At 42.8% G+C, this 229,495-nt stretch overlaps 1 protein-coding gene across 1 annotated transcript; it reads right to left on the bottom strand.

Moving 5' to 3' along the window:
* Window positions 1-31,062: 31,062 nt before the first annotated feature.
* Adarb2 (adenosine deaminase RNA specific B2 (inactive)) lies at window positions 31,063-166,324 on the bottom strand. The gene is made up of 10 exons (XM_042685901.1): window positions 166,222-166,324; window positions 160,753-160,839; window positions 149,359-150,263; window positions 81,696-81,810; window positions 66,756-66,924; window positions 63,657-63,808; window positions 55,198-55,366; window positions 41,674-41,855; window positions 32,891-33,069; window positions 31,063-31,464 (listed from the first exon to the last, which is right to left on the bottom strand). Exons 1-10 carry the CDS (start codon window positions 166,322-166,324, stop codon window positions 31,288-31,290), a joined length of 2,238 nt encoding a protein of 745 aa, XP_042541835.1. The 3' UTR covers window positions 31,063-31,287.
* Between the last annotated feature and the right edge of the window lie 63,171 nt (window positions 166,325-229,495).

Raw genomic sequence — 229,495 nt, 5'->3', positions numbered from 1 at the left:
CAAGTATGTTACAAGTAAATGATTCACTGGAAGATAGGAAGATTGAGTTGAGAACCACAGACATAGCTGCGGCACACACTTCACAGGATAATCATGATAGTAAAGAAAAACTTCTTCATGGTGTGGATGAGCAAGGAATTGGGTAGCAGACAAGAATAGCTGTGTGGTGGGAACTACTGGTGGCTCACACCTGTAATCCTAACTACGCAGGAGACAGATCTGAGGGCGTGGTTCAAAGCCTTCAAAGCCAGCCCTGGCAGGAAAGTCCGTGAGACACTTGCCTCCAATTAAGCACCAGAAAATCGGAAGTGGAGCTGTGACTCAAAAGTAGTAGAGTGCTAGCCTTAAGCGAAAGAGCTCAGGTACAACAATAACAACAACAAGCTTTGTCATCTCAGGAAAAGCACGACTAGATGCATCAAGAAAAATGAAGATTAAGACCAAGTAGGAATACTGTTTCACAGCATGGGACTGGGATGGGTGTTTGGGGGGCAGGGGTTCAGAGAAAACTTTTAGATGTTGTTTGTTGGGAATATCTTGACTGACTGTGCAACCTTCATTCACCAACAGTTGCTAGGTGTACACACAACAGGAACATGTAAGTACATTTTAGTGGTGCTTCTACCCAGTGAAATATTACATAGCAGTAAGAGAGAACTACATATTGCTGTGTGCAATACCTTTTTTTTTTTTGGGTCCGGTCGCGAGGCCTGAACTCTGGGCCTGGGCGCTGTCCCTCAGCTCTTCATCTCAAGGCTAGCGCTCTACCACTTGAGCCACAGCGCCACCCCGGCTTTTTTTTTTCTGCTTATGTGGTGCTGAGGAATCGAACCCAGGGCCTCAGGCATGCAAGGCAAGCGCTCTACCACTGAGCCACCTTCCCAGCCCATGCAATACCTTTTTTTTTTTGAGGCAGGATCTCACTTGGTTGCCCAGTTGGTCCCAAATTTCTACCCTGGCCTCCTGAGCCCTAGGTGCCTGCCACCATGCCCATTCTACATGTAATCCTTGATCTTAAGAGCATAGTGTTGGGTGAAAAAATAAGCCACTGAAGACTACGCAAAGTATTAAACATACCAACTTTATTATGCACAAAGCCAGCAAACCCCAACTTTATCTGTGTGTATATGTATATATGTATGCATATCTATTACCCACTTGTCTGTGTATATTATAGGGTATGGGAATAGAAGAAAATGTAAGCCAAGCACGGCGGTGTACACCTGTAATCCTAGCACTCAGGTGGCTGAGACAGGAGGAGCATAAGGGTTGTTTGAACTACATAGTGAGACCTTGTCTCAAAAATAATAGCCTCCTTGGGGCTGGGAAGGTGGCTCAGTGGTAGAGTGCTTGCTTTGCATGCATGAGGCCCTGGGTTCGAGTTCCTCAGCACCACATAAGCAGAAAAAGCTGGAAGTGGTCCTGTGGCTCAAGTGGTAGAGCGCTAGCCTTGAGCTGAAGAGCTGAGGGACAGCGACCAGGCCCAGAGTTGAAGCCCATGACTGAAAAAAAAAAAAGCCTCCAAATTTACCACTGTGCTTTCTGGGGTGTGGGGTGCAGGTTGGAGTAGGGAGCAGCGTTTTCATGGGATCATGAGTCTTAGTGTGTTTTATTTTCATACTTCATAACAAATACCTTTTATGTCTTTAAGGTAGTTAATATTGTATGATTAGTGATAAAAGTATGAATTGTTCCAAAGATGTGTAACTGATGTCAAAATGGGAGGTACTTCTATACATATTTAAAGCACCAAATTGAAACACACTATAGCCATATTTTATTGACTTCAGATACTCATTATGCTGTGATTTATAAATGTGTAGTCATATTCTGAAATGTCTGGTTCTTGGTGTGTGCATCCTATGGGAGGAGAAGCAAAGCCATGTTTTGTTCCATGTTCTTCTAAAAGTGATTACTGAGGAAATTGGTAAAAAAAAAAAAAAAAAGTTTGTGTTACACTGTGTCCAAATACAGTTCAGAAATCCTAGCTTTCAGTAGGAAATGTAATAAGGATTTCATTTCCAGGTGTGATCATAGAACTATAAAAGTAGTTTGCCTATGTTGTTCATAAACTGCAGATAATTTAACATCTAGGAAACAGTCCAAAAATTGTGTGGTACAATGGTTGCATACTGGAATAAGAAGGCTTTTTTTCTTTTCTTCTTTAGCCAAATAATTAGATAGGTAGGTAGATAGAGTCTGGAATATTTTCTGTCCCTTCCTCCCTCCCTCCATTTCTCCCTGCCTCCCTCCCTCTCTTTCTGTCTCTACCTCCCTCCTCACTCTGCTTCCTGGTCACCAGGAAGAGTTAATATGGCCCCACCATGCCCTTCTGCCATGATCTTCACTCCGGGTCTAGAAACGCAGTCAGCTGAGCATGAACTGGAATCTCTGAAATCAGGAGCCAGGGTGAATCCTCCTGGGTTGTTATTTTTTCCCTCAGGTGTTCATCATATATATATTTACTAAGATAACTAACTACTCAGGGACAGGAAGACGGCTCTGTGGTGTGGGTGGCATGTGAGGGTTTGGGAATTGAAATTGTCCAAGAACTTGCAGAATCCATGTACAACGTATTCATGTTTGATACAGCTGTGAATTGATGTTTTCTGAAACTTCTCTAGCTAGGGATTGTGTTCCATGTTTCAATGAAAAACATTTTTTTTTTTTTATACAACGAACATCTGTGTTTCTACCACCAATTTGGTAGTATTAAATTCCTTAAAGTGTCCTGGCCACATTTCTGCCTGGCTTGGGGAAGCCAACGCTGTCTTAACCTCTTGTCCACAATAAACCTCTGTGCAGCCCTCGGCTTAGGGAACCGACACGTGGCGGCTCGGTTACTATGGCAGTTATCAGTGTTTTCACCTATCATACGGTGGAAATTGCCTCACTCAGCAGTGTCCATTTTTAATCTGCACATTAGCCCTTTCGGCAAATCAGTGCCTGGTAGGAAAAACTGATCCATTGTTAGATGGAGGGGTTGTCTTTGTGGAAGAGGGAGAGATAAGAGCAGAGGAAATACTTTCCACAATCTGTACCATTCTGAAGCCGTTGATCCTAACTGACAGCAGGGACATTTTTAACAGCTCTCAGGAGCTGGTGAGCCGCAGGGAAGGCTGGGCTTGGGGCTGGTGGGCAGCACTGCGGGGGACACCCAGACTCAACTGCGGCCGCCCGCTTTGTCCTCTATCAGCCTCTTCATTGCTGCTTCCTTCCCAGTCCATACCTAGTGCCCTCCTAGATCCCCTCCATAACACACACACACACACACACACACACACACACTTCCCATGCACAGCACACATGCATACCCACCACACATCCATAAACATACCATATACACCACACATACATGCACACAAACATACCGCACACAAGCCTCCCCTCACACACATACTACACTTACGGATTGACAGCAATTCATACAATGTACACATATGAACATGAACAAGCAGGCACACATGAGCACCCACTGTGCATGTGTCTATAAACACTTAACCACACACACAGGAGCAGCGTGTACTTGTGAGCACACACATGCACACATGTTTTCAACACATCACACAAACATGCCTGTACACATGTCTGATGCCTTGGCACACTCTGCTTCAGCTTTAGACCTGGCCCCAGCGCCTCGTGGTACAGATGGATGGAAATAGTTCACTCAATGTCTGCCTCTAGGAACTGAAGCCAGGAGTGGAGACGTACAAGGAACAAGTTCTCCAGAAGCAAGTAGGTGCACTGCTGTGCAGGATGAGTGTGAGCTGGGTGAGCTTGTACTGGTCTTTTTGAATGGTGGAAGGAACTGGGAAGGAAACCTGCACCCTCCTGTTGGAATTGGAGGTTTCAAGAGAGAGGCAAAGAGGAGAGTGAGGAAGGAGTGTGGGGAAGATTTGAAGTTGAGGTTGGCTCAGGTGTTGAGGCTGTGGCTGAAGGGTAACATTAAAAAAAATTTTTGGGGGCGGCGGTCCGGTCGTGGGGTCTGAACTCTGAGCCTGGGCGCTGTCCCTCAGCTCTTCAGCTCAAGGCTATAGCATTCTACCACTTGAGCCACAGCGCCACTTCCGGCTTTTTTTCTTTTTGCTATGGGGTGCTGAGGAATCGAACTCAGGGCCTCAGGCATGCAAGGCAAGCGCTCTACCACTGAGCCACCTTCCCAGCCCCTTAAAATTTTTTTTAAAAAAATAACAATTGTCATTATGAATGTGATGTACAGAGAGGTTACAGTTACATAAGTTAGGTCATGAGTACCTTTCTTTTTGAAATATTTTTTAGCCTTTAGATTTTTTTTTTTTAAATTTTTGGCCAGTAGTGGGTTTGAACTCAGGGGCCTGAGTACTGTCTCTGAGCCTCTTTGAGATCAAGACTAGTACCCTACCACTTGAGTCAAAGCACCACTTTTTTCTGGGTAGTTTATTGGAGGTAAGAGTCTCAAGGACTTTTTTCTGGGTAGTTTATTGGAGGTAAGAGTCTCAAGGACTTTCCTGCCTGGGCTGGCTTTGAACCGTGATCCTCAGATCTCACCCTCTTGAGTTGCTAGGATTACAGGTGTGAGCCACCGGTGCCTGGTGAGATGGTATTTTTCTGTAAAAGGCATCAGAGCAATGAGAGTGTTGCAAGAACATTTGAACATGTCTTGATTGTCCAGTCAGGCCAAGAGCCAGTGGACCTTCTTCCTGACTCCAGATTTTATCCTGTTCCAGGGAACCCCTTACAAGACAGGCCTACCCAGGATGGCGGGGGCAAATCAGTTGTACTAGATGGTTTATAACCGGCTTTTTTTCTTTTACAGGACTATAGTTTTCAAGAGAATATAGTCCATACCCAAATAACTTGGAGACCTGCAGTCCCCAGACACTGGTTTGACAGCCGTCGTCGTCTGGGATGTAACTCAGGCAGGAGACATGCCTGGGGAATCAGAGGTGGCCGCAGAGTTCCTCTCATACTGGGTATAAACATTTGGTCCCATGTTCGGTGATCTGAGGAGAACAAAAGGGCTGCTCTGATTATTTGGTGGTTTGGAAGTTTCCCAGTTTTCTTACTCTTCTTGAGGCACTGTACTGGCTTTTGGGTGTCACCCCCTGCACGGTGAGACATTTCGGGAGTGGATATGTTGTCATCTGGGAAGGAAAGAGCTCGAGGATAGAGAAATTAATAACCCTTCACTGGTACTTTTAAAATATTGCAAAGGAACACAAGGATTTCTGAATGCTTGAGATGCCCAGGCACCTGTATAGTACTGGAGGAACATCATCAATATTCCATCTCTGTCTACTAATCTTCCTGTATTGAATGCCTTCTGGAACCCCACCCCAATTTTGAACTACCATCTCCTCTCCCTAGGACCAAAGCACCTCTGTCCCCCCCCTTTATATTTTTGCTTTTGTCTGTAACCTGCTTTGATGTCTCTGAAGGTGTCTGAAATACTTAAATGCCATTTGGACCATTCCTACGTCCATATGAGCTCTGATGGAGACAGGAGTGGAGCTTCTCCCATTCATTTTGTGCCCTTCCCCTCGGTCTGAGCTCCTCTGCTGGGTGACCAGCTGCTGTCCGGGACGGAGAGCTTTCTCTCACAGCTCACCAGGGGGCAGGGTTCGCTCTTGGACTACAAGAATCCATTGGCTTTCTTAGGAGTCGGCTACAATATGTTAGTGTATAATTTATGTGCCTGTAGGCACTGTAAGGTAATATAATTGGCCTGTCAGGGCCCCGGTGTTGTTTGCTTTGAAATATGCCGATCAACACCCTCTCTTAAAACTGCTGGGAATGTGCGGTGACTTTTGATGCACTGATTTGAAGAAACCCCTCAGGCTTACCTAGGCCTCATTCATTAACTTTTTCCACATCGTATTGAGAAGCACAGAACAAATTCATCAGCATGTTGGCCTGGTTTTTGTTTCTGAGACCTGAAAAGGACTTTTGCTGCAGCTGCATCCAATAATTTTCTTCAATAAACAGGAGATCATTTTTTTTTTCTTTTTAAGGATCTAATGTGCAACAAATGCTTGTTCCAAGCAGGGTCATGGAGAAGAGGTTGTCATTCTATGTGACATTAATTTGCAAAGCTTTATATTGATATATAGATGTAGATATAGACGTGGTGTGTGTGTGTGTGTGTGTGTGTGTGTGTGTGTGTGTGTTTTCTCTGGCTACAGGGGAGGGAGGAGACTGCCATTTTCTGTGTACAGCCTGGCTGCCCATATGTGGCACCTTCTGGAGGAGAAATCTCCTTCTGTTATCTGTTGATACGTGGATCGAAGTGAACAGCCTCACGACTTAAGTAGTGATTTAAAAAAAAATCTAAAAATGACACTGTGTGGAGGTGGGGGAGGGAAAGGATAGTGGGACAACAAGGCGGGGGATAACAATGCTTGACAAGAAATGTACTCATTGCCTTACTCATGTAACTGTAACCCCTCTGTACAGCATCTTTACAATAAAATAATAAATAAAAGAATGACACTGGTGTGTGTGTGTGTGTGTGTGTGTGTGTGTGTGTGTGTGTGTGTGTGTGTGTGTGTGTGTGTGTGTATGTGTACGTACGTATGTACGTGCTGGTACTGGAGTTGAACTTAGGGCCTGGGCACAAACTCTGCTCAAGCCTAGTACTCCACCACTTGAGCCACAGCTCCACATCTGGCTTTTTAGTAGTGAAGGGGACATAAGAGTGTTGTGGGTTTTCTTTCCCCAGGCTGGCTTTAAACCATGATCCTCATATCTCAGCCTCTTGAGCAGCTAGGATTATATATATGAGCCATGGGTGTCTGGTGAGTTTCTGATTTTTTAATAGCATTTTAAAAATTAGCTTACCATAGTTATACAGAAAGGCATTTTACAATGTGACACTTCCACACGTTTCCAATTAATCTCACCCCATCTATCCTTTACCTCCTTCACCTCTTCTTAAAATAATTTCAACAGGTTTCCTTGCTCTATTTTCATAGTTCTAAACAATCTATTTCAGCTGTATTTATTCTCTTCCTAAATAATACTTTCAAAATTATTCTCTCACATTTCTTAAATTAGGAATTATAAATGTATTCAATCTGTGCTGGTATTTCAAAGGCAATTAGATGGCCAATTGAAAGCCCTAGTTGAAGCCTAGCACTATGTTGGCCTGAAAAATTCTTGCTGTTTTATTTTTCCCAGTGGATATTTGGATTATTGAGGACAACCACACATCAAAAGATGGAATGTAAGGCAGGCATAGTGGCTCATGCCTATAATCCTAGCTAGTTAGGAAGCTGAGTAGACCATGGTTTGAAGCCAACCTGGGTAGGAAATTTCATGTCACTCTTACCTTCAAGTAACCATCAAAATCTAGAAGTGGATCTGTGACTCAACTGGTCGAGTGCTAGCATATAAACTCAGGGACAGCGCTCAGGCTCCAAGTTCAAGTCCTAGACATCTACGTTGATTTGTGCTATAGTTAACTGCCTGGCATGAGCCTAGATTCTTCTTTCTTTATAGCAATTTCCAGAGACAGAATATACATAAAGTGAGCTTCTGGCTTAGCTCTCGCTAGCCTACATGATCATTCTGTGTATTTTGTGTATCTTTGACATTTTGTTCCAGAGTGATTTTGTCTCTTTTGATTTTTTTTTTTTTTTTGATGACTGCTATTTCTCTTACAGCACACGTGAAGATCTGTGGTATCCATTTTCTTCAATTGTGTTGGCTGACATCTTTCCATTAACACTCTGTTCTTGTTTTCAAAGTTGAGTTCTGTCGAAAGGGAAAGGCCTTCAAATGAACTCAGCTCTATTGAAAACAAAAACAAGAAACCTTCCACAGCAGTGGAGGCCTCCATAGACTGGTGGTATTTCTCTTCTTTTTGAAAAGGCTATGGGCTGATGGATCATTTTGAGACACAAACAATAGATGCAGATTGGTTGAGCATCAAAAGGAGTGCATTACTAGGATATCAGGGTGTATTAAGTTCTTGCCATGGAAAGTTATAAACACATAGAACGTAGGACAGGATGAGTCCAGCTATCTCCTGGTGATTTGTCTACCTTCACTCAGCTGCTCCCAACATCTCATGTTGAAGGGTTAAAGTACTTGAGGCAGTGACCATTTGTTGCTTGTTCCAGAGCACAGCAACAAGTGTTAAAACACCTGGTTCTGTGCCTTTATAAGCCCTGAAAATCCTTAGCTCGGGGCTCTCCTCCTAGGCTCCAGTGTGTTGGAGTGTAGGACGAGGCCCGAGCTGCAGCCCATTTAAATAAAACCTTAAAACAGCTGTAGAGTCTGACTCTTGGTGGTCTTCTTGGTGGAGCTCCTGCGACCTGGCCATAACAATGTCATACAGGGTCATATTTTAAAACACCAGTCTGCAGGAGATTGGGACTGTGGCTTCAGCATCAACTCAAGCTGCTTATAGCCTTTAAGAAATCATTTGTTATTTTTAAAATGTCCTGGTGTGTTGTATCTCTTCCTTTTTTTTGCTTTTAAAATATTTTTATCTTTAGTTGTACAAAGGAGTTGTGATTCAAGAAAGCAGTTTATGAATAAAGTGTGTCTTGAGCAATGTCATCTCTTTCCACATTCTCACCCATCCCTCCCAACCCATCCCTTCCCTCACTTTTCCTAATTTTGTAGGATATGCATTGGATTTTTTCACCTCTATATTCTTATATATATATATATATATATATATACATATATATATATATATATGTATCTTTATTTATTTATTGTAAAAATGTTGTACAGAGGGGTTACAGTTACACGAGTAGGGTAATGAGTGCATTTGTAGTGAGCATTGTTACCTCCTCCTTTGCTTTCCCTCTACCATCACTTCCCTCCCCACCTCTCTGACTCCTCCCTCCTGGCATCTCCTCACATTGTAAAGTTCATTTTCAACATAGTGTCCTATATATCTCGCCGTCACAATGGGTCAGCCTGCATCCCAGCTCCTTTGTACAACTACTTAAAATAATTTCTAAAAAAAAATACAGATACAAGATGCCAGTATTCTGCACCTTGTATCTATACTTCTTTTTTTTTTAGAAATTATTTTAAGTAGTTGTACAAAGGAGCTACCATTTAACAAAGCAGCTTATGAATACGTCTTGATCAATGCTTCCCCTTCAACATTCTCACCACTTCCCACTCACCCTTCCCTTACTTTTCTTAGTTTTGTGGTAGTTCAATGGATTCTTTTTTTTTTTTTTGTCGGTCATGGGGTTTGAATGCTGGGCCTGGGTGCTGTCTCTCAGCTCTTCAGCTCAAGGCTAGTGCTCAACCACTTGAGCCACAGCACCACTTCCGGTTTTCTGGTGGAGATAAGAGTCTCATGGACTTTCCTGCCCAGACTGACTTTGAACCACAATCTTCAGATCTCAGCCTCCTAAGTAGATAATATTACAGGCGTGAGCCAATGGCTTCCGGCTTACAATGAATTCCTGAAAACACTCTTTCCCACTCCCCTCCACCCCCTTCATCCATGGCTCTTCCTTTGGCTCCTCGCAGGGTGGCACATCTTTTTTTAAATTTTTTAATACTTTTTTTCTTTTTCTTTTTTTTTTTTGGGTCCGGTCGTGGGGCCTGAACTCTGGGCCTGGGTGCTGTCCCTCAGCTCTTCATCTCAAGGCTAGTACTCTACCACTTGAGCCACAGCGCCACTTCCAGCTTTTTTCTTATGTGGTGCTGAGGAATCGAACCCAGGGCCTCGAGCATGCAAGGCAAGTGCTCTACCACTGAGCCACCTTCCCAGCCCCTTTAATACGTTTTTTTATTGTGAAAATACTGTACAGAGGGGTTACAGTTACATGAGCAAGGTAATGTGTACATTTCTTATCAAACATTGTTGCCTCCTCCTCTGGTTTTCCATACCATTCCTTCCCTCCCACCTCCACAACTACACTCCCCCCCTACTAAATTGTAAAGTTCATTTTTTTTTTTTTTTTACTCTTTTTTTTTTTTTCATTTAATATTTTTTTTTTTATTGTAAAGCTACTATACAGAGGGTTACAGTTACATGAGTGAGGTTATGAGTACACTTCCTCTTGAACATTGTTACCCCCTCCATTGTTTTCCCCCTACCATCCCCTCCCTCCCTCCCTTCCCTGAGGTTCTTTTTTTTTTTTTTTTTTGATTGTGATTAAATGATTACATAATTTCAAAGTCACAAGTTCATTCTAACTTCCCTGGAGCAAATTGTCTACCACAGTCTGTAATATATAACAGTGTTCACATGTTATATACCATATTTGTGATCAGCAGCATGAGGATATTTAGTAGTGGTTCAACCAGATGAGCGGGAGTTCTTTGTTTCTTAAGTCCTGTTAGTTTTGTCGTATCACCTAACCTTTTGGATTTAGCATCCACTTATGAGGGAGACCATGTACCGTTTGTCTCTTCGTTCTTGGCTTACCTCGCTCAACATGATTCCTTCTAGCTCCATCCATTTCCCTGCAAATGCCATTATTTTGTCATTTCTAATGGCTGCATAATATTCCATTGTGTATAGATACCACAATTTTTGGATCCATTCATCTGTGGTGGGGCACCTAGGTTGTTTCCATATCCTAGCTATTGCGAACAGTGCTGCAATAAACATGGAGGTGCACATGTCCTTGTATATTGGTTCCTGTTGTTCAGGGTAGATGCCTAGAAGTGGTATGACTGGGTCGTAAGGGAGGTCAATCTTTAGCTTTCTAAAGACCCTCCAGACTGCTTTCCAAAGTGGTTGTATAAGTGTACATTCCCACCAGCAGTGTAATAGGGTTCCTCTTTCTCCACATCCCCTCCAGCATTTGTCGTTGGCTGATTTGTGGATGTGGGACATTCTGACTGGGGTAAGGTGGTATCTCAGGGTTGTCTTTATTTGCATTTCCTTCACCACCAGGGATGATGAACATTTCCTCATGTGTTTCTTTGCCATTTTTATTTCTTCATTTGAGAAGTCCCTCTTTAGTTCCCTTGCCCATTTAGTAATTGGTTTGTTAGGTTTGGGAGGGATTAGTTTCTTGAGTTCCCTGTATATACAGGATGTTAACCCCTTGTCTGATATATTGCTGGTAAATATTTTTTCCCAATTAGTTGGTTGTCTTTCTAGCTTAGTTGTGATAGATTTAGCTGTGCAGAAGCTTTTTATTTTAAGGTAGTCCCATTTGTCGAGTCTCTCTCCCACTTGTTGTGACCCTGGGACTCTGTTCAGGAAGTTCCTTCCTGTGCCTATTAGTTCAAGTGTCTCTCCTACTCTGTCCTGCAGTAGTTTCAGAGATTCAGGTTTAATGTTAATGTCTGTAATCCATTTTGAGTTGATGTTGGTGCATGGTGATAGGCTGGGGTCCACTTTTAGTTTTCTGCATGTGGCTGCCCAGTTTTCCCAGCACCAGCGGTTGAAGAGGCTGTGTTTCTTCCATTGTATGTCTTTGGCTCCTTTGTCGAATATCAGCTGGCTGTAGGCCTGTGGATTTATACCTGGATCTTCTATTCTGTTCCATTGGTCTTCGGGTCTGTTTTTGTGCCAGTACCATGCTGTCTTTGTGATTATAGCTCTGTAATAGAGTTTGAAGTTCGGCATGGATAGCCCTCCCATATTGTCTTTATCCCCTAGAATTGTTTTGGCTATTCTAGGTCTTTTGTTGTTCCATATAAATTTTTGGACTGTTTTCTGTATTTCAGTGATGTACGTCATTGGGATTTTAATAGGAATTGCATTGAATTTGTATATTAGTTTTGGAAGTATCACCATCTTTACTATATTAAGTCGGCCTATCCAGGAGCATGGGAGGTCTTTCCATTTCCTAGTGTCTTCTGCAATTTCTTTCTTTAACTTTTTATAGTTCTCATTAAATAGTTCTTTTACATCTTTGGTTAGGTTAATTCCTAAATATTTTATTTTTTGGGAGGTTATTGTGAATGGGGTTGTTCCCTTTATTTCTCTCTCTTCCTGTGCGTTATCAGTGTATAGGAAGGCAACTGATTTTTGTGGGTTTATTTTGTATCCTGCTATTTTGCCGAAGTGACTTATGATTTCTAAAAGTTTGGGGATGGAGTTTTTGGGATCGTGGAGGTATAGTATCATGTCGTCTGCAAAAAGGGATAGTTTCACTTCTTCTTTCCCTATGCGGATCCCTTTAATGTCTTTTTCTTGCCTTATTGCCCTGGCTAAGGGTTCTAGGACTATGTTGAAGAGGAGTGGAGACAGTGGACATCCTTGCCTTGTTCCTGTTTTTAGGAGGATTGGTTGTAGCTTTTCCCCATTAAGTATAATATTGGCTATTGGTCTGTCATAAATGGCTTTTATTGTTTTTAGAAATGTTCCTTCTATTCCTATTTTCTCCAGAGCTTTTAGCATGAATGAATGTTGAATTTTATCAGAGGCCTTTTCTGCATCTGTGGCGATAATCATGTGATTCTTGACCTTGGCTCTGTTGATATGCTGGATTACATTTATTGACTTACGTATGTTAAACCATCCCTGTGTCTCTGGGATGAAGCCTACCTGATCATAGTGTATTTTTTTTTTATGTGTTTCTGGATTCTGTTAGCTAGAATCTTGTTAAGGATCTTTGCATCTGTGTTCATCAAGGAGATTGGCCTGTAATTCTCCTTTTTGGTTGGGTCTTTGCCTGGTTTGGGGATGAGTGTGATATTGGCTTCGTAGAATGAGTTTGGGATAGCTCCCTCCTTCTCTGTTTCTCTGAAGAGCTTGAGGAGTATGGGTATTAGTTCTTCTTTAAAGGTCTTATAGAATTCTGCTGTGAATCCATCTGGTCCTGGGCCTTTTTTTGTTGGAAGACTTTTGATAGCTTCCTGTATCTCATTATAGGATATTGGCTTATTTAATTGGTTAACTTCTTCTTTGCTCAGTTTGGGTAACTTGTATTTCTCTAAAAATGCATCCATTTCCGCCAGATTTTCTTCCTTTAGAGAGTATAGCTTTTGAAAGTAGTCTGTTAGAATTGTTTGGATGTCTTGGGTACGTGTTGTGATGTTTCCCGTGGCATCCCTAATCCTATTAATATGGGTTTCCTCTCTTCTTTTTTTAATTAATCTTGCCAACGGGCCATCAATTTTGTTTATTTTTTCAAAGAACCAGCTTTTTGTTTGGTTTATTTTGGTTATGGTTTTCTGATTTTCTAATTGGTTAATCTCTGCTCTCAATTTGGTTATCTGGCTTCGTCTAGTAGCTTTAGGTCCCATTTTTTCTTGTTTTTCTAGCTGTTTTAGTTGCAACATGAGATTATTTACTTGGTCTGTCTCCATTCTCTTGATGTGGGCACTGAGGGCAATAAATTTGCCCCTCAGGACTGCTTTTGCCGTGTCCCACAAGTTTCTTTGTGAGGTGTTTTCATTTTCATTGAGTTCTAGGAAATGCTTTATTTCTTCTCTGATTTCTTCTGTTACCCAGGCCTTGTTAAGGAGTGTGCTGTTCAATTTCCATGTATTAGAGAGATTTCTGCGGTATGCTTTGTTATTGAGAGCTAGCTTGATTCCACTGTGGTCAGATAGGATACAGGGGATTATGTCGATCCCTTTGTATTTGCTTAAGTTCCTTGAATGAACTATGATATGGTCTATTTTGGAGAAAGTTCCATGAGCTGCTGAGAAGAATGTGTACTGTGTTGTTTTAGGGTGAAATACTCGGTAGATGTCAGTTAATTCCGCTTGAAGTATGGCCTCACTTAATTCGGTAGCTTCTTTGCCGATCCTCTGGTTGGTAGACCTGTCCTTTGGTGAGAGTGGCGTGTTAAAGTCTCCTAGTATTATCGTATTGGGATCTATTTTATTCTGTAAGTTTGAGAGCATTTGTTTAACATATCTGGGTGCACCGATATTTGGGGCATATAAGTTGATGATGGTTATATCCTCCTCTTGGATTGTTCCCTTTATTAATATGTAGTGTCCGTCCTTGTCTTTCTGTACTGATTTTAATGAAAAGTTTATTTTGTCAGATATCAGGATAGCTACACCTGCTTTCTTATTGGGGGAATTTGATTGGTAGATCCTTTTCCACCCCTTCACTCTGAGTTTGTTTGTATGTTTGGCTGAGAGGTGGGTCTCCTGAAGGCAACAGATGGATGGGTCTTGTTTTCTGATCCAGTCCTCAGTTCGTTTTCTTTTAATTGGCGAATTCAGCCCATTTATATTAAGAGAAAGTATAGAGAGATGCATTGTTGTCCCTGCCATTCTGTTTTCCTAAGTTTTTCTTCTTTCCTTTCCTCCTGTGCTTGCTCAGTTAGACTTTGAGTAATGCCTGTTTGGGGCAGGTCCCAGTTCCTGGTTGTTTTCTTCAGGTTGTGTCCCCCCTCTTAGAATTCTTTGTAATGCTGGCTTAATGTTTATGTATTCATTTAGTTTTTCTTTGCTATTAAAAGTTTTCAGTTCTCCATCGAATGTGAATGCTAGCTTTGCCGGGTATATCAGTCTGGGTTGGCAGTTATTGGCTCTCAGGGCTCGTATGGTGCTTTCCCAGGCTTTTCTTGCATTCATTGTTTGTGTGGAGAGATCTGCAGTGATTCTAATTTTTTTCCCGTTGTAGTATAGCTCCTTCTTCATTTTTGCTGCATGCAGGATTGTTTCCTTATTATTCAGATCCATCATTTTTACTATTACGTGCCTAGAAGTGTTTCTCCTGGGATCTTGCTTGTTGGGTGTTCGATAAGCTTTTGTGATGTAGTTAAGATGGTCGTTTTTGAGGTGGGGAAAATTTTCATTGACTATCTTGTTAAATAGGTGTTGCATTCCCTTGCTCTGGAATTCCTCACCTTCGTCCACTCTGATTATGCGAAGGTTAAATTTTTTAGCATTATCTGCTTGCTCTTGAATTTCCCTTTGGTTTAATTTGAGTGATTTTTCCATATCTGTCACTTTTTGGTCCAGTTGGTGTATTCTGTCTTCTGTATCTGACACTACCTTCCATTTCATTCACTCTGTTGACCGTGGCTTCTATTGTGGTTTGCATGGTGGAAATGGATCCCTTTATGGATTCAATGTTGGTTCTCAGAGTACTGATCTCACCTCTCAATGAGGTGAGATCAGTATGCATTACCTCTAATTTGGCGTTTATCTCACTTCTTACTGAGGTTTGTGCAGCTTCTATTTTTGCATCCAATTTTTGTTTGATATCCTGTATATCTTTTGATAGTTCATCCTTGTGCTCTTTCAATTTCTGATCCATTTCTCGCTTTATTTCTTGAGTCATTGCCTCCAGCAACCCTTGGATGTAGTTTTTGTCTTCCATTCCTGCTTTGCTCCCACTGGGGCTCTCCCCTGCGTGGCTGCTGGCTTTTGAGGTGAGCTTGCTGTCCTGGGTAGTGGTAAACCTTGTGATTTTTCTCTGTGATTTTCGCATGGGGGTTCAGGAGACTGCTCTTCAATCTTGTTTTGGTGTGTCTGTCTTTGCTTGGTTGCTGATTCTGTATTGGTAGAGAGAGTCTGTGCCTGATCTGGATTCTGTTGGGAGCCTATTTCCAGCTGCTATTTACTTAGGATTCTCAGCTCTCTGCTGTAGCAATTCCCGCCTTTGGAAGGGTTGAGCAGCCTAGACTGCTTGTGTTTGCTCCTGCGGGTGCTCTTGGGAAGATCAGATGCTCTGGATGCACTCTCCCAAATACTGGAGTCTGCTATGGGCTCCTGATGTGTTTTTGTTTGTTTGTTTTGGGCTGGTTGTGGGCTTGAACTCTAGGTTTGGGTGCTGTCCCTCAGCTCTTCAGCTCAGGGCTGGCACCCTACCATTTGAGCCACAGCCCCACTTCTGACCCTTTTTGCTTTGTTCAGGCGCCGGTCCCCTGGCCTGGTTCCGGCCCCAGCCTGGAGCGCGCTCGTTAGGCCTGTGCTAATGTGTATACCACCTTGGTTATGCAGCCTGGAGGACACAGTTCAAATTTCTTCTACTGTTGGTAGTCTTGACCCAGGGGCACTGTTCCTGGCTTGAGCATTTAAGCTCCCTTCCAGGGGCGCTCTTGCTCTGGCCTGGCCAGCAGAGTGTGCTCCACCGGCTGGTGGAGCTCTCGAACAGTTCCCAGTTTTAGTGGGTCCTGTGGTCCGGGTGTTGGGGTAGGGAGTCTAGGTCAGGGTCTGGGGATTCCCTCCAGCTCTGGTCTCCCTTGATGGATTCCCTGTCCCCTGATGGGTACTCACCCTGTAGGTCGTCAGTTGTTGTTGCAGTCCGTCAGTTGTTGTTGCAGTCCGAGTTCAGTTGGGGTGGTTGCGGGCTGGGTTGGGCGGCCCCCCGCCGGGTCGTTGCGATTGCGATTGGGCCGGTGGTCTTTGTCCCTTTGTCTTGCTGCTGGTGCCCGGTGGCTTTGGCGGGATGGAGCCTCTCCGCTCCAGTGGAGAGTGAGGGGTGGGGGTGGGATCCTCGTGGAGACTCCCGGCTGGTAGGATTCTCTGTTCCTGGCGATCCGCTGTTCTGCAATCCGGTACCTGGTGATCTGCAAGCAGCCCCCTGTGTCTCTGTGGCTCCGGCAGCCCCCGCCGGGCCGGCTGGCCAGCGGCTTGGCGCACTGCCGCGCGGCCAGTAAAGGTTGGGGGAGGGGTCTTCGCTCTTCTCTGTTCTGAATTTCTTCTTTTCCTCTCTTTCTTTTTTTGTTATTTTCCACCTCTGGTTTTTCTCTGAGTGTTCGTCTTTTTGTTGTTGTCGGTCTCTTGGGGAGATTAAAGGTTGGAACTTGAACTCTCTTTTTGGTTGGAGAGAGCTGTGGCGTTTCCCTACTGCCCCGTCGCCATCTTGGTCCCCCCTCCGTAAAGTTCGTTTTTTGACATAGCGTCTTGTACATCTCATTGTTGCAATGGGTCAACCTGTATCCCTATTTAAACAGTTTGTTTTTTCCCTTCCACTCCCCAAAGTATACTAACATCAAATACAGTGCAAACAGGTGTTATACTGTGGGGGAGGGACATACAAAGCAACAAAGAAATCATGTGGTACCTTATAAATACATTAGAAACAATAGCAAGAAAGAAAAAACCACTTGTGTCCCTATCTTGGGGTTCATTTTGCTTAACATCATCTTATCTGGTGATACATATGTAGCTTTTGACTTTTTATGCTTGTCTCAGACATATACTAGTTATTTCAAATAAGGGAAACCATGAGACCTATGTTTCTTTGGGCCTGGCTTACTTCACTTAATATAATTTTATCCAAGTCTTTCCATTTCCTAACAAATGGGGGAAGGTCATTCTTTCTGATGGAGGCATAGAATTCCATTGTGTATATATACCACATTTTCTTGATCCTTTCATCTACTGAGGGGCATCTGGGTTGGTTCCATATCTTAGCTATGGTAAATAATGCTGTACTAAACATAGTTGTTCTGGTAGTTTTAGTATGGTCTTGTTTGTGATCATTCAGGTAAATGCCCAAAAGTGGGATTGCTGGTTCATAGGGGAGCTCTATGTGGAGTCTTTTAAGAAACTCACAAGGCCATGCTGGTTGTGGGGTCTTTGATTTTTCTATCAAACTATAGGATTTTGTAAACCCAGTACACTATTCCTGAGATGCCGATTTACTCAATCTGTCCTAGTGATAGCACATGAAATTTCCTTTTCCTGCTATGGGCAAAATGCTGACTTCAGCCAATGCAATCCCGCAGCTGGATGGACAGGGAAATATTCCCTCTGCCTCCTGTGCTTGGTGTGTCTTAACTGTTTTCAGTACCAGGCTACCTAAGGGCAGAGTTGCACATCCAGCACAGGGTCTCTTAGCTAGTAAGAACTTAACAAATATTCAATTAAACTTCTCTTAAAAAAGAAAAAAAAGGAAAAGAGCTACCTTAAGGGTCCCCTCCCCCCTCCCCCTTTTTTGTATTCATGAGATTGTATGAGAAATTCATCTCATGTTGGAGGAGGGAGGAAAATGAGCTTTTGGGGCCATCTGGTGATTAATTTCAACCTTCAGAATGTCCTGGCTTGTGTGTTCATGTCTCCCATATTGGCCTCCTCCCCCTATACCTGTGGGAGCCCCTGGCATCTTTTTTTTTTGGACAGGCCTGTCAGGGAATTTCTGAAAGCAGCCTGACACTTGGGTTTATTTTGAAAAATGATTCACTATGGAGTCAGCTGTGGAGCTAGGCCAGGTGATTTTGTGTGTGATGTGGGAGGGGCAGGGAGCAATTCTGGGTCCTTGGCCTGGGTCTCTAGGCCCAGAACCTGTGGTAGAGAGACAGTTGGATGAAAATCAGCCCCGTTGCTCTGGGCTTTGTTATGGAGACAATTCTTCACCCGAGGCTCAGAAATATGACCATCCTTTTAAGCTTTACGTTGAATTCTGTCTTGTTCAGGAAGCACAAAACAAGATGCAGAAGTATTGCCAGCAGACCAGCTGTGCTGCAGACAACTCCATTAGCAAGATTACGTGGACTAGGAGAGGACAGAGCGGGCACCTCAAGGGCTTGGCACACCAAAAGAAACATGTGGGATCAACTCATAGGGCACCATTTGTGCTGTCTTCTTTTTGTTTTGTTTTGTTTTTTGGGTCCAGTCATGGGGCCTGAACTCTGGGCCTGGGCGCTGTCCCTCAGCTCTTCAGCTCAAGGCTAGCGCTCTACCACTTGAGCCACAGCGCCACTTCCGGCTTTTTTCTTTTTGCTTATGTGGTGCTGAGGAATCGAACCCAGGGCCTCAGGCATGCAAGGCAGGCGCTTCAGCACTGAGCCACCTTCCCAGCCCCATTTGTGCTGTCTTGAGAGCTTACTTTTGCCCAGGCACAGTACTGGGAACTTACCTCGTCTCTATGAGTAGGTATTCTTATTGTATTTATTCAGTTCTGAGGGAAGTGAAGTGGGGACTGGATAGATCTCATGTGGAGGAATCTGTGTGACCACACAGCTAGACAGGCTGCTGTGCCACATGATGAGTGCCATTATGCCACATATTAATAAGATAATAGATGCCTCACACTGATAAGCCTGGCTATCCACAAGGCTGAGATCTGAGGATTGTGATTTGAAGTCAGCCCAGGCAGGAAAGTCTGTGAGATTACTTGTTGCTAGTTAACTTCCAAAAAGCCAGAAGTGGAGCTGTGGCTCAAGTGGTAGAGTGCTAGACTGGAACAACAACAATAAAAGATTGAGGGGACAACACCAAGGCTCTGAGTTTAAGCCCAGGACCAGCACACAAAAACCAAAACCAAAACCAAACAAAATATTAAAAAGACAAAAAGCTCCTACTGAGTAAATAGCAAGGCTTCTTGTTGGCAGCACACAGTGGGACTAAGGATGAAAATGTGGACAATGAGCTTTCCTCAATTTGGGCTTGCCATGGTGTAATATCTGCTTACCAGGGTGGCTGAGAGATTGAACTTTCCAGAAGACTCAGAATGAAACTTCTGGGCTTACTCCTTTGCTCTGTCCAGAGTGCTTACACAAGGTCTGTATTGTGCCACTCTGTTAGCTATGAAGCCTACCTCATCAAGGGAGGGGCTCCACCACAAAGCCAAAGGCTCAGAGGGCCTTGATATCCTGTCACTGCAGAGACTTGCTATTATGGGCCATGTGGTACAAATCTGCTGAGTACATGAACAGAATTCTCCCTTCCTTCCTTCCTTCCTTCCTTGCTTCCTTCCTTCCTTGCTTCCTTCCTTCCTTCCTTCCTTCCTTCCTTCCTTCCTTCCTTCCTTCCTTCCTTCCTTCCTTCCTTCCTTCCTTCCTTCTTTCCTTCCTTCCTTCCTTCCTTCCTTCTTTCCTTCCTTTCTTTCTCTTTCTATCATCATGGGGCTTGAACTCAAAGGCCTGGATGCTGTCCCTGAGCTCTTTTGTTCACAGCTCTACTTCCAGTTTTCTGGTGGTTAATTGGAGTTACGAGTCTCACTGACCTTCATGCCTGGGCTGGCTTCAAACCACGATCCTTATTTCTCAGTCTCCTGAGTAGCTAGGAGCACCCGGCTACCAGCACCCAGCCAGAATGTCTGATTGTATAGCTAGACACTGAACTACTGTGCTGACTGACACTCACACATTCATCTGTAATCATAATCAGGCTGCTCACACAGGACCCTTAGTTTGACTTAGTGCTCTGCTACTGTAATCTCTAAATTCCTAACATGTTCTCAAGAGGGAAGGACCCTATAATGTTATTTTTGAGCAGAGTGCCTTAGATAGCCGGTGTTGTGAATGATTGGAAATGGTTCTTTCAAGGTGGTTAACCAATTTTGTATTCTATTAGCCCTATAGGAAAGTTCTGGTTTGAGATTTTCACCAACATGTGTAATTTTCAGACTTATTGTTTTTATCCCCAATCTGATGATATTATAATGATGTTTCATTGATGTTTTTAACTTGTATTTCTCTGATCACTGATAAAGTGCAAATTCTATTTATATCGTTGACGACATTTATCCTATTGTGAATCTTTCTGTTTTTACTTCTTGTTTTGTGTGTCCTACAGTTTCTTCTTTCCTATTCCAGTTCTATTTAATCTTGTAAAAGATACCACACTTCCCCTCAATACAGCTGTGCTAGAGTTTGCCCATGTGTTATAGATTTGGTTACCAAGGCAGCAGTGTTGGGAGGCTGGCCTCCTGGGGTTTTCTTAGGTCACTGGAGACATACACTTGAAAGGGTTTTGTTGGGACCACAGTCCCTTATCTCTCTTATCTCCTAGCCATGAGGTGAATGGTTTTGCTCCCTGTCACCATGTCCTGACTTGACACAGTCCCCCAAACACCAGGGCCAATCAATCATGGTCTGAGATTTCTAAAAATCTGAACCAAAATTATTGTTCACTCTTTTTAAGCTGATGATCTCAGTCATTTGTCTTAGGAATGGAAAGCTGGTCAACATAAACTTTTGTATCTGGTGAGAAATTGGAGTCCAACATCAGTTTCTTTTCCATGTGAATATTTGTTTGCCCAAACACTAATCATTTAGATAGTTCAGCCTCTGCCTTTATCAATGGTCCATTTGTGTTCATATATCCAGGCCATGTTTGGGCTCTCCATTCTCTTCATCATCAATTGCCAGTTCTTTAGTCAATATCTTAATTAATTGAGCTCTAACATAAATCTTGGTATCAATTGGTCATATGCAGAATTTTAAAAGGAAAAGTCTGTTGGGGTTTTGATTGCTATTTCATTGAGTCTGGAGATCAATTTGGAAACTATTGACATTTGAAAAGAATGTGCACACTGATATGTTCCTTGAAATAACATTCCATTTATTTAGATATTTAAAATTATCTTTAAGTAGTTATACAAATGAATTACTGTTTAACATAACAGTTTATGAATATATTGTTCCTTATAAAGTTTTATCAATGACCAGTAATGGTGGGAAAAGGAGACCATCAAGGCAATTAGAAAGAGAGAAAAAAAATTTCCATGACTCTAAATAATAGTTTCTATCATTATCATTCTTTCTTGATTGCTTACTTTGCTCACTATCCTACTTAACTCATGCAGAGCTTCGATGTAGGTTATTATTCTATGATTAAATGATGAAGAGTTAGTGTTCAAAGCTAGCCAAGAAAGCTACAAAGTTCATCTAGATCTTCCTGATGTCATAATCTATGTGAAATTAGCAGCTACTCACTGTCAGAAAATCATCTCTGGGATGAGTCCAGATCCACAACAATGTAAGCCATGGCAGAATAACTGCAAAAACTTGACTGAGCATGAAGAATGCCTCCCCCCTCTTCCCCCCCCCCCCGCCCCCAGATCTCAGTACAGGGATTTTCCTCCCCTTCTTGGATGAGGGTAGGTGACTAGATCTTGAGGACAGGTCACGCCATCTGTAAAATTGCCCTGTCTATAATGAACACTCAGGACAGTGCTGAGTCTTTTGAAATGCAAAGTAGTTCTTCAGACAGAACAGAAAATTCCAAGAGGCTTAATGGCAATGTTGAATTCGTGCAGTGAGGAGCTAGACTGATTTCCTGCAGAATGAGATTCCAGCCAGAAACAAGGTAGCTCTCCCACGCTTCTGGGGACAAGTTGGATAAGAAATTAGAGGTCCTAGCAGGGTGCCGGTGTCATGCCTGTAATCCTAGCTACTCAGGAGGCTGAGATCTGAGGATCAAGGTTCAAAGCTAGCCTGGGCAGGAAAGTCCAGTGAGACTATTATCTCCAATAAACCACTAGAAAACCGGAAGTGGCACTGTGGCTCAAGTGGTAGAGCCCTTGCCTTGAGCTGAAGAATGCAGGGACAGCACCCAAGCCCAGAATTCAAGCCCCAGGACCGACCAAAAAAAAAAAAAAAAAAAAAGAAAGAAGTTAGAGGTCCTAGCCAAGGTGGTTGGAGGACATATCTTCCAGAAGTAGTTCCAGTTGGGCCTCATGAGCAATGATAAGCTTTATTCCTCAGCTCTTACTTCTACATACCAATTTGGGTATATTGGTATATGAAGGTATAGTTTATCCTTTGTATGCCAACTCTTCATATTTTGAGCTAGGATGAGGCTCTCCTAGCCATGTCAGATAAATAGTTATGAAAATCTCTCAGGCCTTCTTCTTGAGAAATTGTGCAGTGGATCCTTATGGCTGTATCGTCTTGTCCTTTGGAGGTGCCATGGGCCTTCCTGTGGCCCTGTCCCAAGCCCGGAGGTGTCCTGTGCTCTCAGACCCTCCTGAGTTCACGCAGGAGTACCAATGTCTATTTCTGCCGTTCTGTATTTAGTCACAGGAGCAGCCAAGCTTCATTGCCTTTTAGCCTGATTTAGTTCAGTGGAAATGTTTTCAGTGGACAAAGCAATTGCAGTTGATTTTCCTTTTCACTCCTTACTTGTCCTGTGAGTGACTGGAGGAGATTCATGCACAGGACAAGTGCACAGGCATGTGATGCACAGAGCACACTCCAAATCCCGGAACAATTTCCAAAACCCAAAGCAGGGTTTTGGGTCCATCCTTGGCCAAGAAAGCTCAATGGGTTCTAAAAATGGATTCCTGGCAATGCTGTCATCTGCTAGACATGCCTCAATATGTCTAGATGTCAGTTAATATCAGTCTGTGATTCTTGCTATACAGAGAATGGAGGGGAAGAGAGAATATCAAAAGCAGAAAGAAGCACATGTCAACAAACAGAGGGGCTGAGGTGGATCAGGATGTGTGTGAAAATGTCACAATGAAACAACCTTTGTGTAACTAATAGGTGCTACTAAGTAAAAAGAAAACAAGAACAATAAAGTGAAGAGGGCTGGGAATGAGGCTTCAACATTCGAATGCTGGTATAGTAAGTGCAAGGCCCTGAGTTCAAACCATACCTCCCCACAACATGACTTAATAAATGGATGTAAACATTTCAACAAAAGATTCCTTTGAGAGAGCCATACTTTTTGTTCATTCTGCACCTAGTTTCTAAACACATTTCTATCTGTAGGGAATTCTCCATCTGTCCAATGCTGGAAGTGGAGCTTGAGATAAAGCCGTGTTTGTGTTATTTATCAAGAGGCCACATGCTTAGTGTAATGGCAGAGGGGCAAGCATCAATGAGGAACACAGCTTCAGTTTAGTTCCCCGGGGGGAAGATTGGGAGCAAGAATTATACTTCATCAAGGCAAGAGGCTCAGTATTTTGTCTTCTGGGTCCAATCAGCATGCATTGGCATCTGTTTGAGAGAGGGCAGTTGTCTGATGACAGGTGAACCGGTAGAACTCAGCCAGTAGCACTGGGGGGGTTATGTCTCAGCCCACTGAGGAGATACTGATTGGGCAGAAGCAGTGTCTATGACTGTCTACTCTTGCTCCCACACACGTGTTTCTCACACTGGATTCTCTCCACATATGTTACTGACAGTCACAAGGTTCTGAAAAAATTTTAAGAGGAGCATAGCATGTGTGGTGTAGCTAGTCCTGTAGTGGGAATGGACCCTTAATTTCTGAGCAAGTATGTCTGGGAAGGGAGCCTTAAACAGAAGCTTCTACTTTAGTTTTAGGTTAGTCAAGTAATTTGCGATTCTGAATAATGGGGATTGAGGGTGACTGCTTTGGGGCAGGCCAGTAAGTGGGGCTATCATATTATGCATGGATGTATTCATGTTTCATGTTTGCTATGGAAAAAACTCCCAGTTTTCTGTGGGGAGTCTGGCTCTTTAAGAGCAGTGTGTGTCTGAAACTTATCTTGAAGGAGTACATTTCCAGCATCAAGTTAAGTTCAACTAAGGGAACCTGATTTAATAGCTCCAAAGTAGACAAGGATGTGATCAATCACACAGTTAAAAATCACTGCCATGGCCACTCTGTCCTTCAACTTCATGTTCACCTATCAAAATTTAAGAATCAGAGTAGAGTTCAGTTACTTTCCCTGGGAACGTGCACTGAGTTGAAACCTGCTACCAAGGCAATATATCATAGACTTCATGTTGGGGACTTGAAAGAAAAATGCTGAAAGAAATAATCCCATAGTCCAGCCTAGGCCAGGGTGGGACTGGACGAGCTGGGAAGAGGATGTGGGTAGATAAGGTAAACTCATTGTACTTAAAGAGGATAGCAACTATCAGGCTTCTTGTTTCAAAGAATGATGAGTTATTTTTTCTTATAGGAAGTGGGGAATTCCTGAGAGCAACAGCAGGTATTGGGTTCTAATTCTGAGAGTCAGTTCTGGGTTTTGGTTTGTAAACCTTTCTCTCCTTTGCTAGAAGCAATCTGTGTCACCAGCATCTCATCAAGACAATCCGATTCTTCAGTCTCAACGATTTAGGTCAGGTGATACCTGAGGCATATTGTGACTCAGATACACTGAGATGTGTCTTACACCTCAGTTACATTTCCAGGTCTCTTTTATTTTCCACTAATAAGTCCAGTGTCTAAGAATTGGTAGCTACCAGACTTACAAATTGAGTATCCCTTTAGAATACTGATAATCTACCAAAAGGAACTCTCTCTGCTTTTTTTTCTTATGTCTGTTAGACATTCCTCCTACTCCCCCATCTCTACCTTTTGTCTGAGATCTGGTGCACTGCCATCTGAGTTGACCATCATGGTGGCTAAGGTGATGTAATATGGACTAACAACTGTGGAAGAAATCTTTGCCCTTCACTGAAGGGAACACATGGCAGAATTCTGGATACTTTGAAAGATGAGTGGAGTTTTCAAACAAGAAACCTTACTCATGATCTCCCACATATTTGTAATATTATCTATTCTTATTTGATATCTGTTTAGCTAGCCAACTTATATCCTTTTCTAGATATATTTGTGTACAGATATATCCCTGGAAAGGATAAAAAACTGGTCACTTGAACTCTGGAATGCCTGCTTCTTGCAGAGTTAAATAGAGGGGAAGCTGTAAACATTCCCTATGGATGTTTTAGGATTTTTCTCGTACCTCGTATCCATCTGTATTAGGCTTGTACAGGACAGTTATCAGCTATATCCATGTCATTTGCTATTACAAATTTGAACAGAGAACTCAGAATGTATCGAATATTTATAATGCTTTAATATTTCAACACATGGTAACATTCTGACTTCATTGATTCTCCTTGGCAATCTTATGAAACTGTGGGATAAGTTTTGTTTCCCACACTTGGCAGTGAGTGGATGGGGTGATTCATCTCATTTTGCACAGTTAATGAGGTGCAGTTTCAAGGCTTGAAGGCTTCCCTTGCCTCCTTCTGTGATACTTTAACTAGTTTGCTTACATGAGATCTGGAACAGCAGCCTCTTGGTCAGTACTTGCTGTTCTGATGTAGTACACGATCTGATGTCATTATTATAAAAAGGTCTTAGAGCTGAATATACAGCTTTTTGGAATGAGAAGGCACTCATCAACCCACATATCATAGAGATTTATAGACCCCTAGAACATGACTTCATGAAATAAAACCCATCAATGCAGGAAAAGAAAATTTTACTTGATGTTTTTATTCACTTAACAGAGACATTCACTTATCAGCTATTACTGAATTGCAATTTACAGAACTTAGAGGCAAATTAACATATGTAAATTCATATTTTCAGGTTTCAGATTTTTTTTTACAAATATTACAAATGTACATCCATTGGTACAATATTGCCATTCAATCATGCTTTTGTATGTACATACCTTCAATTAAGAATTGATACTTATTAAGTTCCTTTTGCATAAAAATTGCTGAAAGTTAACTGGGCACTGCTGGGAAAGGTTTTTGTCTTAACTGATGCATATACTGCAGAGTGATAGAAATCTAGTGCCTGTAGGAAAAAAGGCCTGGAAATTTTGTATTTATTTTTAAAAGGGCACGCCCTCTCTCAGAGTTTTTAAATGATAAGTTGGAAATTAAGGTTCTTTGTTCTCCAGACTTTGATACAGTGTACATTTTCCCCGAAGGATTCATGTTGTGTGGCCCAAATTTCTAGAGACGTGGCCATCTGTGTTCTTTTTGGTGGGAGGTCAGATCAGATGGAAATATTCCAGGAGTCCAACAAGATGATTATAAATCCCTGTAGTCACGCGATCACATGAACACACCAAGACATCCTAATCTTGAGCATAATCACGCTGCATAGATCAGCCCAGGGCAGAAGCAAGGCTGAGACTTTATTCCTTTCACTGATCAGAACAAAGGAGGCACAAGTTGAAGGATAGAGGAGAGCAGACAATATGGACAGCAGCAAAAGAGAAGAGGAGAGAGAAAAGAAAAGATAAGAAAGGGACCTTACAGAGGTAGAATCGCCAGGCTAATGTGAAAATGACCTCTGGTTTCCCAGAATGGAGGGGAGGGAAAAACCAGGGGGAACGAATCTGCCTTTTCTCTGTGGCCTTTCCTCGGGTAGCACACACCAATTGTCTCCTAGTTTCTGTGTCCTCGTTCCCATCATCCTTTCTTATCGGATTCACCATTCATGGGAGAAGTTTGGCAACAGTTACACGTTATTACCCCGCTCCCAGAACAGCAGGGCTCCAGCAGGCAATGGAAAGTCAGGACCAGGGACAGCAGCCAGGGCTTGACCCCTTCCATCCTCCTCCACTCTCCCCTTGTCCCCACGGGCTCTTCGCTGCCTTGTACCCTACACATGGTACGTACGGACTTTGTGTAGGAGAGGTGTAGCTTATCAAGAAGACCTCAAGGGATGAGTTGTCCCAGCTCAGAGAGGCCTCTTGGTTACCACAGCTTTTTCTGTAGGACCAGGCTTAGAATTCCCTGCTCTGCCGAGAACACTGCAGAAACTCAAAAGTGGGGAGGGGGAGCTCTTCTGAGTGTGCGTCAGAGGGAATTTCCTAATCCTGGACTAGAGTGTGGACTCTACAAACAGTTCTAGCAAAGGGCCATGGAGAAACCGGCAAAGGTGCAAGTTTTGCCCAGTGCAATGGTCATGGTAATCCAATAGTAGTGTGCAAAAAGAAAGACGTTCTCTAACTTTCCTTTGGTTACTACTAGACACTGAGAGTGAATGCATGGTGGGCCAATTACATTATTTCATTAGAATGGCTTCTTTAAAAATAAGTATATAAGAACCCTCTAAATTAAAAATGTCTACTATATTGAAATTGCAAATTTTAAAATTTCTTTTTTTTTAAAAACAAGCTACTATAGACTCATCTTGAAATTTATAATCTAAAAATAGGATTTCATCAAAATACTCTAACTATTCTATTCCGGGCATTGATATACTATGCACTTACTATTTATGGCTCTCCAAATATGGTAAACACTATACAAAAAAAACTCATTTAACTTTATTGATAAGAACAGTTTCCTGTGAAAAGGAAATTTACATGGAAAAGTATGAGCTTGTGTGTGTGTGTGTGTGTGTGTGTATGTGTGTGTGTAAAAAGTGACTCAGCTTGACATTTCTGAGGAAGGAGACATCACAAAATCAGTAGTGGCATGATCAGTATATACAGATTGAAAGACAATTGTAGCAATGAAAAGGAAACAATAATTATAGACTCACAAAGCCTTTCTCTGGCAAAAATAAGACCCAAAGAAATCCTAAATTCACTAACTCGCTATTATACATTGTTGCAGGAATTGTGTTGGCAGAGCTCTGTGGTCTGCTGTCCCCTCCCTCTTGAGCCCAGCCCCATGAAAAGGCTCCTAAATAATCGGACACTGACTTTTTGACTTAAGAACCAGGCAGAAAACCTTAAATCTCACCATCAGGAAAGCACTATGTATTTTGGAGGCTAATAAGGGTGATGCTGATTTTATTGGGATTTCAGTAGGGGCTAAACAGGTATGAAAACAGAATGTAGAAAATTTGAGTACAAAGGACTCTGAGCCATTTATTATGCTAAGTACAAGGAGATGAAGGAGACGAGTCAGATGGACCAAGGAGCAGTCAGGTGTCTTAGATGCCAGCATGTTCCCTAACACTGTGTTCTATCCATCTTCTTTTTGCTTTGCTTGGACACATCACACATCTCCCTCTCTGTCTCTCTGTCTCTGTGTTTCTGTCTCTGTCTCTGTCTGTCTGTCTGTCTGTCTGTCTCTCTCTCTCTCTCTCTCTCTCTCACACACACACAAACTCCCAGTAGATTACAGGCTAGATCTAGTCCCATCGTATGGTTGGGACATTCTTCCAATCACTGAAGTCAGAGCACGCTTCCATTACTGAGCTATTTGTCTCAGTTGTTCACATGCCCTGTCCATCCTAGGTATATCAGAATCCTGTAACTGGCCATTTCTACTGTGGACCAGGCTTCAAAAGGTCGAGAGCAGGGCATTACTATGTGGTACCATGTGGCCACAATGGGAAGTCCTGATTGGCTACCTGGTTGCTTCAGAGAAGAGATGTATCCAGAGAACCAGTCTGGCTGACTTCCCTGAATGTTGCTGCTCTGGGTGTGGTTTCAGCACTCTGTCTCCTTTCACTAGTAGAGCCTGAGACTCTCCTCCTTCTGTGCCCTTCCCATCTCCTTGTACTATTGCATTCATAGCGACAGGTATCTTCCAGGATACTCAGCTACCCCTCCCTCTAGCCAGTGTGCTCCACGGTTGGCCCCAGCTTCTTGAATTTACTCCTGGAAGCACTAAAAAGCTCTTGTGATAAACAAGCAAGCTTCCATCTCTTGTGGTAAGGAGTCCCCTGTTGAGTTGATGAGAATCCCTGAGCTAGTGCTAAGGGGTAGAATGGAATCGATGGGTGTCTTTCCGCAGAGGGAAATATTTGACTAAAGTAGTCATGTTTTAGTAAAGTTAGGGTGCTTTCTGGAGATCCAGTGCCTTAGACAAAATTAGTCCTGGTGATGTAGCTGCAGTTCGGTCACGCAAAGTGTTCATTATAGGAGTGGGATTTTTTCCCATTCCTGAAATCAGAGTATGTGGGTGCTTTTCACCGAGCCCATTTATGTGACACCCCAGCCCTTCTCCTCTCCATGATTAAGGCTCTGCCGTTGATGCTAGTCTCCCAGCATCTGTTATTCATACAGTGTTATTGTATGAATAACACTGTTTGGAGCACATCGATTGAAAGCATTAGATATTCTCCAAGCAACTGCTCAGCATATGAGCAATTTATTCCTCTGTATTTTTGGAGAAGGACTTTGGCTACCTGATGGCTGAGAAACAGTACCCAAGCCATAGCTCAACTCTCAAAGTTTTTTGGTTCTTTAGGCGTCCACCTAGGATAGACAAAGTTGTTAGAAATTTATATAAATTTGCCCTTTGATCTCAGCTTTAAAACCACTGAGAGATTTTTTTTTATTCCAGCTTGTTGAACCACTTGAAGATAGTAAGAGAATAAAAAAAGATTTTGTTTCACTCCTTCAATTTTTACACAAGGCCATTAATTGCCAAGTCATCTTCTTGCCTTTTGAAACTTTATCTTGAAGAAGTTGTCTACTAAGGTGCTCATTTTCTTTTCTAAAAGGACTTGAGTGATACATTTGGCCTTATATTGAATCCCAGGAAAAGTTCCCATTTTCATGATAGTATTTCTACTTCTTATTTTTTTCAAATAGCTTCCGTTCAAATTTGTCTCATTGTTGCCTGATTGTTGTGATAGCTGTGGCTTTTGTAGGCTACTGGCACACTTGCATTCTTGGAATTCTAACCAAAAGGCACAGTTCCATAGGTGGCTACATGCATTTCACCCAGGAAATGCATGGAAGTCAGAGATCAGCCAACTAGCAAGGTGAATGTTAGAAATCAGTTCTCAGTGGTAAAGTTCAAATAACTCAAAAGACCTAGGTTAGTGAAAGATGTGCTAGAGAGGTAAACTTCCCTAGTACACAAATCCAGCATCTCTCCTTTTGGTAATGATGCTATTGGTGAACTCGCAAAGGGTCCTGTGTCCAGCTGTCAGCTCTCTATGCTGCTATTCTAAAGGTGATGATACCTTACCTCTTACATTTCGGCAATTATGGTAAATGAATTGCTGTTTTCTTTCTGCCAATCATGTGAGATTATGATGGAAAACTTAAAAAAGATAGGGAACTGGTAGCTCCTCAATCTAAATTAAGGATTATTTGGATGGTTTGTGTGTGTGTGTGTGTGTGTGTGTGTGAGTGTGTGTGTGTGTGTGTGTGTACATGAGAGAATGTATGTGTGTGTGTATGTGTGTGTGTATACTTTCTAATAAAAATTGGTTTAAAAAGACTCTACCTTGTATGGAAGTTTGTAGGGGAGAGCTATGAACTCAGAGAACTCAAACTTTGATGGCTAACATTCTCTACCAAAATAAAGGAAGAGGTGTGATGGACTGATTAGGCCTGGGTTGGTTTGCAATATTCTGTCCATAGGACATCTAATAATGATTTTCTTACATTATGGATTGTAACTCTGTGGTGCCTTGGGCAATTATTCCTTTGCTTTGCAAGTGTGTTTTTCATTAGCCTGGCCCTATTTAATTTGTTCTTTAATAGTGTGCACCTCAAATCCTTTTGGAAAGGAAATGGAGAGACCTCAATAAATGATGAAAACAACAGAGCATTCCTATTAGTTTATTTGGGGAGGGGGAGCCCATGGCTTTTTCTTTTCATTTGTGACTAATCTTGAAATGTCACATAAACTTGTGCTAGTGAGACCCAAAAATATCTCCAGAAAGGCTCATAGCAGGGGTGGGAAGCCCAGAGGCCCGTGTATAAGGCTCATTTTTGAACTAAGTGCGCCTCAGCACTACCTTCTAAACTTGCATCTAAGCTCTCTGAATAGATGCTTTCTTCTTGATGTCACAAAGAAGAGATGGAGCTAATGCAATGATGCTTGGACCTCTAGATTCAGTGGATAAAATTATTGGAATTAGTAGCTAGGGGAGAAGCCAAATCTACTGTGCTCATCCAAACACTGATTGATTTGGAGTCAACTCTAGTTGCTCATCCAAACATGGACACCCATGTGTTTCTGGATTGCTGAAGGAAGGTAAACGCTGAGAACAGATGAACAGACACACCACAGCGCTCCACACACTTGGCCACGTCCTCTCCCGGCGTTTCTCTTCGGTCCAATAGCTAAGGAGTCCAGTGACTTAGAGAGTTAGTAGAAACTGATCTTGCTCTGGTGGTTTGCTCACCCAGGTGCCTAGGCCAGCTTTCTGAAAAGCCTTAAACAGCTGCTGTTTAACAGACTGGTAGGTGTGAGCCCCCAGCTTGGCCTCACAGTACATGGATGGCGTGTCTCCATTGCTTGGGAACCGTGTGTTCAGCTGTGGACAGGAAGAGGAAAGAGCAGATCAATCACCAGTGGGCACAGGAGCTTCCACAGAGAAATTCTCTAAGCAAAAACCAGCTCTTAGTCTCAGCCTTTTTGCTGTTCTTTCTCTCTTCCTTAAAATAAAAGGCAGTAGGATAAAGAACGATGGTTGTGCCAGTTATTTAAGTTCTGTTCAGACAATTCTATGGGCACCAAGGTATGGAGGAACTTTTTTTTAAAATCAAGTCTACAAACAATGAACAAGCACACACAACACAGCATATACCTAAGGTGCTGTTAAAAACAAAAGCTAAATAGTTTGTTTTAAATCTTGGAAGGAAGACGAGGGGCTCAGAAGGGAGAAAGGCAGGAAAGAAGAAAGACTTCGGGGTGTGTTTTTAGTTGACCAGGAGTAAAATAAAAATAGAACATGCTCTATCAGGCATCCATGTCAGCCCCATCAGGCTTCTGAGTTATAAAACTTTGGAGCCAAGACAAGGAAGGGATCAAATGCAGCTTCATTTCCCCAACAGCGAAGGATGTTGGAAGGATGAAGGGCAGGCCAGTGTTGGGGAGCAATGATTCTCACAGCATTGCAGGGTGTTTGGAGTTTGTAGATCATTGTGTCCACATACTGGCCAATGTCCCCTTAAGCAAATGCAAAAGAAGAGGCCTTGTTTGTTTAGTAAGAAAAATCAACACTTTCCTGACCTTCCAAAGTGTTTGGAAGAAGTGAGATCTGGGGAATTGGCTAGTGCAGGCAGGATGGAGGCTGAGAGCTCTGGTCAGAGCTATAGGATGGACAGCCAGGTCATAGATAGACCTATGTCTGCTGTGGTTGTGAGAGGGGCAGAAGTATCCACCATGCTCAGAGGAACATGTGCAATTTCCAGTATTCTTAAAGTTGACCATCAGATGTTAAGCGTGACTTGTGTGTTTTGTATTTGTCCTAAAACCACAATGCAATTACTGCTATCTAGAATCATTTCCTGGATTAAAAGAAAAAAGTACAGAAAAATGAGTAAAACATTTTTTATTGCTTGGCTCTTGTTTTCGAGAGGGGGAACAAAATTCCTATTGCTGAAGAGAAATCAGGTTCTGAATATTGCTGTAGTGGGAATCAGTAGGCTTTGGGATTGGGGAGAAATTCCAACAACTACCTGTGAAATTTGGGAGAAATCACTAAGGTTTTCTGAGTAATAGTTTCCTTCTATCTGACCTGGGAATAATATAGAACTCGAGAAGTTTCTAGGTACTGGGGTACATAGATACCTGGGGTAAGGCACTTGGCCTAGGGCCTGGCCACACTACAAAGCCACGCTAATTGTTGGCATCCTGCCTCACCCTCACCACAGACCAAATGAGGCCCCGTTCCCCTGGGCTTGAACCTGAGTCCAGCTGCAGCCAGCTGTCCCTCAGGAAGGACAGGTGCGACCTACCCTACCATACAGCCGTGCCCACCGGGCAGAGAACACGTGCTTGCAGAGTCGGGATGGACTCCCACAGCTCCTCTTCCCGGTGGTGGCATTAATAATCTCCAGGTCCGCGTTGCCCACAACCCAGTTGACACTGAAGTGGGGAGATTTCCCTGGCTGCAGCACTTGGGCATTACTCACTCCTGTCAGGAAAGAAAGGGGAGGCAGTCAAGCATGAGTATTCCTGGCCCCAACAGAACTCTCGTAGAGATCAGATGACAGGAAATCCAGCCTGCGTCTGAGTGTCTGAGGATGAGATAGTCACCTGCAAACCATCCTGCTTTTCATCTTTAAAGGCCAGTCATATGGAAGGTCTCAGGTGACCTGTAAGGATGATGGTTGAAAAATCAGGGGCTGCCCCTGCTGAAAGTCATTGTTGGGCCTATTTTTTAACCTTTTAATTTAAAGGATTTTAATGGGCTGCTTGCTAATAAAATTCAGCCCAGATTTCCCCATCTATACATACTTGTTGAATGAATGAAGGAACCAAACACATCCCTGTAAAAACAAATTTAAGAGTATGTATTTACTGGGCACCTACTGCATGCCCATGTTAGGTTCAAGGCAAAACACAGGGGTGGTAAGCAATCCTAGATAGATTCTTAGATTTATAGTTTATTTAATGAGAAAAAAACTAATATATATACATATAATTAAACAATGTGATCTAGAAACAACACTGATTACATAATCTGGAAGACAGTGCATAGTGAAATGTGAGTTATTTTTGTTGCAACATCATTATGAAGCTCAAGAAGATAACTGAGTATTGAACCCTTCTCAGTTCAGATCCTTGAGTGACTTGATGGATTTTTATGTCCACGAAGCTGGCTCTTCCCAGAAAACACCTTGACTTTTGAGGGAAGTCCTTGTTTCAGAGTGTGTCAGTTTCCCCTTGCCAAGTTGTATGCTCTGACTTCTAACTGGGGTTCCACAATCTTTATGCCCATCTTCATGCCCACAGAGCAGAGGGAGCTAGTGGAGCATCCCTCCTGCCCTGGGGTGGGAGAGCACCAGCTTTGTCACAAGGAGCTGGCCATACTTTGCAGCTTCTGACTTTCGATCTCACCCTCCAATCCTGCACAATTATCTCCCAACATTGCTCCTTCCGCCTAGGACTTCCTGGAAATGCTGGGCTAAGGGGGTGAATGGCCTGCAGTGAGCACCTGCTGAAATTTCCCCGTCCTGCGGGATTCTACCTGAGGACTCGTAAGCAAGACTCCAGCACTATTTCACCTTACGTTTTGTTGTCCCTCCTTTTCCATTCTTGAAGGTTATGTTGCTCAACTTTAGAGTCAATTCTCTAGATTGCTCTGGGCATGATACAGCCTGCGGTCATTGTAGGGGATATGCCACATGGATCAGAGTCTCATGGTGAAGCCACAAAAGTAAGTAGACACTCCAATGGTATTCTGGAATATTTGGGTGTTAACTCAGAAACCTCTCTCATATTCCTCCACGGGGAGTCTCTTGTGTCTCTCAGTTCCCCCCACCCTACTCCAGGGCTCCCAAAGCTTTTTTTTGCATCATCTGGCTCTCTCTCTTTCCTGTCTAGTTCTAGCTCAGGAGGGCCAGCCTACCACCCAGCCCCACCTGCCTCCTCCTTTTGTCTTCCCACTCCCTCCTTCCTTCCAGCACCTGGTAGAAAGGATAGCGATCCATCCACGATCCTCTTGCTCGTGAGTCTGGAGAGGACTGTTGTCCTGGCTCTGCAGGGAATGTGTCACCAGCTGTTGATGGTTGATGGATAATCCCTGGTGTCAGGAAGCTCCTGCAGTGCAAAGCACTGGCCAGCTGAGCACAGCCAAACCCTGGGGGTCAGCAGCGGACCTCCTCCCCCTCGGGCAGGGCCCTGTTGCCTGGGGAGGCACAAAGTGCCCGCTTGGAGTCAGCATGTATTCCAGTTCAGGGGAAGACCCACTCAACGCTGAACTGCACAGTCACAGACCCCATGATCATCCTGTGTCCTCAGCATTTGTCTCCAGTGCAGGGGTTCTTGGGTAGAGCCAAGGCCCGCTCTCTGCGGAACACAGGTCTGAGCTGGCCGTCCGTCACGCATGCAGTCCGGCTCCCACCCTGAAAGTCACCCTGTGACCTTCTCTTGGTTGCGGATGGGCAATGTTGGACATTCAGGCTAATTCCATTTATGTCAGCTCTTCTTTTTTCCCTCATAGTGATTCTCGGTGGCAGCTGCCCACCCCTGAGAGCTGGGCAGGGGGACAATCTGGCCCATTGGCAGCCACGGGCGGTCCTACTGGGCAGGGACCATTTTGGCAGAAGGAGGCAGCTGCTGAGGTCAAGGATGACTGGGTACAAAGAGAAGCATTCCCCACTCCGGATATGTGTGCAGCCGGGTTCAGCATTACAGCAGCCACCGCCTCCTCCTCCTCCTCTTCCTCCTCCTCCTCCTCCTCCCTTCTAGGCTCTTCCATGATGAGGAGGACTGACCATGACCCCACAGAGCTGGGTTGTCTCCCAAATCCTCAACCCTAAACTCACAGGAAAGCTTTGGAGTGCTCACTGTGAACGTGTGGCCTGCCTGCTTCCGGGCAGGATGTCTTTCCTCCTGCTCTCTTCCCTTCACCTCTTGGCTGTGGAAAGTGTTGCCACTTTGCTGTTGGCTCTTAGTGCACAGATGTCTGCTGGGGACAGGGCTCAGCTGCAGCCTGGCTTGGACCTCAGTCCTAACACTTGTCTGCCAGCCTCACTGAGGCTCTGACAGGACTGGGAGGCAGCCATGAGATAGTCATGTCATCTTGGCAACGAACTCTGCTCTACACATGGGAGATGAGGCAAACACAATGGAGGGGAGGAGGAGGGAGAGGAGGGAGGAACAGAGGAAGGGAGGAGACAGGGAAAGATGGGAGGAGAGAGGGGAGGAATGAGGGAAGGAAAAGAAGGGAGCGAGGGAAAGGAAGGGAGGGAAGGAAAGGGAAGGGAGGAAGAAAGGGAGGAAGGAAGAAAGGAAAGAAAGGAGGAAGGAAGGAAGAAAGGAAGGGAAAAAACCTCAAATGGTGTAGCTGAGGGAAAGTGCAGGCTGGCAAGCCTGTGGGACAAGACCCTTGGTTCAAGTTCATCTTTTTTTCTGGGAACTTGGCACATTCCCTTCTTTTCCTTCTTTTGCTCTCTGCTTCACAAGGTGCTGCAAATGTCAAGAAGACAGGTGAGAGCACTTTGAGAGCATCAAGTGCTATGCTCATTGCTATTTCCACCTGAAGGAGGATCTGAAGGTCAACTCCCGTTTGTTTAGCGCCCTGCAAGTCACATAGATCAAAGATGTTCCCAGCTAGAGTCCAGGAAACGTTGCCAACTTAATTATAAATCACCTAATTGTTCCAGGGAATAAGATAGCAGACAATAAACAAAGATCAGGATGCCTTTTACATTACACATGTTTTCTTTTCATTTCTGCTTTTATTCAACATGTGTATTACTCCTGTTGGAGATGTTGTCTATGTACACTTTGGGCCTCTACTTTAAGGGGTATCTTCTGTTCTTTAGTTGCAAGAAAAAAAATTCCCCAAAGCTGGGCACTAGAGGACCATTTGTGTAAATCAGTTATTCGGGAGAGAGAGAGGTCAGGAAGATTGAGGTTCATGGCAAACTTGGGCAAAAATTTCTCAAGACTTCCACATAAACAGAAAAAAGCTGAGAATGATACAATTATTTGGCAGTCCAGCTATAAAGCATAATACCCTAGGTTAGCCTACAAAGGGGGGAGGGTGGGGGGGGGGGAAGGGAGAATCTTGAAAATAACCAGAGCAATTGGCTAGAGGGGTGGATCAAGAGGAGGAGTACCTGTCTAGCAAATACAAAGTCCTGAACTCAATCCCTAGAAAGAAAGAAAGAAAGAAAAGGAAGGAAAAAATAAAGAAGGAAATAAAGAAAAGTAAAGAAAGAAAAGTTTACCAAAAAATCCACAGCTCCCAGAGCAACCAGGAAGAATGGTTTTCTTTTCTCACACCTCTGTTTTTTTTTTTTTTTTTAATCTACCACATAGAGATCACACTTGCAATGTTTACTAAATATTCATGACAGCAGAACAATTTTGACACCCCTATAATTAATGATTGACACTGATTATACCCAAGGAGATGCAACCAGGCTCACTTGAATCTAAAAGGCAAATGTACCAATATACAGTTAAGCATGCAATTATTTTATAGACTGTTCATGTCAGCCTGGTACTACATTCTCCATCTACACCTTGCTCAATGGACAGGATACAGCTATGAGGATGTCATCTGCTGATGATGGTAACAGACTGAGAACAAGGTCTCACTACGTAGCTGAAGCAGACTTTGAACTCACTGTGCAGCCCAGGCTAGCCTTGAACCTGATCCTTCTGCCTCAACTCTCTATTGATGAGATTATAGGTGTATACCCCACGTGCCTGACTAGGAATGTTAGTTTATTTTTTAACCTAAAGCTTGAGCAGCACCAGGCTACCTCTTTCCCCAAGAAGGCTGAGGCCTTGCAGGAGTGAGTTTTGAAAGCTCTGAGGGCAAATGTGTTCCTAGTTTGTTACTTGCCAATCTATTTGTTACTTGCCAATATATACATGTATATATGTGTATTATATACCACCATGTCCAGGATTGTTCCTGGCATATAAGTGTGTATATATACATATACATATATTTACATATATATATATATATATATATATATATATATAGTGAAATGATTAAATGAATTCCCAGCTTATGCTGATAAACTTGAAGCTGTTAGGATAAAATTAAAAATATTGATAATAGAAGTATTTTCCTTGGAATAATGATAAGACAGAACAGATTGCTTAAAAACAAAAAAATTGCTGGGTGCCAGTGGCTCATGCCTGTCAACCTAGATACTCAGAATGCTGAGATCTGAGGCTCACAGTTCAAAGCTAGCCTCGGCAGGAAAGTTGTGAGAAATCTTGTCTCCAATTAACCACCAGAAAACCAGAAGTGGTGCTGTAGCTCAAGTTGTAGAGCTCTTGCCTTGAGTTGAAGAGCTCAAGGACAGTGCCCAGGCCTAGAGTTCAAGCCCCACAACTGAGCAAAACAAACAACCCTCCCCAAAAACCCCCCCAAAACAAACATTTTGAGACAGAGTTTCACTATGCATATAGGCTTGGCTTTAAACTTCAGATTTTTTTTGCTCTACACACACACACACACACACACACACACACACACACACACACACACACACACAGCCTAGACTTGCTTTCCGAAGATATTTTAACATAGTTGGCCAGATGACTTCCAGATTCCTCTTTGGTTTATTGGGTCCCAGAGGGAGATGTTTGGTTTCTAAGCAAACTTTTTGCACATGGGTATGATTGCCCTCACTATGTGTTAGTTTGCCAATTTTAAGTCTACTTGCCAGGTGTCATTCTGGCTTTTTTTTTTTTTGGTCGGTTGTGGGGCTTGAACTGTGGGCTTGGGTGCTGTCCCTCAGCTCTTCAGCTCAAGGAAAGTATACTCTACCACTTGAGCCACAGCGCCACTTCCAGCTTTTTTCTTTTTGCTTATGTGGTGCTGAGGAAGCACAACTTCCAGTTATCTTGTGGTTTATTGGAGATAAGAGTCTCACAGATTTTCTTTGCCTGGGCTGGCTTTGAACCATAATCCTCAGATCTCAGCCTTCTGAGTAGCTAGGATTACAAGTGTGAGCCACCAGTGCTCGGCTTGCACTGGCTTCTAGCCTACAGACCCATGCAGACAGTTCCATAGAAGGTTCTAATGTGGACAGGCTGGATATGTGGAGTGAGCAAGGGAAGCACAGCTCACCGCTGCACTCTGCCATTCCGAGGTCCTCTTCAAGAAACTCATGCAGACAGTCCAAGAAAAGATGAGGGGGAAAATGTGTCCTTAAAAAGTCCATAATTCTGGGGCTGGGATGTGGCTTAGTGGTAGAGTGCTTGCCTAGCATGCACAAAGCCCTAGGTTTGATTCCTCAGTACCACATACACAGAAAAAGCCAGAAGTGGCACAGTGGCTCAAGTGGTAGAGTGCTAGCCTTGAGCAAAAGAAGCTCAGGGACAGTGCCCAGGCCCTGAGTTCAAGCCCTAGGACTGGTAAAAAAAAAATCCATAATTCTTCCATGAAATAAGCTTTATTATGGCCCATGTAGTTAAATATAGATGCTTTATTTTAAGGAGAGCACCTTATTTACCTTTTATAAGAAGGCATTATAGAAGTGAGACTATTACAGCCTGCCATTAAATATCCGGCAAGGCTACTGTACTTAAAATGTAATTCACTCTCCCTCAAATCAAATTTACACAAGACATTTCAGGGATATAATTTTTACATGAAGTGAGGCAAGTCTATAATACTAGGGCATTACATTTAATTTTGGGAAATGAACGAAATAGCATGCTTCCAGGCATGCAGAGAATCACAAACTGGCAGGAATAGAAGGGACCTTCTGAATTTTAGTTACTGCTAGATACACTGTGGGATCTCTCTCTCTCTCTCTCTCATACATACATGCGTATGCACATGTGCATGCGCACACAGAGGGATTAAAGTAGAATTAGCAATCAAAGTGGAATTAGTAAATGTATCATGCACTTATGGATTTGTGGTAACTTTTAAGTCTGTATTGTCCCTTTACTCATTATTACTAATAAAAACACCATCGTAATTGGCCGTCATTTTATAGCTACTGTCTTGTCTTAAATAGCATATTTAATGGAGAATATATGGAAAATACTGGAGATGGCGTAATAGGAGGACACCGCTTCTGCTTGTATTTAGAAATAACAGTCCACTATCGCTTTCCTTCATTGACCAGTGGAATACGTGGCAGCTGATGATTGGACATGCACACTCTAAGGTCATGAGCATAGCCACCAGGCGGCGCCATACATGAGTGTCTGTCTGATGGTTTATAGGTGCAGCAACAAAGTCACCTGGACCGTGAAGCCTGAAGCCTGTCTTCTCAGGAGAGTTAGTGCCTCCACTGACTTCCAGAGACTTTGTTTCTACAGTCAAAAGGATTGTGGCCTTATTCATAAAGATAAATGACTGCGGCTTGCACTCTGCATTCTGAATCGGCACAGGTTCCCAACATTCTTCGAAAGTTATCCAGTGTTCAGGGCCAGGAAGCTGTCAGGTTCTGCTGTTTTCTAACCTTGTTCTTATAATACCAGATTCTTTTAATTATTTACCAGCTCCTGGTGCCAGAAAACTTGCCACCTGCCAAGAGGTAGAACTCAATGGCTTTTAGGATATGTTCAAGTCTGCCCTTTGCTCTATGCATGCCACAGCTACCTGCCTAGTATTCGATCTGGGAACCAGCCCTCAACCACCATTCTTTCTGATTTGCTTATCCCAAGATGGCAGCTGTAACCTGCCTGTTTCTGGAAACTTCCTTGGAAACCTTTCTTCTGTTTGTATTCAGTATCCTCTCTTCTTGGTTGTTCCACAGTTTCTCACTCTCTAGACCCTTCCTATGCTCACTTTCTCCTTTAGCATTCGGCTCACAAGGCACTGTTCTAGTAGGATGTGCCTGGTACCTTGTAAGAAATCAACATATATTTGTTGATGATTAGATACATGCCTGGATTATGTTGATAAATTTGTTGATGTTTAGCTAAAATATATTGACAATGGAAGTATTTTCCTGGGACTTGTGGGAGCAGGACAAAACTGTCTGTTCAAAAAAAAAAAGATTTTTTTTGAGACAGAGTCCCCTTTATGTGGAGCCTCAGTTGGCTTCAAACTTGAGATTTCTTGTCTCAGACTCTTGTGTACTGGAATTACAGGTGTGTATCTATGTCTGGCTTCAAAATTTTTTAAACCTCACGTGTTTTACATAAAAGATGTATGAAAAAATTGTTGATTCATCATTTATCTGTGTTGGCTGTAACATAAAAAAATGACATTATAGGTTATGCTCTATATATCAGAAAATATTGGCTATTACCAGAGTTATTTTGCGAAACACTATTCATGAGCATTAAAGTTCAGAAATTTCTCCTGAATTAAAGAGGTCTTACACTCTACCTAAGATTCTTCAGCTTGGTGGAAAGGTATTTAAAAAAAAATCTGGACTCACACAAAAATAGAAAAGTGAGCGGCAGCAGAAATACATCTAAAATCGAGGACAATATGTATCACAGAGAAAGGCAGTGGATAATCTCTGGTTTATCACCGATACAGTAATGTTTGTCACATGAACATAAACCAAGAGTCTTACAACAATTTTTAAAACAGTTTAGCAATCGATTCTCTAAAATTTTATATTCAATGTCACAATCTTGCTGTGCATTGGAAAAAAAAAAAATCGTCCTTTTTTTCCCCCTCAGCATAGATGCAGAAATTCCAAGACTGAAACATGTAGATGTTAAGCATGCCAGTAATAGAAACAGCATGTTTTATCCAAAAAACATTTACCTAGCTTGTGATTTTATTTTTCTCTATTAAAAAACATGAGCTAGGTGCCAGGGGCTCTTGCTTGTAGTCCTACCTACTCAAGAGGCTGAGATCTGAGGATCGCGTTTCAAAGCCAGCCCAGGCAAGAAAGTCCCCATGAGACTCTTATCTCCAGTTAACCACTCAAAAAACTGGAAGTGGAGCTGTGGTTCAAAGTTGTAGAACAAAAAGAGCTCAGGTATAGTGACCAGGCCCTGAGTTCAAGCCCCAGGCCAGCCCCACCCCACACCCCCAACATAAAATAATTGGTTGGTTAAAGGTTAAATCTTATGCTGTGCAGGGGAGAAGCTGTCAGTCTCCCGGGCAGTGTTTTCTTACCACTTAGGAGTGGCCGGTTGTGCCGGTAGGAGGTGGGCAGCTGGCCAATGTCCTCCATCCTGTGGCTCATGACCCGGGAGAGGTGGCCGGTGTGGTGCAAGCTGCCCACCACAATGCTGTGGAGGTAAACGGGCTCGATGAAGTGGCAGAGGAGGGCACCCTGGAGTCCCAGGACATTCCACCTGGAAGGAAAAGCAAGGCCCAGTCAGCGGGACTCCCCTACCAGCTGGAGGGCGCAGGCCAGTCCCTCTAAGTCCATCCAAGGAACTGGGTATGGTGCTTATAGAAGTATTGCTGTTGGATCCTGGAGGTATGAGACACAGCAGAGCCATCAAGATGGCTTTGACCCGTGGCCATTAATGATTCTGAGGAGCTCAAACACCAGGGGACCAGAGCTCCAACAGGGTCTGCATGTTAATAAACTCAATTCCTGTTCTGGAAAATGACTTGTTAGAGAAGAAGCTGTAGGTTCTCCCTGAAACTTGAAATTAGATTCTTAAAAAAAAAAAAAAGATACCCACATCCCAAAGTGAGTCTGAATTTTTTCTTGATATCAGCTAGAAAATATCAAGATTTACATTTGCTTATTTCAGTTTAGGGGTGTGGAAATCATACCTTCCACTTCTTTTTGTCCTTAGCCGTCAAAAGGACTCAATTGTGTTCAAATTAAATGACATTAATAAACGACCTTGTTTGGACTGGGGATCGTTTTTGCTGTTAGATGTGTAGCCTACAGATGAATGACAAGGTCATTTTCTTTGAAATAAATAGAGCTCTGGGCAAAAATTTGTTGCTTCTTTAAGAAAAGATGTCAGGAATTGGGAGAGAAGTTTTTCCTCCTCTTACCACACGAAATTTGAGTGCATGATCTGCTGTTTAAGGCAGGATTTTGTGGTTCCCATTCTAAATAATGTGCTTCAAATCCAAACCACCACTGGTGGTGAGCATTATGCAGCTAATTTCTTACATCATTGTTCTTTTCATTAATTAACATTTCTCCACTGTTGGAGCAATTATTGTGGGGCCTTCATGCTGTACATCTCTTTTCATGATTAATAAGGACTCATTATATCTCCCTTCCCGAAGCAGTCAATTAACACAGAATTCTTTCCATTAATTACCGAATGTCTCTCTACCTGGAGAGCAATCTGCTCCGAGAACCTGTGACACCAATCACTTTAAAAAGTTCTCTTTAAATTTTATTCCAAAAACACAAGCAATTTAGCCGGCGATATTAATTTGCCTCAGAAGCACGCGGCGAATGAGAAACATCTTTTAATCTCATGCAAGAAAAGGCAGCCATCTGGCTGGTGAGAATTTCAGGGAGCGACTCTCTCCCTCTCCCTCCGTAAATGCAGGTCATTAAAGTAATGTGTTCATCTACATAAAACTCAAATGGAATATAAAAGGTAATATTTATATACAAACAATTTAGTCCTACAGTTTAAACAGTCATTGGTTTTATGAAACATTTACTTTAGTCTATCAGATTTGCATAACTTCATTTAAAAAATATTGTGGTCATTTCTATAAATCACATCCCGGATTTCTCACAGGAAGCAAGGAGAGAGTGGTTGGAAGAGACACACAATCCTATCAGAGAGTACGTATAAGAAACTTCTGAGGGAAAAAAATCTTATCTGAAAAAAAGCATGAGTTCTTAAGACTGATGGTGGGGACAATTTTCTGCCTCCACTTGTGACTTTAATACCATAGTGTGATATGCCAACCATAGATTTTCCCCTTTCCTTTTCACTGATGATTTACAAAATGTCTAAAAAACCCAGGAAAAGAGTTTTGTTTTTGTTTTTTGGTGGCATCTGAGCTTTTCTTTGAAGCACCACTGCTAGTGATTTTGAGAATTGTCCAAGGAGAATTGGCTTTCCCTGAAATCTGCAACCCAAAGACAGACAGACACAGACAGACAGACAGACAGACAGACAGACAGACACACACACACACACACACACACACACACACACACAAACTTGGGAGAAATTTAGCAAAATCTCTCTCAGCTAGTGTTTTAGACACCTCTTTCTTTTTTCAGATCGGATAACAGTTGGAAAAAATACCAAGAAAAGATTATTATTCGTAATAATGGGTTCTGAGAAAGTGTGTGACAAAGAGGTTACCATTTATCACGAAGAATTCTGGATTATAGGCAATCCAACTGGGTTCGATTGATGATTAGACTGTTATTGGAATGTAGGAACTCTTATCAATTAAAAGCCGAGAAATAGTATCGATTGCCATAGACAAAGCACTTTATTGAGATAGGGCACATCTTAAAAAAGAAAACTAATATCCCTCCAACAGACATGGTATTTCTTGAAAATCATATAGGTATTGCCTTTGAACAAAACTTCTAGAACATTTTTGAGTGGTTCTGACTCTAGGATTTCCTGAAGACAAATAGCTTCTAAGTCTGATTTCCTCTTAATAACCTTTACAATAAAGAGAAAATCAACTTCTTCTTGCCTGGCTATTGGAGTTTAAACTTATTCGGCTAACATGATCAATAAAACCAAATGTCTTTCTGAATATAAACTGGAGAATTCTGAGCATTCAGGATTGAATGGAAAAATACCTCTCCTTTTGTTCAAATAGCCAATATTACTGGAATGTTGACAGAGAAAAAAAATCTCATGTCTAGTTTTCAATATAAATAATCCCTAAATAAATATATTTTTGTCTGTTTGTCAGTCACTGAAATACCACCAATAAGTTCGGGAAAGATCCTGGAAAAGTTACCTTTCTTTAGCCAAGAGATGCAATCTCTTTGTTGAGTTCAACCTGTGGTCTCCGAGTCACAATAGAAACATTAACAATGCTCTTTGAAGGCCAAGCTCTAGGCATGTGCCTTGGAGATAGAACAGAGAACTGTTATCAGGGTGGCGGATTTTAGACCATTTGTCTTTCTGTCCATTGCCTTTACCATCTTGATGTAGCCCTGAAATTGTGGTAAAATCAGCAGCCAAGTCTTTTGTTTGGGCAAATCTGTTCATGATCACAACAAATCATCACATCCAACCATGAAAACTGTCCACACCCTGCCCTGGTGCCTGTGATGTCCACACTGAGAGGCAGGAGGGACATGGCGAACCCAGTGTCCACAGTCCACAGAGAGACACCCAGGCACTTCAATAGAATGGAGGTTTTCAAGTTGGCCTGCACAGAGAATCGTCTAGAAGCTTCATGAACCTCCTGCCATGTGGATCCTTATGAACATCCTGGTCTCTTGGTTATAATCAGCATGAGCATTTCCTTTCTTCTTCTTCTTTTTTAAGGTTTCCCTTGTGGTTCTACTGGGAGCCAAGGCTGAGAATGACTGCATCAGTGTAGTTAATGTTTTTCTGAAGTTAGAAATGTCGGGTCAAACCCAAGTGCAGATGCTAGTCAGCTGGGCCCTCCTGGAGTCTCTCGCTACCCAGTGGTGTTGCTGGGCTGGTACCAGAATCAGCTAAATGGCCTTACTGGGAATTTCAGAGGAATGCCCAGTCTCAGGCCCCACCTCAGATTTGTTGAACCAGAGGCCCTGGGGTTGGCAACAAGTCCTGATATTCCTGGAATCTGGCAACTAGCATTGTAGGTAATGGAATGTGGTCAGAATATTACACTGTGATTTTCAAGGCATTTGAAGACTAGGAGCTGCTTTAAATTTCCCATCTCTCTGGGGCTTGATACCTCACATCTTTTCTCTCCTCTGCATCCACTTTTAGAATAAACAGGTAATAATGCCAAGCCTGAGTCCCTGGGCTATCTCAATCCTCGATGACAAATCTCTTTCTCGGTCTTTTCTAAGTAGATGAGAAGATCATAACCTTTTGACACAATAATTTCACTAGGAATTAAGAATTCAATAATTTCATTAGGAATTTATCCCTTGGTTATACTCTCTATCAAGTGTACAGCCAGATGTATGATATTCATTAAAGAATGGTTGAAATTACAAAGCAAATAAGACCCACTTCATTGACCAAAAAGAGTATTATTTACCTGGCTTACCTAAATATCACCACTTTATGATAACAATAAAAAGGGGGAAAAACAAGACAAAATAGACAAAAAAAAACCCCTGGAAATATTCGAATGCCTCTTACTAGGGAATTGGTTAAACAAATCATGCATATTTAAAGAAAATAGATTCTCTCTCTACTTCCTGCTCATACCAACTCTGTCCTTGGTACTTCCTCTCCAGAAGAGCTCTACCCTCCCTTCTGGTCTCTTCTATGTGTCTTTTCCGGTGTGGGTGCTTCGCTATTCTGCCTGCCTGCCTAGCACCTCTCCCCAGTCACCAGGAACCCAGTATTTCTCCAGAAGCCCCTCTCTCCGTGGTGTGTTTAGAGGGCATCCATGTTGTCCAGGTACCATCTGTGGAGCTGTCCTAGGTCCATGTTTGGCCCAGTCTCTTTGTCTCCTGTTTGCGGTATCTCCTGTTCACTGATCTAGATGGGCAGAGTTGCTCTGCAGAATCAGGTCTGTCCGTCCTCTGCAGTCTCCTCCATACGTCGTCCTGGGGATGGATGTCCAGCTGCACCACCGGTGGGGAATAATCCAGTCAACTTGTCCATGCCACAGGCTCCTTGTGATGGTAACACGGAGGTGGAGGGGAGCGCTGTCCTTGGTTTATTGTTATTGCTTTTCTATTTGGGAAGTGTCATCAAAAACCATCACTCCCTACGTCCATCCCGAGGGATGGTTACCAAGTTCGCTTAAAAGCTGTCACCAAAGTCATCCTGAGGTCAATGTGAAAAAGGGGGAGGAAAAGATTTTTTTTTGGCCAAAGTGTAGAAAAGTTTGAGATGGAATGTTTATGAGGGACAGTTGTTTCAAGACGACCTACATTTTGGGGGAAAAAAACAACACTCAGTTGACTTCTGTAGAGATAATAACACTTTAAAGGTAAGGGACCTACAAAGAGAAGGGTGTCAGAGTTTTCCCCAGGTAGTGGGGTGGGAGCAGAGAAGAGGACAGAGTCTCACCTAGAGAGCACGCGAAGCTGTTGCTCTCTCTGCTTGCCAGGAGAGCTCCCTCCCTCCCTTGTCAAAGTGAGCATCTAAGTTTAGGAACGAGACAGTGCCTCATTCTCCAGAGAGCAGCTATCATTATTTTTTCTTTCTTTCTTTGAACAGTTCATTTTTTTTATGGAGAAAGTTTTAATCTGTTCATTTAAAGTCACATTGTGATCAATAATCAGGCACAGGTGCTTAAAATTAGAAACCATATCTAAGAGAGCATTAGTTCCAGAAGATTTGGATTTTTATATGCCACTCAACTTTTGCTTCTTGGAGGCAAAAGAAGAAGAACTCTATGATTCTGGTTTTCCTCATTCTTCCAGGGGAGAGACTGTGGTATCTGGGCACCGGTGAGAGTTTAACAGAGCGTGTTTGAGTCACAATAGAGTGTGTGTGTAGGAAGATGGCCTGTGACATTTGTGTTGCTGTGACCGATTCCTTCATTCCATGGTGGGGCCCGTTTTGGTTGGCCATGTATTGCTTAGGCTTATGTTGTGGGTTTTGAAGGTCCGTTTTCATGGATGAGGTGAAACAAACCTACTTTCTGAAGATCCATTCAGTTACTAGGGGTGGGATTTGAGGGACATAGTTTACCGTCATTTTATCTGGTGCCATGATTTCCCAAAGCGTTCAAGTAAATGAATGTTTTCTCTCACAGTGCAGTATTTATTTCTAAAGACTGCCGCTGCAGATGAACACAAGTTGGAAATAGCCTATCTTGTGATTCTAAGGGTTGAAAAATCTGAGATCAGGGTGTCTGCAGGGCCTGAGACCCCTGGAGGGTGTTCTTTCTTGTTTCTTCCAGCTGGTGGCTGTGGTCAACCATACTTGGTGTTCTTCCAACGTACATCTCTGTCATCACACGCCCTTCTTCCTGTGAACCTTCTCATGTCCTGGTTGGTGCCCAAGCTTTCTCTGCCTCGCTCTTACAGGGACATGTGTCCTTGTAAGAACATTTAGAGGTTGCCTATATAGGGTACACTCAAATAGGTACATACGTCGCTTTCCATCCTTCACTTAAACCTGCCATCATGGGCTCTATTCATAAGTTCAGAGAAAAAGAAAACTATTATCTTTGGGTGGGGGTAACCATTTAACTCTTTACATCCTGTCCTGTGTTTATGAGAACCATTGCTCACTCCTTCTATGAGGGGGAGAGACTCTGTGCATCGCACCCCGCTGTGACCACATTTTGAGGGGTAAGTCCTAGCAGTGGATTCTGAGATGCAGGGAAAGGCTGGCTCTTCTTGTACAGATGTATTATTGGAAACAACATTTAGAACCATCCCACACATCTGGAAATAGGGAACTTAGCCACTAATGGATTAACTATTAGATCTAATACCATGCACGCATTAGCATGCTTATTATTTTTTTTAAAAAATAAGCCATGGTTACAGTATCAAGAAACATCATGTAAACAAACTCACATACACAGAATAAAGAACAAAAAAAAAGAAATTTAAGAAAAACGATCAATGAGAATATAGCATTAGTTGATGACTGTTTCCAGTGACTGTTGAGAATTAACTCGGATTTCATTTCTTTTTTTCTAATTTTTCTTTCTTGTGTTTTAATTTTTTTCTTTTCTTTTGGTGCCAGTCCTGGGGCTGGAGTTCAGTGTCCAGGTGTTGTCCCTGAGCTGTTGTGCTCAAAGCTAGCACTTTACTACTTGAAACACAGCTCTACTCTGGCTTTTTGGCAGTTAATTGGAGATAAGAGTCTCATGGACTTTCCTTTCCTGGGCTGGCCTCAAACTTCAGCCCTCAGATCTCAGCCTCCTGAGCAGTTAGGATTACAGGTGTGAGCCACTGGCACCCAGCTTGTGTTTTACCTTTTACTGAAGGGAACCTTTAGATACGAGATGCCATTCTGTTTTTGCAGTGGAGATTGACATGTTCTTCCTTGGTGATTTCTGGACTGATTCTTCCTTTTTTGACCTGGGAAAAATTTCCCCTTTCTTTTTTGTTGCCCTTGCACATGCTGGGCAAGGGCTCTTCCAATGAATGACACTCTATTTCCTTTCATTTCTGAGACAAAGTCTCATTATGTAGCCTAGGCTAAGCTGCAGATGTGTGATCCTCCTGCCTCTGCCTCCTGAGTGCTGGGACTGTAGGTAGGTCCTACATACTCAGCCCCATTTAAAAATAAGTCCAGCTGCAGGTGAATTTAGGATGGCCAGTGTCCCCAGAGACTCAGTGTTTTCCTCTGTGCAGAGCAGTTCACCCACAAGGGGCCTCATTCTCCTTACCTAGAATTGTGAAACCAGCTTTTATTTCTTTAAGGTGACAATAGTGCCAGGGTGTTAGCCGAAATTTATTTATGGAGCAAAAGTACTGATGTCATGGTTTCTTAAAGGTGTTTCAGTTTGGAGCAGGAGAGACATGGGACAGTGAAGGCTCTGAGATTGTTATAAATGGTGAGGAAAATTACACACAGAGGGAAGAGGTGGAGAAGAATCTTCTCAGCATGTGGACTGGCTCTCTTATGATGGAGAGACGTTAACTGATTAAATTATTTCTAGAAAAGTGGTTATATTTTAGGAAAAGGACCTGACATTGGTCATCAAAGGGGTTGATCTGCTTCCAATGAAGTACTCATTCTTGAATAAAGAATTAGAATTGCTGGGTGCCGGTGGCTCCTGCCTGAAATCCTAACTACCCAGGAGGTTGAATATTGCGGCTCAAAGCCAGCTGGGACAGGAAATTCTGTGAGTGTCTCATCTCCCAAAAAGCTGTCGTTCAAGTGCTAGCATGCTAACCTTGAGCATAAAAGCTCAGGTATAGTGCCCAGGATCTGAGTTCAAGCCCCAGGATAGACAGATGGACAGACATACAGACAGACATACAGACATACTACATACATACATACATACATACAGACAAACAGACAGACAGACACACACACACACATACACAGGATTATCTGGAGTGGTATACAGTTAGAACTATTGCTATTTTCTGCTAGCACTCTGTGTCCCCTACAGACTGAAGTCACCATAGGAATTCTAAATAGAATCCACAGATGGTAGAGGGAAGATACTTTAGATACGTTAAATGATGGATAAGGAAGTGTGAGAAAGATTTTTTTGTGTTGTTTTATGACTCATTACAAACCACTATAAAAATTTCAAGCTTTCTTGAAACATGGTTTCCTATAAACTGATCTTACCACTGGCTTTGTGAAATGAAATCAATCTTTATTCATAAAACCCATTGTTATCCAGGAACATAATTACTTTAGTATTATTGACCCAAGAAGGTGATACCTGCGTTTTACTTTTGTTCTGGAGATGCAAAATAATGTAGCTGTCTTGGTTATTAGCACCTTTTCATTTAATGGGACTCCATCTTTTTGTTGATATTAAAGGAAATTTGCAAAGAGAATTACAGATTTGTATCATGAATATACTTTCCCTTCTTTCATTAAAATACTCTCTTATTAATTTGTTTTCATTTCAATACCTAAAATTCATATGAAATAGGGGGTGAAAAAGTCAACTGACCATTTTTTCATGTTGCTCAAAAACAGAACTAAATCTTTTAATATAGAAACCTAAATCACGAAATATCTATGACCAGGTTCCACATATCACTTGGGATAAGATTCTTATTTTCTTAGAAAAATCAATGGATTTCATTGATTATTAACACAGTTCCCAAAAACACAGCACAAAAAACTTTTTAGCCTTGGCAGAAAGATTACAAACTGTAAAATTTTAATTTTTCCATCAAACTCATAAGGTTGACTATTCTTATAAAAGGGTAAATTTCATTTGTTTACCCAGCCAGTGAAGACTTACTGACCATGGGGCCTCTGTACACCACTATGTACCACGTAGCGGGTGTCTAACATGTACTATTGGATGAGCAGAACCAGCCCCTCCTGTCCCTTGGACCTCCCCATAGAGACTAGAATGCCTTTCTAGCAGGAATCTCAATAGTACTCGATCACTAAGTGATAATCAGAGGGCTCCTGAAGTAAGAGTAGTCAGCCAGACAAGCATGCCTGTTAGGGCTTGGCAGCCCTAGGCGAGGGTTTCCTCCTGTAACGAACTCTCCTTCAGTTTGCCAGGTGGTGCAGGCTCAGGCTGAGATGGGGCTAAATGATGTCATTGCCTGTGTGATTCCTTAGTCTCTCATGCTCCCTTCCTCTCCCATCCATCCACATTTCTCCCATTAATGCTCATGGTGCTTATTATATGTGGGCACTCACTGGTCCACATGGAGATTAGAGATTGGAGGGAGGGATAAATTCAAAGGAGGAATCAGGACCTCCCAAGGATAGATGACAGTGAATCTCACATATGTTATTTAAGTGAGACTCTGTACACGTGCTCAAGTCTCTGGTATGCTGGTGACAATGGACTAAAAACAAACAGAAAGCTTGCATGGTAGCTTTTGCTGATTCCCATGGTGTAAATATTATTATTGTGGCCAATTTGGGGGTGGCCAGCATCAAGCCACTGAGCATGCATCTGGGGGTTGATAACGAGGACTGAGCAGCAACCCCCACTTTGTGGTCTGCCCCTGTTCAGAATACATATAGGCACAAGCAATTGCAAGAGTATCAGCCCTAAAAAGAGAATCTGGAAGCAGTGAGTTTTGAAGCCCTCTGTCATATAGTTTCTTTAACTGTAAATGTAATTTACCTGGTTAATTGGAGATAAGAGTCTCACAGACTTTTCTGCCCAGGCTGGCTTTGAACCATGATCCTCAGATCTCAGCCTCCTGAGTAGCCAGGATTACAAGCATGAGCTGCCAGCACTCGGCTTAATTTAACTTTTAGTAGTCAATGTATTTAACATTGGGCTTTCAAATTCCAATAATCAGCTCGGGAGGACCTCAGTGTATATGCATATAGCATGCTGCTATTCTGATGCAATATGTCACGGGGTGCAGTTTTCAAAGCCAGTGTGTCCCCCACTGTTTGCTAATGGAGAGTCCTATGTCTTGGTGTCTCCAAGGAGCCTTGGGTATCACCAATTCACTGAGTTCTGTCTCATCAGGATTTGTGTACAGAAGTCCTTTATTCTGAACATTATTTAAGCCTTAGGTTGAATTTTTGTTTTGCTACAGGATAGAAAACAGATGAACGCATGCATTATCAGATGGTCTCTTTGTGAAGCCTTTGTGCAAATCATGCATGTTACAGATGCTTATGGTCTTGAATCATTAGCATAACATATGTTCCCATTCCAAAATGGCAAATATGCCTCTGTTCTAAAATAGCTCCTGCTTCAGCGTTCACCTCCCTACCTTGTCTGCTGATGGCAGAGGCACAAGAACGGTCATGCCAGCAGTTGTGTTTCAATGCCAATTGCCTTTGCCTGACCCAGACAGGACCGTTTGGAGCTGGTGCATTATTTCTGTCATTGTCATGGTCACTGTTGTCCTGTTCTCATCACCATTACCAACGAGCTACTGTTTATCAAAGGATATCATGTGCATCTCACTGTGACAGTCACCATGCAAATCAAGTGACACCAATGACCCCTTGAAGGTCAGATGCAGAAGCAAATAGCACCAGGCAAAGCATATCTGTGATTTCAGTGCAGGAGGCAGGGAGAAAGGTGTGTGTGTGTGTGGGGGGGGGGGGTACTCTAAGAGGATGCTGATGCAGTTGGGCCAGGAGTAAGGGCACAGTTGGTAATTAAAGTGGGGGAGGAGGCTAGTTAGCAGTGGGCCTCAGAAACTCACTAGAGTATGTGAGTGGAATAGAGGTTAGATACACAATCAAGGAGGAAGATAAAGAAGAGAGAAGAGAGAAGGAAGGAGGGAAGGAGAGTGTGTACATGTGTGTGTGTGTGTGTGTGTGAGAAAGAGAGAGAGAGAGAGAGAGATATGGGGGCAGAGAGGGAGAGATGGAGAGAAAGAGGGAGGAGTAGTGACAGAGAATAAGAAAAAGCCAAAGAATAAAAAGGCAGAAAAGAAAGCAAAGCACAGAAACAGGAAGATGGGGAGGTGAGCTTTGAGGGAAGAGAGCCAAGGAATGAGATGACATCTTTTATTTTTGATTTATTATTTTTGTCAACTATGGGGCTTGAACTCAGGGCCTTGGTATTGTCCCTGAGCTCTTCTGTTCAAGACTAGGGCTCTATCCCTTTGAGACATAGCTCTACTTCCTGTTTTCTGGTGGTTTATTGGAGATAAGAGTCTTTCCTTTTCTGGGCTGGCTTTGAACCACGATCCTCAGATCTCAGCCTCCGGAGTAGCTAGGATTGCAGGTGTGAGCCACTGGCACCCAGCTTGAGGTGACATCTTTAAACCCTCACAGGCATCTCTTTCTTCTCCATTGTACCTCTTTGGTCTGGCCATATACCTAGCCACTAGAGTAGGGGAAAAGGAAGTAAGCAAATGGAAAGATAGAATGGAACTACTGAGGTTTAACCCAACCAGTATGTGTGGATTAATTCCTGGGAAAATTTAGAGAAAGTTCTCATTCTCACTGAGCATAGCCAGGGGCATTACCACTTCCTCTAAACATTTGCTTTCTCCTTACAGAACAGTCTAGAATCTTCCTCCATGTAGAACACTATTTGAAAATCCCTGGAGAGAATGCAATGTAGACTTTTATTTTTCAAGGGAATTTTATTAAAAAAGAGTCCAGCCTGACTTTAGAACATTACTATTGATAGACCTGCCAACAACAAATATAATGCAGGGTTTGTAGCCTCTGTTTAATTTACTGTCTATTGATGTTTAAGATCCCAGAGACAACGAAATTTCATTTCTGTAGCATTAACTTACTTCATTTTTCTGGGAGTCAGAGAGTTAATTTAGAAACTCAAATGCTATCCTAGGGTATCAAGAGACTTTCTGTTAAAGTGAAAATTGCTGTTCTCCTTCCCTCCCTCCCCATCTATTCACTCCATGAATAGATGAAAACATTACAAAGGAGGAATACATTTTCTTCTGCGAGATGAGCTACTTGATGACTCTGGGCCTACTCTCTTTGATATAGAATTTGGTGCTTTGATTTATTGTCATTAAGCCATCTCCTTGCTCAGCCAAGCCAGGAGCAATCAAAGCCAGGGATGTAAATGGTACTCTTTCCTGTAGCCACTCAGTAATTTCCCATGGAGCTTCTCAGCCCCCTCTGTGAGGCTTTTAGGGGCCCACGAGGCAGAGAAAGCATGAACCCTGAGTATCGTGATTTCAAATTCTCATGGGAAATTACTAACACATCCATGTAGGTGATCTTAGGGGCAGCAATGCCATTAGAATTTCAGTGTGTGGCTTTGCTTAGAGACACATTGCATAGAATGCGCTGTTTTTCTTTGGTTTATCGACTATAGATCAATAAATTTGTCAAAGTTGGCAAAAGATCTTCTTTCTCTATCCCTCCTTCCTTCCCTCCCTCCCTCTCTCATCTTCCTCCCTACCTCCCTTCCCTCCCTCCCTCCTTTTTTCCCTTTCTCCCTTCCTTCCTTCCTACCTTCCTGCCTTCCTGCCTTCCTTCCTTCTTCTCCCCTTCCCCTCCCTGTCACCTTCCTCTTCCTCTTCCCCTTCCTCTTCCCCTTTCTCTTTCTCTTCCCTCCCTCATTCTTTCCTCCCTTCCTTTTTTTTTTTTCAGTACTAGGGGATTGAAGACGGTCTCAGGCTTGCTAGGCAAGTGACCAATCACACGAGCCACATCCCCTAGTCCTTTTGCTTTTAGTTTGAATTTTAGATAGGGTTGGGTGTGAACTTTGCCCGGCTGGCTCAGACTGAGATCCTCTTACCTCCACCTCCTGAGTAGCTGGGACCATAAGTGTGCTCTACCATGCCCAGCCTATCACCTAGGTTTTCTACCATTGTCTTATCACTAATGTTATTGTGATGGGTGCTTTGGGACATGTTTTTTTTTTTTTCCCCAGACAGACTCAAGCTGCATGGCTGTTTCCAGAGTATGGCCGGTGACTATTTTGTACACTTTGGTTGGAGGGAAGGGTAGGGAGCAGGAGTGGGCCCTAGGGGAGCAGGATGGCTAACGCCAGCTCAGGGCTTCTCTCCAGTGATCAGAGCCTCTGTGAGAGAGCCCAGGGCTCCTGCTCTGCTAATCAGTTCCTGCTTTGCTCCTTCACTCCTGTACAGAGGCTTTCTACTCCTGAACTCCGAGGCCAGTCTATGGAGCTTTGAAACTTCTCCTAAAAGAATGCATCTTTTAGGGGTTTAGGGGAGAAAAGGCTCCTAGCTGAAGGCTGCTGGTCCTCAGGCCATTGTCAGGCTTTTGTGGCCTGAGAGGAAAGCTCCTTTGTTCTCAATGAGTTCTGTGGCCAGTCCCGAAAACCATCAAGGATGTCGTGTGTGTGTTTGCAGCTGCAACTTGAGGATTTTGCTCTCTCAAGATGCTTCTGCCTCCAGCACATGGAGTGAAAATGGAGGCCCTTGGTTTAGGAGTCCAGGCCCTTGATGACAGGTGCTGTGCTCCTCAGAACCAGGGCATGGTTCTAAAGCCTGCTTCTCGGTGGCTCCCTGTGGGCCACTGGCAGTGTGGGGAGGTGGCCCGGAGGTGTGGCTCTTACCTGGCGATCTTGTCCGTGCAGGACATGGTGACTAGCTGCTCTCCCAGCAGGATGCCGTCCCACGTCTGCACTGCACTGGGGGCTCGCACCGGCACCGTCCCCTCCCCAGACTCAATCTTGGTACGCAGGTGCCCGCGAAACTTCCTGACGATGTGTTTGGCACTGTTCACTAGAAAAGAAGGGGTGGGTGGTGAGAGGTGCTGGGGGTGTTTATCCTGAGACAGGAGGCCTCCAGGGGTTCAGGAGGTGGGAGAGGAGGAGGGGGTTGTGACAGAGACCACGTTGCAGGCTCTTGGTGGGGCTGGGCACAGGGTCAGGCTTGGAAGAAAATGCAAGGGTCAGGGGGATGTCCTCATCTCAGCTGTGACATGGTTAAGGTCTGGTCCCAGAGCAGCACTGCTCAGTCCCGGTCAGCTCAGCCTCCTCTGAAGGACAGAGGGTGCACATTTCAGATGCTTGTCAGTTCATACTGTTTTTGTCACCACATGGAAGCCCAGAAGAGTCTTGGGTGACATGTCAACTAATGAACTTGGCTCAGTCCCCTAACCCTTCACTTATGGGCATTGAAACTTAAAGGTGTATAATCAATCATATAATTTTCACCTGTTGTGAATATAGTCAGCCCTTTATGTTTATCTGTTTTGCATTCATGGATTTGACTAAACAAGGATCAAAACTGGGGCTGGGAAGGTGGCTCAGTGGTAGAGTGCTTGCCTTGCATGCCTGAGGCCCTGGGTTTGATTCCTCAGCACCACATAAGCAAAAAGAAAAAAAAAAGCCAGAAGTGGTGCTGTGGCTCAGGTGGTAGAGCGCTAGCCTTGAGCTGAAGAGCTGAGGGACAGCGCCCAGGCCCAGAGTTCAGGCCCCACGACCGGACCCAAAAAAAAAAACAAGGATCAAAAGTATTTGGGAAAAATTATATCCATACTGAATACATAGTTTTTTTTTTCTTATAAGTTTTTCCTAAGCATTATAGCACAGCAGCTATTTGCAGAGCATTTATATTGTTTGGGTTTTTTTTTAACTGTATTTTTTTTTGTCTTTTCTTTTTTGGTACTGGGGATCGAACCCAGGACATTGCACTTGCTAGGCAAGCGCTTTGCCACTGAGCTACATCCCAGCCCAGAGCATTTATATTGTAGTCACTATTACAGATGCTCTAGACATAATAAAGAAGTTATGGGAGGATGCATGTAAGTTGTAAACATGCAAATATAACACCTTTCTATATGAAGGACTCTAGCATCCTTGCGTTTTGGTATCTGCAGGGGGTCTTGGAACCAATTTCCTAAGGGTATCAAGGGATGACTTTATTATTCCTTTTTTTTTTTTAAAAAAAAAAAACTTCTGTCAGCTATTTAAAAAATCATAAAACCATGCCTAGCTTTCAGACCACATAGAAATACTGGTGGGTAGAAGTTGGCTCTCCCTCTGCCCTAGAGTTTAATCCTGCTTCCATCTCTTCCTATCTGTGTAACTCTGGGAGAGCAACTTGAAATCACTACAATATGGCCATTTCCCCTTAAAATAAGGGTGGTAGTACTAGTGTCTAGCAGCATGGTTTGAGTGTTAGAGGGGGCAGCAAGTGCGAAGGTGCTAGCATAGCTCAGAGCAAAGCTCTCCCTAAGTGTCTCTTATTATCCAGAGCCCATAGGAGGCAGGGACTTTTCCTACCCCAAAATGATGCGCCTACGGTTGCTCCCTTGTTTGCCCTCCATGACCTTTGTATGTCCTTTATGGGTCCCAGGTTCTTTCCCTTTCTTTCGAGAGTCCTCTCATCAGACATTCACCCATATCCACTGAAGCATTCACTCCATAGTTATTTAGAGAGCTAACATGACCAAGAGGAATTTTACATTGGCTTTCTTTCCATTTCTTTAAAAATTCTGGTGTGTTAAGTCTGGATTCTGGCATTAGAGAAATGGTTAACTAGTTTGAATACAAACTATTAATGAAAGAGCACTGCAATTTCTACATATACACATATGTGATAAGAGGAGTGCATATTTAACACTTTCTTGGAAAAGTTTTAGTGTTTTGGAATCTGTGTATCTAGTTTCCTCCTCATTTACTCTCACTGAAGAGATGGCTATTACATACTTGAGTTTTTATGGGATTTTTTTTTCTTACCGAGTCAAGAGTAATTTCTAGTGTACCTTCTCATTGTTTCAAAGAGCTGAATTTTTTTCCAGTAAATTTTCATAGTAGGTTATCTTTGGGGAAGAAAGGTTATTTCATTTAGTGGAGATAGTAAACTTTTGAGGTGCTTCAGACAGCTTTTTTATGGTACAACCAACCAGATATTTGATGAGATTCAGTGTGGGCTTGTCTGTGAGCTATCCTTGGGAGTTAAAAACAAGGAGAGAAATGGAACTTGGATGGTCAATAGATAAACAAATGCCCAACCTTCCTTAAGTCACACTGGTACTGGGAATTGCAGCTTTAACTAGTAGTGGGAGTTGGATGATGATGGTGGTGGTGGTGATGGTTTGATGGTTGTGACACTGATTGTGGAGGTGGTAGTGTGGAGGAGTGGGTGTTGACCATGGAGTTTGATGGAATGGAAATGACAATGGTTATGATGATCATGAGGGCAAAGATGGCTGTGGTGGTGATCACGATGCTAGTTAGCATGGCAGTGATGATGCTGATGCTGGTAAGTTACACACAGAATCATTCCTAGGACCAAAAAACACTTGGGTTAATCTGAACTTTCTTGTATCCCAGGTGTTTATCTTATTTATATTTTTACATATCAACTTCCTGTGGAAAACCATATTGAGGGGGCGGAGGAGCCAGTCCCTCACAGCTTCTGAGATGTTTGGGACTTTACGCTCCCACTTGGGAGAATAGAATATCCATTGTGTTTTTCCATTGGTGTTTCAGTGCACTTGTCTTCTACTGTACCACCATCCAGGTGTCAAAGTTGCCTGTAACATTGCCAAATCTTTTGAAGTCCTGAGCCTTGGTTTAGGCCAAGGATGGGAGGTCTGACTTGAATTAATAACGGTTTCTAGGAGTCAAGTCAAAGTTTCTAGATAAGATTAATTTTGCCTCAAGAGCCAGGTGTGTGAGACACTCCCCAAGGGTTTTATGTTTTGTTTTCGGAGCAGTGAAGGCCCCAGCTGCCTTCTCTAGCAGCTTCCTGTGGAGCTCGTTCAGTTCCATGGTGAGCTGAAGAGCTGGTGAGTTCACAAGCACTCATGTTCTCTGGCTTCTTCTTGGCTAATTGCAAGTGGTAGGAGGAACCTGAAGAAGCCTCTTCAAGTGGAACGAAATGAAATGGCTTCCCAGCGAGGAACTGCTGGGAAACTCAACCTGAATGATCTGCAGTGGGTTTACAGTATACCTGAGATGGCGGAAATGAAGAATACTAAAATGATACCTATATGATTACACCCAGGTCCAGTCAAACATCCAAGTCCCATTCTGACCATCCAAATTGTCAGACTCTTCATTGTTGTGACTATTAACCTAAACCTTTACCTTTGGGATTGATATTAATGTATGTTAGAGTAGCAATAGGCTTCAGAAAACTGTCCAAGCAAAAATTTATTGTTAGGGGAGAATCAAAAGAAGATATTGTTAAGAGACTAATAAATTAGCTATCAAAAAGAAGCTAAATTGCACTTTTAGATTGCACTTTTTAGATAAATACTTTTTAGAGGGAGAGAGCGAGAGTGAGCAGGGAATCAAAACTGGAAAACAAAAGCAACCCACAAAGGTATAAGAAAGGAAGAAAATATCTTGAAACATTAAATAAACTTTACATTTTTCAATCGCCTCCACCCAGTCTGTCTTAGAAAGTACATCTGAAGCAATCCACAGTTTATTGTAATAATCAAATCTATTGTGTTTACCATGCAGATATATGGGTAAATCTTTGCTTTCTGTGGTGATGATGCTAATGAGGATGTTGAATTGTGAGGCCAAATTGCCATATATTAATTGTCTGCAAATTTCCATATATTAACTGCACCTGTAACTCACTAGGAAATCTGCAGCTAGGAATATCTGGGACCACATTTTAGATTCCCTCACTGCTATGGGCTTTGGCTCTGTTTCCTGAATTGTTCATTTAGGTGATGAGTGGCACTGCCTTAGAATGAATGTATTTAGGCATTTACCATGAATTTGTAGCTCAGTGTATGATATAACCCGGCTACTTTTTCATGGCTTCTTGTGGAAGATATGCTGGAGAATTTTACTTGTGAAATTCTTGGAAAATGATAATAAGAACCGAATTTGCCAGGTTATTTCAAAGCCATGCAATAAAAGAGGGATTTGTGGTGAGGTCATTGGTGATTTGGAAGGAAGATCGAAGTAGCTCAACCTCACGGAAGTGCCCTGGACCTTATATTATTCTCTTAAATTCAGGATCTTTCCAGAATACCCTCAGTTTTATCTAACTCGGGAGTCATCTGCCATCCGCTGGGAGGCTGGAGGGGGTCTGTGGGTCCTTGGTGGAAGATGGGGACCTTCATATTTCAGAACCCTGACTCTGACCTAGGAACACAACATATATATCTTGTTTTGAAGAAACTCCTTGAAGGCATCTGTTACCACCTGGACTAACATTGGTCTGGCTAGAGGTCCAGGAGGAAGTCACAGGATCTAACAGTTTTGAGCTACCTGAGAGGAGCAGAGACTTGTGCGGGTGGTGTGAAATTAGAGACGCTGCAGAGGTTGTCGCCAAAGCAACGTTTTGGATGGATGTGAGGTACCAGAAGAAAAGTCTTTGATGCCTGTCTAGTATACTGTTGGCTGGGGGTGAGAGGGCTCCTGCAAGGAAATCACTTGGCCTTGGAGATACTCTGCTGGACTTTCCATGAGGAAATGAATGGCCAGTGTGGGCAGACGTTCACATCCCATGACTCAAAACATGACTGATGTTCAGACGCCTGGACCCCACTTTACCACCCCAGAGGAACAGAATCTTAGCCACGGGGAGTCTAGCAGAAACTTGAATGTGACGAACTTCTCAGTGTGTCAAAATAACCAAATCCCATTCATTACTAGCCTTGCAGGCAACATGTCTGTAAAAACATCATGGCCCAATTAGCCTGGCCATCATGCAAGATTCCAGAGATGGAGACCTTTTGTGATTTATTCACAGAAGTGATTTGGCAGAAATAAAACTGTGAAGCAGGGAATTTCTTCGGCCACAGCTTCCCAGGGAAGTGCAATTGGATGGCACCACAAGAGTCTGCATGCTGTTGCATAGGCTCTGAGTCCCTGGATTTGGTCTCAGGGAGTTGGGGTTGCCCAGTAGATTTTGACTCACAGTGCTCAGGAAACCCATAAACTTTCTGAGTTCTCAAAAGAGCTGTGAGGTCTCTAATGCCACTTTTTGCATTTAGTGGAGAGTTCTAGATGTTCCTAGAAATTTCCAGTCAGGCTCAGTTCTCTCATGGATCATCTAATTATGCCCTAATGATCTCAGAATTAAAAAAAAATCATGCCTCGTGTTTCGTCATTATTTAAAAGGATGGGGAATGATCTAAGCTACCTTTTTAAGGCTTCAAACTTCTCTTAGCTCAAGTGATGAGTCCCACGCCTGGCGATATGCTGAGAGTGTGGGTAGGAAGCAGAGAGAACCTTGGGAAGATGGCGAATCCCAGTCCAGAGCCTCCTCTGGTTTGGGATGGGCTCCTTAGGTGTCCAGTGAAGATCAGGGTGGAAGGACTGAGCATGTCTATGCCACATCCATGTCCTGTAATCCATTTGTGAGCACTATGCTAGCACAGTGATCTTTGGGGCATAGTAGGTCCAGAGAACAGGCCTCCTAGGGCTTTATTTAGACCTACTGGATCAAAGGGGTTGGCGTCCCTACGGGTTCGCCTTCAAGAAAGGGGGTTGGTGCTGGCTGCCGACCTCGAGTTTTCCTGGTGTCTCCAGAAATGTCTTCCCAGAGGGACCTGCTCACTGTTGACTCTGCCATCTGGTAAGCCCTGGTGGGAGCCTCTCAAAACAAAGGCCTGGTCACTTTCCTTCTCTTATCTGTTTCCTCATCCAATTCTTCTTACAGAATGGCATTGAGAAATGCCGCGGAAATGAGCAGCACCGAGAGCTGTCTGCCTCTCATCTTGCAAAGCTGGGCTCAAGGAGTTCCTTTCAGGGAGAGAAGCTGCAGAAGCTGCTCCTGAGAGCCCCTGCCTTCCTCAGAAGGGACCAGGGCAGGAGGAAGTCTTTCGAAGGCTCCTGCCAAGCAGAGGGCAGTAGCCATGTGGGTTTTCTTACTCATATTGGGCAAATAAAGGGAAAGCAATGCAGGGCTTCTGGCTGATGAGTTTACCAAGCAGCTAGAGGTCTGCCTCCTCTCAGATCTCTGGGTAGGAAGAGTCAGGAGGCACCAGCCATATTTAGAGGAATAACCTGGGCAGTAGCAGCTCACTTCTTTCTGCCACAAAAATACAAAGGGAATACTTTTATTTATTTATTTATTTGTACTCCTACTAGCACCTGCCACTTTTCAAAAAGAACCATGAAATAAAACACATCTGTGTCTGCAAGTACCCCTCAGGGGGCCTCTGAGAATGTATTTGTTTGCTATTTGGAGCCGCCGACCTTGCAAGTTGGAACTGAAGGCTGGAGAGGCCACAGCGGCTGCCGGATGCACAGAGACACGAGAAGCCAATGAGCCAGAACCGTCCCCAAGGGAGATGGGAAGGAGTTCATGGCTGAAGTCCCCGCAGCCCTCGCTCAGCTCTTTCTCCACTCCTGCTGGGGAGTCTGGCCAAGGAAGCTGGAGGAATGAGGGTTAGGCCCAAATGTCTCGCAAGCCTTTTCCTCCCTCAGACTGCAGGCTTCCGGTGGGGTCTTGGTGATGCCAAACCTTCCCAGAGGAAATGGCAAGATGACTCCCCCTTAACTCGGTGATGGGGAATGGATCAAAATGTGACCATTTTCCAGGGCAATTTGGGACCACGGAGATCCAGTGTGACGGACATGTCCAGGGAAACAACCAGTTATGTGGTGCCTTCTCCTCCTCCTTCTGGAAGCTTCTCAGTAGAGAGCTGACGCCCTGCGTGATCTCACAGTGCCCTCACGTGGGGACCACACCCATGGGGGAGGGGAGGTGTCTACTCCTCCTGAGGAGAAGCCCACCCCAGCCCTCTTTCCTTTCCAGAGGCAGTGCCTTTAAAATTCCCTGACAGCTAATGAGTTCCCTTTCGGACTTTCTGTTTGACTTGTTTTTCTCTCATCTACTTTCCAAAGGATGTGAAAATGCCCTTTAAAACTGCATTATGGAGAATCCTAACCAGCCACTGTCCAAAGGGGAAAGTGATGGGGCTGGAGGAGAGGTGGCAAAAAGGAGAGAGAATGAGTCTGGACTGGCATCCAGGCTGAGAGCTGGAGAAACAGGCTAAACACAGGGAGGGTTGAAAACCACTATTTACCTTCCCTGCTTCAACATGCTTCATCTTTGGTGACATTCCTCATCACAAGCCTGGAACACAGCAGGTGCTCTATAAATGTTCATTCCCCCCCACCCCGCTTGCCTTTGATCATTAGAACACAAGAGCAGCCTTCCATTTTAGGAAAGTCAGATCAGAGCTGATCTTTAATAACTGGACATTGTCCACAGTTTCTACTGGAGATTTCCTCTGAGTACAGAACTGACTTGCTAGTGTTTCAGTGTCTTTATTAGGACCAGATTCATCATCATATCCCTGATATTTGTGTTTTGTTTTTGCATAAAATATTTCAATGTTTTATTTAGCTGGAATAAACCCACAAAATGGTCACTGTGATTAAATCTAGATGGTGGAAATAGATTCACAGAAGTATGTATGGAAGTGTGTAGGTGTGTTGTTTGTTTATACATATACATGTGTGTGTGTGCGCGTGCGCACGCAAAAGCAGTAATAGGACTTCTTCACTGCATTAAAGCAAGGAAGCATTGAAGCCATCAATAGCACCCAAGGAGAAACTCACTTCTGCCCTTCAACCCTGGGGCAGAGTGTCACGACTCTGATGATGGGAGTGATCAGGAGACATCATGCATCCATGGCTGCTCCTGTCCCTACTTGGTTGACGAAGTGGCCCGGCCACTCCTGGCTATGGGACCTTGTGGTTAACCTGGGTGGTACTTTGGCAGGGCCTTATTTGCCCCTGACTTGGTTATACAAGCTGCAATTCTTTCTCCCCAGACAGAGATCACTGGAGTTTGCATCCATCCTATATCATTCTTGTTTGCCTTGTTTTCTTCCCTGCTTGGGATAATAGGGACTGTCTGACCTATTAAAACTATAGCAAATTAAACTGCTAATTTTAGACCTCAAATTGCTTTTTTTTTTTTTTATTCATGATCTGGGCATTGTAGGCTAAGATTTTGGAGCTATGATTGTTTAGTTAATTGCAGCTACTTCACCTGGGCCAAGCCAGCCTGGGACAGTGTCTAGCTACAGGAGCGACTGGAGCTGGTTTGGTTATGAAAGGCACATGCGTTCTCTTACGGTCAGTGGTGATCTCGTAGGGGGAGTTGAGTCTCGCGTCTCCGCAGGGCGATGTGCTCACGTAGAGATGGAAGAGGATGTTCTCCCGCAGTCTGTAGCCGCCTTCCTTTAAACGCACAAATATTGACCGCTCTGAGTCCTCGCGACGCTTACTAGGGACAGAAGGATGAGAGGGGTCATTTCCTACCACCCCGGCTGGAGGACCCTCCTGCGAGGCCTGGGTGATTGTTCTGTTTCCTGCTTCTGTTTCCCAGCCCCCTTGAGCATTCATACTTTATGTTTGTCTTTTCCAAAGCCAGCATCTACTGTGTATAATACCACAGTCCTGTAGGGTTTGTGGGAGCTCCTCATAGGGGTGTCTCCTGGTACACTGTGGACTGGACAGGGCCTCGGGGTGCCCGTGTGTGTGTGTGTGTGTGTGTTAAAAAGAAAAAGATTAAAAGTGGGGAGAGGCTGGGGTTTGAGTACTAACACAGCTCTGTGGAAACGGAAGCGGTGAGAGTCTGTGTTTCTTCTGCCTCTAACCAGAGCAGATTCAAAAAGAAAACAAACAAATAAAAACAAAACCCCCAAAAGCCAAAGAAACAGCAACTTCATCAACGTGCTATGGGCCTTTTGTTCTAAGACAACCTCCTGCAGAGCCTTAAAACTCACATGTGAGTGGGTGGCCCTCCTTGGGGTGGGAAGACCTCCCCTCCCTCACAGCGAGCATTGTTCCTTAGAGTTCAGCAGTCTACTTTGTGCCAGCCTTGCTGTTTCCATGTGTTCTGCCTCACTGGTGATGGATTCTGCGTTGCTGAGTCTGAGATCTCTCAGGCAGCAGGGCAGCCATTCCCTCCCCAGGAAACTTCCTTAGTGGCCTCTTCCCTTCCTTCCCTCCCCCCCCCCCTCCAGCCACGCCCCCTTGGAGTGGCTTAGAGACATCTCCAGAACCCAGGCTGGAGGAGATGCAATGCTCACTTCCCCTCACTGGCATCTGCTGGGCAGGGATGAGTGTAGTTGTGTTTAAATCCCTTGTAGCCGGAGGCACAGAGCTAGGCATGCAGCCAGCTCCTGGCAAAATGCTGGACCGACTGCCTTCCACGACATAAACAGGAGGTAATCGAAATACTTGGAAATATTTCCAGGTCAGCAGTTGGATATGGAAGAGGAACCCTTCTCAGCATTGTGGGAGGTTTCCAAGTCTGTTCCCTTCCTTTCCGCCCCTCAGCAGGCCTCCTGGAAACGATGTGGCAGTATATCAGGCTGCTGGGCGCCACTCAGGGGCTCAGATAAAAATTAATTGAGTGTATTAAGGTATTGCTTTTATTTGAGTCGGTTAGGCATGCATGGGGTGGGCCTTTCTTCCCTCGGTGTGGCTTCTGCACACACTAATGGGACTGAATGAGTCACTGGCTAAAGTGCCCCCCCCAAGACCCCATTATTAGTGGGTTTGAGAAATCTCGCGTGACATGATAGGAAAGGGCAGCTGGAAGATTCGGGGAAGGATGCGTTCTGGCAGGGACCAACAGCATTCCTCCTGTCATGACTAAATAGCTCAGCCCAGCAATGCGTCTCAGATGGTGTACACTCAGCTCTGCCTGCCTTTCTGCTGGTGTTTAATATGTCAGGGAGGGATGTCAGCCCAGATGACAGCCTACCTCGGGCTGCCTCGAGAAATCCAGAGATTCCACCGCAGGAGCATGATTGTGAGGCTTTTATTAAAATGCACGTGGAGGCGGAGCCAGGGAACAGTAGCTCTCTCACAGCCCATCATTGGCTTAGTTGAGGACGAGGCTGGCAGAAGAGGAGCCTATTTGGTAGTGTTAGGGTGTGGGGTGGAACTGAGTCAAGCACAGGGGGACCTTGCCCACAAAGACATAGGTTGAGGACACCATCCAGGTGGTTGTGGTTTTTGTGAGAGCTGCTTCCTGCCTGGGACTGAGGCGGGAGAAATGCAATCTGTCATCTGTGCTCAAGACCTGGGGATGGGAAGTAAGCTGCTGACCCATTTGGGGGTGCTGACATTCGAGAGATGGCTCTGGCCAATCTTGCAGAGACTCTGAGCTCCGGAAGAAGTTTCCTTGGCTGAGAAATTCCCAAAACAAGATTGACCAGGGACCAAGGAGTTTGCCCCTTCTGTTGAAATGCCAAAGTGTGGGTTAGTTTGAAGTAGACACGACTTGGTCAAAACTGAGCAGAGATGTTAACTTCAACCGGACACCTTTCCAGGGATGGCATAAACATTTACCAGGCAGGGAGAACACTGACCCAAGTAACCTTGTGTCGTACCTGAACACACTTCCAATTCAATCAAAGCAATTGGTGGGGAAGGAGGGGAGAGACAGACAGACAGAGACACACATATAGAAAGAGACAGAGAGAGAAAGAGAGAGACACAGAGAGAGGAGATTCTTTCTTCTCTCCTTCCCTCATTCCTTCCTTCCTCTGGGGCTAATAACTAGGAAGCAGGAAGAACCACATCTATACCCACAGTGAATGGGCTCTATCCATTTGGCTGTTCTATGGAGCGAGGACCTCTGGGCTCTCTGACTGGCCCTGGGAACCAGATTGTGTCCTGGTCCCACTAACATTTAGCTTGAGTAGCTAAGTGGAGAAATAACCTTGATTGAAAGTGGATGCATTGCACTTAAAGATACAGGGATGAATGTGACTGGCTTTTTCCTTGACAGAAAAGCTCTTGTTTGGCAATCCTAGGATGTAGCAAAAAAAAAAAAAAAAAACAAAACAAAGATCAAACGGAAGGAGCTGTGGCAGGGTGTTCCTGTGTGTGTCTGTGTGTGGGGACCTGGGTATGTGTAGGTAACTCAGAGGCAATCATGTTAATAATGAGGATGACACCTGGCATGTCAACATTTTGCTGCTGGTGTGGCACCAGAGGATGCCCCAATAAACACAGATGTTTTATGGCATAGAGCTGTTCACCTGGTACAGGAAATCTGCCAAGATGAAGGGGAGTATATGTTTGTCTGGCCACAGGCCCCCCCCCCCCTTTTGTGATCTCTGGTTGCTCACACTGTTGAGCTATATCAACAAACCCTCATCAAGGAGCTGTGAACCCTGGGGGAAGCCACCCAGCCCACACCAGGGGCCTCTTACCTCAGGTGCAGCTCCAGCTGTGCATACAAGAAGTGGAGAAATGCTCTCCTGGCCACGATCTCAGCATGACAGTCGTTGACCACCAGCCCCTGGTCACTGATGTGCTCGCCATTGATGCACTTGGTGCCCGAGGACAGGACGATGACCTGCGCCTGCCTGGTGTCCAAGCCTAGGGGACATAGAGAGCGGTCAGAGCACCTCAGACTCACGGCCTCTCATTCCGCAGCCAGGCATCGCAGAATCGCCCTGCAGGTGACCTGGCCAGCCCTCTGCCCATGCCAGCTCCGTGTTTACTGGATGACAGAGGCAGAAAGTTTGCCAAGTTATGGGATTTGTGTAGGGGATGGAAAAGGCCTCTTGTAGCATCTCCCCTTGCTCATGGTGTGGCTTTTGTGAGTCACCCTGGACCGGCAGCTGTTATTTTGAGACTTCCACTGATTTCTCAGATCAAAGAGAGTCTTGAATTCTACCTTGAAGATATCAGATCTTACTCTCAGGCCAGGAAGAGTTGTTGAACTTCTTGAGCAAGGCAATGTCCTGGCTGTCTACACATAAATGCACCTGGAGGGACTAGATGAGCAGAAGAGAAGGCTGGGTTTGCAATGGGTGGGCGCCTTCTAATAGTTCACAGAGTTTGAACGCTGTACCATGAGGACTTGGGAGACACCAGCAGGAATGGGTGGGTTAGGGTGGCTGTGGGCCCAGAGAGAGATCTGTGAGGAGTGAATCAATAGGATTGGGAAATTAAAATAAAGGATGGGTGGAGAAGCCCAACTATAGGCTCAAGAATATAGTAAAAACCTAGCAAAAATGAAAACTGTAAAAAAAAAATCCCATGAAGAATAGCCAGATTCAAGGCCGACTGCCTTAATTTGCAGGAGAGGAGAGGACAGACATTTTGTCATTATCTCTCCTCTCAAAGTTCATGGAGGGTGACTTTATCAATTTTATGAGTGGGAACAGGGAGTTCAATAGCGATTGAAAAATAGAAGCGGAAAAAAAAAAGGTTTAGGAGCAAAAACTTCATTAGCATTTAGGTAGACAATAAATAGACTATTAGTTTCTTAACTCTCCTGCTGCCTGGTGTAAAGATGCAACAAAGGCCCCTCTTCCTGTGTGGAAATACAAATTATTCTTCCTGTTTTCTGACCGTTAACTCTCATAATGAATTGAAGGCATTTGTTGGGGGGTGGGGAGGATGGTCAAAATGGGCAGGGGCAGCCTTGTTGCTGCACAGCAATTTATTACATTTTCCTTGTGTTACTTAAGTTCCCCACAGGGAGGCCCTTGAATCTTGGCGGGGGGGGGGGGGGGGGGGGGGGGGGAGGGGGGGGGAAGGGATCGTGCGCAAGTGGCTGTTGGAAAGGAGCCTCAGAGCCTCATGGATCTCTGAGTGTTCTTAGGGCAATCAATAATGCTTTATTTAAATAGTGTGTCTTGGGTCAGGCTACCAGGAAGCAGAGGTTCCACTGGGGATTCGTGGGCGGTGGTCTGTCTAGAGTCTGGGGAGCATAGAACCAAGCAAGCCAGGTGAGGAGGAGGTGTCACTAAAGTCTAGTCTAACGCAAGCTGGATAGAAAACTCTGGAATACGAAGCACACTACCTGGCTGCCCTACTTCAAGGCAAGGTGCTGAGGTTTGGAACTTGGTGTCAGTCATTAGTTGAGGGTGTTTTTTCCAGGTTGTTTTGACATCTGTGGGTCAAGGCCATTTTCAGGCAGTGACATAGCTCCATTCAGCAGTGGGACAAACTGGAGAAGGTGGCAGGAGGCAGGAAGGGGTCTGGCGGTGGTGCCAACATTTAATGCCAATATTTAATGGCCTTCCAATAAGACTGCTGTAGCCTGGAAGATGCACATTTGTGTAGAAAATCTCACTCCATGCAGAGGTATTGGCCATTTCTTTTCTCATAAAATTTCAGAAAACCAATACCAGAATAAACTAACAGGCTGTGGAATAGCATGAGAAGCAGTTATAGGAGACGTGAAGATACCAATGTGTATAAAATAAATAGGGAAAGATGACCAAAGAGTTCTTCCCTCTAGCAAAGCACCAGTACCAGTTACTTTTGTAGAACACACCGACCTTCCAAGAGCAGGGATTTCAAGTCTATTTATAGGGTTTTGGTGCACAAAAGAATGAAGGGAAGCCTTCAACTTGTTGCTATGAAATGCCCATATGATTGAAAATATCCACCTGGCTGAGACCACACAAGAAAGAGAACCACTGAGGGCTCTCAGGAATAGTTTTTTAAAAAAAGTTCAAAATAAAATACTATCCATCATTCCGCCAAAGAAAAATAATGGTACAGCATATTCCTTTTCAATCTGGCACTGGTGACTCACGCCTGTCATCCTAGCTACTCAGGAGGCCGAGAGCTGAGGATTGCGGTCAAAGACAGCCGGGGCAGGAAAGTCTGTGAGGCTCTTATCTCCAATAAACCACTCAGAAAACCGGAGGTGGTGCCGTGGCTCAAGTGGTATAGCGCTCGCCTTGAGCTGAAGAGCTGAGGGACAGCGTCCAGGCCCAGAGTTCTAGCCCCATGACTGACAAAAAAAAAAAAATATTGTTTCTCAATTTCTATGGCAGAACTAGGTGAGAGAGAAGGAATTGGAGCTAATGTTTAATAAACCAACTGATAGTGCATGAATCCTTAGCCCCTGTCTGTATCTCACAGAGTCCCAGTCTCCTCTAGCTATCCAGTTATAATTCTGAGCACTACCTCTCAGTTATTTGCTATGCTAGGGGAGATGTTGAAAGCTCTATGGCCTCAGAAAAGACCACTGAGTCTATTCATGTCCCAGAGTAGGTAAAGAAGAAGGTAAATCTGGAAAAGTATGACATGTTTTTGTTATGTAGATAAAGTCAACAATCGTTGGCTAATGGTTGATACATTGTCTGTATGTTTGCCTGTCTGAGTCAGATTCTACCTCATTGGCCCTCTGATGGTGGTGTGGTATGACTCACACACACACACACACACACAGACACACACACGTGTGTGTGTAAAGCACTCTGGGGAAGATAAGCCAAGCTCTGACTAGGACTGGGCTATTCTGACATTACTGTCTTCAAATGAACTCTACCAACATACAGTCCCACTTCTCAATGATTATAGCAGATACTACCCATGGTCTCTCCAGACATTAGTAATAGTTGAGTGTTTTCATTTTGATGTCTTGAGGAATTATAGACTATATTTTCATTTAACTGAAATAATTTATTTTATTTAATAATTCACTCAACTCAGTGAAGTTGAATATTTCCCACATAGTCAGTAAGCATTTGTTTTCTTTCTCTGAACTGATTTAGCCTTTTCCCCCTAGTCTATCAAGGTATTTTTAAAAAATCTTTAGAAGTACTTTTTTTTTTTTTGGGTCCAGTTGTGGGGCCTGAACTCTGGGCCTGGGCGCTGTCCCTCAGCTCTTCAGCTCAAGGCTAGCGCTCTACCACTTGAGCCACAGCACCACTTCCAGCTTTTTTCTTTTTGCGTATGTGGTGCTGGGAATCGAACCCAGGGCCTCAGGCATGCCAGGCAAGCACTCTACCACTGAGCTACCTTCCCAGCCCTAGAAGTACTTTTTATATTAAAGAGGTAAGTGCTTCATAATATAAACTGAAATCTTTCCCAGTTTTCTTGTCTTTTTTTTTTTTTTACTGCCTTTAAGGTGTTTTTCCATGCAGAAATATTTTTCACCTTGAAATGAACATGTCCAAAAACAATCTGGATAATAATTGTGATAATTGCAATTATAATTTATCATAATTAGAGAGTCCTTTTACCAAGTTTATAAAGAGATCATCTCTTATTTTCTTCTAACTCATGTACATTGTCTCTTAAAAAATGAATTTGTAGTTTACATTAGATTAATTCTTGGTGTACTTCCTATGGGTTTGGACAAATGAATAATGGTAAGCATTTGTCAATTTAGTATGATAATGAGTGGTTTCCCCGCCCTAAAAAACCCTCTATTCAACCTTTCCTCCAATGGCTCCAACAACCACTGGCTTTAGCTGTGGGTATCTTTTTTCATTCTTTTTTTTTTCTTCAGTACTGGGGTTTTGAACTTGGGACCTTGCACTTGCTAGAGGGCTGTCTCCCTATCATTTGCTCCGTGCCCTCATACATATTTGGGTGTTTAGTTTTTTTTTTTTTTTTTTTTTCAGATTCCTGGCCCTGGACAGCAATCCTCCTGCTTATACCTTTCACATGCTGGGATTACAGGCATGTGTCACCATGCTGAGAATCTTGACAACATTTTGCCCAGATTGGCCTTAAATCATGATCCTATGGATCTCTACCTCCCAAGTAGCTGGAATTACAGTCAAGAGCCAACACACCCTGTTTCCACGTAGTTGGGATACTGTACCATGTAATCTTATCAGACTGACTTCTCCCACTGAACAATACGCAGTTTCTCCCATGTCTTTCCATGGTTTCACAACTCATTTCTTCTTAGTGCTGAATAATATTGCATGGTCTGGATAAACCACGGGTAATCTATCCATTTGCCTACTGAACGACACTGTGGCAATGTCCAAGCCCTGATGAATAGAGTAGCTGTAGAATCCTTCAGTTCTTCATAATCAGATTGCGATCTATTTTGGCATTGATCCTGACCGTGGTGTCCAGAAATTTTATTTCTAAGATGTCTGCTTGGTTATAAGGTGCTGTTCACTGGATGGCCTTGCTGTGCCTGGTTGACTGGAGGTTTTGTGGCCTGTAAACTGTGTTATATTTTTGCCTGTGTGTGGGTTGATATCTGGCTTTCTCCTTTGTCCATACAACCTCACCCTCTGTGTCAGCATACAGCAATGAGTTCACTGAGCCTTTGTAACTTGCTTGGCAGCTCCTAGGATTTGTCTCCCAGCATTGGACCCCCAGCTTTCCTGCAGAATCAGCTTTCCTAGTTCAAAAAGTGAACAAATTGCACCTTGAATTTTTAAAAATTTATTATAAGGGTGTTGTTCAGAGGGGTTACAGTTATGTAAGTGAGGCGAAGAGTCCATTTCTGTATGGGCAATGTCATCCCTTTCCTCGCTCTCTCCCAGTTCCAACTGCACGTTTAAGCCAGGTGCCTGAGGCTGCTACTTCTCTTCAAATCCCATTAACCTTATAAATCAATTTGGAGAGGGCTCATGGTGTGAAAACCTCATGTTGGAGAATGCAGCGTGTCTTTCTGTTGCTCAAATATCATGGGTGTCCTTCAGTGGGGTTTTCAAGTTTTATCCGTACAGCTCTTGCTCATTGCTTGTCAAACTTATTCCTATTACCTTGTTTGTTGTTATAAATGGAGCTGGCTTTCCTTTATGGTTTCTCTCTGGGTGCTGTGTGTATATGAACTATTGATTTCTGTATATTAACTTTGTTCTCTACCACCTTATTGAACTCGCTTATTGTTTCTAGCAGTATTTCGACCAAACTCTCTTGAGGAGCCCATATAAGTGATCACAGCTTGTTCCCACACTGCTGGTGTTTCCTGCTCCCTTCTAATTATGAGTCCACTCATTCTTTCTCTTGTTAAGAGCTTCCACAGATGTTAAATAGTGCAGTTACAGTGGGAATCATGGGCATTTTCTGTGTGTGGTAGAAAGTCTATGTGTGTGTGTGTGTGTTTGTGTGTGTGTGGTCACATGGGGGAAAATCCCTTTATTCTACTTGATTGAGTTTTTATGTAAAGTCATGATGATTGGATTATATCTAATGCCTTATCAGTGTCTGTGACTGTTAACATATTCATTGCTTTGTATTGTTAATACAGACAGAGCTGTAGGTGCGGCAGTCTGGGGGAAGTGTCCTCTTTCCTGCCATGAAGGGGGCTGGTAAGGGTCTTGCAGCTATCTTGTGGTGGAATAAAGGAAAAGCCAGGGCACTGCAGACCCTGAAGCCATCCAGGGCCTGAATGGTGTCTGCTGCCACTGCCTGAAGCCATCCAGGGCCTGAATGGTGTCTGCTGCCACTGCCTGAAGCCATCCAGGGCCTGAATGGTGTCTGCTGCCACTGCCTGAAGCCATCCAGGGCCTGAATGGTGTCTGCTGCCACTGCCTGAAGCCATCCAGGGCCTGAATGGTGTCTGCTGCCACTGCCTGAAGCCATCCAGGGCCTGAATGGTGTCTGCCGCCACTGCCTAGCCTGTGGGTTAGCTGAAGATGAGCTGGAAAAGATTTGTGTGAGACATTGCCAATCAACCATCTCATTTCCTAACCGATACAATTTCAAAATGCATAGAATTCAAGACAGCATATGACATACATCAGCAGATGTAAGGTGACCAGATCAATTCCTGAAAAGAGTTTTAGTTCTCTTCCCCAAACATCAGTACTGTGAAGGACTTCACTGGATATAAATATGATAGTTTCACATTTAATGAAACTATTTAATGCCTTCATCCTATCTCCAAGAAAGGAGAATGACAACTCATTGCAATTAACAGATTGAAAAATCTATTTATCTCTCTGTTTGTATTATGCTGAGCATGCTCTTCACCCCCATTAGTAACTTATTCTTTTATATCAAAGGAGCAAATCTGAAGCACCTGGTCTGATCAATGAGAAGAAGATCTCACTGGTGCTAAAACCAGAAATAATGAGAGCGCAAAGCCACAGCTGATAAATAATTCAGAGACTAAATACTTTAAGAGGCAATATTTCTTCTATCTGTAAGCAACTACTTGATATTTCTCATCGTTTGTCCTCTATTTTTTATTCTCTACTTTTAAAGACACCAGATTCAGGATTGTATTTGAAACAGTTCAAAAGGTAACTCTCATTTAGGCTTTGTGAGTTCTGCTTCTGATTTGTGACCCTCTACCAATCTCCTAATTCCTGGTATCTGTCCTCCCTCCCTTCCTCCCTCCTTTCTTCCTTCCTTCCCTCCCTCCTTCCCTCCTTCCTTTCTTCCCTCCCTCCCTCCCTCCCTCTTTTCCTTCCTTCCTTCCTTCCCCTCTCTCCCTCTCTTTCATTCTCCTTTTCTCTAACTTTCTCTTGGGTGGAATACTGGTCCTCAGGCATACCATACAGATTGTCTAACTTCCTAGCCACATCTACAGCTCAATTTTTGGCTAGCAATTAAAACATTTTTTTAAAATTGTTTTTATAAAGGTGACATACAGAGGGATTACAGTTACATATGTCAGATTCTGCTGCTGATTTTTGAGATAGGATCTAGTTCTGGCCCAGGACTGCTTGGTCATGGTCCACCTATGTTAGGCTTCCTGGTGGCTGGAATAATGTCTGTGTCACCATGTCTGGTTCTTAATTGAAAAGACATCTCTCATATTGTTCTCTTTGAGATAGCATTGAACCACAATTCTGATCTCAGCCTCCCAGCTAATTAGGATTATGGGCATGAGCCACTGGGTTCCAACACCTATTCTTTCTTTGACCAAATTGAGGGAGTTACTTTTGACTCAAATGAAATTGATTAGTTTACAACAGTTTTCCTCGATTAATGACCTGATGACACAGATATGCACTTAGGATCGGAGGCTACCCATTGTGACTTTTTTTCCTTTTTGTTCTTCCTCTTCCTTTTCTCACCCTGTCAACTATTGACTCACTTTTGTAGCTGGCCATCACCAGGATGGTCTCTGTTGTAGTTTTGGTGGTACATGGACCAAGCAAGAAGCCAAGAGATCTCAGCTGTGCTATAGTTTGGGTATGTAAAGACTCCGAAAGATCCATGTGCTCAAGGTTGTTCCTCAGTTTGGCGCTGTTTGGGGGTGGTGAGAACATTTAAAGATGGGCCTAGGGGGAGGTATTTAGGTCATTGGGATTATACCATTGAAGGGGACTGTAGGGGCCTCAGCTTCTTACTGCAAAGGAATAAATGAAGGTATTTTTCTCTGTAGCCTGGTTTTGGGGTGACTGGCTTTCTTCTGCCATGTGTGTTCTCTGTGATGTGCCACTTTGACACAAGTCTAAAAGCAAACAGAATCAGTGGATTATAGACTAGAACTTTCAAAGCTGAGAGTCATAGCAAACGTTTTCTCTTTTAAGGTGCGACTACCTCAGATATCTATTATAATGATGGAAAGCTAACACAGTGTGTTAAATCAAGAGACCCTGGATTTCCTTTGTGTGAATGACCTTGAATTCCAACACAGAGGTGTCTAGAATGGCCCCACTTCTCCTCCAGTGTTTAATACATAGCTCCCATCTCAGCTTCTCCTAATGTGGGTGGAGAAATCTTAGAAATTTAAATACAGAGCCAATTAGATGAGAAAGGAGTATGACCCCAAGTGCATACATTTGGAAGTCCACAAGTCCTTCAAAGGGCTTCTGCTTTACCCAAGTTCACATTTGCTCACTAATTAGCTCAACTCTTTAGAATATTTGTATTGTACCTCCAGCCACACAGTGGGGATCCAGGCAATGATAATGACTTCTCCCTAATAGAGAGTGCACAGTGGATTATCTGTAGTTTGTTCCTCCCTCCCATCCTTCTGTTTTTCCTCCTTCTTTATTTCTTTGATAAGCATGGAGCAGTCTGTTAGAACTGATGTATATAGTTAGGATAAATATAAGAGCATTTTAGCTTGTTAAATAAGATAACATAGTTTAAGTATATCATGCATTACCTGGCACTTAGGCAAACAATAGGTGTTAGCGCAATTCTTTTCCTTTCTCTTTTTACCAGGAAACTTCATGTTATGTTTTCATTTAAAATAAGGACCATACTTTAAGAGACTAAAATAAAGACAAGATTAGCTTTATTGCCATAAGCTGTACTACTGGATTTTCTTAACTCTGTGAAAGTATTGAGACATTTGGATTGCAGCTAAAATGCAATGCTCAGTTATGAGTTAATGATCAGAAAATTGCAGAAGTGTTTGAACAGCTTCCATGAGAAGCTTCAATATCAAAAAAGAGTGCAGCAAAAGCATTTTCTTTCTCCTTTTCAGGGGTGGGGAAGCTTGTTTCTTCCAAAGGCCATTTGGCCATTTAAAACATCATTATGGACTACACAAAAATTATCTATCTAGGCAGTTGGGCTAGAAGGAACATGGCAGCAGCGAGAAGGATTCTGTAATGCCATGTTCCTTTCATGGGTCATAAGACCCTTGAGCAGGAAGTTTCCCAGCCCTGTAATGAATAAATTAAGCATTTTATGAGGAGTTGGCTCATAGCCTACGCTATTGTTCCTCTTCTTCTTAGCTAATTTACTATTATTCTAGATGAAACTATTATCTCTAAGTGAACTATGAGTTGGGGCTGGAGTTAGTCTAGAAACTGACTTTTTTAAATTTAGAAAAATTAATGTTTAATTTTTTTGTGTGTGCTGGTCCTGGGGCTTGAATTCAGGGCATGGGCGTTGTTCCTTAGCTTTTGTGCTCAACCACTTGAATCACAGCTCTACATCTGGCTTTTTGGTGTTTAATTGGAGATAAGAGTCTCCTGGACTCCTGCCCAGGCTGGCCTTATACTATGTTCCTCAGATTTCAACCTCCTGAGTAGCTAGGATTATAGGCACAAGCCATCTATACCTGGCTTCTTTTCCTTTATTTTAAGGAGATGTGTTTACTGGAAACAAGTGAGCATTCAAGCTATGCAGGGGGCAGTTACAAGGATGGTAAAACCTCTTCTGTAGTTTATGCCTTAAATCTAACAGTTCTAACCAAGGACTTAGAGAATCCATTGTCCATGAGCCCTCCATACTGTCTGAGATGTCAGCTTCTGTGACTCTTATTGTGACAAGATCTTATCATGAGCTTCTTATTTCTCTGTATCAAGTTGGCACTGATTAAGATCAATTCCGTGAAATCCAAAGGCTAATTTACCAGCTTTCATCATGGTATAAACTTTGTTTTTTGTTTTTGCCCAGTTCCTTTATTTCACTTTATCTTGCTCATGCCTGACTGAATATAAAGAAAAGATGGGTTAAATTTAAGATAGAAGTAATTTATAGTCATTCAGGATAGAACATGGAAAGGGAGAGGTTTGGAGATGTGTGGGGAATCAACTATGAGGCCCTGTGGAGGTGAGCAAGCACAGCTGTGTGTGCTATAATGAAAGAGGTTTCAATTGTATAGATATTGTCGTGACTTAGCTGAGAAAGTAACATTTAAAGATCAGTATTATATGACTCAACAGAATGACATTCTTTTTGTTTTTGGCCAGTCCTGGGGCTTGAACTCCGGGCCTGGGTGTTGTCCCTGAGCTCTTTTGCTCAAGGCTAGTGCTCTATCACTTTGAGACACAATGCCACTTTTTTTTTTTGGTGGCTAATTGGAGATAAGAGTCTCTGGGACTTTCCTGCCCAGGCTGGCTTTGAACTGTAATCCTCAGATCTCAGCCTCCTGAGTAGCTAGGATTACAGGGGTGAGCTACCAGTGTCTTGCTGAGATATACATTTTTTTTTTTTTTTGGTTGGTTGTGGGTCTTGAACTCTGGGCTTGGGCGCTATCCCTGCGCTCTTCAGCTCAAGGCAAGCGCTCTACCGCTTGAGCCACAGCACCACTTCCAGTTTTCTAGTGGTTTATTGGAGATAAGAGTCTCATGGCCTTTCCTGCCTGGGCTGGCTTTGAACCTCGATCCTCAGATCTCAGCGTCCTGAGTAGCTAGGATTACAGGCATGAGCCACCAGGCGAAATACACATTTTATTTTTAATTTTTTTTTACATTTTTTAAATTGTGAAAATACCATACAGAGAGGTTACAATTACATGGACAAGGTAATGAGTACGTTTCTTTTCAAGCATTGTTGCCTCCTCCTTTGTTTCCCCTTCCCATCCCTTCCCATCTGAGATATACATATTTTTGAGGACACTTATTTGTAAGTCCAATAAATCTGGGAAGTGCTTAAAGCTGTATGTTAGATTAAAAAATGGAGAAGAGTATTTCTAAAAAAAGTCTTATTTCTTGATATGTTTTTCAGGCCAGGCTAGGGGAAAAACAGGTTTGAATACAAATCCTTGAAAATATACACTCTTGAACCTCATTTCACTTGTACCCTTCCTGAAGTCATGAGGGGAGGGGCAGAGTAGAGCAAAAGTGTGGAATAATACAATTGGTCCTTCCCCTCTGTGATGCCAGGTTTCTTTAGCAATGCTGAGGCTGGGGGGTGAAGAAGCATGGATTTTCATGTAAAAATTATTTTTCTAAAAGTTTATTAAATAGATAACTAGGAAAAAAGTTTTCTACTGTCCATCCCAGATTTGTCAATCAAATGGATGAATGTAAGTGAGCGTGCTAGTAGAATGATCAGTGATTTAGTTTTCATACCAAACAAAAGCCACCATGATCAACAGCTCCCTCACAAACCATTTTCTTGTGGAAACACTAGTCTTTCTGATCAGTTAGGCCTGCAGAACTTGTTAACTGATGACTGCCCAGCTTTCAGTGTGCTCTGCCCAGCGGAGAGCTTAGCACTTCTCATAATGCTTAAGAAATAATCTCTGTCTCTTTAACGGACAGAACCTTCCATGAGCTAATTGTTGTACACAAACTGGCATCTGGCCTAAAATGGAGGGGGCCAACTGGGTTATGTTTTACTTCAGAACAAATTCCATTTTATTTCATTGCAATGAATACAACAGCTAGACCGAGACATGCCAGTCTCTCAGTGCTCCTCAACCATTTGCTTGAATGACTGAACTCGAGTTAAGATCACATGGCACATCAGCTCTAAGTAGATGAATATTTACAAATATTCTTCCTCCTTATTTTGCATATTTCCGCCTAATCTCTTCTAAATCAGTGTCTGTTAAATAGTCTCTTTAGAACAGGAATGCAAATTTCAGCAGTTTATTCTGCAGTGTTTATAGATGACTAATTATGAAGCTTTACCTTGTGAAATCTCACTTTCACATAATACATTAAGTTCGTATAAATGAATAAATTGTCTGCACACAAAATTGTGTATGCACTGTCAACTTAAAAAGCATCATTTCTCACAAGCCATTTGTAAAAACACTGCTGTTTCCATGTGAAGTCTCTGATCAGCTTCTACATTCAGCCAGTGTTGACTTTTTCAGAGAAGTGAAAAGATACCGGACAACTAGCAACTAGGAAATGTTGAGAACCAACTTGCCAAATCACACACACGATTATGCAAGCATGTTTCACAGTAAAAACATACCAGGGGCAGGTTCTTCTCCCTCCCTCCTTCCTCCCTCCTTCCCTTGTCCCCAATCTCCCTTCTTTTCCTCCTCCCTCCCTTCCTCCTCTCTCTTTCCCTTTCCTTCTTTCCCTTTCCTTTCCCCCTTTCTTCTCTTCCTTTCATTTACTTTTCGTTCCTTCTTTATTTCCTTACTTCCTTTATTCTTTCCTCTACTCCTTCCTTCCCTCCCTCCCTCTTTCCCTTTCCCTTATTTCCCTTCCCTTCCCTTCCTTCCTTCCCTCCCTCTCTCCCTCTTACCCTTCCTTCTTTCCTTCCTTCCTTCCTTCCTTCCTTCCTTCCTTCCTTCCTTCCTTCCTTCCTTCCTCCCTCCCTCCTCCCTCCTTCCCTTCCCTTCTTTCCCTTTCCCTTTCTTCTCTTCCTTTCATTTCCTTTTGCTTCCTTCTTTCTTTCCTTCCTTTATTTTTTCCTCCAGTCCTTCCCTCCCTCCCTCCCTCCTTCCCTCCCTCCCTCCCTCCCTCCCTCTCTTCCTTCCTTCCTTCCTTCCTGCCTTCCTTCCCATTTCTTTTTCTAGCTTCTTTCATTTACAAAGTAAGGTGCTAGTTTATAATGAATTGTCCTGATGTCTATGACACTTCACATTTAACATTTATCAGTTTTGTTTAGTTGGTCGTACAATTCTAGGTACAAATAACTTTTTAGGGTTCTTTTGTATTGGACTTAAATTATCTTTATGAATCATTTCCCTTTAGAATATGAACTCCACAAAGATAAAGCACTTGGTTTACTTTATTCTTTTCTGTTTTCTGGGAACCTGGTAGGATTGGCCCCCAGTAAACAAGTGTGACAACAGAGGTAACTGTCATTGAATGTATAAAAGGAGAGGAAATGTTAGTGGCGCAAATTGGACGTGGCAGCACATACAATGAAGTCATTGACCAAGCGGAATTGCTTTGCCTTTGTAAAGGATGCTGTATTTATCAAGTAATTTTCACTCTTTAAAGCCCTTGGTGTAGTTGATCTTATTCAGCAGATGATGTGGCAAGCAAGCATGATTATTTTACTAAGATACTCAAACTAGAAAGATGAAATCATATGCCCTGTGCCCTGTCTCAGACAGGTCCTGAGGTCTTTGTTCCTGCTCCACCATTCTTACATATTGGAGAGGCCTAGGGGTGTAGAGTGACCAAAAATATGGCACTCATCTTTTTATTTTTACTTTTTTGCTGGTCTGGGGCTATGCACTGTCACTGAGCTTTTCACTCAAGGCTGATATTCTACCACTTGAGCCAGAGGTTCAATTCTGGCTTTCATTTTTCTGTGGAGGGCGATCAATTGGAGATAAGAGTATCTCAAGACTTTCCTACCTGGGCTGGCTTCTAACTATGATCCTCAGATCTTAGCTTCCTGAGTAGCTAGGATTTTGGGCATGAGCATTGGCACCCAGCTCAGCTGGTATATTTTAACTGAAATTCTTAGCATATTATTTTTGAATGTTAGGTAGATAGTCTTTTCCAGTCTTAGACTCTGCCTATTCATGCAGAGTCATGTGTGAGTATGAAACTTTAATCATCCCAAATCGTTTTTTATTTTATTTTTTTTGGGGGGGTCCAGTCATGGGCCTGAACTCTGGGCCTGGGCACTGTCCCTCAGCTCTTCAGCTCAAGGCTAGCGCTCTACCACTTGAGCCACAGCGCCACTTCCGGCTTTTTTTTCTGCTTATGTGGTACTGAGGAATAGAACCCAGGGCCTCATGCATGCAAGGCAAGCGCTCTACCACTGAGCCATCTTCCCAGCCCTCTTATTTTCATTTTTAAGATACACATTCTCTAATAGGTGATTGGAAATGAAACTAGCTGAATCCCAACAACCAGCTGGTTAGTCAACACAGGCTAGGGATGAGCAGTTTTCATGGATCTGATTGCTTAAATTCAGCCATCATTATCTCCCAACCTAGCTCACATAAGAGGTGACATCCAGTCAGCCTGGAAATTTCCTTTCTGGTTGGCCATTCTTGTGTTCTAGGAGGGAATTCTGTCTCTGGGTGGAGAAGAAGTGTTCGACAAGAAGTGAGGAGTTTATACCTAGCAACAGGAACCTGAGATTCTCACATTGTCTCTGACATGTGTCCTAGGGCTTCCTTGTATCTCCTGGTGTCTTCCTATGCCCTGCTATGTCCTCTCCCCACTTCTACTATGGCAGTGAATATGTAGAGTCTCCACTGTGGGTGCCTTTTCCTTGCGGAGCCCAGATACTTCGACAGCCAATGTCTCTTTGACATGACGTGTCTACACTGGCTTCTCTCCTCCAAGTAGGCTCCATCTCTCCCACTCCGCAGCTGAAAGGACCAGCGGTGACAGCTTCTTCTCTGTACGGATGCATTGGCCCTTACTGTGTTAAGGATGACAAAGAGAGGGACTCTCTTTACTCATCTACCTCAAGTGGCTTATTTGGTGGGCTGGGTTGGTTTCACAGTCTAAATTTTACAGCTATGTTCTTGAAAATGAGGTGTGGGAAAAGACACTCATTCATGGAAATCAAGAGATATGTGTGTGGAGGTGGTTTTGGGGCAGGCTCACTACACCACCGTGTTTAATACGGTTGATCTAGGTAATCATGGTGGTCATTGAGCTCTCTGAACCCTGTATTAGTTTTCTTTGTCATATCTTCAGGTTGTTGAGACAATCCTTGGCTCCTGAGATCAGGTAAACACTAACATTCCTTTTTTTTTTTTTTTTTTAAATGATCTTTAAAGTAGTTGTACAAAGGAGTTACCACTCAGCAAAGCAGTTACCACTCAGCAAAGCAGTTTATGAATACAAAGCATCTTGGTCAATGTCAGCCCTTTCCACATTCCCTTAGGAAAAGCAAACAATGATTACCTTTGGTCATGACAATCCCAGCCAGTGATTTGTGGCGGGCATGCACAGACGTCAGGCCAACGGTCAGCTCCCGGAACTTCTGTGTGACCAGCTGGAACACCGAGTCGGCAAATTCCTGAAAAACATAACACCAGGGCTCTGAGGGGCTGACCAGCAGCAGCAGCAGCGAGTGGATAGCTGCTTCTCACAGCCTTCTCTCAGCCACATCCTTGTGAGTGTGTCCAGGCTTGCCTGGCACCGAAGACAACTCCCCAGGGTCCCCCAAAGCATGTCTGCATCTTCTATCCATGGTGTAGGAAGGCAGAAACCCAGACCCATGCTTGAGCAGGTGTCTGTCCTGTCCCTGGGTCAGCTGCCTTTGAGAGCCATGTCTCCCTGCCTTTGTCTCTCTGAGCAGCAAGTGTGTCACCAACTGGATTGGAAGAGTCTTGTGAAGACTGGCCATGACTTTCTTTTCAATCCCACAGACCAGTCTTTAAGTACCCAGGATGTCTCGGGGTGGTCTGCCAGCAAACACCTCCCACTGGTTCCCACCGCAGACTCTTCTCTGTGTTGTGACATGCAGTCACAACACACAATGCACACACATGCATGCGCACACAGGTGCATGCACACCAAACTAATAGAGTCCTTTACCGACCTGTCCTAAAAGCCAGTCCACAACTCTGTTAAAGCAGCATGTGTACAGGAGCAAAGCCAGACTAGCCTGGAATGTGTGGGGGCTGTGGCACTCCCTTCTCTTCCTCTTCCAATCCTGTGCCCCAGACACTGTCTTTTCCTAAAGGTGGAGGCTCCTGGCTTTCCAGCTTGGTTCCTGTTACTGTCACAGGCCTTGGAGCAGGAAGCCAGGCTGGAGTCCCCGAACATAGGGCTCTGTAGCCTATGAACCTGGGCAAGTGATTCAAAACCTTCCAGCATTGTTTTCCTCATTTACAAAGTAATCCTCTTAATTTCCATCTCACAGTGTTTTTGTGAGGATTAATTAATTAACTAATGCTTCTTCAATGCTTAACACAGTGCCCCATACTTGATAAGTGTTCAAAAACGATGCCTTAAATGATTATTCTTCATCATAGCATCATTATTTCCCCCAGTGACTGCAGGTGCTGACCAGATCTTTATGTAGCCACATCCAAACCTTCAGCATAGCTGTAGAGCTCATTTGTTTTATGAACTGGATCTTCATGTTTATACTGGGTACATTTCACTATTGAACAGACATCGATATAGAGGTGGTCAGGTTTCTGGTGTATAAACATATAAGAAATGAGTAGGTAGTTATAAAAAATTCATTAGTACTCAGTAAAACCATAAAACAGGGCTGCCTCTAGAAAACTAGAGCCTGCCACAAAAGGAACCCAATATCCTCTTCCCTCCTAATTCTTCGGTGATAAAGAGGTCAGCAGGGATCACTGGGCCCCTCTTCTGAGCCCAGCAAGAGGCTCTTGGGGCTTTTCTGGGCTGCTGTTCCTCTTGTGGTGCCTGCGTGTAGCCTTTGAAATGTCAATGTCATAATAAGCACCGAGTCCCCACAGCGCACATGGATGGCTGTGCAAGTTGGGTTTCCCTTACCTGGGTGTAATGCTGGGGAGAGAGGAGGGAGGGTAAGTACTGAGGTTTGGGGGACTGTTACATATTTGTGGATCTCCCCAGCAATTTTTTTCTACCCATTCTTCTTGGCAAGAGGCCATCATTTCTAGGTGGCTGAGGCAAAGATGTGGAGTTTTGGAGACAAGTCTCAGAGGATGGTCAAGGCTGTCCTGTCTTCTCACATCCAGAAAACTGACAGCTAGAACCAGCATCCTGCATCTGAGACACCTTGTACACAGTGTCCTGGTGTTGTCAGCGAGATGGGGGTGATCGTGCACCTCTGTAATCCCAGCTAAGTTAGAGGTGGCGGCAAAAGGACAGGTCAAAGGCTAGTCCTGGCAAAAGCATGAGATACTAGCCAAAAAATAAACAGAAGCAAGAAGGTCTGTAAGTGTGGCTGTAGAGGTAAGACTCCTGTCTTTTTTTTAGCTTCTCAGACTCTGGGTGTCTCTGGGCTTTCAGTTGCACAGCCTGAGCTGTTGGGATTGTCTTTCCATGACCTTCTCAACCACATTTGTACCTTTCCCTCTGTTATCTCTCTTTTGCCATTAGATTTGCAACCGGTCTGGATAATGTAGGATGAGCTTATCTGAAAAAAACCCTTAACTTGATGACACCCGCCAAGACTCCCCAAATCCATCCCTGTTTTGGGGCTGGCTGTGTCTTTTGGGGGCCCTCGTACAGCTTACCACACCCAGCCAGTTGCTTTTCCATCTCATTTGTTTCTTTTTCCCCCTTCCTTTTATTGAAAAATAAAGTTAGCTATATTTCACGCCCCCCCCCCCCCCCCCCGCATATGGCTAATTCCTGTTTGTTTTGGAGGAACCCATCTTTTGATCGGAATGAGAGGGAGAAGGGTTGATCTGATGGTTTCTTGGGGATGCCCCAATCACAGCACGGTGGCCAGGAGTGTTCACAGGGGCACCCAGTAGTCAGGAACCTCCACTATGGTCCTTGGTGCTCCCAAGATGGGTGGCTTTATCCCCATCTAAGACAAGGATTGATGACGAAGCCCAGCTTTCCCTCAGTGTGGGAGCCCAGCGAGACCCTCTCACACCACCTGTCTCCCTTGAGGACTTCAAGCCTAGCTCTGAGCTGGTGTCTGGAGGGGACCCACAGGCAGGTCAGTCTGTAGCACTCCCCCCAGCCAGGTTCACAGAGGACACGAAGATGGTAGAGAGGCATAGGAGACCTCTGCCATCATGTCAAGTTTTGTCTGTCAGTGAAGAGACAACGTGAGTGGCTCTTTCCTCACAGGTCCACCTGGTGGGCTTACTCCACAGGATCTCTATCATCAAGGATTCTAGGAGTCCAGATTTGTAGGGGGCGGCTCTGACTTGGATGCCAGAGACATATGCAGTTCTGTACCCTGTAAGGCTTTGTTGTCTGTGGTCTTGGACTTAGCTGAGATGTGCAATGAGGATTTATGTCTTCCGCCCTGAGCTTGAGGCACACACCCCTAACTGTCACCAGGTAAGAGAGTCCAGGAAGGCTTGGTCTGAAGGTGACATTGGCAGTGGACCAGAAGGAAGAGAAAGAACGTGGCTCTCCTCCTTCAGGTTAGTCTCATCAAGCCAGCAAGGATCCAAGCCAGTCTCTGTTCTATTGACAGAAGTATCCTGAGCTGAATGGGGAATGACAGCTCCACCCAGGAGGTGGAGCTTCCTGTGTGTGGAGTTATTTTCACGGCCTGTCACTTGGTCCTGCTGTCTCTTGACTCAGTTTCTAATTGATCACGATTGCTAATCTCCATTCCCCAAGACTGTCCCTGCTTCAAGGGCAGAATCATCGATGGTTCTTCTAAAATCCCTTTTGTAGGATCGGTTACCTAAATTATGTTTTTAGCCGTCCTTTACTTCTTTCTCAAAGTTTTCTAGTGTTCCAGGATTGTAAGAATAGCCACACAGAGAATGCATTTAATTCCCCAAAGCCCTCAGGGCATGATGCCCCCAAATCTCCAAGTAATTACATAGAATACTTGAAAACTGACTTCATTTTTGAAACCTAAAGATGGTTCTCCTTCCCTTGGGATATGAGAAAATACCCATACAGTACAGCAATGTGCTAGGCATGATGTTGGGTCGTGTGTATGCATTGTGCCATTTCATTTCATTCCTATAAGAAAGATACTAAGATCTAAGATCATCTTTTTCCCCAGCCTGGTCCTGGGGCTTGAACTCAGGGCCTGGGTACTGTCTCCGAGCTTCTTTTGCTCAAGGCGAGCACTCTTATCACTTGGGCCACAGTGCTACTTTGGGACTTTTCTGAATAGTTTATTGGAGATAAGAGTCTTATGGACTTCATTGCCTGGGCTGGCTTTGAATCGCGATCCTCAGATCTCAGCCTCCTGAGTAGCTAGGATTACAGGCGTGAACCACCATCACCCAGCTAAGATCATCATCCCTTTTAACCATTGAAGTGATGTAAACCAATTTACACAACCAGGATGTGGTATACATGGGACCACAGATCTGACTCACACCTTGCATGGGTGACCACTGCTCTGAGGAAAGCAGGATTCATCCTGTCCTGAAGACCCCCACCAGCTGCCTTCCCTCTGGACGCAGAACGAGCGATACTGTTTGTAGTGGCATGTGAGCAAATGCACGCTGTCATCTTGAGACAGGCCACAGTGCACACCGATGCCTCAGGGTCCCTGGATGTCCTCCAGGCCTGCATCCCAGGATGCTTTGCAACCATTATGAGCTAATTAGCCCTGAGCCATAGCCATCTCTTAATGGAGTCATTTGAGGAAATGCTGAAGCAGAACAAATCACATTTGGTTTGGGTTTTAGAATTTGCACAGATGAAGAATTCCTTGACTTCCTTGGCTCAGCAAAGCCCAGGACCAATGGGATTTGAGGTAGACTGCACCATTGGAGAGTGACAGGGCTTTCTGGCTAGCAGAAGTAGGCTCGAATGGAGCAAAGCAGCATGGTTGATATTTCTGGTGGGGAGATCTCCTTACGCAGAGGTCTCCTGGCCTGACACAGCTGACAACTCTAAGGCCACCATCCTTGGCACTGTCTACTCGTTCTGGCATCATGGTTCAGTGGAAACTATGCTTCTCCTCACTCGGCCAACACATAGGCATACCACTGAACCCCAACTCATTTATTCATTCATCTCTTATGCAGTCCTTTGCCTCTAGTCTCTTAAAACCTATCCTCAACAACAACAAAAGCAGATTCTTTTTTTAAATGCATTTAAAAAAACTCAGCAAACACTTACCCAGAAGGTGCTATTTGCCAGGCAAGTGGGGTTAGATTCCACACCCCTTCTTTGCAAATACCAATGTCTTTAAATCATCCAAGAATTAGATCAGAATTTGGACCCATACTCAACAAAAATAACAAAATTGTGAGTCTCACATCAGTCTTGGATGGAGTAAGCACTGAGTAAATACTTTGGAAAACATAGGCGAATTGGGCTGCACTTTTTATCAAGTAACAGCAAAAGAACACTGAGGAACAATAAGATACTTCCACAGCGTATTAACTGCTGCCTAGCTTGGAGCAGTAAGAGAGGGGCTGATCATTCCAGATTTCTCTGTGTTGCCTCTGGGTAAAAGGGTCTTTGAAGAGCACTTTTGGAAATCTAAACCTACTGGTTGAATGAGGTAGTTAAAATAAAAAGATTCTTGTTTTCAGCATTTTGGTGTCTTTTTCTCACTTCTGTAGTGTATTGGATTTGGAAAGCTAGCAACCTCCATGGAGAACCTTATATTTTCTCTTGCATAATTTCCTAACAAGGACCTGTCTTTAATGACAAAAATTCCAATTTAATGGTGTATTTGTGGCTAGGGAGCATGGCTTTTGTTTTGTACTTCCTCACTCTTGGATGGTTAGCAGCTAGATCAGACAGGACCCTTAAGGTCAAACTTCCGAAGGAATGCACCTTCAAGGTGTTCTTTGCTTTGGTTTCAGCTAAGATCTTTTGGGGAAAAAGCAGCTGAACATGTCCAGAAATCCTCTTATCCGTTGTCTTTAAGATGGCATGCTGAGCATGCCCACCATTTTAGTCTTTTGAACACTTATGCCATGACTTTGAGTTAAACTTGTTTTGGAATGCATTTTTCCTTCTTGAACTATGACCTTAATCTGAGCATCCTCAGTAATTTGTGTGCCCATCCTAAAGCACTTTCCTATATGAATATGTATAAATTGTCTGAATACAATTCCAGGCTTCCTTTATTGGGAAAGGGTAACGCTTTTGGAAATAACTCCATTTCTGTCTTTCCTGGTCCAGATAATAGCCCTTTCTCCATTCTTTTGTCCTCTAGTAGTGCTTATTAACTTTGCACTCACCAAGAGAGGAACCCATTTTGCTGAGTTACAGCACGGTAACTAACATGTCACTAACAATAATGCACATCTTAAATGAATGATTGAGTGTATGAATTACAGGAAATTCCCAGGCATGTTGCTAAGAGGACTTATAATTGTCTAGGAGGTGATCATTTCAGAATAATTTTGATATGTTTTCTTATTCATTTCTCTTAATGTTCTTCTTCATCTGTAACATCCTGCCTCCTTGGGTGATCATGGAAGGCCACAGTAGGACAGATTGTTGCACAAACAACACACATTTATTTTCTCATAGTCCAAGGCCTCTTCTCTCAGCGTGTTATGCTGCCATCTTGCTGTGTATGGAACAAGTAAGAGCCAACTCTCTGGTGGACACTGACCTGTGGGTTCAAGACTCTACTTACATAAGCTTGTTGTTTCTTTAGAGTTTCCAACTCCAAATATAGTCACTTCATCAACTAAGGCTTCAATAAGTGATTTTTTTTTTTTGGGAAAAACACATGATCTGCACTTTCTGTACCTCCCACATACTTCTTATATGGAAAATGTTCATTTCATCCCGACAGTCTCCAAAGCCTTAATGTATTCCTGCATCATTGTTAAAAATTGAAGTCCAAAGTCTTATCTGAAGAGCATGTACTATAGCCATGGGTGTACCAAGTGTGGTTCATTCTGAGAGAAAATTCCTCTCTAGCCGTAATCCCTTGGCACTAAACAAGATCTGTGCTTCCCCAAGAGATAGGTGTAGGATGGGCTTGAAATTTTTTTGGGGGGACACATATCTGTTCATTTATAACACACACACACAAAACCTAATGTCTCCTGAGCAACCTCCTCTCTGATGCCTTGTAGTGGATACAGGTGATAATATATTGCTCAGTCCTATCTTAGAGAATAGATCGGTCCTGTCTTACAGAATAGATCCAAACACATGGGGAGATGCAGGGTGGCAGAGTTGCCCAGTGTTTGCCTCATTTGGTGTGTTCCTCTCCTTCCTTGGCAGGTGACAACATTTCCTTGCTCTTTGGCTTTGGAGTAAACTGGGGCTGTACGCTGAGTGTTGGAGAATATGTTTACTCATCGAATAAGTTCTAAGAGACAGTCCGTGTTCATTTCTCTGACATTCTTCCTCCCTTTGGTCCTCAAGCCTTTACAATCTCTTTTTCTTTCTTACCTAGCTAATGGCAGATGGCCTTGGGGGTGGAGCCCCGTGAGCTGGGGTTGTGTGGTCTCAATCACATGAAGGCATTAATTTGAGAAGCTATAAGTTACAGCAACATTGTTGGAGAAGGGCAGGAACTCCATTATAAAAAGGCAAATAAAACTGGATAAAAGAAAAACAAGTAATGTACAAAGCCCTGTCATCATTATGAAGAGCCAATGGCTTTGCCCCACCACACATAATCTTCATAATTCATTTTTCTTCATCCCTTGAAACTTATATTTTTACGATGACAGTTTTTTTTTTAATGGTCCTTAGGGTCTTGTATTCGCAAGCCAGGCATGTTATCACTTAAGCCACATACTCAGCCTTTATTGCTCAAGTTATTCATAGGATAGGGTTTTCCAGTTATGTCTTGTCATTTTGGGGTTTAATTCTCCTATTTTACCCTTTCCATGTAGCTGGAATGACAGGGACACACTGCCTTACATGGTTATTGGCTCAGATAGGATTTTACCAGCTTATTCCTGGGCCTCAAACCATGATCTTCCAATCTCTGCCTCCCAAATAGGATTACAGATGTGAGCCACCACGTCTACTCTGCAACCTTTTAAAATAGTCTGGAGTACTATTTAAACACATGTTTCAAAGAATGTCTTATAAAGGTACGTGTAAGAAGAAAACTCATTGATTCTTAACTTTTCTTATATTAGGTTGTGAACTAATTTATTTAGGGTTAAAATTTACCTTTTTGGTATTGAATCAGTATTCCTTCCTACAAATGCATCAATGAGCCTTGCTTGTGGGCTTTTATGCCAGTGCTTGTTAAGGTCCTGGCTAGGGGAAGCATTGTCCTTGCTGATAATCTATCATGCTAACGTGTAAATGACTGTCTCTGAGAGATGACATCAGAATGGGTTGAGGTGGGGTCCTGCCTATTACAAACAATTGGCTTATTTCCCCTCAGCATTTCAGGACAAACTTTCTTGTCTTTTAATTTTTTTGGGATAGGGCCTCACTATGTTGCCCAGGCTGGTTTTGAACTCCTGGTCTCAAGTTATCCTCCTGCCTCAGCCTCCAGAGTACTGAGCTGAAAGTATTTGTCGCCAAACTCAGCCTCCTTGTGTGTGTGTGTGTGTGTGTGTGTGTGTGTGCGCGCGTGCGTGCATGTGTGCGCGCACTGGTCCTGGGGCTTGAACCCAGGGCCTGAGCACTATCCCTGAGATTTTTGCTCAAGTCTAGAGCTTTACCACTTGAGCCACAGCTTTACTTCCCAGTTTCTGGTGGTTAATTAGAGATAAGAATCTCTTGGCCTTTCCTGCCTGGCCTGGTATTGAACCACGCTCCTCTTTTCCCAGCCGCCTGAGTAGTTAGGATCACAGGTGCCAGCCACAGGTGCTTGAGTTAACCCATTAGTTTTTATGTGCTCTCCAGAGACCTACCATACTTTGGTGTTTGTTCAAACATACATGTATTGCTAGTAAATCCAAGTCATTTTAAGCATGGATTTTGCAAGTGATTATTTATTATTATTATTATTATTATTTTGTTGGTCATGGGGCTTGAACTTAGGGCCTGGGCTCTGTTCCTTTTGTTCAAGGTGAACGCTGTACCACTTTTTTTTTTTTTTTAAATATTTTATTTTATTTGTGAACATACTGTACAGAGGGGTTACAATTACATGGGCAGGATAATGCGTACATTTCTTACCAAGCATTGCAGCCTCCTCCTTTGTTTACCCTTCACATCCCGCTGTACCACTTTGAGCCACAGTTCTACTTCTGGTTTTCTGGTGGTTCATTGGAGATAAGAGTCTCATGGACTTTCCTGCCTGATCTAGCTTCGACTAGGATCCTCAGATCTCAGCCTCCTGAGTAACTAGGATTATAGGCATGAGCCTGCAAGTTCCTGGCTGCAAGTGGTAATTTTTATAGAATATTTATGCATTTTCCTTCTTCTCCTTTAGGAAGGAGAAGACTATGTCAGGGGCCCATGCTTGTCTTCTTTCAGACTCATCAGTCTTTGAGAAAACAGTGGCTTTGGAAAAATCCAGAGAAAGAAGCCTTTGAGTTCTGCTGCTCCAAATCCCTCCATTTTTAAAAAAAGAAAGCCCTTTCTTGCCTGCCATCTCTCCAGCACAGCTATTTTAAGTGATTTCTTTTTAATTAAATCACATACATGATTGCAGCTGTACATGGTTTTTTAGGGTTGAATTTGTGAATGTAAATGACATTGTTTTTGATTACATGCAGGTTAGAAGCGAGACAGAAACTTAGAATTCATACAGGGAGATTTACTTGACTAATTCAACACCAGGAATTTTTAATGTTTTAATCACATGGGTCTTAATATATGCAGTCAACTTTCGTTACTTCAAACCCAACTAATCAGGCTCTGGTATAACTTGATTTTTTTCCCCCACCTGGTATCTGGTTTCCAGAAGCAGCAAAAGTACTCAAAAAACAAGTTTGTATCTGATTAATTTTAAAAATTCAAACTCCAAGCTGTACTTCCAGGGCAGTAAGAAGTTCATTCAACCTCTTAGGGTTGATAAATGCACTCAAATTTAGCAGCAAACTCCTTAACAATTTGGTGGGCCATTATAGTATATTATTGCTTTCAAGATTAATGTCTTACATCCATCTTGACCTTGAAGACACACATCTCATTGTACATTATGACCAACTTACATCTTGGTTTAATAACTTTTGACAATGCCCCAAGCTTCTATGGTTCTGATGGTATATGTTTACTCTTTCTGTCCTTTGGAGCTTTGAACTTGAAGCACAAGAGGGAGATACACCTGTCTTCTGTGAGCACAAATTTGAAATGCCAGCTCCTTTATAAAAGCTTCCTTATTGTCAAAGCCCCTATGTATTCATTTTCTTTTCCAAACCCCTATAACATTTCTTGCATGATTATCCTTCTTCTTCCATTCATATCACACACGTGCAATGTGCTCTTTTAGCCCTTGTGGACCAGCAGTTAAGTCTTTTAATTGAATCTATATTGGCTAATTGTACTTAAAGCAAACATCATTGAAAGCTTACTATCTACTTGCCGAATACATTTTAAAGGTGTTAAGTGCGTTGTCTCCCAGTGGATTCCCACTCACTGTTCCATGCTCAAGAAACTAGGCCGAAGATAGTGTGTATGGTGCAGGGACTGCATGTGGTCATTGGTGGCATTGTACTTATTGGCAGGAGGGAGGGGGCAGTTCTGGATAGGGGTGGAGGTAGGGTGATCTGTGAAGGCTTGCTGGAGAAGACTGGATCTCTTTGGGTTTCAGAGTCCTGTAATCTAAGTTGATAGAGATTAGGAGAACAGGAAAATATAGAGGAAGCAAAAGATTGAAGAAGCTCAGATGTGGGAAGCCTATATCTGGGCCAGGGACAACGAATAGCTCAGAGTGTGGCCTGAGTGGGCATCCGTGCAGAGAAGTCATGAGACATTATACTGAAGGGACCACCAGAATCTTGATGCCAGATAAGAGAGTTCATTAGTTCAACAGATACTTCGGGTATGCTTGCTAGGTTCATCCACTGCTTGCATTTCACTAGGGAAATAGCACACGAAACAGGCAGGTGTTGCTCTCATCCGGAGCTTAGAGATGTCAGCAGGAGGCTCTTTATGGAGAGGGCTGGGCTGTGTGGGAGAGGCCATCTGCCCAGCATCCAAATGGAGGGCTTGCCACCAAAGTTTTATTCCATCATTCCGGGGTGGGGGTGGGTGGGGTCTACAGTTTGTAGTTTTGTCCTCAGATGCAAACTGAATTATAAGGACAGCAGTGGCCTAGGAAGGCCAATGCATTGCAGCATGACTGCATCCTTACCACTGCTACATTCCCATCACCAGCAATGGCCTCACATAATGGTCTCTAGCCTCTTCATTCTTCACTGAGACCTTCATGGGGAGTGTTGGTAAGCCATTTCATTCCACCCACAAGTGTGCTGTTAGAGTATTGGTCCCATTGTGTTGATGCAGAAAGTGAAGTTCAGAAAGGCGTGGTACCCTAGCCAAGGTCTTAACGCAGTCAAGTAATGGCAGCAGAACTGACATTGTCTTGTCTGAATTCTGGGCTATGGCATCAATCTCAACACACACTATCTGCTGCTCTTCTGAGCACAGTTCCTGAAGACCGCAGGACACAAACATGAACATGCACTATGAAGCCCTTGGAATTGAAAAGGCAATTGGAAGAATGAGCACTGGAGGCTCAAGTCTGCTATCTCTACCTACATAGGAGGCTGAGAAGAGGAGGATTGTGGTTCCAGGCTGGTTGGGACAGAAAAGCTCGAGACTACTTTTCAACCCACAGCTAGGCACAGTGCTGCAGACCTGGCATGCCATGTGATGTGGGAGGCTGAGATGGATGGATGGACAAACACTGTGACACATGTCTGTGATCTCAACTAATGACAGGAAGTCTAAGAGTAAGTAGGTGGATCATGGTTCCAACAAGTACCCAAGCAGGAGGCCAGATACTATTCATATGTGTGTGTGTGTGTGTGTGTGTGTGTGTGTGTGTATATACACACACATAGGATGAAAAACTGGGCTGGAGGCATGGCTTAGAGGCATCGCGTCAGCCTAGCATGTTTGAGTCCCTGATCATACCTACCAAGTCTGCCTCTAGTCTTGAGTGACTGGGAGAGGAAGGAGGAGATCGCTCCGTGGTCAGGTCCAGGTCCAGGAGCCGGAAAAGAGCACCACCTCTGTGAGGTTCTGAGGAGAGGCTGAGGAGCTGGCCAGAGAGGGGTGGGGTGACCTAGTGCTCAGAGATACAGAATGCTCTCCACAGGGAGACTGCACAATCTACTCCAAAAGGCCAAATAATCAACAGAAGAGCCATTTGCCACATAAATTCTTTGTTAAATATGAAAAAGAGAGGACCTCCAGCTGTACTCATTATTGTTGGTGATTTAGCAATTTAGAAGACGCTCCCTAAAGGGTCTCTTGGGAGCACAGGAGGGTGAATGTATCTTCCACACTCATTCACAGCCTCCCAGGGCACCGTTCACACAGTGGGAGAGAGCCAGTGTTGCTCCCCTATGAAACCCAATAAAGCAGCTTTGGTTTCTATCGGGGGTGGGGGGGAGGCAGATGTTGGCTGCTGAGGCTGGTTGTGGGGGAGGGAAGCCTGGGGAAGCTGGAGGTGATGGTCTCAGCTGTCCCCAGAGCCAGGATGAGCACAGATCTGAGATAGCCAGTGTTGAAGCTATCAATGCACAATCTGGCACAGACAGGGCATTTGGAGTGGAAATGGTCAGAGGAGAGAGGATTTGGCTTTTTGTTAAATGATAGTCATAATCAGGTGTTTCCAATTCTGGAGGTCAAGTGGTGAGCTCACCCCGTACTTAATGAGCTGTTCACTACTGTACTTAATAGAAAAATGAAACAGAATTCTACATACTTTTGCTTTTTTTTTTTCCTTTTGGTGCTTGTATTTTGCCTCTTGGACCCAATTACAATGGCAAATTACCAACATTATTCAAATCAGAAAAAACTTTAAATGGGAATATTGCAAGACTCAAACTTTATTCATTCCCAACACTAATATTGTGAATGGCATAAATAAATAAAATGATCCAAATTTGCAATAGCAGTCCTCAGGGTAAAATTGACATTTAGCCAAAGTGCTAGGGATATTAAAATCAATAGATCATAAGAAAGAAATCCTTTAGTAAATATTTTCCTGTTGAAATCCAGTCTTGGGGTTTATAAGCGCTGAAATATCAAAAAGGTTAGATTTGCATATGGGTGGGGGCAAGACTGAATCTGGGTGCCAATGACAACATGTTTTCTATTGTGCCATTGTCCTGCTCCGTTTGTAGCAGAGGGTGGTATAACCTAAGAGGTAAGAGAGGCCGGGGCAGGGGTTGGGAGACAACAGAGTGAGTGAACCATTCTTGAGACAACATGGCCGTCTGGTGTACCTCCTGAATATACGCTGCCACCAGAAATAGGCAGGCGGGATAAATACTGCTAGGAAATTCACTCAGCCAGACAGCAAGCCAAGGCCTTGGAAATGACCATAAAAAATGGAAGATGATCTTTCCTGACTTCCAACCAAGGATCCCTTCATGTTTATGTTACATCTTGATAATGAGTTCTGTTTGCCGACCATTACAATAAAGCCTCATTAATTTAAAAAATCAGAGACTGGTGAAAAGCCCCTGTCCGAGTAAATAATTCATATGATCTGATTAGTCAATTATTCTCAATCTCAAATGACCTAAAAGGATGATAACAAATCTGAATGAAGGAGAGAAAAAGGAAGAATGGGGAAAGTCCAACATGTGGTATGGGAACTGGAGTTGAATTCTGCTGACATCTACTCCCAGCTGTGCAACTACCAAGAGGCAATCAGTATTCCTGAGCCACTGGGCTCCTCATCTGTAAGAGGTACCATGATAATCACTCCTGAAGTCTGGGTACTGAATTATGGCATGGAGACTTAATCCTATAGAAGTATAGAAGCCTAAAGAGTTACAGACTTCACTTAGGCCTAAAGAGTTTAGAAATGTTCTACAGGGGGAGAACTTTTGGTGTCTCAAGAAGTGCAAACATACGAGCATTACAGGAAGTATCTGTGGTACTGTCCTCGATGGGGAACACCACAAGATGGCAGATGGCTTCTCTGTAATGGTGTCCTCAATTGGCCTAGTCCAGCTAGTGGTTCCACTGATTTTGAAACCAGGAATTACCATACTTTAGAAGACCACGTTTTCCCCAAAGATAGCTCACCAATATCTCTCATCCCATTGGCTTACCGCACCAGTGTCTCTTTTACACTTTTTAAAAAAATCTAGCAGTGGGCTCAGCATTCTTTCCTTTGTGATATCATAATCTCTAGGGTGGGGAGGGGCTGATGGCACTCCGTGACTCCCCTGTGTTTTATCTCTGGGGAACTCTATGCAGAGGGGCTGAGGCTCTGCCACCGATGTGCTGAGCTTCCTGACAGCCAGCTTCACCCCTGCCTTCTGTGAAGCCAGTCCTGAGCCTCCTCCTCCTCTCCATTGTGCCATTTTGTCTGATGCCATGTGGAGCGGAGTCCTTGCTGAGCTCTGCCCGGATGATGGGTTTGTGGCAAAATGAATGGTGCTCTTGTGTTAATCTCCTAAGTGTTCCTGGTTGGTTATGCAGCAACGGCATCACAGGTGGATTACAGATCTCGTGAAGTATGACTACTCTGAGAGTAGTCTTCTACTTCTACGTGGGCATCTGAAGTCATCGTGATCCAGATTCAAATTGTAGCTTCACTGTTGTGTGATGTGAACTTTCCTGAGGCCTTAAGTTCCCCATCAAGAAGAGAGTGTCTAACTCATACAAGGCTGTCCCTGTATGATATAGCTGGGCTGACTCTGTATGATATAGCTGGGCTGTCCCTGTATGATACAGCTGTCCCTAGCTCTGCTGGAGCATCTAATACTCAAATATCAACAACTGCCATTGCCATCCAGCCTTATGCAAATGCAAGCTTCGTCAGGAAAAAAAAATTACAGAAAATCCTTATACTTGTTTGCATCATTTAGTGAAATCAAAGTTTTCTCAGCTGTTTAGAAGATGTTTTTATCTGATTACACAGAGGCAGTTACTGCTCAGAAGGCTTATGCCTAAGCTAATTTTCCCCCTTAAATATTTCCATTTTGTTAAGTGGCTTGAGTTCTCCCTCCATCCCAGCTTGGTTAACTCCATCAGAACGTGCAGCTGACTGTATGATTCATTCTCAACAATGCTGCCATGGTATATGTAGTTCACTTTTTAAAAGAACCCGAAGAACACTTGAATCACGAGGACTCAGCTCCAAGCTACACTATGTTCCTACAACGTAGTTATGATTATAGACCATTTTACAGGTGAACAAGCTGAGGCCAAGAAACGTAAAACTCCCTTGCCCACTGCACACAGATAGCAAGCCGTGGGCACTGTGGTGATCTTGCAGCCCAGCGAATGCAAGGGCACTCATGCTGGTGAAAGGTCCACTGCGATTTCTGCCTTTTGTACATGTTTGGGTCTATGACCACCTTCACCGAAGTAGTTACCCCAGACTTCCTGAAACAGGCAAGAGGCCACCTGTATTGGGGTCACCTGGAGAGGGGGTCCTCTGTGGGTCCAAATGCCCCTTTCCTGGTTGCTTGACTCGAAGCAGGGCCTCTGACTGTCCAGCTCGGGGCATTTGAATATACACGGACATTTCTAACTGTTGTCCAAACCCTGGAGGCCAGTGTCTACAAAACCAGGAAGTCAGGAAGCCCAGGGCAGGCCAGGAGCAGCGGAAGTGCACAGACCGGGAAGTTCCTGTTGGGTGGGGAAATCTGAAAGAACCCAGTGTCTTTCTCAAGAGCCTTTTGTGTGAACCAAATTAACATGTGTGTCGAATCCTATTTTGGTCATCTTTCCTGATCTTCTCTCCCTCTCAACATCAGCCTCTTCCTCCTTTCATTAGATTCATGATCAAGGCTCCAGGAAGACTTCACCCCGTGTGACAATGGATTCCCATCAAGTGTGGGCCATGGTGGAAGATTGTATGGTCCTCATTCCTGCAAACATACCCCAACCAACCAACCAGAGGCAGAGCTGGAGGCTTCTTCAACTCGTTTCTCCATTTTCTTTTCTTTCTTTCTTTTTTTTTGGTGGGGTTATTTGCTGTACAAGAGAATCCTTGGCCTGAAGACAAGAAGATTCTTTAGTGATGGAGTAGATTAGAATGAACACAAAATAGACTGGAGGTTGGTAGCTCTTTTAAATTGTAATTTTATGGACATCAAGGCACTTCAATCTTTAAATTTTTTTTTTTTTAAATTTTGTAGATTGTGGAGCTTGAACTGGACCCTGTCCCTCGGCTCTTTAGCTCAAGATGAGTGCTCTACCACTTGAGCCACAGTACCACTTCTGGTTTTCTGGTGGTTTATTGGAGATTTGAGTCTATTGGACTTTCCTGCCTGGGCTGGCTTTGAACCACAGTCCTCAGATCTCAGCGTCCTGAGTAGCTAGGATTACAGGCGTGAGCCACTGGTGCCCTGCGGCACTTTAATCTGTGTTGTTATTTTATTTCCCCATGATTAGTGACAACAAAGAAACCCATCTAGGAAGAATGAAGAAAATAGTGTTTTGTTTTGTTTTTAAATCAAGGATCTGAATAAAAGTACAAGTGGGAGCAGTTATTGCATAACAAATGCTAGATGGGTGACAAAGTTTTTACTGTGTCTAGAGCTGACTTGCTTCTCTGCCCTATCTGACAATTCTGCCCTCCATCTTGCCCTAGCCATTTTTTTCTTTTTTTCTTTTTGTGAATGAGCCCAGCCATTATTCAGCTCAGCAGCACTGGTAGTGAAGAGTTGAGGGCTGAAAGGAGCTCAAGTTCATGAGTTACTTATAAGCAGCAGCAGCACAAAAGGCCTCTCTATCTCCTGCCGAGAGGGAAGGATACTGATCATGGTCTGCCCCAAACCTGGGGCTGATGAGATTGAGATCTGCATCTCCATCATACCAAGAGTCAAGCTGACTCCTGACCTAGGTCAGCCAAGTGGGGTGACAGTATTCAAATCCTGATCTATGAATTTGAGTTCCATCACCTGGCCCTCTGGCCATAATATCCAAACTGTCTTCCAAAGGTGTTTTTTTTTTAAAATACTAATTGAGATTTCAGAAAAGCCCAAGCTAATGTATTATTATGAATTGAAGGTGGCGTGCACAGTCATCTGTCTACCTGTTAACTAAGTTAATTTGCAGCTGTTCACAATTTCCTAAATTGTCATATATCCTCAAATCGATTCAAACATGTGTGAGCAATAGTTACTGTTTTAACAATCAACTTTAAATTGGAATACTAGAAAAACATAGGAGAGAAACTAAAAAAAACAAAAAACAAAAACACCCATGTTGGAAAGATGTAATATTCCTGCTTTCATTAAACTGGTGCTTTCTGATGTGCTAGGGAAGATATTTTGAGTCTGGGTTTAATTAGGATCTTTAAATTCTCATTAGCGTGCTCATATGACTATGGTAACAGATGAGGCCCTCCGTTTGGGGTTGATTCATGGTTGTTTGCATTCATCTGGATCGAGAAAGACATAAACAAGAGGAAGCATTTCAGGGTATCTGGATTCCCTTGGGGGAAAAACAGTTGTTCCATAAAGAAAGTAACATTTACTTTAGCAGCTTCGGTTAACTTTAAGAGAATTTCTTAGGTTATTGGCTATATGATAAAAGCGCTAATGTCAGTTTTGCAAAGCCACATCACCATCAATGTCATACAAGCTTCTAGATGACATGAAGTGGAAGAAACCACTTTATTGGGTGCTGGTGGCTCATGCCTTTAACCCTAGTGACTCTGGAGGCCGTGTGAGGAGGATTATGATTCCAGGCTAGCCCATGTTTCCCCCTCCTCTCCCTCAAAAAATTGTGGCTCCACCTCAACAGAAAGATCTGGATGTGATGGAATGTGCTTGTCATATTAGCTACTGCTCCAAATACAAATAGGACCACCATGGTCCAGGCTGGCCTCGGCCCAAAAGAAAGATTCTGTCTCAAAAATAGCCAGAACAAAATGGAATGGAAGCATGGCTCAAGCAGTAAAGTGTCTGTCTATGAAGTACAAAGCCCCGAGTTCAAGTCCCAGTACCACTGAGAAAGAGAAAGGAGACACAGAGAGAGACAGAGACACAGAGACAGAGATAGACAGAGAGATCTTTGCCTGATGGCTTTGCCCCATACTCTGCTTCCTTTACCTTGAAATAAGTTGAAATGCCAACAGAATTCCCAATCGTGCATCTGAGTTGCGAATAAAACCAGCATGAGGCCATTGAATGCTTCTAGGAGTCCTGGTGAGAGCCGAGACTAGACAGGAGACAGACGGGGCCATCACTGCCTATCTGCCTCTGCAGAAAATGCTCATTCTTCCATCCTGGCTCCTGTCCCCTCCTCATGTCCAAACCCACCACTGCCCTTGTGATGGTCTCTTCTTTGCCCAAACCTGCCACATCTGCTCTTTACTTCCTGATGTTCACATCTAGCATCTCAAGTGGAGTGAAAAGTACCTGCAATTAGTAAGGGCTATGCCCCATCCGAGAACTCCATATGATTTTTTGGGGAAAAAAAAAGTAGTAGACCGTCTATCTCAGCTGAGTGATAGCTGAGATTTCTTTGGAGCAAAGGGGAATAGCGGCTGGCTCCTTCTGATGTATTCTGGTGGTGCATGCTCCGAACCCGTCTGTGTATAGGCTTTTATTAGGGTTGGGAAGGCCCAGGAGGTGAGAGGACAGAGACCACGGCTTTGGACAGACCCTCTGTTTCAGTGCTGCCGTGTGTCAGAGTCTGCTACCCCCACAGAAGACTTCTAAGGTATTTCACAGGGTGTACAATCATCTACCAGGTGTATCTTTTCTGCACCTGCCACCAGCTTCCTTTGAGACTAATAGCATCGAGAAAGTAGTATTGTCCTACAGTGCTTAAATTTCAGAGGGACTCTATCGGTATCTGTGTCATGACTGTTTCTAGCTGGTCTGTAAGTAGGGGCATGAGAGACAACCTTGTAAGGCCGTGGTGACCTCGATCAGTGATAATCATTTTAAAGAGATCAGTGCACCAACCTTTCCACAAGTCTCAGTGTCACCATCTGCTAGGTGTGGCTTTGTGTCATGTGCAGTCTCTTGGGAATTGCAAACTCTGGCCCAAGACGCTTGGACCCTGGCACAGAATTGCTATATAGTTTCTTCCAGGAGCCTTGTTTGTAATAGAGGAGGAGGAGGAGGGGTGTGTATGTGTGTGTGTGTGTTTATCTGCATGGCCTTTTACTTTTATGGTGTTGTCGCATACAATAATGAATGTTCTTTGGAATAGAGAGGAAGGAGTTAAAAGTTGTAACTCTCTCTGGGTTGTAAGGACTGACTTGGGAAACTGTTAAAGGGCCACAAACCCAGGGACCCCACTGCCTTGAGGGGCATCTCCCAGAGCTGAGCCCTCAGAGCCTGGATCATCATGGGTCTGCCAGCTTAGTGAGTAAGGAGGGTGATCAGAGGTTGCTTCTGGCTGGTGCAGTTCCCTGCCTTGTCCCTCACGTTTCCTGATACCAGGATGTGGGTACAGGCTGGCGAGGGGTGTCCGGCTGGGGACATTCTTTACACTTGAGAAATGACATCACACAATCACCCATTCACCTTCGGCCATCCTTCTGAGAGTTCCCTGTGTGCACCAAGTTTTCTAGTCCTCTTTTTTTTTTTTTTGTCCATTGTGGGGCTTGAACTCTGGGCCTGGGCACTGTCCCTCAGCTATTCAGCTCAAGGATGGTGCTCTACCACTTGAGCCACAGTGCCACTTCTGGTTTTCTGAGTGGTTTATTGGAGATAAGAGTCTCACGGAATGCCCCGCCCAGGCTGGCTTTGAACCGCGATCCTCAGATCTCAGCCTCCTGAGTAGCTAGCATTACAGGCGTGAGCCACCAGCGCCCAGCTCTGACTCCCTTTTTTAGACCACCCCTCAAGTCACCTGGATGAATTAGGTCCTGCGTGGACCTTGAGTTGAGGAATATTCCAATCTCAAGGTAAGGAATTCTTACACAGACTTTATGCCAGGCAGGGAGGGGAGCTGCTGACCCAGCTCTAGAACTCCATGACTGTCTTTGACCAGCCTCATAAAGGGGGGAGTGTCACCACGGAAACCAAAATAGTGCTGGGACCATCCCCCAACAGGAACGCAGATCTGTAATGGGAAGTGAGCAACACAGCAACAGTGTGATGGCAGCGTCTCTTCTGCCTTTAGCCCTCATCCAGTTTGCCATGATCAACCCCTTCTGGGCTGGCTTGATGCGATCTGATCTTTCTGCTTCTTTCCCTCAGAATTGGCTTGAATATCATCCCAGTCACACAGTCCTCTGATAGTCCCATCTGCATCAGCCTTCAATTGCTCTTACTTCCCCTGGGCCTCCGCCTTTCCCTCCAGCCCATGAGTGGAGTTTCCATTTGGTTTGTGTCTCAATGTGTTTCTTCTCTATGCTCAAATGTGGTTTTTCTTCTCTCTCTGCCCATAGAACTTCATTGCTGGGTCTGTACTCTTCTCTGCAGCTGTAGCCAGGACTATGGCACTTTCTTCCAAAGCCCAGAGCTCTTGTCTGTGCTGCATATTCAAAAGCATGACAACATACTACCATCATGTGAACATTCCTGATCTGTTCTGTGCTTCTCAGTCTGGTCAAACAAGAGTTCCAACTAAAATAAATACGCTGAGAGGTTAGGGCCATTTTGTTTTTAAACTCTCACAGGAATAGGAACATAGTAGCACATAAATGTTTGTTGAAGTAAAGGTTTAGAAAAAGTTAAATTTTTTTCAAATAGCATCTCTAAGTCATCACTTTCTGTGAAGTTTATCTTCCTTTAAGTCATCATTTTCTGTGAAGTTATTTATCTTCCTTATTAAGGCGAAATGCCTTTGTATCAGACACTGTATTTTTCTGGCATGTTAGGTTGCTGTTTCATTCCTTATGATTTTGCACTGGAAATCAAAAGTGTCGTGTATTCATGAGAAGGTCTTGTTGGGTTCTGTCTTGACTTCACAGTTCAAAGCACAGTCATCAGTGGAGTTGGATGGCATTGAGCTTCCTAGGAGACAACTCAGGTCCTCAGCCAGAGCATCAGAGGCAATTGTTTGTTGTAAGCCCCTTGCTAGAATGTCTGTAACCCAAGGATTCCCCTGTTAAGCAACAGAGAGGCCGAGGTGCAAGCTGACTGTCAGAGCAGGGAGCTTTGTTATAGGAAGAATTCTGAAACCATCCCACTTGGCTTCGGAACTTGTGGGGAGAAAAGCCTCATGCCTTATGCTGCTAAAATATCTAGAATTCTTGCACTGAAAAATGGAACCCTTTCAGAAAAGGTATGGTAGAGAAAGAGAGAGGTAAAGGGAGAGGAAAGGGGGAGGGGGAGGGAAGAATCAGAGAGGGGGGAGAGGTGAAAAGAGGAAGAGGAGGCAGAGATAGGAAACTTCACTTTTGCTCTCACTTCGTGGGTGTTATTCCCTTCTTCCTCTTGTATGGGGTGACATTGATCAGGATGTACTGTATTCATTAACTGCTTTATTGAATGTCAGCTCCTCATACAACTACTTAAAGGTGGTAAAAACATATGAAAGATAAAGTTAAATTCGACTTTGGAAAACAAATCCTTGCCTACCATGTGAGCATTTCATGAGTTCCCCCCTCCCCGTTTTGTATTTTAAAGGCATTCCTTGGAAAGGTTTGGAAATGCCAAATTATCATGCCAGACTATAATGCTAAACTGGTAATAATAATAACTAGCGGAAGTCTGTCCAATTTCTGATAAAACCAAAACTATGATTTTTTTTTGTTGTTTATGTTCCACTACCTTTGACGGGGGAGGGGGGGAAGGGGAGGGGAGGGTCTCTGGAGATGTATATCTTCATTCTCAACTTTTTTTGTTTGTCATTTTTTTTGTTTTTGTTTTGTTTTACAACTGACAAGGGAAAAAAAAATCTGACACCAACCTTGGAAGGTGGTAATACATTCAAGGCTTCTTTTCCCTGTCAGATGTGCTAAAAAAAAAAAAAAAAAAGAAAGAAATCTTGCCTAAAACCATGTCCAACCTTTTCAGCAGAAAGTCCAGATGGCATTGCAGTCTGTATAACAGACTTCATTCATTGAGGCTTTTCACTGTGTCAACAGGGCAATGCCTTTCCTGCAACATAAATGCAAAACAAGAGACAGCATCTGTGATTAGGGGGGGAGCACTGAGGGGCGGGGTACCCTGTGTAGTCTGGGAAAAGAGTGCCAACAAAGAAAAACTCAGAGCTGGCTCTGAAGAAAATCTCTCATCAGGCGGGATGGTGGAGGAAGGGGAGAAGGTGAAGATCAGCTGTAGATGGTGCAAAAATGGATGCTTTGAGATAAGGAGGAGGATTTAACTTCTCTACTAGTGACAATGAACTCTATCCAGCCAGTAGGATCAGTTAAAATTGTGTCTGTCATCTTTCTCAGGGGAAGGGCTCTTGGGGTTCTGGAGTGAAAGATTCTAATTCTGGTGGTCAACTAAATGCTAGTATGATGACAGTAATCAGCAGCGGAGCATGTGTGAGAATAAAAGCTCTGGGAAAATTTGAGATGGACTGACAATGGGACTGACGTCATGCATGGCTTATTCTTATTTGTCATCAGAATGAGTAATAAATCCCAGTTTCTGCTGGCTACAGGGAACACATTCTAGGGGGCTGAGCTTGGTTGTATACATAGCTGATGGGTCCCTTGCCTTATCTTGAGAGATGACTGCAAGGAATGACAGTCTATTTTAGCAGGGAAACTGAGACTCGGAGAGAACAGCAATCTTTTCAAGCTGTTTGCCATTAATGATGACCGGGTAGAGAGTTCCGGACATGTTGGTTTTTTCCCCTCACAACAATCACCCAGCTCACTCCTTTCACAATCACGCGTCACGACCTTGTTTAGAGACAATAACCATTGGATTATACTTTCATGCTCTTCTTTCTCCTGCCCTCCAGTGTCAAAGCTCATTATTGTATTTTTGATGGAATTCCAGCCCCACTGTATCCTTCTCTGAGTCAAGCTTTGCCTGTGTTATAAACACATCCCTAATCAGCTGTCCCCAATTCTGACAGCCTTCTGTACCCACAGCTTCCAATGATGGTTCTCAGCTCTGTCTGCATATTATATTCTCCTGGGAAGACTGAAAAGCATTCCAGTGGCAAAGCCCCAACCTAGACCAATTATAATGGGATGTCCGGGGAGTGGGCCAGGACAGCTCTGGTTTTTTTTTTTTTTTGTAAAACACAGATTTCAAGGTGTAGCCCGACTGGAGACTCACTGGCAAAGATGTGCAGTGAACATTTAGCATTTGTTACAGTGATTTGCATTCTCTTCTAGTGAACACTTTAGATGTCTTCATTATGCATGTTCAACTTGTTTTAACTGTTTAATCCCTGCAGAAGGTCAGAAAGACAAAATGTTTTTCTGTTTAAGCTCTTGCCATAACCTAGTGAGGAGCCTTTGTGACATTTGTAACTGTTGCCTGACTGATTGATAGGGGCTGGGGAACATGGATGTGACACAAGGGGGGAGAAGAACAAGAGCGAGAACCTCAGGACCTGACCTTCCAGGCGCGACTCGGGAAGGGTGAGACAGTATGACACCAGGAAATGCGTGGAGAGGCACATGCTTACACCCTGAGCTGAGTGTGTTGAAATGAATGGATGGGCACCGTTTAGGTTACCAGTCAGCTAGGCCATTAAAATTTCATTAAAAATATCAGGGACAATATCCCCCAAAGATCTATGCTAGCATTTAGGAGGAAATGACAAGGATGAGCAGTCTCAGAATCCAGGCTTCCCTGACAGCTGAAGATTTGGAACATAAATTTTTTCATCTGTTTTACCATCTACATCTATCTATCTATCTATCTATCTATCTATCTATCTATCTATCTATCTATCTATCTATCTATCTACCTATCTACCTATCTATCATCTATCCATCTATCTATCTATCAATCGATCAATCGATAGATGGGGTTGGTTCTGTCTGCAGAATTCTGATGTATTTAGAGGTCAGAAATAGCTGGGTATGTGAAAGGACTCATTAAAGGTTTCTGCTTTTAAGGGAAAAGGAAAGATGGGGGAGGTGTGAATAATTTCAAAATATGTAGCGACTAGAGATGAAAACAACGTATGAAGAACCTGAATAGAAGCTGTTGATCAATAGCGGGTTGGGAGCATGGAAAGACAAATAGGCTTTGTTGGGGGCGTGGGGTGGGGGTAGGCAGGGGTGGCAGGGTGTTCCTCATAGGAGGGAGTTGTGCTAACAAGGAGAGTGAATTAAGGTGAAGATGACCAAATGCATGTATGAAGATAGAACAATGAACCTTGGTTATTTGTTTCTTCATTGCCAATGGAGACCTATTAGCAAAAGCCCGACATAGACTCAAATGGTTAGAAATCCAATCATTTGAATACTAGCTCAAAAAGGCACGCTTTCAGCCATTGAGTGCGTGCATGCTTTATGTATGAGTCGACACCTGACCATACAGCTGTTACCCATTGACACAGGGGCCTTGGGAGTAGGTGTTGGGCTCCAAGCTGTTGGGTTCCTTTGGAGCTCCCTGACCCAGAGACTTCCTGCTAGGCTGCTGTGTGACATCACCTAGCCAGTGACCTACTGGGCAATGAGCTCAGTCCTCCTAGGACCTCCAGACCTTACCTTGGCTGTCAGCCTCTGAGAGACTTCGCTGCTTGGAACCCTGGACAAAGGTCGGCCCAATGCAGACCATGTGTGCCACTGCCACCTGCTGGTCATATCTTTTTCCTTGATTAGCCCTGCAATCCTAATCTCCAGGCACATGCCTTGCAGGTGTGCACACTAGGAATTTCAGAAGGAACTGATGCTGCCCTTTCTTCTGGTTTAATTCTGGGATAATACATTTCTTGTTTGTTTAAAACCACCAACTTGATTATAGTTGTTCTTCCCACAGGGGATGTGTTTTAAGATCTCCCCCTGCCCCACCAGTGGAGGCCTGAAGCCAGGGATTGTACCTCTTTTTACAAATACCATAAGTCTGCCTGAGTAATGGATTTATTACATACCATTTTGATTAGGCATGGTAAAAAATAATAAAAATGAAACACTTTTTTTCACAAACAAGGTGCTTAGATTCCTGCGTGCACATTATGTCACTTAGTGGATGCCAAGAAGCTCATGGTCCAGCGTTTCCATCAGTTGTGTTTAAATTGTTGTGTGATCTGTTAAGTGTTTCCTTGCTCTTAATTTTGTCAAAATCTGCCTCCCCCAAAATGAATGGTGTCCCAGGATCAAGGTAAAAGTGAATATTTTAAGTGTAACTCACACATCTAACAGTTTAGATGTGTTGAAAGAGGGCATGGCTTTAGCAGAAGTTGGGGAAAAAAATCAATCAAGCATTCACTGTATGGAAATGAACTCTCTGTGTCCTGAGCATGTGTAGTTTTCCTCAATCACAGTCTCCTCAGAGCCTTATACCTGTGGATTCTTAGGACCTACTGCACTTTAGCTTTCCTAAATATATTTATAATAAGGTTTGATTTGTAAATGAAACAAGTGAGATATCAACAATGATAAAAATGATAATAAAATAGAACAAGCACAATTATATAATAGCCATTTATAATTTATGAATTGCTTATTTCCCAATTAATTAGTTCCCAATTAATGCATTTATGAATTGCTTATTTCCCAATTAATTAGTTCCCAATTAATGCATTTAGACAGTTATTGATAGGGAAACTGACACCTGGGGTAGTGAAACCTCAGGGAGCAGTGTTGGGATTTGCTCTGGCAAGCTAACTGACATACAAGTTCAACCTTCATTCCATCTATGATAGTCTCTGCTTTCTTCAGAGCTGAATCACATTTCCCCATAGTCTAGCAATGTAATCTAAGGTCCTTTGAGGTGGTCCTCCAAGGTACCTTTTCCTGGGGCTGTTTTCCTCTGGGATACTGAGGCTTCTCTTTCTCACATTTGAACTTGCAGAAAACAGAGCATGCAACCACTTATTCAACAACTGTGCATTGTGGGTTTGCTTTGTGCCCCCACACTTAGGTCTTCCCCTCTCTCTAAGGCCCACAAAGGGACAGGATCCCTTTGTTTAGGGCTTCTTCGCAATGAGAGAAGGGCATTTGTTTTGCTTTTTCCTTGTGTGATTCCTTGAGGTAAGTGAGACCCTGGGGAGTGGGAACTGTCTATGTTTCCTCCTAACACCATGTCCCCAAGTGAGTAAAGGTTTGATTACCACTCAGAATTTAGCTCATTGTCCTAATGGATCACCTCAATACCTGACAACTAAATGACACATTGAAATTACTGTCCCTGCCTCATGCTGTGTCTTTCTGCTACTCAGAACAGCTTCTAATTGGTTCAGATTGGTCCTTGCTAACCTTTTTTACACAGCCTGGTCTTAATTCATGATCCTCCTTGTCTCTACCTCGTAAGCAGCTGAGATGAGCAGCTCTCCTAGAAATATACCAAAAACAACTTGTGTGTTGCCATCCCATATTATAATTTGTTATAACTTTTCTCATTTTCCCTGAGCCACACCCTTAGATTTCCTCATTCTGGAGTGAAGAATGAAATATAACATGCTTCATCATTAGGCTGTGCTTATTGAGTATCTGAAAAAGATTCTTTCCTTTCTTGGGAAGTGGTTCTCATCTCTTGGGAGATTTTTTTTTAGTTGTTGGTTATTAGTTACTAGCAATTGTTTAGTTATTAGTAATTAGTTTTTAGTTTTCATAGCAGTATCTTAACTCATATCTCTGCTTCTTGTTGGTACCTCTCAACCTTCTTAGTTTTGACAATAGGTTAAATGTTTTTAAATGTAGCTATAATGGCACCTGAGAATCAAAACTTCCCAAGGATACTCATATGTCATGGCATGGCTCTTCAATATGCCCTCTTCTTATCCATCTACATTCACAGAACCAACTTCACACAAATCCATGCCCTAGGCCTTCCTCTCCCAGGGGTCCCTTTCCCATCCTTACACCACCTTAACCCCATCTCCAGTCCCTAAAGGTTTTTAAAAAAAATTCTTGTGGCTGGGGCTGGGAAGGTGGCTCAGTGGTAGAGCGCTTGCCTTGCATGCCTGAGGCCCTGGTTTCGATTCCTCAGCACCACATAAGCAAAAAGAAAAAAAGCTAGAAGTGGTGCTGTGGCTCAAGTGGTAGAGCGCTAGCCTTGAGCTGAAGATCTGAGGGACAGCGCCCAGACCCAGAGTTCAGGCCCCACAACCGGACTAAAAAAAAAAAAAAATTCTTGTGGTACTGGTGTTTGAAGTTAGGACCTCATGCTTGCTAGGCAGTTACACTATCACTTGATTCAGACCACCAGCCTTTCTTTGCTTTGGCTATTTTTCAGAGAGAAGTTTAGATTGTTTCCTGGGGGCCAGCCTTTCACTTTGATTCCACAACCATCATTTTCCTTGTAGCTGTCTTAATGCACATCAACCACAATGCCCAGCTTCTAATTGGTTGAGATTGGTCCTTGCTAACCTTTTTTACACAGCCTGGTTTTAATTCATGATCCTCCTTGTCTCTACCTTGTAAGCAGCTGAGATGAGCAGCATTCCTAGAAATATACCAAAAACAACTTGTGTGTTGCCATCTCATAATTTGTTTGTACATTCAGAAATATTTACCATGTGCCTATTCAAAACAAGATTTTTTTTGTGCCTCTCTGAGGGCAGCAACAGTGTCTTTATCTGTCAATTACAAGTTCCTTAAGAAGTGCTCCATAAATACTTACTGAGAAGGCATTTGGAGTTGAAATCAAAACACACCTGTGTGTACCAGCTGTGTTGTGTTTGATCTTTGAGGCTTTGGGCAATAATGTACCCCATTTTCTGAGGCTCATGTAAGCAAGAATACAATAAATACCTTGATAAGGTCACTTTGTTGAAGGAGGCAAAAAAACACTGGCATGGCTTTTAGAAGTCAAGCACTGTGAACCTGTAGAAATGTTCTCACTATGATTGTTAGGTTTACAGTGTGGTCATGGAATTGCTCCTGAGTATTCCTATGTCCACTTTGTTCTCTTACCAGTGTGTCCTTTCCTATTTAAAAACCTCTGGACAGATGTCCTTCAATGGATGAATGGATCAAGAAAGTATGGTATATATACGCAATGGAGTTTTATTCATCCATTAGAAAGAATGATATTGCATCGTTCATAGGAAATGGAAAGACTTGGAAAAATTTAAGTGAAGGAAGCCAGACCTAGGGAAATAAAGATTGCTTGTTTTCCCTCATTTGTGACAGATGGAAGGTGCTTATAAATCTATCAGTAAATACAGTGGGTGGTATGCAAGTGGCTACAAATGAACTACCTGAAGTATGATAGACTCTATGGAAAGCTCAAATAGTGTAATTTTTAAGAAAGATTAACAAACAAAATAAGCATCAGGAAATGGGAGGGGTAGGGCCAAAGGGAGAAGGGAAGACGAATGAAGGGGAAGGGAGAAACAATGCAGTCAAGAGTTTCTTGTATACAACACAACGTTAAGGAAAGTAAGGGAAATGGTGGGTCAAAGTGGGGTGAGAATGTTTCAGGGGTGTCTCTGATCAAGATGTTCTGTATTCATTAGCTGCTTTCTTAAGTGACACCTCCTTTGTACCACTACTTAAAGATAATAAAACAAATAACTCTCTGACCAAGAGAATAGGAAGCAACAACATATCCTGGAAAACAAAATCAAAACCAACCAACAAAACAAAACAAAAATCCCACTGGCTCTGAGTGATGTCCAAATGTTGGGAAACACGAGTATTAGTTAGAAAGCCCTCTTTCTCTTAGTAAATGCCTTGCTACTTTACTTATTGTGTAATTCCTAAGAGTTATGGATGTTGTGTATTGATTGTAAAGAGAATTAGTTATGTAATTCCATTCAGAAGCAACTTGTTCATAAACAGGAGAGCAGATAGGAAGTAGCCAGGCAAGTTATCAACTCTGGCTGCCACCAACAGAGGGTGTTAGTTGTCTTCTGTCTGGGATAAGTTGGAATTAAACATGCACTTTAGAGCTGAAACTCATGATAAACGGAAGAGCTAGTGTGTGTAACTAAACATAAACTATAGAAATATATATAGAATAGTCATATCCAATACAAATGACCAAGAACAATCAACCATAGCCACGTGTCTTTGATCTCTCTCTCTTTCTCATGCTCCTTTTGTCTCTCCCTCCTCTCCCCAGCCCACACTAGTTTGGCAGATTACATACTAGTATGACTAGTTAGAATCCAGAAAGAATATTTTTGATTCCGGTGCCCTGCATCTTGTACATACATTTTTCTAATTTAGTGAGGGGAAGGGAAATAACAAAATGCTTGAATAAGGATACAGGTTGACCCATTGTAACAATGAGATGTACAAGACACTATGTCGAACATGAACTTTACAACTTGGGGCGGGGGGCGGAGCAGGGGCCAGTGGAGCTGGGGAGGTGGGAGGGAAGGGATGGCAGGGGAAAAACAAAGGAAGAGGTAACAATGCTCGATAACCCCTCTGTTATTTTTACAATAAAAACATTCAAAATAAAAATTTAAATATTTAACAAAAAAGAATCCAGAATGAATATCATGCAACTGTAAGAAATCTATGTAGAATTCTTATTGGTTTATTTCCGGCCATTGAATTTTATACCGACAGCTCTAGTATAACCCTATCAGGGATCTAGCTTTTAAAGAAACTCTACTTGAGAGAAATTTGAGGTTCACAATGAAATCCAGTGAGAAGAGGAAACTTCCACGCCTCCTCTCTCCTCACACATAGTACCCCCGCTACCAATATCCTGCCAGGGTCTGCCCTGGTTAAGTCTGCCTCGGTACACCCTCACCGCGGTGCCCACAGCTGACGTTCATGTTCTTTCTTGGTGTTTTACCCAGGATGGATTTGGACAAATGCAGGACGACACAGACAGGATGTGATTAGCATCACACAGAGACGTTCCAATGGTCTAAGAGTCCTCAGTGCTCTGCCATCTATCCTGCATTCTCTCCCCAACTCTGCGCAGCTACATCTCTTTTTCTGTCATCTTAGTCCTGATGTTTTTTTCCCTAGATCATAGCATGGAAGAAATCCTCCAGTGTACAACTATTGCAGGTTAGCTTCTATTAATCAGTAGCCATGTTTAAGTCTCTTCCCTGCCTCTGCATGGCTTTACAGTTGATTCATTTTTGGTCCCCAAATCATGTTCCATTGTCAGAATGTACCACAGTTTATTTATTCCTTTACCTGTTAAGAGAGACCTTGTTTCCAAATGTCCCCAATTATAAAGTTGTCATAAGCAGTTGTGCACAGTGTTTTGTGTGGACATGAAATTTCAGCTCCTCTGGGTAAACACCAAAGCAATGGTTGCTGAATTAAAAGTAGGTGCAATTTTTTTTTTTTTAAAGAAACTGCCATTATCTTCCAATGGCGGTGCCATTTTGAATCACTACGTAATGAATAAAAATTTTTGTTGCTATATGTTTTCACTTGGCTATGAGAGGTTTACTGTTGGCTTCTGTTTTGGTATTTCCATGTAAATACGTAGTATTTCTACTGTGTGTGTGTGTGTGTGTTGATATTGGGGCTTGAACTCAGGGCCTGGGCATTATCTCTGAGCTTTTATGCTGAAGGCTAGTGTTCTACTACTTGAGCTACACCTCTACTTGTAGCTTTTAGTTGATTCATTGGAAATAAGAATCTCAAGGAATTTCCTGCCTAGGCTGTCTTCGAACCACAATCCTCAAATCTCAGCCTCCTAAGTAGCTAAGATTACAGGTATGAGCCACTGGTGCCTGGCCTCCACTGTAGTTTGAACAAGTTCACCACCTCTATTATACTCCTTTAACTCCCTTTCAAATAGTATTTAGTAGGTTTCATTATAATATCTTCATATATATATATATGAACATATATTATCTTCACATATGTGTGTGTGTGTGTGTGTGTGTGTTACCCATCTCCCAGCATCCTCGCCTCTAAGAAGGGTTATTTTGGACAAAGCACTATGTAAGGTAACAGATATGATTTAGTTGTCATGCTGGGTAAGAAACTTGAAGATGTTTACACATACACAGTGGAATGATTTCTGCTTCCCACGGTGCCTTGTGATGAGAAACTCCCAGATGTTGACATTTACCAGTTCTAGATAAGCAGCCTCAAATGGCACACTGTCTGCATTAGAGGTTAAACACTCCTGATAAACTATGAGGCTGTGGGGATCGATGAGGAAAAAACTATTACTCTTTTTGTGTGCTTTGTATACATGACTCTTAATAACTTTCTTTAAATGAAAGAGAAAAACAGAAAAATCCGCCAGTCTTCTCTTTATCTCTCTCTCTATTGCTTTCTCTCCTTGCTTCCTTTCCTCCCTCCCTCCCTCCCTCCCTCCCTCCCTTCCTTCCTCCCTTCCTTCCTCCCTTCCTTCCCTTCTTCCTTCCTTCCTTCTTTCCTTCTTTCCTTCCTTCCTTCCTTCCTTCCTTCCTTCCTTCCTTCCTTCCTTCCTTCCTTCCTTCCTTCCTTCCTTCCTTCCTCTTTCTTCCCTTCTTTCCCTTATAATGCATGTATTGAACTCAGAGTCTAGCACTCATCACTAGCACTCCACCATTTGACTCACATTAACCATATGAACAACCTTTCTTGTTTTTGTTTTATCCTTAGAGTCTCCTGCTAACCTCTGGGCTGGCCTCCGCCTGTGGATTCTCCTATCTCTTCCTGAGTAGCAAGACTATGTGTGCACAGTCATGTCCAGTTAAAGCTTTTGCTTTACAACAATGGACGTCCACAGACCTGAGCACGTTTGGCCTTCAGACCCCATGAGCTCAGTGAGGATGGAAGTGGCATATGGAGAAGAAGACCCTGGGACAGTGCCTCTGTCCTCCACCCCATGCTGGCTTTTTCCCCTTTCTGAAAGCCCCTGGACCCTCGTCACTATAGCTACGGACTTTCATTCCTCAACTAGGATCTCCACCTTGAGATGATAGAGTATAGCTAAATGAAGCTCTTTTTGGAACCAATGGGCCGGATCTTAAGCCTTCCTGAGAATTTAAGTGTAATTTAAGAAACTGGAAGAAATTATTGAGTCGGTGTCCTAATCCCCTGAGAGTCGCTGTACTCACTCCACCGAGCAGCCTTAATCCTCCGGGGCGCCCGCGACCTCTTCGTGGGATTCTTAATTACCAGAATCTAATTTCTTCTTCATGGGCACTACCTGAGCAGCATCTGTCGCTCAAGTAAACTCATGTGAAAATGCAGCATTAAAATCAATAATTTGACTTTGAGGTGAAATGAAACAGAAAAATAACTTTCCAGCTTGCCTGTGGCCCGGTTCCCAGGCTGAGATTTTTTTTTTGTTGTTGTTGTTGATGCAGCAATGTCTGCCTGTGGCTTTGAGCGCGCCCCGAGGTAGTCTACACCTGAAGTGGTGCAGGTGGTAGTCTACACCTTGGGAGTGGGGGGAGTGCAGGTGGCCAGCCCCGGCACCCACCTGAGACACAGGGACAGAGGCAACTTCTCCTGGGATGCGATGGTGGCCTTTTCATATTCTGTACTTTACACAAACAAGAGAAGTCTCCTTCACATCTTCTGGGAGTCCAGACTTCACAAGAGACTGTGGCTGCTTAACTCTGGGTGAGGGTAAGCAGCAGCCGGCTGCCAGGTAGGCCCCAAGTGGCCTGATAAATCTAGTGATGCTGCTGTGCTTAGACTTTGATTTCTCTGACATCGATCTCAAAGCTCATCCGTGGCCCCTGACATCAGGACACGCTGGACTCACTCATTTCCACGTGATCAGTACTGATCTGTAGCTCAGCGTGTCAGTCGCTGATTCACCCCATGCTAGACACTGTGCCCAGTGTGTCATTTGTGTCTTCTAATTTAATGGTCATGATGGCTTCCCTTTGGCTTTTCCCCTTTGCAGGAGCACCTAGAGAGGTAAAAAACTTGCTGAGAGTCAGGTGGTTGATTGAGGGCCATCAGGGATCCACATCCCGACAGATGACTCCCTGCTTTATCCGTTTCCGTTCTTTCCTCTGTGGAGAACAGCGATGGCCCACAATGGGCACCTCCCACTGTCCAGCCTCACCTGTGTGCCTCTGGATGCCAATACAAGCAACTGGGTGCATCCTTCATCTCCAGACTGAGCTCTTCCCCCCGGATCCCATGTGTGTCCTGTAGCATTGTCTCTCCAACCTGTTTGATTGTCTTACAGATTATGGAAGATGGGGGCTGAAAGGGTGGCAGGAGAGAGAGGGAAGGAGATTGTGATGTCAAGGTTTTCTCGCCATTTTGTTTGAACAGAGACAAGGATTCCATTTGCAGTTCAGCCTTTCTGTCCAATGTGAACACTGAGGTCATCCCTCCAATTCTTCTACAAGCCTCTAATGAATGCTTAGTGAGCGGGGTCCACGGAGGAGGAGGGAGGGTTCTCAGGTGTGTCACAGGGTGCCAGTGTTCTGCTCGTGCAGAGGAGAAGGACGTGGGGGCCTTTTGTGACGTCATGCCTGTCTTCTTATCCTTTACACCATGGGGTTTTCCTGCTCTTTGCCAAGGTCTCTCATGTGAAATGGCTGGAGAAGTCTAGGGCCCTAGGGGATCCCAGCCCAAAGCACTGAAGTACAAACGTAAGTGCTCATCATACAAAGTGTGGCTCTTGAGCCTGACAATGCACCTCACACATGCAGTCCTGGCTTCTAGAGTGGCAGGATGGTGGTTCAAGACCACCTTAGGTAAAAGAAAATTCATCAGACCCTCAATTGTAGGACTGTTAGTTGATTAGCAGAGCAGGAGGGTGTGAGACTGTGATCCCAACTACGGCAGGAAGATTAAAATAGGAGGCTCATGATCCAGACAATCAAGAAAGACTCTATTTCAAAAATAATCAAAGAAAAGAGATGGGAATAGATATATACCTATCAGCTCCGTAGTAGACTACCTCCCTAGCAAGAGTGGAACCCTGAGTTCAAACTGCAGTATTGCTGAAAAAACAAACATCTGTTTCTCCAACTTGTAATGATTGTATTATTACTATTATTGTTATTATAATTTTCAACTGTGGGCAGATCTTTGTGACAAGAGTCCCTGTGAGTAAAAAGCATCACCATTTCCCATGGCAGAGATTGCTACTCTCAGTATGGTGTGGTGATGGAAGAAACACAATGCAAACAGGACTCGGCCAGTTAGTTCTGCTCAGGCGGCATGGTTGGCTGCCTTCTCTGGTCTGAGGGAGGGTGAGGAGGCTGCAGCCGGCTGCATGCACAGCAAAGAAATCATCCGGCAGGGCCCATGAGAGGGGCCCTGGGGTGGCAGAGGCCAAACGTCCATTATGCAAAGCTTACACACACACACACACACACACACACACACACACACACACACACTATTTCCATTTAACTTCCTTTCTGAGAGTGTAGATCTTCCAAGATGCTTGTGGCTCTCATGCATCCCTCCCAATCTACTTGTCTAGCCAATTCGCCATGCTGAAGATCCAGCATGTGCCTTGTGCTAATATTTCTGAACCTCGCTAGCATGGGGAAAGCAGTCATTTGGAACTTTCTGTGGGGCAGTTTCTAACCTCCACGCTTGGTGAAGAAAGAAAAGGCTACCTGTGAAAACCAAGTTCGCGTGATGATGAACAGAGCTCAGGAGCTCTTTGGATTCAGCTGCTGGGCTCACGTGGCAGTTTGGATTCTGATTCAGAGCCACCTCATCCCTTTGCTCTAGGAATGATTACGATCATGCTCAGGTGTCTGTCCCACGCCTTACACAGCTGGCAATCTCAACCAACTCCTCAGCAAAACTGAGCAGCCATGTTTCTCCCGAACACCTGCCCCTTTGGCATGGTCCACCAACTCCACGGCTCCTGCCCATCTGGGCTTTATTTGCCCCTTCTTGGAAGATGGAGCCTATGTGGAATCTACTGCTGCTCCCAGATGTTGGCCCTTCTACTTAGGGGGTGCTGGAGAAGCTTTGGTTTGAAGGAGGAAATTCAGACATTCTAGGCATGGGGAGCCCTTGTCCACCGAGCTCCTCCTCTTTCCCTTTAGGGATTTGGAGAAGAGGAAGGGGAGGCCTGGAGCAATGTGCATCGGTGCAGATCTCCATTCTACTTTCAGGCACAAATGCACCCTGGCTGCGGTGTTGTGGGGCTTCCTGTGAGAGGTGGGGTGAACCAGGAAGCAAGCGGAGCAGCTGATGGACCGGTGTGTGGGTGACAGGGTGAGGGTCTGCCGGGGGCTCTCCTGCTAAGAGCATACGGTTCTCCCCTCTTCTCCTGGCCTTCATTGACTGTTGCTGGGGCACCCCGCACGGCTGAGCGGGTGCAAAGCATCCCGGATATGGTTTTTGGCATGGCTGACGTGTCTCGAGCCTTCCAGCGAGCCGTACATCATGAAATATTGATATGGTTCTACTAGACTGCCGCACCTGACATTTGATTTATAGCTTCAGGTGTTTTTTTTTTTTTTTTTTTTTTAAATTCTAAACAGTCAATGAAGGATCAAAGGAAATGTCATATTTGCAGTGTTCAAGCTCAGAGTGCTCCCTCCCCTTCTCCTGTTCCCCCCTCCCCTCTTCAAGTCAGGAAGGCAGTAGCCACAGACCACTTCCTACCATCTGGCTCTTCCCTAGCCAGCCACGGATGGGCCACAGAAGACTCAGCCATTAGTCCACAGGTAGAGATGTCCTCCCTCTACCCCTCCATTTCAAATATTTATCACATTAAATATCAACCTCCAGAATATTGCCTTCGTTTAAGCTTTTCACGTTCCAATGATTTTTTATTATTTCCATCGACCAAAATAAATGAAGAAAATGTTTTAGACTACACTTGAAAGCATGTAAAAATCAATAACTGGATTTTAAAAGATTTAAAATGTCTTGAATACATTCATTTTCAAACATTTTTTCCCCCTCTGATCTTTAAATAGCTTTTCTTGGAGCATAACATTTTTTTAAAAGTCAAATATGGAGCATTAAGGGTATAATTACCATTTTAATTATAACTCAATCATCCTATCTGCTTTGCATAGAAATTAAAGCTTTTATGTCAGGATTTTGGGCACTCACAAATGTTCAGGAGCAATTAATGTTAAAGGTTTAATTTAAAAGAAAAAAAACCACGAGCTTGAACTTTGCAGTTCTGAATTTCATTCTTGTTCAGATGGAAAGGCAGAGATGTTACCCATTTGTCATTTAATTTCTAAAGTGAACCCATTTTCATTTTTGAGTTAGTTGTTGAAATCTTCTTGAAGAGGCACAGTGGTAAATGGGTAGAGCGAGGAGCCAGGCTGTAGTCTTGTCTCTGCCTGTGATGCTACCATACATTATGAATTATATACGGCGTATTCATTATATGCTATAATGAATTATTTATAGGCTTGATTCAGCTCAGTCTCCTCATCTAGGAAATGGTGTCATAGCAATTCGTACCTTGTAGGATCCTTCAGTAAGGCACAGAGGACAGTATCTGGCTGTAGGAAAGCCCTGCATGAGCCTTCCTATTTATATGGCTTCCCCATTGCTGTATGATCTAATGTGACCCCAATAACACCAACCATTCGGATAGTTATTGATTTTTTTCTGCCCACCCTGAAGAGAATTGTTGACAAAATGGTAGTTGTACCTGTAAATCCTTTGTACTTGCAATGCACAGAGCTGTTCTTATATCACAAAGCAGTACATGACCATGAGCATTTCTCAGGTGTATTATTTTCCTTCCCTCACACCACTACACTTGTATAGGTATAAAGTTATTTCGGGGTACCCTGGGAAAGTCTCTATTTTTGCATTAATGAAAATACCATTGGGCTATACAACTCAACTCGATTTTCATTGAATTTGGCTCTGAAAACAAAAATACTGAAATGGTAGATTTTTCTATCCTTTTCATTTTTTTGCTGCAGATGAGTAATGTGTTTTGCTCTTTGCTCCTGAAGCACAAGGTTGCAGTGTGTGTGTGAGTGTGTGTGTGTGTGTGTGTGTATGCATGTGCATACTTGTGTGCAAAATGCAGCCTTGCCATTTTTCTCCCAGTTAAGCCCCCAATCTAAGATCTGGTCCATTTCCTCCTGAGCTGCCTCTGCTGCGGCTGGAAGGAAAAAATCATTTTTACGGGCATTGCCGTAGCAAAATAAAATAATTCCATTTTTAGAAAAGCTGTTGAATAGGCCCCTTCCCAACAATTTTTTTTGCTGACTGCCTATTTCTGCTTCACTTTTTATTTTTGCCTATTTATATGTTTTGCATTTTTTCTCGCTGGTAGTTTAATATCTTTTTTTTCCCAACCCTATTAGGAAAAATGACAATGGAGCAGGCAGACATAATTTAAAAATGATTATATGGCATATCTTCTATACCTTGAGTCAGATAATGTTCCTGGAGAGTTAATCACTAAATATCACTTACATAATCAACCCTAATCCTAAACATAATTACATAATCACCCAGAGCCTGATATACATACTCAATTGGCTTTGTTAGTGGTCTTGTGGCGTGGGTAATTTCAGGACAGTGTAAATCTCACATAATTTCATTACTTTCAGGGAAGGGAAAATGATTAAACATCTTGGTATATATGCAATAAATAGCTTGGGAAGATGTTCACGTAAGTAAGATTCCTCTTGAGAAAACTTCTCTTTCTTACCCACTGTCTTCTGTTTTGGGTTCCACACAGGAATTCATGGCATCCTTGAAGCAGCTCAGTTCCTACAGCGTTGCTGGGTGTTTCTATCAGCCCTTCATGCTCTATGGGGAGCATCAAGAGCTCTGTACCGGTGGATCTTGTTCAAACCTATCCATGGGGGGCACAGACAAAAATAGTGGATGGGGAAACAGAGTCAGTTCTCTGTTCTGGTCTATGTGGGTTGGCAGTGTCCTTCCACCAAAGGCCAACTTGGACACATAGATCTACAGTGGCACTTGGCATTGCTTTCCCAGTGGCTCCGGAATTGTGGTCTCCTGTCAGCTCCCTAAACTTGATTCACAGTAGGCTGGGTGGCCCTCCTTCAGCATCCAGTGTGAGCATGCAGGGTTCCTGGGGAGCCCTGAAACAGGAATCAGTAATTCCACCCTCCAGCAATAGATTGGAAATGTTTGCTACTTACGATGTCTACTGCCCAGCTGCACAACTTAAGATGGTGAAGAATAAACTGTCATGCCTGGCCGGGTGCTGGTGGCTCACGCTTGTAATTCCTAGCTACTCAGGATGCTGAGATCTGAGGATGGTGGTTTAAAACCAGCCCAGGCAGGAAAGTCCATGAGACTCTTATCTCCAATAAACTATTCAGAAAAAAAAAAAAACAGAAGTGGCACTGTGGCTCAAGTGGTAGAGGGCTAGCCGTGAGTACCAAGAGGCTCAGGGACAGTGCCCAGGGCCTGAGTGCAAGCCCTGGACTGGCAAAAAATCCTCCCCCCCCAAAAAAAAACTTGTCTTGTTATTAGATAAAGTAAAATAGATGCCACCTTATGGTTATTTATTATAACATGGCTTCACATATCACAAGCATTAAAATAAACAGAGAGAAAGAAAAACCTGTCCAGAGAGAGGAATGGTGACACAGGTAACACAAAAGCCTTAATGGTAGAGGGTGTGGACGAAGCCCATGGTACGTGTTGGTACTGCTCACTTTCGCAACTTCTTGCAGCCTGTGCTGTACTAGAAGTTTCCTTTAAATTCAAACCCTGCCTACTCCCTGCCGAATTCGAGAAGGACCCACAAACAGAGCAGTGTGGCTCTTTACATGGTTATTATAATCTAAACACTCATTTATGAAGTTATCAGCTCACCACACAATCACCAAGCCCTCTATCGGTGCTGGGAATGTGGCAGAACACGGGGAAGACAGCAAGTCTGCCCTCTTAGTCTGCCCTTGTGGAGTTCAAGTGCAAGCATGACCTCTCCAACACCGTCTCCTCATTCCTAAATGCATGCTCGTTCAGCTCAGGATTGATATGAAGACGGAGTGAAATAATGTTTGGGGGTACCACTTGTGAACTAAAGAGTGTTGTCACGATGTAATTTGTCCTTGTCACAAAGAATACCAAAGAGCGTGGGATTCTCTTGTTACCGTATCAGCTACAGACAGAAAACAATCTAGTTTCCGCCCTCATCTCTGTGAAAAGAATCTCTTAGAACACAGTCGACAAATTCCAGCAGAGTGTAAAGATATTACCAGTCTCCAAATAGAGGTCTCTTCTGGTAGAAAATTGTTCAGAATGGACTGCACAAGTTCCAATGGCTAACAAATTTGGCGAATGGCCTTATATTCTGTTGTCTGCCTACAAATCCTTATAAAATCCTACCTGATGACTATTGAACACTCCAGAAAGAAGAGTAAGAAGGACACTATGTGAGTCCAGATGCATACACACACCATAAAGTAAAAACCATTAAAACAACATGAAACTAGTGAAAGAATAGGCTGGACCTATTAGACCCGTCTCTTAAGAAGAAACTCTTAAAATAAATATGAGATGTATAATATGATGTGATAAAGCAATGGAGAAGGAAATCATTATTCAGTAAAGGCTTTTGGGATGACTGTCAGCAAGTAAAATATTGCCAGTGGATCACACCTCAAAATATATTACCTGTGGATAAAGTAAAGTCTAAAAATAGCCAAAGAAAGAAACACTGAATATTCACCAAACTTCCTGGGAGGAGGAGAGGGGTGGAAAGGATCAATCAAAACATAGAAACAGAAGATTCCAGGGACAGAGTACATAGAAATCATATTTCTAGTTCAAGCTACTTGGGAGGCTGTTAACAGGAGGATCACAGTTCAAGGCCAGCATGGGCAGACAAGCTCGTAAGATGTCTTCTGAGCCCATGGTGGGTGCAGCGCACAGGGTGGTCATCCCAAGCTTTGATTGGAAGCTGAGAATGGTAGGATCAGCCAGGACTCTGCCCACATGGCAGGGAGCCTGAATGCTGCAGTGCACATTTGTGGTCCCAGCTACAATGGGAAGCAGACTGGATCATGGTTCAGGTGAATAACCTAAAAATAGCCAGTGAAAAACAGGGCCAGAGGCCTAGTGCAGTGGTATTGCACTAGTCTAGCAAACAAGTCTGGAGCTCTGAGTTTAAACTCCCAGTATAACCCTGCTCCCTCCCCACCAAAAGAAATGAAGGACAAATTCTCTATATAGAAATCCTTGTCTAGTGCTGTTGGCTCATGCCTGTAATCCTAGCTACTAGGAGGCTGAGATCTGAGGATAATGATTTGAAGCCAGCCTGGGCAGGAAAAATCCATGAGACTCTTAATCTCTAAATAACCACCAGAGAATTGGAAGTGGCCTGTAGCTCAAAGTAAGAGTGCCACCTTGAGCAAAAAAGCTCAGGGCCTGAGTTCCATCTCCATGACTGCCAAAGAGAAAAGAAAATCTCTACCATAATTGAAATTTTAAAAGTTATAGTCAGATTTGAGCAGCCAGTTTGAGGCCAGCCTGGATAATTTAAAAGCTCTGTCTCAAACACACACACACACACACACACACATACACACTACACACACACACTACACACACACACACACACATACACACACACACACACACACACACACACACACACACACACGCACCAAAGTAAAAAATGTGTTAGAATGTTTACTTAGCCTTGCGTGTTAAAAATACCCTATAATCGGGGCTGGGAAGGTGGCTCAGTGGTAGAGCGCTTGCCTTGCATGCCTGAGGCCCTGGGTTTGATTCCTCAGCACCACATAAGCAAAAAGAAAAAAGCTGGAAGTGGCGCTGTGGCTCAAGTGGTAGAGCGCTAGCCTTGAGCTGAAGAGCTGAGGGACAGCGCCCAGGCCCAGAGTTCAGGCCCCATGACCGGACCAAAAAAAAAAAAAAAATACCCTATAATCCTATAATCACTATATTTCCATTGATAAGAACTCATTATGTAAATTCTCCTATAAGAACTTGAAAAAAAGACTGTACTGCTCAATTAATGGACATGTGGTATCTTTTTTTCCTTTAGGAGAACATTGATGACTAGGAAACTCATATTTCCTTCCAGGATACTCTGTGTTCAATCACAGTCCCTGTCTTTAGCTTCTTGTGTTTACTTCTTCAATCTGTACTATTCCTTCACGGGGGCCCCCCACCCCCCTACCTGTCCATCATGCATATGATCAGTGATACAGCTGCACTCCAGGTTAGTTAGGTGGTAACCATCTTATCTTTCATTTTTCCTTACCAGCGTAAGACACTTCCCAGAGGTGGGATTTCTGGATCAATATTCGCGTACATCTCTGAAATGACTGGCATGTGCTATATCACCAAATCGTTTTGTACCAGGCGCAGGCCATGAGCAGTGTCTGATAAGGTCATCACACACCGCCCACAGCATGGAGCCTCATATCACCTAGACTTTGCTCCCCGCTTCCTCTCCCCTTTCCATTCCCTCCTTCCAGCACTTTCATGTCTTTTCTCATACTCCTCAAGACTCTGAGTGGTCTTGAGTTTCTCAGTCATGCCCATCAAAATGGAAACCATATATTGAAATGGAGTCATTCACCCTAGACTTTATCTGGTGATATCTATTGAGAGCAAGATAAGTTTCAAATGATAAGTTGCTTTAACCTCACTGGAGTGAGGCTCTCACAAGCATTTGAATTTTAAAAGGCAGAAGGCAGTGGTTTGTCCACATCTGTCAGATTTTTGGGGTCTGGTACTTAGCACCCCTCCTGTCCCATCAGGTAGAGTTTTTGATTTTAGATGAGCTTGACTCTCTGAGGAGGGTTCTGAACAGTCTGAGCTCAGTCCAGGACCCAGCTGTGGGTTTGCAGGTTTCTCCTTAGTGAAAGCCATGTGTGCTCTCTCAGGCTAAGAAAACTCACCGGGTTGTGGTGTAACAGACAGGGCTTAGTTGTGCCAAGTTCCACTGGATAGCTATCTGTGAAGAGGGACTTTTTTTTTCCACAATGAATTATTTGGTCTCTTCGGAGTTGGTTTTTAACTGTCACTCTGCAGATCACGATGATGATGAGATCTGCTACTGGTCTCAGGGCTCTATTTTTTGTAACAGGAGATAATGATATGGTGAAGGACAGAACAGGAAACAGATTCCTTGAGGAAAATGTAAGCCTCCAGAAGGGCTGGCAAGCAAATGATAAAATGGCTGTGGCTGATTTTTTTGTTTTTTGGTCGGTTGTGGGGCTTGAACTCTGGGCCTGGGCGCTGTCCCTGTGCTCTTCAGCTCAAGGCCAGCGCTCTACCACTTGAGCCACAGCGTCACTTCGGTTTTCTAGTGGTTTATTGGAGATAAGAGTCTCACAGACTTCCTTGCCTGGGCTGGCTTTGAACCGCGATCCTCACATCTCAGCCTCCTGAGTAGCTAGGATTACAGGCGTGAGCCACTGGCGCCCGGCTGATGTGGCTGATTTTTAAGTATAGTTATGATAAATTCTGGAGGACAGATCGCCAAGGATATGCAGTGAATTATGGAAACTGTAAACTGAGCTAACCTGACCTGGCCTTGGAGCCTAGGATTAGTTCTTCAGTAGGAACACATTTTACAGTGAAATGTTCTGATTGCTCTAAAAAAACCCAAAAAGGTTAAGTTCCCACGCCTGAGACAACAGGTTTCATCTCCACATCCATCTGTCAGAGGGACACACAATATGACTGTGTAGTTAAAAAGCCATAGAAGTAATTTGGAATGGGAATCCATCCCTTTGGCTCTTTATGGGTTTCGGATATGATGGTGTTCCTGTAACTCTCTCTCCCTGCCCCTGACAAAGGAGGCATTCCATGCTTGTCTCATTAAAGTCTCTCTCTCTTTTTTTTCTGCCATATTTCAAAGATTTTTTTTTTAAAATCCCAACACACACTATCATCTAAAAAAGTCCCACTGTGGGCAAAGACTGATGTTCTTAGATATAGGATAATGCTGCTATTTTAATATCATTTGTGTTTTAAGTAAAACTTCCCACTCTGTCCAGGGAGAACTTTCCAGTCACAATGACTCTCATCTAAGAGGAAAATAACACAGAGGCATGCAGATGGCAGGCTTCTGGGTCTAGCTCCGGTCTACGGGCATTGGTGTCCTACTTGGACTTGGAGGCTAGAAATAAACATGGTGGGAAGGAGGGAGGAGGCCCTGCAGTTTTGCTAGTGGATGCTGGGAGCAGGGGTGTGAGCTGCAGTAGAACTAGAGAGACTTGCTCTTCTTTGTTTTTCCTTGCTATCTTCTTCTACCTCCTCTCAGCAGCCCAAGCATAGAGCTCAGGAGACATAAATTAGTCCCTGGTGATACTTCTAAATAACTTAGTATGAGAGAAAAGTGCAGGTCTCAACATTCCTTGGTGTCTTTTTAATGAAAGTCTTTGAAGCCTGGTGAGAGGTGATGGGAGAGATGGAAATAATTAAGGATGGGCCATAAACTTGATTTCCTATCTTCAGTTCTAAATCCCACATTTTTGTTGGCAGAAAGGACTCAAATGAATTGGCTAAAAACTCGACTGCTTTGGAAAACATTATATCATTTTTCTTTTCTTTTTTTTTTCTGAAGAAGTACAGGGGACCAGGAAAAGTCTAGGCTCAGAACTAGTTGGACTTGAGTTTGAAGATAAATTCTGCACTCTCCTCATTCATTTATCCACTCATTTTCTCTCTCATCTCTGTGTGTCTTCTCTCATTCTATAAAATCTATTTTCTCTGGCTTTATTTCTTACTACATGGAGTTTTGGGTTGTCCATACAATGGTTAATGTAGCTAGTTTTGGGAGCTTCACCAAAATGAATGATGAAGAAAGAGCAAAGTGCTAACTCCCAAGCCAATATTGAGGAAGGAGCATCACATGTTAAAAAAGGAATACAGGACAGGGAAGTTAAAGTATCTAGTCACTGGTGCTCATTTAAGTAGGGAAAATAGTAAATAGCCAAAAACTACCCACAGCTGTTGACAGCATCACACCATCATCCTAGAATATAATCTTCTGGGTCCAAATGATAAGAGGCCTAGAAAGAAAAGGGCACTCATCACTCTTTGTTTAAGAAGGAAAGACCCAGGCTCAGAAACATGATTTCCCTCATCTATGGATAATCATTTACATAAGCACATACAGGTTTGTCCATGTATACATATATCCATATATGATCCTAATAAATCTATATTTATCATCTAACATCTACCTATTATCTATTATATCTATCATCTCTCTATCAACTATCAATTATATCTATCATCTATCACCTACATCTATCTATCCATCTATCTATCTATCTAACACTTACCTATTATCTATCTATTCAGCTATAGTATCATTTATCATCTGTTATCTATTGATTTATTTATGATTATTACTTACCATAATCGAATCTTATATATATATATTCTATTAATGTGTTTCTCTAGAGAACCTTTAATAATACAAACTTAACCAAATGTTTTTTTTAATTGAGCAGTGAAAATGCTATTACATTTTCAGATATCATCATCATCATATTTTACAAATATTCTTGATCCCAACATAGCTCCTCCTGGACGTTGATAGAGTAGTAGGCAATGCCTAGCTGCTTTTTACTGGATTTCGCCTGTGTCAAAATCACCCTCCACAGCTATGGCATGCACGTAAAACTCTTATTTCACTTTGCTTATCAAGAAACAGCTCAGGGGAAAGGGGCTCCCGAAGTTTGTCACTGTGCTAATTTATGAGACATCTCATTCAGACACGTTGCTCTGATTCAATACAAAGTTCACACTCTAATGCGTGCAGCCCGTGGCAGCTATGTAGATAAAGGATTTAACAAAACGCTACAGTATTACATTTCAGCGTGACAGAGGGCTCCCTGGCAGCTGCCTTATATTTTATGCCTGCTGCCAGTTGAGATGTAAAAATCATCAGCCTATTTATTTCTAAATGGAAATCAAGGCATTAACGATAATGAAAGTGTGAATAAAATAATAAGAAAAACCTTTGCTGTTAAATTCGTTCCAGTGATCCTTAAGAGTTTTAAATAATTAGATCTATTAAAATGTATCAGTTGTTCAACATCTTTCAGACTGAAAACAGTATGCTCTAACATTTCAAGATTTTAGAACAATTGTCTATGTGGTGAGGTTCTACTGGGCAGGGCGTGGTTGGCAATGGAATCGGAGCCGAGGCACCAGGATTGTATGTAAAGATTCCCGATACTGATGCTTTCGGTTTCTTACCTGCTTTCTAATTCAATCCTTAATTCCTCTCCCACCCATGGTTGTGGTTTCTGCCCCATTAGTTTCCATGTGAACTCTGCTGCTGCTGCTCTGTCTGGTTGCTTTAGAAGCCAAGGGCTCTTTTGGACAGCCTGTCTCAATATTTTATTAATTGCTCTCCAAACACTGCCCCTGTGATCGCTTCATTTGTGATACGTATTTGGTGGCTTGGGGACAGTCCCTGCCATGCTATGGGTTCTGGTGTTAGTCACCACCCCGAGGATTGTTTTGTAGATTTGTATCTCAGGCGCAGTGGTTTTGAGGAAGACATGGGGGACCCACCAATGTCTGGTTATTCTGATCTGTTGTTGCTTGTTAAGAAGGCTCTAGAATGATGGTTCCCATTGGAAATTTAGGTAGGATTAAAAGCTTTTGTACTTCAAAGGACACCATGAGAGAAATTGAAGACTATAAAATAGAAAATACAAAATGTGTATATTTGATATTAGCATTATATTACACGATATAAAATAAAATCTTGTAACTCATCAAGAAAAACACCTAAAAATATACAAAAATTTGAATAGATGTAAATGTGAATGATGTATTAATAAGATGCTCAATATCATTAGCCACTAGAAGGTGAAAATTAAAACAACAATGAGTCCATTTCCATTTTATACTCACTAGGATGGTTAAAATTTTAGAAAAGGGCAAAGGGAATGTGTTGGCAAAAGTGTGAAGAAATTTGAATCCTTATTTTGATGGGATTGTAAAAATGATGTAGCAAGTGTGAAGAACAAATTGGAACTTCCTCAAAATGCTAAATTTTGGCCCAGCTATCCTAATACTAGGTATATAGAACAAAGAGAAGTGAAAAAAGACATCTACATAAAACAAGTATTATGTAGTCCTAAATCATCAAAATTGAAAAAAATGTGTATGTTGACAGAGACCTGCTAAATGGATAAGTAAAATCCAGTGTATTGATAAAATGGAATTAATAAAACTCAGCAGTGAAAAGCAATAAACTACTGGTGTTAAACATGACTAAACCTTGAAAACATACTAAATGAAATAAACCATACACAAAAGATATATTGTTTCATCTACATAAAATATCCATAGAGATAAAAGCAGGTGAGTCTTGGCTAGGGGCTGGGGTGTGTGTGGAGGACTAATCATAATAAAAGTCTTCCTAAGGTGAGGAAAATTTCCTAAAATACAATAGTGTATGTGGTTGACCAACACTATGCATATACTAAAGACAGTAAAAGGGTGAGTTTTATGTCAGCTGATTTCTACCTCAAAGTATTATGGCAATAATGAAATTCAAGTACCAGTAAAAGTTCTGATTTTATATTTAACCCCAATTAATCATCTACATAGTCTATAATTTGGAGCCTTTAATATATGACACTAGTTCACTATGGGTCCATCCACTTGGAACTACTTAGAGAGCTTTGATGAGTTTTCAGGAAATCTTTATAATCTGATAGTTTTGGGGGCAGTTTGAAAAGTTTTTGGGAAAGATACTTCTGCAACTGTCAGATAGGCAAAGACTTGGAAACCCAAGTCATATTTATTTGAACAGTCAAAATCTAAAATCTGCATGACATTCAAGAGGTCAGAAACTTTGTTTTGGTGGCATCTGATGGGTATCAAGTATCTTTTGTTGATTAGTGAAAACTCTTCCAGAAGAAGCTGATGCAATTTGATATTTTGACATAAGAATACAAGATCTGGACTTTTACTCAGTGACAGTAAAGAACAAACATGCATGAAAGAGATTTCCCTATATGTGGGGCCTTCTGTCTTCCCACCTCTTCTGTTTTTGTAGCTTTAATTCTGTAGTGGTATCTGTTCAGTACAGAAACAACTAGTGGATTAATCTGATTGATTCAAACAGGGCCTAGCCATTTATTAGAAGAATAAAAATCCGCAAAGCTTCACGTGATTCATTAGACTCAATTGATAAATTAATTAAGTCAACACGATTTATCTGCTTTATTAAAAACACCCTTAATATTCCCATGCCTAGATTTTGGGTCAACCAGTTGTCCCTGTCTCCTTCTGTCTTTAGAAATCCACACAATGAATCAGAGCAGACATTTTTGTCAACAGTAGCAGAACTAGTGTGCAGGGAGCCCTTCTCTGAAGTCAACTGGATTCTTGGTCCCTTGCCTGCCTCCAATTGATGTGTAACTTCCGCTGCAAGTGGCCATCTCAGAACACAAGTCCCTAAGCTCATTAAGGAAAAGCGCTTGCTCTGTTTCTCATTCCATTGCCAAGCTCATTAGAATTGCCCCAAACTTAGCTGAGTTCACTCAATTTTTACTAGTTCTTCTCCTGGTTTTGATTCGCTTTGATGCCATAATTGCTTAGAATCCTGTGCAAGACCATCTTTAGGTAACCAGTGAGGCTTTGCTAGGAAGGCATTGGCATCTCAAAGTATGAGGCCCTGTTCATTTCTCTTTTCCATATCACTAAGAGGTAAGTGTTCTGCCATTCCAACTTTACACATCAGAGTGTTAAAATAGCAGATCCCACTCGTGCTTATAGTGCTGTAGGGTGGAGATCCAAGTTCAGACAGTCAGACCCCTGACTGTATTTATATCATATTCTGTATTCATAATAATGCAGAATACTTGTAATAATTATTCCTTGATTTTTTAAGTCGGCGGCACTGGTGTTTGAGGGCATTGCACTTTCTATGCTTCACCTGAAGCATAGACCCTTTTTGCTTTAGTTTAATTTTCAAATAAGACTTGGATTTTCCCTGGCTAGTGGTGGATTATGATTCTCCTGTCCATACCTCCTGAGGTAGCTGGTATGACCATCACGAACCACTGTTCCCACTTTTTTTTAGAGAATTGGATCTTGCCAAATCCTTTTGCTGTGGCTAACCTTGACTTTGGATCCTCCCTTCTCCTCTTCCCAAGTGGCTGAGTTTATAGGTATGCACTGCCACATTGAGCCCCTGTAGTAAGTGTTCATATTTGTCATGTGGCTGTGTGTGAGTGGGATATGTATATGTGTTATTTGTGTAAGTGTGATGTGTATGTGACTATACATGCATGTATGAAATAGAAAATTTACACAGGAAAAAAAGTAGATGTGGGCAGGAGGCTGGGTTTGGGCTAGAGGAAGAGATGGCAGTTGTTACCTGTGAACCTCAAAGTAAAATAAGGTGAACAGCAGATGTTAGCTGTGCTGCAGTGGGTAGCTTCTGGTGTCAAACTCCTTGCTCTACAAGAATCCAATAGAAAGGAGAGCGCCATCGGCTCATCTCTTTACTATCTGCCCCGCTTCGGCCCCATCCCCTGCACTGGTAATGTGAGAGACAGTGATTGCTCATTTGGAAAGACAGAAGGGCAGTTTGAATCGGAAACACAATTCTTGCTTCCTAGGCTACTCAGATGGACAAAATAAAATGCTCCCACAAAGTAGACATGGAGCCCTGCCATCTTTTCAGAAAGGCACATAAATAAGCCTCATGATAGAAAGTGTTCAGGTATCAGTGTACTCAGAAACAATCAGATTGAAAACATAAGAGTTATTTCTGCAAGAATGTGCCTGTAACTTTTTGGGTAGGCACAGGCCATGTGCTGCATGATCTTTTCTGTATCAGATATTAGAGGAAGTGAGCAGGTGTGGGGTGGAATAGGAGTTCATTGGTAGCCAGAGAATAGCTCAACTTTTGATATTTCCTGGGAAAGAGATCAGGCCAATTGCTGTTGGAAATATTTTATCAAATGTTTTGATTGTTGTGATTTTTGTTGGCTGTCATGAGCATTAATATTGTAGCTTCCAACTGTGTTCCTCCTGGATCCATTATTCTGTGTTTCTTAGACAAATGGCTTCAGGAGAAGAGAAACAGAACATTGTATGTGTGTACCAGCATGGGTATTTAAGGTCCACCCCAGGAAGCTGGGGCAGACTCCTCCCACCTGTTGGCTAAGTGTTTACCCAGTACCTGCATCACCTAGGTAACTGGCACACCTGGAGGCAGTCACATCCCCCTGCTCTGAGGTCACCTTCTGGACCCCTCCCTGGTCGCACCTCCCACACCTTCTCCTTGCCCCTTCCCTAGTTAAGTCCTTTGGCCCCTTCGGGCCTTGTGCATCTCTACCATCAGCAGTTTGGAGATGAAACTTCTCTTCCTGCCTGAATACCATGTATTGTTCTCATTCATTGGCTACCTGCTTTAATTTACCTTACAGATGTATGTGTGTATGTATACACATACATAAATTCTTGTTATCAGTCATGCTTGCAAATCTGCAAAGCTGGACTTCTCTGTTACGACTGATGTAACCTTAATAGATGAGCTCTTCAGATCTTTTGGTAGATTGTTTTTCTGCTATACAAAGCTTCCCTTTTATAAGGAAAAGTTCTTGTGCAAACCAAGTTATACAGGGTTATATAAGTTATATAAAGTTATAATGCACTTATTTTAATGCTTGATTTTTAAAAAAGGGTTAATATGAATTCTTCATGGGAGATATAACTATGGCATGGCTAACAAAAGGTCCTTGGCTTCGTGGGACACAAGTTGGTTTTCTTTACACAGTGCTTTCATAAAACTCTTCACACACTTTTACAATGACACAATATAATGGATGGTGAAAATCTGTTCTCCTTTCAAACCCTTCTCTGAGTTGAATTTTGAGATTTTTTTTTTGGCAGAACTAAGAATTATTTAGAGTATGTGTTAAAATCGCAGCCTAAGATGCTCTGATTTGTTAAGTCTGGGATGACTGCCCAGCATATGCCTTTTCAAACATGCTGCCAGGGGTGTTAGGATTTAGATAGAAATGTCCTCCAATGATGCTACTCGGAAGGAGGGATACAATTTTTAGGGGGCGTGCCCTAGTGGAAGGAAGTGAGGAAGGAGGTGAGGTCACTTGGAGGAACACTGGGATCTCTCCCTCTTTCTTTTGCTTTCATGACCACCTTGATGGGAGAAGAGCTCAGTTCTGCCATAGGCTTCCTGCCTTGCCACACTTCCAAAGCCATGAGGCCAAAACACCCTGGCCTGAACCGTCTGAAACCACAAACCCAAATAACCCTTTCCCCTGTATCAGCAGATTGGCTCTGTTGTTTTATCAGAGTGCTAACACTTTGGGTCTGTCTGGTAAATTCGGTAAACCTTGGCCAGCATGTGGAGTCGGTTCACGGTCAAAGCCTTGTTTTAACTCGTCCGTCTTTGTATTTCTATCACCTGGCACCCTGCCTCTGGCAGAAAACTGCTAATGATAAGTATCTGTGAAATGAAGGAGTAGATCAACACTTGTTTGAATGGATAAATGGGAGCTAATCTTTTTGTAGATAGGTCCAACCACAAGCCATTGGTTGAGCTATCACAAAATTTGGCAGACTTTTAGCAAGAATAAATTAAACCCTGCATGAAGGGACAATACTGTCACTTTTCTCTGATTTCAAAATTCATCAAAACAATTTGCACATTCTGATTATTTTATTGTTTTTTGCAATGAGCTCATTGCTTAGTTTACCCTATTTGAAATATGCAAGTCAGAGACATATTTGCATTACAAAATAGAGCTGCCTTTTAAGGGCTTATGCGTTGAATTTGGATTTGAATAGGGCTAAATGGGCCTTCACATTGGCAGTGGTGTTTAGTACTTCTATTCCTAGACTGTTTTTATATGTCTTCCTAACAAATATAAACAACATTCGCTCTCATTCAAAGAAATAGTTCAGTTGTAAAAATCCAGTGGTTCCCAAACATGTCCCATACCCTAAGAAATTCCAACATGTAAACAATCTAAATTATAAAATGTATGAATTCAGCATCAGTTCATTAAAAAAATTATTCATTGCTTTATTACAGACTTTACTACAAGACATCTTCAAATAGTGAGAGGCCGTAGCCACAACTCTGTGTGTGTGTGTGTGTGTGTGTGTGTGTGTGTGTGTGTGTGTGTGTGTGTGTGTGTGTGTGTGTGTGTGTACTGGAGCTTAATTTTAAAGTCTTATATTCTTGCATGGCTTTTTTGCTCAAGGCTGGGGCTCTACTACTTAACTCATACCTCTACTTCTGGCTTTTTACTGGTTAATTGGAGATAAGAGTTTCTGGGATTTGTCTGTCTGGGCTGGCTTCAAACTGTGATCCTCAGATCTCAGCCTCCTGAATAGTGAGGATTACAGGTATAAGCCACCCCATGCCCAGTGAGAAACATCTCTATTTAGGAGCACTTCTGTGATAGTCATTATATCATTATGTGGGGTTCTTTTTATGTCTGTGTCTCATGATCACTGTCAGTTTCTTAACAAATCTTATCTTTAATTATCATTGTTTTCAGTGTCTTAAATATGCAAATCTTAATCAATACTCTATCTGAAGGCTTTCTTGCCCAACTCTGAATCCCTCAAGATTCCCCATACATCCTCAGAGCCTCCCCTTCCCCCACCCCCCAGTATTTATTAAATGGATACCCTTACTGCGGTAAGGTGGATAATTCTATATTATAATGTATGAGAACTGCGTAGCTCTGCAAGGAAAATGAAAGGTTTAAAGGTTCCTTGGATATTTCTTCTTGTTATAAAATAAGAATGACCTTTGCAACTCCTTAGGTTCAGCTGCTTATGAATTATGAGGGCTTCCTCCTGGAAAAGACATTTCTTAGCCTACTTGCCCTCAGAAGACCATGAGACTTCTCTGCAGAAAAAAATTACACTCCCTTGGTCCATGGAGGATACCTATGTCAGGTGAAGTTTTATTATTGTCCTTAGTGCTGGGAAGAATGTTTCAGCTCATTACTTCCCTCCTTCATCAGCCACTCTCTGTGGCTGTAACCTTTATGGTGTGTGCATCTTCATACCAGACTAAGGTTCCTCTTTCTACTCTCCTCTTCCCATCTGCTCAATCCACAGTGGAAAATGATTCAAGATAACCCTAAATCAGCAGACTGATTATAGAACTGCGTTATCGTAGAGCTAATTCAATGACATTTCTCTCTCTCATTCTCTCTCTCTCTCTCTGTCTCTCTCTCTCACCTTTTTGGGGATGCTTTAGATATATAATAAATAATTGACTTACAAAATGAGCTGTTAGGACAAAATATAAAGTTAAGTCTAGATAGCACATGTTCAAAAAGCACATAGTCTAGGGGTGTGTGTGTATGTGTGTGTGTGTGTGTGTTATTGCCAAATTAAATTTCTGGGCCAAATAAGCATTAGGCAAGTAAAAATATCCAGACTGATTTTCACCCAGGGATTTAGACTCTTAATTAGAAACTAATGACATAGCAGGTTAGACTGCCCTGGAAGAATGCACACTTGGTAAAAGCTGGATGACTCATTTGAATTGGGACGTATTGAGTTGAGTGGTCTGGATTATTTGAACTGTGCAAAGTAGTGCAATGTAGCTGTTGAATTTATGTGCATAGGTGAGAGTTTATTTACTACCAGTTCCCTTCCATCTTCACATTCTTCTTCATCACCTCCTTCACATTAGCTGGTTAGAGATGGGATGGATTAGAATAGAATCTTTGCTATCCACTTAAAATATTTGAGCCATTCTAATTCCTACCATATTACTTTATTGATTTCATCTTATTTGGTTCTCCAAGTTCAAGTACTAAGAGATGTACAGGAGTGTCATAGAACCTTTGGTCACACTTGTCAAAGAGGTGTACCCTAGATGCACAAAGATGGGTAATCATTGGTGTATCTTATTATATCATGGAACATTCTAATCTCATTTTATTTCATTTCAAATGAGAAGGTCTTACTGAAACAAGTTCATCTGCCACAACACTTTGGAGAACCATTCTGCACTAAACTCTATCGACATGCCATTAAAAACAGGAGAGTACTGAAAAATGAGGCAGCATTTCTCTTTTCCTTCATGGAAGCTGATAAGTATTTAGTCGAACACTACTTCAAAGTACAGCCCGATATATTTAAATTCATCCAACTAAAAGTTTAGCTATCTTAAGCTACACAGTTTCAATTGACTGTTCTCAGTTCACTGCTTCTGGTCCTTAATAACTACATTACAGATAAACTTCATTTTTTTTTTTTTATCATTTCTTCTATTTCCAATTTCTGTTCTTTGGATCCCTGTCATAAAAAAAAATGCTCAGTTTTAACCATTCCCTCCCAAAACCTCTATATAGAAAAATATACAAACAAGAAAACCAGCTCCTGCTGGTCAGGTGAGGAATTATATAGAATGATACAAACCTTTAAAGAAGCATAACTTTCCATTTAGGATGCTACTAAGCATGGACTAGCTAATTCTCAAATTGGAAATTCTGCATACGTTGTAAATAAATCTAAAACTGTAAATAAATCTAAATCAAACAGTATATCATCTCCTAAAATCAGAATGGATGGATGGATAGGTGGAATGGAGGAGGGATTTCTAAGCTAAAAGAAGACAAAATTTTCTTCTCCCTTCTCCTCTAGCCAATCAGCTTCCAGATTCCAGAGGGATGGATGCATTCTCTGGTTCTTTGCATGAAGTTTGGAGGCTGGGATACCTGCCAGTTGGTTCACTCTAATGTCCATCTCATTCCTAGTAGTTTGGGACCTAAGTAGTTGATTTTCAAATTCATCTCTACATTTGAACCACTGGCAGTCTCTTTAGGGTCCCTTATGCTGAGTTTGAAGTATCTCATTCACTAGACACACTTTCTTATTCTCGGTTAGTTTTCAAGTCTCCATTGGCCATTTCTGTCTGTCATGACTCTCTTCCCTAACTACTTCAGTCCCAGCTCTGTTGCATAATCTCTTGCTGGCACATATGGCCTCCTCTTTCTTCCATCAAGTACACAGGCATTGATCTACTACACTGTAGCAGTCTTTCCTCAAGGATAACCCAGTCCCCACTGAGAAAGTGGATCCAATTCTCACCTCACAGAACTGGAACATAGCAGTGAGGCCCTCCACGTGAGGAAGTGTGTCCCTGTACCTTCTTGTGTCCTCAGCTCTTTGGATGGGGGAATCATGTTCCTGTTAACTGATTTTCATAGAGTCAATAAGAGCCATTACAATGTGCAATGTTGGGGGTGGATCCTTAGCTGTATTTTTTTCAATTTCATATTCCTTCTTGCCTCTTAGGTAATGTTATTTGCTGTGGTGATAAAAAGGATTAAAACCAGGTGTATAAAATCAAACACAACTGAACAAAGCAGAAATATCAACCCATCCTGGCCCTAGTGGGTTCAGGATAAACTGTGAAGAATTCCCAATCTGACAAATATTTCCATTGAGAAACAGAACTTTGGTAAGCACTGCAAAGTTGAGCAATTGCTATTGGCAGAGGAGATGAGCATGTGGATTTTCTTGTCCTTGCTTCTCAAGGCTCCCTTGGGAGGTTGGAAGGATAGAGAGGGGAGCATCTATGAAGGCATCTGCCTACCTGTGACAATGAAACACAGAAAGTTGGGAATGATTGACTTTTTCTCTTTTTGTTGGTGCTGGGAAGGAATGGTTGACTTTCAATATAAATTTTGAGAGTTTCAAAATTATTCTTCCAGTATTAGTTTGTGATTTGACTTTGTTTCTGGAGAGAATGAGATGAGGAATGGACTTACAGCCAAAGATCAACAGTCATGTAAATCAGAAACCTATCACATGTTTAACTGCCTACCTTCATGCATGCTGTGGCCCCACACAGGTTGTGAGCTATGATGATCTAATATTCAATTTACATCAACTAGAAAACCAATTGTTGCATACTATTTCTGGTAGGCTGAGGATTTCTCTTCTACAATTATTATCTTTTTTTCCCCTGGAGACACTTCTACCCTTTAACCACTTCTCTTTGTGTGGGCATCCCAGGCTGGGTTGATCATAGTGCTGCTACATGGCTCACTCAGCCAGATTTAGGCCTGACTTTTGCCAGTACCGAATTGTAGAGGACAGTGAGAGAATGTGGCTCACCATGATCGCCAAGTCCTGAGGCTGTCCTTTCAGGAGCCCCACTGAATCTCTCTGTCTTCTGCTCATTTTCAAAGACCAATAGTTAAAGTGAAAACAGAGGCAACTCTCAGCTTTTATGAAGTCTTGCCCTTTGTCAGGATGCGACTCATGGAATCATAATATCAATCCTGTGACGTGAATCTTCCCTTGACGTGTTCACATCAGTTTGACTTATAAATCTTTTGGCATCAAAAGACAACTCCGGGGAAATGGTTCTTCCCCAATCCTAGTTTCCCCTTAAGACAGGATTGTAACAGGGAACCCTTCAGGCCCTGCCTATCCTGACTCTTCCTGGGGGGAACGGTGCTTGGGGGAAGTTAGCCTTTCTCTTCTTTCTTTTTCTCAGACCTGCAAAAGATATGCATTCTAGGGTGCTAGGAGGCAGGGGCTGAATGGGGTGAATGGGTACCCAGTGTTTCCAGTTTGGCCTCTCATTGTGAACACTTGGGATTTGGCTTCCATCTGGGCTCTGGGTTAGGAAACATGTCATTCTGGCATCCTTTGCTGTATCTGCCTGCCTTAGGGATCAGGATAAAGCTCTCTGAATTGGACTGCCTCATTTGGGAAAACTTTTTTTTTTTTTTTTGGTCGGTCATGGGCTTGAACTCTGGGCCTGGGCGCTGTCCCTGGGCTCAAGGCGAGTGCTCTACTGCTTGAGCCACAGCGCTAACTTCTGGTTTTCTGGTGGTTTACTGGAGATAAGAGTCTCATGGACTTTCCTGCCCGCGTTGGCTTTGAACCACGATCCTAGCATGACAGGTGTGAGCCACTGGTGCACATCTCTGGGAAAACTTTCATATACTTAGTGTCATCTGACTTCCAGGGTGACCCGAGCAGCAACTTCCTCCACTGAGAAGGTGAGCCATTTTACACATGAGGCGCTCAGAGATGTTGAGCAAGTTGTCCCAGGACATTGAGCGGTAGGTGGAATAGAGCCCACATTCGAGTGCTTATTCTGTGTGAAACTGTCTCCCAGTTTCATCAGACTTAATCTGCCCTGACATTTCAGTCCTCTGAGTGCACTCTAGGACAATAGTTACCATACCTCTGCCACCTTTGCAGCCATTCATTGCCGTGTGTTCCTGCTAGGACCACTGGAAACTACATACGTGACACATGCCAGAGTGACCTGTGTTGTGACACCAGGCTGCACAGGAAGGGCCAGGGTGGTGACCTATGCCAACGTTTGTGAGGACTGACAGTACAAGGCTGCACCTTCTCGGTCCCCTTGTGGGACAAGATGAGAGTTCTAGGGCCATGTTTGAGGGCTGAATCCCTGCACACCTTTGCCTGTTCTTTCATAATTCATATTCCTAAATCCAGAGTGACATGACCTGGGTGCTGAGGGGAGGAGACACCTGCCTTCTGGAAGCAGGTTTCCTCTGATTTCCCAGGGAAGACCACCTTCCCCCAATCCTGAAGCCTGAGTCATTTTACCTAATACTTCGCTTTACCGAAATCATCACAAATGCAACATGTGAAGGCTGATACTGCAGGCAGAAGAGGAAAAAAACATCACTGAATTTATTATAATCATAATCAGAAGGAAAATGCCCTGTATTTAAAATGGCTCTCATGCTTTGTCTGTATGCTTTTAATTTGAGTACTCTACCGAGTGCATTAATTTTGAAAATTATATTAAAAATGTTTAATTGTGGCGCTATTGTTACAAACTCTCGTTCCACTTTATTATCTTCCATGCACCACCATTAGGCTGTAAGATGGACAAATGAGAGGGTGACAGGGACAGGAGGGGAAGGAGGGTGGGATGAGGGCAGGGACAATGAGCTTATCTTCTCTTTCCCAACCTGAGAGGATCTCACTGAGCTCCAGTGCCTACAGTTGGCGTGGCGCTGTGGACAAAGATAGCTAACTTCCTCCAACCTCGAGGGGATTGAAGTAGAGACACTGAATCTTACTCAAAACATGCAGTGAAAGCCGGGCACCCGTGGCTCACGCCTGTCATCCTGGCTACTCAGGAGGCTGAGATCTGAGGATTGTGATTCGAAGCCAGCCCGGGCAGAAGAGTCTCTATGAGCCTCTTATCTCCAATTCACCACTCAAAAACCAGAAGTGGTGCTGTGGTTCAAAGGGGTAGAGCCCCTCGAGCAAAAGAACTCAGGGACAGTGCCTAGGTCTTGAGTTTGAGCCTCAAGACTGACAAAAAAAAGAAAGAAGAAAAGAAAGAAAGAAAAGCAGCGAAGAAGGCAGGAGTTGATTAGAAGAGGCACACACTGTGAAACGTGGTTAAGTCCCTGTGCATCAGAATATTCCAGGAGAGTCTGAGTGGGCACTGAGGAGGTTGAATAAGATACACAAAGCCTGATGTGGCCAACACCTTTCAACAGATGTCACATTATGCCAGCTCCAACTTCTTTGAGGAGTCTTCTGGTCCTAAGGTATAAGAGGTGACAGGAGGTAGAAGATCCTCAGGGCTTTTGGACCCTGTCTCCCTCTCTGGGACTCTGCATGGGGGTGGGGGTTGGGGGTGAGTTCACATGCCGCAGTTGACATGTGTGCTGGCTCTGGTTTCTCTTGCTGAGGGTCCTCCGTTTTCCCTGTGGGTTAGAATGCTAGACCCAAATAGCAAACATCACCCGAGGGAGCAAGCATCAGCAAGACACTGGTTTAAAGACTGCCTGTCAGCACGGCGGGAGATGAATTGGAATTTGCTGTTCTTTATCAGATGTTGTCGAATATGGGCTGGCAGCATATTGTGCCCACACGGTGCGCCTAGTGCTGACATATGGGCATGGCACACAGAGTCTGGTTTTCCTGGAATGCAAGGGCAGCTTGTGAACATTCAGGCATAGCCCCTTATTTTCAAGAGGAGGAAGCGGAGCCTCCGGGGAGTGGCCCTTTGCTCTCTGCTCACGGCTACCCAGTCCTGCGGATGCCCCACCAGGCTGTAGAAGCTACCTCTCTCTACTTTGAGACCCCAGTAGCTGATGTTTTGGATTCATCTCTACATTGCAACTGCCAGCAGTCTCTTCAGAGTCCCAGAGGCTGGAGTTTGAAGTATCTTATTCTCTAGAGACCCTTCTGAGTCCCTTAGAGAGGGGATCAGGTGAGTCTTTCTTGGGAAACTTGCTCCTTCTTGTTTCTTTCAATAAGTCATATCTGCCTATTTGAGTTTATGTTTCCACAGCCACTATCCCTGAATAAGAATGAAAGATACATCCATAATGCCCCTTCTGTACCAATGCCATTCTAAGTCCTTGTGTGGAAGCATTTGGGTCTCCTGACCTTTGAGAGGTGGCTATTTTTTTTTTTTTTAATAATCCATCCTGTCATACAGGTAAGGAAACTGAGGCTCCAAGGGCAGAGGCAGAAGGGCTTCGGTCTTCCAGAAGGTGAGTGGACATGCACATATTGATTGGCTCAAGGGGCACAGCTACCCTCTTCTCCACACCCTCCCTGACTGGGCATGGGTAAGGTTTCACCTCTCCAGAGAGAGCTGAAGGCCCAAGAGACTTGATTTCTAAGCTCAGAAACTCATGGCCATTAGCTGCATGATCCTCAGTGAAACTCTGAACCCTTCGCTTCAACAGAGAGGTCTGACATGCAGTGGACACTCCATTAATGGTTGCAGACTTGTGTGCCTAGAAAAATGACTGCCCCAGGATCACATGCACACAAAGCACTAAGTATCCTCTTATTGTATTCAAGAGTTCCTAACCAGGGAAACAGAATGGAATCAGGACAATTGAAAAAAAAAATGAGTAAGGAAAGAGAGGAGCCAGGAGCCTTTCGGGGTGGGGGGGGTCCCTCATTTTCCTGGCAGTGGGTTTCAGAGTTTTGGGGGTGCCCACTGTGTGTTTGGGCACTGGAGATACAAATGGCTGCTGATTGTTCCCTATGACTGAGAACATTCCCCCACCTCCTTGAAATTCTCACAAACCGTCCTTGACATTCCCGAAGCAACCACTGTTGAAACTTTTAGTCAAAAACTGACTTGCGATGAGGTCGCAGGTGTCTGGAAGGTGTTGTTTTCTAGACAGCCAGGCAAGAGCTGGCCTGAGTCTGCCCCGCCTCTTCCTGTGCGTGGTCAGGTATCCATCCCCCGTGAGGGGCCTTGCAGTGCTCACACTGCTACCATTCTTCCTGGGCTGTCCAACATGGTGGCCATGCCCTGAGTCACCTGCTATTCCTGCTGAGGTTACTGTCTGTGCTGCAAGGGTTGAATGAGAGCTTACTTCTTTGGTGTGACTCATGGCCTGAGAACTTCCTTCTAATTGTGCCCCTTCCCTTCTCCCCCCTCCCTTCATGCCCGTGGCTTTCCCAATTGCTGACTTTGGCTTTGCTCTCAGCTCCCTGTCATCATCTCGGACCCTTACTAGGCCCAGCAGTGTCTCCTTGGATGAGGCCCTGGTGCCAGCAGCACACTTTCCATTCACACAGAGTGGCATGTATGAAATCCCAGAGATCTGTGTGCAAATGAAAACAGCCCAAAGGCTCACCAGGTGTGGAGAGGAAAGACAGAGAAGCTTGGCTCCCCCTAGGTGGGGGAGAGCAGTCCCAAGGGACGGGGCTTACCCCAGGGTGACCTTTGGGGCGGTCTTGGCAGCCATCCTCCCTGCTTCCTTTCCCGTCTGGCTCCTCGTGACTGGGGACTCTCTCCTCCTGGACATTCCTCTTTTCTTTCTCTGGCTCATTTACATATTGGCATCCTCCCATCTGCCATCCTCTTTCTGCTGGCTCTGTTCTTTTCAGTGTAACAACGAATCCCAAAGGAAGGGAAATCCAGCCATGGCAACAAAGGCCTGTCCACCCCAGAGAGGCTGCAGGCTCCCTCTTGACAAAAGAGGTCTTCCTAGGTGGGAACGGCTGGCAAGCTCCAGTCACTCTTGGCTCCTGGAGGAGGCTGCAGAAGCCCAGAGAGCCCAGGAAGAGGATACTTAATGGGAACCAGTCCAGTCCTGGCTTCCTCCTCCCTGAGCCCATATGAGGCTTTGGTGCGTTCAGTGCTTCCTGACTTGCTGGGATGTGACACCCTAGTATGTGCCTGCATCCCAACTTTCCATCCTCCTCCTCACATGGTCAAGCACTGCAACCTTTTGATCAATGTCTCCCCCATCCCCACTTCTTTTTTTTTTTGGTCAATCCACAGCAGCTTATCTCTATTTGGAACTAATAACAAATACCTTGGGTTCACTCTTCACAAGTCACCAACTGTTTCTTTGGCTGAGTGCTCCCTTTCCTCCACAAGCCAATAAAAGCTGTGAGAGTGACAGGTTGTCACCCCAAAGATGAGACCATGGCTCAAATGTTCAGTAGCTAGACTCTGGGCACGGGTTGAGATGTACAAATCCATGCCTCCATCCCTAAAGTGAGGCAACAACTAGTATCGCCCTCAAAGGTTTGATCAAATGGTTAATTGTGCTATTCAACATAAAGCATTTAGAATGAAACATCACCTAGAGAAAGAACCTAATAAATACTGGCTACACTAACGTCATCATCAAAATCATCCTCCCCATCATCTATGACTGTGACTATTAAATAATGAGACAACGGGTAAAACTTGGTTTATAGATTCTGCCTGACTGATGAATGTGATAGCAAGTTTATTTTAAAAATGCCAAACATGGCAGGAACTCAGAGGTTTAAATTCCTCTCTGTGAAGTCTTTTTACTTAAATTTCCCTATGTTTAGGTAGGAAGTAAAGTGGTAAAAACGATTGTATCAATGAACAGTATATATTCTATGTGCATTGTAGAAGTACAGGTTGAATACGGGTATTTCCTACATGACATATAACATACATTCTATAAACATATGGTATACATTGTAAAATGCATATTGTATAAACATAAAGTGCACAGTGCCCATGCAGTGCACAAGTGCATAATGATTTTAAGCATCTATCAAGCCTTTAATGCCTAACTGAAAAGGCCCCTTTTCCAGCAATAGACTGACTTATCACTGTTGTTCTGGTTCACCGGGCTTCCTGGCTGAAGACAGGACACACAAACTCCATGAGGAGCTACACATGCAGAGGGCTTCTCCTTTTGTGAATGACCACCTTGTGCACCTGCCTGGGCCACACGAGGGTGTATGGCCAACACAGAGGGCAGAGGTGTTCTAAGGAACAAAACCACATGAATAATTCCCACTTCCAATTGCTAAAGTGTTCACACGTGACTGAAGATACATTTATAGAAAGACAGGCAGACTGCCTCTAGAGGGTGAGGACTGGAGTTAGGTTTCAGATCCTTGAGCCATCCCAGTGTGTGATAAGTAACAGAGCATCATATAAATCCTAAGGATGCCTAGCTCCTTGAATCTAGGAAGTCTCCCCGTGGATGAGGTCCAGCTTTTCTCTGCTCCCCAGAGGGTGTTAATTGGATCCAGGAGAGTAGCCAAGAAGAACTGGAATTCTGATGTTTGTCTTCACCACCTTATTCTCAGGAAGGCCTCCAATCTGGAGGAAAAGCCATTTCTTAAGATGATGCCATGGTTTGGGATAAAACAGTCTCGTACTTCTTCTCAGTCTCATCTCCTACCTTCCTCAATATAATCATTGACAAAGCAACCTATCACAGCATCTGAGAAACAAGAATCAACATCAGAGAACTTAATTTTGAAATTCAGAGAGAAATGACCTCTTTCTTTCTTTAGTGAGGGTCTAGAATTACTGAGAATTTATTGGGTAAGGAGGGCTGGCTTCTTATGTAACTATTTTCTACTCAGTCCTCTGCTCTGTTACCCAGAGATCACGGCAGTGACTAAAACATGAAGTTCACACCTCATAATTGATTCCTAGGCTTTATTGTCAGGAAGATCTTTTGAGTCTGTTCTGCATTGACCCTGTGATAACCTTATAACACAAATAAAGTCAGACAGTGAATTGCTCATCTCAACCCTCCCTAAATGACGTCTGGGGTATGGGAATTAATTTATCAAGTCATGACCTGCTGTGCCATTAGAAATTCTCATGATCATCACCCATGAGGTTTACTTTCAAGAGCAGTTTACAGAGAGCGAACAGCTCTTGGAGAGGACAGAAGCTAGTTTATTTCCACCCACAGGGGGCATGAGGCTGAATGAGAAAGCCCTCATTGTACCCCAAGTGCAGGTTCTCTTCTTTCTAAGGAATCTCTGGAAAGACCATCCCTATGTCTGATAGGAAACCAACATTCTTGGTTTCACAAACATGTGGCATTACACATTTTTTTTGGAGGATGTCTATGGTTATTTCCTGGATGAAATACCTTTTCACAGACACTTTATGGGCACTGTTTACATCATTAACATTTGCCTTCCCAAATCCAAAGACATAGAATTCAGCTCAAGTCCTTGTCCCTAGGTGCCACCCCCTGTAACTTGGGGGTTGGGTAGATTCATGTTGAAGACTCATTAAGCAGATTGCTATTTGATGTTCTACGATAGCATCTAATATCCTTCTTCTTGACACTTGAGTATGAAAAGAAGTGATAAACACAGGCATGAAAATACTGCTAAATTGGGTCAAATTCCATCCTATTGGTTGCACTGGGAGAAAAGAAATGGAGAGATGGAGCCACAGTGGGACTGTGTATAAACAGATTCACAGCTTGGTGAGTCAGCTGAGATCTGGGTGAACAGCCAGTTATAAGAAGCTGATTGGCTCCACTCAGGAGTGGAATAAGCATTTGCTTGGACTCCTACTTAAAGATGATTATGATGATAATGATGATGATTACCTTTTTTGTCCATCTTGGGGCTTGAACTCATGGTGTGGGAGCTGTCCTTGAGCTCTTTTGCTCAAGGCTAGTGTTCTACCACTTTGAGCCACAGCTCCTCTTCTGGTTTTCTGGTGGAGACAAGAGTCTTATGGATTTTTCTGCCTAGGCTGGCTTTGAACCATGATCCTTAGACCATTGCCTACTGAGTAGCCAGGATTATATGCATGAGCCACCAGCACCCAGCTAATGATGAATTATTAACTGATAAACATTTATAAGGATCATATATTATGGCATTTCAGCCAGAAGTATAATAAGAATGAATATACTATGAATACTTCTTTGTTTCCTCACAACATGGGTTGGAAATGTTCATGAGAGAATGGCTGGCCTCCACCTGAAGTCTGACTCATCACAGTCCCCTAAGTCAGTTGCCTGAGTAACTTTTCTACTCTCCCATCAGCTTTGAGATGAAGTGCCCCAGACCACTCCTGAAGGAGATCCCATGACTCTCCAGTACCCCCAGCTCTGTCGTGTGGTAAGGATTCAAGTCTCCCTGTGACTGGAGAGAAGCATGGGAGGACAAGGGAAAGGAGGCACTGCCACCTACTACTAGATACCTTGATACATATTTGCAACTCAGAGAAACCTTTTCCTGAGAAATACCAACTCTAGTCTTGCTGGTTAAGTATAGTGATTCTTCAGGAGGTCCAGGTCTATTTTGTTCGGATGTCTTTGTGGACAGTTCCTCTCCTGTCTGCCCTACCGTCAGGTCCTTGATACTTTGAGGCCTGGCCCTGATCTCAGCACCTCAGGGAGATGGCAGGAAGACAGAACTGAGACATGTGGTAACAACTCCAAACAATGTAATTACTTATGTAGGAAGAATGTCTGGGCCCCAACATAAACCAATCATTTCTTTTCAATAACACCAGTAGGAATCCAGGCCTGTTGTTTGTGCTTACAGGCCTACCCAGGTGTGAAGTCAAAATGTGGTTCTGGGATTGCCTGGGTTGGGCTCCTGGCCAATGGCAAAGCCCACGCTCATTGCCTCTTCCTATGGATGGAGACTGCACAAGGACACTCCCTCATCTGCAGCCTGGAGTGGAGGGTCCCAGGGTCCTAGCTTTCTAGGGAACAGATATGCTTCTGCTTCTGGGATATTTTCAGATAAGCCAGCACAGTCAGGGTTAAGGTACTGCAAATCTGGGTAATAAAGGAGACTTACACACCTCTTCACTTTTCATTTAAATCTGTTTAAATTTTGAGGATCTTTCCATTGCTAATTTGTTATGGTAATATTAATGAATAGTTGATTCAGCTCGTAGCAATCTGGGTGCTGCTTCTTTTGAGTAAGAAGAAATTAGTGCAAGAATGAGATTAGGAAAAATATACCCCACCACTCTGTACAGTGGTCCAAGGCAGCTGGGGTCACCTGGATTCTCTGACGACAGAGACACAGTGCCCTGTCCCACAGGGCAGCTGCTGCTGGGGTAGTCACATACTTGGTCCCCTTCGGCTGCAGCGAATTTTAGGGAGAAATTCTATAAAATGAGATCACACACAAGGGCTCTAATCCAAGCATACTGTAAAATGCCGAGACTTAAAAAAATGGCTCATTTCAATTTCTTTCTACATTCCCATGCTTTCTCTTCCCTCCTTGTTGTAATACGTACATTAGAGTAGCAGTTGTAATGTCACACTGCACAAGCATGTTGGGCTGGTGAAAACTGGTTTGCGCTGAGACAGCAGGCATGATTTTCCCTAAAAGGATATCTACCAGCCTTGGTCAAAGAAACCCACCTTCAGGGCGAGTGCTTAAAGGCACATCTCTCTCTTATTTTGAGGGGAAAGTGCATATTAGTTGTCTTTGGGCACTGTAGACATGGATTTTCTTGACATAGAAATTTTAAGAAAGTAAGCTAGTAAAGGAAATAAAAGTGAATGAGTCCACAAACAAACCAGGGTCACTATGCACACAGGTAACAGTTACTTAACAAGCATAGGCCTTCATTCTCATGGAAAGGAAGTGCCGCAAGATACGTTTCTATTGTGGAATTTAGGCTTTCTAATTACAGCTCTTTCTAGGGTAGAGGCGGGAAGTGAGTGCTGGGGAGAGAAGGAATTTTTTTGTATGATTTTAATGATTTTAAATGGTGATGCCTCTTTAATGAACATGTAATATTCTCACAGGGTCATGAGTTTAGTTCCAAGTTTCTGGCCAGTCCAGAGAAATCTTGCACCAACTCCAGATGAAGACAGCATGAAGGATTTGGATTGAATCTCTCAGATATCTCCTAGGGAGCCATGGTCCTGATCAATAGTTATTGATGGAGCCCCTGGCCTATGTAGCAATCCCTATGTGTTTATTTCTGTTTCATGTTTCATAAAAATTAACAAATGCTTGATTTTAACACTCTCTTTAAGAGTCAGATCTCAAAAAAAAAAAAAAAAAAAAAAAGGAAGGTGTGAAGTTATCCTGGTTCTGAGACATGCCCCCAGAGATGGGAAATGGTGAAATTAAGATCCTAGTGAAATGATGTCACTTTGACTGTTGGAAGGCTGCTTTAAGTGTTTTCAAGAAGTTGATATTTTGGATTATGAGCCTAATGACCATGGTCATGCTTGTAGACATACTCTACAGGTCTTGGGGCTGAAGTTGGGGAGATTCTGATTCCTTATAATGGTCCTCACCAGAACCTACTCTGCTCTCTTCCCTCTGCCCTCTGCAGGCTGAGGCTGAGAGCAGTCATGATAGATTCCAAGGGGGTTCTATGTTGTATTGACAGGGTGGTGTAGAGGTGAGAGTTCTTTGGCGAACGAATAGGGGATCAATGCTCTACAGATAAAGGCTCCACCACGATGCATAAGTAAAAGATCCTATGGCGTATAGAAGGGAGGTCCTGAGATCTATACGTGGGGGCCTCATGATGCATGGGCTGCATCTACAGGGTCTCCAAGATGCACAGAGGTTCTTGAAGGATGGGTTGTTTAGGTAGATCAGCATTTACAGTGATAATGGGAATCTTTCCTCTTTATTTCCCCATCCCCCCACTGAATCCAGATCCTATTTAGGACTGGATTTTAATTTCATAAAACTCCTGGAAGTTCCCAGTCCGGACTCCCATTGTTATCCTTGGCCTCCACCCAGCTGTGGGGAATACATCCCGAGGGGAGTGAGCTGAGAGGATAATGAGCCTCCTGGCATGGCGGCATGCCGGGCGTGATGAATGGCCCGCAACCCTGGAATTGCTCTGTGCCCTTCATCATCCAGTCGGAGTGGTTAGCAGACTGTCAGGGAAAAATAATTTAGCAACCGGGGCTTTAACTGATGTGCTGCATTCTGGGGTCAAATGACTATTACAAAGTAGTAACACTGCCTGGTTTCTCCATCGTGAGAGCTCACGGTTGACAACATGAAAGAAGGAGGCATCACACCCAGAATTCACTGACATCCTTCAATTTCACACGGTGGGAAGCAGGGCGGGGGGGCGGGGAGAGAAAGAGAGAGACAGAGACAGAGACAGAGACAGACAGAGAGAGAGGGAGGGAGAGGGAGGGCGATGGAGGAAAAGGGAGGGAGAAAGAGGGGGGGAAGGAGAGAGAGGATACATTCTACTGAACAGAAAAAAGACCCAGGCTTGGCTGGATGCCAACCTTGGCAAATGGCACTAGGCTGGAGGGGAGTGGAATAGAAATGGAGGAAGGCATCCACAGACACTGGTTAGATGGTGTCTCAGGGAAGATGGCAAGAGAGACTAGCTCACCAAAGTCCCACCAAAAGTCACAGGCGGTCTCAGCAGAGGTCAGCCCTCAGTCCTTATCTAGGCAACAAGGCATAAAGTCCCCTCATAGCTGTTTGGGATGATTAGAGGACAGATCACAGAGGAACAGAAGAGGAAGGAAGAAGAGAGGAAAATCAAAGGCAGAGGGCAAAAAAGAGAGCAAGCGAGGGCCTAGAATTTCTCGATAGCAGGCGCACAGGGACTTACAAAGAAGTTGTTCTCTTTTCCAATGTCTTATTTTTTAAATTTTACTTTGACTTTGTATTTATTTGAAGGTAACTTGGAAGCCAAGACCAATGGTTGAAGCCCCTCTCACCTGCTCCTTCGCAGAACCAGTGAAGGTTCCAGAAATGATTGACATTAAGAGAGAAAATGAAAGGCAGAGGCGGCAGGATTTGCACCCATCCCTTGATCAGAACTCATTGGTTGTTTATGACCTCTCTCCTCACCCATCCCAGCTCTGTGATCAGCAGAACATCTGCCAGACCCAGGCCCTCTCCCATGTCCACTTCCAGACAAATAGGTATTGCATGAATGAATGAATGAACGCTACACCCAGTCATGACTCCCCGTGAGGGATCCCGTTTCCATTACTGTGTCCTCATGTTGAACCCCTGCCCACTAGCTGAGCTTTGGGTGGTATCTGGTGTTTCTTAACAGATTTATGATCTCCCAAGACAACATCATCTATTCTGTTCCAGCTGTTGTGATGGAATGAAATGATGGAAGGGGTCGCTGTAAGAACTTGCAGTTATTAAGTACTCACAATGTATCCTGCACTGGGCTAAGTGCCTTTTAACTATGTAAAGTGTTCCTTGTCCTTGATTGATGTTCAAAAAGAATAAAGACAATTTCTGCATCTACGACATTAGTGCTGCCCACAAATAGGTCTCAAAGAAGTATAAAAAGATAATTTGCATAAATAAGCAACTAGAAGACTCTAGTATGGATGAGGCATGACAGTCATTCTTTGTCACAGTGTTAGACATCTTTCTTCCAGGGGTCCAGGTAAACTCAGGTAAGAATGCAGATCCACCGGGGCTTGGAATGTAGCTCAGTGAGAGTGTGCTGGCCTAGCATAGAAAGACCCTGAGTTCCAACTCCAGCACTACTCTCCCCCTCCCCCCCAAAAGAGCAGATTCATAATTGTACAAGCAAAGACGAGAGAGTCCCATATTTTCTCATTTCTGGTTTCCTCTGCCTTCCACCACCTGCTTCTCCCTTTGACCTTGGGCCCCTGCCTGACTTCTACCACAAGAGCCTCCAGTTGGGGCAGAATCTGGGGGACCTCCAACGGCACAGCCTCCCCCCCCCTCCCAATCTGTTGTGACTTCACACGGGTCATGCATGGCCCAACATACCAAGGTGACCTCCGATCTTTTCTTCCACCTGCTGAGTTATTGGAGGAGGGCCCTGCCTGTTCCCCAATCCAGAGGAAGGCAGGGGGGATCCCACCCCACCCCCTCCCCACCCCCCCCAGTCCATAGCCGGCCCAGCATCCTTTCCACCTGGCACCTGCCAACGCTCACCTGAGGCAACAGGTTACTTTTACTCCGGCCGGGGGTGTGTCCGGGCAGCCGGATGTCGAAGAGGGCCTGCAGGGCGGCCTGCGCCGCCTGCCCCTTGGCTAGCTTCTTGCTGCGTCCAGAACCTTCGAACGTCCTGCCGTCCACGCACACGGCCATCACAAAGCTCTTGGCTCGGGGCCTCTGGCTGGTCTCCGAGAGGCACACGTAGCGCAGGCCGGAGCGCAGCTCGTTCAGCACCACCACCGGGTTGCTCTCGCCGGGGGTCCCCGGGGGGCGCGCGGGGCCCACCAGCTCCAGCGCGCGGCACAGCAGCCGCCCGCGCCCGGGGTGGGGGTGGTGGGGGGCTAGGCGGCGGGGGGCCCGGGCCTCGGGGTGCACAGCCGCGTCGGCGGCGGGGGCCGGGGACTCGAACTCCTTGAACAGCGTGTCCGGGAAGTCGGCCTGGTCGGAGGTGAAGTCTGGGCAGGGCCCGGCCGCGCCGCCCAGCGCCGGCTGCGCCTGGCCCGCGTGGGGGAACTGCACGAAGGACTTGAGCGCCAGCTCGGCCGCGCGCATCTTGGCCTTCTTCTTGGTGGGGCCCGTGCCCTCGAAGGTGAAGCCGTTCACCTCCACGGCCACGGCGAACACGGGCGCGTGCACCGGGCCTGTCTGCGACACCATGCGGTACTGCAGGCCGGGCTTCAGCTCGTGCAGCTGTACCAGGGCGTTCTTGGGGGTCACGGACCAGGACAGCCTCTTCCAGATCAGCTGCAGCTTGCACAGGTGGCCGCCCCCGTTCCCCTCCTCCAGGGGCCTCTTCCTTTTGGTGCTGGACGGGCCGCCTCTGGCCCTGTCCCCCGGCGTCAGCGGCCGGGGCGCCAGGTTGCTCACATTTCGGTTTTCCTTCACGTCCGCGCTGCTGGTACCTGGAGGTTAAACACACGGGAGTCAGGATGACCCGGCTCTCCATGAAGCCCGGATGCTGTGGACTGGGGTCTCCAGATCCATGGCCTGGGAAGCCTCGGGCATTGAGCACTGCCCAGTCAGGCCGGTGAGCAGGACGCAGCTTTGGGGACTTGTGGCCCCACGTCCCTGTGAGGCTCGGAGGTCTGAGGCTGAGAAACACCTCTGCTCATCCACCTGCATCCACCTGCGTCCACTGACATCCACCTGCATGCTACCTGCGTTCACCTGTATGCCATCTGTGTCTACCTGTGTCCACCTGCGTCTACCTGCATCCACCTGTGTCCACCTGCATCCACCTGTGTCCACCTGCATGACACCTGCATCCACCTGTGTCCACCTGCATGACACCTGCATGCCAGGAAGCATAGGTGCTGGAGCTCCAGGGTGCCACTTGTTTACTGGCTAGGATGACAGAGCTAAGAGTTGCCATCATCCTCTAGCCATGGGTCTGAGCTGCTTCCTGTCTGACCCTCTGCATGAAAATGCTTCTCAGCCCCACCTGGATGACCCAACAGCCCTCTGGGATCTGTCAAAGGCTACAGGTGCTGCCATGTGGCTTTAGGCTTCATTTGGAATGTGGTTCTGAGTTCTCCCTGTCAGAGTCACCCGTGACCAGTCAGCATGTTTGCTACACCCTTCATTCCCTGATAGTCAGGCTGTGATTGACTGTACAAAGCCCATAGGTCTAATTGCACCAGGGGCAGCTCCAGGCAGGGCTGCGGCTGCAGCATAGCTGCATACCAGGGTCCCAAAGAGCCTGCATGGCAGCGGGGTCCCCTTGATTCCTGCCCAGGGGATTCTTGCCATCGGATAGGCAGAGCTTTAAAATAGGCCAATAATGCCCAGTGTTTTGGGGGCATGCACCTGTAGATTGTTTGGTAGTAAGGAGCAACAGTATGTGGAAAGCGTCTCGGGAGACCCCCACTGAAGCTGAGGAACCCACATGACCTCCTCATCAATTCTACCAGCAAGGCTGACTCCCAGGGTAACCTCTGTACACAGAAATAGGTGGACAAAGACATTCATCATGGCATTATTTGGCAAAATTTAGGAAAATATCTAAATACGTGGCAACCCAGTCATACTACAGAACAGAATATACAATTACATCTGATGGATAATTGCTTCAACAAGTTAATTTCAGACATATAGCAGTATGTGACACTCAGCTTGCAAAGAATTCAGAATAGAATACAATTCCTTGAATACAAGGACACTAGCAATGCAGATGACTCGTGTAATCAGACCCAATGGTAAAGCTGTACATATACATTTAATAAAGACAGAGTCCAGTTTCCTCTGGGGTGAAAAAGAGGGAAAAGCTAAGGAAGAGATAGAAGGTGAAACCATTTGTATTTTAATGTCTTATTTCCCTTGCAAAAAACAACAACAACAACCCCCCCCCCCCCAATGATCTGAAGTAAATTTAGAAAAATCATCATTTACTTAACTGTAGGTGACAGATGCATCTAAAGATAATGTAATTTGTCTGGACACTGTTCCGTTTAGGAAAAATTTCAGCCATAGATTGTCACATAGCCTCCCGATCTTATTGGGGCCTGTGCTTCTGGAATGCTAAGCTCTTAAGTTCATTAGAAAATATTTGGAGAATTATACAGCGAATAGCATCACAATATCATTGCCTTTTCTAAGCCCTAGCAGGTTTGTGTCTTTACCCAGAACCTAGATTTTGCTACTGCTTCTTCAAGTCAGCTCGGGGTGGGGGGGGGGGAGGGGAGGCAGTGAACGTGGGCACTATTTCATAGGTGGATAAAGGAAGCTGAGAGAGGGGAAGTCGCTTATGAGGTTACTTAGAGTGTTAATTGGTCCAGATGTGACTCATTCCTAGAGACCTCAGGTTGCTCTTCTCTGTGCTGGTGTTGTAAGCTATTTATCTTGACACTGTATAGTTCCATCATTTTTTTTTTCTTTTGGTCATTTTATAGTAAGCCCCACCCCTTTCTGGACCACTAGGGATGATGATGGTATTGTGACCACAGTCTGCCTGAGTCCCTGACCAGGCAAAACCATACACTGGTTTCTCTTATGAACCTTACACCTGTCCCCAGAGACCAGGAGGTCTTAGCTTCGTGGAGGCTCTATGGCAGGTAAGAATGAGTTATTTCTGTGCCCTTCCCCGCCCCCCCCCTTTAAACAAGCGGGAACTCAAAGTGTTTTGTTTTGTTTTGTTTTTTAACGGCTAACCCACAGCCTAAAACACAGACATTGAGTGTCTGGATGGTTGTTGACTTACTTGCCTAATTCAGCCTGAAAAGCTTTTTGGGGTGTGAAAAGGCTGACTTCCCCCCTCACCTGCCCCTCCCCCCTCCTTGGTTTATGCCATTGTTGTTGGGGAATAATAAAGAAGAAAGTACAATTTCATCTCACCAAAGGACACCTTTGTAAAGCCAGGTGCCTTGAGGAGATATCCTGACATTTGAGATTGTTCTTTTTCAAGTTGTATGCTTCTTGCTCTTAGCTCTGTTTTAATCTATCATAGGTCAGGCAGCCACATACATGTATCTTTGTGTATCTATGGAGGGACAGAATCACCCGTGGGAGATACTGGAGCCCACTTTCAAAGAAATTTCAGGTTCCTGTTTGTTTAATTTGCTAAGTTGTAAACTGGTTCTACTTTTGTCCTTCTTTTATTTGCTACTAGATATATTAGAGTTGGGGAGGCAATTTTGTGCAAAAGTGTGAATCTGAGAGCTTTGTAAGTGCACAGCATGCGTCCGTAATATGTTTCAGTAGAAATAATTACCTTCCAAAGAGCAAACACCAACTCCCCGCCGCCATTTTTTTTGTGAATTGTTATGAGCTTTGAGCAAACATCACAGCAACTAGTTCTACCATTTAGGGAGTTTCAAGCCAAGGGGGAGTAGCTAAGATTAACCATGTGAGTTTCCCAACTGAAGTTAAAAAATGGAAAAACGAACAAACAATACACTGCAACCTCCCCTCCTCCCCCCATCAGATTGCCTGGAAACTTGGTTGGAGTGCTCTAATTTCTTATTGATTTCTTACAACATGGGGATTGATTGAGAGTGTCAGTGTGCTTATAGCAGCCAGCCTATCAGATTACCCGTTAGATCTTGGAGAACTGAACTCACAGAACAATACTTTTCCTTTCACCTGCACTGAAATTCTTTTTATTCTCTCTCCTGCCCTAGCTCTTAGTAGCTAAATGGCTACTGTAGTGACATATTTCTGTAGCAGAAGCTATGATAGTGACATTGTGCTGTGAGTCCCTTTCTGAATAATTGATGAGATGGAATCTTTGCTTCCTGTCCTTAATACTCACAAGACTTTCTAGGAGTCGAGGCTACTCAGTATTTAGGAGGGTAGCATCCTTTCCAGGGGCCTGAATGCTAGCCTGAATTGGCCAGCAGAGCCCAGCATGGACTGGACTCTTCCTTCTGTCCCGTAAGCCTCAGGATGTAAAACAGGTAAGTGAGCAACAGTCCTTTAAGCATTTATGCTTCTGTAACTTTGAGCGTGACCATTCCAACTCAATTTTTTAATGACAGAAAAGTAAATATTTTAATAACATTTGCCTCATCAGGTAAATGAGGGTGACTAAAATCTGCATGTATAATTGGACTGAGGAACAAGTCTACCATGGGGGAAATTCTCATGTATTTTAAATGAGAGCAGGGAAAAAGGTATAGGTTGACTCTTCTTACTTCTTTCCTTATATCCAGTCCCATGTTCACTCTGTTTATTTTACTTACTGGAGTCTTTGATCAGTTTATCCAGAAATTCTAGGACTAGAGGGGGTGATGTAACATTTAGAAGCATTCTGTTCCCTCTTAAGGGGCCAAAGAACAACAATGCCAACTTCTCCATATACAGATCAGAACATAATTGGTCTCTTCCTTCGGTTAACCAAAGCTCACCAGAACCTGCTGAGTATCAGTGCATATAAAGACATGCCCCACCTAGATCTTTGCCTTTTGGGCTACTTGGGGGTCAGAGAGAGAGAGAGACACCAATGTGTAATATTCCTGCTGTGACAAATGACATTCCCCTGTTCCATTGCTCCCTGAAGATACCTGGAGTCCCGTAATCATAGCATCATCTCTAGAGCTTGACCACCAGGCTCCTGCTGGTGTTTTGCTATAGCCATTCTCCAAGAGCTCTGTACACCATCCAACTCTGATTTTACACATTCACATTTTCCTCTCCCACACAGAAGACATTAAGTATGCTGCACTCTCCTCCTCTGACCCAGGAAATTATGCTCATTTTTTTTTCTCCATTTAGCTAATAGGTTTCCCAGGGCCAATTGTCATATGTAATAATCCTCAGTCAGGCAGCGAGAAACTGTTCCTACTCAACATAGAGGTGGAAAGCGACTTGTCCATGCATGAGCTTGGGGGAAACCTATGCACTCTGGGCTGTAAGAGCTGGGGGCTGGGGCTCCTGGAAGGGCTGTTGTACTTTTGGCTTTCAGCCTTATCTCCTCACCTCTTGCCCTGGAGGTCTATGTACACGTATGCTGTGAAGACCGACAGGGATTCTCTGCCTCTCCTGCCCTTCCTGCTTGAGGGGAATTGTCTCTTTGGAGCATGTCACATTTAGTGTATGCTCATTGGCCAAGGGTAGATTTTAGGTGCTCTTATCTCCTAATCACCTCATAGTAATATTGAAAATGAGGTTCCTGCCTATAATCCCAGCTACTTGGGTGGCAGAGATAGGAGGATCAGGGTCACCGAGCAACATATAAGGCTCTGCCTGAGGAAGTGGCGCTGTAGCTCAAGTCGTAGAGCACTAGCCTTGAGCTGAAGAGCTGAGGGACAGCGCCCAGGCCCAGAGTTCAAGCCCTATGACCGACAAAAAAAAAATAAACTAATAAGACTCTGCCTGAAAAGTAATGAAAGCAACAAAGGGCTGAGGCTGTCACTTAAGTTGTAGAGTGTCTGCCTAAACCCTAGCACCACAAGTAAATGATGAACACATTAGTTTTCTTGACCATAACAATCACTTCACTATGACTCTGCGTACCCAATCATCGTGTTGTATATCTTAAATAAATAGACACAATAAAAACGTCATGAGAAAGTGAATTTGAGGTAGGCTCATGTAAGCCTGATTAACCCAGTTAGCTCTGCTGTTCCTCTGCAGGAGCTCAGAGGGCCTACACTGTTCCTGAGTTCTTCTCTCAGACTCTGAGGCTCCAGGGTTGGCCCAGGCAAGCCTGAGCTTTCCTCAGTTATACCTTTTTATATTTCAGCCATTGCTTGCCCATGGTTGACCTTCTCCCTGGAAATGGGTTTCAGATGTCTTGGCAGTCGTCAGTGAAGTGGCCTGTTGGTCTCTGGGTTCTGTTTTCCCTGTGTACTAGCAGTAAGATGTGAGCAGTAATGGCTTCTGGACCTCATGAGCCTGTCACGTGGTTTATACTCAGAACCTGCTACACAGGCTTATGTGAGCATCCGTGCAGACAAGCGTCTACAGGTTCTAGCATGATCTCTCAAGGGCGTGCTCCGTTGTTAGGATGGTGGTGTAGCAGAAAGTCAGCTGTCCCTGCCCACTGGGGCCAGGCGGGGAGCACTGTGGACTGACTCTTGAATTCTCAGTGTCTTCTGAGATGACAGGACTTGAGGGAGCTATGTGATAAAAGTGATTTGGTTCTGAAAAGGCATTGGTTGTACACTTGGCACAGTTCCAGTGGGTGGCTCATAATAGTATATAAGACTTAATGAATCCTTTAATTCCACTCTGGAATTCATTCTCCCAAATAATTATTATTCTTGCCAATCATAACTCATAGTGTCATAGCATGTTAGAGCTGGAATTAACTCTGCAAGGAACTGGCCTTCTTCCTCAGGGGCAGACCACAGACCTCCTTGTTAAGGCAGCTAATGTCAGAATTCATCCGAAGTCTTACTATCTTCAACTTCCCTCTCTGACTCTGACACACACACACACACACACACACACACACTGGCTTCCAGCTAAATATTGACTTTGATGAGTCTTTATCAATGGTGTGTGTGTGTGTGTGTGTGTGTGTGTTCGCAAACCACAGGCCTACAGGAGAATGGTAGGTAAGCAGAGAAGGAAACAGAATGAGGCTCTGGGGGGGGGGGGGGAGGGACAAGGCAGCTCCCCCTGACTGCACCTGGTCTCAGTGGGGCTCATACCCTTTCCTTTGCCCATGGCAAAGTCCTGATCTGGATTTCAAACACTTTCACTAATGAAATCTATCTCCAGGGAGACCAGGAGGGCGGCATTCTCGAATGCCCATAGCTGTGCGCGCCTTCCTTCGGCCTTGACAAATTACCTAATTCTCCACCTCCCGAAAGTGAGACTTCTCTGCACTATGACTTCTCCAAGGTCTTTTCAGAGAGCCGCACATATCCTTCCATTGTGGAAATTAGACCAGAAAAAAAAGAAGCTGGCAAGTAACTTCAAACTACATTAGATAAATACCACAAGCAGCAGCGATAGAATGATCACAAGCAATTTGAAGACTGCTGTCAGGCACTAAAAGAAAATGTCTAAGCCAGGGAAGTAGCTGTATGGAAAAATGTAAAATAAGATTATTTCCATTCTGCTTCTCTCATCCATGGATTCGTCTTGTGAGCCTCATAAGTGCATTATCTCATTTGACAAAAAAGTGTCAGTGAATGTAGTTCTAGGCTTAAAGGTGTAATGCATAAAAGAATTGCCTTTTTCAAGGGAAAGAGCCAACTTTCCTATCATCATAGCTGTGGTTAAACTTGTGGTGTCTGAAACGAAGTAAACTCCTTAGTGTTGATTCAGTCTGGTGACCTGGGCTGCCATCCTTTGGAAGTGGCAATATCAGAGGTAGATTGGTAGTGTGTGTGGGGTGTTCTGTGCATGGGATCTCAGCGTCCCCACCACTTGGACTTGTGTGCCGAAGGCTGTGTTCGCTCACGGGTTTATTCACAAGCCCTTTCTTCTTCTGCTGGCTGAGTTGCAGGCCAGCATCCTCTGCTTGGTCATTACACACAGCTGGCTTCCCCTCTCGGGCTAGGCCGGCATCATTGGGAGTGTATGCATCGCTAATAATGATACTGCGTGGCTGTGGGTCAGGAGGGCTCTGAAGAGCCAGCCATCCGCTGCACCACGCTACATTTGCAGAGATAATATTGTTTCTGGTGAAGGTTATTTTGCTGCCAAGTAGCCCCAGTGTTAAAAGAAAAAAAAAAAGAACAGCCCTTCCCCTAGACAACAGGACTTAGGAGTAGGAGAATGGCAGGGGTCTGGGTTTTCCAGCCAAGCAGTAGGAGGGGCTTGATAAAGAAAGGGTCAGGAGAACACGCCAGGCTAGGGTGGACGTGGGAGCCTGGGGCCAGGCAGCATGCACGGTTCATGCGTTTGCCGGTCCTGTGAGGGCATTGCAATGTATCAGACTGGGCCATGGGCAGAAGATGGCTTTCTGGGGCCAGTCGGTGCTCTGTGTGTACAATCTTCATGGATAAGCAGACACAGCGGCATGGGAACTCCTACACCAGAGCTCAAGGGCACCTGTGTGTGCTTTGAGGCCTATCTGGAAGACTTGATAACAGATATTACACGATAACAATAAGATACGAGCCTTGATCCCATGGTGCAGGGCATAGTGGGTGTGTCCTGTTACCTCTTTCCTTCCTCCAGCTTAGTGCCTTTCAATAGGGAGGCCCACAGTCCAGGCAAAAGCTGTGATATGTGCTGGGTTCTGAGCAATCTGGCAGCTCAGGGCAGTTTGGCCAGCTCTGATACTCAAGTTCACACAGTGCTGAGATGCTTCAGCAGCTTAGACAACACTAGATCTGTGGGATGGTGCAGCATGAGATATGATGAGGAAGCACATCCTTCCTCACCCATCTTTGCTTCCACACACACACGTGCACACACACTTGTACAGCACAAATGTGCGCAAAGGCCACCCATGCATGCACATGGCGTGCACGCGTGCACACACACACACACACACACACACACACACACACACACACACACACCACCTAACCACATATAGACACAGGCACCATCGCCAGTCATTCAGACAGATACAACATAGTATACACATGCCTCCACTGCACACATGCCACAGACATACACACTTAATACAAACATTCCACATACTCGTGTCACACGCACAGAACGTCTCTTCCCAGTTTCCAGTGGCATCTGGGTAGCAAATTGGTATGACTTTATTGGCATATTTAGAACTATGAAGGCAAACCCAATTCATGAGTGTTGGTCATTGAGCAACTTGTGAAAATAATTTTCTAACTAAATTTACAACACACACCAAAGGAGGAAAACGAAACTACTGATTAACAATGAGGTCTCCTGAGCATTCAAAAGCCTTTGAACATATAATAAACAATTAAAAGTTATTTTTTATCTGTAGGTTTTTATCCACTGAGCACTAAACTAGAGGAAAAATAGCTCTAATGGTGAGTATTGAGTATTAGCTAACTGTGATCAAACATTTTCTGTGTTCCATGTGGTTGCGTTTCTTCAGCTCCATGATTGAAGTGACTGACTGGTCTTGTTTCACAAATGGAGGCTCTGACTGGTGAAATTCCTGTCTCAATTTGCCCTGGGCCAGAAATATTCTGGGCCTTGGTGCTGCTGTCTCAGTGGGGAGGAAAGTGTGTGTGTGTGTGTGTGTGTGTGTGTGTGTGTGTGTGTGTGTGTGTACCTGCCTGCACGCAAAACTCTCAATCTCCAATGTCCTCAGGACAGGGCAGTAGCTTTCTAATGGTTCTGGATTGGGCTTTTGTTGTTTATTTCCCAAAGTCTTGAACCTCTGGGTGCTGTGGCTACTGTGTTACTCCAAGTCAGAAACCATTTGCTCTATTCCCAATACTTCCTACAGCCCTTACTTGCTAATTCCTCTACTTATTTTTTTTTTCTTAGAAGGAAGACTAGATTCAGCTCCAGGAAACAGAATTAGAGTCATCTCCGTGTGCATGACCAAAAACCACTGTCCACTCATCAAGCTGACAAATGTTCAGAATATGATTTTTAAAATCTCTGAAGTAACCTGCAATAACTTGATGGATCTGGAGATTTTTCTAGTTTGGATTGTGAGGGAATAGAGACAATCAGGCTTTCGTCCACAAGTCTTCGTGAGAAAGGACTCCTTAGGTCTGGGTGAAAAGCCCATCTGGGCCCCCTGGGACCTTTCCCCTGCCCTTCCCTGCTGGAAAAAAAAAGGAGGGGCCCAGCAGAGGGTTGCCAGCACTCTCTTCATTTCTTATCTTTGACGCCTCTATGATGTTTTGTTGAATAATCCAATGAAATGATCTCCATTTCCAATAGCATTATTAATTGTCTGGCTTTCTTTTCAGAAGTGTTATATTCTTAAAAGCAGAGGGTGGCCTGGACAGAATGCCAGTAAAAAACCTTGCCACCATTTCCTCTCTGTCCCAACAATCTTAGAAACCATCAGTAAACACCTTTTTCCTCCTGGTCTCATGCCAAGAAGCACATTCTTAGCTCATTTCAGTTAAAAAGGAGACCCATCTGTTAGGTGGTGTTCAGAGGGTTTAGAAGGTTTGGCCCCCTTTTAAATGCTTGACAATATGCCATGAGAAAGATGGCAAGTGCAGTGGAAGCCAGACTCACCCGGGATATTCTCTATCTTTCTGACTCTCTGACTCGTCTCTGTCTCTGTCTGTCTGTCTGTCTCTCTCACATGCACATACCTCAAAAATGTCTAGTCTGGATTCTTCTCTGCGCTCTCCTCATTGATCTGGACAGAAAACACCACTCAGCCTTCTTTCCCTAACTCAACCCTTCTGCAGTTTCTTGCACCTGAAATCTTTCAGCAAAAGAGCTCTCCTTCAACTAATTCCTTGCGAAATAATAATATAAACCATGAAGTAAGACATGATAACCATTCCTCTTATTTGGTTTGAAGAGGACAACACAGTAAAGAGAGGAGGAGATAGTCATTTCCTGCAATCTCTGGAGTGTGTGTCATGGCAACATTACCCCAGTGTGGTCCTCTCCTCCGGGAACTGATGGGACACCAGGAAGAGAAAGGACTCCAGGTGAGGGTGGGCGGACTTCCAGGCAAGGGCAGGAAGCCCAGGTGAGAATGGGATGTAAGCCCGGTAAGGATGGGCTTTGGGTAGAAGGAGATGGTCTGTAGGCGAGGATGGGAGCTGGGTGAGGATGGTCTGCAGGTGAGAGTGTTCCAGGCAAGGCTGGATTTCTCAGAAGGACTGCAGGTTGGGGGCGGGAGAGACCTCTATGTGCAGATGAGACCCCACTGTGCGTGCTCATGACTGTAGATGAGGTGGAGACTGTAGGGTGAGATGCTTTTCTTGGGAAGGTAAGAGCAGAGCCCCCGCCCCAGTAAACCACATCCTCCCTCTCCTGTGGGCCCCCCCCCAAGGCTCAGTGCTGGGGGACAATAGAAGACTCTGCTATTAATGAGAGGCCTCTCCATAAGTTTGGAAAAGGGGAGCTGCTTACTGAGATTGTCTTCATCCTCCGTGTGGGTGGTGCCGGGACTTAGGTACTTGAAAGGAGCGAGGAAGGTTGACAGTATGCTGACTTTGTCTGGAAAGAAAAGAAGAACAGGAAATGCGCTTTTGACCCCGAGTTTCAGAACAACTCAATGCTTTCATATGTTCTTATTAATGAGGGGCTGGACATGGGAAGGGACAAAGGTCGTTTTGGTTTCAGACACTTCATTCCGGCTCAGTCTTGTATTGAATTCTGACAGCTTTCTTTCCCCCTCCAAATCAAATTCCTGTCTCTATTCAATTTCCGGCTTTATGATTTCCATCATTCTTTTCCTTTTCCTGGCCCAGGTCCCTCAAAACTTTAAGTGATTGTCTTCAGGATAGTGACCTTGCCTCTACTTACCAGTGTGTGGGCCAGGGCAGTTCCCTATCAAGGTGATTACACAAGGGAGGAACAAACACAGGTAAAACAATTGCATAATGAAGACAGAATTGTGTGAATAAAACCAAAGCCCTTTTCCCTCACTTGTGGAGAATTTGTTTGGAGCATTTGAAATGCAGGGGAAAAAAATAGACTTTTTTTTTTTTTTTTTGGGTCTGTTCGTAGGGCCTGAACTTTGGGCCTAAGCACTGTCCTTCAGCTCTTCAGCTCAAGGCTAGTGTTCTACCACTTGAGCCACAGAGCCATTTCTGGCTTTTTTTTTCTGCTTATGTGGTGCTGAGGAATTGAACCCAGGGCCTCATGCATGCAAGGCAAGTGCTCTACCACTGAGCCACCTTCCCAGCCTGGAAAAAATAGACTTAATGAAAATCATCGCCAAAAACAACATGTAGGAGGTGTTTGAGCTTAAGTACTGCAAGGAAGAGAAGAGAGTAAAGGGCACTGTACTCAGCCTGGAGGGGCAAAGGCTCATGCCTGTAATCCCACCTACTTGGGAGGCACTGTTTGGTAGGATCAAAGTTCAAAGCTAGCCCAGGCAAAAAGTTAGTGAGACTCCATCTCAGACAAGTCGGTAATGGTGAGACATACACGTGATCACAAACATATGAGAAGTATAGATAGGAGGATGAGGGACTAGCTGTGTGTGTGTGTGTGAATTATGACACCCTTTCTAAAAAATAACTAATGCATAAAGGACTGAGTGCTTGGCTCACGTGTAAAAGGACCTGATTAGCAAGTGGACAGACCCCAATAGTAGCAATAAATAAATAAATGAATCAGGAGGGAGTAAGGATGGAGGACAGTGTGTGGTAGAGTAGTGGGCGTGTAACCGACACTATTGATTACCCTTTGCACAACCCTAGTTGCCCTGGACAAAGGCCAGGATCCTGGGTTCTAGACACAGGGTGGAACACAATTGGAGAAATGGACTATGTCTGGGAATACTACTCATGGTCAATAAAACCTGTTTGTACCATAGCTCTAGCAACTTCTCCGTTAAACAGGGAGATGGCAGGAATTGTAAGGGCTCCTATAGAAAAGCTCCTTGTTTTAAAGCTTTCCATTGACTACAGGAAACCACAGAAGTGGGTGTCCTTCTTCATGCAGAACCCATGTCTACAGAAGAAGAGTCAGTGAGGGGGGGACAGCACAGGGGCGCCCCCAGTTCCAGTGGCTGCACCCATGCCCCGCAGGTTTCCACTCTCCACCGTTTCGGTGAGACCTAACATGGTATTTATTTGAAGGCTATAGAGGGGAATGTTACCAATATTTATCCAATTTGGTGCAGACTTGCAATGGAATTGTTTCTGGTAGCTCTCTCATGGGTTTTGTTGTACTATTTTGGGGCCGTGTTCATCTCCTATTGGTGGTGTCCCTACCGGAGGGCTGATGTTTTAGCGAGTTTACTGTGTTTGTAACACGGCTTCGGGCCTGCTTGTTATTACAGAAGAGACCCGTGTATCTCGGTGCTCCTGTTTTTGTATTGTATACCCTGATATAAACGTGATTTCTCGCTGGTGGTTTTACGTGTCCTTAGCCCTTAGGCATCCGGACCCAGCTTAGTGCATGTGCCTTCTCTTGTGAGCCTGAGCAGGTTTTTCTCTTTAGCTGAGCTTTCTGGAGGCCAGGAGTTCACATTGAAATTCATCCAGAAGCCTGTTAACAGCTGTTGTTTCCAGGAGGGACAGGCAACAATATAGCATTCACACAAAGAGAACAATAAATAACTCAAATATGAAATACCTGCTCCTTCTTCATTCTACCAAACAAGAAGAATCAACCCGGAGAGGGATTTGGCCCCGCTGTTCCCTCACAGGCCAAGCTAATTTACTACAAGAGAATGAAATATCTTGCCTGAGTTATAATTTCATTAAGGGAGTCCAATAATGTTACACAACGAGTGTGAAGCTCAAATGATTTAGTCTGAAGGATCTCAAAATGAAATTACAATTTTTTTTTAAATAAAGCAAGGATATCAGCTGAACACCCATAAAATACTCTAAACTATTTCGGAGCCCAACTTAGCAAAACTGTAAAATATTTAAAGATGGTTTCAGGTTGATCAGAGTTCTCACTTTGTGCTGTTGCTAGGCTTGTCAAATAATAAAACAAGACACCCTGCTAAAATTAAATTTCAGATGAACAACGATTTATTTTAGTGCATGTATATGTGTGACATATATAAACCAAGATAATTATTCATTTGTTTATCTGAAAGGACTTTAACAGACATTTCACTAAGGAAGAGATATGAATGGCCAATATGCACATGAAATGATGCAAAAGCTATTTAAGGAGTTATTTTCTATTTTTTCTTCTAAATTGAAAATTTCTCCTGAAAGTGGCTATAAAATTTTTTGACCTTGCCTTTGTCAGACTTCAATCTTCCTGTGATTTGTTCATCTTAAAACTAGGAAAACGGAATTTTCCCTGTTTCTTACTTTATTTTCCTTGTGTTTCATCAGTCATAAATTTATAAACATTTTCCTGCAAGAAGAGTCATGTGGTGAAATTTAGGGTCAGGGTCAGAGAAAAATTATATGGGTTTTCTCCAGAAATAACTATGTGCAATTCATTAATAAATAGTAGACCCAGAAACAGACCATGCTAAGAATAATAACATGTGTGAAAAGGAGAGCCAGTTCTCCACTCTGTCCTTCCCAAATCCAAAGCCATGATTTTCAAACCATTGAGTAGGAAGAATAGGGAACATTCCAGAACATATTTGTATACAGAATGCAAGAATTCTTGCAGCTTAATGAGAAAGGACAAGAAATCCAATTATAAACAATGGGAAAAATATTTTTCACAATGAAAAATAAACATATAGCCAATAAGCATATCATAAATGTTCAAAAACATTGACACTAGGAAAATGAAAATTAATTGCAAGTTAGATCATCTTGAAAGGCTAAAATCAAAAAGGTTGAGGCTGATAAAAGTGAGAAAGAGGTAAAGATAATCAGAACTCATATATTAATATATCTTAAATTTTTTGAAAATGTTTTGGCTTTTACGTGTACAATGTGTCCCATGGCTTACCACCTCCACGTCTAGATATTTACTCAAGATAAACAGATCCTTTATATTCAAGGATATTTATAGAAACTTATTTATCACAGTTCCAAACTGGAAATACCCCAAATGCTGATTAACAGGAGAATGAATAAATGAATTGTGGTGTACTTACGCAATATAATAGCATAAAGAAAAATAAGAAGCAGAAGAATCAAACTATTCAAATATATTATGATGTGGATGTGTCTCAAAAGCATTATATTGGGCAAAAAATAGTCACAAAAGAAACATATGCCACGCGAATGCATTTCTAAAATGTTTCAGAATAGCTTGAAGTACTTCATGGTGAAATAAAATGATTACATAATTAAATGACTACAAAAATGCTTCCTGATGAGAGAAGGAAGAGTGCTACCTCTCAGGGTAGGTTGGAAAGGTGGATGCAAGAAGCACAAGAAATCTTTCCAGCAGGAAGAAAACACTGTGTTTAAAGAAGGAGCTATACTATAAGTATATATGCGTTGTCATGGAACTGTAACATATGTAGTTTGTGCATACATTTCATAATCATGTCTCCATTATTAAAATATTAAGAAGCAAAAGTCATGATTAGACAAGAAAATAAAGGGTGGGCATCAAATCTCAGAGCCTTGTTTAATCCAGAGAAGAGAAAGTAGGAGATGGCATAAAGTATTATTTCATATCTAAAGAAGACAATGCAGGCTGATAGATATTAAATGAAGATGTCTGCTAGAAAAGAATGGATTATATATCCACATATGCCCCCACTTATCAGAAGTTTAGCTCTTGCTTTTCTTTTCTCCTTACTTTATAGATGTGTGAGCACAGATGTATTAAAGTCTTACCCACTGCAACAGGAGAAATCACAACCTCAAAGATAAAGCTCTTTAGAACCACCCTTAGACACTTATCAAGACAAGTGTGTATGAAAGTAGCTCAGAGTGAGAGCTGGTTCATGACAGCTGATGTAGTAGTAGTTCTGGAGGTTGAGAGCAAGATCAGAATAACAAACATCAGGCCTTACCAACCTCAGTGACTCAGAAAGTGTTCAGCCAAATTGTACACTAGGAAATTGCAAAGTAAATATACTGGACACCAATGCACAAAATAATGGTGACTTTGGGGACACACTAATTTCCTGTAACCTGTATTTGTGAATGAAAAGAAGGCATGATTCACAAACAATATAACAACACATTTTGTTAGGATAAAATTAAAGCAACAACAACAATGATAAGAACAACAAAAAACAAAGCTGGGTGCTGGTGGCTCATGCCTGTAATCCTAGCTACTCAGGAGGCTGAGATCTGAGGATCGTGGTTCAAAGCCATCCTGGGCAGAAAAGTCTGTGAGAGTCTCATTTCCAAATAACCTCCTAAAAACTGTAAGTGGAGCTGTGGCTCAAAGTGGTAGAGTGCTACCCTTGAGCAAAAAAAGCTCAGGGACAGCGCCCAGACCCTGAATTCAAGCTCTATGAGCAACAAAACAATAAAACAACAACCAAAAAAAATACCCACAAAAAGCCTTTAGTATATTGCAGTGTCAGAAAAATTATTCATGTGAAACCATATACTAAAAATTTCAGTGAAAAAGACACTTGCTAAAATATCTACTATCTACAATATTGACCTTATACTCTGCCATCTAAAAAGCACTAAATACTTTAAAGGTTGACTACATAACAATACTTGAATTGAATGCTGCGGCCTTGTCCTTGTTTCAAATCCTGACAGTGAGGTTTGTAATGCTTGACTTTTCTTTTTGTACTCCACCTCTATTTCAACATTCTGTGCATCTAACTTGAGCAATTACATAACCAGGGAAGAAGGGTGACAGTTGGACTCCACAGAACTCTGTTGGTACCCCTGGGCTACGATAGTTCAACCTCTTTTGTAAGTACCCTTCTTATGTTTTCCTTTGGCCAAAACACGCTCTGACAGATGGCTTCTCTCAACTTGACCCACTTTCTTTCCAAAGTGTATATTCTTATCGCACACAGGTACGTCTCTCCACCAATGTCGCTTCTATCTAAGCACAAATGCAAATTGGTACGAACAGGTAGGTTACCCTGAGAAGCAGGGACATGATTATCCTCCATGCAGGGATTTTGTAGAGTAAAGGCAAAGGACTTGCCTCATACATTTTCAGGAGCCTGGACTTTCAAACACTGTTTCCAGGCTTCTATCCTATGAACTACATAGGTGATTCAGCCAACTTTTAAAATGATTGGGTCACCATTGAGTTTTGTGAAGTACTCAGAAGGTTTGATTCCTTTTGGTGACTGTAGGGTGTGAATTTTATTCCTGCAATTTCAAAGATGGATCAGACTCATGGGTTTAGTCCTGAAAGTATCTAATTCAACGGGTATGCAGCTTACAGAATCCACTGCTAGTGTGCTGGTGAGCTCAGTTGTTTCCCCTCAGAATTCAGTGGATGAAGTCCGACCCCCAACCAAGTTCTTCAGTATAGGACTATCTTTGGAGATAGGATAAAACAGGTCACTACGGTGGGCAGGAATGCCATCTGTCCTTTTAAGAAGAGGAGATCAAAACACACACACACACATACACACACACACACACACACACACACACACACACACACGCATGGCGGGACTGTCATGTGAGGATGAGGGGAGAAGGCAATCATCTAGAAGCTGAGGGGTGGGCTTTGGTGACATTAACCCCACTACATCTCTGTCTCAGACTCTGACCTTCAGAACTGGGAGACAACAAATTTCTCCAATTTAAGCTGTCTGATCTGTGGTACTTTGTTATGGCAGTCGTAGAAAAACTAGTAACTTACTGATTGCAAATAGGTGTATGGCTAACTACGTGATGTCAGACTCAGTCTATGACAGAATAATGCAAAGACCTTAGCTCCTTGAAAGACATCTTTTAGGAGACAGCTATTGGCTGAGATCTAGAAGCTATTTATAAAGCACCATGTGTCTGAACCCAGGTAGTCTCAGGTAGAATACCTATGGGTTTATCCTCAGGAGAGGGAAGAGCAGCCCAAGCAGCAGGAACAACTTGTACTCTGAGTACTACTGAGTCAGAACCTCAGTGAAGCTTTCAAAACTTAGTAATGCTGAGTAACTTATCACCAGTATGACAAAGGCAGATAATATAAAAGCAGATAATATAAGTTTGGGCTTGAACTGGGGAACTCCAGAACACCTGTGAACAATGACCATAAAACCGGGTTGTGAGAGATGAACTGTGCGAACAAGAAGAAAGGAAGAGATAAATGAAGGGAGGCAAGGAGAGAAAAAGAGAGGGAGGGAGGAGGAAAAGAGAGGAAATGGAGACAGGAAGGAGGGAGACAGGGAGGGAGAAAGAGATAGAGAGAGCCACTCAGGCCTATGTCTCTCAGGTCCTCTCGGCTTTTCCTGGGGATAGCCAATATTTGAAACTTTGTGAAGAAAGGGACATAGAGGATCAGACAATCTATTAATTATCTCCAGGCAGAATTATTGCAACCTTTGCGAATTAAACAAGGAGAGTCTTTCCTATTTCTCAATCTTCCTCGGCTAGGCTCACAGTTGGGTATGGAAATGTAAATTTTAATTCGAATTAGATTGAGTTTCACAAACTGAAAAAGGAGTAGAAAGTTATAGACTCTGCCTGAGGATCACAGAGAGAGAGAGAGAGAGAGAGAGAGAGAGAGAGAGAGAGAGAGAGAGAAAGAGAGAGAGAGAGAGAGAAGAGAGAAAGACAGACAGAGAGACAGAGAGAGACAGAGAGAGAGACAGAGAGACAGAGGCAGACAGAGACAGACAGAGAGACAGAGACAGACAGAGACAGACAGAGAGACAGAGAGAGACAGACAGAGAGAGAGACAGAGACAGAGACAGAGAGAGAGAGACAGATACAGAGACAGAGACAGAGAGGATTAACCAGTATGGCTAAAAGAAGATAAGTGGAAACATACCCCGATAGTCATTCCATGTTTACACTGTAAAGAATTCAAACTCAGAATGAATCACTGACACCTAATTTCTGAGGAAGGATCCAGAAGACACGGATACTGCCTGCCTGTCTCCCTGCAGTGACAACTCAGCTGGATGTGTTAACCTCCAAGCTCCAGCTATTCAGCCTCTGACCCTGGCTGCTATGTGCTGGGCTCTCTATGTGGGGCTGTAGGTGAGTAGAGAGTGGGAGCCCTTTACATCCTTTGAGGTCCCAGGAGAACTCTGGAAACGCACAGCTCCTGAGCACCTTCTGAGCACCTTCTCAAGTTGTGTGGGCTCCCAGAGAACCACACCAGGTGATTGCACATGCTTGCATTGCCTTCTGACTGCCTTGAGAACCATCAGTAGCCACACATGCACGAACACGACTTCTAATTCACAGGCGTTAGTGGCATGGTTGTCATTGGTGTTTGGCAAAATTCAGTGGCATCAGTCCCTTTCTTGTGGTTTTGTTTCTAAGGCATCCTGTTCTTCCCTTATTGTAGCCCTTCCTCACAGCATATTTCTGGGTCAATACTGGACCATAGGACTAGACAATGATCACAGGGCCTACATAGTCTCCAAGACCACACAGGCATTCTTGGCTTGCTGTATATGCCACATTCGCACTAGCTTCAGTGTATTTTTGGAAATAGGGAAAAAGCTTCAATACAAACAAGTGCATACCAGATTGTTCCATGCACACTTCCAGATGTGAACAGCGGGCAGAGATACAGATGGTCTGACACATGATTGACAGCCGAAGGTGAATCTTTGCAGGAAAGTGTATTTACGCTAGGAAAAAAAAATTCTAAAGGTGTATGTTCACACTTCACTCAGGCTTATAGCTTTCTGAAGATCCTGAGAAAGGCATTCTGGGGTTTTGTAAAGTTCTGAACCACTCCATCATTGTAGAATCTGGGAATGGAGCCTTTTAGAAATTGTATGATATCATTGTCTACATTTGAGTTTGTCCTAGTCAAGTGAGTCTCTAGGGCAAAATGAAGATTATTGTGGACAAGTTGGGTGGTGGAGTCTAGCCTACTGGCCATCCAGCCTGGGCAGGGTGTGTCCCTTCTCTGCCTGGAGCTTCTGAAAGGTACCAGCATGGAGGGATGGTGGAATGAAGAAAAGGTCAGAGCTCGGTTGTCTTCCTGTTTGAGACCCCGATAGAAGAGTAGAAAGCAACTTTGGCAGATTTTCCTTCCATTAAAACCAATTAAATGGAGGCTCTTAAGGATTAGTCCATCAAGGAATGCCTCCTGCATCGACAGCCTGCTGAGCACTGTCTGCAGAGCTCATCTGTTTATAGCAGCAGTTGTATTCTGGAATCATCTAGGCAGTTAGGAAAGTTTTTACACAAGCTGCAGTATATTTCTCAAACTAAGAAACAAGACATGTTCCTGCAAACACATAACTCTCCTCATGGTACTCTTGTCCAGGAAATTGTGCATTATGCTGTAATTCTTCTTTTTCTTCTTTTAGTGTGGGCAATGGAACCCAGTGTTTCTCATATGCTAGGCAAGCACTCCACCGCCGAACTACCCCCCTTGTCCTACTTTTATGTCACTGTAGGGGATTTCCCATCTGTTTTCTTCCTTCCTGCTCCATATATATTTATTGACTCTTTTCTAGACCTGGGGCAAAGTTACTGTCACTTCTAAGAGGTCTGACTTTTCACAACTTTAATGAAACAATGACACTGCCGTCGTAAGTAGTTAACTCAGTTATTTCTGTTGGAGGATAATTGGCAGGTGCTGAAGGAGCTTGTATTCAGCAATAGCTGGTGGGCCTAGGCTCTAGTGGTGTGTGTGTGTGTGTGTGTGTGTGTGTGTGTGTGTGTGTGTGTGTGTGAAGGGGGAGGTGTTAGGGCTTTGATCAAGAGATTTCATTGCTCACTGACATGATTAAATGTACCAGGAAGTCCATGGATGATGGACTAAACTGTGATTCCGGTCCAGAATTCTGAACATTTGAAGAAACACAAATTGAACTTTGTAAAACTACATAGGTATCCCAAAGAGTCAGAGAGCCAGAGCAATAACAAGAAGGGATAATGCTCTACATAGTCAATGTTCACGCGATGCTGGCTCCTACACTGAGACTCCTTGATTTTCTTGGTGTCTTTTCCCCATAGTCTCTCAATACTTTTGGCTCATCATGGGTGTTCTACCATCTTCTGGCCTTTTCTTCGGGGACATGTTACCCCAAAATCCATTTGCTAATTTATGGTTTTTACATGTCACTTCCATTTTAGAGACACATTGTCCTAGTTCATTCCCTCTAGATAGGGGCCTCATTCATTTCCTAAACCAGAAGCATCTACCAGAAGCTATCACTGGAGGGAGTGTATGGACAGCTTCTTTAGCCTACTGTGTATGACTCAGATGTTTGACTGGTGCCTCAGGCCCTGATATCTCTGAAATAGGGTTGTTTGAGATAACATGCTACCCAGCATGGAATCAGACAAGGAGATGTTTCTGCCATCTGCCTCCTTACCACCTTCACATTCTCCATCTCCATCCTTTGCATTATGATAGTGCAGTCTAGGCCAAACACCAGCACATGTGGACACAGGCTGTCCCTCATCTTGGGGAGTGGGAAGCATGCGTGTTATTTTTTTCAGTGTCTGTTTCTATGATTTGTAGGGCACATTTCCTCACCTGGCTGTGGACTTGGGGTTGGGATTTCATAGTGACATTGAGATTGTGGTTCACAGTGATGTTCGGTGAAAGGAGATGTGTCCTGTTTATTGAGCCAGTGCTCTGGGGACGGGGCACAATCTGCTCCAGGATGACTTGACCTGTCCCAGTTTGCTCTACTATTCCAGTGTGATCTTTAATAAGCATCTCTTCATCTCCTGAGTGTCCCAGTTTGGAAGATAAAGCAGGAGGTCACCCTACTTATGAAGAAAGTTCTTATTTGAAGGGGGTAGCCTGAAGGCAATTGAAAGTTCTCTTTAATCCCTGACAAGCTTCTGTCTCTCAAGCCAAACTTCTTACTTCCTTCAACAGATTTTCCCTGATTGCTTTATAGGCAATCCTAAGTCCATCTGCTCAAAACAGAACGAGTGTTTCTTGCATGTGCAGCCTTTCTCTGACCTATTTAGTACCATCTACCCAGGATCCAAATTAGAAACCCAGGAGCCAGATCCACTCCTCTATTTCCCTTACTCCACATATTAAATGGGTTACCATGTTCTGTAGAGTGTAGTTTCTAGTCATTTCTTATCCCCACATCTGGCTATCAACACATTAGCTCTATGTGAGTGATTATAACCATCTCCTATGTATTTTGCTTATCCATTTATCTTCACTTCTTGCTAAAATCACTTTATTCTGGCAATACTGGCATCTGAACTAAAGACCTTGTACTTGCTAGACAAGCACTCTGCCACTTGAACCATGCTTCCCGTCCTTCCATTCTTTTCCTTTGCTCTTATTATTTTTGAAACAGGGTCTGATGACTATGGTCTTCCTATGTATGCTTCCTGACATTGCTGGGATGTCAGGTGCTTACTACCATACCCAGATTTTTTTTCTGTTGAGATGGGGTCTTATGAGATGAGCTCTGTGATCCTCCTGTCATCCGCCTCCTGAGCAGCTAGAATTGTAGCTGTGGCACCTGGTTCTGATTCCTTTCTCTTGCATGGCAGCTATGTAGAAATCCAGGCAGGAAGAGATAATGTGGTCTCTCATGGCTACATTCCTGTAGCTGACAGAAGTCCAAGGTCAGCAGCAGCAGGAGAATCAGGTGACCCATGCCCTGTAGGGCTCCATTCACATCACAGTGTGGTCGAGACTGACCCTAACTCCTCAAGAATCTGCGAAGCATGGGCTGGTGGCATTGATTCACATCTTACCAAGAACAGTGCATGAACTTTGCAGGGAAAGAACCATCTTGGAGGAAGGAATTCTGTCTTCTAAAGGGGAGGGGCACACATAAATAAAGAGTCTTGCTGTGCACAGACCCTCCTGTTGTTTTAAGTCTGAACAGCCTTTTCTCAACTCACTGTTCACAGCTCTACCACAATAAGTGGCGGTGTTGCCTGGAAGTTAAGCCTTCGGTAGATGCTGATGTCATGCCTCACCACGAGTGGCTGGGTGGACTTGGCCATCTTCCCCACATGCCTTTCACCTGAGATTCTGATGGTCCCAAGTGCACCCCACTGCAAGTTCACTTGGCCAACTCTGGGCCGGGTGACTGGCAAGAGAAGAGCATGCTTATGCATACTTGAGGTCTTTTCCTCTGACTTCCTCAAACACAGCCCACACCTCACCCTTGTCCACTACCGTGTGTCCTCACAGGGCCAGTCCTTTCCTCTGTGGGCCATTTCCACTACTGGATCAACTTTCCCTGTAGGTTGAGGCCTGAGCTTGGCTGGCTGCTTGGCTGCTTGGGATAGTTTGAGTTCCAATCTATGTTCAAGCTCTGAGATCTTGCCAGACTTCTTAAACTTCTAGTTTCCTTGTCTTTAAACTGTAGATCATTAACACCAGCAGCAGCAGCACCATCATGCTCATCATCCCCATCACCCTCTTCATCCTCATTCTCCTCCTCCTCCTCTTCCTCCATCATTGTCATTGGGTTGCCATGAGGATGAACTGAGAGGAGGATGTGGAACTCTGAGTGGTGCCTTGTATGTGGCCCATGGTGCCTGTTTCTAGGCATCAGCTTCATCTGATCATGAGTTCTGATTGATCTCAACTAGCTGCAGTAATTCTCTCCCACTTCACAAGTTGGGTGTAATATTTCTTTTTATTTCACTTTCTTGTATTCGTTTTATTAAAACACTGAATTTGAAAATAGAAAGAAGATACAGAACCTTCTAACAGGTCGCCCTGTCCTCCATTGACCTCAGTTAGCCAGGTTGTTAACACAAGGTTCATGTTCTTCCTCAGCAAGGTGAGAAATTCGGTTAATTTCTCATCTCTTATATGGATTAAGTATTCTCATAACTGAAAAATGGAACAATGAGCATATAAGTAATTGTGCAGAGACCAGGTCAAAGTATCAGTACCTGCATTTGCAAGTCTAAATTGAATTATTTTTCTTTAGAATTGAGCTTCTGGTTAATGTATGAAAATGATATTTATTATTTTTAACCCCCGCTAATAGACTGATATATTCTTGCAGCCAGACGTAGGCTGAGCACTGCTAAATTACCCTTCCCCAGGCTGACCAGATGATGATGACAAGATCAAAGCAACATCTCAAAGATGCCTTTGCCATCCCAAGTGTGTGTGTGTGTGTGTGTGTGTGTGTGTGTGTGTGTGTGATGATCTGTAATAATCACAGAGATGAGGATGTACATACTGACAAATGTACTCCTACTGAGTGTGGGATGGGGCCTTTCTTTCCAGCCCCCTCTACCTCTACTTCATCTGCAATGCCTCCCATTCTTCACATCTCTCATAGGTTTGGGCTGTCTGAATGGAAGGTGGTGGACACAGTCTGCCATACCCTCATTCTACCCCCTCATTCATTCAGTTCAGCCCCAAAGTCTCCATTCTTGCTCTACTTCCTCTATAGTCTTCCACTTGCTTGGAATGTGGTAGATGCTAGACTCCAATGGGCCTGGAGTTCCCTGGCCTTGGACATTGCTGCTGAGTCCCCACTGCCCAGGCTGTGGCATATCTCAGGGCAAGTGTGCAGACAGATATTTTCTGAAAGACCAACTGAATATCGTTTAAGATATCTAACATGCCAAATTGTACACGAAACACATTTATTTCTTGGTCCCTCCTGCTCTCTCCTGCTTTGTGCCAACTCTTTCCTCAAAGTTAAACTTCTCATTGTTCTGTCCCCACAGAGCACCAAGCAAGGAGTCCCCTCCATGAGCTTTCAACCTCGTGATCCAGACGAACCTTCTGCGTTGTCCACGAGATCCTCAGCACCCAGTTCAGGTACATAGGTAAAACAAGACAAAACATGCTAGAGCATGCCATTGCAGAGATACTTAAACTAGGGTAATGAATAATTCATTAGGAGCCCTGGGGTTTCCATCGTGGAATGTTAGGTATTGAGAGATGGAGATCCGTACCTTCCCTCAAGCCTCACATAACACTCACGTGTGGGCCTGCAGTGGTTTGGGTGCCTTGATTTCCTGGAAAGTGTAGATGTATACCTGGGAAGAAGAGCCTTTCTCTCTCTGAATCAGCAGCACAGCCTGAAGGGTATTGCTGTGAAGAAACAGGTCATCCTGTCTCTTGGTACTTGATAGGAATGGTGGCCTGCTGGGAAATCACAGAACCTGCCAAAGAACATCTAAGCATGTGGTCCTGTCCAGCAACCCCACTTGATTTCCCTGAGGGAAGTCTTTGCTTAGAACCCAGCATGGATTTCAGCATTCAGCAGAGCTGTAAGAGATGTTTGCTGAATGCAAAAATGGGTGCCACAGCACACAGGAAACTCAGATTGTTTCCAGCCCGATTCACCTCTACCTCATCTGCAGTGCCTGTCAATGAATTAAAAAGATGCATAGTCATTGTCATTTGGTTGTTGTTATTATTATTATCATTGTTGTTGTTTGTGCTAGGACTTTGTGCCTATCTTCAAATACTAGTGAGAAATCCTGAGTTCTTAGATATGTTCTACCAGGGCCAACTGACATCACCTCACATTTTTCTAAGATTTTGAAAGAGTGATGCTTACAGCTCAAAGATAGAAATGGGAAGCCACCTCACACGATTGCATTCCTTTCCTCCCTACAAAGATCTCCCGTGTAATTAGATGAATGAAAGACAGATGCTATGATGTTATTTTGAATCTGTAGCAAGATTGTGCAGGTAGATTTGTAGATAAAGCAGTAGTTTTAAACTAGATAAACGGGATTAAAACAGAATTTGGGTTAACAATATCCTAAGTTCTAGCTACTGAGTTTTATTAGAATTTAAACATTTTTTTTGCCCGGTGGTTAGATTTCAGTCAGATAGCAGGGTTGTCCCACCCTGCTGCTTGAGGTCTCTCTACCTCTCAGCTTCCTGTGAAGCTATTAAGGAATGCTCCACAATAATTGAAATAATTACAAAGATTCTGCAGGGAATCTTTGAGCTATGCGGTTAATCCTGCCCCAAGACCTATCTGTAAATATACACTTGCCTGTATTTGTGGCGGTTGTAATATTATTTGGGAGATGGATTTACTCACGCCTAAGTTAGGAGGGCATGCTGGATATAAGATTGATCCATGTCATATCATTAGGACCATGGGTGACAACAGAAGAAGAAACAAAAATCAGATAGGTGGCTATTCCTCAGGGGTGAGGCAGAGCATCTTGGGACCAGACAGGTTGAGCAAGGTGACATACACCTTCTGTTCACCCTAAATGCACCCATTGCTTAGACAGGCACAGGTACAGGTACATGTTTGTTGTCTTTGTAGAAGGTGGTTTTAGGGGTAATGAAGTCAGAACAGGCAGGGCTTTGGGGCTTGATAAAAGAGTAGGGGTGACAGGAAAGGAGGAGGGGTGGGTGGCAAGCAGAGACAAACAACAAAGAAGGATGGTTCTGACACCCCAGAGCCTGGAACCCGGCCTCTGCCCGTGCCTCTCCAGGGCAAGAGCAGGGAGAGACAGCAAATCCCAGCAGCGGTTTATCAATAAAACTTAAGCAGGCATTTGAGGACACAAACCCAAGGCTGGGCTTGAGCATCCACAACAGCTTTCAAGTGAAAGGCCGTTTACAGAGCGAAACACATTGCGTTGTAAAATATTAGTTTCTTATTACTTCTCGTGAGCAGCAAAGTAAGTAAAAAGCACAATGTGGGAGATGGATTTTCTGTGAGGATGGCAGCGTGGTGCCGCTCTCTATTAGATTCCATGAAAATCAATCTGCGGTCTCGTTCAGCCTGGTAAAATTAGATCTAAAACTATTTAATTTTGTTTCCAGAGTGTTTTTCCCATTCACTGCCTAGCTGGAGGACACATGGCGATAAAATACCCTGAGTTATTACCGGCTTCCGTGTGCCTCTGCCTGGTAAGAGTGGTATGCCAGGATGTGTTTTCTGGCCACTGGGATGAAAAGGCTGTCCATACACAAGGTACTTCTGCCATTTTTCTGGTATTAAGAGACTCATCTTTTATCTTCTTGCTTTGTATTCTGCATGGCTTGGCGATAAAATGTGCCAAATGAATGTTTTCAATTTGCCTGAGTAGGGCCTTTGCATGTTTTTGGGATCAGCGAGCCAAAAGCTTCAGGAAGTATGCATGCATGCCTACCATTATGAGACAAGGCTGTGTTGAGGGGACTGCAGGCTGGGCTGGTGAGGTAGGATCTGGAATGGACACTGAAAACAGGGTGCAGAGGGATCGTGAATTGCTACCTCTTCAACTGCAATCTGCTCTCTTGCACTGCTCTGATAACTTAGACATTGGTAAGAGTGAGCATGAAGGCAGAGGCCTCTAAGAACATGTAGTCAGGGATCTTTAGTGCCTGGAGACAGTCCACCTTACCCGGCCACCATGCATCTCTCTCTGGTGCCACCCCTGTCTTCTGTGTCTTACCATGTGGGGTTCACGCAGCGCTGGGCACAGGAGTTAGCCAGCGTTAGTGTCCCCCTTTATAGTCGTGGAACAAACTCCAAAGGCTAGGAGGGCTGAGGGAGGGAGAGGAGGAGCTTGGATCTCAGGATGTACGGTTCAAGTTTTAGTTTTCCAATCAAGTGTAATACCCAGGAAAAAGATGTGAGCTTTGGGCACCGAGGGTGTAATGGATGGGACTATGGGAGAGGGGGCCTGCGATGGCCCAGGCAAAACATGCTACCCAGTCAGCAATGAGGCCGACATCTGAATTCATCCACAGACTACATCACCGGTGAAGAAGAGCCATGGCATGTCTATGGCATCCTCACCGATGTACAGCCCTTTCCACTTCAGAGAGAAAAGCCAGGCTCTTGGCGTTGCAAAGCTCTAGGTATGATTCTAGGGCCTCTTCCTCTTCCTGGCCACCGCTCCCTTTCCACAGAGACCAAAGGCAGCTACAGAATTCTCTACACAAACATCCAGCCAGCTCAGCTAATTCCAGTCAGTGGGAGCTGGCATGCATTGAAGATTGTGCTGTATTTTTAACCACTCCAGGAACTAAATGATGCCTTGTTTAGTTTTATGACCCTGATGTATAACTGGAGGGAGAAGGTTTGTAATGAATAATTTGTTCAACTGGTCTAACTTGACCTGTCTGAGATGACAATGTAACCGCGTTCTTCGTGGTTCATCTTTTTCTGCATATCTCAAGCAGGTGGAGCTTTCCTATTTGTCTTTAAGACCTGCCAAGCAAAAGTAGCCATTACGCTGAAAAAACATCTTTCTTTGCAGGAGCAACAGACTTGTGGAATGCCAAATTCTATAACATTAAACAGATTTCTTTACTGAAGGATATCTCAAGGCTGGTCATGAACAATTTGCTGACATGACCTGTAAAATCTCTGTGACGGAGAGGAATGCAGTCTTTCTCACGACCTTGGAATGTCTTTCACCAGCATCTCTGGGAACTTCAGTTCTACGACAGAAACTGGAGGAACTCCAACATATGGACCATCAGAAGGCCTATCCTAATGTCTCTGGAACTGCCCTACAGACATTTCCTAAGTAGTGCAAAGGGAAGATTTCCTTTAGCTTTGAATTGCTGAGTTCCAGGGTGAGAGCTAATTTTGTTTCAGTATTATGCGTGGAGCGGTAGCCTGGTCCGGTGTTAGGGCTGAGCCATTTGTTCATCAACAGTCAGTTGATGCATATGTATCTACCACCTACTGAGTGCTAGGTGTTTACTGCAGAGTAATCAGGGGACAAAAAAGAAGGCATCCCAGGAAGAAACAGCCTGTGTGGATTTTGGTTCCATGGTAAGATAGAAACATCTATTTATCCTACAAACCCCTGACGAATGTATACTAGTATTAAGACCCCTACAGCAAACACAAATGATAAAGCATATGCATTGTCAAAGACACCTGATCAGGTGGGCTGAAACATGCCAGAGTCTAATGTGGGTTCTCTCTGTTCATGGATTCTTGGTATTGCTGTCTAATACTCATTCTCCTCCTTCCCCCTCCACCTCCCAGCTCCAGCCCTGGGAAACGAAGCCCTCTCTTTGCTTGTGAGCCGCCATTCCTGACTCATAGCCTATTGGTTGGGTGAGAGTCATTCTCTTCTAAGCTCTAAGGAAAGCTCAGATTAGCCTAACCCTGCTTTCCTAAGCCAGCATGGATTCTAATATTTGCAAAGTTCAGGGCAAGTTGAAAATATCATGTCTGGGTCCAGAAATTATTAAGCATGTCAAGATGGTGACGCCAGAGCATTCACCGAAGGGTGAGATCTTTCTAAATGGGGCCTTTGGTGGCTGTGCCTGACCTCTGCTCAGAAAGCCACCATTTCACTGGGCAACTCAACCAGGCCAGCGAGAGTCAGCCCCAGGATGCTTTCTTGACTAACGGGCTCCAGCAGCTCTCTCTTGGTGCTATTTTTTTTTTTTTGGGTCCGGTTGTGGGGCCTGAACTCTGGGCCTGGGCACTGCCCCTCAGCTCTTCAGCTCATGGCTAGCGCTCTACCAGTTGAGCCACAGCTCTACTTGCGGCTTTTTTCTTTTAACTTATGTGGTGCTGAGGAATCAAACCCAGGGCCTCAGGCATTCAAGGCATGTGCTCTACCACTGAGCCACCTTCCCAGCCCTCTCTTGGTACTATAAATCCAACACTGCTATAGTTGTCCTACAAACTGAGGGTGCTGGACCACTGAGGCACTGGGAAGTCAGAGGAAGAGCTGGAGTTAGAGGAAGATTGTCTTCCATCCTGCTGTTGCATTCTGCTTCCAGCTTGGTCTGAATCAACCTGCTTCTCAGCTCTTCAGTTCTTTGAGTCAAGATTGCTTTTCCAATTCTTGCAACCAAATATATTCTAACTTAAAGAGCACTCATGGCCAAAGAATGTTTTCTATTGGCTTCTGGAGCCTCCTTGGGAAAATGAGATTGGTAATATCTCTTTGGGTCAGTGGCAGGGATTTGCCTCAGCAGTCATTATTCATGGTCTCTTCTGTGTCATAGGAGAGAGGCAGAAGGAGAGCTGGAACTCCAGAGCGAGGAACAATGGTTAATTCTGATGTTGGCAAGGTATATGCTATTATCCTTGAAATTGTGATGTATTTTCTAAAGAACTTCCTGTTAATATAGTGAGAGGCTCCTATCCATTCATTCCAACCCGATTCTTGCCAGGCTGAAGTGAGCAATTTGAACAGCACAGCGCCTTTATACAGATGCGTAGGGACTGGAGCCTGCTGTTAGAAGAGAACAAACGGCCACCCAGTGAGTGAGCCCATTTGGAAATTACTGAGTTTCATCCCCCTAGTTTCAGACTGGGGTCCGCTCAGCATGCAGCAAGGGCCAGTTCATCACTGATGCCTGCATTCTTTTCAGAGAATGTACTGTCTGGAAGTGTGTTTTTCTCCCTGGACTCTGAATGACCCACATCCACCTTTATCCCTGTTATTATTGTATTGCCCACGGTTGTCCTGCTAACCTAGCTTTCCAACTCACTGCTGGCTTGTATTTCTGCCATTGGGGGAGTGACCAGTGGACTGCTGTCCACTGGCCATGACCAGATGTGGCAGCTAAGAGCAGTATCACAGACTCAGTGGGTCATGTGTCCAGGATGTGGACTGACTCAAGGCTTGCCATGAACCAGGGTCAGAGGTAAGACTGGGGCCTGGCTACTGTCGTATCCTGGGGTGATCTGGGCTTATCAGCCAAGGGACCTCAAGTCCCTTGTTGATGTCCTAGTGACAAGTGCTAGAGGACTCTACTATGTATCTTATGAACACATGAGCCTTTTGGTCCCAAAGGAGGGGGATCCATTTTCTTATTGCCAGGTAGTGACTCTGTGTGTGGCTGTGCTGAAAGCCGGAGCCCAGGACAGAGCAGGGTTGGAAAGCTGGTGCAGCAGGAACTCTGTGGTTCAGCCTCTCTTTGACCCTAGCAAACTTCAGGGACACACTTCCCAGCTTGTCTTGCAAGCAGTGTCCTAAAGCACCACCATGGGTGCCCAGCACCCCTGGCGGGTGCTGACATCATATCCTTGGAGGTCTAATAAGTCTGCAAGGAAGAAGTTCTGGGCTGTCATTATTCTACGTGTGTTTTTATGGCATCTGAAGGACAGCATCACCATGGCTAATTTGGGATGGTTTGTGCTTTGCAGGGTACCAGCTCCACGACTTTAACCGAGTTTTCAATGGAAACACATTCTGGTACAACCCAGCAAAAAAATGGCTTCCTAAAATGGTATCAGGTAGGGCACTGGAGAGAGCAGAGAAAGCACTCATGCATGTTGCTGGCTGGAGCCGAATCTGAGTCCATCAGATCTTTTCTGCTCTTTATGAGCAACTTCAAGCTCCTAGGAAGGAGATCCAGGTGCTGCTGGTCCTGCCTTTTCTTGGTTGACCAGTTGTGAATTTCATTGGCCTCACAGGACTCTGAGTAGACCCCAGAGGCACAGGGGATGAGCAATTGTTTCTGAAATCCCAAAGTGGGAACTGGAACAAAATATAGGAAGACCACATTTCTCAGCTCCAAGGAACTAGTGGATCAGTTCCCCCGGAGCTCATATTTGCTTTTGTTTCAATGGGAAGACTTTATATCTTGCTTAGCTCAAATTACTTTTCAGGTATAGTGTGGCTTCCAACATCAAATTTTTGGTATAGAGGCCTGGGAGGGGCCCATTTTCAGGGGGTGGCTCTGACATATCTCTGCGAGTGCTTAGAGATCACAGGTCTCCATGGGGCACAGCCAACAGCTCATGAGAGAGACAAGAGGAAGCCCCACATCTCAGAACATGATTTTATGCACAGTTCACTGAGCCAGAGGAATAACAGGCCCAGTGTTAGGAGGTGAATATCATCACCTGTGGACTACATTTCGAGCATAAAGGAAAAAGCATTAATGGACATATTATACCTCACCTGATGTTCATGACTCCTCTGAGTTATCTATGATCATTATTCTCCTTATCAACAAGAAAAGCAAGAAAGGGTGAAGTAATTTGTTCAAATTCAGGCTAATCTACCCTGGAGTCTTCACAAAGCAAGTATGCCCACAAATAAGGGCTCCATAATTGAAGTACATTTCTTAAAAAAATACCATAATAAACTCATATGTTTTCAATGAATAGTGAAGCCTCCCAGAGAGCAGTACACAAAAATAAGCTTGTTTATGAATTCCTTTTGCCTGTGGATTTTGGCTACCAGTGCAGGCAGGCCAATAATCCCAGCTACTCAGGAGGCAGAGATCCAGAGGATCCCTGTTTGATGAGCAAGATCCCATCTCAACCAATGAAGCTGACTGTAGTGGGATATGTCTGTCATCCCAGCTACATGAGAAGATTGTTGCCTGGGCAAAATGTGAGAACCTATTGAAAATAATACCAAGAGAAAAACAGGCTGGGGGCGTGGTTCGTGTAGCAGAGCGTTCTTTAGGTCTGAGGTCAGGAAGGGTTATCAACTCCTGACTGTGCTCAGTCTCTAGAGGATATTAAGTGTTTGCAAGATGATGCCCTGTTTGTCCTTTCTTCTACCCCTGAACCCAGAGCCCTGGCTCCTGCTTATGCCAGGACTGAATGATGGATTGTGGGCTTTGCCATTTTGTAGATAATGGGGGGGGGGAGGAAGAGGAAGGAAGGGAGGAGGAAACTCTTGGCAGGATGATGGCTGGCAGAACGAGAGCAACCAAGACCCATGGTTGTGCATCTCCTTTTCTGATTATGCGGCTGTGTGGAGCCATGAAGATCACTTATTTTTATAACCTTACATTAAGCCGAATGTGTTATTTTATACAAGCACTTAACAAAGTCCACCACATACCCACAAACAGCTCCCTTATTCCCTCACATGGTGACAGGCAAGCCCAGCTCAGAAGCTGGCCAATCTTGCCATTGATTAGCTGATTTGCTGCTGGGCTGATTGGCTGCAGTGGGAATGGAAGCCTTACCAACTTCATTGTTTCTCCTTCCCCTCCATGGCTCCTGGTCCCTACAATGGAGAAGCTTTCCTGCAGAGCAGCAGCGATTCCTGTGGGTTTGTGGTGGTTGACAAGACAGAGAGGAGTCTCTGGATTCACCAGATCCCCAAGGAGCCCCATCATTCATATACTAGTTTTTTTTTTTTTTTGTAGAACCAGACTTCTCTTAGAAAATGGTTTCAATCTAGGCTAGAGTCAGAGACTTAACCAGCCTCTGGTTGGTTAAGGTTAAGGATGGAGGGCTGGAAGTCCTCATGGACTTTCTGGCATTGTACTAGAGCAACATTATCACTAGAGACTCTCCCCGGACATTGGAGAATTCAAAATCCTGGTGTCAGGTGGGGCTGGGGTTTTGGAGAGGGCTCAACGTAATTTTGAATTTTGAGGATTTCTTTTATTTTTATTGTGAAAATACTGTACAGAGGGGTTACAATTACACGAGCAAGGTAGTGAGTACATTTCTTATCAAGCATTGTAGCCTCCTCCTTTGTTTCCCCTTCCCATCCATTCCCATCCTCCTCCCCTGCCCCCCCCACCCAATCCTCTCCGCACAACCCACCCTCCCCCCGCACCAAAGTTCGTTTTCGACATAACAACTTGTACATCTCATTGTTGCAATGGGTCCACCTGTATCCCTATTTAAACGATTTGTTTTTCCTCTTCCCCTCCACAAATTATACTGACATCAAATACAGTGAAAGCAGGGGTTATACTGTGGGGGAGAGACATACAAAGCAACAAAGAAATAATCTTATAATTGCGTTAGAAACAATCGCATGAAAGAAAAAAAACATTTGAATATATATCTTAGGGTTCATTTCCCTAACATCACCTTATCTGATCTTTTCTGCTTGACTCAGACATATACTAGATACTGCAAATAAGGGAAACCATGGGACCTATGTTTCTTTGGGCCGAGGATTTCTTTCTACCTCGCCAGCCACCATGCCCTCTCTGGGAGTCTCCTTCCACCTAGGGTGGGATATGCGCTTAATGATGGTCGTTGGGTGGCACCTGTGGTCAGAGAGACACCAGGTCTCCCCATTAGGTGTAAGATGAGAAGTCCAAATACAGCCTGCATCTAGGTGCCAAGCTTTGATCTGTTTCTGAAATGAACATCTTTTCATTGTAGAAAGTAGGAAATGTAGAACAATTTGAAAAATGAAATTGACTTGCCTACAATTCCCAGGCCCTCCCTAGCTTTCCTGGCTGTCTTGTCTTTTGTAGAAGGAGTAGGTACAACCCCAGGCCCCTCTGCACTTTGCTGGCAAAGTCCGTTTCTGGGCTTCGCTATAGCTGTGATCACATAGCAAACTCCACTCTGACCAGCTTCTTCTGCCAAGATGGAGTCTTGTGGACTTTTCTACTCAGGTTGGCCTGGAACTGCTGTCCTCCTAATGTCAGCCTCCTGGGTGGCTAGGATGATAGCCATGCACCACTGCACTCAGCCCTGGATTGAAAAGGACTCTTGTAAATTTTATTTTTGCCCTAGCTTGCCTTGAATCACAATCTTCTTGATGCTCTTATCCCAAGTAGCTAGAATTATAGGTGTGAGTAACAAGCTCCGGGCTTAAACTAAGACTAAGATCCTTTTCCTTTTAAGGTAATTCTCCAACACATTGTTAGATCAGCCCTAATGCATATGTAGGCCCTGGGTGAGGTGTGGCTCAGACAAATATTGGAAACTGATGACAGATTCCACCGTGCCACCTGGCTGTGCCACACAGTGGTGTGTAGGGAACAAGAATGAGCGAGGGCCATCAAATGCAGAGGGAGCATTGGCTCCTAGAGAACGGAGCTGGCTGAGGGCACAGAACTGGCACAGGGCTTGAAGAGGACCTTGGATGCAGAAAAGTACCACCTAAGGGCTTGGGAAGGGCATGGGATACTGCGGCAAGAGCTACTCTCTCTCTCTCTCTCTCTCTCTGTGTTTTCAACTGAAATTTGGAAGCTGTTACTTCCTGTCAGTATACTCTTCTGCAATATAAAGATGCCTAAGCTTCAGTTGAAGACAGCTTTTACCTCAGGTGGATGTAGAAAGATCACATGACAATGGTCAGTAAGCCTAAGTGAACTCCATAGACCTGATGAGTCTCCTTCTCTCCTTCCCTCCGTCCCTCTTTCTTCCTTCCCTCCCTACCTCTCTCCCTCCCTTTCTTCCTTCTTTTTTCCTTTTTTCCTTCCTTCCTTCCTTCCTTCCCTCCTTCCTTCCTTCCCTCCTTTCCTCCCTCACTCTTTCCTTTCTTCCTCACCTCATTCTTTCCATCTTTCTCCTTTTTCTTTATTTCCAGTCAAATTACCAAGAATTCTGAGGTGTGCACTCATTTTTCTAAGCACGCCAGGGCACATGCTGTGCACTAAGGAAGGGGTAGGGGCGTTGTACCTCATCAAGGACCTTCTCTCAGTAGGAGTCTCAGCTCGGAAGCTACCCTGCATTGACTAAGCCTGGGCTGCAAGACACTTCAATATCCTTGGGGACTTTCAGGGCTGATAGGAGAACAACTCAGTTCTGAGAAAACTTTCCGGTCTTGGAGAAAAGAAAAAACATTTTAAAGAGCTAGGTTTCTTTCTTTCTTTTTTCTGCTGTCTTCCATATCATCTTAAAGTATTAGTTGAAAAGGAAAACTAAGTTTTCTAGAAGAATTAAAAAAGTAAATTCTTAAAAATAATATGTAAGTGCATGTACAAGTTAAATTTGAGTTTTAGCTGCATGGATTTCTGACTTTGCTTTTGTCTTTCAAATAGCTCTATAAAATGGAAAATAAAAATTGGATCAAAGTCAAGAGCTCCTGTGGGGCTTTAATAGATAGTACGTGTGACAGAATTTTGCTGTGTGTGAATGTCTAAGTAAATATATGTTGTCACCTGGCTCATTTCCCTACTTCAGGTTCTTTTTAAAAAAACATAATTTTATTGTCAAGGTGATGTGGTTACAGTGATTACAGTTACATATATAAGATAATGAGTACATTTCTTGTCTAGCATTGTTACCCCCCTCCCTCATTTTTCTCCCATTCTCCCTCCCCACAATGCTCTCTGACTGCCAACTTCAATTCTTATGTGAATTGTCTATGAATCATATGAACATACTGATAGATACATACTCATCACCACATAACCATATGCACAAATGAACATTTACAGGTATTTTCATCTAACACAATCCTTGGTGAAAACACTAAAATCTTAATCCTTGGTGAATGAAAAATATCAAAACAAGTTTGCCAAATAAAGGAATTATTGAGCCATTCATGGCACCAAAGACTGAAGCAAAATGGTAAGCACAATTGGTGTGTGCCAGGTGTGGAGGGTGGGATTTGGTGGGCGTATTTACTGATGGAATGTCAATCATTCCATTGTGTGGCTCCTGTTCAAACTTACTTAAAGGGTCTAATGTCTTTAAGCCACTAAAGGAAAGGCCACAGCCTAGGCCAGTCTCAGAGGAAGAAAAGCTATAGCTGTCACTCATGGACATCACCCATTCAGTGGATAGATGGAGAAGAGGCCATAAGTAACTTGTAGGAGACTTCCAGAGTAAATTGCTTCTGAGTTGGGTGCCATACCTGAGAGACAGTAGTCCCAGGAACATCTAGTGCAGGCTATACTGCTGCTGCTCCCCTCCTCCTCCTCCTCTTCCTCTTCCTCTTTCCTCCTCCTCCTCTTTCCTCCTCCTCCTCTTCTAAATTGTATACATCTCTGTGTGTGTGTGTGTGTGTGTGTGTGTGTGTGTGTGTGTGTGTGTGTGTGTGTGTTGGTACTAGGGCTTGAACCTAGAGCCTCATACTGTGGTGTGGCCTTTTCATTCAAGGCTGTTCTTCCATTTGAGCCACATCTCTAGTTCCAGCCTTTAAGCAAAAGGAGATTAAAACATCTGAGACACTTCTGTTCAGGCTGACTTTGAGCTGAGATCCTCAGATCTTAGGTGTGAGCTACCAGTGCCTGGTTTGATGCCGGTGTACTCCAGTGAAGCTCTGAGATGGAATCTGACTTCCGCCATTGACTCTTCTGAGAATGTAAGGATAACACTCTTCCAGGTCCTCCCTCGGGAGGACTGAGACTGCACCACTCACCCATTATGAGAACAGGGTCTCAGACCACAATCCACAAGAGAAGACCCCATTACAACAGTCCCATGGAGGCCAGATATGCCCTGCCAGCAATGTCCTGCCTTACTGATGGAAGAACCATCCCAATTATCCTTGGATAGCAGAAAGGCTCCTGTGAGAAGGAAGATGATGGAAGGTAGATGTAAATGTAGATGAGAGGTGCCAGAAGCCCAGGTCACAGGCAGAGAGTGTAGCTTAGTAGTATGTGGATGATGACGAAGTGCTGTATAGCCCCAAGTGGCTGTAATTGTAGACTCAGACACCCAGGGTATATAAACAAGATGGTCACAAAGTGCAGTCTGGAGGCTCAGAAGTTTAGATCATTTGGCCTGGAAATGTAGACTAGATGATCATAAACTATAGACCAGATGACTACAAAGTATCTATCAAATGATTAAGAGGTAGACAAAATGGTTAAGATCTGTAGATTAGATGGTCAGAGGTCATCTATGCACTGACCAGAAGGTCAGTAAGTATAGAACAGACGGATAGAAAGTATAGGCCATCAATTCAGAATATGTATATGTGGTGATTTCAATTTAGAATTTAGATTATGAACAGAGAAAAATTACTATCATAATTTTCTTTGAACCAAATGGTATCAGGATAAGAGAAGTTAATCTTAGCCCTGATCTAAGTAGACTTAATCATAGGAAAACCAAGGATGACTTTTTTGGGGGGTGGGGTACGGCCTCAGTAGCAGGAGCTGGTGAAGAGTGGTTTGACCCTTCAGAAGGTGGTGTTGGAGTTGCACAGTGAGTTGAGGATGATATAGAGGTGTTTATTAACACAGTGGATTTATTAATATCTCATTATGTCTCTGAGCCATTCTTGTTATATAACTGGATAAATTATCTTGTCCGAGGTTATTGCTCAGATAACCTGCTAGAAATGATAGTTTTCCTCTTTCATCACACACATCTAAGTGCTAAGTAAGTGCTTGTTAGCTCTTCACATTTCATTGGAGGGATTCATTAGCTCTTACATCTCTGGATACTGCGTGAAGAGTCTTCAGATTAAAGATGAATCAAAGAGATTCAGTTCTGTAAGTTTTGGACCAGAAACCAGAGTCTCTCTGGACATTATCCAAGTATAAAATGCAGCACAAATTGCCTTTAAAAATTAATAATTCACCAAATCTATGGTGCTAAGCCTGGTCTGGCTTGAGAAGATAAGTAAAATAAATATTGTAAAGTCATTTTTTAATAATCTGTGGCATGAAATTTAAGCACAAGAGAAAACATTTAGCAATTAGGCAGGAGCATTCAGTGCATGATTAAATGTGAATAACAATATTTAAAAGCTCCATACTTTACCTGCTAGCAGGAAATATCATTTAAAGTTCTAATCTAGTACATAGCACAGCTCATACCATTTCTTGGCTTAATGAGCTCCTGCTTTGTGCTTTTCATGTTTGAGTAGTTACTTTTATAAGTATTTCTACATCGATTGCTATGTGTAAGGCTGACAAAAAGTAGCCTCGACAGCTATCTGATGGGGGATTGTCAGTCTAGTGCAATAACTGAAAATAATATAATTAGATCCTTCACTAGGTTGGTAACCAGTGGTTGGATGTATTTATCTAATTATTGAGACAGTGCATTTACATCTGAGGGGATTTGATTATGAGATTTGTAGTTGAGGTTGGTCTTTTGTTTCTCTACACCCCATGGAGTCTGGAGACTGACTTCTGGGATATATATATATATATATATATATATATATATATATATATATATGCTTTACAATGAATCATAAAATCTCTGATAGATAATGGCAGGTCTTCATCTTCTGGAAAGAGGAATCAAAATAAAAGACAGAGGAAATAAAATAGCTTGACTGAAAAATAGAGAGCACAGCATTTTCAGGGTGAGAGCAGCAGCCGGTAGCCAAAAACATACACTGTGCACTGGAGGTACAGGTTCTGGGAAGATAAAGAAGAGGACAAGAAAAGACAACTCCAGTGGAGAAGTTACGCCTGCCAATAAATTTTAAAAAATGTCCTTCAAAGACAGTTACTAAAACCTGTGTTGACCTGTAAGGAATATTTCCCAGGGATCTTATTTTATGCACACATCTTGAGCCGGTCTGCAAGTACAGTAGAGATGGACATGACAGGAATTCCTGTCAGCTGCATTCTGGTCTAGTCTCACAATATTACACTTCTGCTAGTGAAAAACTCTAACGACAAGGGGATGCCCAACCTCTCCACTGCCAAAAGAGCCAAACAGTGTCAAGTTCCACAATGGCCACCCAAGTCTCCTGGATGAGTGAGGTATTTTGGGAGAAAGTAGAGATGAAGCTTGGATAGATCCTTAGGCCTGCGATGATTTATGTTAGACCAAGGGAGTTCTGTATATGGTAGTGGGAATCAAATCCATCTAAAAACAGTGCACCTTCTTCTGCTTATGTATCTGGTAATATTTGTCTTCTGTTCTGGTCAGCAGAAGGAGCTGATTTCAGATCTCAAATGCCACAGCTTCCAAGTTCAGGATTTCTATCTTGTGATTTCATGAATTTTTTGGCTCTTTCCTGTTTTTTTTTTTTTTGTTGTTGTTGTTGTTGGTCATGGGGGGTTGAACTCTGGTCCTCTGCACGATCCCTCAGCTCTTCAGCTCAAGGCTAGTGCTCTACCACTTGAGCCACAGTGCCACTTCCTTGGCTCGTTTTGAAAAACAATGAGAGTTTGAGGATCATGCTGAGACTTGAACTTAGTGTTCTTCACCATCTCTTTCATTGCAGAATTTTATTAACTTGTTAACTAAATGGTTTTAGGTATCTACTAAAGATGGTTCTAGGCCTGGAGACCATGCTGGTGAACAAAACTGCCAAAAAATAGGTCTTAGTAAATTTAGCTACTAAGGTAGGAGGGGTATCAGTGTTAAGACACACAACACTCAGCCGATTTGGCATGAGATGATAGAGTGTGAGAGGTAAGAGAGCATGTGGCTGTTTAGTGTTGGCTGCTTTCTTTGTCCTTTCTACCGTAAGACCCCGCTCATTGTCATCCACAATGAGCCCAGGATGGGAGACATACTGATGGGAATGTGACTGAAGGACAGGGGCAGAGGTTATCTTCTAGCTAGAATGCTTGGAGGTGTTTTAGACTAAACTGTGAAAAATAACCACTTCCCTTCCTGATCTACCGGTCTGCTAAGTAAGGGCTGAGATAGGCATCCACAAACAGGGCTATTTTCTTAAGAAGTATTTTTTCCCCCATTTTCTGTGTATGTGGTACTGAGGAATCAAACCCATTACTTCATGCATGCTAGGCAAGCACTCTACTACTAAGCCACATTCCCATTCCTCAAATACTGTGTACAGAGGGATTACAGTTATATGAGCAAGGTAATGAGTACATTTCCAATCGAGCATTGTTACCTCCTTTGTTTTTCCCCTACCATCCCTTCCTTCCCACCTCCACAACTACACTCCTCCCCCTCCCTCACCTAAATTGTAAAGTTCGTTTTTCAATATAGTGTCTTGTGCATCTCATTGTTACAATGGGTCAACCTGTATCCCTATTTAAGCATTTTGTTTTTTCCCCTTCCCTCCCCAAATTAGAGAAGCGTATATATAAGATGCAGGCCACTGGCATCAAATACAGTAAAAACAGGGGTTATACCATGGGGGAGGAGAAGTATTTTTTTAATAAACAAAATGTGGCAGGCAAAGCAGCATGAAGCACTGTACTGTAATGGTAGAGGATTGGGCTTAAGACATCTGAATCTGAAAGCTATTTTGAGCCAAGAAGCCAGCCCCCAAAGCCCAATTATGGGCTAATAACCTCCATGGAAGAATGCGTTTGAGCTGTTCAAAGACACAGAGACTCAGTTTTTGACCTGCATGAATTTGTAATGTACAGTTGGCAGGAAGAACAGAACATATCAAGACAGTTCAAAAAAAAAAAAAAGGTCCAAGATTTGTGGAAGGCTATTTTTACAGCAATATGCTTTCCTGACAAATCCGGAACTGCTCATCTAAGGTCAGACATTTTTGGTGCTCTAACACTATGCGTTTATTTACACAGACATCCACTAGAGTTGAGCATACAACTAGGGATAAGTGGAGAAGCCTGTCTGTTCAGGCCCGATGGCAGCAAATGTTTCTGGAGACAGGAGCTCTAGCCTGAGATTCTTTGCCGTGTGGTCCCACCTGGGCATTTTACAAGGATGAGGTACCACAATGAAGGGTGGGTGGGAGGCAGTGTGCTGTTGCTTAGCTGAAGTTTGTTGGTTGTCTTTGGCAGGAGGAGATTGCTCTCACCCACCAGTGAGCACGAGAAACTTGCAGTAGCACCTGCCATCCACATGGACCAGGCCTTTGACACCTAGGGGGTGCTTCACACACAAAACCACATTGACATACATCTCCAGACAAGGTTGACCTATCCTACCAGCTATTTAGAGGTCGGTGCTAGGGTTTGAGTGTCCCCCTTTCCAAACTCCTGTTGAAAACTAATCGGCTTCCTACCAGTATTAAGATGTGGGACTTGTAGGAGTTGATTAGGTCCTGGGGGATCCTGCTCTTGGGAACGGGTTAAAGCCATTATTACAAGAATGGATTTGTTATCATAGAAGTGGGCTCCCAATAAAAAGAATGGATTTGGTCCCATTTCTTCTCTGTGTGTATTACATACTTGCTTGTCTTTCCTTCTCCTTTCCTTTCTCCAAGAAGAAAGCTCTCAACAGATGTGGTCCCATCATCTAGAACCATGACCCAAATAGAATTCTTTTGTGTATAGTTTACCAGTCTGTGGCATTCTACTCTAGCAAAAGAAAAAGAAGACTATTATAGTTGATAAGAGACATCGACAGTAATGATGGATGGCCGCTGATCTATTCCTGTGAATCAAATGACAGAGGCTATGGCATTGGGAGGAGTCACTGGAGTTTTGTAAATCACTCCAATTTGGTATGAATGACATCTGGTACGGATAACTCAGCATGGATGACATCAGTGTTTTCTATGGCTAATCACCAGCCCCTGCTTGTAGCTGACCTTTTGTCCTCCAATCCATGGTGTAAATGGAACCAACTGAGCTTTCCCAAGAATGACTACTTGGAGCATGGCCCCTAGAGCTCGCCCTTCTGTGCTTTTCTAACTAAGCTTTTGGGGGCCATCACCACACGCTGTGGGATAGGCAAAATGAATTTTTATTGTCTCCATTTTACTCTTCAACTAGATTTCCATTGCTGTCACCTCTACGCCCTCCCTGGAGTGAGGGTCCTCATCACAGCTGCAGGCTCCTGGCTTCATGCTGTTGCTCATGCTATTAGTCTCCCTGGATTATTCTCCTTATTGCCTCGATTAACCTCAGTCCCGGGGTTTGGGAAGGTGGCTCAGTGGTAGAGTGCTTGCCTTGCATGCATGGGGCCCTGGGTTCGATTCCTTAGCACCACATAAGCAGAAAAAGCAGGAAGTAGTGCTATGGCTCAAGTGGTAGGGGGCTAGCCTTGAGTTCAAGAGCTGAGGGACAGCGCCCAAGCCCAGACCGACAAAAAACAAAACAAAACAACAATAACAAAACAGCCCTGGGTCCCATTTATTCCTTGGTAGAACTTTGAAAGCCTCATGGAAAGCTCTCGATCCTCACTCCTGAGCTATCCATGACTAGCCTTCCTCCAAAATAAGTTTCTTTGTCCTGTCAGGTGCTACCATGCCTGTTCACTGTAAATTTCTCATAGGGAGAAGAACTATAGTCATCTATTCCTTTTTTTTGGTGCTAGTCCTAGGGCTTGAACTCAGGGCCTGGGTGCTGTCCCTGAGCTTTTGTGCCCAAGGCTAGCATTCTACCACTTGAGTAATAGCTGTACTCCCAACTATTTTGTGGTTAATTGGAGATAAGAGTCTCTCAGACTCCCCTGCCTGGGATGGCTTTGAACCTTGAGCCTCAGATATCAGCTTTTTGAGTAACTTAGAGGTGTGAGCAACTGGCATCTAGCTAGTCATTTATTCTTGACTCAAGAATACTTAGTTTCTTTGTAGTTCTTAGAGAAGATCTGTATATACAGGGACTGCTCGAAGATAGTTGATTGATCTTAAATAAGGAACACAGGAGAATATATTTTTTTTTATTGCTTGTAATATTGGAGATAATAAGAGTCTAAGGCTATTTGCCTACCCACCTCTTAGCGCAATGTCCCATACTAGGTGCTTGTGTGGGACAAGAAGAAATTCCAGTGGGTTTAAATTCGAGCTGTGGTTCCAGATAATACCAGTGAAATTCTCTGTGGTAAACCTTTGTGTTCTAGAAGAGTATTTACAGATAATATTTTTACACTACTGGAGAATACTATTGATAGGTGGTGTCATTTCCTGGATTGCGTCCTAGGAAAGTTTTCGACCCAGCAATGAGTCCAACCTTTCCATGTGCTCATTAAGTGCACATGCAAATTTGGTGTTTTGTCATGATGGTGCATTAGGAGATTGAAATAAAAGATCGAGAGAGCGGAATAAAAAATAAAAGGCACAGATGGGGCATGGACAGTTTTTCATTGCTTGTTCCATATGATAGAACTCAACACATCTGGTCTGCTACGAAAAGCATCTTTGCACTAATTTGTTTGTCAGTATCCATTGAGAGGACGATCTGTCATCCTGTCGTATTTTGGTTGCCCTGAGATGTTTGAAGACAAGGCTAGCTACAAATTGGAACCGAGGCCACCTGGGAACGAGTAGAGGAAACCACCAGCTGTTCAAAGAGCATCAACCGCTATTTTTAAAATTTATTTTAAAGCTGAAATTTCAATGTAAGCTCTCCAAAAGCATTTAGCAGCTGCATCAACAAAGCTAATCACTGTAATAAGACAGTAAATCCATTTGCCCTCTTGCCTTAATATGTATATGTGTATGTATATGTATATGTGTATATGTATACATGTGGGTGTATATGTGTGTGTGTATGCACAACCTTTTTAACTGGGTTAAAAAATGATAAAATGTCATGGTTAAAATTAAAAGAATATGGGACCTGACTTGCAACTTGATATTTTGAGACTTCCAGGCCAAAGGAAGCATAGTATTGTTCTGTAATTTGTCACGAGCTGCAGAAAGAATTGAGATTTCATTGTCTGCTTCATTTGATTTCTTGATGGTCTGATCTGGTCACTGCTCCACTACTTCATACACCACCTGTTTTCTCAGAACACATTATGTTCAACGGCATTCATTTACTTAGGCTTTTGTCTCCTTGAATAAAATTTAATTTTCCCAGAGTACAGATACAATTTTTTTTGTCCTAGAGTACAATAGATGCTCAACAAATGTTATTTGGATTGACTGAATTTAAATGTTGAGCAACACGTGAGGGGCCTAATTTCTTCAACTCATTGTGCTACCAGCGAATGTTCCAAAGATCCTGTGGCACATTTCTGTTCATTCAGCAGACAGGTCTCTGTGAGGCACTGGTAGTGTGGGAAGCCCAGTTTCATGATTGAACTGGATTTATTTTATCTATTTATTTATTATTTATTTATTTGGGTATGGGGCATGCATAGAAGAATAGATAGGCAAATATTGATTTCTACCCAAAGCAATTGCCTTCCAAGTATAACGCAGATGCCACAACTGCAGAGGAGAGAGGAGGCCTCAGCATAGCGCCAAGTAATGTGAGTAAATTCCATGAGATAGCATTTCTCACAAAATAAAGTCTATGGTTTCCTTTCCTCTTCTCCTCGGGTAATATGAGGGACACAGTGCTTTGTCAGTAATCTGAGTTTATGTTTTATATTTGACCTAAATGACAAAGCCAAACTAATGCAGAATGGGAGTCAAGATCTGATGTGTAAAAGTGTCTGTGGTTTAAAAAAAATGATGGTATTTAGGGCTCTTCAGTTAGTAGGAGGCTAAAGAACAGAGCTGATAGATTACCACTGCAGGACAACAAATCTCTCACATGCTAGCATCATTCAGCTGGGACGCATGAGTCTTTGAAATGTGCAATTCTGTCATCATCATGGTATAAAACAGAGAAAAACTGTGGGGGAAAAGGTACACAGGTCCAAATCTTCAGTATAAGGAACAGAGGCAGAATTTATAATCAACGAAGTGAAGAACATGAGGTGGACAGTCTGGTCTCTCCAAAGGTTATTCATGTAGTCAGTAAACATTTAGAGTTTCCTTCTCGTAAGCCCTGCATGGTGCATCAGGCTTCACCATTGCCACAAAGGAGATGAGCTTTGCTTTACTAACTCACTTTAGAAGTATGTGTTCATATTCAAGAAAAAAGAGAACCATAGAGTTGAAGTGGGCTGAAATGTTTATTTTTGCAAACATTCTTAAATTTATCTCCAAGGTAAGTTTTAAAATTCAGATAATCCATAGACTCATACAAACATTGTCATCTCCTCCTCCTCTTCTTCTTCTCCTACTCCTTCTCTTCCTCCTCTTCCTCATCTTTCTCCTTCTTCTCCTCTGCTTCCTCCTCTTGTTCCTTCTCCTCCTCCTCTTCTTCTTCTTCCTTTTACTTCTCCTCCTCCTTCTTCTTTTGATAAAGGTGAAGAAAGAATTCAATGGGAGATTATTGTCTCTCCATCAAATGGGCTAGATTCCTGAGTGTAACTCCATGGAGTGAAATCCATGAAAAAAATTAGTAAATTAAACTTATACAAAATTAAAAACTTTTGTTTGGTAAATGGCCCTAAAAGCATAAGGCAAAGTAAGGTATAGGAGAAAATATTTGCCAATTATGTGCCTGAAAAAAACATGAGTATTTAGAAATGTATAAAGCATTCTTAAAATTTGATTATAATAAAACAATGAAATTAGAAATGGGCAAAAGGCAAATAATTTTTTTCTGAAGAGGATGCATACATGGAAAATGAGTTCAGGAAAATCTTTTCTCTGTCATTGGCTATCAGGTAAATGCAAATTTAAACCATGGTGACCTACTGCCATGTACTTAGCCAAATAGCTAAAGTGAAATGCTGGTGAAGACAGAGAGATCTTGGGTCACTTTCATATTGTTAGTGGATATATAAAATGTTCTAACTACTCTGTAAAAAATGTCAGCAATTTCTCACAAGGCTTACCATGTGTCTTAACATACAACATAGTTTTTACATTCCTGGACATTCATCTCAGGGGAAATGAAAATTCTATTTGCATAAAAACCTGCACATGACATCCATAAGCTTTTTTTTTTTTTTTTTATAATATCCTCAAATTGGGATCACCTGACAGGTCCTTGAACAAATGAATGGTTCAGCAAGCCGTGGTGTATACATGCCATGGAAATACCACGCGGCAGTAAAAATGAATCAGCTGTTTATATGCACAATGATTTAGATAAGTCTCTGGGGTGCAGGTTGAGGCAAAACAAAAATAAACCCGTCCCAAAGGTTACATAGTTTATGATTCCTTTTCTGCACCATTTTAAAAGGATAAAATAATAGAAGTATAAAACAGATTAGTGGCTGCCAGGGGTTATAGATAAAGAGGCAGGTAAGGTAAGTGTGCTTATAAGAGATAATATAAGGGACTTGCGATGAGGGACCTATAATGCTCAATGTCATGACTGTGGTACACAAATCTAGATTTGTGGTAAGATTATATGAACTAGACATCTGCTCACACATGCATGCACACGCACACACACACATACACACACAAGTCAAACTGGGAAATTTGCATGGGTGTCTTGTACCAATGTCTGTATTCTGGTTATATTATACAATAGTTTTGTAGTAGGTTATAATTTGTGGAGAAACTGAATAAAGAGTACATTTGACAACTCTGTAATACTTCTAGTGGCGTATAAACATGTAATTTTCTTAAAAGTTTAATTAAAATTTAGTTAAGTGCTTCCAGGATTATATGGATTTTATGTTTACATAAATTTCATAAACAAAATGATACATTAAATCATGATTGTATACTGCAGTAATGCTCTGGTGTTTGGCTGATGAAATCTCATTAACCTGACATAAGATAAAATATTCATTACTGGAAAAGCATATCCAATGGCTTGCAAATAACAAACACTGAAACCTCACTTTTGAGCTGTTGGGATACAGGTGGAATTTCTGTCTCTCAGTGAAATGACCCTATAAAGAGAATATTACTGGGTATTACTCTATGCATTTATATCCATCTCACATAGACCCACAGGCAGGGCAAAGGTCACATTCTATCCAATACACATTCAGAGACTGTGTATTGATGAGTAGCAGCCTCTGTTAGCTTTGAGTTTTACAACAGTACTGTTCAATTCCTTGTATTCTGCTAATATATTTGTTCAAATGAAGATGCATTAGATAGATCAGCCTGCTTACAAAGCACTGTGCTGACAAAGATACCGACTTTAAACACTTCATTTTGATGATCCTAATAAACATTAAGTAAACTATTTTTTCTTTATATTACTAACTCTCTCTATAAGTACTGTTTATCTTGCCTCCCTCCCCTCTCCTCCTCTTTACATCTCATCTCTCCTCTCCTTTTCTGTCCTCTTCTTTGCTGCTAGCAAACTCAGGTTGGAGGAATGGCTAACGGAAATTTTGTAAACAGGAAGTAACTAATAACAGAAAAAGGCTCCAGACCTCAACATCAAGTGAAGAATACTGGATGAAATAAATTTAGGACTGAATGTGGTAGACTGTCTTCTCATGCAGTTCTCAGTGTAAATACAAGACACAAAAAAGTAGGCACGGCAAAGGGATCTAAATAAAATAAAGGTTTCTATGATTTACTCAAAGAGGCAATAAACAATGGTATACTGTATATGTATACAATATTAACCCTAAAGAAACACTGAGAAAATGATACAAAATAGTATACTGAGAAGATTGTGAATACATCAAGTTTGGACTCTCATAACTGTTCAAATAATCCATAAGAATGTTCAGAGAGAGAAGAAACAAATAGAAAACATTCTTAAACTGTGCCATAATCAACAATCATATAAGTGTAAATACTCTCCAGTAGAGTTGGCAGATTTTTGGTACCATTTGTCTTGTTTATGCGTTTATCTGTTTTGGGGAGGGCATGGTGGTGCACAGATAGGGTGGGACAAAGGTGGACAAATGTAGAAGTGATACTCACTAGATACTGTATTGAAAGTGAGCTTTACTACTTGTGGGTGGGGATAGGTGGGAAAAACTGGGAATGACTGAATGAGTGACAATGTTCGGAAAGAAATGCACTCATTACCTGGCTTATGTAAGTGTAACCCTCTGTACATCACCTTTATAATAACAATTATCTAAAATAACCCTGCAAAAGCAGGATCCAATCATATACTGTCCACAGTAAACTCACTTCAGTGACAATAAAATAACTGTGATAGGGAAAGGATGAGAAAGTATATACCATATGAACAGTAGCAAAAAATCAGAAAGGTTTATATTAATGCCAGATAAAATGAGTCCTGAATGAAGAAAATCGCTTGAGATAAAGAAGGAAATTATGTACTGATCAACCTACTGGGAATCCAGAGCTATGTAAATATGACTGCACCAAGCAACAAAGACCAGAATACATGAAGAAAAAACTAATATAACAGAAAGGGGACGTAATCAGTTTCTCCTCTGCCTCCCGAATAGTTAGAATTATAGACATTAGCCACCATATCTGGAAAAATATGTTAGCATGAATTTAATAAATGGCTACTATGTTTAGATGAGAGATATCTATTAATGACTTATAATTAAGGAGGAAATAAAGTTTGGAAAACGAGCAGTAAAAGGAGTAATGGGTGAGAAAAGGAAACATCAAGAAGGGACAAAAACACTACCCATGCATCCTAAGATGGCTGTGTCCACGCTGCCTGTTTCTGTCAAAGTTCTCACAGGGACATTTTGCAACCTGTGCATGGGAAGAATGTCTAGCTGGCTGCTCCTGGAGGGGCAGTGATGAGCAGCCCTGCAAACTCAGCTGAACATGGGCAGGACCCCAGGCAAGCGAGAGACACACAAGCAGACGTTGCGAGTAATGTGCAAGATCTTCCAGTCTACCTGCACAAGCTCTACTCGTTGCTTCCTCGGAGAACAGTCTGGAAGCGTATCCTTTGTGCCCTAATGTAAGATCCAAGAAAGCCTCCTCTGCATGGTACTCATTTGCCACTCCATGGTTTCTAGATGTGAGAGAATCAGCACAAAGAACATCAGATTGTGATATTCCTACTTGCCCTTTCCAAGTAGCTGGGACTTAAGATGTACACCAACAAGCCTGTTTATTTATTGAGATAGGGTATTTCCTAACTTTTTGACTGGGGCTGGATTCAAACTGCTCTTCTATCTCCAATTTCTGCATGTACTGCAACAGTCAGCTGGAAGTTATTTGTAAAGAAACTCATGAAAAATGAGCTAATCTCTGCAGTTAAGAAACACAGGGCTAGTCACTTGAGGTGATCTTGTTGCCTGTTCCTTGGCTTACTCCTGTGATACATCCTTTCACATGTTTATGACTGGGCTGGCCCCAGGAAGTCAGGAGCCAACCCGATGACAAGAACCCAGGAGACTAGACATAGGCAGAACCTGGGGTAGACTCTCAACTCTGGTGTGCTCTGAATTGAAAAGAGAGATGCTTGGTGGGACTGAGGATTAGAGATAACCACACACCCAGTGTGGTTATCTGAAGGCTGAGTGACCGACCACTGGCCAGATGGTGGCTGAGGAAGTCCCAGAGGACTTTCTTGTCTACACACCGTTGATAAGGTGTGTAACGATGCCAGCATAAGAGCTGTTGCACAGACAGGGGAGTGAGGACTTCCTGATAAACTACTAGTTAAGCACATGCTTGCTGCTCAAGATTACCGAACTTTTATCACCTGACAGTGTTTGTCTTATTAACTAAGCCAAGGTTAGGTGATTTGAGTGAAATCACCCACCGACTGCAGAAGTCAGGAAAACACTTTAAGTTAAAAACCTCAATCATCATCCTTTGCAATGTAACTTCATTTTTAGCAGAAGAGATTCCTCTCTCTCTCTCTCTTTCTCTCTCTCTCTCTCTCTCTCTCTCCCTCTCTTTCTGTATGTGCAGCCACATATGTACACAATTTATACCTTTATTCAAAAGTTGCAGCTCTGGAGTCACTTATTTTTTTTTTTATCACTTTCTATTAATTTTCTGGAATGTTACAATATGGAGAATCATCAGGAGGGAAACATATTTTCCCCAAGGTTGTTTCTTTTGGTTCCTATTGTATTAATTCACCCCTGTACTTTCCCACACCTCTTTTTTTGTTTTAAAGTAGCTCTCTACTGACTCTTAGCAATGGCGTTTTGTCTCATGCACAAAAACTGTGAAGTCTGCAGCTTAAAAGGCAATTAGGCCTGGCTTTTCATTCAAAAGATACTCTAATTTTATGTGACAGTCTTAGGACTGGAAGTGGGTTTTTCTTATAATACTTTGTAGTATTATAAACACATTTATCAGATTTTTTTTTTATCAAAGACATTCACAACCATGAACACTTGATTTTTTTTATTTTCTAAAATTTTCTACCTTTGAAGGCTTTAGAAAAATAGAACATGGAATATGTTAATGCACACAGATACACCTAAATTTCCCTTGGGGAGAAACTACTTTAACTGCCATTTCAAATTTTACATTTCTCCTTTAAACGAGTGATTTCATTTAAATAAAAAGGTCTTATTTCTTGTGATGAAAATTCGGCTGCTTCATGTAACCCTGAAGCATCTTGATTTATTATTGACTATGTCTTTTTCAAGGAGAATATTCTTCTCAAAGACATTGTGCAGGAATCCTTATATTTCTTACTCTTTGGCATTTTCTATTAATATTGCTGCATCTGAGTTCATGGTAGTTGGATAAAAAATTAGCAAAGTGTAGTAGTTATGTATCTGGAGGAATACAGTTGCAAGAATCAATATATTCTGCTCACCTGAACAAGCCTAACTGCTGTATATCATTAAGTGTATTAAGGATTCAGAAATTTAAGAAACATTTTCCATGAATGAGTTATTTTTGAATTCTAAGGAACATGTATATAGTTGGTTAAAAAATTTTAGAAATCATTTTTGTTCAAAATATAAACATAAATGTTCACAATAAAATATAGTTTTCTTTTAAATCTTGTCTTCCAGGGGTAGTTTATATATAATACAAAAATATGTATATAGTTAATGTTACATAACTGTGTGTATGTTTTTGTGTATACATGTGTATATAAAGTTAGTTGTAGTTTGTATGTTTAATTTAGTTTATATATAAACCATATATTTTATAGTACTACACACCACCTAAATATCTATTGTGTTAGAGTTCACACACAGGCATTTATAATATATATCTATAGAGCTACAGTGAATTTCTTTATGGTTATAGTATCTAAATTATACAATAGAAGCTATTTCAGCAAGGACATTTATGGACAAATGTACCACAATGTGTTTTAAGCAATATGCCATAAATTCGATTTGTGTGCCCAATATTATGTTGACATAACAGGTGCATAGAAAACCCTTCCTGCCTTTAAGACAGTTGAACTGTGAGAGTTGACTCACCATGGCTAATTGGAAAATTACTCAGGGCAAGAACCCTGTGGTGAAGCGAGTCTGAGTACTGGGGAAAAGCATGCAGTGGAGAGCCAGTTTGATGGCTTTGGACAAGGAAAAGTATATAGATTTGGATGCCAATTGTGTGCTCTGAGAGCAAATCAACATTTCCCACTGGAGCAACAACAGAAACATGGACTTGGGATTATAAATTAGCAGGGAATGTGCAAGAAGTTATTTTTAAAAAGTTTAAAATACACCAAAGGTAATATATATAGTATTATTTGAAGAATAGCAGAAACAATCTCATTTATTTCTATTTATCTTTTTATTTATTTCCTTTGCTTCAAAACAGAAAATGTAATTTTTTTCACCTAGGATCTAATTTCTTTTAAAAATTATTCAAAGGAGTTGCCATTGAACAAAACAGTTTATGAATACAATGCATCTTGATGAATGTCACCCGTTTCTACATTCTAACCCATCCTACGCCTTCCCTCATCTTCTTAGTTTTGTAGTATAAGCATTGGATTTTTGATTGCATTCTTCCCCTCTTTTCCTCTCCATTCATCTACCTCTTTCCCCTTGATCCTACCCCATTCCTTTTCAAGTACCTGCTTCATGGTAGTTTATTCTGCTGAACTTCGACTTTCTAAGGAATTACAGGATTTGAGTTTTCCTTTGAGGCCCTTGTACTTAAGTTAATGAACTTGTAAACACTTGCAAAACACCCAACATATTTATTTGTCTTTTTTTTTTTCCAGGGCTGAGAACCGAACCCAGGGCCTTGCACGCGCCAGGCGGGCGCCCTTCCACTGGGCTAAACCCCCAGCCCTCCAACATATTTATTTAGAAGTACATAAGCTAAATCTTGCTTCTACATATAGGCGAAGATCTGCATAGCGTCTAATTTCCTATGCACTTACATTTTAGGAACCTGAAAGACCTCCATGTTACAGTACCTGAGAATTCCATAACAAAGCTGTTTTTGTTTCCCAGGGTTGCAAAACAGAGCCCTAGTGGAATATCAGTTCTGGACTTTGGGTACAGATGCTCCACACACCTTTCTTTCTTTCTTTCTTGAGTTGTGGTAATACATTTGCTCTTCAGTTCTAGCTAGTTCCATTGCATGCTAATTCATGTACTTGAATTGTACCACTGGTAAATTAAGTGAAGCCTGGTTTGGAGAGATGCAGACTGAGATGCAAACTGAATATGACCATTTATTAGCTAAATGACCTTGAGACACTCATGTTCCTAAAACTCATGGTTTGGATCACATCTAGGAGTCTAGCTCCTATCTCACATTTTCCACAATCTTTCCTACAATGCTTCATTAACTCCCTCCTCTTTTTATTTTGTTACCATCTTAAAACATATACCCCTGGCTTTCAAAGATTGCTTGTTGAACCCACAAACACTTTCCCAAATTCTGGCACAATTTTAGTGTCATGATGATAAATGACACCAGTTATGGATTCTACTTTCAATTTGAATACTTTGTTTCCCATGGCCTAATTCATTTTGTTCTCCTAGAACTGGTACCAAATCTAAGGCAGGCCATATATTCTACTTAATTTTAAAATACTTCCCAATGCATTTGACAGGGTCCCAGAAGAAATGAGTAAGATATCAGGAAATAAGACTGTTTTAAATGGAGGATTCAGGTGAATGTCACAGTGGTTTTAATAGTTCAACCAAGACATTGAAAGACTCAGCAATGTGAACTTATGTGTATACACCTCATGCCAGCCTTTGTCAGACCTGGAGGAATGAATAGCTTACAAACTACAGAGGTATCTTGCGATTGTACTTTCTTTACAGGTTCAGTAGCAGGGAAGTTTTCAGCTCACTAGGTGGTGTCAGCTAGATCACTTTCCTAAGTACAACTGTCAGGTCGACCAGATGTCAGATTTTGCATCTGTTAAGTAGATGCTGTTTCATTTGCTGTCAGGTAGTTAATAACTTCTGCTCCCTGAATTTCATTTTATTGTCCAGTTAGAAAAGAATATCTTATGTTCTTGGGGGAAAGCAATAGAGAAAGAATATTTCTAGCAAAATTTTTCTCTTCAATAAGCTGTCTGACAAAAATTGTTTTCTGGGAAAGCAGTATTTCTGTCGGATGTTTTCATTTTTTTCCCCCTTTACAATGCAATACTTTTGACATATGCTTTCTGGCTTCTGAAAGAAAGAAGCATTTCTATGGTTTAACTTTGAGAATAGAGAGAGACCTTAAAGAGAAAAATGGATGTAGAAAATTCATTGTTTTTATATCATTTTTATTTTTGAGAACTTTTTTAGTGTGCTGGTACTGGGGCTTGAACTTTGGGTGTTACTCTCTTTGTTGGATTTTTAAAAAATTTTGCTCAGGGTTAGTGAACTTGAATTGTAGTTCTACTTTTGGCTTTTTGCTGATAATTGGAGATGAGAATCTCATGGGCATTTTTGCCCTGGCTGGCTTTGGACTGTCATCTTCTGATCTTAGTTTCCTGAGTAGCTAGGATTACAGGTGTGAGTTACCAGTTCCAAAGTACTAAGAAATTTTCAATTAAAAATATTTATTATCTTCCTAAGGCCTTTACATGAACTATCTCAATGAACTGAGACATTTGATCTTTAAGCAGATTTTGCTCATTAGTCACACAAAGTGACATAGGAAGTATTCAATCACTTTTACTTATTCCCATGATGTATTTAGTTATATCTTTCTCCTATGATAATCTGTGATGTCATCAGAGTCCCTACCACTAATCTAAAGGAATTTTAACATTTGTTGGAATTTTGATGCTGCTAAAGCCAAATAACTTATACAGATAAGTTTCCTCTAATTTTCAAAGCTGACATGATAGAATATTATTCTCTGTATTTTATATAGATGAGGGAACTGAACTCAGGGAAATCAGGTAGCTTGTGCTAATTTTCTAGTTTGGAATTCTCTTATTGTTTTTAATTGTAGAAATGAGGAATATTCATTTGGTTTGGTGTTTCAAGTATTCATTGAGTAAGGTGTAGATTCAACATACTAACCTTACTATTAAAAAGTTACTATTTAAATATGTTGGGTGGTATGCAAGTGTGTATACATATACTAATAAACACAGTAGATTCAAGGAAGAACTAAAACAGTATGATTCCACAGAAAGGCAAACTCAAAGTTCAACAACATAAACACCGGGAAGTGGATATTTGAAAGAGGTGGGGTGGTAGCCAGATAAAGAGGAGAAGAGGGGGAAATGTGGTCAAGAATTCACTGTATACCTAACAAAATGAAGAAAAACGAGGGAAGGAATGGGTAGGGAAGGGATGGGTGAGAATGTAGAAAGGGGTGACATTGACGGAGGTATATTCATAATTGCTTTGTGCAATGGCAACTCTTTTATACAACCACTTAAGGATAATTTCAAGAAAAGTCTTAACTAAAAGTTACTATTTAAAAGATAATAAGAAATTTCAAGTAATTTCAAGGTAAGTTCATAAAATAGTATATTTTAACTTGCTCATAACTACAAAGTGCTCCCTAGGGGTTTATTAAAGCAATGGAATTTGAACCATTGAATTGTATAAGATTATCTAGATTATTCAGAATAGTTTTTCTTTGATACCGTAAGTATTTTATCTTTTTTTTTCTCTAAAAACACCTTCTTGGTGACATTTCTTTTCTGGGTCTAGTTTCCTAACATCTTCTTGTCAACTTCTGTCTTCCTACTACTAAATATCACCCTATGGGACTTACTTCCTGATCTCATTCTTAAATGTTTACTCTGTGTTAGTGTGCCTTGATATTTCTTGTCTTAGATACTCTGCTGCAAGTCTAGTAGAAAGAGCTATTCAATTTGTGAAACTGAACTTGATAAACAAAAATAGAAACAGTACTATGAAAAAAAATCAAGCATTTTCATCTAATAGCTTCTCTGTCAGTTCAAATAATGACAATGTTATTCTAAGCTCTCTTCCTTTGCTAGTTTATTGGTAATAAACACTTTATAAAATGAAAGGATCAATAGCTGTCCTCTTGAGAATAAGACACAACTTATGAAATTAAGTAAAATATTAATAAGAGCTCAGTCAAATATTTTAAGATATGTGATAAAAATACTGAACATGAAAGACTGCAGGTTGATACTTTGTCTTTTTTATTTTATTTCTTACGAAACTTGGAAGAACAACAAGAGAATTCTGACCTCGGATTATGATAAAATAAAAATGGACCAGGAAAAGCTCAAAGAGTATGGTCATTTGATCTAAATGTACAAAAAAGAGAGAAAAGAAACAAAGTAAATCACAAAGTAGTTTTCCTTTAAAAAGTTGACCAAACTAAGATAGAAGGTACAAGTGAAAAGAGAAACAAACCAATAAATAAAAAACCCAAATACCTACCAACTGTAAGAAGGATGAAAACAACTTCAGCATGGGAAATCAAACCAATATATTATCTGAGATGAGATGAAAAGGACTGGAAAAAAATGAATGGAAGGGAGAAGAAGCTGAACTTTCCAAGCTGAGATCAAGCACAAACTTAAGTTTCTTTTCATTAGACACAGACCAACGGCAAAAACTCCCCTAACCTGAAGCCTGTTTCTGTTTTTTTCAAAGAACTCATTTTCCCTTGTAAGAGTCTCTCCCTTCATTTCATGTGGTGCCATGTGAGAACTCTAGAACTCACAATCAATTCTTCCAAGAGTTTCCTTTGTCATTTATTCTTCCTCAAAAATGATCTCTCTTTGGTTTCCTTTCTATTAACTAAGATCATAGCTAATCCATAGACTAATAATACAGCCTATTTTGGAATGTTGTGTGATGTGGTCTATATCCATTTCTATATCTATACGTATATATCTATCAACTTCCTCAATTCATCAAATTAAACAATATTTGCATTTAACTATTTTCTTGATATTTCAAGTCCTCCAGTTGTTTGGGGAATTGTCTCCATTTGTGGGAACAGAGAAAGATGAGGAATTCCAGCACCTTTCAATTACAATTATTGTGCCTTAGCCTTATTATGACTATGAGAAACCTTCTTACATGTCTTTTTCAAGTATCAGCATGAGTATTATTTCTAATAACCTGCAGGTCAATGAGAAGTCCATTTAATATATGTTCTGTAAGACTATGAAGAAATTCAGTCACTAGAATTGATAAAAAGTAATGTGGAGGAGGACTCAACACCAGTGAGTTATCTTTTCTTGGTGACTAATATAAACAAAAGGGAAAGGGAAAAATGCTGCCTTAATAAATATGGAGGCATAGAAATCTGCCGTAATTTCATGCTGTTAAAAATGCTGCCATTGTATTGATATTCCTCCTCCATTTGTGGCCATCTATCCATCCATCCATCCATCCAGCCAGCCAGCCATCCACTCATCTATCTGATCACCAATCAATTACATATCATGTGTGCTCACTAGTTAGTTATGTGAAGTGAGGATATCAGAAGCATCAAATATATTCAGGTTTATAGAGCTTATTCTTTCATTGTGGAAATTACATAATACAAAGAATGTAAGAGAGTATACTTTCACTTACATTAATGAAGACAGTCAGTGGTGATCAAAGGAAAGGAAGGTTGAATGGTGACTGCCGAATTTAGGGAAAAGTCTTATGGACCAGTATGGATAAACACAATAGAATGAAGTTTGATGCATAAGAATTAAAGTTGTCTATTTTGATAAGACAGGTAAGAAATAAAATTGACAAAACACCACGGGCAATCATTCAGTATTTAGAGCAAAGGTAAAACCATAAACTTTTTTTTTACTGGGATATTATGGTCCAAAATGAGACTGCACAAAATCTTTCTCATCATGTAAAGAACATACTTGATTATAGGAAGCTCTGAACTTAGAATGCTCCAGTATATTTTGGAAGACTGATGTAAATGTGGTCATAAGCTACTCATTGAGATTTAATAATGCAAACAATGGAAGGAAGAGATGAAGGACAATGTGAAATTATTAAATGAATGCTTTGTGTTTGCGTGGGACAGGATAGGAAGTTTTAAGTCAGAAGGACATGCCCTTCACGTTCTTGCTGGATACAATTCTTTGGGAACATCATCTGGTTCCTTTAAGCTCTGTAGCATCATTTAATGAATAGAAAGCCCATTATTATTGCTGCTATTACAACCTCATCTTGTTGTGAGGATTGGAAAGGGAACTACCCAAAGCAGTACCCCAAATATACTAATAGAAGTAAGTTTACTTTTATTTGGTGCCATACTGTGCCAGCTACATTTCCAGGGAACTTACACATCGTGGTGTATATGATTCTTATAAAAATTCTGTGATTATGTATTATTGTGCTCCCTACTTTCATTTTCAGTTGAGCAAATAGAGACAGAGTATTGAATGACACCACAGGGCTATCGCTCATTGAGTCTCGAGGGCATGTAGGTAAGTGATGCTGTAATGGGATGGGGCAGGGCATGGAGTCAGAGTAGGGTTCATGTTCTTGTTTTGTTAGCAAATAGCTATGCTATGTAGGGAAAGTTACACAGGCTTTCTGTGCCATTGGCTAAAAATGGTAGCAATTTTATGTAGTTTACAATGTTCTAGTGAGAATCAAAATATTAATGAGTATGAGGTCCTTTATGATGCTGCCTAACTCACGATGGATTTTGATAAACATTGCTTTCTTCTGCATTTTTCAATCATGGACTTCTTGTGAATTTGTTCATTTTTTTTCTCATTAATACTCTTGACATAGTTGGCATATTCAGGGAGGTTGACCATCTTAGAAAGTTTCAACCTATGCTGCTTTCAAATGTTGTTTCTTTCTTCTTAATTGAATTATGGCACTTTGTTTCATGAGGCTCATGACTTCATTAATGAAATATTTGAAAAGTGATTGTTTAATCACTTAATTGTAAAACATGAATGAAACTTCTTGGTTAATCGCAACCAGTGGCTGAGAGTTTAATTATAATTTTGTATGCCAGATTTACTCAAAGCATTTTAATGGCAGGGATTAAATTAGGTACTTTCGGATGAACATGGTGGTAGGATTCTACCTCAAGCATGGCATGAAATAAATTAGAACACTGTGGACAGAAATGCTTCTGAACAGCAGTCAAGAGCAAGAGGGCACAAGAGAGCAAGAGAGCCCTGCAAATATTTGAGATGAACTTGGAAGAATCATTACTTCTTTAGGCTCCAATTTTCATCGACCAAGTGGGATTATTGTAATATTTCTCTGCACATCATTTATGGATGAAAATGACTGATGGTGTGACAAACAGCCACCTAGTCCCTCACATTGGAGAAACACAACAGAGTGAACAAACAGAGTGGGAAGACAGAAGTCCAGTTTTATAGTATTTACATTTTCTAGTCATGGGAGATTACATATAATTTTTATATTTAGAAAGGAAGCGTATTCTAACTATATAGGCTGGACTTGAAATCCTTGTCAAAGGGGAAAGTTAGTGTGGTGTTTGATTGATAGGCATATGTGTATGTCTTTCTCTCTCTCTCTCTCTGTCTCTCACACACAAATCATATATGATGGTATCTGTGAAGAAATGAAGGGAAGGGATCTGGAATACAGGATTGGCATGCTCCTCCTCCCTCCAGGAAACGAATGTGAGTTGGAGTGCAGGAATGGCTTTATTAAATGGTTAGGAGATAGAAGGGATCTTAGGTGCTGTCCCTGCTGCTGAGCTGTGTAAGAGGCCCTGAAAGCAGCAGGAGCAGATGTTGCTCTGGAGGGCACTTAGAGGAAGATGGAATCACTGTTCCACATTTGCATGTACACAGAGTGCTTCGGGGACCTGCAAGGTGGCAAAATGTAGTCATCAGGTGAATTTCAGATGAATCAGGGATCTCTACAAGGGAACCGAGGAAAGCTGTTGATTAGACCCATGTGCTTTGTGTCCTTTGGCCTTGTTCTTTGGTGGAGCCCCTGGTCTGCCTGCGATGAACATGGTAGGACATGCAGCTCTTCTGGAATCAGTCTGAAGGGTAGTGGGTCTTACAGGACATGAGAAGCAATGCGAAATTGAATTGCCCAGGCTTCCTGCTGACACACAAGGGGTCTATGATCACTTCACTAAGGAAACACCCAAGAGAGAGGGAAGATGAAACAGAGGCTAGGGTTTGTGCGCAGAAGCTGAACTGTAGAAGATGGTACAAATGTGATAGTTGTGAAGCTGACTTGTGAAAAATAATCTGGAACAGATATGAGGTCAGGTAGACTCAAATGATTCTTCTAGTTTGGTCTGTAAATTTCTGAACCTCTAATTCTTTTTTATGTTAAAAAAAGAGAAAATATTAGGAAAAAATGACAAATGAATGTAGATCAATAAAGCCACAGAAAGAGAGGAGTTAAGAGGAAGATAGTACATGGGAAGGGGTAACAAGTTTGACAAGTAATGAACTCATTACCTTATGTATGTAACTGTAACCCCTCTGTACAACAACTTGACAATAAAATTAAATTAAAAAATAAGTTAGTAGAGAATATTGGCTATTAAAAAAATTCTGTGACACAAGAAATGAGTATTCACATGGCAAAATGCAATTATATGCTATTTTTCTCTCCAAAGACAAAAATCAATTCTAGGAAGTCAAAAGACTTAAGTTTAAAATAAATACCATACAAAACTTAAAAAAGTCTATTTTTTTTTAAAGCAAGCCAAAATAGAATAAAAACATAGAAACATTTGACTTTAGGAAAAGTAAGGACACTGGATTGTCCTTGCTGTGGCTCTAATAGTACAGGCCCAATTTTTAGTTTTTTTTTTCTTCTTAAAGCACAAATTCATTTTTATTTCTATTTCTTCTGCTCTGGGGAACTCTGTAATCCCAGACAGAGTAGACATATTTCACCTGCTGAGCAAAGCCAAAAATGTTTAGAAAGCTAGAAGTTGAGGGATTGTTAGGTCAACTCACTGTTTCCTAGATCTCCGTTTTTCTTTTTAAAGCTTTGATTGATCCTTAGAGAATCACCTAAAGGGCCTTTAGTCCTAGTTCCTACTTCTCCAGATGACCTTGGCCTGAGCCAATGTCTTCTATTCCCTTATGCATAGAGGTCCAATGTTTGATCCCAGTTGATGACAACTTATTTTTTTTTCACATGAGAACGACAATGTGATAGTAGAAATGAACAATCATGCTACTCAGTTTACCACGGGGCTTTTTACCCCACTTCCTTATTTAAACAACACAGACGCTATAGTTCGAGTTTGGAAAGTTAAGAACAAAACAGCAGAATATGTCAAGTGACCTAAAATGTCGTGAGATACAGTGCAGCCTGTATTTATTCCTATTAGTCAGACTTCCTTCCCAGGTGAACTTCATGCCACACAGGGCCCAGCATGAGCAATTACCAGCCTCCTGGGGGAAGGTACATGCTTCATTTAAAAAAGAAAAAGAAGTGCAGGAAGAAAGCCAGTACAAAAACAAACAGGGGAGGAAAGTCAATATCCATTTTTTAATTTAATTATGTTTTTTTAAACAAATAAATTGCATCCCAGAAAGGCAAGAAACTTACGTTAATTCGTAGATTCAGGCCTAGGGGTGGGGAGGGATGAGGAAGAATGATGAAAAGGACGATTTCAATCAAGATGTATTGCAGCAATAAGCTAATTTATTGAGTGAGAATCCCTGTGTGCAACTACTTAAAGATAATAAAAACATAATTGATTAAAAGAACGGGGCCAGGTGCTGGTGGCTCACGCCCGTAATCCTAGCTATTCAGGAGGCCGAGATCTGAGGATTGCGGTTCAAAGCCAGCCTGGGCAAAAAAGTCCGTGAAACTCATGTCCAATAAATTACTCAGAAAAAGCTGGAAGTGGTACTGTGGCTCAACTGGAAGAGCACAAGTTTTGGACAAAAGAAGTTTAGGGACAGTGCCTAGACCCTGAGTTCAAGACCCAGGACTGGCACAAAGAAAAAGAAAAAATTTAAAATAAAAGGAAGCCATTCATAAAAAGAGAATATTTTCAAGGTCTTAGAGGAAGATGAGTTCATAATCTATTGAAGTAGATTGTAGGGGAGTAATGTAGGATGTCAGCAGTCCCCCAACTTTCGACTACTCAGAAGTGATTTCCCTCTTCTTTGTAACACCCCAAGCTTTCCTCACCCACCTTTCTTACTGACTCAGCCCTTTATCATGAATACACCCTCTGACACCCACCGACTAATCTCTCCCATGTAAAGGTAATCTTTTCGACTTTGGATATGTGTTCGGATGTGCTTGTGACCTCTATACCAGGATTGAAGAATGGATGGTTTGGGCTGCTGTGCTCTTTTCAGCAGTCTGGATAAGGCAACATCTGTCTCACCGGAGTGACCTTCCATCCCTTTATTTCCGGGGATAATTGACTCTATGGACTCTTCTCAGGGATGGTCACCTGTCTACATCTCATCTGGCTACTTCCTTTTCAGCTGGTACCATGTACTTCCTATTGTTCATACTCAGATCCCATGCTCCTTCAACTTGCAGTTACTAGAATCTATCCTTTATCAATGTATGTCACTTAGCTCTCTCTTTCACCATGTTGATGGAGATTTATTTTACCCTTAAATTTAAAAATTCTTCAATGAAAGTCCCATATGCATCAACTTTTCCCCCCCTTTCTATCCAAATCATCTCCTGTGATGTTTCTTCTCTTTAATTCCTTCCACAGCTCTCTATACGAGTAGATCAAAGACCAGCAACAGAAACCAATCTTATCCAAAGGGAATTCCTGAAAGAGAAGCCCAAGGAAGCACACATAAAGCTTTATGTAAATCTCAGTGAGTCAGATCCTTAGTCGCAGAAACTAAAGGTGGCAAGTAGAAGGAGGGGACGTAGTGAGCCTAACCCTTGGAGCTTTGTGTAAAGTAGTTCTTGTAAGATTGAAATATAGTATCTCCAGGTCCAATTTAATCTCTATTAGGCATCCAAATGGCTAAATTAAGAACTTTATGGATACCTAATTTAGATAAACCCTTCACTATTAACCTCCAATAATGTCATCATTTCACTGAGTAGAAAAGAAAACATATGGGCGAGTTCAATTAGCCAAGGGCGTGGATGTGGCGGTGGCTGAAGGCCCTGTGCATTCTAATTGAGTCTTGCTGACCTTGATGGGAGATTTCTGCCTGTCAGGATGTTCCTGTCTTCCAGACAGCTAAGCAGTGGATAGGCTCAGCCTAAACCTTTCACTGGAGTCTCTGAGCTTTCTGATGGCCAGTGAAAGGAAGTGCTTTCAGCCCATGACTGAAGGATTCTTTACGTACAGGTACGACCTTCAGTTAGCTGAAGGATTCTTTTTTTTTTTTTGGGTCCGGTCGTGGGGCCTGAACTCTGGGCCTGAGTGCTGTCCCTCAGCTCTTCAGCTCAAGGCTAGCACTCTACCACTTGAGCCACAGTGCCACTTCCGGCTTTTTTTCTTTTTGCTTATGTGGTGCTGAGGAATCGAACCCAGGGCCTCATGCATGCAAGGCAAGTGCTCTACCACTGAGCCACCTTCCCAGCCCAGCTGAAGGATTCTTTATGCACAGGTACAACCTTCAGTTAGAGGCTCATTCTTTTCCTACCCTTTGAGACTGGGGACATTGTTTTCATTATATAAAAGATGTTTGCAGTCTTCAAAAAAAATCACGATGCAGGTGTCTGCCCACTTTGCTTTTGTGGCCTCATAATCCTATTTTCGTTCTTTAAAGCAGCTCGGCTTGGATTTTGTGTGTTAGAGGAGGCAGAGATGTTGAACAAGTACCTGAGAGAAATGAGCGTGGATTCTGGTAGGGATGAATACATGCTCCTAGGGTCATGGGAGTTTACAATTGTGAGCCAATTTGGAGTGGACTCATAGGCGGATGCATAAACTTGGAGCCAGGGGTGCACAAAGCAAGAACACATTGTAGAGGAAGGGGTATGGCTGTAAAGATGGGGATACATCTTCATGGCGACATGGAAGCATGAGGCAGAAACATGAATGGGTAAGCTAAGGGCACACCTGAGGAGGGAATGACACCCATGAAATTAGTTGCAGTGATGGGGGGGAGGGAGAAGGGAGGGCAATAGCTCCTGGGGATAAGTGATCAGTAGAGAACTCATTTTTTAGAATCAAGGCCCACTTTTCTCCCATACATGGGAAGGATGGGAAAGTTTGACATTTTGCTGAGGTTACAAACTGTTTTGGCTGCTTGGGAAAGGACAGATGTATGGCCAATAGCAGGGCCTAACAGACTTTGAGTCACAGACAATGGAGGCTGAGGTTATGGAACCTGCTGCTGAGTGCCTTCCCCTGGCTGGTTAGAGGTGCATGCTTGGCCTGAAGGCAGACAATCCTTCTTCCAAGTTAGATTCTCTGCCACCGTCCACCAGCACAGTCTGGTTTAATCTATGATAGCACCTTTTTCAGCTGTTGGTCTGATGACAGCAAATCTGGGGACACAGCAGATGGGAATGCACCTGTCAGTCACTACGTCTAAGGAATCAGGCCTATGCAAGCCAACCTCTGTGTCTTGTGTATAATTAAGATAAGGGGGGAAAAGACCTTTTTCTCTTTTGCTATGACTTTTTGCATTTTGTCCCCTAGATCTAAGAATTTCTTACAAATCAGTCAATGACAGCCCCTTTTCTGTTAGCATGCATCACAATCACCTAGAATGCTAATCAAATCATCTTCTGTTGGGCCTCTCCCAGGATGTCTGATGTAGTAGGCCTGAAATAGGCCTCCAGATCTTAATTTCTAACAAGCTCCCTATGGTGTTCCAGAGTGCTGGTCAGGAACACACTTTGAGAACCACAAGCCTAACATAGCTGTCAGCCTTTAATAATTTAAGCCTTTATACTGGATGGATTAGTAAAGGCACTGTCTAGGCACAGAGCTAATCTGCAAAGACTTGGAATAGTGACTGCCTTCACAAATACAAGAACAGGTAGAATAAAAGGAATCAGCAAACTTGAAGACATACTATTTTATGTTATTTCATATGAAGAGAAAAAGGAGAAAAAGATGAAGTAAAGTGTTTAGATCATGGATAAGTGATAGAACTGGGTTCAATCCCCAGTGTTACACACACACACAAAAATGAAACAAAGTGAACAGACATCAAAGAGCTTGTGGAGTATAACGAATGTGCAAATACATGTGCTATGAGAGTCTCAAAAGGAGAAGAAAGAAAATAGCAGATTTAAGTTAAATCTAAAAAGACCTACACCGAGACACAGTATATTCAAATAGTTACAAGACAAAGGCAGCCTTGAAAATAAGAAGAGATGAGTGACTCATTATCCATAATTAGAAAGTCAGTGGAAATATTGATAAGAAGTTAGTGGGGGTAATACTGAAGTACTGAAATATTTATTAGATGAGTTATTAACATCTAGACTATAAAACAAATTCCTACATTTGAACACAAAAGCAACAACAACAAAATATTTAAATAAAAATTATCTGAAGAGTGCAAATGGCAAACAAGCAAATAAAAATGTTGTTTAACATCACCAATTATTAGAGAAATATGATCAAACTACAATGTAACACTACATCACGCCTGTTAGAATAGCTACTTTCAAAAAGAGTAAGTATTAGTTTGAAAATGGGAAAAACAGAACCCTGTACAGCACTGGAAAGAATAGTAAATGATAGAGCTGACATGGGAAATGGTCAATCAAAGTATATTCACAAGAACTTCAAGTCCATACATGAGCAACCCTCGCACAATGTACAATACCCTATGTACAATACTGTAGCTCTGCTTACTAGAGCCACTCTGTAGAAATAGCCAGCGTGCTTTACAAGTGGCCAACAAATGTATATTGTGTATGTGTGTATGCACACGTACACAAACATATGCCACAAAGTGTCACTCCGTCACGAAGAAAGACAAAATGGCATATCACTTGTAGGAAAATGACTATAACTGTATGTCATGTTGAGGGAGATAAGCCAAGCTCAAAACCCCCAAATATTGTAAATTTTTGTTCATTTGTGAATCCAGTCCACAAATGATGATGACAGCAATCATCATCTCCATCATCATCATCATCATCATCATCATCATCGAACATAGATATAAAAGGGGGGAAATACTTTCTTTGGGGGAGATCAGCAGGAGGTAGAGGGGAAAGGAAAGGTTGCTGAGAAATGGAGAGGATAGAAGTATGAGACATACACATATATGTTTTATATATAAACAAATTTGAATATAGTATCATGAAACCACCAAATACTGTTAAAAAAGAGGGCATGAACTTACCCCGAGGGTACTCACTGTGTGCATCTAAGGAATTATAATGAAGCCCCTTGTTCTATGAATGTATGCTCATTAAAAATAAAAGCAAATTTTCAAAAGAACATTATGTACATTTACAAAAATGCCATAAAGGAACTCATTCTCTTGGACAATCATATATACTCATAAACAGAACAGATAGTTCCGCTGATACTTCTTGTGTTGCATTTTGCAATTAAAGAAGAAGTAAAATGAGGGAAGTCTTGTCAAGCTTTAAAAGAGCAACTCCTTCCTGCCTTACAATATTCTTCACAAATTCAAACTGTGCCATGGGTCTTTTTTTCTTTAAATAAAAAGATTACAAGCTATAGAGGAAGTGCCAGAAAAGTTTAGCCAAGTGGGAGAATTTTGCTTACAAAACACAGGACTGAGATTAAATTGCTTTGGAAAGGATGCATACATTGTCACAGGTAAATTTTTACAGGTAAAATTTCTTTCCAAGCAGCTCTAGGTCCTGCTTACATATCCAAGTAGGCAACAGATGGTTGTTATAAGGACTGCAGGTGAGAAGAAAGGAATCTGCTCAAAAACAGATGCTTCCTTGTGCTTTTGCCAGATGCAAATCAAGTACCACCTGGAAGAAATTTAATCATTTGATATGTACTTAAAAATAGTCACTCTCTGAATTTAAAATGTTAATTTATAATGATTATGATGAGTAAAATAATTAGAAAATATAGATTTACCAAATTAGGGTGCTATAACTCAGATTATGATAATATGGAATTATTGGTGTATCTGGGAATTAGACTAGACCCAAGTAAACAAAAATGAAAAAGAAACCAGGAGCAACAGTTGAATGCTAATGAAGAGATAAAATAATTATAGATTTTTTAAAAATGGAAAGTTAAGTTCTGGTTAAAGCTACTGCTGAATATTGAATATTTGCTATTTAAAAATGTTGCTTTTAAAAATATTTAAAGGAGTGTGTCTACTTTTTATACAAACAGATAAGCTTCCTTTTTGGGGTCATTACTTTTCCAAATATGAATATTTTTACTCAATTAATTTTGAGGATATTGAATAATTTATAATAATCAGATCCCAAATTTATTAATTGATTCATACTTATTTCTAAATGATCAACTACAGACTTTTTTTTGGGGGGGGGGAGAAAAAAATTTAACAAAAGAAAGCTATTTTATATGTTAACTATTTTTCTCTTCTCACAAAATGCCAAGTAAAAAGACTTTTTCGTTGTATGTTACTGAATTCTACTAGTTCGATACATTGACCAAGCCGTTTATAACAGAGTGGCTAAAAGTCTTATTTGAATAAGATATTCAGAATTAATGATTTGCGTGCATTTTTCTAGACAAATTATATGAGCCAAACTAAGCAGATAGTTCCATAACTAACTAAATATTTCAGATCAATGAAATTTATGCTCTATCTGATTTCACCTAAGATTCTATTTGGAAAGCTAAAAAACCTTTCTTTTCTTTCTTTTCTTTCTTTTTTTTGGACCTTATCTGCCAATGAGACTAGAAAGCAGTATGATTCTTTGTCCTTGTGTTAAGCAATACTGGGGATCATGCAAATCTAACTCCACTACTTTCGCCATGAAATATCTGTACTGTATCTGAAAGATAAAGTCTGTGAATCATCTAAATAGTTTACTTATCAACAATAATGGCTTGCTTATGGAGACTCATTTCCAGACCATTGGTGTGTCTAGGAATCTAAAGTGACTCTGAAGAACTCTGCTAACTCCCAGCCAGTTCTCTGCTTGCAAGACCACCTTACTGTCTCACCTTCACCAGGCTCCAAACTCTGTAAGCATGGCCTTTCCCTAATTTTCCACTTTGAGATATGCTAGGGCTCTGCTAGGATGCTGTTTCATCTAATAACCTCAGCTTTGCTTCAGCCCTGGATTCTCTGATGGTCTTCTGGGGTCAACTGACAGCACCATTAATCATCAAGATGAACTCAGGACCTATCAAGGTGGTGAAAAGGTTGCTACTATCCCCTTTCCTGCCTTCTTCCCGCCTCCAAGCATGTATTGATAATGAGACACCTTTTAGAAACTAAGATCTTTGGCTTGCCCAGGAAAGATCACTTCCTTTCCTTGTATACAGATCACATCCCAGATCTCCGGCAATAGAATTTCATGCTCAGCAGCACCTTTTGTCTGCATGACATAAAGCCAACCCAAACTTACAAAACATCCAAGGAACTTTCTAGATGGCTCAAATCAAAATGAACTTGACAGACATATGAGTCATCTTGCAGGGGAAGAGGGGTGGTCATGGGGTCTGATGATGATGATGGAGAGATAGCCTGGAGCTCGGAAGGATGTGGGGTTGGCTGGGAAGAGCAATCCTAGCTTGGTGCTGCTGTCTCCCCTCAGGTTCTGCCACTCGGAGGCTCCTTCCAGCTGTGGGGTGTGAGACACGCTTCATTAACCCACACACATAACAGCATCTCACAGCCTTCTGGGAGCCCCCGTTAGGCCTCTAATGTATCTATACCCGAATCCTTGCAAATCTCTATAGGAGGAACAGTACACATGTATACACATTGGATTTTCTTTTTCAAATAACTTCCCATCTGCAAAATAGGAACTTCATTTCCAACTCCCAGTAGCTACAGATCTCCTGGCAGTGGTGAATTGCTAAAGTAAATAAGCCAAACTCCCACTGGAAAAATAAGCCTTCTGAGTCTCAAACTCATCTCTTCCCTGATTTAATGATCAGTTATTTTTTATGGAATTAAGCTTCTTATTTTTGGTTATGATTTATCTGTAGTGATCACTAAAAACAAAGAAAAGAAGAAAGCCTCAAGATCAGTGCCCTGCTTAAAGCCTGAGAGTGACTCTTCTTTGTTCATTCTCCCCAAGAGAGGCTCAGCTACATGGTGTGAAAGCCCTCTGTGATAGAGGTTCTGGTTTTGATGTCCCTTAACTATTGTTATTAATAACTGATACCTTCCAGTCAGGAGGCACTTTCTCAATCACCTTTTCCTGTTCTTTGCATTACTTCTGAGTCTGGAGAGGCTCTGACATTCCTTTCCCATGCCCGCATCCTTGAGTCCCTGGTTCTATTCCACATCTGAATTGTGTTTCTGCCATGCATAGGATGAACTCTTAACCACCACACATCACAGAATGTGACTGTATTTGGATTCAGGGTCTTTACAGAGGCGGTTAAATCAATATTCAGTCATTTATGTCCATCTTAATCCAATAGGGTTGAGATCCTCATAAGAAGAGAACATTTGCACAGACACACCAAAGACGTAAACAGAGGAAGAGTGCTGGGAGACACAGGGAACAGCTACAGACCAAGGAGAGATTCTTCAGGAAAGCTGAAGGAGCAACTGACACCTTGGTTATCGACTCACCACTTATGGAACAGTGAGGGAACAAGACCTTTTGTTTTCAGATGTCTCCTCTGGTATTTTGTTATAGCAGTCCAAGCTTACTAATGTGCTTCAACAGGATTTTGTGAATGGGATCTCTCCCCAGTTCTGCTTAGTTGCCTTCTCTGTAACCAGGCAGTCAGTATGAATGCCGGTGTCACAATAATTGTGATTCCTCCCCTGTCTCCACTTAGCATAAGGCATGCCTTTTTTGTTCATTCTGTGTACCTCTGGCTACTTCAAGGCCTTCCAAATAGCCTTCCATGAAGGAAGGCCTTCATTTACATTTTCATACCTGCTCTCACATTGATAGCTGAAAATCATTAATTCTTAGATAACTAGGGTGGAACTCATCTAAAAAAAATCTAATGGTGAAAGCCTGTGTAAAATGAAGAACCATCTAGCAATGTATGTAATTCCTCCCTAATGTCTATTTAAAAAATAGACTTAGATTTGCTTAAAGTGAGATAGACCAAATACTCAATGGACCAAATATGAAAAAAGCAATTTTGTATACAATATGCTGACAGGTTTTTATAGCCAAATTTAAATGCTAATTTGGACGTTATATATTCTGTTGGATTTTTTAAAAAATTCACTTTTACTAAAATGAGGGAAGTGGTTTGTTTGACTCAATTGAATTAATTTCTTTTATATCAATGCCTGCTGCTTTTTTGTGGATGCAGGGTATGAGGGCATTATTTTAGCAAGCAATTTTGCACCTCAAACCTTGGCAAGTGTTATACTGATGACATCATGAAAAAAGTCCTTTAAAGTCAAATTATTTGTTTCAGAGTTGTGACACAGAAATGTTCCCCTAGGTCGTTTTCCATTTCAGATAACCAAACCTATTGTCTTTACAAGTACACGTGTACTTGTCAGACCCACAGTCCTGGTGTTTGCTTCAGGAAATACGGTCGTTGTAATTACAGCTCTTCCCAAGGCAAGGAAATGAGAGTCCAACTCATAATCCTTTTATCATTGGGTCGGATGATTTATTTCTCACCAAATGAGAATGGAGAAATTTCAAGGGCAATTTATCTAATTCTCTCTCTTGCATATAATTTTTTTTAAAAGAAGAAGGTGCCCTGATCAGAAAAAAAAGCACATATTCAAGAAAGATTCTTTAAAGATATTGATCTCTTGTGCCTTCTCTGTTCTCTGATAAACCTTAAATAATTGCCCCCGTTAAGCGACAAGGTAAGTTTCTAAATTGCCTCAGCAAGTATCCCAGATTATTTCAGAGTGGTTTAATGATTATTTGCTACCAGATTTCTATTTTCCCAAGCGAGATGATCAAGGCCTGTGTTTAGATTTCTCTGGCTTTCACGGCACAATCACATTTCTCCTTCTGCCCTGTTCATGCAGTTGTTGATCCTCAGCATCCTAGTGCTCAAGCTCCCCAATGAAACCCAAAGCCTGCTGGTGTTCACTTCTAGGGTTCTGCTGGTTTAGAGATTAAGTACTAATGCCTGTGTATTCACCTGAGGGAATACAGTTCAATAATAAAAACTGTGGAAGTCCTAACACTGATTCTAAAATATGTCATGATCAGCAAAAGAAGGGAGACTCTAAGAGGAAACTTATGAGGTCAGGAAAAAACAACAACTACCTGTGGTGTCCAAAGGATGAGACAGAGGCAACTGTGACTATGAAATGAAGGATGGCTTTGGGGGCAAGGGAATAATTTTATGTTTCGATGGTGTTTTTGCCATTTCGTGTGCTTGCTGACACTCATAGGGCTGTGTTTGCTAAAGAGTCATTTTGCTGTATATTATAAGAAGTTCAGTAACTTTTTAATTATATCTATTAAAAAATATAGGTACTCTAGTCTGAGAAGTTGGCTTACTGGTAGAGTGCTTGCCTAGCATGCATGAAGCCCCAGGTTTGATTCCTCAGTACCACATACACAGAAAAAAACCAGAAGTAGTGCTGTGGCTCAAGTGGTAGAGTGCTAGGCTTGAGCAAAAAGAAGCTTAAGGACAGTGCCCAGGCCCTGAGTTCAAGGCCCGGACTGGCAAAAAAATGTAGGCATTCTAAAAGAAAGAAAAGGATATCCTTTCTGGTACAGATACCAGGCACTGATTCTCAAGGTATGGAGTTTTTCTAGTAAGTTCTTTTCCAGGCATGCTTGTAGATCCTGCCAGAATAACAGCCATAGTAAATAAATATCCCCGGTGCTGTTTAGGGAGTACTTTGAGCTTTTCTGCAATGTTTGATCCCATTTGAACTCCACAGAAAGGTGGGAGAACCAGCAGAGTTGTCTTATTCTTTGCTTTGCAAGGGAGCAAGCCGGCTCTGTGCGAGGCCTGACTGAGCTGAGCACGATCGTGGAGGGTAGGGTGTCTTCTGTTTCCTGGCCCTCGGGGGCTGATCTCCTTGCATGTATGTTATGTGCTCATATCTCCTTAGTGGTCACTTCTGGGTTTTTCTTTTCACTAGTGGTTTTTTAAGCATCTTGTGTCTGTATCTACTTCACCTTTATAAAACCTCCCGGGGAACATAAAGAATCAAATAATGTTCAAACATTCTTTTACAATTTAAGGTTATCTTTTCTCAAAAGCGAACTTCTGGGCTCTTCTGGCAGGCAGCCAGCGGGAGCCAGCCGTACCGCACCTGGTGCTCAGCTTCCTGCAGAAAGGTGCCGGAGCCAGAGGATGAAAGAACTTCCTTTGTCTCCCACAGAGCCGCTAGCTTCCCAGGGCCTGTGAAGAATCACAGGGATCCAGGTCTTGAACCCACTGTGATGGTCCAGAAAGTATGAGCAGCCGTTTCTCAGGGAGACTTGATCCTTGGCATTGGAAGGCAGGATGTGCAATGTGAACAAGCCCAGACTTGGAGCCCACAGGCTCAGGGAGGGCCTGGTAGCCCGTGGACTTTTATAGTTGGCTTGTTTTTCTCAGCTTTCCTTTTCTCTTCTGGCTGGCTTGCACCAGCTCTGTCCGTCCTGTGTGTGGGAGTGAGGCAGGGGCACTGGAGAGTCCCAGGGGCCTCCCTAGCCCTGGTTTGTGGTGAGTGTCATCACTGGGAGAACCTGTCCTCTCCACTCTGCCCCAAGCCTTTTGTTTGATCTCTGTCCCAGAAGCCTGGTCCAACAGCCAGGTCTCTAACTCATATTCACGAGGTCATGGCTACTTTCTTGAATGAATATTCCACTGTCTTTGGGCTGATCAAAGGTGGTGGAATCTCTCTTGCTGTCTTTGGGTTGATGACAAGTGGAAGAATCACATTTCCTGGAATCTAGCCTCCTAGGGATGGAACACACAGGAAGCAGGGTGGATTCAGTTAGAACTTGAACCCACAATGGCTTTGTGAATTGAGAAGGCCACACAGGTGTGGGCAGCCTGGGGTAGACATCGACAAGAGTCTAGATTCCTTCATAATCAACTCACTCACAGACTTGAGGCCTCTGCTCTCCATGAATCTATGGTGGTCCTTTACCTGACCCCTGACTTTCTATTTCCACACGTCTGAATACTCATGTCTCTGTCTCTTGACCATGTTGTGGCCTCAAGTAGCTGAAGTCCACATGCCTCCTGAAGTCATGCTGCTGTGGAAGCAGCATGGTCAATGAAAACAATCTAAGATGGCGCTTCTGCCTCTAGAATATCAGGAATATTCTGAGCAGCCCACAAGAAGGCTGTTATCCTTGGGATTGTTAACATCATTGTCAGCCATGTGTTTCCCAAGTTTATAAGCTGCTCTCCCAATATGGATAAATCCTTTGAGAATGCCACACACCTAGGTCAATATGTCTTGGAGTCTCTAAAGTTGGGAGCTACGTCTTAGTGGTTAGGTTGACGGATCCAAGGTCATTCTCAGCCCAGGATGGAACCAGGTCAGCTTTATTCTCAGGAAATAGGAGAGGAGAAGGGAGTGATGAATTTTCTATAAAGTCTTTTCTTCCAGGCTCTGCCATGGTTATTAAAATCCCCACCCTTAGAATTCACTAGACATTTCGAATAGTGCATTCATGCCAAGCCCAAGAGAAAATCAGAGTTCTTCTCCAATTTGAAACCCTGGCAAATTCTCCATGAGGGAGTCATTGGACTTATGTCAGAGGCTGCTTGGGTCTTTGTGATGTGAATTGAGTGCTAGAATGCACAAATTTAGGCACAGTTGTTTGGGTTGGTCATGGAATGGTAGAAGAGTTCAACAGAAGAGGAAAATGGAGGGACTTTAGAGATTAGGTTTCAGTTTACCATTTTAAAATCTCTCTCTCTTTTCCTACTGCACCATGATAAGCTCTTATAAACCAACTCTCTTATAAACCAACAGAGAGCCTTCTTAGTTATTATCTAGCACATAAAAGTTATAGTACTGTTGGTCCTAGCAAAGTGGTCATGTTTTCTGTCCATTTTTTTTTTTTTTTAACAATTTAAGTGCTTCTCCATTTAGCTCTTGGTGACCAACTGAGAGATAGCCAAGAACCAGCAACAAATTCTTCCTTCAAGCTCTTGTTGGGTCTTCAAAGCAAACATCTCTCTGACAGAATCCTCCCCCTACCACAAGTAAATGCCCAGTTGGGTTTTTGAGAACTAATTAAGGCACTGCCTAGCTTCATGAGCTGTACTTTCTCCTGCCCTGTATTCTGGAAATGAGACTGAGGTTGGAAAGCAACTCAGAGAACGCGTCCAACTGTGTTTTTGTTTGGGCTCTGTTGACATATTAAAGCCCCATCGCTTCAGTTGCTGGCACAGGAGCAAGATGAAGGCTTAGGGACAGGGTGAAATGACAAGTACAAAAGGCACCGTGCCACCTCTGTGTGAGAATTAAACCCACTGCTGAAACTGTGCCCAGCCAAACCAACGCACATGGACTATTAACTGGTCAGCTTTGTTCCTGGAAGTATGGCAAGCAAAATCACAGTGAATAATGCAAGCATTCCTGATGCAATACTGGCATGCCATGCTTTGGGAAAATAAAAATAAATGTTTATGCTAGTGGATTGTAAAAATCTCCCACGACTTCTTTTATTCCATCTTGTGCTTTTAAATAGAACACATTAAGCTCGCCAGGGGAGGCTGGTCTGACACGGCACTGTGGTCCCTCTTCATGAAATGAAAGCAATCTGTCTGAGGAGGACATTGAGGACTAGTAATTTACTACCTCAGCTGTAATTTTAAATGCGCCCCGCTGCAGGGATTGATGCTTTCTTCCTATAATTACAGTGGAATCAAAAGACTAGCACACTAATGCATTGAGCTACTATGCCAGCTATTTTTAATGGTGGCTTCTCCGCCAATATGTTTTTAATATGTCATCTGCACAAAGTTGTTGGGATCAATCCTGTCCTTAGATGTGTTTTTTTTTTCTGTTTTATTTGTCTTTTTTCATCAAAATAATATTATTCCTTAAAATTTCAATATTTGGGAAATAGAAAAATAGTCACAAATTTAAAGGAAATCTTGTAAGTTATAGAATTACTCTTGAGACAGAGACTCAGGATAGAAATAAGAGTGGCTACCTAGGGAAGGTATGGAGGTATTGTGGACTAATGAGATTGGCCCCTTTTTATCTATCTATCTATCTATCTATCTATCTATCTATCTATCTATCTATCTATCTATCTATCTATCTCTCCATCCCTCTGTCCACCCATCTATCTACATATGTATCTATTATTTTTATGCGAGTGCTGGGGTTTGAACTCAGGGCTTAGGCACTGTCCCTTAGCTTTTTTTTCCACTCAAGGATGGCACTGTACCAGTTGAGCTCCACACAGCTCCACTCCTGGAAGTTAATTGGAGATAAGAGTCTCACAGGCTTTCTACCTGAGCTGGCTTTGAAGCAGGATCCTTAAATCTCAGCCCCCTGAGCATCTAGGATTACAGACATGAGCCACCAGTGCTTCTCTTCTTTTGAGAAACATTCCTGCCCCTTGTGAAGTCCACCAAGGATGACGCCTGGTGTTCATGTGTAGTGTAGCATTGCCTGCTTTACTCTGTTTTGTTTATTCGATGATCACATTGCATTCATGTGATTGCCTCATACTAAACAGTGCTGTGCTGGCATTGTTTCACTGTGGAAGAGGGTTCAAGCTACTCTCCACTTAGAGAGAGAGAGAGAGAGAGAGAGAGAGCGAGAGAGCGAGAGAGCGAGAGAGAGAGAGAGAGAGAGAGAGAGAGAGAGAGAGAGAGAGAGAGAGAGAGAGAGAGAGAGAGAGAGAGAGATCTATAGTTCTGCCCATAGATTTCCAAGATAATTGAGGTCCAGAATCTTCTTCTCCAATACACAGCAATGCTTTCCAAACTGTTTTGCCAAAGGACTAAGGAATTCTTCCCCCTTCTAACTCGGATCTTCAGTTGCTTCTCTTTCCCTCTGTGGCAACAGAAACTGTGTACTATTGTATGATACATCTCATGCCAAAAAGATGCTGAGTTGAGAATAGACAATAAAGCTCCATGCCCAAGCAAAACTCCTTTCACACTTTCTGAATCATTGGCTGTGAAATCTGGAAGAAGTCTAGGACACCTGTGCCAACAGTGTTCTATTTTGCAGATGAGAACACGTGGCTCAGAGTGTTGGAGCGACTCGCTGGGGTGGCACAGCTGGGCAGATGACTTATCACTGGCCTGTGTTCCACAGTGGCAAAGCATTCTTGCTATTCAACTTATTAAGAATGTCCCCTAGGAATTGCAATGGCCTCCTGCACCACCCATTTCTACTGTTTCCCCCATCTAATGCTGGTGGCACTTTTTGAAGGTTTTCTTTTTGTTAGGGCTTCAGGCTGGGTTTAGTTGGGGATGCACCTCCTGCACAGCAAACACAGAGAAGGGTCTCTTTCTTGACCATAACCCATAAAGCACATGTCTAATGGCCTAATGCAATTGAGGGTTCTGTTCTTCCAATGACTGGCAAAAATTTAGCTTTCAGGTAACATTCAATAGTCATCTTGACTTACATCATCTTTATTCTTCTTTGTACTTGGAAATTTATTCTGATCGTGGGACTTGACAAAGTGCAAAAATTTCTTTAAAAAATCATTAGTTACTCCAAATTTCACTTAAGCTATCAGATAACAATTCCTGATTTTAAAAATATTGTACTTTTGTTGGCACAGGCCGAAATTTTCTTAGTAGAGACCCAGAAACACAACAAGTCAAAGAAAGGTTGGACAAATGGGATTGCATGAAATTGCAGAACTTCTGCATGGCAAAGGACATAGCTAGGAAGATCAATAGAAAGCCCACAGATTGGGAGAAGATCTTCACTAGCCATCCAACGGACAAGGGTCTCATATCTAAAATATACCTGGAACTCAAAAAATTAAATCCCCCAACAACAAATCTTCAAAGAAACAACTGCCCAATAAATAACTGGGCTAAAGACTTAAAGAGAAACTTCTCTGAAGAGGAAAGAAGGATGGCCAATAGACACATGAAGAAATGCTCAACCTCCCTAGTCATAAAAGAAATGCAACTCAAAACAACATTGAGATTCCACCTCACCCCAGTTAGAATGGCTAGAATCAAGAACTCTAATAACAACAGATGCTGGAGGGGATGTGGACAGAAGGGAACCTTACTGCATTGTTGATGGGAGCGTAAACTTGTTCAACCACTTTGGAAAGCACTATGGAGGTTCCTCAAAAGACTTCACATAGAGCTCCCCTATGACCAGCAATCCCACTTTTGGGCTTTTACCCAAATGTTTACAAACAAGACCACACTAAAGCTACCAGCACAACTATGTTTATTGCAGCATTATTTACTATAGCTAAGATATGGAACCAACCCAGATGCCCCTCAGTAGATGAATGGATCAAGAAAATGTGGTATATATACACAATGGAATGCTATGCCTCCATCAGAAAGAATGACATTGCCCCATTTGTTAGGAAATGGAAAGACTTGGAAAAAATCATATTAAGTGAAGTAAGCCATGCTCAAAGAAACATAGGTCCCATGGTTTCCCTTATTTGCAATATCTAGTATACGTCTGAGTCAAGCAGAAAAGGTCAGATAAGGTGATGTTAGAGAAATGAACCCTAGGATATGTATTCAACTGTTTTTTTCTTTCATGCGATTGTTTCTAACACATTTATAAGATGATTTCTATGTTGCTTTGTATGTCCCTCCCCCACAGTATAACCCCTGCTTTCACTGTATTTCATGTCGGTGTAATTTGTGGAGGGGAAGGGAAAAAACAAATCGTTTAAATAGGGATACAGGTAGACCCATTGCAACAATGAGATGTACAAGTCGTTATGTCAAAAACCAACTTTACAACTTTGGTGTGGGGAGGGGGATGTGGTGGGGGGGGCGGGGAGGATGGGAAGGGGAAACAAAGGAGGAGGCTACAATGCTTGATAAGACATGTACTCATTATCTTGCCCATGTAATTGTAACCCCTCTGTACAGTATTTTCACAATTAAAAAAAAAAAGAAAAAAAGAAAAAATTATACTTTTATATTCTTGGACAGTTGGAGGCTTATGGAGATTGCCTAATAATAATAATAATAAACTGTAGAAGAAATTGATGTGAGAATAGTTGTCTGAAAAACCCTGAAATTAATTTGTTGAGTTGATTGATTTGATAGTTCTCAAGATTTTTGTTGTTGTTGTTGTTGGTCATGGGGCCTGAACTCTGGGCCTGGGGCTAGCGCTCTACCACTTTGAGGCACAGCACCCCTTGTGACTTTTTCTGCTTATATGGTGCTGAGGAATGGAACCTAGGGCCTCATGCATGCAAGGCAACCGCTCTACCACTGAGCCACCTTCCCAGTCTCGAGTAACTGACCATGTATTCTTTTCTACGTGCATCAAATGTTTTTAAAATAGCCTATTAACTATTAGGTCCTTTTGGGGAGAGAAAAATAAAACATACTGTTATACTGAAGGTACCTATACTTCATAAAAGATGATAACAATTTTAATTTTAACACTATGTAGAAAAAGATGGTCTAAGAGAAAGACAGATAACAATCTTAGGACGTTCACAAAATGATCCTCTATGTATCTATGTATCTGTCAGTGTGTGTATATATCTATCTGTCATCCTTTTTTTTGGTAGTAATGATGTGTTTTCTGAGGAAATTGGACTTGACTAGGTCAGCACTCTACCATTTGAGCCAGGTATCCAGATATATATGCATCTGTTTGTTTTCCAGATAGAGTCTTATGCTTTTGCCTGGGCTGGCATTTAGTCATAATCCTCCCACTTCTTCCTCTTAAGTATCTAGGATTACAGACGTAAACTACCAAGCCCAGCCTTAGTGGTCATTTTAAAAGAGCTCAGTGAGCAGTGCCTAAGCATGAACAACCAAATGAATGTTAAAGTTATGTAACGAGTTGAAAGCAAATAGAACTATCCAATTTCAAAGAGAGAATTGAACAAGACTCCCAGGAAGAAGGCTGAGCATTTTCATTTGGATGGAGCCAAGTGTAATTTAAGTGAACCTAAGGCAGAGTTCTGGAGTTGTTTGGACTTGGTTGTGGTAATAAGAGAGAACTGCAGGTTCGCAGCACTGCAAAGTCCATTCAGATTCATGCAGTCTGACCCCATTCCTGAGGCATGAATCATAGCTCAACCTTTCCTAATCACAGTTCTGGGCACCACTTAACAAAATCATCTCTGTTTGTTTGAAGCAAAATAACTCCAATTAAACAACTGCTTCCAAGTGCGTTCGAAGGGCATAATATGCATACATACTTTTATCAAAAGGTGTTCCGGCTACTCATGTTTTAACTGCAACATTTACATCATTCCAAATCAAGGGACAACAAATTATAAGAGAAAATGATTTTTGAGTCAAATTTGTATTGCTGTATACTGGTTAGGACCTGCGGGGTTAACAAATGGCATATAGCAAGATAATTGAAAAGACTCAAGTGAAATTAATAGAGGTTTGCAGAATGAAAAGCAACAATTTAGAACCCCAACTAACTCAAATCACATTAAAGACATAGTTCTAGCAAGTTTTCCTCTTCCAAACAGCAGGGATTCTACTTTTCTATGTGTACAAATGTTTATTAGAGCTTTTGAACTACCAGAATTTATTGTAAGCATGTAATTTCAGTCTTTATTACCTCAAGGACCCCAACTTTTTGGTATATTTTTATGAAACATGTGGTAGATGGATGGTGTATAGATGAACATCTGATATGAGAATAGATAAAAATCCTAAAGAATCACAGTGTATAAGAACTGAAGAAAAGGCTTCATAAAGACAACCTCACATTTCTTAGCAGCTCAGTTCCCTGCTGGGGAGGGATCCCAAAAGAGTGCTTTGTCAGCTTTAAGAAGGGAGACTAACCATCTCACAAGGTTCATACCACAGAGATTTCCAGAGTTTTCTCATATTTCTTACGATCCACCCCCTTGTAAACTCAATTCACTATATTCTTCTTGAAACCCCTTAGAGCTAGCAGAACTTTACTGCTGTAGGTCTTCAACCATCAGAAGACAACTAATTGTTCTTATTCTGTCCTTTTTAGGGGGCAGGAGGGTGTGGAGCTAAGAGCAGAACTTTATTGGATTTCGGTTAATGCTACTTGATGTTTATAGTATGGCAGCCTGGTGGACTATTTTCACAGATTTGTCTGCCTTTTCAGCTTGGTATGCCTTCATGTGTTTGTGGTGTTTATGCACCTAACATAGTGAATAAGACCGGGTCAAGGACAGCAACCTGCCATTCCTCTGTTGAACAGTAATCTTGAGTATGGCCACTAGAACATAACCATAACTCAACTTTTGATTGTGGTCTTGTAAGGTGATTACTATTCAAGTTTACAAATGCTACAATTCAGTATATGTGGCGTCATCTTCCCTAAAAGAAAACAAACCAGTCCCAGTGTTCAAGGAGCACATTGTCCATCTACACCAGGCTATGTGATGAGATTATGCATACAAATAAAACATAGTCCCTACATTGGAAGAGGTAAGAAATACTGATAGCTGTTTATTTTTAAAGAAAATCTATCAGAATGGATTTGAATAGATCTTTTAGAAACACTGTGGCCAATGTCACCAGAGAAGAATGCACAGTGGAATGAGACAGTAGCAGTGATCACACCATCTTTCATGGAAAAAAAATGATTAGTAGGATAACCTCGTACAAGGAGTATGGCTAATGCAGATGGTGGCCTTGCAGGATCAAAGGCTGAGGTGTCAGGCTGCGTGGTCAGTCAAAAACACACAAAGAGTGAAGTAAGCCAGGCCCAAAGA

This window comes from Dipodomys spectabilis, unplaced genomic scaffold, assembly GCF_019054845.1.
Source record: "Dipodomys spectabilis isolate Male_0828 unplaced genomic scaffold, ASM1905484v1 ptg000096l, whole genome shotgun sequence".
NCBI classification, from domain to species: Eukaryota; Metazoa; Chordata; class Mammalia; order Rodentia; family Heteromyidae; genus Dipodomys; species Dipodomys spectabilis.
This window is presented reverse-complemented; position numbering and strand designations above follow the sequence as displayed.

Excerpts from the sequence above, each read along its gene's own strand:
- Adarb2 (XM_042685901.1), bottom strand. The coding sequence starts at position 166,324 with ATGGAGGATAATCATGTCCCTGCTTCTCAGGGTAACCTACCTGTTCGT. Across the intron at positions 66,925-81,695 it reads TGGGATTGTCATGACCAAAG|GCTTGGACACCAGGCAGGCG; the intron begins GTAATCATTGTT and ends TATGTCCCCTAG. Across the intron at positions 41,856-55,197 it reads TGCACGGACAAGATCGCCAG|GTGGAATGTCCTGGGACTCC; the intron begins GTAAGAGCCACA and ends TTTTCCTTCCAG.